The 243,793-nt window shown below is 51.5% G+C and overlaps 10 protein-coding genes across 25 annotated transcripts; 6 read left to right on the top strand and 4 right to left on the bottom strand.

The window, feature by feature from the left end:
* Positions 1-313: 313 nt before the first annotated feature.
* DNAJC7 (DnaJ heat shock protein family (Hsp40) member C7) lies at positions 314-26,503 on the top strand. 2 transcript variants are annotated; one of them, XM_084615615.1, is made up of 15 exons: positions 2,008-2,063; positions 4,320-4,442; positions 14,128-14,216; positions 14,784-14,908; positions 15,010-15,123; positions 15,682-15,756; positions 17,884-18,002; positions 18,399-18,552; positions 19,292-19,456; positions 20,653-20,744; positions 22,103-22,176; positions 23,447-23,593; positions 23,987-24,139; positions 24,936-24,998; positions 26,205-26,503. In XM_084615615.1, exons 2-15 carry the CDS (start codon positions 4,414-4,416, stop codon positions 26,240-26,242), a joined length of 1,437 nt encoding a protein of 478 aa, XP_084471741.1. In that variant the 5' UTR covers positions 2,008-2,063; positions 4,320-4,413; the 3' UTR covers positions 26,243-26,503. The 2 variants fall into 2 exon arrangements, with proteins under 2 accessions (XP_084471740.1, XP_084471741.1); XM_084615614.1 differs by lacking the exons at positions 2,008-2,063; positions 4,320-4,442 and adding an exon at positions 314-470.
* Positions 26,504-31,840: 5,337 nt separating this feature from the next.
* Positions 31,841-42,760, bottom strand: CNP (2'',3''-cyclic nucleotide 3'' phosphodiesterase; the record flags this gene model as incomplete). Its single annotated transcript, XM_084615616.1, has 4 exons — positions 31,841-33,727; positions 34,462-34,601; positions 35,283-35,952; positions 42,584-42,760. 4 exons carry the CDS (start codon positions 42,758-42,760, stop codon positions 33,275-33,277), a joined length of 1,440 nt encoding a protein of 479 aa, XP_084471742.1. The 3' UTR covers positions 31,841-33,274.
* Positions 42,761-43,393: 633 nt separating this feature from the next.
* On the bottom strand, positions 43,394-60,923 carry ODAD4 (outer dynein arm docking complex subunit 4). The gene is made up of 12 exons (XM_084616000.1): positions 60,765-60,923; positions 59,134-59,265; positions 58,100-58,253; positions 56,310-56,371; positions 54,932-55,091; positions 53,590-53,814; positions 52,420-52,627; positions 50,717-50,803; positions 50,088-50,284; positions 49,773-49,873; positions 48,601-48,679; positions 43,394-44,514 (listed from the first exon to the last, which is right to left on the bottom strand). The coding sequence occupies exons 1-12, from the start codon at positions 60,867-60,869 to the stop codon at positions 44,321-44,323; spliced, it is 1,704 nt and encodes a 567-aa protein (XP_084472126.1). The 5' UTR covers positions 60,870-60,923; the 3' UTR covers positions 43,394-44,320.
* A 6,209-nt stretch (positions 60,924-67,132) lies between these two features.
* ACLY (ATP citrate lyase) lies at positions 67,133-111,551 on the top strand. Of its 3 annotated transcripts, none has more exons than XM_084615794.1 (29): positions 67,133-67,240; positions 81,951-82,122; positions 83,550-83,672; positions 86,193-86,255; positions 87,067-87,257; positions 88,213-88,292; positions 89,086-89,216; positions 91,201-91,319; positions 92,582-92,718; positions 93,292-93,353; positions 94,091-94,208; positions 94,366-94,520; positions 95,832-95,922; positions 97,278-97,307; positions 99,124-99,265; positions 101,287-101,455; positions 102,079-102,183; positions 102,467-102,663; positions 102,856-102,937; positions 103,391-103,501; positions 104,158-104,285; positions 105,370-105,463; positions 105,828-105,982; positions 107,424-107,574; positions 108,567-108,710; positions 109,180-109,293; positions 109,840-109,922; positions 110,206-110,282; positions 110,681-111,551. In XM_084615794.1, exons 2-29 carry the CDS (start codon positions 81,964-81,966, stop codon positions 110,773-110,775), a joined length of 3,306 nt encoding a protein of 1,101 aa, XP_084471920.1. In that variant the 5' UTR covers positions 67,133-67,240; positions 81,951-81,963; the 3' UTR covers positions 110,776-111,551. The 3 variants fall into 3 exon arrangements, with proteins under 3 accessions (XP_084471920.1, XP_084471922.1, XP_084471921.1); XM_084615795.1 differs by lacking the exon at positions 67,133-67,240 and adding an exon at positions 67,815-67,830; XM_084615796.1 differs by lacking the exon at positions 97,278-97,307.
* Positions 111,552-113,235: 1,684 nt separating this feature from the next.
* On the top strand, positions 113,236-121,465 carry KLHL11 (kelch like family member 11). The gene is made up of 2 exons (XM_084615455.1): positions 113,236-113,723; positions 115,976-121,465. Exons 1-2 carry the CDS (start codon positions 113,260-113,262, stop codon positions 117,552-117,554), a joined length of 2,043 nt encoding a protein of 680 aa, XP_084471581.1. The 5' UTR covers positions 113,236-113,259; the 3' UTR covers positions 117,555-121,465.
* On the bottom strand, positions 118,011-135,020 carry KLHL10 (kelch like family member 10). Of its 3 annotated transcripts, XM_084615456.1 has the most exons (6): positions 134,618-135,020; positions 130,949-131,250; positions 129,878-130,367; positions 126,938-127,555; positions 124,865-125,014; positions 118,011-122,045 (listed from the first exon to the last, which is right to left on the bottom strand). In XM_084615456.1, the coding sequence occupies exons 2-6, from the start codon at positions 131,134-131,136 to the stop codon at positions 121,671-121,673; spliced, it is 1,821 nt and encodes a 606-aa protein (XP_084471582.1). In that variant the 5' UTR covers positions 131,137-131,250; positions 134,618-135,020; the 3' UTR covers positions 118,011-121,670. The 3 variants fall into 3 exon arrangements, with proteins under 3 accessions (XP_084471582.1, XP_084471584.1, XP_084471583.1); XM_084615458.1 differs by lacking the exon at positions 130,949-131,250 and having other exon boundaries at positions 134,618-134,681; XM_084615457.1 differs by lacking the exon at positions 134,618-135,020 and having other exon boundaries at positions 130,949-131,871.
* Positions 132,132-144,710, top strand: NT5C3B (5'-nucleotidase, cytosolic IIIB). 5 transcript variants are annotated; one of them, XM_084615464.1, is made up of 9 exons: positions 132,132-132,196; positions 135,030-135,128; positions 135,441-135,510; positions 136,571-136,617; positions 137,163-137,248; positions 138,307-138,396; positions 140,596-140,758; positions 141,897-142,097; positions 142,581-144,710. In XM_084615464.1, the coding sequence occupies exons 2-9, from the start codon at positions 135,060-135,062 to the stop codon at positions 142,692-142,694; spliced, it is 840 nt and encodes a 279-aa protein (XP_084471590.1). In that variant the 5' UTR covers positions 132,132-132,196; positions 135,030-135,059; the 3' UTR covers positions 142,695-144,710. The 5 variants fall into 5 exon arrangements, with proteins under 5 accessions (XP_084471590.1, XP_084471589.1, XP_084471591.1 ...); XM_084615463.1 differs by lacking the exon at positions 132,132-132,196 and adding an exon at positions 132,794-132,943; XM_084615465.1 differs by lacking the exon at positions 132,132-132,196 and adding an exon at positions 132,877-132,943 and having other exon boundaries at positions 135,030-135,082.
* A 719-nt stretch (positions 144,711-145,429) lies between these two features.
* FKBP10 (FKBP prolyl isomerase 10) lies at positions 145,430-157,754 on the bottom strand. 3 transcript variants are annotated; one of them, XM_084615460.1, is made up of 10 exons: positions 157,385-157,754; positions 152,961-153,106; positions 152,349-152,538; positions 151,872-152,011; positions 151,225-151,414; positions 149,606-149,751; positions 148,911-149,100; positions 148,370-148,512; positions 147,980-148,143; positions 145,430-147,258 (listed from the first exon to the last, which is right to left on the bottom strand). In XM_084615460.1, the coding sequence occupies exons 1-10, from the start codon at positions 157,612-157,614 to the stop codon at positions 147,073-147,075; spliced, it is 1,725 nt and encodes a 574-aa protein (XP_084471586.1). In that variant the 5' UTR covers positions 157,615-157,754; the 3' UTR covers positions 145,430-147,072. The 3 variants fall into 3 exon arrangements, with proteins under 3 accessions (XP_084471586.1, XP_084471585.1, XP_084471587.1); XM_084615459.1 differs by having other exon boundaries at positions 151,872-152,017; positions 157,385-157,727; XM_084615461.1 differs by lacking the exon at positions 157,385-157,754 and adding an exon at positions 155,403-155,884 and having other exon boundaries at positions 151,872-152,017.
* Positions 157,755-158,378: 624 nt separating this feature from the next.
* P3H4 (prolyl 3-hydroxylase family member 4 (inactive)) lies at positions 158,379-170,047 on the top strand. The gene is made up of 8 exons (XM_084615462.1): positions 158,379-158,966; positions 163,155-163,304; positions 164,553-164,724; positions 166,033-166,161; positions 166,672-166,817; positions 167,222-167,305; positions 167,913-168,054; positions 169,321-170,047. Exons 1-8 carry the CDS (start codon positions 158,484-158,486, stop codon positions 169,332-169,334), a joined length of 1,320 nt encoding a protein of 439 aa, XP_084471588.1. The 5' UTR covers positions 158,379-158,483; the 3' UTR covers positions 169,335-170,047.
* Positions 170,048-189,947: 19,900 nt separating this feature from the next.
* Positions 189,948-240,564, top strand: JUP (junction plakoglobin). 5 transcript variants are annotated; one of them, XM_084615449.1, is made up of 15 exons: positions 189,948-190,045; positions 222,914-223,137; positions 224,703-224,959; positions 225,825-226,063; positions 226,849-227,050; positions 228,516-228,660; positions 230,008-230,111; positions 234,055-234,393; positions 234,776-234,931; positions 235,538-235,657; positions 235,891-236,041; positions 236,657-236,778; positions 237,695-237,734; positions 238,529-238,686; positions 239,702-240,564. In XM_084615449.1, exons 2-14 carry the CDS (start codon positions 222,921-222,923, stop codon positions 238,660-238,662), a joined length of 2,226 nt encoding a protein of 741 aa, XP_084471575.1. In that variant the 5' UTR covers positions 189,948-190,045; positions 222,914-222,920; the 3' UTR covers positions 238,663-238,686; positions 239,702-240,564. The 5 variants fall into 5 exon arrangements, with proteins under 5 accessions (XP_084471575.1, XP_084471576.1, XP_084471578.1 ...); XM_084615450.1 differs by lacking the exon at positions 189,948-190,045 and adding an exon at positions 190,824-191,160; XM_084615452.1 differs by lacking the exon at positions 189,948-190,045 and adding an exon at positions 208,233-208,325.
* The last annotated feature ends 3,229 nt before the right edge of the window (positions 240,565-243,793 follow it).

The following is a 243,793-nucleotide window of genomic DNA, read 5'->3' as shown; positions in this document are numbered from 1 at the left end:
TCCCCCAGGGCTCCCCCCTTCCCATCCCCCCAGGCTGGCCAGGTCTGGACTCCCCCCTTCCCCCAGGGCTCCCCCCTTCCCAGCCCCCCAGGCTGACCAGGGCTCCCCCATTCCCATCCCCCCCAGGCTGGCCAGGGCTCCCCCCTTCCCATCCCCCCAGGCTGGCCAGGTCTGGGCTCCCCCCTTCCCATCCCCCGCCCCCGGGAGATTGGCCCTTCTGGCCCCTCATGCGCCCTCTCGGTGGCCCCTCCCCTGGCGGGCGGCGGGCCCCTCTTGACGGACCGCGGCGGCCTCTCCTCGCTCCCGGAAGTCCATGTCCCTTCCGGTCCCCCCCACCCCCCGCCGCCCGCTCTCTCCCCCTCCCCAGGTGCCCGGCCCGGCGGTAAGATGGCGGCGGCGGCCGAGTGCGATGTGATCATGGCGGCGCCCGAGGGAGCCGGGCTGCTGGGCGGCGAGGAGGAGACTCGCAGGTAGCGGCGGCCGAGGGGGGCGCGGGGCCTGGGGGGGGCCGGGCCCGGGGCGAGGGGGGGGGCTCAGTCCCCGGCACCGCCCCCCCCGGGGTGCCCCGTTTCTTGGGCCTCTCCCCCGTTGTCTCTGGGGGGGGCCGGTCTCAGGGTCGCGGGGGGGGGCTCGGGGAGGCAGGACCCCCCCCGTGGGGGCTGCAGCGGGGGGCGGCTGCCGGGGGCGGGGCGGGGCGGGGCGGGTCTGCCCCGGTGCCTGGCTGGGGACAGTGGGCGCAGCGAGGTGTTAAACCCCCACCCCCAGTGCGGGGAAATCCGCCCCCTGCGGCCGGGTGACGGGGGGTGTCCCGGGGATACTCGGGGGGGGGGTGCCTGGGTGAACAGTCCGGGTCCAGGTGCCTTTTTCTGCCACCCCCTTGAAATGTCTTTGTAGCCCCCCCCCGTGCCCCTTGCGCTGTGCCCTGCGGGGGCTGGGGGCTGTACGCCAGGTCCCTCGCGCCGGCCACGGAAGGGAAACGTGTCCAGGCACCTCGACTGCGCCCAGCCGTCGCGGCCCCATCTGGGCAGAAGGGCCCCGTCTCCACCAGCTGCCGGCCCGGGGGGTGGCCGAGCGGCTGCCCGGGGGGGTGGCCGAGGCTATGCTGCCTTCACCTGGCCCAGTCCGAGGACCTTTCTTCGCGCTCCGTGTGCTGGGTCTGCAGGAACGGGGTGCTCGGAGCGGAGTTGGACCACGGCCGCCCTTTCGGGAGGGAGGCGTCGTGCGCGTGCGGTATGGGGAGAAGGGCCTGCCACTCCCGGCATGTGAGGCTTCCTTTCGGGATGGCTTGGCCGCATGTCAGGTGCGAAGCTCTGTGGCCTTGGCTGGCCATGTCCTAGTACGAAAGGCAGGGGTGGTTCCAGTCCCTGTCTGTTTTATAGAAAAGGTTCAATCTCCTTTGGGCCAAACTTCGTGCAGTACAGCAAACCCCAGCCCGCTGTACGGTGCCAGTTGGCCTACCACTTAGCTATTGCAGTGATGGGCGCCACAGAAAACATGGATAGGTAGCAAGTCTGGGCTTCCTCGAACTTGGCTTTGGTCTTTATCAGTGTGTTCCACCATTTCTGCCTGGGGCAGTGTTGACTAGGGCCTGCAGAAGCCTTTCTCTGCCAGATCGAGGTCTGCCCCAAAGAGGGAGTTAAAGAGTTAAACTATGCATGTGGTGGCGGAGGGGGGGTCCTCATAGTTCAGAACCCTTGAAGAAGGTTCAAATTCTTTTCCCTTCTCTAACTCCTTTGCCTGAGGACTTCACGGATACTTATTAATTACACCTACCTGCAACAGAACAGTTATTGTTTGAGATTTTTGATGGAGTCCTGCTCTCCAATACCTGTCCCGTGCTCCGTGGAAAAATGGTCACTGTGCACATTGGTTCTCTAAAGTACACTATGTATTTGAAGGCAGGATTGGGTGTTGAAAGTACTAGGGCAGCTGCGTTCTTCTCCATCTAGTAATTGCTGAAAGATCAAACTTCCTTCATCCCTAAAGCTAGTTGGCAAATTTTGCTCAGCGGTGAAGATGCTGTCTGAGGCCGGGCGTGGTGAGGATCCCAGCCCTTTCCTCTGGTAAGTCATTTTCTTTCCAAGAGCAAGTGCTTTTGTTACCACCTGCTGCCACAATCACAGCAGGGGATGAAGTTCCTAGATCCTCCTTTAGGAGGCACTATGCTAGTTCTAGTGTGCAAACCTGGCAGCTGTGTCTCAGCAGTCTGGTGTCTCCAGGAGGACTACAACATCTGGGAAGGGGTGGCTGAGCCTGCCACTCTGGAAAGGTGGTCACCTGACTGAAGCAGGAGGACAACATGAAACTGAAAGGGGCCTCTGGGTAGTGCCAGTTTCAAAACGAGGGTGAAGGCCTGAGGTACGTGTGCTGCTTATTAGCTATCAAAGAGTGAGGGCAAGGGCATGGCGCTGGGAGTATTGTAGCACCCTGGTGTGGTTAATTAAATAGATAAATGACACTGTTAAAAAAGCACCTGAATGCTGCGTAAAATATCCGAGTATCATAGAGTTACAGAAAATACTAGTGCAAGGAGAGCCCTGCTAAGTTTCATGTGATCCACACCCTCCCCTGGGCTAATGTGCGATTGCTCCTTACAGTATTTTCTCCAGGGCTTTGCTCACTTTTAAATGACTGGTTGAAATATTAAATGTCTCAACATTTAGAAATCACGAACTGGGCTCAGTCTTCCTACTCCAGAGTTCTCTAGCACCAGCCCCTCTCCTCCTCCATACCTGTGTGCAGAAGGAAATGAAATGGTCATGAATAAAACGATCCCCATAGAAAGGACTGCAGAGTCCCAGAAACAGAAGAACTTTGACATCCTCGGTGAGGGGGTTGGTTCCTGGCCCACTCCAGATAGAACCCCGGGAATGGAGAGCAAAAGCAACCTAGCTCACTCAGCTGTCTTGTTGGGATAGGGCCAGTACCTCAGTCCCGAGTCATTAAGTTTCAGTCTTTCATCCAGTGGTTGTCCTTTTGAGGGTGGGATCCCCAGGCCTTTTTTTTTTTTTTCCCGTTGGGGTGATCCTGTCTTTTAATCTGATTGAGGGGTGGCAGGGCAACACTATTGCAGGGTCACCTAGAGGGGTGGTGTTGAAGGAAGGAATTAATATGCTACTTCCAAGATGCTCCCATCCCCTCTTGGTAGCTCAGAACTTGGAACCTACATATCCGTCTTCTGTATGCCAGCTGGTAGCCTCTTGGTTTGAGCAGATGCCTGCAGTCAAGAACTTCCTGAGTGTTAATCTTCTCTTTGCCATAAAGTTCCTCTCTGGGTTTGAGCAAGTTCTTTAGCTTCTCTGGCCCAGTTTACCCATTTGTAAAATTGGGATACTGCTCAGCTGTGTCAGAGAGGGTGTTTGGAGACTTAGCTAATGTCTGTAAAGCCCCTTGAACCATGCAAAGTGCTATAAGAATGGCCATACTGAGTCAGGTCCATCTAGCCCAGTGCCCTGTCTTTCAACCATGGCCAATGCCAGGGAATGCACAGAACAGGTAATCGTCAAGTGATGCATTCCCTGTCGCCCATTCCTAGCTTCTGGCAAACAGGCTAGGACACTATCCTTGCTAATAGCCATTGATGGACCTATTCTCCATTAATTTATCTAGTTCTTTTTTGAACTCAGGTATAGTCTTGGCCTTCACGACATCCTCTGGCAAAGAGTTCCACAGGTTGACTGGTCTATGTAAGTGCTTAGTGTTACTGGACTTAGGCAGACTAGGCATTGGAACCTGATGCTTCACTACAGCTTTTGTAGAGCGCGTGGGTAAATTTGTTAGTAAAAAACCCACCCCACAACCTCCGTAAATTGTTTTGATACAAATGTGTTTTTGGACTAACCTTTGCCCGAATGTACTAAAATGGTTCTGATGGCTGCTTCTGCTTACCGAGGCTGGAGGAAAAGATAGACGGTAGCAAAGCAGTGATTTGTATTTCAGCATAATTGTCCTGGCATTGCACTGAAACAGCTGCAAATAAACGGAATGTGTCATTTGCAGGTTGTTCAAGAGACGTGTCGGGGGAAGGAGTGGAGTATGGTCATGGGGTAATGGTTGCCTGCTGTTGCATAAATTCCAGGGATACTTATGGAAAATGATGGATGTAACGGCACTAATTTTATCTGGTGGTGGTGCAGTTAGTGACAGTTATTGTTGAACAGCTGCATTCTGATTGGCTAAAGTTCTGTGTTCTGATCCAATCACAGATCAGCATATCCACAAGAGGGGGAGTTTTTTTAAAAAGATTTCTAGACCATGGAAACGGTTTTCTTGTGGCTCAATTGATTTCTGAAGCTTTATTTCACTTCATTTTTTGTCAGATAAATAGTTTCTCGGTCATCTGCTTGGCAGCTCCAGAGTCTATCCGTTGTGCATATATGCAGGGGGATGTTTCCCCTCATTCTTCAGTGCTGAATGATGTGGAAGAAGTATCTTAAAAAGAGGTATCTTTAAAAAGTCTCATTGCTAAATTAATATTAGGATTAACAGTTCCTTGATCAAACCTTTTCCTTTACTATTTGGTACCAGCTTCAGAGTGGCCGTGTTCCCAGAAGGTGCATCACAGTTACCTTTGTAAAATGGAGAGGGTGAGATTTACACAATGAAGAAAAAAATGTGCCAAACCAAAGCATTTGAATTTTCCCTCATCTTGGGGTCGGAAGGCTTCACCTTTAGGTGGCCAGTTCAAATCCAGTGTAGCTCCATAGTGAGGGGATACTGCCATCTCATGTGAAATGAGTTGGTGGGTCTCCAAGTGAACAAATCTCATTAATTGACTCTTTTGTTGACAGCGTCAGCAGCAAACTAAAGGTTTAATTGGCCATGAAGCCTGAAGACATTCTGCTCATAGATAAGGTACATTGATAACATTGGTACTGTACCTGTGCTGTGAATAAATAGGGCTTCCAGTGGTCAAGGCCAAAATGGAATTCTTTTTTTAAAATAACCAGTGGTGCTGAAAAGAATTCTTCACACAAATACTAAACTAATATGAATACATAGTGCACTATAGGATTTGAATAATTGTGTTTATAGAATCAGTGTACAGTAGGTGTACAAAAATTAAATATTTAATACATACATTTTATGTAGAGCCTTACGTCTTCAAAGCATCGTACAAGCTCCTTTGTTTTGGTTGAGGAATCCTATATTGTAGAGGATGAGCATGGGCTTATCATAAATGTGTGTTGGTTACTTATTAAACCCAGTCAGTTCCCTTGATTTCAGTTGGTCTTATCAAAGGGCTCTCTGGCTGCACTCTTTAAACCTCTAGCGCCACAATAGTTCTGGGTCTATGTCCATTTCCATGAAAACAAAACGGAAGCAGAATATTCCTGGCACTAGGCCCACCTGCGAATGTTATAAAAGTGGCATAGTGGGTGTTGTCCTCACCAGAACTGATTTAGGGCCGTGATTTTCAACCTTATTGATACCAGGGGCCAGCTTGCTGCCTTCCTAAACTATGTCAGGGAGATCTCAGGGACCGGCACTGGTCCACGGACTGGTCGTTGAGAAACAGTGGTTTAGGGGATTCCTGTGGAATAGGCTGTGCTGCTTCACACACACCCCCTTGGCTGCAGCGTTATATTTGTACTTAACAATGGAATTGAAAACCTCCAATGCCCTTTGAAGTGAATCGGTAGATAAACACAAGCATCTGCCTGCACAGCGCTGGATTTCCCCACCTTCCTTCCTGCCTATTGTGAGCTGTAGGTCCTCTTTCATCAGCTCAATACCCTGCACTAAGCACCAGGTAGCAGCATTGCTCCTTGATCAGCAGGGGGTACTGCTGCACAGAGGAATCTGCCACTTGACATGCTACAGAGCTGCTTTGTATTGTAATGAGGCTGGCTCCCAGATGACGTTGTCTAGCTGAAAGAAAAGGAGGACTTGTGGCACCTTAGAGACTAACCAATTTATTTGAGCATGAGCTTTCGTGAGCTACAGCTCACGAAAGCTCATGCTCAGATAAATTGGTTAGTCTCTAAGGTGCCACAAGTACTCCTTTTCTTTTTGCAAATACAGACTAACACGGCTGTTACTCTGAAAGTTGTCTAGCTGCAGGATAAGATCATGATTTAAGTTTTAAAAAGTCTCCTTTGAGTTTAGAGCGATGTGAGAGGCTGGCTTGACCGGCCTGAAGACAGCAGTATGGAAGTACACTATAAGCTTTACGTGTTGCCTCCACCCTCATTTCCCAGCCGCTGTTTCTCATCCCTGACCTGAAAGAAGCATCTCTTGGGGGTGAGAGAGGAGACCCCGCTCTGTGCTGTGTGTGACCCATTCATTCCTTGGCTTCTCTGCTGAGACTGTCAGCATGCCATGGGGAGAGGGCTGTCTAGTGCTAGGTAGGATGGCTGGTTTTAGGCTGTAATCACCTAACCACTGTGAACGGCACTAAGATCACCAAGCTCATTTCACACAGGTAAGATGAAGATTTTATCAGCATGACGTTTACTGAAAATAACCGACAGGTTGCACAGGCAATAAACAAAAAATCACTGGCATCCATGACCTGTCTGTGACTTTTACTAAAAATAGCTGGGGGGAAGAATGACAGCTGAAGCAGGGGGGACTGACAGCCCGAGCCCCACCACCACAGGCAGGGGGAAGGCACAGCCCCGGCTGCAGCCAAAGAAGTCAGAGGTCCAGTAAAGTCACAGAATCTATGACCTCCATGATTAAATCATATCCTTACACAAAGGTAACTGAATAGCATCTGATGGTAGAGGTCTGGGCTGGATTTCAGCTGAAAGGCTCCATATCCTGTAGCAAAATGCCTTGAATGCATCAGTGAAGCAAGTTGACTGTGGCCTTTTGCCCCTGCAAGTGACTAGAGGGGTTGCTTGGACCTCTTGGGGATTCACTATTGCCAGCCCAGAGAGTTTGGAGATGCAAACAGACCGCTGCATGGCAGGGCACTAGGCGAGCTGCCTGGAAAGCAAGTCAACATGTGAACTGCCTGGAGTGTCTGACCTTGTAGAGCCTCCTAAACACAAAGCTAAGCACTTGACTTCCTGGAACTTTTTCCCAGCTCTTTAGTTCCCAGAGAAGCTTAAAGTACTTTGCAGTAGAGGCAGGAAGTGAAAGGGGAGTGAGGGCTGTGGGAGGCGTTGAGTCTGCCACCTCAGTAGATTGTACAGACCTGAGTTACACATTCAGAGATGTGGATGGCTGCAGAGTGCCAGCCAGGCAGGAAGGCTAGTGCAGCAGCTACGTTTGGGAGGTGGTGTTCAGACGGAGCTCGGAAGGCTCTGGTCATTCTGGAAATGACTTGTTCTTGGCTGTGCCTCTGTTTCTGTGCTATGAAAATCATGTATGCAATTTGGGTGATGCTAGTATGTTAAAAGAGGGTCGCAAGCTAGAGCAGCGGGAAATCTGTATTAGGATTTATATGGTGGTAGGAGGCAGATGAAAGATGCTGCTCAAAAAGTAGATGATAAAGCTCTTGGGCTAATCTGGGACCATCTCACTGTTGTGCAGGGTGAGTTATCTGTCTTGGCAGTTTGTTCCAAGGGCTAGCAAGGGTTGGGATTGCTGCAGAGGCAGGGTGAGCAGAGGGCCTACCAGCCCCTCCAGCCACTGGGGTTGAATAGTTCAGAGGGGAGTTGTTGAGGCCACTGCCCTTCTGGAGGAGGGCACACGTCTCCAGTGAGGATGTGGCAGATCCTAGGGGAGAAGGTATCAGGAATGTTCTTCCTGTGAAAGGAGTCCGAGGAGCCTTTCAGGTTGAGCTGGGCTGTGGAGTAGGACTGCCTGCAGCACCTGGAGAACTGAGAGCGCATGACAAGCTTGTTAACCTAGCGGTTCACCACATTTCAGGAGAAGGGAGGAGTTTCAGACAGCTGGCTCCTAGCAGAGCTCTCAGTGCTTGCAGGCAATGAAAGAGACTCTTCTTAGTGAGTCCCTTGGTGTGGCTCTGTTCCTCCCCACCCCCTGGGTTCACCACGGAGAGGCCCTCAAGAGACACTGACCTCTCTGAACAAAGGAATCCATTCAGGCCTGGATTGTATTTTTAGCAAAGCAGAAGTGGGGAATGCAGCCTACATCAGTGTGAGATGCAGAATGATCTCATTCAGGCTGCAGCATCTGTTTGGATTGAAACAATTACTAATGATATCAGGAGATCTGCATTTGTTTTGTTAGGATAGCCAGAGACAGTGGTAAACAAGAACAGTTTTCTGTGTGTTGGGCTATGTTGTTAGAACACAACTGGGGAGAGACGCTGCCGTTCTGTTCCTGGGCTCTCACGCCTTGGATCTTGCAAACCTAGCAACTCTGCCTACATGTTTTGAAGTCACTTTGATTTTCTTGCAAGACTTCATCATTCAGCTTTAAAGGCATGTAAATAATAAAGGCAGCCGGGTTTACTTCCTCTCTGGTAAGGTTATCCAGCCACTGAGGTTTGACATGTCAACAAAGTGCTGTCTAGTAAACACTACAGAAAGAAACCCAACCAATGCTAAACAGAAACAACCATCCTCCTACTCTTCATCCTGCTGTAACGCCTCATCAGGTTATATCAAAGGGCTTTATAAGCACTACTGAGCCTTACAGTTCTCCTGTGAGGTAGGTCTGTATTTAACCCCCCGTTTCACAGATGGGGTAATGAGGCGCAGTGGTCAGTGACTCACTGGCGGTCAGGGAATAACTCCAGGAGTCCTGGCTTACAGCCCTACAGCTAAAAGAACAGGAGGACTTGTGACACCTTAGAGACTAACAGATTTATTGTGAGCATAAGCTTTCGTGAGCTGCAGCTCACTTCATCGGATGCAGCTCACGAAAGCTTATGCTCTAAGGTGCCACAAGTCCTCCTGTTCTTTTTGTGGATACAGACTAACACGGCTGCTACTCTGAAACCAGCCCTACAGCTGTAACCACTAGAAACACTGCAGTGCGTAATGACTGGTAAAGTTGCTTGGTCTGATTTGTAAATCTTTAATCTGCTCACTTCTAGCAGGTGGCTCAGCAGGCCAAGAGATCAGGTTTTGCAATGATCTTTGCTGCCCTGTTCTTCAGAATACGTAACCACAACAATAGGACCCTAGACCAGAGGTGGGCAAATTACGGCCCGCGGGCCACTCCTGCCCGGCTCCTGGCCCGGGAGGCTAGCCCACGGACCCTCCCCTGCTGCTCCCCCCAGCCTCTTGGTGGCGGGGCGGCAGACCCGCAGCCTGGCCCGGTGCTCTGGGCTGTGCGGTGGTGTGGCTGCCTGGCCCGGCGCTCTGGGCTGTGCGGTGGTGTGGTGCTGCCAGCCACCCGCGCAGGGGGGGTTGGATAGAGGGCAGGGGAGTTCAGGGTGGTGGTCAGGGGGTGGGGGTGGGGCGGTCAGGGGAGTCCCGGGGAGGGGGGGGAGAATCAGGAATGGAGGGGTTGGATGGGGGGGCCCTCAGGGGACAGGGAGGGGTTGGATGGGGCAGGAGTCCAAGGGGGGGTCAGATGGGGGGGGCGGGCCATGCCTGCCTGTTTGGGGAGGCACAGCCTCCCCTAACCGGCCCTCCATACAATTTTGGAAACCCGATGTGCCCCTTAGGCCAAAAAGTTTGCCCGCCCCTGCCCTACATGCTAGAAAGCAAACTTCTAGGCACCACTTCCTTCACTGCCTTCTGAATGCTTCAACCCTCCTCATCTTCAGAAGTGGCCATTGTGCATGGGTGTCTTATCTTATGGAGTGAAAATCCCCTCCCGATTAGTGGTACAAATCCACCCCCTTGGCACGAGTTACTGAAACAATCACTACTCCAAGAGTTGAGAGAGAGACCGACAGCCTGGCACCGATGAGATGTACATTGCATGTGTCTTCTAAACTGCCCGGAGGAGCACTGTCTGTCGGGACAATGCCATTTTAAAAAGTGATTTTTCATTTTGCTGTAAATCAAGTAGGGGGCATATTTGTCTAGCTCTGCTTCCGTCTAGAGCCAGTGCAGTGCGGGTGGGGAGTTCTGCTCTGACACTTGCCACGTGTTCTGACGCACTCCAGGGTGCATCTCCCCCGGCTGACTTGGTTGTGCGGCTGGAGATTACAGGTTTCAATCACAGCAGCAGAGGGTTCATTTCTGTTGGCAACCTTGGCATGATGCCCTTCCTGGGCATGGGTGAGGAGGGCATATTGGCAGCTTCCCACCAGATAGAGATGAAAGCTCATTCAGACCAGACTCAGGCTAGGGGTTGGATGGGAACTTATTAGATACCTTTCAAGGCCCTGAAGTGAATCCACTGAAACAGAGGGAGAGGGATCTGGATCTGTTGCGTTCCCAGCACTCCCACTTTGGGACATGCGCTCTCTGAGCACCACATGGCAGCTCACTGCTCTGCCACCCAGTCGCCCCTGGACTCTGACTGATTGTTTTAAATAGTACTTAAACATACTGGGCCAAGGGTATCCCTGGTGTGTCTGACCAGTGGAGTGCCACTAGACCTGGGTCTTGCCCATTGTCAGCATCCCGAGCTGAACCTAATTGGGAACAAGATTAAAAATGAAAGTGAGCAGCACATATTTTAGCCCTGACCCTGAAGGCCCTTGGAGTGGTAACACTCTGTATCTATTGTTTTGCCAGCTGACAAACTTGCCTTGTTTCTGTGAAAACAGCCCAGTGCATCAGAGTAACAGCCGTGTTAGTCTGTATTCGCAAAAAGAAAAGGAGGACTTGTGGCACCCTAGAGACTAACCAATTTATTAAAGCTCATGCTCAAATAAATTGGGTAGTCTCTAAGGTGCCACAAGTCCTCCTTTTCTTTTAGCCCAGTGCATGAGGCAGTTTTGTGGGAGTGGCCAATGGCAAGCCCGAATGAGGTTAAAAACATGTTAACTTGCCCCCACACAGTTCCCTTTGTTCCTTTTTTAGTGGGCTTGCCAAACATAACTCACATTGTTCGCTTCAGATAGCCTTCAGCTCAGTGCCCGCTGAAATGCCGTCCTTTGGGCAGAAAGGGGCCATGGCAGTGTTTCGCTCCTTACAGAGAGGGGCACGTGGACAGCCAGGGTTTTGAATACCCAGACCAGGATTTATTCTGTATCAGATGATGATTTAATCAGGGGTGGTGTTGAAAGGTGTCTTCAGCTTGGACTCTCTGGCTCACGGACTGTCATTTACTGGGTCTGTCCAACAGCTAGCACAAAGGGCTCCGACAATGTCAATGTTAAATAATAGGCTCTGGACCAGCAGATCTCTGACTTTCCAACCTGCCATGCCTCGTCTGATGCTCAGGAGGGTTGGCATACATCCGTTGTAAAGGTACTCCATGTGGCTGCAATGGACTCTTATTTGGCTACCGTGATTTAAGCCAGCCCATATACCGTCAGTGGTGCGCATTCCCCGGCTGTCCTGGACCATGTGCATGGCACCCAGCCTTTACCTGGCCAGGATGTCATGAAGGGTGAAATCGCTGCTTTCCAGAGCTCGCACAGTGTCTTGGCACCGCTTCAGTCTCACTCAGGCCATCAAAAGAGGATGGCAGAGGGGTGCTGCTTGTTCAGAGCCTGAGCCGCACCAGACGTTTGTAAATTAAAATGGAACCAACTGGAACACCTGCTTACAGCTTCCTTGACAGCTTACACTGCAAGCGCCTCAAGATAGAGCTGACACCTGCCGATGAGTTTGTGGAGAGTTTGTAGTGCAGAGGGGCCTGATCCTGATTTGGGCCTCTGGACACTACTACAAAGCTAACAGCGATAGTAGAAATTGCTTAAGTTCACCAGCAGTAAAATTGGTTGATCAGCTTTGGGCCAACCATGTGGCCTTACAGGGAAGGAGGGGGCTGGGGGTAGATCTAATAACTCCTTGGGCTGCCCGTTCTGTACACCCGTGCTGCTTGCCTTGGCGTATGAAAGCTAGTTTCAGTGCTATATGTCTGCCTTGGACTTCACAGGTCATTTCTGTAACTCTGGGCCCTGGGTTTTCTGAAAGTGGAGAAGCTCAGCTCGGAGCCTGTCTGGTGTGGCCTGAGCGTTTGAGACTGAACGTGGAACTCTGCTCTAGCAGGCTGGAATGGCCCCTTAGCTATTTTAGTCCCATGGGCCTTTGCCCCGTTGCTGCTGTGAATTCTATATAGGGAGCAGTTGACTGACATTTCCTTTATGGGGAGGAAGGCGTCCAATGCCAGTCAGCTACGCTTGCAGTAAGGAAGGAGTTGCTTACCATGTGCAGCAAATATCTGTGGCTGGACTAGCCCAGTGTAATAGCTCTCAGTACCATAAGGACTGTGCTGGGCTGGAATCCAAGTGATACTGTATCCTTAATGCGAGTTTGGTCATTAATTGTGTACTCTGTAGACTTGCCCCCGTTGCTTGATTGCTGAAATTTGCCTTCCTCCAAGGAAGAGGGTTTCGAGTTGTGTACATTGTGGGAGTTATAGTTTGGAAGGACTGAGCGTAATTAGAAACCTCGGGTGCTTTCATTTCTGAGGCTCTGGGTGCAGTGGTGAAGACCCAAATGATTTTATCCCAGTGCTGATTGAAATACATTCTAGAACAGGGCAAGTTTATGCTTCTAAAGCCTCCATCTCCATCAATGGCATAGAAAGGGAAACAAAACCGTTCACGTTAATTGGACCTGAACTTGGGAAGCCCTGGTAGCTAAACTCCCGAAAGACCAGTATGTAGACACTATTGCTGTTAAGGTTTGTCTGGGTCCTGTTGAGAGGTGACACTGCTTTGGAGAAGCCGTGCAGGGTAGGAGAGCGGGTGGCCCACCAGACAGAGGTGAGAACTAGCACAGAGGTGGGCAAACTACGGCCTGCGGGACTGTCCTGCCCGGCCCCTCCCCTGCAGCCACGTCACTGCACAAGTAGCGTGGCTTGCACCCGCCCTCCTCCCGGGCTTTCCAACAAGCCTGTCCTGCCGCTGTGAGCAGCCTGGTGTGGGGGGGAGGAGGTCCTGGGGGTAGTCAGGGGACGGTTGGATGGGGCGGAGGTTCGGGGGGCGGTCAGGAGACAGGGAGCATGGGGGAGTTGGATAGGGGGTGGGGTCTCGGGCGGTCCCGGTGGGGGAGACAGGGAGCAGGGGGGGTTGGATGGGTCGGGGGTTCTGAGGGGGGCACTCGGGGGCGGGAAGTGGGAGGGGGTGGATGGGGGCAGGGGCCAGGCTGTTTGGGGAGGCGCAGCTTTCCCTACCAGGCCCTCCACACCATTTCACAACCCCCATGTGGCCCTCGGGCCAAAATGTTTGCCCACCCCTGAACTAGCAGCTGGGACGTGGGAAACGGAGCCTTTGTAAATGTTAGTCAATGCTGCTGTTTCAGCAGCAGAATAGCAGCAGATGCAGTGACAGGGCCTGGTTTTGCCTGACTTATGCCGCCCCAGAGAGTTTGTCCCTCAGTGCAGTGTTTCCTAACGTGTGGGGTGCAAAGGACTGGCTGTGGGGCATGGAAGGGTGACAGTGCATATTCCCTGCCGTGCTGCCCTGCCAACATGGTGAGATGGACGGTGGGTGCGATTACTTCTGTTTTTCTGAGGGCTCAACTTCCGAGGGCTTTGGGGGAGATGCATCAGGCTGAACGTGGAATATTTTAGGAGATTTAAAAACCTGACCCTGCAGCCAGGCCTTTCCTGGGCCCCTCCTCAGCCTGCCAGGCACCCTCCATTCCTGCTGACTTCAGGAGACCTCTCCAGTGGTCTGGCCCATTCCTGCGTGGTCTGGAGCTGCTCCTGACAGGTGGTCAGCACTTTTGGTTTCTGCTGATTTCAGTGGCAGTTGGGGGTAAACATCACCTTGCAGGATCGGACCCATAAATTCTGTTAAAGCTTCAGCAGTTTTCTTGGTTTCTGAGAATTCAGGAACAAATACCCTTGGTTCAGTCCGTGCTCACGGGGCCAGAGTCGGAGCGGTGGCCGTGTGCAAAGATGGTCTGAATCCATCATGAGCTTCTGTGATCCTTGGCTGGCCCCAGTACAGCGTCAAGTAGCCAGCTGCCTGTGGCCCCAAAGGCTATTCCAGCAGCCCGCAGTCCCCTGGACATGGGGTACCCTCTTTCCCCGTGAGTACCATCGAAGGGGGAATTCTGTAGTGGCCAGGTAGGCCAGCTTTAGAGCCATGTGTAGCCAGTAGAACCGTGCAGAGCTGTCCTGAGGCGGCTGTGGCCAGTCAGTGTGTCTCTGTTCATTTCACGGTGGGATATTTTACTCTTTCAGAGAAGCAGAGTCTTTCAAGGAACAAGGAAATGCCTATTATGCCAAGAAAGATTACAACGAAGCGTATAACTACTACACAAAAGCCATAGGTGAGAGCGACTGTTTGTGACAGTGTTCTGGAGCTCGCTAAAACCGAATGGGTTATGGGGGGAGATCGCCCAGTATATTGCTCAACTCGCGTTGCTAACGGCACACGTGGAAGAAACCTCTTCCAGGCGTCCTGGTGACGCAGATGTGTTAGTTACCGTGCAAGGTCTCACCAGATTTACCGTGAACGCTTGTGAGTGCTCGGGATAGCTGTATTGTAGCACCTTGTCGATGTCTGTTCCAGCCAGGCTGATTGATTGGGATCTCCGTAGTGTTAAGGATTGCACAGTTCCCTCCCATGTGGGCTCAGCAGTGTTACCATGCTGATGGGCACTGAACGGGACACTGTTATTTCCAGGGCGCTTGCACAAGGGAACTCCGATCCCTCTGGGTCCTCCTATGTATAAATGGTGGACTCCAGGTAATTTTTAAGCTGCTCAGGCAAGGTATGAACTTGCAAACAGGGAATGTGATTTTGAACCCAGTAGTGACCTTGTAATGTGCTCTGTCTACAACCTGTGTAGCCCTTTGCATTGCTCTAACTGGGATTGCTGTAATGTTTTCTCCAGACGCATGTCCTAACAATGCCAGTTATTATGGTAACAGAGCAGCCACCCTAATGATGTTGGGGAAGTTCCGGGAAGCACTGGGAGATGCCCAACAGTCTGTCAGACTGGACGATACCTTTGTAAGGGTAGGTGACCAGCCATTCAGTGTATCATTGTTACTAGCTTTTGGAACACCCACCCCCCGCGCGTGTGCCAACTATTGCCACATTTTTAACTATCTTCTCAGGGACACCTACGGGAAGGGAAATGTCACCTGTCTCTCGGGAATGCCATGGCCGCCAGCCGCTGCTTCCAACGAGTTCTAGAACTGGATCGTACAAACCCTCAGGCACAACAAGAGGTAAGAAACTCTCTGAGATCCAAATTTCCCCCTCATGGGGGCTGCCCAGGGGAGCAGGATTGTGCTATGGAGCCTTTCGCCTCTGGGCTGCAGAAACAAGTGTAGCTCAGGTTAGAAGTGACTAAATGGTGTCACTGTGGGGAAGCCATCTGATGGGGGGAGAGGTGAAATGAGTTGGGGGTTCTCAGTCCAGTTTTCATTAGACTGATACCCTCTCTGCAAAACTGCTGTTGTGTGCGCTCTCCTCCTTGGTTGAGAGGCCGAGGGCCGAGGAGATGTGGGAGCTAGACTGGGCAATCGGGGGGAGTGGTGAGGAGCGGCGGTGGCTGGGGGGCAGTGTTGTCTGTGGTTAAGCAGAGGCCTTCGTTCTCCAGGGCGATCAAGCCAGTCCAGTCCCAGGTGCCCGCATTAAACTGGCTTTAGAAAAGCAAGGGTAGCTCTAGAGTACTGTTGCTCCCAGGGCTGCTCTGGTGTCCTGGGCGCTGGCTGGTTTAAATGCCACCCAGCGGAGGTGCAGACCCGTCGAGGCGAAACTGACCGTGCCCTCCTTTCTTGCAGTTGAAGAATGCGAGCGCTGTGCTGGAATACGAGAGAATAGCTGAAATCGATTTTGAGAAACGGGATTTCAGGAAGGTAAAATCAACATGGATCTTTTTTGTCACAATATGACCAGAAAACACTGATCTGGCTGGCTCAGCAGGAGTCAGGGACAGTGTCCCTCTAATTTTTTATGTCCATGTGCAGAATGAATTTTGTTATGTGCACCAATATGGCTGAAATGTGTGACACATCACCTTCCTATTGGTGCACATAACAAAATTCATGGGGGAGAGGGCACAGGGCTGGGGCAGAGGGTTGGAGTGGGGTGGGATGAGGGCTCCGGCTAGGGGTGAAGGCTCATAGATGAGGGGTTTGGGGTTGCCGGCTGTCCTGGGGCTGCAGTGCGGAGAGAGGACTCCTCTCAACACAGCAGCTTGGGGCCGGGGGACAGGCACCGCTCCCTTGCGGCAGCTCCGGCGGGGCTTCTCTCCCCAGCAGCTCTGGTGGGCCTGGACCAGGCCCTCTCCCCCAGTAGTGGCAAGTCTGGGACAGGTCCGTGTTGGGGCCAGCAGGGAGGGGTGCCTCTCCCCTGGCGTGGCAGGTCCGTGCTGGGGGAGAGGCATCTCTCCCTGCTGCAGTCTGAGCCCCTGCCTGGGGGTTTATTGGCAGGCTGCGCAGCTTAGAAGGAACTTAGGTAGGGAATGCTGGCCCTTAGCTGGAGTGCGGGAGAAGGCGCCCCACAGCCAAATCATGCCTTGGAGTCTATAACTCCACTGGGCTGTTGGGGCACACGTGGGCTGCCCTGTGAGGAAGGCAGAGCTATGCTGATCCAGCACTGACCCAGCTAACTTGCCTGGCGGGAATAGCCTTAGCCGTGCAGAGTATGGGTGGGACTGGGGTGTTGGCTGTGGGCGTTGCTCATCAGATTACATTCTCAGCAGCTGTAAAGCAAACACTGGTCCTATAAGACATCCCCAGGATCCCTATTCACAAAGCAGCAGGTTCCCTGCCAGTGTTAAAGAGATAAAGGGGGAATGCATAGCTATTCACCGTATCCTCCACTCCTGTTTCTAAGCCTCTCATGGGCTGGGTGCAGCTGGTACTGCCCTGCCTTAGTGAGAGTAGCTGTGAAATCTGAAAGACACATTTGCCCTCCGACACCCACGTGCGACTCGCACCCAACTGCAGTTGCCTTCAGAGGATGTATGCGAGGTCAGGGTTTGGCTCAGGGCAGGAGACCTTCTCTTCATCACATCAGGGTTAAGAGCACTATTCGTAAGTGTCTGCAGGAGGAGATGCCTGAAGCCCAGGCTCTGGATTCTGTAATGGTCAATCCCAGCTCTGCCTCATCCGATTGTCCCACTGTGCCAGCTGCTCTTCACAATCTGGATTTTGTATCTAGGAATAACTCTGCCTGTGTCTCCGTCCCTCACTTCTCCCATCTCACTTCGCTAGGGACGTTGTCATGAAACAAAACCTTTGTTTCTGGAGAGCTGCTCCTGGTCCTTCCCCACCCAGAAGGCGGGAGACTCCTCAATCTGTAGCATATCGGTGCTCCCCACAGCAGCTAATTGTGATGTCACAAACGGGGGATTGAGAGCCCGGCCCCAGGAGCAGATGAACCTTTGTGGAACAATGCTCCCGTTCTCATGCAGCTGTCTCCACCAGAGAAACCAGAGCTGGAAAAGACCTATTAGGTCACCCAGCCCATCACAGGCCAGTGCAGCTTCGGTCCCTGCACTGGCATCTTGTGCTTTGTTCAGTCCGGTTCCAACTGTCTCTGTCGATTGAGTTTCCACCACTTCCCACACTCCCTACCAATGGGGAGAGAGGAGAAGTTCAGGAAACGTGGGAGCATAATGGTCTGTCTCAGGCACCTAGAAAACCCTCTTTCGCCATAGCATCAGAGGGTTTAAAAGGGCTGGGTTTGGTCTGTTGCTGTCCATGGGGCACTTTGTGACCCTTCGTTGTGTGTGTGGTGCTTGGATACCCCAGAGATGGGCTCACGAGCAATACAAGACGAGCTGCAGATCTTCATAAATGAGGGGCCTTTAGGACCCTACACATCGGGGAGGCTTCTACTGAAGTGTGTTTTCTGGGTCTGCATGGTTCAGTTTGAAGACCAGTCTGCCATCCCCGCTGGTGCAGAAATAGCACTGTCTCTCAGCTCTGGCTCTTGGCTGTTTGCTTTGTTCCCACTTGCTTTTCTTCTTCCGCTAGGTTGTGTTCTGCATGGACCGCGCTTTGGAGTTCGCTCCTGCCTGTCATCGGTTCAAAATCCTCAAGGCCGAATGTTTGGCACTGCTGGGTCGCTATCCAGAAGCACAGTCTGTAGCTAGGTAGGAACACTTGACATACTAACGAGCCCCGGGTGTCCCAAGAGCACTAGCTCAGTGTGAATTTGTTCAACCTAGCCCTGAGAGGGGAGTTTTGTGATGGAAACACACGTGTAATAACTTAAGTTCCTCTTGAAGTGCAAGATGTGGTTAGGACAGATGCTCAAATTCCACCCCTGCCATTTAGTCTTACTAAGGCCACCTGCTTAAAAACCATGCTGGGTTTCCCACCGTGTCACTCGCAGGCCTGCCTGCGTTTCCCAGTGCAGCACCCTGGCTGCAGGCTTGGTGAAATAGCTAACGCCTTGGTGAAGCGAGGCTTTTCTTGATGGTTAGAAGGAAATGACATCTCGAAAGTGCTTAGACTGGATTCTGAATGTGCATGTCTGGCTATTCCAGCGACATCTTACGCATGGACTCCACAAACGCAGACGCCCTTTACGTCCGAGGTCTTTGCCTGTACTATGAAGACTGCATCGAGAAGGCTGTGCAGTTCTTCGTCCAGGCACTCAGGATGGCTCCTGATCACGAGAAAGCATGTCTCGCCTGCCGAGTAAGTACCGAGACTGGGGAGCCAATGGCTTATAATGAATCTGTTCTGCTCAGCTGAACCCTCCCCCATTTCCTGCTGTTCTTCCCCTCCCCTCTCCCAGACGCTTTAACCCTCCACATATCTGCTGTAGCCAGCGCATCAGGTCCATCCTGAACTCCACCTGCTGCTTCCCTGTGGGGTAGCCACTGATAGACCTCTCCAGGGTTAGGCCACGCTGTGGGCTGCCCCTCCTGCCTGTTGTTCTCTGGAGCAATCGGAGATCACTCTCTGCAGTCCTGGATACTAAGTTTCTAGCCTCTGACTTCCAGTGAAGTCTAACGCAAGCTGTCAAAATGTGAAGATCTGCAGCTTGACTTGCATTTGAAGTGTTTTTCCTCTCAAGTTCCTGCCCCGTCCTCTCTTCTCCAATCTAGTTCTTCTTCACCCACCTTTTCAGGCAACACTGAGCTGGGTAAGATGTAAAATGTTGGGTTCCTTCCTTTTTTATAATACAACTGTTTCCTTCCCTGCTACATTCTGACCTTGAGCTTTAACTGGTCCCCTCGTCCCACGGGGAATGGCTGTGATTGACACTGGCTGTTTCTTAGCAGAGAGGAGCTGGAGTGGTGACAAAGCTGCAGCTTGTATGGTCTGGGGCTGTGTTTGAAAGCAAGTTAGAAAGTGTGTCTTGGGATCAGTGAGCCTTGGGCTTTGATGTCATAGAGTGTCTGTCCTCATCCCAGGGCACTTTCTCTTTCAGAATGCCAAAGCACTTAAAGCAAAGAAAGAAGATGGAAATAAAGCATTTAAAGAAGGCAATTACAAACTAGCATATGAACTGTACACAGAGGCACTGGGGATAGACCCAAATAACATAAAAACAAATGCCAAACTCTACTGTAACCGGGGGACGGTTAATTCAAAGGTAAGACCCAGGCAGCATTAAAGGTGGGCGTTCATCCTGGGAGCTCAAGGCACTCCCCAGTTATAAACTGCGTTGCCGTGGAGGAGAAACCCATGGGATACAGACGAGGGATGATTCGTTCCAGAACGAGACATGGTGCCAAATTTCTCTTTTGTTTAGGCTGGTTTGGCAATGCTGCTCCATCCCTGCTGGGCTGTCTAGTCCCTGCTAGTTCTGCAGGCAAGGAGCTAGGGTTCATGTTTGCGTGGGTAGGTGCTGTTCCAAACAGCATGGGACACAACTGTCCTAAAGACGTGAAACCCAAGCCAGGGGAAGTGTTAGGCCTTAGATCCCCTTCTCCAGCTGAGTTATTTAATCCTGTCCTGAGAACGAGGAGACTTCAGCGCCCACAGATCACTTACTGTACTTAATTCCATCTAAAAAGAAAGGACACCTGTCCAAAGCCCTGGCGCCCTTGCCAGACATCCAAGAAAACTATAACACAGGAGTTACCAAACCTAACACCACCCCGAGCAATTCCTTGCTGATCATGTGACCCACACAGCGTGAAATCCCACCCTCTGCTGCCTGAGCAGTCGCCGATGCCTGCTCAAACCAGTGGGCGTGGGAGCCTGCCCAGAAGGCCGTTCCGGCCATCGGGCTGTGGGAGTGGGGAGCCAGATCTGGCTCCAGTTGTGTGATGCTCACACTTGAAAACTGGTAACGTGGTTTCTCATCCCCGCCCCTTTAATTTCCTTAATTTTTGCCAGTTTGTAATCCCACCTGGGAATTAGTGTGGGGCCAAGTCTCGTCCCCTCTGCCTGCACCCCCACCCCCTTCCAAACGCTTCTTCTAAGAAGCAGCAGTGAGTAGTTTATAAAAATGAATTTGCTGCTTCTCCAGGTGCAGTCAGAGTTCCAGTATTCCTAGGGAGCACGAGTTCTGGGCTGGGGTGGGGAGCAGTGTGTTTTGTCTCCTTTCAAGGCAGAGTCCTGGCAGGGAGTTCACCTCCAGGCCCTTCCGTGAGGCAGAGAAGCAGGTTCTAAAAGGGGATGTGCCAGACAGGTGGAAAGAGGCGTCTCCAGATGAGCCATGTATTTGTGGCTTTCGTTTTGCATGGAGATTGTAGCTCCATCTCCGCAGCTTCAACATAAATCGTGTCGAAATCCATCCCCTCTCAAGGGGATTCACGAATAACTGTATGTCTGGCTTTGTAGCTTAGGAAACTAGAAGAAGCAATAGATGACTGCACAAATGCAATAAAACTGGATGACACATATATCAAAGCATACCTGAGGAGAGCACAATGGTAAGCAGGCCGGGGCTTTGAGCACCCAGAGGGAGGTTCAGGTTGGGGACCAGCTGTCTGCAGTGCCGCTTGGCTGCCGGAGCTGAGACCAGTTGAATGGGGATGAAAGGCAGCGTCGTAGGGAAGCGGTGTGTGAACGCAGGCTCCTGTTGTAGCCAGGTGTGTGCCTGGTGGCTACGGGAAGCCTGACAGCACTGTCGTGGACCTGATGCCGTGGGCTGCCAGTCACATTTAGCCTTTGTTTGTTCTCCCTTGTAGCTGGTGATTTAATCAAGTAGCTTAAAGCAGTGTCCTGTCCCAGAGTGGTTGAAATCTCACTCCATTAACCTGGCTTACAGAGCCTGCTGTGAAATGGGGCTGGCTCTGACCTGTCGCAAGACCTGCCTTTCATGCCTCCCTGTAAAGGGCCAATATCTCTCTTCAAGGATAGTGGCTATGCCACCCTGTTCTGGGTGAGGGTCTCTGAACCCACAGTGACTGGCACCCAGGGCACGTGGCACAGCCTGGGCAGTGAACGCCAGCGCTTGGGACCCTTGCTTTAGTGACGTTGCCGCTGCTTGGAGGGTTGGCTGTCCCTGTACAATGCATGCTCAGCTGCAGGGGCTGAGGGCTTGCTGCACGGAGACCGGTTTTAATGTCTCTTCAACAGTCTTCATCAGAAATTCTGCATTCCCCTTCTCCTGGGCCCCTGGTGTTCCTCCTGGGCAGTGGCAGAGTTTCTTGGGCACTTGCTGTGCTGAAAGGGCCCCTGGGGCCCCCTGTCGGATCACTCTTTAAGTTGAAATGCCTGATCTTTTTCTTCAAGTTGGCTGCCCTGCCCCACCCCCATCCGGGGCTCGGTAATATCTGGTGATGGGACAGTGCTGCCTGTTCTTCAGGCAGTAACCAGCCACCACTGAGCCCTCTGGTAACGGAGGGTATTAACCGAAATGTCTCATCACTCTTAACCGCCCTGAGACCATAGCTAGTGTCTGACTCTGCGTCAGTTTCCCGGAATTCCCAGCGGCTGCTGGTAGTTCCTGCACCTGGTGAATGGGTGAAGCGATTCTATGCGGGATGGCTTCTTGACCTGCTAGGATTCATCCTGCACAACAAGACGGCAGATGCGGGTCGGGGCCGGAGCACAGGCTTAGTCTGCCAGGGTTTCCTTTGTGGGTCACCCCTGAGAAATGCAGGTGGCTGCATCCCACCTTGGGCTCTCCCTACGGAGCCCCTTCATTTTTGCTTCTGCAGGTCCTAGGCATATCTTTCCCTCGGTAGTTTTATCCCTCCAGAAGCCTCATAATTTAACCCCTGCTGCTGTGGTTTTTGTTAGTCTCTGTAAACTATTCCATTGTAACCGTTGTTTCCTTGCATAGTTACATGGACACAGAACAATACGAAGATGCTGTGAGGGATTATGAAAAAGTTTACCAGACAGAGAAAACAAAAGGTAAAAGCATCAGCCCTCGCTTTCTATACACATGACCTGCCCCTTGACAGACCTGTTTCTTGTAAGGCGGCAATGCTGGTAAACACCTGAATTGCCATTGTACGCACGGATCTGCCCCCTCTTGCTTTAATGCTGCCCCTTGCTTTGTACGGATATTGGGAAAATCCCCAGAAGCTCCAGGACAGCTGCTTAATGGAATCGTGTGAGAGTTTGTTCTCTCCCAGTGTTGGAGAGCGGGGTAAAGCTTGGTCAAGTGGTTGGCCCTGGACTGACATCCAGAAGGGGGTGGTGTCAAATCCTGGCTCTGCCACAAATGCCAAGTGCCGTTGGGCAGGTCACTGGATCTCTTTATGCCGTGGTTTCCCCATCAGTGAAAATGAGGAGGATGACACGTCTCCATCTCCAAGGGGAACTGAGGATAAATTAACATGTTTGGGAGATGCTGGGATACCACAGGGATCTAGAGCTGCCTGTATTATGGGCTACTTATGTGCCTGTTACTAGCAGCGGTGTCATGAAAGCCTCCCCAGTTCCGTTGATCTCTGCAGCACCAGGGCTACAGTACTATCCAGGGCAGGAAGATGTTTGGTGCCAAGGTTTTATTGACACACTGAGGGTGTTAACATTTCCCCTTGCATAGCAGCCAGAGGTGTTTTAAGATACTGCCTGGTGCACCAGGCACCACCAGGGGCTCAGGGAAGTGGGCGCCGCTGCTGAAAGGACATTAACATTGAGTCGGCTTGGGCTGGAATTTTCCAAGGAACCAGAGTTAGGTGCCCACACCCCATTGACTGAGCAGTTCACACTTCTCTGGAAATTCGGCCATCACTGACCCCTCCTGTTGGAGCCATCTCCGAAGTGCCAGGCCTGAGCACAAGAGTCTCCTCTGTTCTCAAAGATGAAAAAATTGGCTCTGTCCCCACCCCAGGGCGTTGCCTTACAAGCAGAAGCCACGCGCGATGAATGGTTTAGTCTGGGTATCGCACCTAGCGTAATGCAAAGGGATTGTCGTGTGAGTGAGGCTTGGCCAAAATCTGACATGCAGAGTCTCGAGAGGCTATGGCTGGCTGGGTAGTACCTAGGCCCCCGTTTCCCAAACCCTGGGGGTTAAGTATAATGACGTGAGTGCATTTTTCGTTAATGGAGATGTCTCGCTGGGGACAGTGAAACAAAACGAATTCTTTAATTCTAGAAGGATGCTTTCCTTCTGTTGCTACTAAGGCTGCACGTGATACAAGGCTCTTTCCTTCTGCCTTGCTCTTCTTTCTAGAACACAAGCAATTCCTAAAGAATGCACAGGTGGAACTGAAAAAAAGCAAGAGGAAAGACTACTATAAAATCCTCGGGGTGGACAAAAACGCCTCTGAAGATGAGATCAAGAAGGCGTATAGGAAACGGGCACTCATGCATCACCCAGGTAGAGAAATGTTTTCTGCTCTTAGCATGCAGCTCACTGCTTTAGGTTTTTCAGAGAGCAGAAGTAAACGGAAGAGAGAATTTCAGAGGAAACATTTTCCCCGTCTTCAGAACCTCCCACTGGGCTGTATCGTTTGAGGTCTTTAATGACAATTTCAGCAGGATGACCATGGTGGTACATAAAAGTCGATGGTTGGCTGGAACGTGTAGTGTTTTCCAGGTTTCAGAGTAGCAGCCGTGTTATTCTATATTCGCAAAAAGAAAAGGAGGACTTGTGGCACCTTAGATACTAACCAATTTATTTGAGCATAAGCTTTCGTGAGCTACAGCTCACTTCATCAGCGACGCTTGGCAGCAATTGAAAGCTTCTTTCCTACCTGTCTTCGCCCCTTAGACCGGCACAGTGGGGCAAGCGCAGAAATACAGAAAGAAGAGGAGAAGAAGTTCAAAGAAGTCGGAGAAGCCTTCACCATTCTGTCGGATCCCAAGAAGAAGGCTCGCTACGACAGTGGGCAGGATCTGGAGGAGGATGGCATGAACATGGCAGGTTAGTGTTCCCACAAACATGCGAGCCAGGATGAACTTGTCAGGGTAAAAGGATGCCAGGTCTGCCTTCACTGCTGGAGGGGCTGTTCCTTACCTTGCTTGTGTTAAACGCCTGCTAACGTTGCTGTGTCCCATGGCACCTGTGAACTGACCATGCTCCTGCTGTGTCGACGCTTGAGGGGGAGATGGCCAAGGAACGCTCAGTGGTTTGAGCATTGGCCTGCTAAACCCAGGGTTGTGAGTTCAATCCTTGAGGGAGCCATTCGGGGATCTGGGGCAAAAATTGGGGATCGGTCCTGCTTTGAGGAGAGGGTTGGACTAGATGACCTGCTGAGGTCCCTTCCAGCCCTGATATTCTATGATTCGAACCTGAGGGCTGCCCCTAGCTGTTGGTGATTCAGCAGCTTCCCTCAGTCAGTACTGAACCAGTGCCCCAGCCCGTAGCTAGGGGGCACTGTTCTGCTGAAGAGACTGTCTTCCATGGGTGCTGAGCACTCGTGGTCCCTGTTGGTTGCATGATGTTTATCCCAGCGATCAGCCCGTTGGCCCGTAGTGTCCAGACCTAGCTCTAGCACGAACTCCATTTGCCTGTCTCTCTGGTGACTCCGGCAGTCTGCACTCTGCCCTAAACCCCTGCAGCGCTGCTCCCTGCTGCTGCATTTCCGTGGGGGGTAAAGCGAGCCATGTGTGTATCCATTTGTAAAGGACTTTAGGAGCCTTTGTTTAAGAAGACTGTACAAAGACGTGAAATAACACAAGCAGTATCTCTAACTTGCACCTCTCTTCTCCCTCCGCAGATTTTGATGCTAACAATATCTTCAAGGCTTTCTTTGGTGGGCCAGGCGGCTTCAGTTTTGAAGGTAGGTGACACGTCTTTCCACCAGCGTGAGAAACGTGTGTGCTGTTCATATACGTGACGGTCATATTAACGTCCCCGCCGTAGGTCGGTGGTCGAAAGGGTTCATTTGATTTAACTGCTTACGTGCCTCTGGGCCCGCACAGAAGGCGTGGTCTGTGCAGTGCCCCAGCCGATGGCTGCCTCTGGGGCCTATGCAGAGAAAAGCTTCCCCCTCAGGGTGTGAGGAAACTTGGCACTAATGGTGTTCTGTTGCTGAGAAATCTGCTTGGCTGTCACTCAGGCACGCACCTGCTGGGTCACTGAATCTGGAAACAAGGGTGTCTGATCAGACACGTTGTATAGCTAGTCTGTACTGCCTCCTGTTAGACACACAAGACTCCCGGGAGCCTTCTGGAGGCCCTGGCCTATTGTCGCTGCATTTTGAGTTGGCCAGGGGATGTTGCAAATGGCTGTTATGCTCCACACTGACCATCCTTCTCCTGGTGCATGGTCCGCTCACCATAGATTGCAAGCCTCTTGGCACAGGGATGGCTTGTACAGCACCGAGCATCTGGTCGGCACCTTAACCAGCATTAATACAATCCAGGGGGGAAACTCATGGACCCCTGACCTGGGAAAAGTCTTGTTTGCAAATTACTCTAGCCCTTGCAATCCTTTCTCCAGACCCCTTTAACTTATCAGCACTGACCATGTGCCAGCGTTACTCCGTTCCCCTCTTTGTGTGGCAGAGTAAACTGCCCGGAGCCCCTCCCTTTTGTGTGTCTGTCCAAGGGCTGCGTTATGTGTCCAGCACTCCACGGATGTTCAAGAGCATTGTTCTGGAGAGATTTCAGAGTAACAGCCGTGTTAGTCTGTATTCTCAAAAAGAAAAGGAGGACTTGTGGCACCGTAGAGACTAACCAATTTATTTGAGCATGAGCTTTCGTGAGCTACAGCTCACTTCATCGGATGCATACCGTGGAAACTGCAGCAGACTTTATATACACACAGAGATCATAAAACAATACCTCCTCCCACCATTGTTTTATGATCTCTGTGTGTATACAAAGTCTGCTGCAGTTTCCACGGTATGCATCCGATGAAGTGAGCTGTAGCTCACGAAAGCTCATGCTCAGATAAATTGGTTAGTCTCTAAGGTGCCACAAGTACTCCTTTTCGTTCTGGAGAGAGACTCACGAGCTCTAATATTTCTCACTTTCTCTTTCAGCTTCTGGGCCAGGAAATTTCTTTTTCCAGTTTGGCTAAAATAAAAACCTACAAACCACATACACACACCTGAAATGCTTGTTTTAACCTTGAATACGGACATAATTAGACTCCTGCCTTCATCATGTCTCATTGTACTTAGAGCAGTTTCATTTTCTCAGTTGGAGACCTCTCTGTTGTGTGCTTTGTGTGAGAAGAGGAAACCAGCGCTGAAGAGAGGGGGCGGGGAAGGCTTGTGAATTTTGTTTTACTGTTAACTTTATTAAAAAAAATAAAATGGTTTGAATCTTTTGGTCCCTCCATGCTGGCCCGTGTTTTCAGACTGTTCGGACTTCCTCCAGGGTCCTGTTGCTGGAAACCCAGCTTGTCAGTGGGGCGAAGTGTTCATGGCTCCTTTTGGTTGGTTCCAGAGTACAGGATGGCGCCACATCAGGGTTTCTGGAGCCCCATTTTCTCTTGTAAGTAATTGAATCGTAACAGGGTTTTTATAACACCCGAGCAGCTATGTCCTGTTTGCCAGCTGCAATTTTGTTTGCCGTGGCTACACGAGAATGTACACCCGGGCATTAATGTAAATGACAAATAGCGATCTTAATGTTTTCATACTGGAGAGAAATACTCCTTCAGATTTATGGGAGCAGCTGATATGAGAGAACTCCCTATGGGGCAGCTAGAAATACGTGCTCTAAATGCTTCCACTCCAAGATGCCCCATCTTTGTTTAAGAGGATATTTAATGTGGTCTGGGGTGAATTTCTTTTCAGTTTTTCTCTTTTATAATTAATTCACTTGATCATTTAATTGCAGCATATATGATTAAAACATGGTTTTGCTAGGTTTGGATTGGTTTGTTTCTACAGTCTAAAAACACCCTTTATGTTTGACGCTTTCCATAGTGCAAATCTATAATGCGGGCTGCCTGTTTCCAACTTGTGAAAAATGTCTGAAGACTGGTTACTGTGGGCGCAGGGACCTGTTGGTGGCGTTTACAGAAAGTGATGTCTGTTTTTAATGTAACACAACTGTGAGTTCTAACTGGCATTCCAAGTATTTTACAGGAACAAAGAGATTCTAAGTTATGGCAGAAACTCTGGACTGATGGTGCATAACTTTCCTCACTGCCTCTTTGTGACAGCGTATGTGATCTGTTGACGTGCTGAAGCCGGAGTTGCATGTTGTCACGCTACCCCGACCTCAGAACTGAGGTGCTTTTAGAGCGTTTCCTGACTTCTCTCAGTAATACCGCCCTTTGCTGTTCACTGTGGATTTGGGGTCATAGCCTGAGATTGGCTGTGAGGGGGGTACGTCTTTGCAGAACAATTCCTTTTTCCAGATAGTAAAGAGCTCGTGTAACTAGCATCCTCTCCGCTGAATGGATGCTCCATCCAAGTCAAGTACCATCTGTGGAGTAGTTTTGGAGCTTTTCACAGTAGCCTTATAGCTGATGGGATTTTCAGTGGCCTTTACCACAGATGTGGCGTTTTGTGTCTGTAGAAAGTCACTGGATAATTGCTAGATAAGTGCTGACCAGCCCTGGCCCAAAGGGGCAGAACCGTTTTAGAGGAAGAGTCTCTGGTGATTGTGTTAAACTGCAATTGTTGTAGTGTAGAGACAGTTGTTGAAAAGCTGACTAAGAGAACAGATGGGTTGTGCATAAAAGTAAATTTAAGGATGGGTGTACTCCTTAGAGAAATCTGACGCAACTGTTTATCTAGCAGATCGGACTGGCTGACAGATTTTGTGTGTGGTATTACAGAAAACAAGGTTTACAATTAAATTATAGCATAAAATAATTTACGTTCAATTCACATTTCCTTAATATCTTCCCTCCAGTCAAAGGCTAGGCCACTCCTTCAATTCTCAAATAAATTGGTTAGTCTCTAAGGTGCCACAAGTCCTCCTTTTTTCTTTTTGCGAATACGGACTAACAAGGCTGTTACTCTGAATCCTTCAATTCAGTTGGCTACAGGATGGCCAGATGGCAATGCCAGGCGTGTGTCTCTCACAGATGGCATAGAAATGCAGGGCACTGCCACCAACAAAAGTAAGTCCTGCTGCTACTTCTGTCAGAAATGTGACCATCTGCTTTCATGGAGGGAAGATTTAAGGGCTTAATTCCAGTTATTGCAGCCCAGTATCAGCAAAGGAAGTTCAAAAACCAGTGTTTAAACTGAGCCAGCATTGAGAAACGTTTTAGAAGAATGAGACCCCCCACAGCCTTTCTTCTTCCCCCTCACACCCGTGTAACTTGATGGACTTAACCTTGTGACTCTGGCGTAAGTGAGAGCAGAATAAGGTGCTAGAATCTTATCAGCTCCCTTCGGTTAAATGTTTTGGGGCATAAAAATTGGTCTGAATTTTGAAACTTGCTTTGGTTCTTATGGTTCTCTTGCAAATCCAAGTTTACATGACATCACTTTGGTGGGACGTTCTGGATTCACAAATGTATCATCTGGCATTTTATTCACAGCTGCAGTTTGGAAGCGTCTCAGATGCTATTAGCAGAGTAGAGAGACATTTCTTGCATTTTGTTGACATTCTTTGTTAGTTAAGTGTTGGTCAACTTCCCTGCTCCCCACTTTTAAAAAAGACCATTCTTTCGGGGTAAAGAGGGGACATATACACAGCAGATATTTATATAAACTGTACATGATTGCATGATTTATGTAGTTAAATATTAATATGGTGAGTGCCAAGGCTTTTTTAAAAAACACTGTTGTGTGACTAAAAGTGAATGCGAACATACATTCACTTTGCAGAGTGCATTATAACCCTAATGGATACACTGCTATCTCAGGACAGTAGCAAATGAGCATTGTGGCATATGTATGTTAAAATTGCAGCCTCCCTCTTGTGTTAGCATAGTCGTCTGGACAAGTGGAACTGTTTCTTTCAGACCATATCTGCCTAGATATATATGTGTGTGTGTGGTTTAAAACATTGCATTCACACTTCACAGTTACTGAGCACGACTGATTTTATCGATGGTATTTCATAAGTAGCCAACAGGGAGCCTTGATGCCATTTGTCTGATGGCTACATCTGTTCTCGTGTCTTCCCTCTGGCTTGTTAAGAGCTACAGGATGTAGGAATTTGCCATTGTAAGTAGCAGGTCTCTTATCCTGACAGTATGTTCAAGCTTTCTGTCTGTGGTGGAGGACAAAGCTGATGTGGGCAGTAATTCCCGTAACATGCAGAGTGGGGAAATAGATTAATTAGACCTTATTTAGAGCTGCACTCTTCCTTTTCTGACTCGCCTGTGGAATACAAACTTTATTTTCCATGGGAGGAGACTGACACTCAAAGGTCCTACTCTTAATGAAACACGAGTGTCTTATTTTTTTAAGTCGGTCTCGACAACGGTAAATTACTAACAGTGTATTTGTGGCATAACAGGAAGAGCCTTAATCTGTTTTTATTCTGAAAAGTGACTAAAAATGCCTCCCTGCAGTTCCCTGCATAGGAACGTTCCTTTACTTCCGGAGCAGCCTGGCTTATTTCTACAAGTAAGCAGCGGCCTTTCCCTTAGCCTGGAATCTGGAACTTGAGTGGCTTTTAAATCACCACTCCGCATTCTGCTATTGGAACCAATTAACAATCCTCTGGAGTGGGCATGAGCCAAAACAGAACCTTTCTTTCCCACAGCTGCAGGCAGTGACTGTGGTAGGAAAAGGAATAAAGAGTTATTCCTCTAAAGTCAGCAGATATGACAAAATACACTGAGAGCTGAGTTAAGTGAGTGGCATGGTCACTTGAGATCATGGACCTTAAGAGACAAACTACAGAGACGTATCTGCTTTTTAAAAGCCCAACCACAAACATACCTACTGGTATAAAGTCCAACTAACCTCAGTTATTCTAAAAACCATTTGTTGAAATAAGAGAACTGTTAAGCGTTTTACTTTCCCCGTAGTGCTCTTGTGCTGTCCCTCCTTGTGACCAGAATACAAAGTGTCTGAGCTGCAGTTGGGTTAGTCTCAGGTGGTCAAGCCCAAGTCCATTCAAAATGAAAGCAGGAGACGCTCCATGTGGTGTTTGGAGATGCTTGTGTGTGTAATGTCTATGGTCTAAAGGCAGAGCTACATTTAGACGGGCAAACCCAGGTATATTCCTTCTTCCCCTTTCTCAGCACTGGCTTTACTTCCAAGAATAACAGGTCTATTGGCAGCATCTCCTGCAAGAGGTGATATTAGTGTTGGGTTCAAATCCTATTCAGGTATAGCCACAACCTGAACTCCAAAAAATGAGTTTTAAAGAACATGAAGCTGCTTCGAGCCCCCTCTTTCTGTGGGCTGACTATGCTGTGTAAGGGGTAGTGCTCTTTATCAGTACACTTGGAGTTTTGCTCCAAGGATGGATTTTTATTGAAGCTACAGGCTTTAACTGTTTTGTAAATAATTGCATTAGTGAATTTGCAAAGACTTTGGGGGCAACATAATTAAGACCTTCATGAACCAATGTAAGTGCCCAGAGCACTTTGGCATCCAGCTAGAATGAGGATTGAGAGCCACTTTGCTGTGGTTTCTTTCCAGTGATCAGTGTTTAACCAAACTGGTCTTTATTGTAAAGAGAACTAGAGACAATAGTGGATACGCTGATGTGAAGCCACTCAGAGAGGACATTAGCCCCCATGCTGTAGTATTTAACTGAATTTAAGGAATAGATTCTGTATGTTTACCTCAGTGTAAAGATTTAACCTTTCCATTGAGAGGAAAGGTTATTGCATGAAGCAATCTGTATTCTAGATAGCTTTCCTAAATGCCCAACCCTCTTCAAGGCAGGCTTCATACTGGTATAAACACTGTCCCTCTGTGGGCCCTTTACCTTTCTAGGATGTGAAGGGTAAAAAATGTGAATATTTGTTGTTTACTTCATTAGGCATAATTCATATGATGTGTTTATATGCAGAATCTCAATCAGACTGAAGCAAAACCATATGCAATTGGTTTATTATAAACTGTATATGATGTACAAACTAATAAACACTTAAATGATGAGCGTGTGACTGTTCTTGACCAGGCAAACAGCCAGGCTCTTCAGCTACCCCACGTTTTAAAGTTGGGCACCCTGTTGTGAGAACTTCCTGTCAAGGGTTTTCAGCATACAAACTGGGAGGAAGACTTGGGGGGTAGATGCCATTAAGGAAAAGGCATGTTCCCCAAAATGGCTATAAAGATGTACATAAATTGGGCCTGCTCTAGCTGAACACTTAATGGTCACCTTTTTTTCTGGGCTTCCCCTATGGAGCACACTGGAGCTCTTGTCAGGCTATGGTTGAGTTTCTCTGCTGAAGTGAAGGGAAACAGTGTGACTCGCTCAGAAGTGGAGTAAAGTGAACTGTTGTCCGTGTTCTCACTTTGAGAGCAGGAGGGCGGTGTTTATTGCTTTCACCAATAAACTCACCAAATTGCAGAATTTTATATTCCACCAGGTGAGCCCTAAAGCTTCCCTCAGTTTTGTTTTAGATGTTCAGAGAAGGGAACCCAAAGAAACTCCCCCCACATGAATTTGGGTTTTGCAAGCTTGCTTCGTAAGTGACCCTGCCCACACCCAGCTGCTGAACACAGTTAAGGTTGTGGTGTCATGGCGACAGATCCTTTACTGCTGTGAACCCTGCATGTGCATGTCAGACAGTAAACACACATTAATACTGGATTTATTTTAATACACTTTACAGTTCATGGGACATTGAGCCATAACATGAGTTTAAACTGCTTGGTCTGACCTGATTAGTTCAGCCAAATGTTACAGGAAGGTAATGACAGCAAATATCTGATCAGTAGGCAAGCAGCATCTCACTATGTTCACATGAGCAGAAATAAGTTTCAACTATAATTAAAAAGTGTAATAACTAAAATGTTTGAACATTAGACAACCAGCTGGAAAAATGTAGATTTGAGCAGGTTAAGTTAGGCATAAATTACAATGCCACCATTATTTACTTCCTAAGTAACATGTTAGCTTCATGTACTTCCATGCTAATCTTAACATTCAAAATAATTAGACTTTGAATCCAAAGCAGGAAAACCTGTTTTGCATGAAGTACAATTTAGTACTTCAGACATGATTTTAGTGTATAGGATCAGGAGTTAGAGATGGAAAAGACCTATTCGTTAATCTATTCCATCCCCTGCCAGGGCAGGATTGTTCCCTACAATATACATATAGTAGAGCTTTGTCCAGTCTCCGTTTAGATGTCTCATGTGATGGTGGCGCCTGCCATTTTCACTAGAAGACCGAGCAGATCTCACTTCTAGGAAGTTTTTCCTGATATTTAAATTCTGTTCATGATCTTACCCAGAGTAGTTCCATTTAATAGAGCTTCAATTTTAAACTGGAAGTAGATCCTTCTCCCACCCACCAATGCACTTCTCCTTTCTCTCACACCCAAGGAAGTCTTCAAAGCATTCTGGTAGCACATGAAGTTAGGGTAGGCCACACACTGCTAGCTATGGGGATGCAATAGTTTGACCCTTCTGAATGAAGATTCTTGTACTCCCCATAGTACATACCTAATCCTAGTGGTTTTAATCATCTGCTACCAAAGGCAGGATGTTCCATCAGCCTGTGGGGGACTGTACCAACTTAAAGCTGGGTTGAACTTTCAGCTTCAACTCACTTGGCTTCACAGAATGAAAAGTAGCTTAAAAACTTTGGTCCACCACTGTCTAAATCAGTTATTATGGTCACATCTTCGAACAATTGAGGTTCATAGGGAAATTACAAAACATGAACTATCAGGAATGATCCTCTGAGGAACAAAACGAGGAGTGAGACCTCTCTACAAATATCTATCATTTTAAAAAGTCATTCAGCACTTCAGTTATTTAAAAGATCCTATTTGGTCTACTTAATTATCAGAAATAGTTTTTAGCCACTTCGTTTTCCTTTACACTCAGGTCACCAATTTCCTTCCTGAGGGCCAATACATTGTCCCAGGAGAGACACTTCATACTAGAGTTTGCAAAAGGGCTACTTTAGTACACGTAGAACTTTCTTTTTACAATTTTATAAAGGTTACCCAAGTTATGGTCTTAAAAAAACCCCCAAACACACTGCACAGCTGGAGCACTTAGATGATAGTGCAGGGATTAAAGGCAGAGCCTCGCTTGTTACTGCCCTGAGTAGGCACGAGCTTTCCCTTGCCGTAGTAACCTGAGAAAATAGCCTTCACTTCAATCTTTTTAGAAAGTAGGAGCATCCACATGCCATTGCCAAAGTACTGCAGTTTCCCTCCACCAACTTCCTCAATTTCATCACCTTTGTTCCCTGCCTTTTCCAGCTTGACAAACTCCAGCAAGTCAATTCCAGTCTGGACCGGTTCTATGCCACTGGCACATCCAAGGGTAACGTGAGCCCGGCTGCCTTTGGGCAGGTTGTCTGTAGGCAATACCTTGTCCACGTCTCCCGGCCACAGCAGCAGTTCTTGCTCACTCAGTTCCACGCGAGCACCTGCCGTTTTTGTCGTGAGGAACAGCGCAGAGATAGTCAAGGTAAAGGCTTTTCCATAGGAAGCCTTCACAACCTAAGGGGAGAGAGGACCAAACGATTTGAATCCAGAATAGGACTTTGACTGACTCTAAATGTGACATTAACCTTGCCCTGCCAAGCCCCTTCAAAGGTTTACGCATCCAGATCTACTTCTTTGCCTTTTCAGTTAGATTCTTCACTGATCTCCTTTGAGGAATTCTCACACATTCCATGTATATGCTACGAAGTGTACCATGAACAGCCGCTCTCCTCAACAATCTTAGGGATTTCACTGGCCTTCTCCAACACTCAATATGGTATGAAAACAACATCATGGTTACAGGTCACTCCCCCTTTTGGTCATCTTAATTTATGTATTTTAATTGGAACCTCAGGCTGATCAGATCTGGTACAAAAGATGGAAGTGACAATACCTTAACTCATGATCACTCAAAACCAAGCCAGGAGAGAAGAACTCTAGTACTTACAGGAAAAACCCCACAAGAAACAGCAGTTAGTCTGGAGATGAAAACTTCCTCAGTGCATTTCCCTGTCAATGTTATTTCTCGGTCCTGAGGAGTAACAGTCTTACTATTTCTCTACTAACCAGGCTGTCAAGTGAGCCAGCTTCACAAGTGCTGTTGTGAGGGGGACATCTGCAGCTGTGCTAAGGTTTTAGAAAGCTGCATGGCCACATCAAATCTACCAGGGTAAAAGGTTGGCATAACACACAACTTGAACACATGTTTTTGAAAGAAGAAAAAAAACAAACAAACCCAAGACACTAACTTCTTGTTGTGCATATTCATCAGCTCCCATAGCCTTTCCAAAGTCAGTAAATTTTGTAGTACAGTGCAATACGCCGGGTGGCCTTTTCGCAAAGTAGCTGGTCAGGTCCAATTTTACTTTGGGATCTTCGGCAGGAAGAACTGCAAGTGTAGACAAGCAATATTACTACTGACAAATTAATATTCATCTTCCCCTGCAAATACTCATTTAAGAGGTATACTTAAGGTTTAATTTTATTTGGAGCCGAGTGCGCTAGACAGCAGGAGAAAATGAAGTGTTCTTTATCCACACAACTAGTATAGTCCAGCAATGCAAGCTTCCTTGCACTGCTAGCTAGTTTGCCTAGGCCTTGATATTGCAGGGATCACTTTAGGGGCAACATGCTGTTTCAGTCTATTTTTATTCGGTCCTTGACCTCTCTCCTCCAACTTACTTCACATAGAGCATCACAGAAAGCAGGTGGGAATGGCTTGGTTATTTCCAGTCTAAGCTGGATTCAACCCTGTGGGCTGCAGGCTCAAGGTTCTATATCCCATTGCAAATCCCCTAAACATCATGTTTCAAAAACTTTTTAAATTTAAAAGAAGCAGTAGGTTGTGTTTCCCTACATAAAAATGATTTAAAGCTGCTTCTGCTTTTTGGACAAAACGCCTTGTTGTTCTAATCGGTGTCTTTAAATATAACTTGTGGAGAATTTAGACTGAACTGGAAGTGTTACTTTGGAAGCTGAGTGGGCAAGTTTGTTCCCTGTGTTGTCTACTAAGCGGTAACCTTCCCTCTGGTTAGTAGAATAAAAAGCTTGGTAACATTTATATACGTACAGTACTTAGACTCCTTTTTGAATACTTTAAGACTTCCAAGCTCATCTAAAAAGGCTTGCCCAGTCTTCCTCAAGTTCTCAGAACTCTTTTTGCTCAAAAACCATCCATAATACAAAGGTAGGAAATCCTTCTCCAAGCTTGGTTTCATCTTCTTCAAATCTTCAACAGACAGTTTCCACTGATTCTTATCCTTAAGCTGCAAGCAATCCATCTTCCAAGGTGTTTTGGGCTCAACAAAGAGGACTTTATACTGGTATCTGTCAGCAATATCAAAGAGTTGGTCTAGCCGTTCCCGTTCATGGTGAGTATCATCCACAACAACAACACTGATGTCTCGCTTGCAATAGTCAACTAAATCCTCATCCAACTTTGAATAATCTTCAGGAATGGAGCTTCTTATTGCAGGTATAAATTTATACGTATCTGCTGAAACGATCTTGCAGGCATCCTTATACTGGTCTTGAATAGCCTGGGCAAGAGTGGATTTCCCACTGCCAGGCAGGCCTCTTATGATAAAAAGGGTTTTAGATTCTTTGACTGTAGAAATGGTAGTATCGTCGTCAAAGAATGGAAACTGCAGATTTTCAGGCCTCTCTTTCGATGACTGAGTAGACATTTTTCTAAATATTTTAGGCAGGAATGTATGGCTCTTCCGGGTAAAGCCTCTGTTCTGAAAGTTTAAAGAAGTTAATTTGTATGATTTTTTTTGCTGTAACAATCCAAACAGATACCATCTTTCTGACACTAAACAATGTATCACTGTTCGAGTTCTTACTAGACAGAAGCAATTTTTTTGCTATTCACATGTGTTAAATGGTCCATTGATAGTTTTAAATGACACTGTTCTGTCATAAGTCTGTGCCACCATTATCAGTATTAAACCTCATCCTACAGTGCTCTGAACACCACAAATTTACCCTTAAATGTTTCTGCTGGCTCCCCTCCTAATGGGTCAAAGTGACCTTTTTAATCTGAATTTAGAAGAAAATTAAAATGTAAAGGGGTAGGCCAGCCCTGCCTGCTCATTTCTCTGTGGATTATGCCTTTTACTAGCTAGATGCTCACACCTGTTTCCAAACTGGCTTGTGCAGGGTTATACCATTGCAAACTCCATGCTTATACAGAGTGTTTACCCCCCTTGAATTCTAGCATACCAGACACCAGTTTATGGGTCAAACTCAATTCAGTCCATATGAAAATAAAAAGCTGTAAGGTTACCATATTGAAACTTCTATTCAAAGACACTGCTCACAGAAACTTAAATATAGCCTGAACAGGAGAAGTGAAAGCTCATGCTACTGTGACAGCTGTTGATGTTGGGAAGATTCAATTAAAGAACAAAAACTAAAATGCAGAGACTACAAAAAGTTTGATTTGCTTTTAAGTCTGATATTTTACAGCAGTCGTTCTCAGACTTTTATACTGGTGACCCCTTTCACAGAGCAAGCCTCTGAGTGCAACCCCCGCCCTATACATTAAAAACACTTTTTTATATATTTAACACTATTATAAATGCTGGAGGTGAAAGAGGGTTTTGGGGTGGAGGTTGACAGCTCGTGACCGCCCCCCCCCATGTAATAACCTCACGACCCCCAGTTTGAGAACCCCCGTTTTACAGGTATTTTTCCAGTTGCGTGTAAGAGACCACTTAGAGAGAAGTCTGCCTGCAGGAGTGTGTACTTACTGCTGCACATCATGCCAAAAAGACCCTTTCCTCTTGGATGCTGTGCTGAAGGGCACCCCTGGAAATGAGGTAAGATCTTTATTGACAACTAACTGCTGCAGGGTAGAATAATTTTGTGTTGCTGTACTTGTGGCAAAGACATTTAAAGCCCCACAAGTGGCATTATGTGGGGCTGACGGGAAACCAAAACTAGTGAAATCGCTTGGATTCTACAGAAACAGGCACTTCTGGAAAAGCGTAAGAGGCAGCTGTTTGCATGATTCTGCCTGTCAGAGTTTTTTGCACTGCAAGCAGGATTCACAATGGGATGTGGTTACTCTGGAAAGAAATTAGATTAGGATCTTTCCATGTAGGAATAATTCAAAGTACATCAGAATTAAACACTGGCCTTTGTGAAATGGTAGGACATTTTGGGGTGGGACTTGGTCCTGCAGTGATGTATTATCACAAACTTGGCATTATGACATCACACAAGTTTCTTTGACAATATACTGTGGAATCCCTATAGAACCAAGTAGAAGCTGGAATTTGAAGGAAAAGGGTATTTTAAAGACACATATTTTCATTAGTACTAGCAGGGACAAAGATTTTTGTAAACATTAAATAGCCTCTTAATTTTCGCCTTGGGCATATTCTGGCCACTGAGATTGGTTAACCTGGTATGGAGCAACAGCTTGGTTTACCAATGGTGGTTTCACTACAACTAATTAGTAGAAACAAGGGTGGAGACCAAATGCTAGAGAAGTGACACTGCTGACTCAAAGCTTGGATCATCTTGTACTATTCAAGTATTTATTTGGTCTGTGGCAGAGGGAAAGTGCTTGATTCTGCTCACCAGTTGTCATGGGGTAAAGACAGTGGAGGTATGTCTGTGGAAACTAACATTTTGCTTGTATCATTCTCTCCACCCTTCTTATGTGGTTTTCATCACTTTTAAGCAATTTGGGACAAGAGCTGTGTCTTCTTTTATGTCCAAGAAGTGCCTAGCATGTTTGTGGGTGGTACTAAAACGATTTCCCCATGCTAATTTTCCCCCTACTGTTACTCACACCTTCTTGTCAACTGTTTGAAATGGGCCACCCTAATTATCACTAGGAAAGTTTTTTTTTCTCTTGCTGATAATAGCTCACCTTAATTGATTAGAATTGGTATGGCAACACCCATTTTTTCACGTTTGTGTGTGTGTCTATCTTCCTACTGTATTTTCCACTGCATGCATCTGATGAAGTGGGTTTTAGTCCCTGAAAGCTTATGCCCAAATAAATTTGTTAATCTCTGAGATGCCACAAGTCCTCCTCGTTCTTTTTACTAAAATATAAATCCCTTTAAAACTGAACTGAAGCTACAAAAAGTAGGATGATGAACTCAAAATGTAGTCCTGTAACTGACCATTGTGTACTGTTGGCACATTTTATGCAGAGTGCTTACCAGAGAAAGTAGCTCATTTATATTAAAAAGTGGCCTTGGGCCTTGTTTGGAAGAATGCAAACGATCCACCCGGAATTCTCTTGGGAGCTTGGCAGAGCTAATATTCCCTCTTGGTAAGCACATGGTACTTTTTACTCATTACAGAGGTACTTAGTGTCTCATTTCATCTCTTGGGCTCTTTGTCCACATGGAAGTAGTTTGAATGGGAGCTGTAAAACTTGTTTCTACATCTAACTGTTGGATCAGATTTGACTTGACAGGGTCCACTTAACCTCAACAAGTATGCAGGTAATAAGTGAGAGTCAGATTGTGTAAGAGCTACAACCACAAGGGAGCATCTGAGTGCGGCATGCATCTAGTATTTGGATGGGGACTGGTTTGCAGTCAAACTATTTTGATGAAACCAGCTGTTGGTGACCAGCAGTAACGGAGGCATTCTTTTTAAAATGCAAACAACAGAACAATAATAGAAAACCCCCTCAGCACCCATTGTTTATCAGCCAGCTTTAAATAATAAGCTCTTTAATGAAACCAGGCCACATACAAAATGGACAGACAATGGTACCACACAAATAAGTCTTAAAGGAGCAGTTGGCCAGTTTCTGATTAAACAATCTATTCAATTCAACACCAGCTCTGTCATTTCTCCCCTTCCCCCCAGTTGTCCCTACAAAGCTCCTATTTGTATGGAAACAAGTATTTGGTCTCCTTTCCAGGAAAGAGGATGAATTTTAAGTGGCACTGGTAAGATTTGCAACAGTGTTTTACTCCCTGCTAAGAAGGGCGGGGTGGGGGTGAGGGGATAAAGCAGTTAGCAGTTTTCTATCGGACATGACTAGTGAGGTTTTTTCTAGAGGGCACAGGCACTGCGGTTAGGAGGAGAACCTCTAAGCACTGGTGGCCCAACAAAGGATTTAGAAAAATGAGTGGCATTAAGACGTCGGTTAAACCTTGCCACTCACATCACCTCACTTGGCATTCCACCCTCTGCTGTTGTTTTTAAGTAGTTTGCAATAGAGACCGTGACTTTTTTCCATCGGTAATGCATACAATACATCTTGGGAACTATACAAAGACTAAATTCCAATGCAATCTGTGGAGTGGGTTTGGAGCTATGTTAGAGAGTCTAGGCTCTCTTCTTATTCTTAATCACAATACCCATTTCTGCAGGTGGCAGAAAGTTGCCTGTCTATTCAAAGAGGGGTGGTTCCAGGAAGTGAGATTTGAACTTCCGTTTATAGTCTCATTGGAGAGATGGCCTGTGCAGGAAACTTGCTCAGGTTTATTTTCCCCAGCACTCCTAACCCCAACTAACGTTTCAAACACTCCACACTTGCGACAGACAGACATTGCCTATAGCACAAACATAGGGAGACACAACAGTTCAAATTAGCCAGACCAGCAACATGCTTGATGGAGTTCCTAGGATGCGTTTCTTTAATTTCTGCCACTCACTGCAAGGGGGATTGTAGTGGTTTACAAGGGCTCCAAGGGAGAAACATCCCCTCTCTTGGTCGTTTAGTGAGCCGGTCCTTTCACAGTCTTGTTAAAATACTTCTGAAGATCCGAGTTTTTCTCTTTTCACTGTAGTATGCTATACCAAGTATCAGCTACTTAAAATGTCAGTCAGCACCCTTTCAAAGCTACATCATTCTGACCCTGTGTAGTAATATCTATATTTTGCTTGTTTGTTGAACAGGAAATGTGAACGTTTCCAAAAAGTTAATTTAACGTGTAATAGGCTGCTACCTCTTTCCTTGCCTACACCCACAGAGTTTGTATTTAAGTGAGAATACAAGTCCTCTCATCCTGACTAATGGGAACATGCACAGAGCACATCTTGATAAAACAGCAGGAAATTTTTTTTTCGGGGGAGAAGGTTCTAAGCTAGACTGGCACTGTCCAATGTCGCACTCATCCTACAAGTGGCTCTGTCTGAGCAGACCTTTACATGCTAGCCGAGCCCTGGGGGAGTTTAACTGCAGGATCATGGCCAATATCTGTCGCAGATTGTCCGTCCTATCCCCCCACCCCAGCCACCCCATCCCTCTCACAGCACTACCCAGTCCCCTCCCCAAGCACCTGAAGACATGAGTTTGGAAATTCTGCCACCAGTTACGCACAGCTACAGCATAGTTTTGATTGCAAATTATGGAGCAGATCCTCCTTCACAGTCTCTTTAAAACTTTTTCCTCCCTGCGTCACTACCAGCCATTGTGCAATGCATTTCAGCAACATTTAACCCCTCACTCACTCAACACATAGAAGGTTCACAGGGCCCCAAATAAAAGAGGAGACCTTACGTTGTCAGGGGAGCGCCAGCAGGCTCTCTCTGCCTCCAAGATGAAGGCTGTGACGATCTTAACCTGACTGTTTAGCATGCAGTTTGGCACTTTACAAAGATAGCGAGCTGCTCGGAGCGGGGGGCTGCATTAACCTGGCTCAGACAGTCGCTACACAGCTCAGAATTTGTAGATGCTGTTGATAAAGATAAAAGGAAACGAAACCTCCCAGGGACTCTGCATCTCTCATACAGGCGGATGGTTGCATGAGAAATTCAGATGTCTGGGTGGGTTTTATTTTCTTCCTGTATTTACAGACATACGATGTGGTGCTGTCCTCGCCTTGGGGGCTGGCTCTAACTCTCTTAAGTTTTAAAAGCTCTCCTGCAGGCATAGCAAGCATTCAGGCTGGACCTTGCATGGATCCCCCTGAATTTCCACAGCCTGCGAGCCCTGCCTGGGGTCACCAAAGCCAGGGTGTCCAGATGTCCTGATTTTTATAGAAACAATTCCGAGAGCGGGGCTTTGTCTTACACAGGTGCCTATTGCTCTACGACCCTGTCCTGATTCTTCACGCTTTCTACCTGGTCAAAACACACCCCCACCCCACTGTATGCAATAGATGGGACAGTCCAGAAACTAGCACCCTATGGGGGACTGGCTGAAACCCCCCTGTCTGCTCCTAGGAAGTGGCTGCCCCCCAGCTAGGAGGGTCGGGGGGGGGGGGTTCACCCTATTGCTACCCCAAGACGCTACACCAGCCTTGCAGAAGGTCCATAACATGCCAGCCCAGGCAAGAAGCCCCCGGGGCTGGGAGAGGCACTGTGGGGGGTGCTCTGCTCAGCCCCCCTCAGCGGGGGGGTCCCATTCACCAGCAAAACACTTCACACACGCACACCCCCACTGTGATCCCTGTATCCCCACAGCATATGGCCCCCTGACCTGATCCTATAGCCCCCCACAAAACCCCCCTTACCACCCCCTTGCCCCTCTCAGTCACCTACCCCCTACAGTCCCCCCACCTCTCCAGGCACCTACCCCCCATGGTGCCCCTTACCTCCCCTATAGCCCCTCACAGCCCCCACAGACACCTACCCCCTCCAGTCCCCATATCTCCCTACAGCGCCCCTTACCCCCTATAGCCCCCATGACCCCCCACAGTCCCCCTTACTCCCCCAGAGCCCCCCACAGCCCCCCTTACTCCCCTATAGCCCCCACGACCCCTTCAGACACCGACCCCCTACTGCCCCACAACCCCCATAGTCCCCTACAGCCCCCCCTTACCTCCTCTATAGCCCCCACGACCCCCCACAGCCCCCCTTACTCCCCTCAGACACCGACCCCCTACAGCCCCCCTTACTCCCCCTAGAGCCCCCTGCGACCCCCCACAGCCCCCCTTACTCCCCTTAGAGCCCCCCACGACCCCCCACAGCCCCCCTTACTCCTCTCAGACACCGACCCCTACTGCCCCACAACCCCCATAGTCCCCTACAGCCCCCCCCTTACCTCCTCTATAGCCCCCCACGACCCCCACAGCCCCCCTTACTCCCCTTAGAGCCCCCCGCGACCCCCACAGCCCCCTTACTCCCCTCAGACACCGACCCCTACTGCCCCACAACCCCCATAGTCCCCTACAGCCCCCCCTTACCTCCTCTATAGCCCCCCACGACCCCCCCACAGCCCCTCTTACAGCCCCCCGCGACCCCCCACAGCCCCCCTTACTCCCCTCAGACACCGACCCCCTACAGCCCCCCTTACTCCCCCTAGAGCCCCCTGTGACCCCCCACAGCCCCCCTTACTCCCCTCAGACACCGACCCCCCCTACAGCCCCCCCTTACTCCTCTTCCAGCCCCCCACGGCCCCCTTACTCCCCCCACGGGCCCCGCCGCGCCGCCCGAGCCGCTCACCATGGCGAGGGCGGCGCCTCCAGCGGCTGCGGCTGCCGAGCGGAGGGGACGCGGCTCTGTCAGGGGCCCGCCCGCCGCGATTTTCATAGCCCCGCCGCGGTGGGCGGGAGGCGCCGAATGCGCACGCGCCGGCCAAAGGCCTGACGGCCAGCAGCCCCTAGCGGCCAGGCCGGGCATTGCACGCCCCCGAAGCCAGCCACAGGGCCCCCCCCCCCCGCAGGCTTGCAAGCTGAGCTCTGAGCAGCGGGGACACCAGCAGCCTGCCCCCGCCAACCCGGCCTGGTGGTGTGAGTGCTCGCACTCACACAGCCGCCGTGCGCACAGACACGCCTGCTCCTTCACGCACCCCCGCTCGGCCTGTGCAGCCCCTGGCGCACCGGGCCGGGCTTGCCGCGCCTGATCTGCCTTGCGCAGTGAGCGGCTTCACAGGGGTGCCCTTTAAAGTAGCAGCAGTAGAGCTGGCTGGGCAACGCTTCTAAGCACAGCTGAACGGGGCAGGGGCCGGCGCTGTTTCAGGCTCCCGGCAAAGTCAGGCAGCCAGCCGTTACAGGGGGCACCCTGAACAGCGAACACCTTATAAACATGAGCCTATGGCGAACAATGGAGAGGTCTGCCTGCAGCGCCAGGCTCGTCCGATGGCACACCGCCAGACTGCCCTGAAAGGCGCAGACCCATGCCTGGCTCTGCCATCGCAATGCTCCCAGCTCCCCCAGAGGAGGCACAGCCGGGGCAGCTCCCTCCCGCCCTGCAGAGAAGGCACTAGTTGTTAGTCACTGTAGTTCACGCCCTCAAGGAGGCAAGCTGTGGCCATCACGGTTGGCATCATTTATTTACGAGTCACATACACTAAAAGTAACATTCCCTTGGCGGCATGAAGGTTTCACCGGGACTCAAAGCCACAGTTGACTTAGGCCACGCTCCACCCAGCACTTGCTCACAGCCTGTGGGAATCAGGCAGCGCGGGATGCGGCCTGGAGGATCCGCGCCAGTGAGTCAGTGGCACGTGAGGTAAAACGCTGTGTCCTACAGTCATGTTACCCAACTTTGCCATGAGTGCAACTGTCCCGGTGGGTCAAATATACTTGCAAGAGCCCAATGCTGCCATGCTAGTGCATGCGGCACGCCCCCGGGAGTGGATGGGACTTTTGCCCTTGCATAGCAGGTGCACTATTGGGCCCTCAGTAACATCTGACTCTCTGTCAGAGTCCTGGGCCAGCTCTACCCCACCAACTTTTGGCGGCTTAGCTCCCTCAGCCCGCGGTGTAATGAAATGGGTTCCCTGATCACCACGGCTGTACCAGCAAGACCCCGTTATACCAGCAAGCAGGCGCTTTTGCTGGTATAGCTTAGTTTGCTCAGAGGGGCTGGAATAAGCTACATTGGCAAAATTGCTGAGTTTTTTACCAGAGAAAGCTGTGGGCACAGCAGAAAAGCTTCTAAGCACAGACCTGGCTCTGAACTCTAGGCAGAAAGGCTGGGAGGGGGAGGGAAGTAACAGAACTCCTCCCACAGTAACAGCCCAAACAGCCTTGAATGGAGGGCTTGGGAACATGGGGAAAAAAGTATTTAAAAGGGAGGGCAAAGAGCAAGAGCAGCCCCAATTCTGACGGAGCTGACTCCATGTCCAGAGAAAATAGGGGCCATTTCACACTAACTAAAATGCACTAGTTTGCAAACCCAGCAACCCCTCATGAACTTTAACCCTAACGAGTGGTTTCCTGGGGAAATGCTGCCTCTTTATTCAGGCAAATCCTGATGAGGCTCTGCATAATCTTCCCCTTTCTCTCCCTCTGTCTCCTCTTTTTCTTCTCCTCCTCCTCTTCCATTTCTCTCATTCTCTTCCTTTTCTATCTCCTTTTGTTTGTTTTCTTCTCTTTCTTTTTGGTCCTCTGCCTCCTCTCCTTCCTGGTATTCATCATCGTAATCGTAATCTGGAAAAGAAATCAGTGGAGGTTTCTTTAACAGAACAGCAGAGTTCCTCCCACCAAGCACTGAGCAGAGAATGGAGCTGCACCTTCCAGGTGTGGAGGGCACTTAATGAGGAGAGGAGCACCAGGGCTGCTGAGCTCTTCCACCCCATTGATACAGTCTTTCCTCCCCCCTCCCTTTTTTTTTGGTCTCAACAGGTTAAATTCATCCCTGGAGTAAGGGCTTAAGTTGTAGGTCAGAGCTGGCAAGTTGCATCTGTTTGGAATTCATGTTTGCACAAAAAGAGGTGAACTCTGTTTAGTCACCCAGGGCCAGTGGGGGAGAATGTTGCTGGGAAAAGGGGTGTGGTTGGGTTCAAGGGGCATTGGTCTTTGCCAGTTCAGGGGTGGTACATTCAACCCAGAAGTGTGTAACAGGAGGATGTATATCAAACTAGTCATCAGTTACACACATACCGAGATTTACCCCGGCCCAAGATCTGCATGCCTAACTCTGAACAGTGCATGCCCTGCAGGGTTTATGGGGGAAAGCTGGCTGTCAGACCAAACAGCACTCTAAGAATGAAGCTAAGATTTAAATATTAAATTGGCACTCTTCTCATAATACTTAAATAAGTGGCATATACTGAAACATTTATTCTTATGGATTCAGATCCATATAGCTGTATAATAGTCACACATACAATATCCAGTGTATATATATATATAAAAACTTTGTATCCCTTTTATATTTTTATTTTATTAAATAACAACCTCAGACTCTGGGGCTATGTATCGGTGCAGGGGACTGCCCTCCCAGATCCAACTGCGGGAGCAGGGCCTCCTGTTGTATATTAATTGAGGATCTATTACACCTGAATTAACCACCCAGTTTGTGTATTGCAGATATATTTCAGTGTATAAATATGGGAGCCAAACTTTCAGGGTATTATATGTAACAGACACAGTCTAAAATGGTTTCAGTTTTATAACATTTCAAATATGTTCACTTGAGGATCCATTTGAGTAAACTCTCTGCCATGGTGTTACATAGCTGCTTCTCCCACAAGGGGTCCGTGTGATCCTGTACTCTGTGAGACCTTGGATGGCCCTCCCCACTGCCAGCCTTAGACCAGTTTCATATCACTGCATGGCGATACTCCTGGTTGCACCAATGAGTGGATCATGCCCTCTGCTTTCTTCCATGCTCCCCCCCTGCCCTGCCATAGCTGGAGCACTCACCAAGGACCCCACTGCAGACTTGCCTTACAAAATGACCTATTTATTATCTTTTTAAGACTGGATGCTTGACACAGTTGCCAACTTTCACGGGGTAAATAAGCACCCTGACTTTCACACTAAGCCAAAAATCAGGCTAATCCCATTTCAAAATAAGGCCAAAATAAGCCAATCCCTAAGAACCCCAACACTCTATGTGACTAGATCCCCTCGGCGTGCAGTCTGGGACTGGGGTGAGCCCGCTGTGCACTCCTGACTCTCTTCCCCCCTTGCCCTGCTTGCCGGGAGCCAATCAAAAAAAAGAAGCAACAAGCTACAAGCCAAAAAACTAGCCAACAAGCAACTCACAAGCCAATTAAGCCAAAAACGAGCCCCATTTCTGTGTTTTTCCCCCAGGTTTGGCATGTCTGGTGCTCGAGTGGACTGCTTGCCTTCTGCAGGCAGTTACAGGGAAACTCAGGAAATGCTGCCACCTACAGCTCAAAGTTGATACGGCACTTAAATACCTAGCCATGGAACTCTCTGCGTCCTCTGCTGAATTCTTCCCCATTACATCAACTTGTACAGCCTCAGTCAGTGGCTGCAGCATCACACAGGTAACCGTAAGCATCCCACAGCTCAGGGCTATTTTTAAACTCTGTTCTGCCCCCATTGTGCTGGTGTAACCCCCCCAGTGTCGACAGCAGTTACGTGTGTATGGAGGAAAGAAGATGCAATGGCTGCAGTAATCAAGTTGGGATTGAAAATTGTGGGTCACTGCACAAACACCGCACTGCAGGCTGCTGCCGCCCTGGCACTGACTCTTGTCCCCCTGCGGCGGCTCCCGAGCGAATGGAGTTATTCAGGTGGTGATGGGAAATTGGATACAGTTTATTTCAGGTGGATTCCAAAAGCCAGCTGAGCTTTTCCCTCTTTCTCTTTCCTGCATGTCTCATATCCACGCAGCATTAGGTACAATCACATTTTGTAGCTGTCTATTTAGGTTCTTGCCAGGCCCATCACTGTGGTGTTGGGGCACTGGAGAAATTAACTTCTTTATAGGAGTCACTTTGTGTTTTGGAAAATGTCTTGTTTATAAATAGCACTAACGTGTGTTAAAGAATCGGGGCCAGATCCTCAGTTGGTGTAAATGAGCATTGCTCCACAGAAGTTGGAGAGATGCTGATTTACACCAGCTGGGGATCGGAACCTCAGTGATAAAAAGCAAAGCCACCGTTCATAGCCAATTTATGGTTTCATATGTCTATACACAAATGCAAGGACTATGGGGAAGAAACAGAAAACAGGGAGCATGAGCCATAAGCTAAAATATGACTCAACTGGCATCACAGAGATGTGGAGGGATGAATCTCGAGACTGGAATATTTGGATAGAGGGGTACAGTTTGTTCAAGAAGGGCAAGCCAGGGAACAAGGAAGGAGGTGTTGCATTGTACATCAAGAACATATACATCTGTTCTGAGGTTCAGAAGGAGGGGAGAGGCAGACCAACTGAAAGTCTCTGGATGAAGATAAAAGTGGGGAAAACCAGTGGTGACACCACCATAGGGGGCTGCTATATAGAGCGCCGAATCTGGAGGAAGTGGGGGATGAGGCATTTCCAGAACAAACAACAGAAATATCCAGAACTCAAGAGCTGCTAGTAATGGCAGACTTTAACTACTCAGATTTCTGTTGGAAAAGAAATTCGGCAAAACACAAAATGTACAGTAAGCCCCTGGAATGTCTTGGGGACAATTTCTTGTTTCAGAAGGTGGAGGCAGTAACCTGGGACATGGCCCTTTTAGACATGATTCTAACAGGGAGGAATTGGCTGCAAATCAGAAGGTGGAAGGCCATTTGGGTGAAGCGATCATGAAATGATAGAGCTAAGGAAAGGAAGGAGAGACAGCAGCAGAACAAGGACAAGGGACTTCAAGAAGGCAGACTTGAACACAATCAGAGAACTGGAAGGTAAGATCCATGGGAAGAAAATCTAAGAGGAAAAGGAGTTCAGGAGAGCTGAGAGTTTCCCAAGGAGACAATGTTAAAGGCACCACAGCAAACTATCCTGATAGGAATAATAGTAAGAGGCTAATATGGCTCCATCAGGAGCTCATTAATGACCTGAAAATCACAAAGGAATCCTACAGAAAGTGGAACCATGGACAAATAGGCAAGAGTGAGAACAAGCAGAACAGCACGAGCATGTAGACACAATATCAACAGTTTAAGGCACAAAATGAATTACACGCAGCAAGGGACATAAAAGGCAGTAAGAAGAGGTTCTATAAATACATTAGGAGCAAAAGAAAGACACAGAAAAGGGTAGGTCTACTATTTAGTGGGGAAGGAGAGCTAACAACGGATGACACCAAGAAGGCTAAGGTGTTCAATGCCTATTTTGATTCACTAACAAGGTAAATTGTGAGAAGATACCTAACACAATACATGTTATCAACAAGGGGGAAGGCACACAAGCCAAAATAGGGAAAGAACAAGTTAGACAATATAGAGATCGATTCAAGTCGCCAGGATCTGATGAAATTTACCCTAAGGTACTTAAGTAAATAGCTGAAGCAATTTTGGAACCATTAGCAATTATCTTTCAGAACTCCTGGAGGATGTGAGGACCTGGAGGACTGGAGCAGGGCAAACATAGAACCTATCTTTAAAAGGAGAAAAAAGAGGACCTGGGGAATTATAGACTAGCCAGCCTAACTTTGATACCTGGAAATATATTGGAACAAATTATTCATCAATCAGTTTGTGAGCACTTAGAGGATTATAGAGTTAGCTACTCCTCCAAGTGTCCTGTGATGATGTAGAAGAGAAGGGGATATGCAAAACTTTCTACATTGTTTTATACACCGATTCCCAGGTGAATTAGTACCTCTTAAAGATTCGATTCTCTCTGTCCTTTGTTCTGCTTTCAACTCTTCAATGAAGTCTTTGTTCGCATCATCTAAGGCCTGAAGTTGACAAGAATAATTAGTGACAAATCTAGACATGCAGTCACATGACAGGCCTATTCAAAAGTTTGTCCCATTATCATAGAATATCAGGGTTGGAAGGGACCTCAGGAGGTCATCTAGTCCAACCCCCTGCTCAAAGCAGGACCAATCCCCTCTGCTGTCCACTCTCCCATCATTCCTTGCTCTTTTGGTGCCTTTAAAGCTACCTGCAGTGAAGAGCCTCTTTGCTCCATTCCTCCCCCCATTGTGATTGCACTACTCTCGCTAATATACTCCTTAGCACACTTCAGCAGGGATCATCCCTTCCTCCTTACACCCCCGTCCCACAAAGCTAGCACTGTTTTTCCCATTTTTAACTAAACAATAGAGGTGGTTCCCCTGTGCTCGGAAACACACTTAACGGATCCCCAAACAGGCACACATTCATGCTGAAGAAGCACTGTTCTGTGTTTTGAAATACTGGGTGAGATCAGCCCTTTTTGTGATCTACTTCAATGAGATTATGAATCACCTGGAGGACTACCTATGCATGCAGACCATTGCTAGGGCAGCAAGCATATGTGCTGATAACATGCAAATCATGCCCCCCCAATTCATAGCCAATACCCATATTGTTCCTGTCATGGAGGTCATGCAGAGTAGCCTCTCTATGATATTTCAGAGAGGCCAGAACAGGGGGGCCATATTCAACCTCACATTCCAGTTGCTGGCCATGAGCTTGCTGGCATGCACCTGGATGCAATGAAAGACAGAATTTGACTCCTGGCTACACTGAAGTCAATAGAAGTTCTGCCACTGACTCCAATAGGTCCAAGATTTTACCCCGTATATTTCCAGCATTAGCTCACATTGGGACCGAGTTTTCTAACTCAAGAGGTTTCATATGTTTTTTATTTTGGGGAGCAGCTTGACAAAGGCTGCCTTGTTCCTCGTGTGAGACATTTCATTCCCTAATCCCCCAGCTGCCAGCTGGCATTCTCTTCTTGCCCTGGGTCCCTGGCCCCACGGACCAGAAGTTGAGAACAACAGTGATCGGTAACTTCTGAACATTGCCCCAAAACTCCTCTCTTGATTACAGTAAATCACTTACGATGATGATGGCCTGCTGAGCTGCATCGTTATGAATGAGTTTTGCCTTCTCAAGAGCTTTTTCAAAGTTCATAACTGCAGATTGGAAGTCTTGAAGTTTCACTGTAACAGACAAACAAGAATCCATTTTAATGCAGGACTAAGAACAAGAGGAAACTATTATGTTAGCCCAATGAGCCTTGAAAAGTCTTGAAAAGACTTTTGCTCAAATGAGACTTTGTGGGGTGGTTTGTAAGGCACAGACAGGTTTAATGAAGCTGTGGAGTAGACTCAATGTCTGCCATCTTTAAAGCAAATTTTTCAACAATGTCTTTACCTTGTGCTTGTGCAACCAGCACACTAGCGTTGAGTTGCCACTCAACATCACCCTCCTCCTCCGCTGAATGGAGAGATTTTTCTCCATAATCCTGGGCCTCTGTTGCTTCATCAAGCTCTAGGTAACATCGGCCAATTTCATGGAATAACCACGTCTTCTCCAGGCTGGTTTTTGCCAGTGGGATCTTCTCCTCCCATCTTTACACAGGAAAAGAAAGTTACTTCTACTGCCCTAGGTTCAGTGTAATGTTGGCTCTTGGCTTTTTAAACCCTTAAAAGGGTTGCAGATGTTTCCATTACCCAAAGTCTTATTATGCTGAGGCCTCTTAGATGTTTGGAAAGAGAGCAAGTCAGAAAGTCTGGAAGACTCTGGGGGTTGGGTTACAAAGTCATTTACTCTCAGGGCTGCCGGTTTGAATCAAGGCAAGATCAATCCTTGCAACTGGAAATTGTTACTATCTGATGGCTGTCCAGTGGCCTGTCCAGTGCAGCTCCTCGTGGCGAGTGTTCACATCACAGCTGGCATTAGCAGTACCCCTTGTTGACAGCATAATTAAATACATGGACCAAGCAACACCCGTTTAATTGTAAATCTACTTTCTTACCTGTTATGTTATGAATGTTACGTACGTGTCAATAGCTTGCTGGAATTTGCCAATTCTGGCATAAACCCTGCCAATGTTGTCAAGAGCTCTGGAGACGGCATCTGGCAGATCACTGCATTGAAGCGAAAGAACAAGGTCTTCAAAGAGTCTTGCCCCTGAATAATCCTGCATTTTCTTAGGCTCCCTCTATATTCTCTTTGAGATTCACCGGTTCAGTGAGCTCACATAACAATGTCAGACAGCACTAAAGGAACACTGTCAGTTTGAAATACTTTTTACCAACTACTGTTCTAAGTACCACCTAAGATTACTGTAGCTGGAAGAGATAAGTGGGGGGAATGGGTCTGCTTTATCCATTTTTGTTTGTTTGCATTGGTTTTTTGTGCATTTGATAAGACACTTTTTGTGTGCAGTCACTTCCACAGTTCCCTCTGTGTAGTCAGTCAGTTGTGTGGATTTTCACATAGCAACATGGGCGAGAAAAGCGTTTTGTATTTGGAAAGTGTACCATTTGTAGGGGTGAGTAACGGGCACACGTAGTACTTAAAAGTACTTTTAACTCATTTTTCTGTTCAATTAAGTAGATTTCAAGTTGATAGAGTGTGACATAGGGCCCATTTAAAATTGCAATGGGATATTGTGCTGAGATAGATGCCATGTCTGTGCTGGAAGTTAAAGAAACAAAGCAGCTTTTTTAAATCATTGAAAAGGAGAATCCCAGGGTCCTAGTCTGCATTCGCTCGCTCTCAGTAACCAGGCTCTGCTGTCCAGTGCTCTGTGTGAGCTATTGGTCAAAGCTAATGGCTACTCACTTTATAAGAATGCACCCTGTAGCGCACCAAGTGTTCTTTACAAATGTTAATGACCAAACCCTCACGCCCCTCCTCTGATATGAACCAGTTTTACTATCCCTAGCTGACTCGGGCTCAGGCTGTGGGACTGTCTCCTTGCTGTGTAGACTTCCCAGCTGGGGCCAGCTGCAGGTGTCTAGTTGCTGCGTAGACATACCCTACATGCATTGCCCCAGGTCACACAGTGAGTGAACAGCAGAACCCAGATCCTCTCACTCCTGTCCTGCACTTTAACCACTAGAGGACGCTTCCTCCCTGCCTAATCACTGCACTGGCAGCAAAAACCCAAACAGGTCCAACAGGGACCTCCTTGCTTTGTGAAGTGCTCTGCAAAACTCCATTCGGAGAGGACGATATAAAGCCCATTCTGCTCCATTCTCTTCCGCCTGAGAGATCCTGCAGAACGTTTTCTGCAGGAGCGGATGGCTGTACCTCCTGGGTACTGACGTAACGACTCAAATGAAAATGATTTCCCCAGCCAGAAAACCTATCAAGAAATCTGATTATAACGTTTTCTTAGGCAGAAGCATTGCTGGGGGCAGGGTGGAGGGCTGGGAATCAAGAGCTCCGGGTGCAAGCCCTGGCTCTGACATGGATTTGGTCTGTGTCCTTGGGCAGGACACACGCATTGTTCTCCCTCAGCCTCCCTGTTTGTACTATGGTGATGATGATACGTCAGTGGATACCGTGAGGGCACGTAATGACTGGGTCTAGTGCCATCAGGTCTCCAGAAGAGCAAGGCTATAGAAATTCAAAGCATTATTTGAGAATTGCCCTTCAGTTAGGCAATGTGCCCTTCCCATCTGAACTCCTACCACCACACGTTGCCTCCTTTCCCCGCCCATCCCAAGTTAACATTGGGCTTTGGAGCACTCACTTTTCCCTTGCGATCTCCAGATCCATCTTGTGACTCTGCAGTGCTGCCCCCATTTGCTCCATCTCTATCTGAGCATTCCCAATGCAGCTGTAGAGGTTTCCAATCAATTCGTTCTTGTTGGGAATTTCATCGTCAGACCAACCTTCGATTGTTTTTAGCACATGCTCAGCTTTCTTACAGCTTCCTTCAGGGCAGCTACTGGTCAACACTAGAAGCATAGAGAGAGGAACGCTCAGCACCAAGTGGGGCACAGGGACAGCTGGGGAGACACAGGGCCTGATTCTCCACTGTGTCTTTGGGGACTCATTTATACCTGTGCAAAATACTGCCACCAATGTAAGTCTGCTTTGGTACCATTTTGCACTCACTTTGCACAGGTGCAAATGAAAACCCCTAGTGCAGGACAATGGAGAATGAGACCCACAGTCTGAAGATGGGTTGGGAGAATCTAGTCGTGCAGCAGGGAAGCTGAATGTGTCATCTGAGAGTAAGTGCTAGACGCAACACCACTATGGCATCTCTTACAGGTCAGTCCATCACGCGGCTCTGTTACCTGTCCCAGCTTTGTGCAATGCTGTGGCAATTAAACCACCATACTATGCTATGGAGCTCTGTCATCTGCCACATTTGGGGGCAATTCTGTGGCAAGGAAAAGGAACTGAGCCTCAGTGATGACGACAGAGGTCTTATGGGTTACAAAGTGAACAAGACAAACACTGAATAGAAATGGCTTGGAGCCCTCTCTCCTCCCTTCCAGACCCTTCCCTGCAAATTCTTCATCCTTCTAGCCCTTTCTGTCCTTGTTACTTTTCAAAGAAGGTAGAGAAGAACCAATGCCCTGGCCTCGCCAGTGTCCCAGGCTGGGTGGGTCATTTGCTAAGCACACTGCATTTGCCTACAGGGTTCTAGTGTCCAAAGCACTGCTCTGTACAGTGCTCTGGGATACCCTGAGTATAGGAGGAGCTGGAAAATACCCCAGTGTGTTAAATTCTATACTAAAGTATTGCTTGGGAAAGGCAGGGAAAAGCATGACACATTTTTAAACCTGCTATCATTAGGAAATAACAGCCCTCTAAATGCAGGGCTCCTGCTGATCTGGTCTGTAGCTGCCCACTGTGAATAATATACACCAGTCACAATGCTCTTGTTGCTTCCATGTGGGACACCTACACATATCAATTTCTTCCATGCTCTTCAGGATGTATCTGGCAACTTCCGATGGCTTTCGCTTTCTCTCTGGGAGCCATCTCTGCTGCATGAGCTTGCGGTCTCTCACGCGGGCGTAGATGGGCTTCTGCTGCTGCCAGAATTCAGTGCGGGTGTCCAGGTAGTTAATGCCACCCAGGATCAGGTCCTCCACTGTCATCCCATACTTTGTGCTGCTTTTGATCAAGTCTGGAAATCAGTGAAAGGCAGAACCAGGAGACAGTATTAAAGGATCTGAGGAGTGAAGCCATGATGTGGGGGGAGGGGGGGGGCATTTTTAGTGCTAGCCCCAGATTGAGCGCCCTGGAGACTAAGTCCTTTAATAATCCCCGGAACAGACACAGCATGGGTGGTGGCAGGGCAAGCTTCCCCCACCACCTCACCACCCACTGCTGTCATGCCTAAACCTGGCATGTAAGCATGACCCGTAAGAGTCAGTGTCCACGGCCCCTTCAATCCTTGTCTTCAATGGTGAAACAACCCAGGAGAGGCTCAGTGAGCACTAGTGGTGGTGAAGTTTGGTGATCTGGACACCTGTCCCACTCGGCCATAGCTCAAGATGAGAAACTATCTGATCCACTTATAGCGTAGATGGCACCTTAACGGAATGTAGGCATACTGGATTGCATGGATTGTCCCCATGGAATACTGTGAGAACTTTTAAAGTCTCAGAAGATAAGATGGACCCATGCAAGTTATGAAGACTGGTAACATAACAGCAGGTAACAGGGGACTAAAGCCTCTCTCCTATGTTCCTGGGGAAATATTTCTCAAGAAAACTAATTAAACAGGGATGCATTTTCTGCCCAACTCAGAAATCTGATCCTTTTCCGAATCCCGCATCTTAATCCTTAGCAGCAAAACCATGACATTGACCAGTCCAAAGCAAAACTGGTGCCTTCAACTTAATTCAACACGAGTTTATCTAATCAACTATGACATTTGTACTTAAAATAATATAATTTCTGCTTTTTATTTTGATTGGCATTGAGGGCTTTGGGCCGGTGTTAGTGGATAACTGAACTGCTTGCTACAGAATGCTGCTATTTAACTAATAAGGAAGTATAAAGGATAAAATGTATTTAGACATTGTTACAAACACTGGTCCTGGAAACTTGAGTAACTTGTATAAATCTGGATCACGTAATTTGTAGGTTTGGGACCACTGCAAACCCTAGCATGTGCTACTCAAGGGGTGATCCTTCCCCTGGTGGTCATATGAATAACAGAATGAAAGGAAAACGTGGATTTGACTGAATCAAGAGGAATAACGTGTTATATTTAGTTAAATACAATAGAGAAAGACCTTCATCCTTGAGTAGTTTCTCCAGGTAGGCCTTGTCAACATAAAGCTCTCCAAGAAGTTGCCGTTCAGTCTTTTCATTCCTGATGGGCTCCACTTTACTCTGCTGCTTTTGATCCTTTTTGGGGGCTTTGACCTGAAGTTTCTGCTTCACTTTTTTGCTCTGCCGCAGAACAAAACAGAAGGACGCAGAGGAGAGGGATACTGACACAAGCAGAAAGGGCTAGCTTTCGGATCCACTTCCCAAACTTTTTATTCATGAAGGAAAGAATGACACAGGCACAAGACCAGCCTGTTGATCTAGTGGGGATCCAAGTTCAGATCCCAAGCACCCCCACGCACTCGCTCCCTAGGACAGCAGCTTTATAAAAGCAGGAGTTCTGCCCCTTCTGAGAGATAGTGTCTTACACTGCTCTTGAGTGACTCCAGCTGACCAGTGCTAGACTCAGTGCATGCAGGCTCCTGGGGGTGGGGCATCCAGCCCTCCACAGTACGAGAAAGGGTGTTGGGGGGAAGATCCCCGCAGGCCTTCCCATCCCAAATCCTAATCCAGGTTCAAAACACACCCATAATAAATACATCCTGGGGTGGCTCTACAGGTTAAAGTTACTGTACTTCTCCTAAGCACATTCAGCCACATATTTCCAAGTGGCCACTGATGATGGCGGCCTCTATTTCTGGATGCCCAACTTTAGACACGTTGGTCCTGATTTCCACAGCTGCTAAGCAGCCACAGCTCCAACTGGAGTCAAAGGACTCGGCAGGACCTTGCGAAAGTCAGGCCCTTGAACCCTGACTTTCTGCGGAGTTGAGCACTCACTGCTCCCGCTGATGTCAAACTATTCAACGCTCCCGAGGAGCCACGTGCCTCAAGCTGGGCACCCAAAAATTGAGCCACCCGAAATCCGTGGCCACTTTTGAAAAGTTTAACCTTAAAGCAAGTCAAACCAAAGTAGGTGCTACAGATTGAGCATGGCCCCCGATGTCCCTACTGAAATTGATGGAAAGTACTCATGTGAGTAAGGCCAGCAGAATTTGGGCCCATAGCTAGACACAAACACAGATGCTCTTAATGTCCTCTTTCCTGTGTGATAGTCTGTTTGAAAGCAGTGGGAGTTTTGCTGGTGGAAAGGCACCAGATCAAGTGTTCAGTTTCTCCTTGGCTGGTGCTCTCTTCCGATAGAGCTACACAAAATGTCAAGAAGGCAGAACTGTCTGCCACGCATGGCACACTGGGCTGACCCCAGAACTTTAGTTCTACTGATATGGCTGCAGAAAGTCTCAGCCATTTTTTCCCCTGGTTGTGCCAATTCACCAGAAAGCATTTAGCATTGTGGTATCTCTAGTGAGCTTCCCAAGAGAAATGTCGTTCACACCATACCTCTGCCTGCCTGCTTAAAAAGCAGAGGTCCCCTTTGTTCTCCAATTTAACTGAGGAAGGACCTGCAAACGGAAAAAATATGCTTGTGAGCATTCAAGAACTGCAACGCACAGGCCCTAGAGTTTAACACAGATGTAAATGTGCTAGGCCAGTAATGCCCTGTTAGAAACAAAGCTGGGAACTTATCGCGGCATTTGAAATACGTGGCAAGTTCTGTATCCCTCTCTTCCGTCTAAGAGCAGGAATTGCAGCTCAGAGAAACAGCTCAGCTGCATGTCTTATTAATAAGAATTATTATTGTGGCCCCTATGGTAGCACCAAGGGGTCACAACCACAGATCAGGGCCCCTTTCCACCAGGCACTGTACAAATACAACAAAAAGACAGTCCCTGCCCTAAAGATCTTACAATCTACCTATAAAACAAGAGACAACCAGCCAGTTAAGCAGGCAGATGGGGCAGTACCAGAGTGGGATACCAGGACCTCCACCAGCCCAGAGAGTTATTTCTAAATCATATTTGTCAATATTTAGACCAAATGCCCCGCTCTCAACTCTGACAGTCTAACTGCATGCCGGCAACACACAGCTTTGGCCAAGCCAGAAGGGGGAAAGGAGAATCAGACACTGTTCTAATGAATCTCCTCAGGTGAGAGAGTCTGGACAAGACTATCTAGACCAGCCTGGGAGGAGTTTCTCAGACTATCTAGCTAGCTGTTCATGGTCTCCATTGCCGTAGTATCCAGAAGCCTCCCAGTTACATGAAAATACAGCTAAAATAACAGTTGTCTCTTGCTTCTTTCCCAGTCTTGAGAAGAAACAGCTTGATTGTTGATTAGCATGTCTGTTTGCTTTTGTGGGTGGGTAGGTGTACTGTCAGTCCAAGTCTCTGTGTTCTGTGCATGTCGGGGAGGCGGGTGCCATCATTCTATGTCTATGTGTGTCCTGTGTGGGTAGGTGTTGTCTGAAAGTTGCTGTGGTGTGTGTGTGTCCATAAGTGGGGGTGTGATGTATGTCTGTGAATAGGCATGCTGTCTGTCTATGAGTGGGTGTACTGCATATCCTTGTGAAGACATTATTAAGGGAATGCTAAGTGGAAGAAATGAGTTTTATATCTAGCTCTGAACACTAGAAGGCCTTAGATCACTTTTGCCTCTGGCTGGATTGAGTTCTAGTCTAGGTCTAGCTCCTATGAAAGTGTTGCCTCTCCCTACTGGTTGACAGTTTCACTTGTCCCAAGCAGATCAGCTGTCATGGGAGGTCAGGGTCACAGCAGGAGATGTGGTTTCAGGAAGCTGAGATTAATTTCACTGAAAGGCTCTGAACATCAGGACAGAGACCTTGAAATGGATTCTGTAGTCAGTGGGGAGCCAGTGTAGCGAGAAGAGCAGCAGGGTGCTAAGCAGATGGGCTACTGCGTTTTGAACGAGCTGGAACATTTTCAGAGTTTGGGGCTTTGTTCGTACATGTAAGTTGCAATAATCAAGCATAGGGTAATGACTGCACGGATCAGGGGGTCCAGGTTGACACCTGAATCTGTATTACTGGGAGGTAATTAGATACTGTAACAAAATGTACATTTGGCCAGTAACACAGGTTGGACCCTATTGGGAATTCCCTGACCTCAGCTGAAAATGGCAATTATGCATGTGATTCAGGAGGCCGACAGATCTTCCTGTGCAATGTCCTCTCATCTCTGAGCACGTGAGGAACTAATATAATATAGGACCACAGCTACTGAATTGCCTGCTTTGGGATACGCTTGCATTGTCAATAAACTGTAACATCTTACTTCCGACAGAGTTGTCAATCGCTTCCTGAGCTTTCTGAATTCCTAGCCTGAATTCCTGTAGCTCTGGACGTAGTTTGTGGCCTCGGTGATAATACACTAGTGCAAATTCAAAGTCGCCCATGGTGTACAGGGTCTCAGCCTTTTGGTAAAGCCCCTGTAATGAAGGAAACAAACAGTCTGAATGTAATACATAGAACAGCTCCCAAAGCAGTGAGGAGAGTGCTACGGGCCATCTCATCTCTGCCAAGCATAAAGCCTGATCCTGCAACCATGACTCCGGTGAGTTTCCTTCACTTCCTTGGGGTCACTATAAGGGGAGGGGTGCCAGATCAGGTCCCTGTTGCTGTCAGACTGTAAATATTTACAGCTGTTTATGTGATGCTGGAATAAAGTGTGAGTGTGTCCAGCAAACCTCAACTGCAACTAGAGTTTCCCTGTAGAATGTGGGATTTTCAACGGGATAGAAGAACAGCTCTCCAGACAACCCACTGCCCTGACAGAACAGACAGGGCTTGCACTGAGCACAAGCAACACAAGGGCAGATTCAGCAACTCACCGGCAGCTCTGATCTCATATTCTGGAGCAGGAACAAAGAGTGGGGAAGAGGAGACTTTAACAACCCCCTGCTCCCCCCTGGCTTCTTGGGGTATGTCTGCACTGCAAAAACAACAAACAAACAAACAAAGGCCACAGCAGCAAGTCTCAGAGCCTGAGTCTACAGACTTGGGCTCGTGTATGGTGCTAAAAAGAGCAATACAGACAATGTTCCCGCGCAAGCTCTGAAACCCAGTCAAAGGGGGTGGTCACAGGGCCCGAGCTCCAACCTGAGCAGGAATGTCTACACTGCTATTTTTAGCACAGTAGTTCAAGACCTTTGACCACAAGTCCATAGACACAGGCTCTGAGACACCCGGCTGCTGCTTTTTTTTTTTTTTTTTTTTTTTTTTTTGCAGTGTAGATGTACCCTTGGTGCCCCACTCACTGAAGGCCAGTCCTAGGTCCACACCAGTCCCTTGTCCCCTAATGCTATTTACCTTGGAGAATGTTTGGTCATTTTGAAGAGAGGCTTCTGCGTCTCTCAGGGAATTTTCTGTGTCCCCGAGTTTCAGGTAACACACTGAACGGGCAACCAGGCCGTGCTTATCCCCTGCTTTCACCTGCAGAGCCTGGGATGCAAACAGAGAGAAGCATTCAGTCACAGAGGTGCTGGGCTTGTCAGCACAGGAAGCACGCACCGGCACCTGTATTTGATAGAACCTGCTGCACATCTGTGACGCCCTCCCAGCCAGGATCTCCATGTGATTCCCAAGCATTCATGAACAAAGACTCACAACCCCCGCAAGGGGTAAACTGTATCACCCCTTGGGTGGTAACTGAGGCACGTGACTTGAGAGAATCAGTAGAAGAGGCAGAAATAAAACCCAGGACTCCTAGCACCCAGGCCCCTGCTCCAACCTCTGGTCCCCACTCCTTAGAGAACTGGAGAAATAACTTTGCCCTCATTAAATCGCTCTGCCCTGGCCATTCAAATCATGGAGGGAAGTAAGTTGTGGTTTGAGGTTCTGGTCCCGGCTCAGGGCTGATGAGGAACATTGACACGTGTCACTGACCGATGCAGACATTGGGATGACACCACGGCCCTCCCCTTGTGATGTCACTACTTCTCCGCATTCTCTTGTGCTCTGTCCCCAGATCCACGCATGATAGCCCTTTGCTCCCTTGCTACGTCTCCTCCCCACATGTGCTATCTCATCTCACTGCATCCCCTCATCTCCCCAGGCCGTGTCCTCACATCCCCTCGCTCCTGGGCATCACACCCCCCGCCACGTGCGTGTGCCACGTCCCCTCGCTCCTGGGCACCACACCCCCCGCCACGTGCGTGTGCCACATCCCCTCGCTCCTGGGCACCACACCCCCCGCCACGCGCGTGTGCCACGTCCCCTCGCTCCTGGGCACCACACCCCCCGCCACGCGCGTGTGCCACGTCCCCTCGCTCCTGGGCACCACACCCCCCGCCACGTGCGTGTGCCACGTCCCCTCGCTCCTGGGCACCACACCCCCCGCCACGCGCGTGTGCCACGTCCCCTCGCTCCTGGGCACCACACCCCTGCCACACGCGTGTGCCACGTCCCCCCACGTCCCCTCGCTCCTGGGCATCACACCCCCCGCCACGCGCGTGTGCCACGTCCCCTCGCTCCTGGGCACCACACCCCCCGCCACGCGCGTGTGCCACGTCCCCTCGCTCCTGGGCACCACACCCCCCGCCACGCGCGTGTGCCACGTCCCCCCACGTCCCCTCGCTCCTGGGCATCACACCCCCCGCCACGCGCGTGTGCCACGTCCCCCCACGTCCCCTCGCTCCTGGGCACCACACCCCCCGCCACGCGCGTGTGCCACGTCCCCCCACGTCCCCTCGCTCCTGGGCACCACACCCCTGCCACACGCGTGTGCCACGTCCCCCCACGTCCCCCCACGTCCCCTCGCTCCTGGGCACCACACCCCCGCCACGCGCGTGCCACAGTCCCACATCCCGTCCCCCAGCCCCGCGCCCCGCGCCTGGCCCCGTATCAGCACCCCACTGTCGACCCCCGACCCCCAGCTACCCGCGGGGGGGGGGTTAATGCTCATGAATATTCATGAGCGATGTGCATAATCAGCCGCTCACGTTGGTGAAGCTGGCCAGCGCCTTGCCGTGCTCCCCGCGCCGGCTGAGCAGCGCCCCCTCGGCCATGAGACTGGAGAAGGTCCCGCTCAGCCCCGCGCCCTCCATCGGCCCGCGCCGCCCGCCGCCGCCCGGCAACCGCTGCCTGGCAACCGCCGCCGGACTTCCGGGGGGCGGGGCCTGCCACGCCCCCGCGGGGCCCCGCCCCCGCGGAGAGAGGAGGGGGCTCCTCGCGCCCCGCCCCGCGCTCTGCTGCCCCCCCTCCCCCGCTCCCCCTTCCCTGGGCCTCGGCCCTGCCGGCCCCCCCCTTCCCTGCCCCCCAGCTCCCCCTTCCCTGGGCCTCGGCCTTGCCGGTCCCCCCTTCCCTGCTGGGCCCCTGGACCCCCCTTCCCTGCCCCCCAGCTCCCCCTTCCCTGCTGGGCCCCCCGGGCCTCCCCGGACCCTCCCTTCCCTGCCTGCCCCTCCGGGCCCCTGCTTCCCTGCCCCCCAGCCTTCCTGGACCCCGCTTCCCTGCCCCCCAGCCTTCCTGGACCCCGCTTCCCTGCCCCCCAGCTCCCTCTTCCCTGCCAGCCCCCCAGGACCCCTCCTTCCCTGCCAGCCTCCCCGGGCTCCTGCTTGCCAGCCCCCCATCTCCCCCTTCCCTGCCAGCCCTCCGGCCCCCAGTTCCCTGCCCCCCATTCCCTGCTGCCCCTGCCAGGCCCCCGGTCTCTGCTTCCCTGCCCCCCATCTCCCCATTCCCTGCCAGCCCCCCCCAGGCCTCCCCTTCCCTGCCAGCCCCCCGGGTTCCCCCTTCCCTGCCAGCCCTCTGGCCCCCACTTCTCTGCCCCCCATTCCCTGCTGCCCCTGCCAGCCCCCTGGTCTCCGCTCCCCCTTCCCTGCCAGCCCCCCGGTCCCCACTTCCCTGCCCCCCATCCCCTGCTGCCCCTGCCAGCCCCCCGGTCTCTGCTTCCCTGCCAGCCCCCGCTTCCCTGCCAGCCCCCCAGCCCCCTCTTCCCTGCCCCCCATCTCCCCCTTCCCTGCCAGCCCCCCGGTCCCCACTTCCCTGCCCCCCATCCCCTGCTGCCCCTGCCAGCCCCCGCTTCCCTGCCCCCCAGCTCCCCATTCCCTGGGCCTTGTATCTGCCAGCACCCCAGTTCCCACTTCTCTGCCCCCCATCTCCCCAGTCTCTGGTGCCTTGTCCCCGCTAGCCCTCTGGTCCCCACTTCCCTGCCCCCCATTGCCCCACAAGCTTCCCATTCCCTGGTGCCTTAAACCTGCCAGCCTCTTACTGCCAGCCCTCTAGATCCCCCGCTTCCCTGCCCCTCCCCATTCCCCCAGTGCCTTATTCATGGCCAGCCCCACAGCTCTCCACCCATTCCCCAATCTGCCCTCACGTGTCCCCCCACAAACACTTCCCTCCCTGTACCCTATTGCTTCATAGGTATCCCATTCCTCCTTGTGCCTTATCTTCTACCAACCCTCTCCGCCAGCCCCCATCACCCCATCTTCTGCCCCCCACACACTCCCTACACCTCGTTCCCCCCAAAGAACTCCATTCCCTCTTGTTCCTTATCATCCCACACCCCTCCGAGCAAGGCCTCCACCCTGTGTACCTTGCCCCCAGTACTCCCAGCCCCTCTGCTCACTGCCTTGTCCCTATCCCCCTCCCCCTGCACCTTGTCCCTCTCCCAGCCCCGAGTACTCCACCCGCCTGAGCACATCACCCCCAGAGCTGTCTGCCCTCTGTGGCCAGGATGCTGTAAGACAAACACCGCTAACTTGGAAGTCCTGCCTGCCATGCAGATCCACAGGCTCCTCTCCTAATGACTGCGATGGACACTGCAGCCCGTTATCTGTACCCCAAATGTATAAACTTGTGCACTTGGCCTAGTGCCTCCCCTGTGTTGTGATCCCTGCTGTTTGGATGTGGGCGTGACCCCCATGTGCACCTATTTCTAAGAGGGGTCGTAATGTCGGTCTGACCCTCTTCGGGATTTCCTTAGTGCCCTTCACTCTTGCTCTGCCAAAGAGGGCTGTGTGGCACGACTTTCCCAGCCAGACCCTGTGACCTTCAGGGGTATGTGATGTGATATACAAGCTGGAGCAGGGTTGGCCCTTAGTGATGCCATGTGCAAACAGAATCCCAAAGGAAGGCTGTGGAGGAGCCAGAAACAATTGCCCCGTCTTACCTTGGAAGTGCGTGCCTGGTTTTACAGTCCAGGTAAGAATCTGACGATTGCCACGTCACTTTGCACAGCCCTTGTTATTATTTACTGTTCGTTTCGCGGCAGTGTGTATGCACCACAACTAGGGGTCAGGGCCCCACTGTGCTAGCCACTGTCTAAATGCATTGTGAGCGTCATTCCCTTTCCCAGAAAGCTTACGAGCTAAGAATAAGAGACCAAAGGTGGCTAAAACAGCGGCACAGCAGAACCCTGGCCCCAATGCGTTTGTGACTAGAATCACAATCCATCCCAGCACAGAGAATGGACAGGGTGCAACACTTGGGTTATTTTATCACTTGGAGGCCTTGCAGATCAGCTGGGTTTTCAAATGTGAGCTGAAGGAAAGAGAGGCTCGTTGTGCTTCTCTTGGGCAGCTGTTTCAGGCACAAGGGCCACGTGGAAAGTGGTATAAAGTCAGCAGTGGATGAAGGAAGGAAGGGGAGTGAGCAGGAAAGAAGCTTAAGAGGCGCGTAGGTAGGCAATGAAGAGAGCAGAGATTTTGGCAGGGGTGGAGCTGCTTTGAAGGGGAGGAGAGGAAAAGCCCAGACCACATTAATATGAGGTCCAGAAAGTTCTAGGAAATCAAGCTAGACATACTCCTGTTGTGGCAATAAATCTCTTGGGAACCACTCTAGCCATTGGGTACAGTATGCTGCTTACCTTTGGTCACTTTCGCCAGTTTGTCCTGAGTCAACAGGTCTGACCTGTTGAGAATGTGGAATCAGTCATCTTCTGTATGACTTTGTTCACATGACTGGATGTTTCAAAACTCGTTGCTGGAAGCATAGCCCTGGAAGAACAGCAGGGAAGCCTGGAGCAGGCTCGTCTTGCAGCCAAGTTACGGAAAGGTTTCAGAGTAGCAGTCATATTAGTCTGTATTCACAAAAAGAAAAGGAGGACTTGTAGCACCTTAGAGACTAACAAATTTATTTGAGCATAAGCTTTTGTGAGCTACAGCTCACTTCACTGAATGCATCCGATGAAGTGAGCTGTAGCTCACGAAAGTTTATGCTCAGATAAATATGTTAGTCTCTAAGGTGCCACAGGTACTCCTTTTCAAGTTACGGAAAGTGATTTTGTAAATACTTCACAGTCACTGCTGACACACAGAACTCTCACAAATCCAGGGTTTAACAGGCCAGTCCTTGCCTACAGACAGCCCCCCAGCCTGAAGCAAATACTCACCAGCAACTACATACCACACAACAGAACCACTAACCCAGGAACCTATCCTTACAACAAAGCCCGTTGCCAACTGTGCCCACATATCTATTCAGGGGACACCATCACAGGGCCTAATAACATCAGCCACACCATCAGAGGCTCGTTCACCTGCACATCCATCAATGTGATATATGCCATCGTGTGCCAGCAATGCCCCTCTGCCATGGACATTGGTCAAACTGGACAGTCTCTACGTAAAAGAGTAAATGGACACAAATCAGATGTCAAGAATTATAACATTCATAAACCAGTCGGAGAACACTTCAATCTCTCTGGTCATGCGATTACAGACATGAAAGTCGCTATTTTACAACAAAAAAACTTCAAATCCAGACTCCAGCGAGAAACTGCTGAATTGGAATTCATTTGCAAATTGGATACAATTAACTTAGGCTTGAATAGAGACTGGAAGTGGCTTAGTCATTATGCAAGGTAGCCTATTTCCCCTTGTTTTTTCCTACCCCCCCCCCCACGTTCTTGTTAAATCCTGGATTTGTGCTGGAAATGGCCCACCTTGATTATCATACACAATGTAAGGAGAGTGGTCACTTTGGATAAGCTATTACCAGCAGGAGAGTGAGTTTGTGTGTGGAGGGGGGGAGAAAACCTGGATTTGTGTTGGAAATGGTCCACCTTGATTATCATACACATTGTAAGGAGAGTGGTCACTTTAGATAAGCTATTACCAGCAGGAGAGTGGGGTGGGAGGAGGTATTTTTTCATGCTTTGTGCCTATATAATAAGATCTTCTAAACTTTCCACAGTATGCAACCGCTGAAGTGAGCTGTAGCTCACGAAAGCTTATGCTCAAATAAATTGGTTAGTCTCTAAGGTGCCACAAGTCCTCCTTTTCTTTACACAGAACTGATTCTTCTGCCTGGTCATCCCTGAATAAGGCAAAGGTACTGAGGAGGCAGGCCCTGAATCTGGTGTCTAGGCGGGGTTAGTCAATCTAGGTTTCAGAGTAGCAGCCGTGTTAGTCTGTATTCGCAAAAAGAAAAGGAGGACTTGTGGCACCTTAGAGACTAACCAATTTATTGACAATCTTCTGGTGCAGAGATGGGATCTTGACTCTCTCTCATACCTCCAGACAAAGGGAAATGGTGGCTGAGAGAATCTGCATCTCCCTTGTACTATCAGAACATGTTAGTTTTGACTTTATTTTGGCCCTGGATAAAGTCCTGCTAAGTTTAATGTCTAGCACATTTCTCCCAGCCAGCTGATTCACAGTGGGTGTGGTAGATGTCTGGCATATCCAGAAAATGATCCTTGGAACCAGTGAATCCAGCCTGGGTGGGGTTCTGATCCCAACAAATTAATCAAGCGTCTGTAACATTTCACCTTTTCACTTAGTAAAAGTCAAAACCTAGGGCTGGGTTTTGAAAAGGGCTAGAGAATTTCCTGGTCAATATTTGCAGTTGCATGTGCTAATCCCATCTCACGCTCCAGTGGGTAAACTTAGCTCATGTACAGCGTTTCACAAGCTTTGTGGCATGAGACCCCACACCTTGTCCATTGGTGGAGGGACAGTGGGGTGTGAATACCAGACTAGATAGACCAAGGTTTTGGATTCAGGGTTGCAAATCCTGGGCTCCTGAGAGGAAAGAGAGAACTTGGGACAGTCAGTGGTAAGTAATATCTATTGGCAGCATGTCACCTGTGGGTATAGTAGTAATCTCAAAGAGGGAACATCCTCTAATGTTTAGAGAAGGGGCCTGGCATGTTCACGGCTTTAGCGCTGACTCGCTGTGCAAACTTGGGCAAGTCACTTCACCCCTCTGAGCCTCAGTTCCTCCATCTATAAGTGAGGGTTTAAGTCTCTTTGACCTCAAGAGAGTTAGGAGGATGAGTGTTTGTAACACACAGACATCCCAATCCTGCAAGATCATGAAGGCAGACCCCTGTGTCTGTGTCGATCTCAGGGCAGGATCTGGTCCCTAGGTAGCCTCTGATAAGTGATGCTATAGACGAGCAAAGTACTAGAGAGCTGGCAATAACGTAAGGCCATAAATATTTGCTTTCAGTCACAGACTGGAAATATCGGCAGAAAAGACTGGTCGGCGCTTCGTCTGGCAAGCCGAGGCGGTCCTGTTGGCTGCTGTTGGGGGCCTGTGATCTCAGAACGAGATACCCGCGGACGGAGCACGGGGGGCCGGGGCTGCTGGGTGCCGTCCCCGCCTCCGCGGCAGGGTGGGGCTCGCGGCTTAGCCTCCCCGCGCCTCAGGCAGGGTGTCCAGGGGAAGCCGACACACCGACTGGCGCCCTGCGAAAGGCCCCCGTCAGCGCCAACTAGGGGCCCCCGCTCTTGCGAGGAAGAGGCGGCCGCGGGAGGCCCAGGGCTGGGGTTCGGCCCCCGGGTTTCGGAGCAGCCGCCGCCTTGGTCTGTGTCCGCAGAAAGAGCGGGAGGACTTGCGGCACCTGAGAGACCAGCCCATTTATTTGAGCACAAGCTTTCGTGAGCTGCAGCCCAGGGCGTCCCAGGCCTCCGGCCCCAGCTGTCGCTGCCCCTGGCGGGGTCTCCTGCTGCGAGCCGCGCCGCTTTACGGGGGAGCGGCCTGCGGAGAGGCGGGGCCGGGCAGGCCTGGCCCCGGTGTCAGGCCACAAGGGGGAGGCGCCCCGGGGGGCGGGGGGGAATTGGCTGGGGGGGGCACAGGCCGCGGCGCGGCAGCGGGGGGTGCGCGGCGCAGGACGCGAGCCAAGGCCTCCTGACGGACCGAGCGGGCGGCCCCGGGGGGGGCGGGGCGAGTCTCGAGCCGGCCGAGCGCGTGCCGGTCAAACCACGGTCGGCGACCCAATGGAGCGCCGCGCGGGGCGCACGTGGCCCGCCGCGCGCGCTCGCCCGCTCCGCGCCCCGCCCAGAACTACAACTCCCACCAGCCCCCGGGGCGGGGCGGGGCGGTGGCGCCCGGGGCCACGTGGGGAGCGCGCGGGCCAATCCCTGCGCGCGGGGCGCCCCCTGGCCCCAGGAGCCGCGGGGCGGGCGCCGAACAAAAGGAGCCAGCGGCCGGTGGGGCGGGCACAGGCCGGGAGCGGAGCCGCGCTCGCAGCGGGGTGAGTCCGCAGCTCGTCTGGGGGCAGAGGCGCCCCTCCCGTGCCAGGGCCCTTTGCAAAACGCCGGGGTGCGGTGGGGAGAGGCGGCGGGGCGGGGTGCAATGGAGAGAGGCGGCGTTGTGCAATGGGGAGGGATGCAATGGGGAGAGGCGGCAGGGCGGGGTGCAATGGGGAGGGATGCAATGGGGAGAGGGGGCGGGGTGCAATGGGGAGGGGTGCGGTGAGGAGAGGGGGCGTGGTGCAATGGGGAGGGGTGTGGCGGGGAGAGGAGCCGGGGTGCAATGGGGAGAGGCGGCGGGGCGGGGTGCAGTGGTGAGGAGAGGGGGCGGGGTGCAATGGGGAGAGGGGGCGGGGTGCGGCGGGGAGGGATGCGGCGGGGAGAGGAGCCGGGGTGCAATAGGGAGAGGCGGCGGGGCGGGGTGCACTAGGGAGGGGTTTGGTGGGGAGAGGGGGCGGGGTGCGGCGGGGTTCAATGGGGGGCGGGCGCTTCCTGGCTCTGCTTCTGGCCGAGCCGGGCTGGCTCGCAGGGCCGCTGCGAGGAGCAGCAGCAGCAGGTCGGGACTCGTGCCTGGAAGAGGCTGGCGGGGGAGGTGAGGCCGATCGCTGCCGGAGCCGGAACGGGCGGCGTGTCGGTGGTGGCGGGCGCTGGGCCGCGCTCTGCAGGTGGCCGTGCGGGGCGGTGTGCCTGTGGCAGGGACGCGCACTTCATTTTACACGCCGCTGCTGCTGCGTGTCTGGCTCTGCTCTGGTGTACGAGGCTCAGTGCTGCTGACCTGGCCTGACACAGAGCTAATTTTCCACCGCCCTGGACCTTGTGCGGTTATTTACACCCGTGCAAAGTCCGTGGGAAACGCCAGCCGTGTGATCTGGTAGCCGCTCACCAATGCAGCCTGAGTGTGTAAATGGCAGCACCAGGTGAGAACGAGGCACTAAGGCTCCCTTGCCGTGGCCGACACAATTTCAAAACCTTGCTACTGTAAGTTTTTGGCTGTATAGAAACTGCAGTGTCTCTGGAAGAATCTGGACTTCCTTATGGAGGCAAAGTCAGGAATGAGAAATTAACTAAGCAAATAATTCTCCTTTGATCTGACTTTACTTTTTTTAAAGTTACAGGTGTGACAAGAATTATGAAAGTCCAGGAGCCATAGACCCAGCCTGGCAAATTGTCAGCAATGTTTATTATTCCAATAAATCAAACTACTAGATAACCTAGATTAATTTTTCCTTCCTTCTCTGGCATGTTCGCATCTCTGTCTGCTTTATCATTATTACATCATGCTGCCACTGCTTCACCTGTTGTCTCTTAGAACAGACCTTTTAAATACCTCTCTCAATTATCCCATTTAACAAGTTTTATATCGTACTGACTGACAGCAATTGAAGGTATGCCTATTTGGCCAGTTGTCATGTGAAGCAGTAATCCATTCTAAAGGGAAAATACCCAGATTAGTTTTCAGTAACCGCCCCTGCAAGACATTGTAGCTGCATTGATGGCTTCAGAAAGCTAAGAGCTGTGCCCAAGACTGGTATTTTTGCAAAATGAGTCTTTGAGCTTAGATCCTCCTCCTCCTCCTTGAAATGCAGAAGAATTTCAAGAGAGTTTAGTTCTTGTCTGATTATCCAGGCTCTGAGATGCTATGTAGAACCTTAAGACAGAAACCAGAGGACGTGAATATTTTTTATCTGTCAATTGCTTCTTAGCATTCATTCTTTCACCTTCAGTCTTGCAGATTTGGCATAACTAAGGCAGTTGCTAGATAACAATCAAACTCCTGGGTCTTGTGTACTTTGTGTAAAGTCGTAGCACTAATTAATTTAAAATCACTTTATTTGTGTAGTCTCTGGTGTTGTGATTCAGATCTTGATGAGAATGAATTAACAAACTTGTAATAGGGGTTTACATATCTTGGTGTCAGATTTATTGACCTCTAGGCATTGTTGTCATTGCTATGTGAGATATTTGAGCCCTATAAGTTGCAGGTCTCATTCTCTCTTATTTTTGAGGGGGAGGAAGCCGGAGGTGGTGGTGGTATACTGGAGGTATTTACTCTTTACCCTGGTCCCAATAGCTCTTCTGGTCTGCTACATATTACAGATGAACTATAAAAAGCCCTGGAAGGAAGACTTCTGTGTGTTGCTAGTATACCCAGGGTTTCTGTAACACTGAGGCCAACAACGGTTGAAGATGGGGAGTAGCGTGGTCTGAACATGGAGCTGGGAATCGGGAACTCCTAAGTTCTGATTTCAGCTCTGTGACTTTGGCAAGACACTTCACCTCTCTGGAGGGTTCTGAGATCTTGGCTGAAAAGACATAATAAACATACCACCTTATTTCAAATGAGCTTAGCACAAACATGAATTATAATAAGCCTGGATAAATGGCTCTTGTTTTCTTTGTTGGATCACAAAGATTTGATTTCTTTGTCTGTTCAAATAGTCTGTCTAGGTCTGGTCTGTTCTAGTGCTTGTGCTGTGGCAGTTCCTCAAGTCTGGATCCAGAGACCCTTTGGGGGTCTTATCCCTTCTTACTGGCTGCTGTGTTCTCTGGTGAAATGACTGAGAAGCCTGTCTGACCTCTCATCCCAGCTGTGAATAGAACCAAAGGCTTCATAGGTTTTCTAAACAACCACTTCCCAAGGTGTCTCTCGCCTGCTTGTTTCAGACACCTCTTCCTCTTTTGCTGCTCTTCAAAATTCTTTTGCTTTAAACTTCTCATTTCTCTGCCCAGAACTGCATTTTTCAGCTGCATCCAAGCATTTAAAGGTCCAAGCTGAAATCCTATCTGTATGTTGAATATATTATGCCTAGCTCTTCTGTTTAACTTCCTAATATCCTATCAGCCACATCCTTTAAATGTATTTATATCCCAGTAGTGCCCACAATGTGCAGAGCGCTGTACCAAGCCCACTCTTCCCCCCCCCCCCGAACTGATGGTATGACCGGTTCCTTTTGGCCATAGTAATTCTTTATTCTAACGCAAAATAAACCCTTGATACAGGGGCGTGTTTCAGCCTCCTTCCAAGCAGGGGACTCCCAATGACACTACTGGGGAGTTCTACACAAACAGTGAGGGTAGAATTTGGATACTAACAGTTCAGAGTGCTGTCCAAGCAGTTCTCTTACACCCATCCCAGGAGGCAGGGCTGTACGATCACTGCCCATTTTACAGATGGAGAAAGGTGTTAAGGGACTTGCCCAAAGGTACAGAGGGAAAAGAAGTTAGAGCTGGGTTCAGAACTGCCAGCCCTCTGCTCAGGGCATTAGATCACTCCCGTCTCTCCCTTTAGTCAATGTTCAGTTCTCTGTATTGGTGGTGTGTTTCTCTGTTCCTGTGGGGAACAAGATGGGGGACCTAGTGCCTCAAGAGCCAGGGATTCAAACTCTAGTCTCCTACATGGCAATAAGGACCTCTTGGTTTTTGATCCTGTTGTAGCTGAATGGTGCTGGGATTTAGGATTTCATACAGAAATAATCTGACATCCAAGGGTTAAATGGATGCTTGTGTTTACTGTGTGTTGTCTCCCTTGATCCTTTCTTAAACAATGTCAGCCTCTTAACACTTTCCAGAGACCCTAAATGACATCTCTAGAATTGGAGAGGGGAAAACAAACACCAGGAGTGTAAACTCTCCATCTTCACTTTCTGAACTGTCCTCCTTCCTTGCCCTTTGATAAGACCCTGCCTATGCTATGATCAGAACTAGGTATGTTGCTACCAGAAGGGAGCTGATGTGGCTTGCCTTGCCACTGTGGGCTGGGATTGTTATTTGTTGGTCTTGGTGTTAATGAATGACCTGGAAAGGGGTCTGGTCTATAGCATGGTGACATAATTCTCAAAAAAACTATTGATGAGAATCTCGTCTACTAGCATCAGAAGTGTTCAAGTGTGTGACTGCAGTTAGCTAGCATGATTCTGAACCAAGTGTGGACAAGACATAAGTAAGCCCCTGGTTTGCTTCCATGTAACAGGCCTGGTCTGCACTGAGGAGGGGTGGGGGGAATTGATCTAAGTTAAGCAACTTCAGCTACATGAATAGCTGTGGTAAGTCGACGACTGACGCTCCCCCGTCAACTCAGCTTCTTGCTCCAGTGGAGTACCGGAGTCAATGCGTAAGTGCTCGGTGGTTGACTTATTGCTTTTAGACTAGATGTGATAAATCGACCCCTGCTGGATTGATCACTGCCCGTCGATCCGGCGGGTAATGTAGACAAGACCTGAGAGCAGAATACCATGAACTTGAGTGGGAACTGGACCTGTGATTGGAACGGGGTCCAATATGAGCGGAACTTGGCACAGTGTCTTTAATCTCTCTCATTCCCATAGCTGCTCTTCCCCCTCCCCTAGTGAGAATACAGGTGTTCCTGTTACTAGGACCAGGCACTCAAAATTGAGGAAGGAAGATTAATAGCAAGATATGACCTCTTACCCATCTTCAAAAGAGCCTGTAAAACTGAAGCAACTGAGATAAAGCCTGAAATTATCATGTGTCTGTGTCCATATCCACAGCTACTGTGTGCTGATAGCTCCCATGGAAAGCTTTGACCTCAGTGTCTTGTATTTCTAGAGTGTTTTGAAGCAGCACTGGTATGTCACCTTGAAGGAAGCTCCGGTGAGCTACTAAGATGAATAAACACTTTGCTCTGTCAAGTGTGACTGGATATTTGATACCCAAGCAGTGAGCTCCATGCTGCCTTGGGAAACCAGGGTAGTAGTTCATACATTTTCTGTCACGAAAAAGAGGGGCAGATTTGGCCACAACAGCTAAGATTTTTGGCTGCCCCTATCCAGAGTTCAGATTTTGTTAGTTGATGCTAAATATCTATTACTGGTTTTACAAACAAGATTCATAAACATGGTTCCCAGCAGTTCTGGCAAAGCAACTCTGTGGCAGTTGGTTTGACTTTTCACTTCTGAAAAGCAAGGGGCCAGCTGAATGAATGACAAGGAAGGCCCGGCATTGCTGACATGAGCTCAGCTTGGAAGGGGAAGATCATTGTTTGTTTTATAATTAAATCAGCAGAAACCAATCTGCCATCTGTTGCATTAGAGAGGGAGTTTAAAAGTTCCTCTCTGCTGGTAGCGCTAGGTAAACAGGAACTCTATCCAGGATCTAACAGATACCATGCTTGGGTGCCCTTACTCCTAGGAAAGGCTTTTCTCAGGAGGTGAGCAGGGAAATTGTTCTAAGAAGAATGTGATTTTTTTTTCTCCCCCTTCCCCTAAGCTTCAAAAATTGCTGCTTCATAGATCTGAACTGAGCATTAGATGGGACACTTAACGCAAATGTCATCTTGGTAACTGCTCCTGAAGAGACACTTAAGTTTTTGTAGCTCTGTACTGACCAGTTATAAGCTCCTTTTGTTACCAACACCAATTTAACAATTTTCCCAGAAATGGTGGCTGATGTCACATAGTGGCAAATTTTATTTTAAATATTCCCAACAGATTTTCCTTCCTAAACAAATTTTGACAATTTTTACTAGAGGGAATGGCTTAGTGGCCCTGCTCTGAAATCCCTAAACTCCTGGGTCCTCTTTTCTGTCTCAGTTAGACAAACCTGAGTTCTATTCTGTTTCAGGTGTGTAGTTTTCTTTTGGAGCACTCCTTAAAATCCAGTGTCTGTCTTGCTCTTAGTGGACACTGCAGATCCCAGGGAACTCTTTTCAGAAGTTGAGGAGGGGGTTTTGCCCTGATTCCTTTGCCTAAAATGCCCCATCTGACTTCCCCCTGTCCTGTGCACTATGTGGTATTTTGCCGTCCGCTGGTCCTCATCAGATCAGGTTGTATGCATCTGTCAAGTTACAGCAGAGTCAGCGTTCAGCCACTCAGACCTATCTAGCTTGTCATCGTAAGTATGAATATTTTTTTCTTCTCCCTTGTTAATGTGCTTGAATGACTTTCCTGAGAACAAATCCTTCTAGCAGCTTTGACAGGTGACATCTGTTTTGGCAGAGAGAAGTAAATATTTCTGAGCCCCAGAGAACGTGACTTAGTGTGTCAGTTTCCTGTACCCTCTCTGGAGTTCCTAATGAGCATTGGGATGTCTGTAAAGATGGTATCTATTTATGAACTAGTAACGTTTTGAAAACTCACGATTTTCTTAACACAGTAACTGGCATCTTTGTACAGGAAACCAACCCCAGAGTGGATAGACCCTCGCAGTTTAATTGAAAGCCTTTTGGAAGAACCATGTTGAATTGTGTTTAGCAACTGGCCCAGCAAAGTAGTGAGAGTAGCTTACCCTCTTGCCAAGTAATGTGTGTCCACTCCCGTGTATATATAATTTCTCCTTACAGCAGGAAGGGATAGGAATTGGGAATGGCCAGGGATTTGTCTAGCCCAGTCTGTGGAAGAAGCAAGTACAAGCAGTTTCAGAGGTAGGTGCAAAGCCCTGCAATAGACAATTTATGGAATAATCTGTCCAGAGGAGAAGTTTCTTCCTAAATCTGTTGGTTTAAACCATGAAGTAGGAGGGCTGATATCCTCTTACAGATTGGCTTGGCTGGAAGTATATGGCCTTCCGAACATAACCGTAGGTCCTCATTTTCCATTTACATATCCAGTCCTCTTTTAAAGCTACTAGGCTTTTTGGTAGAAAGTAAATGTTATATTATTTATGGGCTGAGTTTGTGGGGCCTTACACTTAGCTCCGTGGCATTCCTCTCTGCTTGTTTGTCGGTCTGTCTGGATGTAACACAGTGACTTTTGAACATGGCATCTGATCAATTCCACCATTTCAGGGAATGTTCTAGGCACTGATGGGCAGAAGAATCCTGTTGATTTTGGTGAAAATCAGAAGACTGAAAAGGGAGAGACATGGGGGACACATGGAGCCCCTGGCATCTGGTTAGCGGAGCCAGCAGCTTGAACCTCTTTAATTGAAGGGGGAAGATTAGGGGTGGACACAGAACCCTTCACGTGGGGGGGGGTGTCATTACGGGGGGTACACAGCGTCCCTGGCATGGGAGGAGGGGGATGGAAACTCATAGAACTCCAGTATGTGGCAGAGAGGGGAATGGGGAACACAGAGATACCACCCCTATGGGGCGAGGGAAAGGAGACACCCTGAGCCCCTGGCATGAGGGGTGGGGGATTACAGTGAATCCCTGACATAGAGGGGGATGGCAAGATGGCTCACAAGGAGCTTTTGGGGAATGGAGGAATTCAAGAGGCCCCTGGTATGTGCAGTGAGCTTGGCCTGCAGAAGCAACAAAGTGTGCAACCCTCTAGTTGTTCATCTTCTTGACTCTCACCTTCCTAAAAATGTAGGCCTTTTGTAGTCAACTGGATTTTCCTTGTTCTCTATCTAGTGGTTTCTAGCTAGATTGAGCTGGGCAGAGTCCTCTTCGTTCAGGACCCTCTGTCTAAGAAAGAGATTCCCTATCCAAATACCTCCATAGCTGGGTCCAGGGTTGGGTTTAAGGATTTTCTGTTTGACTGGGCTGATTTCTAATAATTTTGTCCTTTTCTTGACAGGGGGTTGGTGCTTTCTGGACCACTTAGTCCAGTTCTGTGGTTATAATTTTAACCACAGTATTGTGCCCTTATGACCTAAAATACAGTGAATTAAAAATCTTCTGTTTTTGTAGTAGAACATTCCATGCTCAAAGATTGTTCATCCCCTGGTGTGGAATCGTACAGATGGTCTTCCCACAAAAATGCATCTACTGCAGGGTGTGAGAACAGAGCTAGAATCTTGGGCCAGAATCTGATCCAAATAGTCTGCAAAACCCCCTTTTTTTTTCCCCCCCTCAGTAAGTTGGGGAATGAGGATGTGTTCTGGAATATGGAGGCTATTCTGAGGCCCAGTGTGGAGGTTGGGAGTAGGGGCTGTTTTTATTTTTCTTTGGCTGATTTGTGGTCATGTTCTGACCTCTTCATCCATCAGGGAGTAGCTTGAATCTCCCCCGAGATGTGCTCTTGTCCTTCCTGTCACTTTCTTCATATGACCAACATATGTAGAGGAACAGAGCATCAAGTCACTGGAGTTCACTGGGAAGCATGCGCCCTTCAAAAAGCATGAAAACTCCTCAGACCTCTCCAGTTTAATAGTCATTTAATCTTTTTTTTGCCCTTCTGATGTTGGTATATAATGTTAATGGTGCTCCTTGAAAAGCTGTTGAGTTTTACACCCTTGTAGATCATGCTACTGCGTTCAAAGCACACCCTCAAAATCACTTTTGTTGCAGAGATTGTTCTTTTGCAAAGCCTCTGTAAACACAGCAAGATCTATTCAAGGCATGTGTGAAGGCTGGTTCCATGAGAAATCAATGTCTCATTAAAAAGTAAATTATGTTAAATGTAATTCTTACTACAGTGATTCACCCATCAGAAAAGGCAGGGTACATGGCTTTCATTCAGCAGAGCTCTGTTTGCGCATACAAAAGAGCAAAGTATCACGCAGCTGATTCAAAGAATATGCCACAGACATTTATGAAGTTAAGTCTGGACCAACCGCTCTGAAATGCCAACTAATTGTCCTTTGCTCTGTTGTCTTGTCTCCCATTCAGCTGTGCTTCCATCATTCTCCTTTCAGTGAGGATGGGATGATGATAATGAAATAACTGGATCCTAGCAGTAAGCCTGTGTGCCATGCCTACATAGGGTCCCTAGAATGGCTCCTTAGCTAGCCAAAGAGTGTTGTGGATTAGCAATCTAACGGGTTCACCAACTTTGTCCCACGCCTCCCTTGAGTTGAGGAATGTTGCCAAGGTCCTGACCCTATAGCGGCTGGTGTAGGGGTCTGCCTATGTGCATGTAGCTTGCAGGATTGCAGCCTAATGCTGCAAGAAGACCGTAATCTGATTTGACCAGAAAAGCAAAAACAGGGTCTCAGCAAGCAAATGGACAGGAGGTGGGGGTGACCCTGGGGCTTGTGTGTGTGTATGGGAGACTTTTATTTATTTATTTATTGGCCCAAAGGAGCTGAGCGCCCACTGCTCCCTCTGGCAGTAAGTATAGCTGTGAGGCCCTCCGTGCTTGAAATGAGCCTATGAGGTTTGGGACCTGACCTACTTAACTGTTGGAAAACAACAAGGTCTTTTTGCAGTAAATGTTACATGCACTTCACCTCGTGTTGGTGCTATTGCTCAAATGTTTGCTAAAGAACAACAGGTACAAACAATTAGCCGGGCCTGCTCTGAGTGTCTTAGTGACCGATTGGCAGACCTGTACTTTGTGCATAGAGCAGGCATCTGCTGATGTATTGTGGAAATTTTTCTGCTGACTGTTGCGCGGAACAGTTCTGCAGATAGTAGCATATTTTCAGTTTTCTCTATCCCCATGGTCATGGGAATGCAGGGTCAGTGCTGCTGAAGAGCTTAACTATGATAGTCCTACTGCTTCTCCCTCCACCAATTTTATTACTGAGCAACCCTTGAATGAAAGCAGGGTCTTTGTTGCTTTTAACATTTTAGCTGCTGCCAGTGTCATATCCCTTTGGCCTCACGATTCTTGCCACAGCAGCTGTGATGTCACAAACTCAGGACAATGAGGTCAGGTGAGGAACAAGCAGTGAGAGCAGCTAAATTAATAGAGAATACAAATTTTGTAAAGCCTTTGAGCTTTTTGTGGGCTTGCAGTGTCATAACCCACGGTAACAGCACTCTTGCCTTTCTATCAGAGGCTCTCAAAGCAGTTTGTATACTCCAGGTTTAACAACTGCCCAGTGGATTAGGTTAGTATTCCCCCATTTTACAGATTTTGGGCAGTGGGAGGACAAAACAGACACAGGAAGCCTCTGGTCATGAAGAGTCCCAAGGTCACACAGTGAATCAATGCCAGAATGACACTAAACTGGGAGGAGAGGTAGATACACTGGAGAGTAGGGATAGGATACAGAGGGACCTTAGACAAATTAAAGGATTTGGCCAAAAGAAATCTGAGGTTCAACAAGGACAAGTGCAGAGTCCTGCCTGCACTTAGGATGGAAGAATCCCATGCACTGCTACAGACTAGGGACCGAGTGGCTAGGCAGCAGTTCTGCAGAAAAGGAGCTAGGGGTTACAGTGGACGAGAAGCTGGCTATGAGCACTGTTCCCGCTAAGCTGTGTGCATGTGCAAACGGTGAAACACCGCACGCACAGAAGCATAACTATTTGTACAGAAGAAATTTTTTGCACACACGGCCTGTCAAAAATTAGAGGGAACATTGGCTATGAGTCAACAGTGTGCCCTTGTTGCCAAGAAAGCTAACGGCATTTTGGGCTGTATAAGTATAAGCACTGCCAGCAGATCGAGGGACGTGATCGTTCCCCTCTATTCGACACTGGTGAGGTCTCATCTGGAGTACTGTGTCCAGTTTTGGGCCCCACACTACAAGAAGGATGTGGAAAAATTGGAAAGAGTCCAGTGGAGGGCAACAAAAATGATTAGGGAACTGGAGCACATGATTTATGAGGAGAGGCTGAGGGAACTAGGGATGTTTAGTCTGTAGAAGAGAGGAGTAAGGGAGGATTTGATAACTGCTTTCAACTACCTGAAGGGGGGTCCAAAGAGGATGGATCTAGACTGTTCTCAGTGGTACCAGATGATAGAACAAGGAGTAATGGTCTCAAGTTGCAGTGGGGGAGGTTTAGGTTGGATATTAGGAAAAACTCTTTTGCTAGGAGGGTGGTGAAGCACTGGAATGGGTTACCTAGGAAGGTGGTGGAATCTCCTTCCTTAGATATTTTTAAGGTCAGACTTGACAAAGCCCTGGCTGGGATGATTTAGTGGGGGACTGGTCCTGCTTTGAGCAGGGGGTTGGACTAGATGACCTCCTGAGGTCCCTTCCAACCCTGATATTCTATGAATGGGAGCCAGGAATCCTGATTCCCAGTCTCCTGTTCTAACCACTAGATAATACTGCCCTCACAGAGGTAGGAAGGGAACCTTGGAGTACTGACTCTGAGTCACCTGTATATTTTACATCTGTGTGTATAGGGCCTTTCATTATTTAATTTTTGTGTACTGTAGTGCTTTGTAGAGCTGTGCTGTTATGAGAACTTTAGTATTTCATCCTGAAAGAACCCATAATGTAAGATTTGTAATTAGCTCTTTAAAATAGGTAAGAAATGGATTTGCCATACTTTGTATCTTAATGCAGTGAAATGTGACATTGGTTTTCTTTGAGGCTGCCCTTTGGCGTACTTTAAAACAGGCAACTGATGGATTTCCATGGGGTGCGGGAGCCATATTGTAGCTTTCTATCAGACAAAATAAAAGATCACACATGGCTCAGGAGCTCTCCAAGATCCCAGAAAGAGTATCACTTAAAAGCAAAAAGCTAATGGAAAGCTTTGTGAGTGCTGCTATAGAAATTGCCAAAAATAGCATGCTGGCTGTTGTGAAGGTGATTGGCAGAGCTGTGTCTGGGTGGGCAGGGAAGCTTGCACTTACCTGTGCCAGCTACTAACCCAAAACACAATCACGCCTGGTCTTCACTGTCTAAAATGAAAGGTTGACAGGGGGTTGACTAGGCAGTAAATCATCCTGGGAAGGAATTCACTTGCTTTCCTGGATATACCTGTTCAAAACAATCTGTGTCAGTGACTTTATAGTCAGGAAAGTGATTGTGTAAGGATGACATTCCATCTCCTTTTTGCTAATTGCAGAGCTAATTAGCTCAGTTTGCAAATCAACAGAGGATCCTTCTAATTGTTGGTGCTGCAAAATCCAGCTGATTCCCAATGGTGCAACTGTTCTTTCTGCCTCTTTTAGCTTCCCTGCTAATCAAGATTCAGCAATCAAAACAACTCTGCAGCTCATGTTGGTGCACAGTAGAATCCAGCTTGCTTTTTCAAAGCTCTGTGGCATCTGCAGGGCTAAGAAGGGCAGAAAACTACTTCTTGACAGTAGACTCGGCAGATTGAACTCTATAGTGAGCAAAGAGGATGAAGGTCATCTTCTAGCCATAATCCCCACACTTGAAGCTCTGGATACAAGCACTTTGCTGGCTTCTTTTCAGTGTACCCAGACATACCTGCCGATATTCTATATAGTCCTTCTCCTTGAGACTCTCATGCCTTTGATATTTCACCACTGTTCAATCAAGCCTCTTGTTCCTCTAAAGCAGTGGTTTTCAACCTATGGTCTGAAGACTAAGATTTCCAAATGGGTCCGCACCTCCTATTGAGATATTTTAGGAGTCCACAAATGAAAAAAGGTTGAAAACCACTGCACTAAAGGAGCCTGGTGCTACAGCCCTCTCGGCAGTATAGCTGAGTAGCTCCAGCAACATCAAGTGGGTACCTGCGTAACTCTGTTTATAGCCAGATCTGGAGACAATCCACTGGAGCTATGGAGCAGGCCTTCCAGGTCATAAAATGTTAGCTTGAAACTAATCCATTGGCATGCAGCATATCCACTTACCTGTTACCTGCCCCCACCTGCTCTTAGTAGCATTGAGATAATGTTATGATGGGGGTTGGCTTGGTGGTTTGGTTTGGGTTTTTTTTTGTATCCTGCTGTCACCTGATTGTAGAGGGGAGAGGAAGTGCTGCTGCATGCTGTTGCTTAAGTCCGTCGTAATGATGGACATCTGATTGAAACTCTAGCTTGCTGCTACAGCTATCATGAGATGACTGCATGTTCGGTCTTGGTGTCTACATGCAATCTAGTACCTGCCAGATGTATGCATCCCTGAGAGAGGGCTGTAATTCCACCCTGAGAAACGATAACATTGTTGAGGAAAGTCTCAGAATAAACAAATAGAGCTAACTTTAATCTAGCTGATCAGTCAGTCCGCAAACTCATTTTGCATTGTGCTATAGCCTAGTCAGAAAGTAGTCTGGTCTTGAGCATTGAGCTGCGCTTGTGCATTCAGCCAATGCAGCAGTAAAGCTATCCACCTCCATGAGCACTTCAAATGCATACCTGGGTCTCCTGGTTAGATCCCAGATTTGTATGGAGAATGCTGCATGACTCATCCTTTTCTCCATCAAGCGTATTCCTTCCTTTAAATTTAAAACTCTGCCCCCAAACTCTGTTTATAATGATCACTGATGATTCCCAGTCATGGGCCTAGCTAAGTCAAAGATGAGAAACTGCCCACCTTGGCACAGGTTCTTGCTAAGCACAAGATATTAGAAGCACAGAATAGATTCTGTTGTATTTCTTGTATCTGTTTAAACTGCTTCCTTTCATGGATTTGTATGTGCTATCTGGCCCCTGTCCTGTGATGGGATTGCCAGTTGTCTTTGCCAAGTCATATTTGTACACTTCCATGGCCAGACTGTTACAAGGTTTGTTTTGGGGGGTTTGTTTTTCTTATGCTCTTCCACTCCTCACTGCTGATCTTTTTCAGAGTAGTTCTTGGTTCACAATAATTGGGAGAGGAGACATAAGTGATTCTTTCTTCCCAAAAAAGAAACTGGAATGAAAGAGCTTTGCTTGTGTGAACGCCTCCACTTACTGCCATCCCTGGCTTGGCAAAGGGAAGTTCTGCTAAGGCAAGTAGCCTGAAGAGTACTGTTGTCATGCCCAGAAATCCATGAGTTGTTGGCTATGCCAGTTCGTCAGCAATCTAACCACTTACTAAAAATGGAGCAGTTTGTTAACCTCTGCAGGTCACAAGCAGCTTTTGATCTGATGCCTGTCATGTGGAAATGGGTTCAGTAAAAAAGAATTTTTATAAGCAGCATTTACTTGTATTAGCAATCAACACTTCTGTGCCATTTATAACACTTTTTGGCACTTCGATGTTGCATCCAAAACAAAGTTGCAACTCCAAGAATATAGAGTCTTATGTGCTGGTGTCTTTAAAGGAGTGAATTCCCAGCTGGTTCTAGAGCCCATCCTTTGGAAGGGGAAAGGAATTTAAGAACTTCCAGCACCTCACTTCGTCCCCTTCCAGAATTCTGCACATAGAATTTCCTCCCCCCCATAGGAAACTAGATGCTGTGAGACTGCTCTCAGGCCACTTGTTCTAGAACAATAAAGTGAGGTGGTATTGTAAACACGGGGGAAAAAACCATAATGGAGGGGGTTTTTCTGTTCAGATATAAGCATTTGATTAGTGATTCCTAAAACATTAAGAATCATAACTTTAATAGGGGTCCTATCAGGAGGAAATGCTGGAAACCTAACATACTTTGGAAGAAAGTAGTGGGCTGGAGGAGGGGTTTCTGCCCTATTGGCCCTGTGTTGAGAGAGAGCGGACGTATGTAGTTGTGGGCAGGCTGCCCTGCCTGTAGGGGGTGGGGAGGCACAGACCTGACACGTCCTCTGCTGTGAAGGCTCCTCCGGTGCAGAGTTGGGTGGGTTTCTCGTCTTGCTGCAAGGCCCCCCTCTCTCCCACAGGGGGTGGAAAATGGATAGGGTGTTAGGAGTCATTGAATAGGGTGAGGTTTTTGATCAATGGGGACTATTTACTTGATCAATGGAATTTTGTAGGTTTTTCATAATGACAAGATGGAGCCTGGAGGCTTGGATAGGCACTCGGATTAATAAATGTCTCTACTTAACCTAACCTTGTGTTCTCATTGAACCCGAGGGATGAAATATCTGCAAATCTGAGTCAGTCTGTCTCTGTCTATATAGAAAAATTTTTGTAGCTGTGTTGGTCCTAGGATACAAGAGACAAGGTGGGTGAGGTGGTATCTTCTGTTGGACGAATGGCGGTTGGTGGGAGGGACAAGTTTTCATGTTTCACAGAGCTCTTCCTCAGGTCTAGAGGAAGTAAAAGATAGTACATCACTCACCTTGTGTGTCTCTCGCTCTTTAAATTCAGTTACTAGGTAGCCATGTCAGCCAAAGCCATATCTGAGCAGACGGGGAAGGAGTTCCTGTACAAATATATCTGCACATCCTCAGCCATTCAGAACCGCTTCAAGTATGCCAGAGTGACATCAGACACCGACTGGGATCGGCTGATTCAGGATCACCCCTGGCTCCTAACTGAGGTAAGCACAATGACTTGCCCTTCTGCAATGCCATTCATTGGAGGGCGTCTGAGCATTTTACAATCACTAGGCTATACAACATACTTCCTATGAGGTGGGTAATTATAGAGTGGGAGGTTAGATGACTTGCCTTCAAAGTCACACCGTAAGTCTGATAGCTGGGACTAGAACCCATGCATCTGGTCTTCTGGTTCCCAGCTCTCACATCTAACTTGTACTCTAGCATGGCTACTGCTAAGATGGCTGTAAGTTGGATCATTGCATGCCGGTTCTCTAAAGCTGATGGCATTGGCGGCCCGCATTGTAGAACTCTGCCCTTTGGCTGTGCTATCGTGAAGTGTCGGTAGCCGGTAGGGTCCATGCCAGGAAATGTGGAAGAAAGTAACCCAACATGGCAGCGGAGCTCTGAGAATAGATAAATGTGGCTTCAGTAATGCTGTATTGGTGTCAAAGGAACCTGACTGTGTTGCTGATTTGAGGGCTTGAGTGACTCCTGTTAAACAAAGAAATGTCAGCAGACAAATCAAGAGATCGGCCCATGTTAGCAAAAAAAACTTGAGTGTGAGGTAGTCATGTAGCTACTACGCTCTAGACGTTTCAGTCTTCATTCCCAATAATGTGCTCTGTTCCGACACTCTTTCCTTACCCAAGTACTATATAGTGGGTTGAGGATGATCACAGCATTAGAATGACTGGCCTTCACTCTGACTAGTTTTGGGTTTCGGTAAATAGATGTGTTGGATTTTTTGTATCTGAGCAAAAAATGTAAGGTAAGTTTGTTGTTTTTTCTTTTGTTTGTGAAGTCTTTTTGTCCTGCTTCCTAGCCATGCATCTTCTGCATAGAGCAGTGAGCATCTCTTCAGAGTTCCTTTTTTCTGTTTGGCTAACCTGGCTCCTTTCCAGCTATTAATTATTTTAAGCCACTGGTTAGCAGGACATGGATGTTCTACACTGTCCATTTTCTTACTGATTGATAGCACCTGCACAGTAACTAATTAAATGCTCAACACTTAACTGGATGAGTCAGCTGCTGGAAAATATCAGCAGTATCTCTAAGAGATTTTCAGGAATCCTAAAAACTGTGGACAGCACACATCCTTTTGTTGGGGTTGTTTACTGAACTTTTGAAATGTCTGTGGGCTTACAGTATCTGTCCAGCAAAGATCACCATGGTTTTTTTCCTTTCTTTTTGAATTTGGTGGAATCTCCCACCTAGTATCCAGGGCAGCACTAAGGGTGCATTTTGCCTAACAACCATAGTACATTGGGTGCCAGCCAATAGGTTAAACAAACTCTCCCCTAGGACACTTTGCTGCAGAGAATTTACTTAATTTAAAACTCAGTTTAATAATCTGCAGAGACTGTCTGCTTAACTCAAAGCTTCTGATTTTTCTCTCTCCTTCGACCCCTTGTGTCTGATATTCTAGCGTCTGGTGGTGAAGCCAGATCAGCTAATAAAACGGCGTGGGAAGCTCGGATTAGTTGGAGTTAATCTTGACCTGGGTCAGGTGAAGGCTTGGCTCAAACCCCGTCTGGGACAAGAAACTACGGTAGGTACGGAGCGTATTGGCTGAGGTTCTAATGGCAGATGTAGCAGTGAAGAGATGAAAAGTTACTTGTATTGCTCTGACCCTTTCGTGCTATAAACCTGATCTTTAGCGGGCTTTGTATGTTACTTTCTATGTGCCAGGTTATCCCTCTCGCATATACCAGTGTAAGGCAGGAATAATCATTGAAGTGATGCTGATGAAAAACCAAGTGAGAGGAGAATCTGACCTATGTGTATCTACTGTTGGGAATTAAGCACCATTTGGTAGCCCACTGATGGCACCGTTCAGTCGACTTACTACCCATTATTAGTATCCAATGACTAAGCCTATTGGAGACACTGTCAGTAGAAAAAAGTGGTGAATTCCCCCTGAATTCTCGTGTCATTCTAAATATCTGTCCCCACTTAGGAGCCAGCACTGCCTCTCGTTGGGGTGGCTGTTCCATTTTACTGGTGCCCAAAGTAGCTATAACAAGACTGACCTAAAAGCAAAGTCCTCACATCGCCCCTTCGTTGTTGCCAGCCAGCATATTAGTCACTGTGTGTTGGCTGACACTGGAGTCTTATGTCAGTCCTCATTTTAATTGGATGCTGTCTTGTAACTTTTCTCCTGGGAACACTCTGACGATGATAAAGACATCTGTTACCTCAGCCTCTGCATCTCAGGAGTTGGAGTCTTGCTGCCTGGAGGTAACCAAGGCCTTGTCGTTACTATGACTGATATACAGCTGGCTCCATCACTGAGATGCACAGCAGGGGCTGCAAAGCCACTCCTGAAGCACGTTGTGAAATGGGGCAGGCAGCTGCATCCGGGTAGGGCTGCCCCTTGAGAAAAAGGGGTGTTGACATAACTGCTGAGGATAATGCAAGGGCCATGTCTGAATGAGTGGGCTCAGCATGGGGGCATGGGCTCCTGACCCAGTATTTATCTCTCTTCCCCTGCTTTTCCTAAATGTGTTGAGCCTTTAACGGCATAAAAAAATCGTTCAGGGTAAAAACCCATTTAAAAAAAGATTAAATCAGACAAGGCATTTTGTTATCCATAAAACAGACCTTTTGGAGACCTGATTATTCTATCTTCATATGCCCTCCAAATTAATGTTCAGGGCTTGTGAAAGTGGGGGATGATAGCACTAGTTAGACTGAGGCAGATTAGACTACAGACACTCCCCGACTTATGCAATCGTTCCGTTCCAAAACGCCTTGCATAACTTGAATTTTGCATAAGTCGGAAACGTATACCCAACCATTACGCCCCAAAAAATCCCTTCCTATTTCTAGCTTACAGAACTTTTTCCATAAGTGCGGGTTTGCGTAAGTCGGGACTTGCGTAACCCGGGGAGCGTCTGGAGTTTTAACCTTGGGTTTTGCAGGCTGCCTTACATAACTCTGCTGATGATACTCACTCCTGACCTGCAGCCCACTGACATCCCAGTCTTGGGTCTTGTGAGCAGGGGCTGATCACTTCAAATTGCGCACTGGTTTGGGGATCTGGACAACTGTCTACTATTAAAGAACCACCAAGCTCATTTTACGTGATGACTTAAGATGGCATTTGAAACCAGGTGTTCACTAATATTTATAACCCACAGTGTGAGCCTAGGGGACAGGTCTCTGTCCCTCCACAGCCTGTGTTTGGGAAATGGTTCCTCCCAAGCCTGCTTTTCAGGGCTGATGCGGGTGTTGATCTCCTGGGTGTTGACTGCATCCTGCCTTGTCGGAACCCAGCCTGTGAGCTGCTGCCTGTGGCTGGGCAAATAGATTGCAGCCTATGTTGATGCCCTGTCGTTTTTGCCATTCATCTGAGGATAAAGCTGTTCTGGTGCTTTTGTGCGCCCTAGCTGATGTAAGCTGTCAGCCCAAGGCAAAGAGGACAAAAACTGGCTATTCATCTGACGATAACCCTTCAGAAAATCAGCCATTAACAATGTCCAATGAGAAAATTTGGGTCCTCCTGCCCCATGCTGGTAATAACACTGTGGGGTGTGTTTTAGTTACAGAAAGTTAAGGGAGGGACAACAGTACATGCATCTCATGTATGTAGCACTTAGTACTGAACTAAGTGTTGCCCTTTGGAAGTATTGCACTTCCGGGATGTGAAATGGCAAACTTATTACATTGCAGTTTGAGTAAGACCAGCAGTGGCCATTGGAAAGGGGGGGAAGACAGACTTCATAGTAATGTCAGTACAATGTCATAGATTGCCAGCTTTCTGGAGAGAAGAGACCATGGGGAGGTGGGAGACACTGAGCTCTGAGAAGGCTTCCTGAAGCTTCATGTGAGTGTTGAAATGCCACAGACTAGCTCAGTGGTCTTCATAGCAGCAGTAGTATGCGCTGCCATGCTGGAGTGTGGAGATACTGGTTTCAGGAATACATATTCCAACCAATAGAGGTTGTTGGGAATTGATTTGAGTCAGAGCAGTGTTAGACATCCTGGAGTGTGTGTCTGCCATGTCTTAGCTGTGGCTACTGCGTGAAGCTTTAATGGTGTCTCTCTCCTATCTCTCTCCTATCAACAGATTGCTAAAGCTACAGGTATCCTTAAGAACTTCCTGATCGAGCCCTTCGTCCCTCACAAGCAGGTTGGTATTGCAATTAAAACACAAAAGTGCTCCAAAATCTTGTTTGGCCCAGACTGACTGACTGCTCTTAGGGATGGAGAAAGCAAGCACTTGGGTGGATGTCAGAAAGGTGATGAGGCTGACCATGTTTTCACTGAGAAATAGAGAGCTTTAGAATCTTTGCACAGAGACAGTGATTTACAGCTGCACTGGTCGGTTGCTTTTCCTCCCCACTAGGAGGCGATCCTGCCGCAGTAAAGATCACATGGGAACAGGCAATAAATTGTTCCTCCAATCTGGTGGCTGTCAAGCAGGAAGAAGAAAGAGTGCTAAAGTGAGACAGTTTACGTGGTATTTAGGGAGATGTAGCTACCACATAATCTTCCCCTGCCTTGGTCTGTGGTGTTGGTTGTATGCTACTTTCAATATCTGAAACTGAGGTTCCCTCATTTTCCCCAAATGAGCATTGTGCTGGCACCTTAACAGGCTTCTGAAGCCCGTACTTAAGCTGTTTAAAATGGGAGCAGATTGCATCTGACCAAGGAAACTACAGGTCCTGGGATATGATATGCCCAGTGGAAGCTGTTGTGATCAAACTGGAGCATCATGTGTTGGGACCTGAAGTCTCCCCAGGCTGCCCCTCCAAGCGCAGCCACGTAATAGTCTATAGAATTCCCTGGGATGCATTAAGAACGTCTCTGATGGACGCCAACTACTCCTGGGTTGGGTTTTTCAATGAGTTAACTTGGGCACCCCTGGAAATTTAGCTAAGCAGTGCCGTTGCTGGGTGTGACTTACTAGCGAATGTTCATCCCCCTGATCTGTGCCACAGGAAGACGAGTTCTACGTGTGCATCTATGCTGCCCGCGAGGGGGACTACGTGCTCTTCCACCATCAAGGGGGTGTGGACGTGGGAGATGTTGATGCCAAAGCTCAGAAGCTCTTGGTGAGGGTGGATGAAAAGCTCAGTGCATCCGATGTGAAAAAACATCTCCTGGTGCACACGCTGGAGGAGAAGAAAGAGTAAGCAGGAATATAATTCTACATCCTATATGCCCCCAGTCCCGGTGTTCTGTATGTCAACTCTCCTTCCCAAAAGCTCTCACGTTTCAGTGGAGTTGATCCTCATTTTTCTCCATGAATGTTCCTCTATGGCTTATGAGTATGGGCAGGAATGTGCAACACATCCCAAACAATCTAAATTCCTTGGGGTTGTCCTTTTCCTGTTGAGCTGCAAAAGGCATATTTTACATTCAGCCCAAGGACAGCCCTTTTCCCCCCGTGATTCTTTATGTAAGGGCAGGACAATTCCTGGAGTCTGATTGCTATGTCTTGCAGGGCTTGTAAAACTACTTGAATCCAGTAGTTGGTGGCTGATTATGGAAAGGTATGATTCCTTGTCCTAGGTGAGCTACTTGAGATTTTATAGCCTCTCGATATTAAAAGCTTATTTCAGATTGATCTGCAGATTTCAAAGCTAACTATTAAGCTTCTAGTTAAAGATGATGCAGATAACTAATCTCATATTTCATTATTTGGAAACACAATTGCTGAAGGCCTTCTTTTGAGATGCACCTCATCAGGCTCTTAGATCTACTCTTGTTCACTCCAGTCTTTCCTTTCTCTGGCTAATGGGCCTTGAAGTTGAGTTCTGACAAAAGATGCACATCTGACAGATTTCTGCCTCCTAATGAGATTAAACCAGATGGAAACATCAGATGACAGTCTTGAGACGATAACATTTTCTCTGCAGTTGGTTTTTTTTTTTAGTGGGGGTTTAATTAAGTTGAGTCATCTGGGTCCTGACCTCTGAGTCATTACCCAGACGACTTCCCTTGAAAATGAATGTGAATGAAAGAAATTGATAGGAGGTAGGATCTCCACAGACAAAGATGATAAAGGAACTGGGACAGGCTCTTCTATATCTGTTATCTGTCTACCTGCTCTAATTAATTTATGTATTTTAATTTTTGTGCAGTGTCCTGGCTAGCTTCATATCTGGCCTTTTCAACCTTTACGAAGACTTGTATTTCACGTACCTGGAGATAAATCCACTAGGTAACTCTGATGTCTTGGGGAGAGGGTAGAAGACTCACTGCAGGGTTGCTTTGTTTTAAGTGATATTTTGTTCATCCTTCCACGTTCTACACAGGTCAAAGTAATACCTAAGCAAAAGTGATACAAAAAAATGCACAGGCTTTCTATAAGTAGTTAATTATATACATCTGAGATACAGACTGTATACTGCATGTGTTAGTTTCTAGCAGTATAATTGGCTGAGGCAAATAGAAAGTTTTGTTGGGTGAATCTTAGGTAAAGTCGGGGCCCTACACAGGAGGGAATCAGATCATTTTCAGAAGATGTCTCTAGTGATGTAATTGGCCTGGTTTGGCTATAGAATACTCTGAATGGCTTTAAAGAAAGCAGTGGAAAGATCCCTGCATGTTAAATTCTGTGCAAGCAGACTGCAGTTTTCATACAGGTTTTTAAAATTCTCTGTAGATTTTGGTGTACTAATGTGTGTTCCTGATGGGTAACTTGTACCCATCAGGGCAAGGTGGTCTGTGTATCAAACAGACACTCAGAATTTTGTGGTGTCCATTTGCCATGGATAGTAGAATTAGACCCTTCCTCTCCCCCCTGCCAAAAAAAAGGGGGGTGGACTTTGAGATGGCTCTCTATAGAGGTGACCTTCACCAAAAGTCAATAATATAAAGAGAAAATCAAAGAGGCCACCGCTCCTAATATAGAAAGCATCACAAAATATCCAGTTATTGGGGAATCCATATTGTTAATCCATGCAAAAGGATGTACAAGCAAAAGACTAACTCTGGTGTATCTCTTAATACAGTCGTGACTAAAGATGGCGTCTATGTTCTGGATTTGGCTGCAAAGATTGACGCTACTGCTGACTACGTCTGCAAAGTGAAATGGGGGGATGTGGAGTTCCCCCCACCCTTTGGCAGAGAGGCTTATCCAGAGGCAAGTAAAGAATCCACCATTGCACAGTTAACGAGAAACCATTCTCCATATACATAGGTCAAAGTGTGCATGACACAGATGGGGCTTCCCTTTCTTATACAGCCTTGTCACCATAGTTCATGGTTTCTGACAAAGATGACCTGGTAAATACTAGATGTGGCCCATAGCTCATGGTAGTACTTACTTTGTTGTTCACATAATGCCCAGTAATAGTACTCTTAGCTATAGCCATTTTTCATCATTACATGGATCTTCCTTGGGCTGCTCTTCTCTTCTCTCTCATTTAGAATTTTTACCTTCCTTACTAACTGGAGGATCAAATTTAACTGCATTGAATTAAATGGCAGGTATGCTACTGTGTGTGGTGGGGTTTTTGTGTATTTTAATACTGTGCAAGTGTTGTCTGTGTTGGAAGGAAAGCCCCTGCCATGTTAGCTAACCATAGCTGTTTGCTGTGCCATATCATGCTGATGGTGCTTCTAGAGTCAATGGTCACTCAGCATTTCTGTTTATAATCCTCACACACACACACACACACTCAGGAGTTATAACTTGTGCAAAATCTCTCTGGGCTGAAGTTTGATGTGTTGATCCAAGAAGAGAATTTTCGTCTATCAGACTTTGAAATAAAATATTACCTCTGAAACCAGTTGCTGGCCTGTGAAATCAAGAACAAGAAAAAATTGGGTAGGATTTTTCAAGTACCTTAGGAATACAAATTTCATTGAAGTCAACAGAACTTGTGCTTCGAAATTACTTCGGCACTTCTAAAAATCCTACTCCATATAGAGAGCTACCAGCAGCACCCGAGATCGTTGAGTGTGGTGCGCACACACTAATTATTATGCAAAAACTTCTTTCAGATGTTTGGGCTGGCACTTCTGGAAGACTTGTCTGTCGTGCAGACCATTCATTTTAATAATCCTAATGATGCTTAAATTGGGAAAGGTTTTTTGTAATATGGCCAAGAAATCCATTTAGTTATTTCCCCTGCCATGTAACTTGCTGGGTGCCAACACTTAACTCAATTTGCTCTTTAATGGATTTGTTTAATTTCAGGCTGTCTGAATCGTCCCCCTGCAAGTCACTCTGAAGGTTATTACGTCTCTATGCTCATTGAGAATGTTAATGAACTCTAATTACAGTGCTTAGCATGCCTGGTAAAAGAACGCAATAGCGAGCCAAATGATGGCTCTTCTCCTTGATTAGATCTCTGGCTGCAGCTTAGTTAGAAAGTTTATAACTAAGGGTGCTTTGGTACCATCCTTCCCCTACTTTACATCACTGAAGGTCAGCAGAGAGATTTTGAAACAGTGGAGTTCGGCGTAAAGGACTGTTTGGGGAAACGTTTCCCCAATTGAGGCATGTGGGGACATGGAACCTGGGGGCTTTCAAAATTGAACATGGGCAGCAAAGTAAAATTCCCATCTTGAAGTGACAGAACAAATACAGACAGAAATTTAAACCACGGTGCAGCCCAGTCAAGTTATGACTGGCTCTACATGATACTCACAAAGGCTCTTTACCTACAGATGGGTGGTCTTAACTCCTACATGGTCAGGAGGAACGTGTCCAGTAACGAGACATTTTAAAACTGGACTGGACAAAGCCCAGGAGATCATATGGTAGAGAACAGCCTTGCCCTGCTTCTAAGGGGACAGGGTTAGATGAAACTGAGTAGCTTTCTTCCACTTCTGATTTCTAGGTTTCTGGATAGAAATACAAATAGATGGGTGTTGCCAAAGTAGGTGACTAACTGTAGCCTGGTGTCAACAACAAGAATTAAAAGGCACTAGGACATATGTGGTGGGCCTGACTTTCTGAAGTTCTGAGCACACACAATTTCAGTTTAAGTTAAGGGGAGCTGCAGGGGCTCAGCACCTCTGGAAATCAGGCCCAGTCTCCCTAACCCAGCCTGCTCCACAAGGAGTGCTGTCCTCTACCAAAAAAGAGGGGGACTTCCAAAACGTTTGTCTGTCTGCAGGAAGCCTATATCGCTGATCTGGACGCAAAGAGCGGAGCCAGCTTGAAACTGACTCTTCTCAACCCTAAGGGGAGGATCTGGACGATGGTGGCTGGAGGAGGCGCATCTGTGGTCTATAGGTACCAAGCACATGTTTCTATAGGGGACAGAGGACTCTAACCCTAGAGAGCTGCCATTGGAAAATAATTGATGGAGCTTTTGGAAAAAAGGGGTTTTCCCAGTGCGAGCAACTCCCAAGCCGTGTGTGCTTGGGAGTAGGGGTGGCTAGAAAACAAGAAATCAGTTTTATGACAAATTTTGAGGTTTTTACAACCAAGGCCTGTCGCATTTTTTCACAAAAAGGTTTGAGAGAGACCACAGAGTAGCCAGTAGCCCTGTGGTTAGGGCACTCATTTGGGATATGGGAGATCCATGCTTAAGTGCCCAGTCTACCTGAGTGAGATGAGGGAATTAAAGCTGGGTCTCCCAAATCACAAGTGAGTGCCTAACGCTGTGCTATTGGCTATTCTGCGGCAGGTCTCTCTTTTCTTTTCTTAAAATTTCTGATCAAAATCAGAAAGAAAATCCTGGACCTGAGAAATCTTCCTGATAAAAACTTAGTTGAAACTGATGCATTTCATCGAAACCTAAACTTTTTGTGGAATTAACATTTTCCAGTGAAAAAAGTTTTGTTGGAAAAACTCCTAACCAGCTATATTTGGGTCCTGTTTAGAGCCAGGACCAGCTGCCATGAGGCATCCCCTTTCAGGGTGCAATATGTTCGTGTCCTTGTTACATACCAAATACAACTTAATTCAGGGAGGTAGGTAAACCTATGAAGCATGCTTTAAGCAGTACTCTCAGGAGAGGAATCCAAACCCAACTTAAAGGACTGCCCCCTGGCCACCTCCCCATGGCCTTCTTCAAAACCTCTCTTCCCATCTCCAGCTTGAGGAATGCAGTCTTGGCTGAGGCAATCTCTAGCATGCTCCTAGATGTTGCTGAGGAGCCTCCAGCACCTCCCAGACTCTGCTAGGGCTTTTCTGATCTCTGCCTGGTTGTGAAGTACATTTCCTCTGTTTTGGAAGGGAAGAAGCTAGTTGAATGTTATGTTTAAAGCCGTGACTTCCTCGTGGTGGTCATTGGTTTATTTTGTTTTGTCTTCTGTCCCACAGCCTCACATCTCAAAGAGCTTCCCCTCACCTCTGGGAAATGTATTTGGGATTAATCATAGTAAGCGTCATGTGGAAAGCCTCTTTGTTTTCAGGATATAGTCTGGCCACTCTAACTCCTTTACCCCTGCTTCCTTCACCTGAGTGTTTGTGAAGTTTTATCAGGGCTTGTGAAGTGCTTTTGAAGAATATTTAGCATTTCCAAGTGATCTTTTGTGTCTTTCTTACAGTGACACCATTTGTGACCTGGGGGGTGTAAATGAACTGGCAAACTATGGGGAATACTCTGGAGCCCCTAGTGAGCAGCAGACCTACGACTATGCTAAGACCATTCTCTCCCTCATGACTCGGGAGAAGCACCCAGAGGGTAAGAAAGGACATCTGAGATTCTGACTCTAGAGATTGCAGTCAGATCTGTTACAGGAACTCTTCCAGAGCAGTCGAAGGAGCTCTGCTATCCAGTTGTAGCAGCAAAAACACTGAACAGATTTGAGCTGCTATCATGTTTGGATGTCTGAACAGCTTACTGAGCTGTGGCATAGCCTCCCAAAGCAAGCAGTAGAAGCTCCATCACATGGGATGTTCAAAACATTAGACAATGTCTTATTGTGGCCTGTTAGGATGGATGATTGGCACCTAATGGGTCTCCTCCCATGAAAGTTAGAGATGACAAAAGCCAGTATCTATGGAATGGTAAATGATACAAGTTTGGACCATCTGGCTCTTATCAGAAAACTTTTTGCTTCGCTATTGCAGGCACAAATCCCATTTCTTAACAAACATCTCCCATACTCTGGCTAGCCATTCTGTACAGGGCTGTGGTTAGCAGCCAGAACTGAGAGACCCTTTGGCTGTCTCTGCCACCTCCTAAGCAGCTTAACACTTAAGTGTCCTGCCAGTGTTCTAACAGCTGTTTGTTGTTCTCCTCTTTTTCCCTAAGGCAAAATCCTGATAATTGGAGGCAGCATTGCTAACTTCACCAACGTGGCAGCCACCTTTAAGGTACCATATGATTCTGAAACACGAGGAAATGTGTATCCTGTTGGGTATCATCAACACACATCCATACTCCCAACTGGTCTCCTTTTTGGCAGTCTCAGCAGAGAGACTAAGGACTGAGTAATTTCCCTCTGCTCCACAGACACTGTCTATCTGGACCGGGGTTGGAATATGTGTTGGGGAGGGAGGCTACATGATGTGATTCTTGCATTGCTTATGCAGTACTATTTCCAAGAGTACTTAATTCACTCGGCAGAGTGAAGGAAAGGCTGCACAGAGGACCCAGGTGTGATGCCTAGTCTCTCACTCCCTGGGCCGGCAGGAGTTCAGGATTAATGCTCTGCACCGTAGCACATTAGACCCTATTCAAAAAGAAAAGGAGTACTTGTGGCACCTTAGAGACTAACACATTTATTTGAGCATGAGCTTTCGTGAGCTATAGCTCACTAACACAGCTGCTACTCTGAAACCTATGCAAACCCCAGTCTCTCATGCCCCAGTATAGACAGGATTGACAGGCACTGCAGAAACAAGCCACTTGAGAAGATGTTCGAGTGCCCCCTTCTGGCCAGTTATGGAGAGTGTCTCATGGACTCTGATCCAATACAACCGTAACTGTGGTTTTCAAAGACTTGGAGTATAAAGCAGGAGAAGGTGTTCTGAATTCCAAGAGGGATGTGGAAGGTGGGAGAGAGGACCTCTCTCTCTCCACTAACAGACACCCATATGTTCTGTTTTAGGGTATTGTGAGAGCCATTAAGGATTACCAGGGCCCTTTGAAAGAGCATGGGGTGAGGATCTTTGTGCGGAGAGGAGGCCCTAACTACCAGGAAGGGTTGCGCGTCATGGGTGAAGTGGGTAAGGAAACTCAACCAACCACTTAAGCTTCATTTACTTTGTTGTCATTTTCTTGTTTCTGTTTTTCTTTCTTCAAACCTTGACACTTGGCCTCATTGGAGAATGAGTTGGGTCTTTTTCCCAAGCCTGATTAGGTTTTGTGTGTACTTGTGTGCAGGAAAAACCACCGGGATCCCAATCCATGTCTTTGGGACAGAGACCCACATGACAGCCATTGTAGGCATGGCGCTCGGCCAGCGACCTATACCTAATCAGCCTCCTGCAGCAGCCCACACTGCCAACTTCCTCCTCAATGCCAGCGGTAGCTCTTCTGTGAGTTTTCCAGCCACGGGGATCTTCTTTGTTCTTCTCAGTTTAAAGGAATCGCTGTAAACCTTTTTTAGAAAATAGTGAGAAGAAGAATGACAGCAGGGCTCTAATCCCCCAGAGTCCAATGGAAGCTTCTTGCAGGGGACTTTCCTCTGTGGACTAGTCAGGTTTAATGCAATAAGACTTTCAGGGCTGGCTGTCCCCTTGCTTTTGCTGTCCTAGGCCATATCCATGCTGTGCTTGAAACGCTTTTGGCTACAACTTATTGTAATCTGTACAGCATGATCTGTCCAACACCAAAAGTAAATCTCTTCCCAGGGAACTCCTGGCAGCAGCAATCCTGATTAAATTCATATTCAGCTAACCCATATCACATTCCTTTAAGCACAGGGAGTTGGCTCTCTTAATAGAGGAAATGTGTCAGTTACAATTTCTTCTCTCGGATTGGGGTGCTTTTTGTCTTTCAGCCCTGAGAACATTGCCAGGGAAGCTTAATACATAGTTAAAATACTCTGCAATGCTCAGTAAACTAGAGTAGGTTGTCTCACTGTAGATCCATGCTCTGACTTTAATTTATTCTATGGTTTAAATCCAGTATTAAAAGAATTACAGTTTATGTGAAAAGTGACATTTTGTGCAATATGAACCTTTTTGCCTGCTGTAACATAGGGTATGATCCAAAGCCCACTTCAAGTCAATGGAAAGACTCCCAATGACTTCACGGGGCTTTCAATGGGGCTCCTACCAAATACAAACTGGCCCCATTTCACAGCTGGTGTGACTTCCTTGACCCATTTTTTTTTCCCCCACAAGCCTCGAATACAATCCAATAAAAAACTACTTAAAAATGTGGCATTACCTCTTGGGAACCCGTCTAATCCAGACTCCCAGATGTGTGGGGGTTTTACAGCCTGTGGAGTCCTGGCATTACTCTGCATTAGGTGTAAGAAAAGGCACAATTTAAACAAGGTTTGTGCTTGTTTCCACCCATCTAGCCAATCTTGCAGTGAATCCTCCTAATAACAAACTGGTGATGTCTCAAATGCAGGAATGTGATTTTCAGCACCAAATACAGTCTCCAGTGGGTCATCTTGCAGCTGGGGTGAATGCATCACTTAGAAACGCAGCCCCTTACTACCCTCCAGAGGTGGGGGTGGCATCTGAAACATTTGATTCCAAAATTAATTTTCTTCCATTTTTTGTGGAGGATACACACTGCCAAAGTCCGTTGCTAGCTCTCAAGAAGTAGTGCATCAGGAAGCCCCATTCTGCTGTGTCCTCTCTTGCTGACCCTGCTCCTGGGTTCTCTTTCAGACACCAGCACCAAGCAGAACTGCCTCGTTTTCTGAGTGCAAACCTGATGGGATTGTTCCAGCCAAGAAAGCAAAGCCCACGACGCCCCCTGGTAAGCCTGGGGTTCTGATGGATCGTGAACAGCACTGCTTTCTCACCCTTCCTTCTCTGGCTGCCAGTTGTTGCAGGAGTGAGTCCCAGTGCCTACTCTTGCCCTCCACCACGTTCCAGCCTGGCATAGGGGAGGACAGTCTTTGCTACCCGTATTTGTGGATAATAAGCAAGAATCTTGCTGTAGCTTGGATGTAGCTGTTTTTTAATAGTTGTCACTTCGAGTCCCCCTAGATTATAAAAGATGAGTCAGAGTTGTCTTTGACTCAGGATGTGTCCTCCCGGGGAAATAGCTAAACTTGAGAATTCCAGCTTTTTCAGCTCATGTTACGTAGGTGTAGCCAAGAAGTAGAATATTCTCCAGGTTGGTAGGGGGGTTGGGTTTTTTGTGTGTGTTCTTTTTGGATGTGCTCAGATAGTAGGCTGTTGAAGGCCACATAAGTACCTAGAAAGACATTCCCTGCATATGGATCTTCCTGGACTAATGCCATTTGCATGTTTGTTGAAAACCTTGCTAGTGCAATAGAGGTCATGGCCTAGTTCATGAATCTGATAACATCATGGGTTTTCATTATGTTTTTCAAGGTTTCTTAATTCAGACATCTGGGAACTCTCTCTGGCTTGACACTATAGTTTTGGACATACTTGTTAGAAACTTCTGCAGAGAAGGGCTTAGCTTATGACTGGAAGATAATAGCAGAGTTGGGGATAGGGAGCTGGTTTGTGAAAGACGGTTAGATTCTTGGTTTTCTTCCTCAAATTTGAAGGAGATGCTGACCTTGTTATGTATGTACAGAAAAGTGAATTATTTTGGTGAGACTAAGTGCTGTTCCTAGTAGGCCAGATCACAAGAGCCAGGACTGCTATCATAGTTAGTACTAGCTGGAAATTCTATGGGCAATCGTAGCAAAGAGGTTGAAAATTAAATGGATTGTGGAGACTGTAATGTGTCTTATAATGCTGAGGGCTGCGCTGCTTGAGCCTGAAATATATCCACATTGGGCTGAGCAAAGATTCTTGGGTGGTGAAATTACAAGTTTGATCTCCAGTTATCTGGAAGGCAGATTTTTTGAATTCAGTTCTTTGGAGCTGCTGGTATCATGTCTTATCGCATTGGGGCAACCTAGCAATTTTTTGTTTATATGCTTATTTTCCTCTATTTTTAAAACACTCCATCTAGTGTGCCCTCTTGCTTTTCAGCGTTTGCTGTTAATGAAAAAGCTCTGTGCGGGGCAGGGAGGGCACAATCTAACCAACTCACCAGGCACCCTGATGGGCTGTCAGGGCTGACAACAGCCAGAGTTCTCTGTTCCATCAGTTGTCATATTGTTGCATTGGTGATTCTCTCTTTAACAGATTCAGCCCCAGCTTCAAGACCTGTGCAAGGTAGGACACGTGACTAGCTGAATGTGTCTCGCCTTGCTGACAGCTGACTTTTTTTTTTCCTTCCCCTCCATTTTCTCTCTCCAAAAGTTTGCAGTGTTGCCTGGCCCTGCACCTCTTCCCCTCCCCACTCCCATGCAGCCTCTGTAGCACAGCACCACTCTAACTTTTCAGCTGTTTTTGAAACGCAGATCTGATGCTCATTTGTTCCAGGGGCGGTTGTCTTATGGGGGGCGGGGACAAATTTCAGGCCAAAAGAAGAGAGCTTATTAGGGGGAAGATGTGAATGAATGAGCAGTTGCCTGGTTTAACGCGGGCACACTGCGAAAGGTTTGATTCTCTTAAAAACCCAGATATTATTAGGAAGATTTTGATGTTTATTTTACTGAGAATCAGGTACTAGTGTGTTTTTTTTAAAAAAAAAACCCACATTTTATTTGTATGCTTAAATGGGTGCATAGTAATGCAGATACCATCTGTCTGTGTTTGTGATTCATGCAAAGTGCAGAGGACAGTCTTTTGGATCAACCCCAAGTTGTGGTGGCTTCACATTTAAGCATGGGCTTAGTTCTTACTGAAGTCACGGGACTTAAGCATGTTTCTAAGCCCTTTGCTGAATGAGGATGGACTGCTGGGTCAGGGCCTAACTGAAGTTAGAAACGATTGCCGTAATATGGCATAGCAGCAAGGCGCCGGGGCTTAGCTCCACTGTCTCATGGCAGTGACAGCAAAGACTCCAGAGTTCTAATTCTGGCTCTGCTGCTGACCTGCTGTGTGGCCTCAACTAAGTCACATTAGCTCTCTGGGCTTCTGTCCCTGTTTCATGAAGGGTGGTAATGACACCTCCTGGAGTATCCTGGAGAAATATAAAGACACAAATGCCAAGGATTTTTTTGTTTTCGGACTAGAATTGTTTTGAGATGTGAGCTAAGAGCAACCAGTCTGAATTAGCAGTCTGTATGCTCATGGGGATGGGGAAAATTGTGAATTTAACAAAAGGAGCAGGGTGGTATCTTATAATGCAGGTAAATAGCATTAAGGATTCTACAAAGCCAGAAAGAACCTAGCTGGGTTTTCAGTTCCAGGCTGTCAGGTGTTGCTGCTGAGGAAGAATCTTCAGACTTCTAGTTTGGAGTTTGGTGAGGAACCCAAAATGTCACTTCTAGCAAAGAGTCCATCCTCACTCGCTACAGAGCTGCCTTTTCAATGAGTTTGGTCCCAGAAGCCAGGTTCTGTCACCTTTACATTCCTGGGACAGTCAGTCACCTCTTGGATTCTGATCTCCAAACAGAACTGAAAACCTAGGCTGAGTTTTGTGAATCTCCTTTGCTTTGTTCCTTGTTTCCTGCTTTTTCCTCCCTATTTCCTGCTCTCCCACTTTGAAAACTCGATCGATGGGAAGTCCAGCCCCTGTGGTCCTCTTAGGTCACAGGCCACATGCAAAATATGGGCTTCAGAACGATGCATTTGAGCTCTCTTCAGCTCCATAGAATAAATCTATAAATCCAGTTTGGGGGGGAATGGCTGGTATATTTGGGAGCATGGGAGAAGGAAGCAGTTTTACCTCTTCCTCCTCTCCCCTGTTTGTGAAGCTGAAGTGTGGCTATTCTATTGAAAACTCTTGGAAAGGCTGCTTCAGCTGCAGTTTCATCTTTCTCTTGGATGATGTGTCTGCTACTTCCTGCAATGCAGCCGGTGGGTTCGGCGTGGGGGAAGTTGCTGAATGTGGAAACTTCTCAGCAGCTGTGTGTATAAAGTGCTGCATTACAGCTTTTGGGCACAGATTTATGTGTGGGGGTTGGTTTTTTTCTTCGGACAGGTAAAGCCACGACCCTGTTCAGCTGTCACACCAAGGCTATCGTTTGGGGGATGCAGACACGAGCGGTGCAGGGCATGCTGGACTTTGATTATATCTGCTCCAGGGATGAGCCTTCGGTCACTGCCATGGTATATCCATTCACGTAAGTGTCCTGTATCCACCATGTAGTTTTTCTGACTTCCCTTATCTCCCTTCTCTGATCTGTCCGCTGGCTTTCTCCCCTTCAAGCTCCCTTTTTATTTCTCAAGTCTCTGCCCACCTCCATCCCACCCTATATCTATGATAATACATTCTCCTACGCTCCAACCTGCCACCTAAGTGGTTTTCCCAACTACTCCCTCTGTCTCCCTTGCCACTCTTTACTATAGGCCATGTCTGTGAAATGGCTTGGAACAACCCCACAGTTCATGTTCACCAGGTTCCATCTCTCTTTCAAAGAATTCCCAAATGTACAATGGCCACGCTACACTGGAATGTAGGAACTACCACACCATATAAGACTACTGGTCCATCTAGCCTAGGGTCCTGTCTTTGAGTGTGGCTCTTTGTCTCCTTTAAGCTTTCTTTGGGGCAGGAACATGCAGTTCCTTTAGCCTGACATCATGAACACTTAGTGCCTTATTTATAATTTTCTTTTTTAATCCATTGACCTTAGTGTTGAATCCAGCATCCGGGATTTGTTTAAAATTTCCTGGGATCCTTCAGATGCTTCACCAGTCAAACCGGAAGTGCCAGACATTGCTTTGTTCGTTCTGCATCTTGTATAGCTTAAACTCTGGACCAGAGTGTTTCCCAGCTATATTTGTAAGCTACCTAGCACAATGGGGTCCCAATCCTCATTGGGACTTTTGGATGTAATCATGATAATTAATCCTGCAGACCTTGTTTAATCTCTTTTTCAACTGTGCTACATCTGCGTGGCTCCCTGTAGGATGTGGCTTTTCTGGTGCATGGTGCCGACATGCTGCCTAAGCTGCTGAATCCTCCGACTGAATTGCACCTAGGAGGGGCTTTCTCCCGGAGGGAGGGAGGGAGATGTGACAAACTCTTCACTGAGCAGGGTGGGTGGCAAGGAAGAGAATGAGTGGCTGTTGATCTGTTTGTCTGAGAAAGCTCCCTTAAGGGTTGTTTGCTGCTGTTTTGTTTGTTTGTTTTTTTTTCTACGAATCTGATATGAGGAGTACATATCACTGTCCTTCAGTGAATTCCTCCTCCACCCTTTGTCAATCAGACACTCCACAGTGTCAGTTTTAGACTTCGATCATGAGGATTATATCTCTGGAATCCCTTCTGGGTGAGAAGCACTTTACACACTCTAAATGCAGGCATAGCATCGCTTTCTGCTGAAATGCAGCCACTTGAAACTTGGCAGCTGTTATGAGGAAGCAGCAATGTGGCAGCAAAGTTTAAGACCAGAAATGAAGATGTATCCTGTACCTAACTGAGTCTGCAGGGGGAATTTAGGTTGGGAAAATGTAATGGCCAGAGGTGGAATTTGGCCAAGACGCTCAGGATCTTTAACTCCCAGCGTGATCCGTACCACTTGGTTCAGCAATCTGATTCCAGCTGTACAATTTGTCTTGATTGCAGAGAATGACCTCTCTGAATGAAGCTTTTACTGGGGTGCATCTCCTTGTTGTGTCTGGGTGGTAAAATCCCCCTTTCATGGAATGGAAATTTAGCCAACCCTCACTCTGCCACCGTGTTTGTCAGCATGAGGATGCCAGTGCCATGTGCTCTCTTCCAATTCCCCATTCCTTCTGACTTGTATTTGTCAAATAGCCATTAACACATCATTTCTAAATGTGTCTTTATTTATTGTTTCTTTACCTTGCTTTGTCTATCCAGCTTCTGGCAGAATTGAGATCCTGTTTGCTAACTTCACTGTGGAGCTTATCATCCTTGCTAGGTGATCCTGCTTTCCTTTACCCTCTCTGTCCTGTCAATCCAGCTTCCTCCATATGCTTCTCTGTTTTATACACTGCACACCTGCCTGCTATTGGCTCTTACTACCTTTACCTCTCTCCTGTGATCTGAAAAGCCAACCTGACCGTGTCTGGGAACTGTGTTTTGCTGACACATTCCTGTGCCTGCAGCATTGTGTAGCCATGTCTCTTTGCAGCAGTGTGAATGATCAGGTCTGTCTCATCTTGGTGTTCATAGTGGCGATCACAAGCAGAAATTCTATTGGGGCCACAAGGAAATCCTGATCCCTGTTTTCAAAAACATGTCTGATGCCATGAGGAAGCACCCAGAAGTAGATGTGCTGATCAACTTTGCATCTCTACGGTCTGCTTATGACAGTACTATCGAGACCATGAACTTTCCACAGGTGAGTGGGGAATCAGCAGAGGTCCAAGCAGTAGAGGATGCTCAGGCTAATAATACCAGGGAGACACTATTTTAGAACCACAGTGTTAGCAGAGTGTTTTGAGGTCCATGAAGAACTCAGCTGAGTCTGTGAGCTGTAGAAGGGGTACCAAGGGTGTAGGACAACTTTTTGACTAGTGCTGTATTACAGAACTGTGTCTTTAATGGATTTTTGAGGCATGTGGAATAGGGAGTCAGCTCCCATCTGCCTGGTGAGGACGACTAGATTGGACTGGACTCTTCCTTTAGGATATAACAGCACTACTCTTTAATTGAAGAATGGCGGGGATAGCTCTTGAACAATGCTACTGGTGTCGTCTTCACAGCATTATCATCCCAGGCTGTTCCCGGGACTCAAAACTGGGCCCTTTCACAAGATAGCACCCAGCACTAACAACTAGACAGCTCAGCTGTGCGCTCTGAGAAACGCTTGATCTTGCTGTGGCCAGTGTTGCTGTGGCCAGTGTTGTGTTATAGAGCGTTCTTACCTTAAATAATTCCGTCTGCTGCCTTCCCTAGAATTTGTCAAGCTGTTGACTGCTGGAAGTTACTGAGTGAGTGTGTTTTCTCTATCTTGTGCTGCAGATCCGCACCATTGCCATCATTGCCGAAGGCATTCCAGAGGCACTGACACGCAAACTAATCAAGACTGCTGACAAGAAAGGGGTTACTATAATTGGGCCTGCGACTGTAAGAAATCCGCTATGGCGCTTCCTGCCCACGCTCCTTCATACTTGTTTTCAGATCCGTTTTCCTTACGGGGGAAAAATATACATTAGAATCTATTTCAAATTCTTGTTTGTAATATACTATAAAGCACAGAGTCGTTCCCAGTTTGAAGGTCGTTATGAAGCAAGCAATTCTATTGCTGCCTTCCTGGCAGAAGCAGCCTGCTCTGCAGACATGTCTGTATGCTGCTCAGCTTCCATGTGTGTTTATGAAGGGCCTGACTCTTTCTTCCCTCTTCCTGTAGGTTGGTGGGATCAAACCTGGATGCTTTAAAATAGGCAACACGGGGGGTATGTTGGATAATATCCTGGCATCAAAACTCTACCGGCCTGGCAGTGTGGCCTATGTTTCCCGCTCTGGAGGAATGTCCAATGAGCTCAACAACATAATCTCCAGAACCACAGATGGGGTCTATGAAGGTGTGGCTATTGGCGGGGACAGGTGGGAACATGCCTTTGTTTCTTCCAGTGCCTGACTCAAAAACATCCTGGGTCTTTTAAAAGTTGTTGGGTTTTTTGTTTTGTTTTTTTTCCATGTTTTTAATTAACCTTCCTCTTCTCAGAAACATTTTGTATGAAATTTTAAAATAAATAAAAGCTCAACTTCCTTTCACTTCCCCTCTACTCCACCCAGATATCCTGGATCAACTTTCATGGACCATGTATTACGCTATCAGGACACACCGGGAGTGAAAATGATTGTGGTGCTGGGGGAGGTGAGTTAAACCCATCTGCTCCTTTGGCCAAACGTTCTCTGGAAACTTTGTTTCTTTGTAATGCAAGTTCTTACAGCCTTGGGTGAGAGAGAGCTGAATCAGCTATAGGAACGTCCAATAATGATTGCAGATGCGCTGTTCATCTTAGTAGCAGATGTCTCTTCCTGTTGAAAGAGTGAATCTTCTCATGTTCCTTTTTTGAAATACTGCTTCACAGTAGGAACATCGAGCCCAGAATAGGCCCTCAGAGTCCTTAGCTTTTTTTTTTAATAAAAGGAATTTCTGCAGTTTAAGGGAGGCTTGATTTTTATTTTACAAGCATGTGGCTCTGTGTATGAGATGTGGCAAAAAAGGGGATTTCACTTAAAAATATTGCCCTGCTTTTAAAAACTGACTTTTACAGAAGTACATAAGCTTGAACCCAGTCAAGCTATTCTTTGTTTCTCTTTGCAGATTGGAGGCACAGAAGAGTACAAGATCAGCAGGGGTGTTAAAGAGGGCCGCATCACTAAGCCTGTTGTCTGCTGGTGCATTGGTACTTGTGCCACAATGTTCTCTTCAGAGGTATGTGCATAGACTGTGCGTGTAAAATATGCACACTTGGGAAGGGGGGGTCACTTCCTTGCATTGCACCCAAACCTTTCCAGACGTCTGTCGTCATTAGCAGTCTGCATGCATGGATGTGGAAGTTAACAAATCCCTAAACGATAGTAGCATCCTATATTTCTGCAGTACATTTCATCCAGAAAGATCCCAAAGGATTCTGCGCACACAGGGATTGCCATGAATGTCCTGAGTTGGAATGTGGCAGCTGTTTAATGGCACATAATGGTGTACTTCAGTTTAGGGAAGGGGAATGAGGAAGATACAGCTTCCATGTAAAAATGCTGGGGGCAGGGATGTAGAGGAAAAGAATGTAATTAGCCACACTGTAATAATATAGCTTCCAGATTAGATAATGCTTTGTGCTTTGGAGCATTAACAAGTGAGGGTTAGGGTCTCTGTGCTAGTGTTTGAAGTAATGAAGCTGAATAGAAAGTTGATAATGACCATGTGCATTACCACTTCTTCTTCTCCAGTCAAGTTTGGTTTCCTTCCTAAAGCTTGTGGAGTTCCTTTTAGTCCACTGGTTATTAATCCAATATCTGGCTCTATTTTCTGACTCTTTATGAGCAATTAGATGACTGGATCTCTTGGTGCTTTCTCTCATCATTTAATAGGTGCAGTTCGGCCATGCGGGGGCTTGTGCAAACCAGGCTTCTGAAACTGCTGTTGCAAAGAACCAGGCCCTGAAAGAAGCTGGCGTATTTGTTCCCCAAAGTTTTGATGAGCTCGGAGATGTAATTCAGTAAGTGATATGAACAGGGCATCCTGAACATAGCGGTGTTTGCAGAGGATAGGAAACCACAGGGGTACTACCTCTTGTCAGGGTTCCTTCCCCACTCTGAACTCTAGAGGTACAGATGTGGAGACCTTCATGAAAGACCCCCTAAGCTTATTCTTACCAACTTAGGTTAAAAACTTCCCCAAGGTACAAACTTTGCCTTGTCTTTGAACAGTATGCTGCCACCACCAAGCGTTTTAAATAAAGAACAGGGAAAGAGCCCTCTTGGAGACGTCTTCCCCCAAAATATCCCCCCAACCCCTGCACACCCCCTTCCTGGAGAGGCTGGAGAATAGTATCCTAACCAATTTGTTACAAAATCATCAAAGACCCAAACCCCTGGATCTTGGAACAATGGAAAAATCAGTCAGGTTCTTAAAAGAAGGCTTTTATTTTAAAAAAAAAAAAAAAAGTAAAAATCATCTCTGTAAAATCAGGATGGAAAATACTTTACAGGGTATTCAGATTCAAAACACAGAGGATCCCCCTCTGGGCAAAACCTTAAAGTTATAGAAAACAGGAATAAACCTCCCTCAACACAGGGAAAATTCACATAAAACAAAAGATAAACTAATCCGCCTTGCCTGGCTTACCTCTACTGTTTGCAATATTGGAGACTTGGATTAGGATGGGTTGGAGAAGATGGATTTCTGTCTGGCCTCTCTGTCCCAAGAGAGAACAACCATGTAAACAAAGAGCACAACACCCCCCAAGATTTGAAAGTATCTTGGACCCTTATTGGTCCTTTTGGGTCAGGTGCCAGCCAGGTTAGCTGAGCTTCTTAACCCTTTACAGGTAACAGGATGCTGCCTCTGGCCAGGAGGGATTTTATAGCACTGTGTACAGAAAGGTGGTTACCCTTCCCTTTATGTTTGACACCTTTAAACTGGCAGGGGAGATGCGATAACCTTGCTTTGTGAAAACACTTCTATTCATACTAGGTCTTTTTCAATATATATCTGAATTTTGGACCAGAACTGCTTCTCTTGAGCCCCCTTAGAGAACTAAAAATGATCTGATGTCTGTCTCTCGTTCCCCCTCTGCCTAGGTCTGTGTATGAAGATCTCGTTTCCAAAGGAGTGATTGAACCGGCCCAGGAAGTGCCTCCCCCCACTGTACCAATGGACTATTCTTGGGCAAGGGTAGGTTGTGTATCTTGCCATCCAGTTTCTTGAGAGCCAGCTGGGATGTTTGCTGAGATTTCAGATGATAAAACTATCGTCTGAGGGAAGATAGTGGAAGGTATATGTGTCATGCCATCTGATGCTTCTATACCAGGTAGCAGATGACGCCAAAAAATGTAGGCAAGGCACTGTTGAGCTACCTTGTGTTGGACTAGAGAAAAAAGATTTCCTCTTGGCTTGATTCAGGTACTGGATAAAGAGCAATCACTGTCATTATTTGCAGAACAGTTTGGTTTGTTGGGGGAGGGAGAGCCAGGGTGAAGGGTGTCCCTTATTTCTAAGCTGGATTGGATCAGTCTCATCTTTTTGTTCCATCCTTCAGGAGCTGGGTCTGATCCGGAAGCCAGCTTCTTTCATGACCAGTATCTGTGATGAGAGGGGCCAGGAGCTGATCTATGCTGGGATGCCTATCACTGAGGTCTTCAAAGAGGAAATGGGAATTGGCGGGGTCCTGGGCCTGCTTTGGTTTCAGAGGAGGTGAGGCTGCTCTTTGGATGCTCTTGACTCCTTTTGGCTTCAAACTTAGCTTGTGTAATAGGGATTAGGCACAGATGTAACTCAGTCTCTCCGTGGTCATAAGGAAATACCAATTGTACAGGAAATACGCTCCCAATATCTGCTCCCCTCTGAGAATATATGATACACTTCTCTGACTTTGAGGAGGGGGAATTCCACAAACATGGTGGAGCACTGAGGAAATCCCTTTGTGTTAGTTCTGTTACCCCTCTCTCTTGGCCCTGTTTTATGGCCACCATCCTTCAGCACAAAGAGACTGGACAGGGCTATCTGCAGAGCCTATAAAATGTGTTACCAATGTGCAGGGAACTTTCTGAATGGCAAAGATACTCCCCCTCCTTGCCTGACCCCCAGCTGTGGGGGAACACACTTCCCACATAATACTCTCCTCCCTGGCTGGTCCAGGTGGCCAAGGAACTAAGAACGGGATGAGAACTTAATTTCCCACATAACAATATTGAGTGAAACCACTAGACCACCAGGTCAGCCAACTCAATGTGCCTGCTGAATGATCCCAGGTTTAAGGGGATTTGGTGTTGCCAGGAATCTGGATGTGAACTGGAAATGTGCAGTTAAGATGTAAAAAATGCAAGTTTGGGGCCAGATTTTCAAAGGTGGGGACAATAGGTGGGCCCACAAAAATGGGCAAGTGCCCAGAGACACCTGAATTTGTTCGTGTCTTTGTTGGCACATTTATTGCAACTTCCTCTAAAAATCATGTCCCTGCTGTGCAGTGCAGGAGATGTCACATGCAGTAATTCCCTCAAACACCATCCACTAACAGATAGTCATGGTAAAATAGTCTTACACAATTCCTTTTTCGTTCCAACACACGCAAGACAACCCCCGCTAACACTTGGTGAATGCTCGTGAGTATGAGTGGATGTCCAAGGTGGCATCCATCAGCCTGTAAGTTTGGACTCTGTGACACAGAGGTGTTAAATGCACTTGGTTTTCAGCTGTGGAGACCTAGGTTAAAATCTTGGCTTTAGCCCAGAGAGCCAATTCTATAATGAAACAGCTGTCCATAGGGGGAAAAGAAATTGCATAGTCCCTATTTCATTCACACCCCTTGGGTTTAAATCACTGATCAAATGGCCAGAACACTGCAGCCATTAGACTATCTGGGAAATATACCACTGTACAAAGCATTGAGTGCACTAAGCAGAGCTATAAAACCAGCTTTTTTTCTAGCAGGCTCAGATAATTCAGGGAGACTTTCTGGGCTCTGAGACCCAACATTAGGTATGATCCTGCATCTCCTTTCTAGCTCTCCCCTTGTTTTAGTGTGTGGATGGGAGAGAGCCTTATTATCTAGTATGAAATAGAGATGCATGGTCTGACCAGGTTGATTTCTTCCTATTAAGTAATGTCACCCATCTCTCTCTTTCCCATCCCCCAGGTTACCAAAATATGCCTGTCACTTCATTGAGATGTGTTTGATGGTAACCGCCGATCACGGTCCTGCCGTATCGGGAGCCCACAACACCATTGTCTGTGCAAGAGCTGGGAAAGATCTGGTCTCTAGTCTCACCTCAGGCCTGCTCACTATTGTAAGCATTTCACATCTGATGCATTGTCTTTCTCCTTACTATACAATCTGATTTTTACTTCCACTCTGTAGCAATAGTGACCTGGCAGCAAGTCAGAACTTGGCATGACTTCTGTGCCATAAACAATCCTGAGAGCCCCGCTTACTCTTTCATCAGTTGTCTTCCCCTAATTACTCTGTCATTTATTAAAACCATTGGCTTTATGTTAAATCCAATATTAACGAGCAGTAGCTGGGGAAATACATTAATGAAACTGGATCATGTTAAAAGCCACTGGAAAATATTTGTGTGAATTGGATCCCTTCATCTCTAGGTCACTAGTTTAAATCAGAAGGGTAGTGACCAAAAGGTGACAGCTGTTTGATGTTCCTTTATGTGAAATGTGTTTTGGGTCTAGGTTTATTTTGTATTTGTTTTTGTCTGCATCACAAAAAAATACCATCACTATTAGCACTCACTGGCCCCTTTTTATTGGGCGTCTCAGGCTATGTCCACACTACTGTGGTAAGTCAACCTAAGTTAGGCAAGTCCAGCTGTGTGAATAATGTAGCTGGAGTCGATGTACCTTAGGTCCACTTTCTGCAGTGTCTACGCCGCAGTGGGTCACCAGGAGACACTCAAGCGGAGAACAGTCTGCCATCCATTTAGCAGGTCTTCACTAGACTCACTAAATTGACCCTGGGTGCATCTATTGTCAGTGTCATGGGATTGTGTAGACATAGCCTCAGAAGTGACCAAGAATTAAATGGGCCTTTTAATTTTATTTGCCTTTTTGTACCTAGAGGTAGGTCTCCTCTAGTTGTTTACAGTTGGCCAATGAATCCCAACTGGCTCTTTATTGTGGACTCCTACATAGTCTAATCCTGCTTTCACAATATCCCTGTTGTAGGTATGGGGGGTGCTATGGGAGAAAGGCTCTGGTTCATGCACCTATTGTAACATGCAACCGTAGAAATCTTTGCTGGAGTTCAACTTGTGTATGTTGGGCACAGGGAGACCGATTTGGTGGTGCATTGGATGCTGCAGCAAAGATGTTCAGTAAGGCCTTTGACAGTGGTATTATCCCTATGGAGTTCGTCAACAAGATGAAGAAAGAAGGGAAACTGATCATGGGCATTGGACACAGGGTCAAATCAGTAAGTAACTTACCTTGTTTTAATAGCATGGGGCTTTCTCCTCTGGGAGAGGAAAATGAATAGAAGAAAAAGCAAGTAGAGGAAGGATGGCAACTTTTAGAAGTGCTTTCTGGACTAATCCTTAAAATAAATCACGGACACACTTCTGTTCGGTGGTGTTTGGATACTCGGGTGATATGTCAGCAGTAGAGAGAGCAGTTCAGCATTAAGTAGTTACTTTGACAGCCCTTAACATTTTTCATCTCTTACAGTTCAGTATTTGGTCTTCTCCATTCACAGGTCTTACAAACTTAAAAATAAATAGATTTAATTTCTAAATTAAGTACATTTAAAAAAAAGCTATAAGGACAAAATTTAATTACCTTGGCTGCAAACAAAGGGCGCATTTGAGTTGATAGGTACAGTAAGATGTACACTCTTACATGCATGTCTGGCTGTTACTGCAAATAATGTGTTCTTAAACTTGCAGATAAATAACCCAGACATGAGAGTTCAAATTCTCAAGGACTACGTGAAGCAGCATTTTCCTGCTACCCCACTGCTGGACTATGCACTTGAAGTAGAAAAAATTACAACTTCCAAGGTAAAACACCCCCACTGCATTTTTGTTCTCTACTACCTTGAAGAAAAAAAAATCTTTCGGGGTCATTGTTGGAGTTTTGTTCCAGGTTTTTTAACTGCAGAGGGAGTAATGCATTGGTGCTCATAAAAGCCAGAGACACACAGCACCAGCTCGGAGCCAGGCACATCTACAGGATATGCTGTGGATGAAGTGAGCCTTACACACCAGGAGACCTTGCCAGCCAATGATAGCCCACAGCATTCTACAGAACAGCCTGTGACTGCGCTCCTCATTTTAATAAGGAGACGTAGTCTACAGAGATGCTGGGTCCTAGCAGAAGTCGACCTTGAACTGGGTAGAGCCGCATCCAGATGAAGAGGGGGAAGTCCCCATCATTCAAATTGACTGTGGCTGTCAGGCAAATTGTCAGACTAGACCTCTGTGTTACAAAGTTTGGGTGCCCCTTATTGCATGCAGCCTCTAAAGCATACTAAGTAAGGCCCTTTGTGATGAAAGTTGCCAGATAAGTGCGAGTTACTAACAGTTAACATTTTTCACTTTCTTCAGAAACCAAATCTTATCCTGAATGTGGATGGCTTTATTGGAGTCGCCTTTGTTGATGTTCTCAGGAACTGTGGCTCCTTCACCCGGTAAATATTGACGTATCTTCTCTAGCTGCTGTATGAAGTTGGGGAGAAAGGGTAAAATCCTGATGCCATTGATGTGATGTGAGTGTTCCCACTGCCATCCAATGGGACCAGGATTTTATCTGACATTTGCAAGGCAAGGCACCCTGCTGTAGCCTGGCCTCTCTGCAAGGGGAAGGTTTCCAGGAGAACTGGGCCTTGAATTTGCATTGGGGGTGGTTTAGAGCTGCTCTGAGAGCCATTGTACCAAGTACCCTGTTCCCAAAAATTTTGGTTTTTATTGCAGGGAAGAAGCCGATGAATATATTGACATCGGAGCCCTCAATGGCATCTTTGTGCTTGGCAGAAGTATGGGGTTCATTGGTAAGTTTTTCACATGTACCCAAAAGCCCTATTGTGGTGATCCCCATCATCACCACCAAAAGACAGCTCATACAAACCCCTTCATTTTTCACCCCAGTCCTGACTGCATGTGGTGCATCAGCCACACTTCCCACCCCAGGAGAATCTGCTGGGATCCTCTCAGTGCTGGGTTTTTTTAAGCTACTGGATGGGTAACTTCTGAACAATAGTTAGGATTCTCACCCATCCCCCTGGAGCTTGTAGTCATACCCTAAAATAGGAGTAACAGCATCTCATGCTTCAGGGTAGAAGATGATCACTTGTGGGGCCAGGAAGGGACCTAACAAGTTTCAAGGCAAGGTCAGTCTAGGAGGAATGGAAACTTTGATTGCTGCATGTAAAAATCACTTTCATTCCAGGACACTACCTGGATCAGAAGAGGCTGAAACAAGGTCTGTACCGTCACCCATGGGATGACATCTCCTATGTTCTACCAGAGCACATGACTATGTGATAGCCAGTAGCATTGCTTCAAAACAGAGAAGCAAGTTGCCTGCATGGAAAACAGTTACACGTGGGACTTAAATGAAAAGGCCATAGGTTTATAGAAATCAAGAACTACTGTGCAAAGCAGCTGTTCTAGAAGCATAGAAACTGAAGCAAATAAAACCAAAAGTGTGATATTCCATATGCTACCTGCTGTATTTCATGCTTGGAAGCAGCTGAACTTTGTCTCTTCTCCCCTGCCTCTTTTAATTTTTCTACTTGTTTTATTTTGTGTGTTCTGACAAGATTTTAAGGTTTTGCGGGGGAGGGGTGTGTGTTTTGCTCATGGACACAGCTGCTTTTGACTTGAACTAGACATATTAGCTTGAAAATAAGCTGTAACCTTCCTGACAGAAGGAGGAACCAAAACCTGAAGAATATTGTTCCCCATCAGCTAGGAGTTGGGGTTCTCTTGTAGGTTGTTTTTCAGTTTTGTTTGCTCTGTGTTTGTCTCCATGGACAATAATACCTTGTGTAGTGGGACCATTGCTGATATAGCCAATGCCATTCAAACTCTGGTGTAGTAATTTAAAATGTAAAGTTGTAACACATACTCTTGGTAAAACTGTGAAACTACCTGTATTTACACAGCCACCATATTACAGGAAATGCTGGCCCCCTACGTTATCTACATATGCAAGATGCATATTCAGTGGGCCATTAATTATAGTCACTATAATAACTTCAGCATCCTACTTGTCTCTGTATTGTAACCTAACTTAAATAAACAATACGTTAATAATTTTTAGTTGGGTTTTGTATTTTCTCAGTGCTGGCACCTTGAGATTTGTTTGTACTGAATCTTACCTTATGCAGGGAAACAGAATACTTTAAAACACTGAGTAACCTGACCTGTGCAGATCTAGAATTTGTCTGTCTTCAGGTTTTCCTTTTTGAAGATCAGGCCTTCAGCATCTCCAGCTGGACACCCCAAATCAGTAGCCACTTCTGAAAGTTTGGGCCTTAATGTGTAGCAAATGGCCAAAATCATACACACGACAAAAAAACTGCTAATATAAGTACCTGGATAAACTAGGCAGAAATGGGCAAGGTCTTACAGCATGAGTTAAAATGTGATTGGGGGGAGGAAGGTCAACATACCTTTCTGCAATTTGCTTAATTAAGGGACTTTAATATGTATAAACGCTCCAGTAACACTGCATGAAATTTGGGGTGCTTTATCATACTGCATTAATAATCCTAATGTCCAAAGTCATTTAGAGTAAGTCGAGCTGTAGCTGATGGTGACCCAAGTAAACTCTCAACTCACCTGCATTATAAAGTAGATCCCAAAGACAGGAAAATTAGTGAATGCTTCATGCCATCCTAGTCAAGACCCTATGCTGCAAAATTCCCCAAGTGGGGGGGAGAGAGAGATTGAAAGGAGGAGAATATGGTTCAAAACTTCCCTGGGGCTTGATGGGCTGCGTGAGATTATGGGTAAATGTGTACTTGAGCTTTGCCAGGTGTGTACTGTAGGTAGGTAGCATTTGGCACAGAGACAGCATGTGCTGTCTACACAACTGGATTCCCCCTTGCTGGGGCAGCCGGTTTAAGATAGAGGTTCTCAGCGAGGGAGACCTATCCACTCACACTTGGGCGGGCTGTACCTTTTTGTGGAATATGACTTCAGAGCTGACCCAGGGGATTCTAATAAACCACCCCCTGCACCGCTTGCCTGCGTGTTGCAGGTGGGAGAGGTTCCGGGTGCAAGAGAAGCGATGACGACAAGGCTATCCCAGCCAGCCCTAGGCTTTCTGCTCACCTCAGCCCCCACCAGCCTGCCCCCTTGCCCCTGCCCTCCGGCCCCACCCGCAGCCAGGGCCCAGGGCGCTGTCCTACCTGCCTCTCTCGCTCTGGCGGGGAGGGTCCCGACTTTCCCTCAGGCGTGGACATGTGGGCTACGCGAGATGCCCGGCAGGCTCAGAAAGGGGGAGAGGGGCCTCTGCTGTGACAGGAGCCCGAGGCTGTGCAGCGCCTGGCACCCCTCCCCCAAGGAGCCCAGGGGGCAGGCTGCCTACTCCTTAGCCTCACACCAAGCAGCCTGAACACGCCTGTGAGGGGAGGCAAAGCCACCCACCTCCACCCTAGTTAACGCCCTTTTACACTGAGGCAAGCTGAGGCAAGAGGACACGCACGCGCACGCCCCGTGCCCCCGGCGGGCTTCGAACCCGCGGACTCGCTTCCCTGCTTCCAGAACTCCCTGAGGAGAAGGCTGAGAGGGGGCGGAGCCGGAGCCGAGCCCGCCTCTTTCCCGCGTCGAGCTCCTCCCCTTCCCCCCCCCACCAGCGTGCCGCCGACCGCCTGCGTGAGGGGGGCGCGCGCCGCCTCTCGGGGGACGGGGGCGCGCACGTTCAGTGACGTGCTCCTCCCACCCGCCCTTAGTTCCCACGTCCTTCCGGCGGCGCGCGCGCGCCGGTCTCCCTGGGCGCCGTTGGGTATCGCGCGCAAGATGGCGGCGGCCGCGGCCTCGGCCTCGGCCTCGCCTCAGCCGCAGCCCGGGCCGGCGGGGGAAGGCGCGGGCGAGGCGGGCCCGGCGGGTGGGGAGGCCGGCGGGGAGGCGGAGGCGGAGGAGTTCGCGTGCCCGGCGCACTGCGGCGAGCTGGCCTGGCGGCAGAACGAGCAGCGCCGCCTCGACCTCTACTGCGACATCACCCTGGCCTTCGGCGGCGGCGGGGGGCCGCTCCGCGAGGTCCGCGCCCACCGCTCCGTGCTGGCCGCCGCCACCGACTACTTCACCCCGCTGCTGTCGGGCGGCTTCGCCGAGTCGCGCTCCGGCCGCGTGGAGCTGCGGAAGTGGAGCTCGGAGGGGGGCCCCGAGCCGGACACGGTGGAGGCGGTGGTCGGCTTCATGTACACGGGCAGCATCCGCGTCAGCCCGGGCAACGTGCACGAGGTGCTGGAGATGGCCGACAGGTGAGGGGGCGGGGGGGAGGGAGGAGGTGGCCGACAGGTGAGGGGGCGGGGGCATGGTGGGGGGGGGAGGGAGGAGGTGGCCGACAGGTGAGGGGGCGGGGGCATGGTGGGGGGGGGAGGGAGGAGGTGGCCGACAGGTGAGGGGGCGGGGGCATGGTGGGGGGCGGCGGGGGGAGGTGGCCGACAGGTGAGGGGGCGGGGACATGGCCGGGGGGGGAGGTGGCCGACAGGTGAGGGGGCGGGGACATGGCCGGGGGGGGGAGGGAGGAGGTGGCCGACAGGTGAGGGGGCGGGGACATGGCCGGGGGGGGGGGAGGGAGGAGGTGGCCGACAGGTGAGGGGGCGGGGACATGGCGGGGGTGGGAGGAGGTGGCCGACAGGTGAGGGGGCGGGGACATGGCCGGGGGGGGGGGAGGGAGGAGGTGGCCGACAGGTGAGGGGGCGGGGACATGGCCGGGGGGGGGGGAGGGAGGAGGTGGCCGACAGGTGAGGGGGCGGGGACATGGCGGGGGTGGGAGGAGGTGGCCGACAGGTGAGGGGGCGGGGACATGGCCGGGGGGGGGGGGGAGGGAGGAGGTGGCCGACAGGTGAGGGGGCGGGGACATGGCCGGGGGGGGGGGGAGGGAGGAGGTGGCCGACAGGTGAGGGGGCGGGGACATGGCGGGGGGGGGAGGGAGGAGGTGGCCGACAGGTGAGGGGGCGGGGACATGGCCGGGGGGGGGGGGAGGGAGGAGGTGGCCGACAGGTGAGGGGGCGGGGACATGGCGGGGGGGGGAGGGAGGAGGTGGCCGACAGGTGAGGGGGCGGGGACATGGTGGGGGGGGGAGGGAGGGAGGAGGTGGCTGACAGATGAGGGGGTGGGGACAGGGCAGGTGTTTGTGGGGGGAAGGAGATGGCCAACAGGTGAGGGGGCTGGGCAGGGACAGGGCAGGAGTGGGAGGATGGGGTTGGCTGGGGGGGGAAGGAGATGGCCGACAGCTGAGGGGGGTGGGGACAGGGCAGGACGGGGGGGATGGGCAGGGCAGGCCGAAGGGGGTGGGGGGGAGAGGAGATGGCCAGACAGGGCAGGAGCGGGGGGAATGTGGGCTGGTGGGGGGGGCAGGGAAGGAGATGGCAGACCGTTGTGGCAGCAGGCCAGGGGCTGAGGTGGCCAACAGGTGAACAGAGGGAAGGGGTTGGCCAGAGGCTGCCCAAGACATCTGCGCCTCCCCTCGCCCTTGCAAGATTCCAGTGTGTTCCCTCCTCCAATAGGCCGAAGGTGTTTCTCTGTCAGATGGAGGAGCAGCTGGGCCAAATGTCAGTGAGTGGTGTTTTGATCCAGTGCAGCGTGGGGTGGCCAGGCTAAATCTGCCCCTCTAGGTAGCGGCCTGATTTGTTTGTAGCTGGAGTGGTGGCTGGGGATGGAGAGACAGGTGAGGGGGTAGGGAGGCACAGTGGAGAAAGGTAAAAGCTGATGTAGCGCAGGCACACAGGTGAAAAGGGCAAGGGAGAGAAGGTGATGGAGGTGGCTAGTAAGTGAAGTGCAGAGGTAGTGGGTAAGAGAGAGGGAGCTTGGAGGGATGGCAGCTACTCATAAAGTGGTTATGTTGGACCCGGGGGGGCCTGGAAGGAAAGCTGGAGCTGGCAGGGGAGTTGTGGAGGGATGGTCAGTAGTGGGGGTGGAGCAGTGGCATGTTCTCCTGAGTCTTGTATCCTTCCTATAGGAGCAGGATCATGTTGTCCCATCTTCTCGTCTCTGTATCCTCGTAATTAGCTCCACCTTTTCTAGCTAAATTTTACACCTCCTGAATTCTCTGAAGGTGAAGGGATCAAAGCTTCCCTGCTGGGAGTGGGCACATGTCATGCACAGCATTCCTAACCTCCAGGAGAGCTTCCCTGAGCTGCACCATGGGGATTGGACACACTAAATTCATCTCCCTTAGGGATAATTTGCTAGAGGCTACAATGGACTGGTTGGCGGCATCTGAACTTAAATGCACTGATCTAGTAGATGCCCCATTCCACCAGTAGTTAATATACCTAGTGAGCAGAGCCAGAATTCCAGTTTGGCTTGCAGCCCTTGCATGTGTCTGTAGGCTACAAGATGGCTAAAGGGAGGTGGTAAAAGAACAATTATGTAACGTTGACTTCCTAAAGTACATCAGAGACTCAGCTGTTGTGCAGTATAAACGCTTTTTTGTTAAAGTTATATGACTGGACTTAACCTCACTTCCCTCAGTTAATGTCTTAACTCATCTTTGTTTGCTCTTCAGGTTTTTATTGATGCGGTTAAAGGAATTCTGTGGAGAGTTTCTGAAGAAAAAACTGAATCTCTCCAACTGTGTGGCTGTTCATAGCTTAGCTCATATGTATTCCTTGAACCAACTTGCCCTGAAAGCTGCAGACATGATAAGAAGGAACTTCTGCAAAGTTATCCAGGATGAAGAGTTCTACACATTACCCTTTCACCTCCTCAGAGACTGGCTTTCAGACTTGGAAATCACAGTGGACTCTGAAGAAGTTCTTTTTGAGACTGTCTTAAAGTGGGTTCAGAGAAATGCTGATGAAAGAGAGAGGTACTTTGAAGAACTCTTTAAACTGCTCAGACTGTCTCAGATGAAACCCACTTACCTTACCCGGCATGTCAAATCTGAAAGGCTAGTATCCAGTAATGAAGCCTGTCTTAAATTAGTGTCTGAAGCTGTGGAAAGCCATGCCCTGAGGGCTGAGAACTTGCAATCTGGTAATTTACAACATTCTGCCTATCCTGTATCATTGCTGCCTCGCTATGGGCAAAACATGGATGTCATCATGGTGATCGGTGGTGTGTCAGAGGGAGGGGATTATTTAAGTGAGTGTGTAGGGTATTTCATTGATGAAGACAGGTGGGTAAACTTACCGCACATACATAATCACCTTGACGGACATGCTGTTGCTGTTACAGAATCATATGTTTATGTGGCTGGCTCCATGGAACCTGGCTTTGCCAAGACTGTGGAAAAGTACAACCCCAACAGAAATGTCTGGGAGCAAGTCTCTCATCTAATAACCAGAAAGCATTCTTTTGGCCTCACTGAAGTCAAGGGAAACTTGTACAGTATTGGTGGACATGGTAACTTCAGTCCTGGCTTTAAAGATGTAACCATTTACAATCCCGAGCAAGACAAATGGCACAACCTGGAGTCAGCCCCAAAGATCCTTCGTGATGTCAAAGCAGTCACCGTAGAAGATAGATTTGTTTACATTGCTGCTCGAACCCCAGTTGACGATAGTGAAGATGGTTTAAGGGCAGTCATTACTAGATATGACACAGAGACAAGGCACTGGCAAGACATCGAGTCTCTGCCACTCATTGATAACTACTGCTCTTTTCAGATGTCTGTTGCCAACACAAACTTTTACCAGACAGCATCATGCTGCCCCAAGAGTTACCCCATAGATAATGAAGAGGCTAAGAGAAAGATCTCTGGCAGAATACCAGAGGAGATTCTTGAAAGTTTACCTCCAGAAGTTCTTAGCATTGAAGGGGCGGCCATTTGCTATTATAAAGATGATGTTTTCATCATTGGTGGGTGGAAGAACAGTGATGATATAGATAAGCAATACAGAAAAGAGGCCTATCGTTACTGTGCTGAGAGAAAGCGATGGATGCTTCTCCCTCCCATGCCGCAGCCTCGCTGTAGAGCAACAGCCTGCCATGTGAGAATCCCATTCAGATGCTTGCATGGTACACAAAGATATCCTATGCCACAAAATTTGATGTGGCAAAAGGATAGAATACGGCAGATGCAGGAAATACATCGGCATTCTTTAAGCTTGCGAAGAATGCCCCGCTCACAGATTGAGTGCTAATTCATGGAAGACCATTCCTCTAATAAACTTGGTTTAAGGAATACAGTGCTATCTATTTTGTAAGGCTCAGTACATGGCCATCATATATTAAGATTTGGATAACTGAACTGGTGGCTGGTTTGATGCATAAAAGTAACATCTGTACTTAAATACTGAGGATGAGAAATAGTTAACCAACACCTAAAATCCCCCTCTCTCATGTATCATGGAGAAGAGCATACTGTAGCCCAGGAAAACTAAATCCCTATTAAGGGGATGTGATGAAATGCCTGACGCTTTAAGAAAATTTAATGCAGAATCTGTTAATTCTCTTGTCCAACCCTCATTTTCAAGGCATTATATGGATTTAGTCTGTCAACAGTTCCTTCAATGTAAAAAAAAAAAAAAAATCCAGTTTTGCACATTTTTTTAACCATTACATTTAGATGTATTCTTAAAGCACCAATTTTATTTGCACTTACATGTTGATATTCCTTGAGCTTCTCTTCTTTTGAATAGCTGAAATTCACATACAATTGGCATCCGTGCACTTAGTTCTCCAAAACTGAGGGCACATGCAATTGGTAGGAATACCTATTATATAAAAATAAAAACACTATCTTTTTTCCTAAAATTACTTCAGGATGTTTGTGTGTGTTAAATATTTTGTTTCTGTATATTGTAGAAATGCCAGAGTTTACTTACAACAAATGATTGGTAAAACATCAGAGACTTACTAAAATGGGGTTTGAGACAGCACCTGGGATGATTTCACTATCTCGAAATGCTTCATGTTTCTGGGTCTCTTCTTTATCAGCTTGATTAGAAACTTAGGCAAACAATCAACCTGATTAAATGAGTGAAAACAGTAAAAATGTTAACAGTAAAAAAGTAACTATCCACTTCTAAAATATCTGGGGACATTAGGGATTACTAAAAGCAAAATTATTTCATCTTGGGGTATTAAAGACTGAGCTATTTGAAGGTTTTTTCCGGACATGGCACACATTTAATTCCAGTAAAAGTTTGAAAAGTGGACCTGTATCCAGTCTGCCTTTGACAATCAGTACTTTTTTGCCTTTGATATATTTTCTCTGTAAACTTAGAGTAGCAATGCCACACTGTTCCCTACCAAATTAGTATTTTGTGTTTCTGATGAAGTGGAACAATCAGTTCTTGAAATCTTTAATTGCCACTGAGAAGCTTTTAGTGATCTTAAGCATTTACAGTCTTCAAATGTTTGAATTCTCCATTTATTCTGTTTGCAGCATTTATAGATGATTGGGGTGAAATTAAGCCATTTAATTTTTTTGACATCTGAGATTGTGTTATGAATAGGGCCATGTTGGTTCTCGATTACTTAATACAATATTCTTTAAGGGAAATATCCAACACATTGTCCCATAGAAGTATCTTTGCCCAGAAGTAACCCTCTTTACTAAGCCCTCTCACCTTATTCTCATCGTGAAACTTTCTCAATTAGTTCTTGTGAATGCCATTATCCTTTCTACCCCCTCTTCTTCCCTAGCCTTCCTTTTATTTAACTGTTTGGATTATTTCCACTGTAGGCCTAACTCAGGATCTTAGGGAAAGGAAAGGAGTAGTAACGAGTGTATCCCAAACATCTACACAGTCAAACATTGCTGAAAAAGCTGCTTACTTTCTCTTGTTCATTTTATGGTATAGTGTCTTAAATTGGGGCCAGCTAATTTTGGAAAGCTCTTCTAAACATTTTACTCTTTTTTTTTTTAAAGTTTAACTTTCTGAACTGACACTTCTCATTTTCCAATTCAGCAGGCAGTCTAGATCATGTCTGAAATACTAGGTAAGTCTTTCAACTGCATGATGTGTACAGGTTTTTCTGACTTGCATATGACCCTTAATATTTCCTCTTGAAATTCACTTGACATTTTCTGTATCATTAACTTGCCTTGCTGTAATATTCAGACTAATCCAGGCTTGTAAAAATTACCATGAAAATGTAACAGCTCAGATACAGTCTAATCACATGCTAATGCCATCATATTGGATTTTACTTGGCTTTTGAATTATGCTGCAAGAGCAGGTGGGCAGGGCGAAATTTGCAAGGCAGGCCTCACCTGTTTAAGAGGGGAAATCAGTTAGCTTATTCAAGTTCAAGGCCGACATCCAGAAGTTATTGGCTCTGAAAGACCTGCATGAACTCATTTGGCAAGGTGCTGATGAATGTAGTTTATCAACAGCGCTGATAGAGCTTGTAAAATATCATGATTATCATATTTTAATTGCAATCTAAGCAAAATCTTTGGGTTGCAGATCACCACAGATCAACCTAGGCCAGCGGATGCACAAGCAAACCTCTCAGGATTTTGTTTGGTTATAACAAAAATTAATAACTGCCTTTACCATGAAAAAAACTTTTGGCTTTTGTACATCTTATGAGATCTTAAGATTCTTAAATGAAGATGTAAAAATAACTTCATGCCCGGGTGGTCTAACTTGTGAATGCCAGCCATGATTTACCATATGATGCACTTTTATCTCACTTCTGGTGTGTTCAGTTTGCATGATGAGTGATGGGCACGATGGCGCATAGTCAGTTTTACTGTAGTCTCTTTTTATGCCAGTCCCAAGGGACCTCTTCATTTTTAAGTAGGGTTTTTGCATCGAATTTATGTGCCTCAATGGCATCTGCACACTCGTTTTTAAACAAAAGGCTACCTGCCTTCTGTACACAAAGTAGTTGTTGTAAGATGGAAAAACTGTAAATGTATGTTGGCTGTGGATCTGGCTCAGGCCACTAACTGTCAGCCGTTTAACAAGTTCCTTGTGGCCCTTGGTTAGCGTAGCGTGTGGTACCTGTAAAACACCCCTTTGGTAAAAGTCTGGGCACTCTTCAGCTGTAGTTACAGCAGGGTAGTTAAACTAACAAGAATCTTACTCCTATATCCAATAAGCATAACTAAACGGACTCTTATCTGTATCTTTCATTAAGAAACAAATCAGGTGGAATATTCTGACTATTCTACCGTCTAAGACAATCATACCACCTTTGCTGTACTAAACACATGCCATAAAATGCATGTTCTGTGTCCTATCTTTCTGTTCAAAATATTAGCAAAGTAGTGTAAACCTCTGACCAGCTAGCCTAGCAATGTAATCATTTTTAGGTGCCATATGTGTACATAGTATTTTATAACAACCTGAATGGTCTATTAGTAAGTAAATGTTTTGTATGTATTTTTAATACTTCTTGCACAAAGTCAGAAAGACACCACTCCAAATATCTAGAATATATGCTGTCTTTTAAAATGCACTAAGTATTCTCTGCTACTGCTTATTGATGTTATCCCCAAATTATTTTTCCATTACAGTAAACAGTAAAATAACAGGACTATTGGGTCAATGTATAGTTATGTTTACTAGAGGCAGACTGCATTGTGCAGATTAACAAAGTTTAAGAGCCTTTTGACCTGAAATTACAATAGTATACTGTAGTGTTAGACTTGTTTGTAAAGGACCCAGTTAATATAAGTGTATTTGTATGGCTTAGCTTTATTTTCAGCCACTTCTCAAATAGAATATAATCATCTTTAATATAACCAGTTTAAGTGGAAGCACTCTTGAGGATATAATCCTATAAATGACATGAATGTTAAATGTAGAAATAACTAGATGTTTGAAGAACATTAATAGTCATAGATATTCCTCATGGATCCACATCACTCTGGATCCCATGACATATAAGGCAGCTGTTCTCTTCTGTCAGTTTTAGTGCAGGCTTCTGCAATTGCTTGGACAAGCAGTACCCTCCATACCGGGAAGAATTACATTGCTTCCTGTAAGGTAAAGTAGAGTTTGTTTGAAACAAAGAATATTGTAATATTTAAATTCTTGAAACTAAACGTTGTACTAATGCTTTGTTGTAATAAAAATTTTTTATTTCTCTATGATTGTGGTCTTCCATATGCTTTTTTGCTAGATATGCACTATTCAGCACTTTAACCCATGTTTGTAAATTATAGATGTCTGGCTCCATTGAATGAAACAATTTCTAGGACTGACTATTCCTGTGAGTTTGTATCCAATTGCTTTTATTGTAAAAAGTGAATACATACAGTTCTTGCTTAGAAGACTTTATTAGCTAAGTGGAGCTATTCATACAGGTAGGGTACTTGTCGAAGAGGAGTATTTGACTTCATCTCGCTGTGATAACCCTGTAAAGTTGTCTCGTCTGGCCGCGTACTCCCCGACATTGGCTAGTCCTGGCACCACACAGCAGCTCAAAGCACTACGGTATATGCTCATGTCATGGGCATCGTACCACTCATCAGTCTTTTCATCGTAGCATTCAACATTGAATGTGGTCGTGAAACCATTAAAGCCACCCACCACAAACAGAAGGTCATCCACCACTTCAATGCCAAAATTACTACGCGGATTAAACATGGTGGGGATTGTACGCCAGGTGTTGGCAACTGGATTGTAGGCTTCTGCACTCCGAAGACGGTTGGCGCCGTCAAAGCCTCCTACCTGTAGACATCAAAGAAATATGGAGTTTACTAGCTGAGGAAGGGCCTACATTAGGTGGCTGAATTGTTACGTGGGTGTAGGACTCATGTATATTCAGTAGGCCAAATTCTGTGCATATTCAGCTTCATTGACTAGAAGTGTGAGTATTGAGCACTTCTGAAAATCAGACCCTTAATTCTGCATGTTCACTTACTGCAGGCGACTTGTTCTTTCTAGTTGTGGTAAAATCTAACCTTCAAAAATGTTCGTTGGAATAGTCAAATTTTACATTCTTACATCTGAAGGAGGCAAAGGCACACAATGTATATGAGTTAAGCAGAAATAATCCAAAATTCATTTAAAAACTACATGAAGAGAATTGTAAGGTTGTGAGGTTAAGCATTCAAAGTGGGGAAATAACAAGGCATCTGAGGAAGTGAGCTGTAGCTCACGAAAGCTTATGCTCTAATAAATTGGTTAGTCTCTAAGGTGCCACAAGTACTCCTTTTCTTTTTGCGAATACAGACTAACACGGCTGTTACTCTGAAAAAAGGTTCCAAGTGAAACTTTAACTCTGCCCCTTTTGCATATAACAGTATTCCAAACTATTTCTCAAACACAATACAACTCAGTTTTCTACAACCTTGGATGTGTGTAGCCTCTTGTCACAATTCATGCCTACCTGTTTAAAATATTCTGTTATCTTTCTGATTTCATATAAGTTCTCTTGGGTACAGTATTTATTTCAATAACTGTCAGTACCAAGCTTTCTCCTCAGCTGGCATTAAGTCCTTAGATGTTACTGGAGGTTAAATAGTTGAGCTATAAACATGACTTACTTTCACAACCTATTTTAGATGAAATTTTGTGGAATGAGACAGCCGAATAGAGTAGTTATCTATGAATTTAGGAGTTGTTCATATTCTAAACTTTCATTTCCTCTATGTTCATCTGGGGTATGTTGTAAAAATTTCATATACATTGAAGAAAATATCTTCATACCCTCTGTGGTCCAGATTATTATAACATTCTACACCTGCAACTAAGGTTATAGGAACACTTTTATATTGTATTTGAGGAAATTGATCTTACTGCATGTACAGAAAGGGATGAGTATAATTTAGCGCAAAAGTACTAATCTGGAACTAAATGCCATAAGGAGAATCAGAAAATCCAATTCCATGAAAAAGTGACTAGCTGAGTGCACACTTCATTCACTGAAGCAAGAGGAAGCTCAGAGTTATGACACCTCAGGAATGGAGGTTGTTCTTAACTCTTAACATGGGGGAATCTTTCAAAAGTTTACAACTGAACATTGACTTAACACAGCTTTGAAACTTTACCATATAGAAGAAAAATGCTGCTTTCCCTTTATTATTTTTAGTCGTTTACGTTTAACACAGCACTGTACTGTATTTGGTGTTTTGTTTTTTCATCTCTGTGCTGCCTGATTGTGCACTTCTGGTTCCAAATGAGGTGTGTGGTTGACTGGTCAGTTTATAACTCTGGTGTTGTAACTCTGAGTTTCTACTGTATGTTGTTCACTGCATCTGCCTCACTCAATTCCCACCCTAACAGCTGCACCATGGGTGAGAACTTTCCCCTATATGCTGTGTATGTACAGTCAGAGCCGTCCCATGCATAGGATGGACTACGGCAACCGCCCTGTGCTTTGGGGGGCCCCACGCTTTGGGACGCAGGGTCCAGGGCGGACTGGGGACTAGCAGGAGGCCTGGCACTGGTAGCAGCAAGGGCCCCAGCCCTAGCCTGCCCCACCCTGCCAGCTCCCAGCAGAAGCCGGAAAGAGGTGGGGCAGTGGCTTGGGGGAAGGGGTGGAGTGGGGGCAGGGCCTGGGGAGTGGGGGTTGTCCCGGGCCCCGCACCCTCTGAGGGATGGTCCTGTGAACACTGGTAGCCTATTGCCCGTGCCACTAGTTAAAAATAAAGACTGAGTAGGGCACATCCAAGAACAGCATTTCTCAAGGTATTGGACCTGTGAAATGTCTTCAGTAGGACTGTGAAAGATGTTTCTCCATCAGGGCTAATTCTCTGCCAAGCTTTATTTCAAAGCTATAGCTGTTATTTCAAAACTTCTTTTGGAGGTATGGAATGGCTGCCATATGAGGAGAGATTAATAAGACTGGGACTTTCAGCTTGGAAAAGAGACAGCTAAGGGGAGATATGATCAAGGTCTATAAAATCATGACTGGTGTGGAGAAAGTAAATAAGAGTGTTATTTACTCCTCGTAACACAAGAACTAGGGGTCACCAAATGAAATGAATAGGCAGCAGGTTTAAAACAAAAAAAAAAGGAAGTATTTTTTCAAACAACACACAGTCAGTCTCTGGAACTCCTTGCCAGAGGATGTTGTGAAGGCCAAGACCATAACAGGGTTCAAAAAAGAACTAGATAAGCTCATGGAGGATCGGTCCATCAATGGCGATTAGCCAGGCTGGGCAGGGATGGTGTCCCTAGCCTCTGTTTGCCAGAAGCTGGGAATGGGCGACAGGGGATGGATCACTTGATGATTCCCTGTTCTGTCCATTCCCTCTGGGGCACTTGGCATTGGCCACTGTCGGCAGACCGGACACTGGGCTAGATGGACCTTTGGTCTGACCCAGTCTGGCCGTTCTTGTTTTATGTTTTAAATGGAGGAAAAATGCATTTTATTCTGCCCCTTCTCAATAAGCAGTTCATTCTTTTTTGCTCGACCTTGACTCTTGAAATCTGACCTGTAGACAGAAGGTGCGTGAAATTTATGAGCACTGCTCATGCACTTTAACTAGAGCAAATGCCACACGTACATCCGCCATAATGAAAGCTGACAGCTGTCACCTTACCGCATAGACGTGTTCTCCATAAGCTATTACTCCTATTCCGCTTCTTCTGCTTCTCATCGGTGCGATTAGCGTCCACTGGTTTGTCTTAGCATCATATGCTTCAGCTGTGAATAGGCATTCATTTCCATTGAACCCACCACATATATAGACCTGTTTTAAAAAGATTACAATATTTCTATTTGTGGGGGGGAAATGAAATGATCCTATCCTGTTTAGGACTAGCCTCTTTTCCTGGGCCAGGGTTAATGCAAAAAGTGCGGTGATTGACCACCTGAGGAACTGAGTTTGGACTTCTGTTTCTTGAGATGGGAGTTCTATAGAAGCACTAGGAATCCTCTAGCTCAACAGCCAGGGTAAGAGATTGCAGTCCCCTATTCTAATCTTCTGCACATTCTTATGTTACCATTATGTTACCTTCACCATGCTAGCTAACTGCCTGTTCTTGGACAGCCCGAGGTCTGTCGTACCAGAGTCTAAAGGGTAAATTGGGAAGTTGAGAGTGACAGATTGGTAAATTGATCACCAGTCCAGTGAGTGTGTCTGTTACACTTTCCACTGCTACAGCTCCTTTCAGCAAGATTTTCAGAACACATCACAAATATACTTCATAGGCCTCCTCTCCCACTCCAAGGGCCTGCCATAACTGGGAAAAACAGACTGGTGATGTGACACTGAATGAATGGAAGAGTTGAATTACAACCCAGCATTCCTGATTCCTAGTGCCCCCTGCTCTGTGTTACGCTGTCTCAGTATTACTCTGGCCTCCAGGATCCTGAGATGCATTGTTTCCACTTTTTTTTAAACCCTGAAAACATTTAACTTCTACAGGTTAATTTTTTAAAAATCATCTTGCCACATGCATGTCTCTAGCAAAAATTCCAAAAACTTACAAAGTATTTTTGCATCTAAAATTGTACTACAATTGTGTGAGAGGTTCTTGCTCTGACAGATTTTTGCATACATAGCTCTATAACAGGAAAAAATATTAATCAAATCAATATTAGCACACGTTGTGGAGTAAGTCTCTCTCCCATCTACTAGCTTTGGGCATCCTAACCACACCTCGGCATCCGTGGGAGTGCTCACATCAGTCCTGGGACACTGATTTCATCAGCTACGTTCAGAGAAGGGGAGCGGCTACAAAAGGTACCTTTGCTCCTGTTTCCTTTTAATGCTTACATTTGTATTTTTCCAAAGATTGTAATTTTAGAAGCTTATGAAAAAAGAATAACAAGCGCTGGCCAACTTCTGTCTCCGGACCATGTCTGTACAACTCCTGAAATCAACAGTTGTAGCTCAAAAGCAGAATTTTGCTCTGGACTAGGAGTCAGGGGACCTGGGTTCTAGTCCCAGTTCTGCCACTGACCTGCAGGCTGACTGGGCAAGCCACTTCTTCCCCTCTACATGCCTCTGGCTTCCCCTTCCTCCATTTGCCTTATCCATTGAGACTGTTAACTGTCGATGCTTAGCACAATGGGGCCCTCAGCTGAGGCCCCGACCCTAATCCAAAGACTAAGGAATGTCAAGGCTATTGTACTTATCAGAGCAGACCGCACCTGCATCAGTATATGGTGCTGTAACTGAGGGCTCGCCTACACTACAGCAAACACACACAGCACTGCAGGTGTGTGCTGCAGCAACAGAAGGGTTTTTTCCATCACAGCCGGTCGTCCACCCCCTTGAGAGGTGGCAGCTACATTGATGGAAGGATTCTTCCAGGGCTCCAGCCATCTCTATGCCGCAGCTTAGATTGGCTTATCTACGTCTCTCGGAAGCGTGCATTTTCCACACCCCTGGGCGACGTTTCTGGGTCAACCTAAGTTTTAGGTGCAGGCCAGGCCTTGCTGTTAAGATGTTGTATTTGATCTGGGGGGGTTAGCAGGACGTGCGTGCTGGTGTTGGTTCTTTCCACATTCCAGTAAATCCCTGTGATCCTAGAGGTGACTATTACAACCTGCACCGTTTAACACTACCATGCTACAGACTCCAGTTGGGTACCAGTCCTGCTCTCTTGCTCCCCAGAGGGGAGGGCTATGGCAGCAGCTGCATTCCGTAATCTCAAGTCCTTTTTACCTTTCCATACAGCGTGGTGGCACTCGCGTCACTTCTCTGTTCGTGCATGGGTGCAATCAGCGTCCACTGGTTTGTCTCTGGCTCGTACCGTTCTGCTGTGTTGAGACGCACGTAGCCGTCGAACCCTCCCATGGCGTAGATGAAGGTGTTAAGAACAGTGATGCTTACGTAGCAGCGTCTCGAGTGCATGGGAGCCACCTGGTGCCATGTTTTCTTAAGCGGGTCAAACCGTTTGACACTATTAAAATAGTCCACGCTGTCGAATCCGCCAATGATATAGACGTAACCTTTTAAATAGGCAGCGCCATGGTAAGCACGGGGGCTTTCCTGCTGACAGGTGACATTCACCCATCTGTCTGCTCGGGCGTCGTACGTTTCAATGGCATTGGTTGGGCTACCCCCGCTCCATCCGCCAATAGCGAACAAAATTGCATAGGGCAGGCGAGGCCTCGTGAGCGGGTTGGTGAAATCGGAACTTGAGGGGCCATTCATGTTGAGATCATACATGGCTTTCAGTGCATTTATGATGACAGGCTTGCATTCCTCACTGTCCTTTACAAAATCATGCATTTTAACGTTGTTCATAAAGTACTCCGCATGCATCAACGCTAGTCGAACCTAGAAAGGTAAAGGGGAGGTGGGACTCAAGATGCAGTGTGGGTGGTTATGAGAGCCATCTCTGGATGGTTTTTACGTACTACAGGACTGGCCAGCGAGAAATAGTTTGATTTCAACCATGTTGGAGCAGGGGGTCTGAAAGGAAGACTGGCAAGCTGAGAGGCTTGCTAAAGGGAATACCGTACTTTCCAGGCCCTCACGGGTCACTGCTTCAAATCAGGCCTGGTTTTGGCACTGACCACAGGCTGTTACTACCTGCTGGCTAGTTGTAGAATCAGAGAGGGAGAGAACCTAGCAGGACATCTAGCCCATTCCATGGCATCTCATGCAGGACTCCTCCCTAGGCTGTATTTTCCATGGGTTTGTCCAAGTCTAGTTTTAAATCTCTCAGGCCATATGGCTGTCCCTCCTTTCCTGTGGGAGACTATTCCTTAGCCAAAGATATCTTTGAGCCCCCTGGTACCCCACCAAATAATTCCTCCCTTGGCACGTTCGCCCCAGGTTCGTAGGTGTTTATACCTTCTCTACCCCCTCCCCTCAGCCATTGCTTAGCTAAGCTATACACACTTAATTCTTTTAATATTTCCTCATCAGTCAGTCCCTCTGGGTCCCTAATCATTCTACTTATAATGTGATACACTTCCTGTTTCTCATCTGTGCCCTTCTATAAAGAGGCAGAACTGAATGTATTGTTGTAGGTATAGATACATCAGATTCACATGGGGGGAGGGGCTACTTCTTAACTATGACATAATGTTTCTGTATAGGAAACCTAAAACTGCATTGGCCTCACTAGCTGCTGTATTGTATTGCATATCTAATTAAATGCCTCCAAACTTCCTTCTGGCAGAGTCTGGTTTGCCCAGTGGTGCCTTGTACCCTTCCAGAATGTGGAGAGCGGCTCACTTTAAATTTCTAAAAACCAAGAAATACTAAGTTATGGCAGACGCCACCCCCACAATGCAGTCTTAACTCTCTGCCCCCCTGGAGAGGTTCATAGCCACTTGGAATGGGTCGGAAAGGGCAGTGCAAAGGTTAACAAACTACCCGTGGAAGTGGTGGATTCTTTATCTCTTAAAGTCTTTGGTAAGACCAGATACCCTTCAGTAAGATATGCCTTATTCAAAACACAGGTATTTGGTGCAATACAGTAGTAACTAGATGAAATTCTCTGTCCTGTGTGATACTGGAGGTCAGACTAGATGATCTAATAGTCCCTTCTGGACTTCTACATCTATTAATTTATAATTAGATCTGTGGAAGGACTAAGAGCATGCCATTGTTTGTGTTGTGTTCCACTGATTTGAATTCCAGAACTGATCCGCATACGCTCCCGTTGTGTCATTGTGTTGGGCGTAGCTGTGTTAAATGGTGCTGGGATTCCTTGGAGCGCCTTGATACAGCTGTGACTGATATGACAAGAGGGACATGGGCACCTTGGGGGATTGCACTCATTTCAGTGCTGAATTTTCAGCAGACACACACAAGGATGCCGCCTTGCCATAGGGGTTGTCACAGTGGGATGTCCCTCAGAACAGTGGTCTCAGAGACATCAGGAGTGGTAAAGGGAAGTAATCCTTGGGACCAGGGCGAAGGAGTGATTACAATTTTGCAGGTCTGGGGTGGTTTGTGTGGAGCAGGCTCAGTGTCTGAGTGCAGGGTGTAAGTAGCTCCTGCTTGCAACACTTGTCCTAAACCCTAGTTTTGCCTTAGCAAGGAACTCGTGTTGGATTTTATCCCACAATGCTCATGTGATCTATCCATGAGGATAAGAGTGCCGGTGTGTGTGATTGGTGTGTCTGGGCACTGGCGAGAGGGCAGAATTAAGATTGCATTGCGGGGTGGGGGGATTCATCCATTTTATCTTGGTTTTTCCTGGGTCTCAGGTTTAAATTAGCCACTCAGCATTTTGGAAAGGCACAAGGCACCACTGGGCAATCTTAACACTGTGTTAACTAAGTTTTGGGGGATTTAATTTCCTTGGTTTAAAGAAAGATTCTTGGTACCACAGTCCAGCTTTCCCCCTCCACAGCTTCTGGCTCCTTGGCAGTGATTTGCTGCTATCCTGGTCAGCCCTCATGCTTGTGCGAAACTCTGTGGACTCTCCAGGCTCCCTCACAGGGATCTGATTACAGGATTGGGGCCTATGGGCTGGCTTGAGTGTGGGAAAATCTTTGCACAGCCCCTGTCTGTTATACATTTCCTGTGCATTAAAAGGAACTAACTCCAGTTTAAGGAGCTGTTACTCTAGTCCCTTTCAGTGCCACCCACCACTGTTTAGCCGGCGTGAGTAAGAAAAGAAAAAAACAGCAGAAAACTGACCTTAGGCAGCAAGACTGAAATGTACTGTTTCCTGTTCTGGGGGTCATGGGAAATCCATTTGAGAATGGCCTCGAACACTGCGTCTTCTTGTTTCACGTTGAGTTCGTCCTTTTCAATGATGTCTTTAAACTCATTGACCGAGAGCTCGAGAAACTCCGTAGACACCTTTACCATTTCCTCGAAGTTATGCAGGATGAACATGTAGGCCGTCTGCCGCAGGTCCGGGCAGTGGTAGTACTCCGTGAACTTGCAAATGCCAATGCAGTTTTCCAAGCACAGCTGAGACTTTAAGAACTCGCAGCACCCCCTGACAATGCCCATGATGTTGAACTGGTCTGCTGCAGCCAGTAGCCGCTCCACGTTGTCAGCAGTGACTGGGACTGTCCTCGTATAGGCGTATTCGATAATTAGCTTCATCATGTCAGGGGAGATGCCAGGGATATTGTACACTCTCTTCTCCGTGTTGTTCCAGCCACTGGTAAACAAAGCCCTGGAAAATGAAGCAGCACTTTAACCAAACAGCCTATATAAAATCCGCTGTTTTATGCATCTATCCCTTCTTCACCAGCTCCCAAGCCAGGTGGGTAGACGACTCCGGGGATGAGCCATGGCAGGCTGGACCTTTTCACCTTGGGTTTTAAACCAGACTACAGGACAGCGACCAAACTCTGATCGGCTTGTTGGCCTGTGTGAAATGAGTTGGGGCCTTGGGGATAAGTAGCCACAGAATGACTGGCTGCCTTGTTGCAACGGAGGGCAACTGAAATCTCCTCTGGCTTATGTGGGAGGAAGCCAGGCATCTTTGCAGGGGAATGCAGGGAATCCCAGAATGTCCCTTCCCATGCTGTTCCTGCTCTGTGGATAAATACTGGACACCAGTTTCCAGGGCTATGGTTAAATATTAGATGGTGGCCTGATACCGGTTTCTAGGCCGTTATCGGGACTCTGGCTAAACAATGGATGCCAGTTCCAAGGCTTCCGTCCACCCCAACTCCATCTTAAAACAATTACAATAGACCAGCAAGCAGTCTTTGCGCCCGTTCCCTTGCTTGGCTTGCGTCAAGCACTGACCTAAAGTAGGAACTGCAGCTACATAAGATGTTCTTGTGGGCATTGAACTCCAAACCATTGACTTTGATGACTACATCACAGAGTTTCCCTTCCAGTCGAAGCTCGTTGAAGACTGTGCAAGCCATGGCACTCATCTTTCTCTCCATGTGGGGGTGGGAGTACCCCGCTGAAGCCGAGGTGTCATCCATGTCCGTAAGCCTGGAGACAGCAGAAGAAGCTCCTCTCCGAGGCGCTACTGGGCTTTCTCCTTTCCCCTCCTACATGTTCTTTGAAATGCGTATTTAGCCCCGAAGTTCCAGAACCTGCCCGATAATGAGATCACTGACAGGGCTGGGTTCTAGAACCTTTCCTGTACTTGTCAGCAGCTGGGACAGTTGCCCTAGATCAGTGGGGCTGGCTGGAATGATAACTTGTTTGGCGACTTATATTTGCATCTCTGCCTTGGCAAAGGGGCCCCCTCCCGCCGCCTCTGGTTGCCTGGCAGCACGGCTGCAATGGAGCTCGAATTCCAAATACGTCTGATGTTCCACAGATACCGAGCAACGGCTCTCTTATGCCCATTTTACAGATTGGGAAGCTACAGCACAGAGAGCTTAAGTGGCTTGCTTAACGCTACACAAGTCAGTGGCAGAGCCAGGAGTCAAGCTCACCTGATTCAGCCTGGTGCCTCACCTGCTGGATTGCATACGCGGCCTGCTATCTAGAGGGGCAGTAGAGTCCTGCAGGAGGCCAGAACAGGAATTAGGAGTCAGTTCCTGGCTTTCCCACTGACTCACTGTCTGACCTTGGGCAAGTCACTTCTCCTCTCTGAGACTCAACATACCCATCAGTAATGGGCAATGAAAAAAGCACATTACTGAGGATTTGTAAGGATTCGTTACTGTTTGTAAAGTCCGTTGAGATTTGTGAATGGAAGCAACTAAAAATGCAGGTGGCCTTTTCCCCCCCTCCAATTTAATGAAATTATGTTATTTAGGGTTGCGTTGCAGGAAGCTCAGAGCCCGTTTTCAGCATGCCCCGGTTTTACTTTTGGTGTTGTGAGATAAGAGCTAGTTGCCTTAATGTTCAATTTCCTGCCTTTTGACTGTTTTTAATAACTTAACTACAGCGGCCTCTACCGGGTCCGTGACCAGCCCTGAGTTGCAGCAGTTACGGCCTATGTTTGTTCTGGGAATGATTTATGACTTCTGTGCTGTTTGTGGGCAATGGGGAAGTGGGAGCGCCTGCGAGCAGTGAACTTTGGTACAGGTGAGGGCCTGACCAGGTGTGGTAGTGAGCACCTGCAACATGCGGGCTCTGACTCCAGTGATTGGGGGGGGGGCTCGGCAGCTCCTGGCAGGCTTGGGTCCTAGATTGCACAATATCAGCTTTCTGCAGCCAGCCCCGGCCCGCCCTGCACTGGAAGATACAGGGGGTGATGCCAGCCCAGCTGGCTTCAGGGCCTGAACGGAGATGTCCTGCTGTCCCCAGGGGCCAGGGTCACTGAGAGCCAAACCTGGGACGTCCTGTATTGACGGAGCACATCCAGCTCAGCCCCCTAAGCCTGCCCCCCATGAGCCCCTGCCCTCAATGCAGCAGCATTTGCATCCTGACTCCCAGCCCCCCAGTCCTGCCCCCTAGCCTAACGGGCCCCCAGCCCCAGCCCCCCAATCTCAAACCAACATCCCAGCCCAGGACCCCAATTTAACCTCACAGACTCCCCCAGCCCCACACCTCAGCCTAGCACCTCTAGCCCCACACCCAGCCCAGCCCCCCAGTCCTGCCCCCTAGCCTAACGGGCCCCCAGCCCCAGCCCCCCAAGACTAACCTAATTCACTCCCCCAGAACCCTAACCCCAGCCCCGCAGTTTACACGACCAGTCCAGCCCCTAATCCGGATCCAGCCCCGGCCGCCCCCCCGCTCGCAGTCCGGCTCCTCCCCCGCGCGTCCAGGCCGCGGCTCCGGCGTTTCTGTTTCTGTTTCCTCGGCGAGGGGAGCCGGAGCGGGGCCGAGATGGTGAGAGGGGCCGGGGGGGCGCTCCCCTGGCGGGGGGGACATAGGGGGAGCACGGGGGGGTCGGAGCTGGGTGTGGGGGGAGCACGGGGGGGATGGGGGGAGCGCTGGGGGGGCCGGAGCCGGGTGTAGGGGGAGCACGGGGGGGTGGGAGCTGGGTGTGGGGGGAGCATGGCAGGGGATGGGGGGAGCGCTGGGGGGGGTCGGAGCCGGGGGATGGGGGGAGCGCTGGGGGGGTCGGAGCCGGGGGTGGGGGGAGCACGGGGGGGGTCGGAGCTGGGTGTGGGGGGAGCATGGCAGGGGATGGGGGGAGCGCTGGGGGGGTCGGAGCCGGGGGTGGGGGGAGCACGGGGGGGGTCGGAGCTGGGTGTGGGGGGAGCATGGCAGGGGATGGGGGGAGCGCTGGGGGGGTCGGAGCCGGGGGTGGGGGGAGCACGGGGGGGGTCGGAGCTGGGTGTGGGGGGAGCATGGCAGGGGATGGGGGGAGCGCTGGGGGGGTCGGAGCCGGGGGTGGGGGGAGCACGGGGGGGAGTCAGAGCCGGGGATGGGGGGAGGACGGGGGGGAGTCAGAGCCGGGGGTGGGGGGAGGACGGGGGGGGTCGGAGCTGGGTGTGGGGGGAGCATGGCAGGGGATGGGGGGAGCGCTGGGGGGGGTCGGAGCCGGGGGTGGGGGGAGGACGGGGGGGTGGGAGCTGGGTGTGGGGGGAGCATGGCAGGGGATGGGGGGAGCGCTGGGGGGGGTCGGAGCCGGGGGTGGGGGGAGCACGGGGGGGGTCGGAGCTGGGTGTGGGGGGAGCATGGCAGGGGATGGGGGGAGCGCTGGGGGGGTCGGAGCCGGGGGTGGGGGGAGCGGGGGGGGTCGGAGCCGGGGGTGGGGGGAGCACGGGGGGGGTCGGAGCTGGGTGTGGGGGGAGCATGGCAGGGGATGGGGGGAGCGCTGGGGGGGTCGGAGCCGGGGGTGGGGGGAACACGGGGGGGGTCGGAGCTGGGGGTGGGGGGAGCATGGCAGGGGATGGGGGGAGCGCTGGGGGGGTCGGAGCCGGGGGTGGGGGGAGCACGGGGGGGAGTCAGAGCCGGGGATGGGGGGAGCAGGGGGGGGTCGGAGCCGGGGGTGGGGGGAGGACGGGGGGGAGTCAGAGCCGGGGGTGGGGGGAGGACGGGGGGGGTCGGAGCTGGGTGTGGGGGGAGCATGGCAGGGGATGGGGGGAGCGCTGGGGGGGGTCGGAGCCGGGGGTGGGGGGAGCACAGGGGGGGTCGGAGCTGGGTGTGGGGGGAGCATGGCAGGGGATGGGGGGAGCGCTGGGGGGGTCGGAGCCGGGGGTGGGGGGAGCGCTGGGGGGGTCGGAGCCGGGGGTGGGGGGAGCACGGGGGGGAGTCAGAGCCGGGGATGGGGGGAGCAGGGGGGGGTCGGAGCCGGGGGTGGGGGGAGCACGGGGGGGAGTCAGAGCCGGGGATGGGGGGAGCAGGGGGGGTCGGAGCCGGGGGTGGGGGGAGGACGGGGAATGGGGGGAGGACGGGGTTAGGGTTGGGATGAGGAGGGGAGCATGGTGCGGGGGGGGAGCGGGGCACAGCGGAGCACTGGGGGAGGGGCAGTAGGGGAGGTAGAGCAGTGGGGGGGAGAGGGCGGAGAGCGTGTGAGGACACAACCGCCACCACCCACCCTAACGCCACAATAACCTCTCTATGGGAGCGTCCGCCGGGGCGCTGTTTGCCCTGGTACAGCTAGGGAAGGCCCAAGCCTGCACCTTCAGGACTTGCAGGATCAGGACCTAAATAGTTCGTGGCTGGTAAATCCAACAGTTTTTTCCGAAACCAGAGGTAGAGAAATTGCTCTTTGTCTTATCGGTGGAGCCAGTTTGCAGTGGAATAACTGATCCGGACCCTGTAGCATCATCTCTACAGAGTTGATTTTCTTCCTCCTGCATCAGTCCCCGGAGGAGAGAAATGCTCCCTAAGGCACTGTGGGCTGAGAGGGAGTCGGGTGAGCTGCGTGGAAACCAGGCCAGCGAATACTGACCGTGCTGGGGCCTGCAGCTGGGGCGTGTCTCTTAGCGCCGACCCCTTCCTCGGAATCAATCTGTCTCCGCAGGTCCCTGAACTGGAGAAGGCGACGGTCCACATGAAGAGCCCCGAGCACGTGAGGCGCGTAATCTCGGCGCTCAGGAAAGAGGGACCAGACAAACTGCAGGTTTCGCTTTGTGTTCTGAGCTGTGCAGGCAGGAGCCCGTTGCTGCGGGATATTTCAGCATTGCCATGGCAGTGGGGAGGGGGATAATAACGCCCCATGTTTGTGTGGACCCCATCAGCTATTCAAGGCACTTGTCTAGCCTCCATTTCCGTAGTATGTGAGTGCCTCGCAATACGGCCGTTATCCTGACAGTGCCCGGGTGAGAAACACAGGCCGTTGCTGCCCACGCCCCTGCCCGTGCACCTCTCAAAGCACAGCATGCTGGGGCGGTTTCAGATACTGTCCTTTGCTCCCCCTCCTTGTGTCCTTCAGGTCGTTTCAGACTTCGACATGACCCTCAGCAGGTTTGGATTTAACGGGAGACGATGCCCCACTTCGCACAGTGAGTCGAACAAACACTGTGTCCATCCGTTTGTAGCTTATGTTCCTCGCTCCCGTCTCCGTCGCCCAGTCTTGTAACCTCTGTCTCACCCGCACCTTCCCCACCCGCCCCCGCCCCCGGACCCACACCCACGGGCTGTTGCTAAGCCCTGGCATTTTCCTCCCCAACCCTCACTCTTGATAGAGTCCCTTCTGCTGCTGTAACTGCTCCGGGGCTTGGCGGCCGCTCATACTGATTGCTGCTCCTCTTCCCCCACCCCATCCAAAATGCTGCTGTGCCAATCACCCCCCTATCTCATTGCTCCACCCTATCCCCCCAGACCCCCTTCTCTGCGTCCTCTTCTCCTTCCCCATTAAGTGCCGGCTCTTTTCCTCGCCTTCGGGGCTAGGCGTGACTGTGCCCCAGCCTGCACGTCTGCTCTCTTCCCCTACTGCACCTCCCTTGGCTCTTTACTCTGCATCCTTCCTCCCACCCACTGTGCTCAGAGCCCCCTCCCAAGCCCCTTTCTTCCCTCAACGCCCCGTCTCGAGGCTGGTCTACACAAACACTGAAACCTGGGGTGTAAATCTACCCTGCACTAGTCTGCTGTGCACGAAACGTCCCCTGGTGCACTCTGATCTATTCCTCCTTCGGAGAGATGCCCTAACGGGTCCTGATTTTCAGGAAATGCCGAGCACCCACTCTCTGAGGGTATGTCTTCACTACCGCAGCGGGCAGCGATCGATCCAGCGGGGATCGATTTATCGCATCTAGTCTAGACACGATAAATCGACCCCCGAGCGCTCTCTCCAGCGAGCGCTGCGAGGCATGGAGTCGACTCACCGCAGTAAGTTATTCGCGGAGCTGAAGTTGCGTAACTTAGATCGATTCCCCCCGCCAGTACAGACCAGGCCTGAAAGTGAGGCTCCTGTCAAACATCTCAAGTTGGCATCCAAAAATGGTGGCACCCAAAATCACTTGTCATTTTTGCAAGTGTTGACTCTGGTCTTTCTGTGGGATTTGGAAAGGGCCCTCGTGTGTTTTCCCGGGGTTGGGCAAGTGACTGTTTCTGTCTTTCCAGATATCCTAGATAACAGCCAAGTCATTAGCGAAGAAGGCAGAAAAAAGGTACGTTTAGTGCTGTCAGACTCCATCTCTTTTGGCTCTATATACAGTCCACATGCTGCTTCTCCTGCTAGGGGTAGGCTCCCTGGGGACAGTGGAGATGGGGTTAGAGCACAGCACTGGGACAGATGTGACCGCCTGCCAGGGAAGAGAGTAGAACAAATTTCCAAGCAGCATTTCAGATATGGGAGCACTTGTCGGAGTTCAAGGGAATCTTTACAAACCTGTCGCCACACCCAAGCATGGGCATTTCATGTCAAAGAGAACAGTGATAAATAGTGAGCAAAGGACATTAATCTCTGTCCAGAACAATTTAACCTTGCTGACACTCTCAGCTTGATTTCTAGAGCAGTATTAAATATTTCCCTTGGGACCCCATGAAATTGCCATGATACTCAGTTGTTTCATGAACAATGTAGGGTTTTATTTTTAAGCTGTGATGCATTTGTGAATTCTGCAAATACTCTGCTTGCTTGTTATTAAAATCTCTCTTTCGATGCCCTTAACTGTTCGTGGCATTTTCTATTTAAACCCATCAAATGTTCTAGTTAAAAGATCTGCTGCACTATTACTATCCAATTGAAATTGACCCCAACCGGACCATGGAAGAAAAACGTCCCCTCATGGTGGAATGGTGAGTGACTGTGTATGAAGAGCTAATTTCGTGAGCTAGAAAATAAGTGGGTAAACAAGAAGAGAGAGGGGAATTCAGTCCCCAGATCCCCTTGCATAGCAGAACTCACTGTGCAGTGGAAGTACAATTTTTTGATAGTCCATCTTCCCATTTCTCCAAGTGCATGAAGTATCCTTTCTGGTAATATGGCCAGGATCAAGCCTGGTGGATCCACTTACAGAATGGCAGTGTGGTGGACAAAAAGCAAAAGCAAGGAGCACATGGAGAGGGAGGAGCAGGGTTTTGGCTGTGGTATCGTTAACTCTGATGCAAACTGCCTTAGCATGTGGCAGTTGCCACGCCATCGTGTTCTGACTTCATGATCCTTTGAGATCTCAGTGGATTTGTTGGATCCAGAAGATTTCTGTGCAGACTTGCAGCTCTGAAAGTAACATTCCTGTTAAGAAAAGGATGCAGAGTCCCTTAGAAAAGAGAGAGAGTAGGTCCCCTTTGAGAGCGGGATATGCTTTGAAAATGCAGCTGTCAGAAGTGAGCCCATGGCTTTCGTGCCTCAGAAGGAAACACCAGTTCCTTCCTTTTCCTTTCTTACTTGTGGGTTTCATTGTTCTCCACCTGAGCGATGGTGCATCTGGCACAGCTGTAGTTTCACTGTCCCGCTCTCACACCCTCCACGAAAGGGATCCCAAAGGGCCTGGTATTTGGGGCTGGGTTGTTTTCCAGCTCTGATAGTCAGTCCCGGGTAATAGATCAACAGTGACATCGAAGAGTGCTGGAGAAAAAACAGAGCAAGTCGGACATTTGTGTTGGGTGCCCAGATACCCTGGTGGTGGAAACAATAAAAATGCATTGATTAAGTAAGTGCTACCAGCCTTCCTCAGGCAGCCTCTTACCCTTAACGAGCCTTATATGGAAAGCAGAGAGAAGGTTGAAACTCTCTGTAAACAACAATTAGTCTGATGGACCGTGTCTTGGTCACGACTCTGGTAATTTCCCCTAGGTCAGATCCTAGAAGCTCACAGTCCGTCAGAAATGAAGCTCACTTTGATATGTGTTTCCAGGTGGACCAGAGCCCACGGCCTCCTGTTGCAACAGAAGATTTTGAAAAGGGACATAGCCAAGATAGTCGAAGAATCAGAGGTGATGCTCAGGTACAGGTCTTGGGATGGTCTCTGCAGCTTGTGTCCTCTCTCTCCTGTCCCTGTGCGAGCACACCCTGTAAGGGCTCTGTCGCTTTCTTGTCTCTGGTACCTGCTCGTTCCATTCAGACCCCTGCGTTTGTCAGAGAGAGAAAAAGGGAGTCACTGAACTGACTTCCGAGAACTCTAATCCGCCTCCTAGTTGCTTTCTAGCCCTTTCCAGACAGGGCACATAAGGGGCAGCAGGTCAGAACGTGTCCCCTTCACAAACGAATCTCAAAATGCAACAACACAAACTCCAACCTAAGCCTTTTCCGCATACTTGGCTGCTCCTAGGGTTCCTCCTCAAGAACTGCTCAGCCCCCCTGTGAGGTCCACTCCCACCTCCCGTAAATCTAGGTGGAGTAGCAAGCCACTTGCGTCAGTGAGTTGGCAGAGCCAACTTAACATTACCTGGCAGGATCATCAGTGACTAAGAGTCTGGGTTTTGTGAGCAAACGCTGCCAGGCTGTTACAGATAAGATTTTTCTTTCTCCATGGACTGCCTGGAAAAGTCAAAAGTTACGAAACCCTAGCAGCTTTCTGTGTGGCACGGACACCACATATGTTCAGCCCACAGGAGCAGCTGAGAGTCTGCCCAGCAGGGTGGTATTTGTGTTAGGTTAGTGATATTTATTCTGGTGCAAAGAAAGCTGGAGCTTCTGTCTCTGATCTCAGTGGGGAACTGCATTACATGGGGAAAAACCTTTTGCTTGTCTTGTACTGCACCCAGTCTGTTGTGATTCCCGTGTTGTGGTAGCACCTGGAGTCCAAGTGGGGATCAGGACGCTGTTGTGCTAGGTGCTGTACACGCACAAAGAGCAATCAGACGTTTCCTGTGCCAAAGAACCCACAACCAAAGAGCCCACAGGCGGCTGCAACAGAGACAACACAGGGTCTGATCAGTGTGATGAGCAGGGGTGTCAGCCCACCAGCTGCCTGGCCAGTGTTACATCCAGAGCTTTGTTCACTGGAAGTCACTCTCTTACAGCCTATGGGGAAGCCAAGGACCATATTTCTTGTAGGTAATTTGCGTGTGGGAGAAATAGCGTGGGATGAGCGTTACCCCCCGTCCACTAAAAGCACTAGCTGGGTGTACATTTGTGCAATAGGTTTAACAGGCATCATCTTTCCTGGGAGCTTTGTTGCCTAAGGATTAAATTCCTTTTTCTAGACCAGGCGAGCTGTATGGTCATGGATTCCATGGGGGGGGGGGCGGACGGTATCAATACTTCTGGCAGTAGAAGGCTGCATAGTCCAGGGACCTGAGGTCAGGAACTCTTGGGCTCTGACACCAGCTCTAACGCTGCCTTTCTCTATGACCTCGGTCAAGCCATGGCCTCTTTCTGTGCCTCAGTTTCCACAGCTGCTGAATTATTAGTCAGCATTTATAGAGCAGAGTGCCATCAGTTTAACAATGGGCTCTGCAGTCTAGCAGAGGCAGGTCTGACACGATTCGGGGGCTGGAATTTGAAGCTAGACAAATGTGGACTGGAAATAAAGTGTAAATTGTTAACAGTGAGAGTAATTCCATTGGAATAATTTGCCCAAGGGCATGGGGGAGTCTCCAGCACTGACCATTTGAAAATCGAGATTGGAGGAGTTTCTAAAAGCTCTGCTCTAGGAATGATTTGGGGGAAGTTCTCTGGCCTGTGTTACACACGTCAGACTGGATCATCACATGACCTGGCCTTGGAATCTATGAAGAACCAGTGACTGAAATCCAGCCTATAGTGCTCGGGAAGCAACCCCTGCCTACGCTGTTGGGGTGACCAAGGAAGACGTCATTTGCAGAGAATGAATCCCAGGTTTTATGCAGAGCCCAGTGCACTTTGGGACAGGCTTCAGGGAGGTACCTGCATACCATAGAGGGTAAAATTCACCCCACACCAGGCCCATCCACTGCTAAGTCCCTGTAGACATGGCTTTGTCCTTTGGTGCAGGCTTGAATTTCACCCACAGTGCAGAAATGATCAATGAAGTGTGTAGCGTATGCACCTTGGCCCCGGAGCCGTAAATAAAGGAACGCCCTGGTGCCTTGGCCCAGTGAGTTTCCAGTCTCCAGTGGGGATGAAAGCACTCACAGCACCGTGGTAGTGTGACGCACTTGTGCTCTGGGATGAAGGGTGCTATTGTGACTCTGTCTAACCTGCATTCCCGCCCCTTCCCCAGGGACGGAGTCAACACCTTCTTTGACCAGCTCCACCAACACAACATCCCCCTGTTCATCTTCTCGGCCGGCGTGGGTGACATCCTGGAGGAGGTCCTCCGGCAGGCCAAGGTGTTCCACCCAAATGTCAATGTGATGTCCAACTACATGGACTTCGATGACAAGGTACGCTGTGCTACGTGCCCCATGGTTGGGTCCCGTTAGCCCCGAGTGCGGGTCGGGGGACATCTAGAGAGGGCGCCGTTCGGTTAAAACCCCTCTGTCCATTGGAAATGTCATCCCTTGTTACCATAGCAACCTTTCCAGTTATTAGTGCTGAAATTGCTTTGAAAGCGAAGCCTAGATTAGCTGTATTACGGTAGCACACCAGACAGGGGCCCCACTCTGTGAAGACAGTCAGAGAGAGCCCCCCTGCAGAGAGCTCACAGCCTAAATTCACAAGGCTGGGGGAAAGTTCTGCAATATACAGGATCTGCTTGGCTCTTCTCCTTTATATGTTGCACTTGGCAGGAGAGCGTGGGCTACTGCTCTTCGCTTTGTTTTGAATCACTTTCACTCTCTGGTTTGGAGCTAGGCCCGTGATACTGTGTTTTTTTGGGGGAGGGGGGCAGCACTGCGGGAGGATGGGCGTTAACTTACCATAATTATCTTTAAAACCAATGAAACCCCCGGAAACAGCCCACTAAGTTGGGCCTGATTCTCAGTGGCTCCCGTAGGGTGGGCATGGGGCGCGGGGTAGAGGTTTAGGGAGATTTTAGCCACCTAGGCGCTCCCTGGAGTGTGAGGCCATGCAGGGGCTTTGGGGCTGCTCTGACCTATGGAGCCAGGGAAGCAGAGAATAGCTACAGTGCGGTGCTCCCCAGCCTGGCCCCCAGTATGTCCCTGATCCGCCCTGACACTGCAGCCACTGCAGAGCTTTTGCAGCAGTTCTGCACTGCCCGGGGAAGGCTGTCTGCACAAGGCAGAGTCACCCAGTTAAAGGCCCCTTTATGGGGCCTGAGTGGCTGAGAGTTAGGCCCTTGGTCCCTTGCTCTGGGAGCCCTTTGGAGGGGAGGGAGATGCCACCTCTGGCTGGTTCTTGAGTGGTGCTGAAGGGCTCTGGTCCTGTGTGCCATCCTCCATTGAAGGGACGGATTGCTCTGAAGCAGGGCCCTTGGGCAGTGAGGGACAGCAGGTTTCCCAGCTGGCTCCGCTAAGAGCATCTCTAAGAAAGGTGCAAACCACACTGAAGCTTTGTTCCTTCAGCCCCGAGACACCCCAGAAATCATCCTGTCTGTCTGTCCGCTCGTCCTTTGCTGCACAGGGTGTCCTGAGACAGTTTAAAGAGCCGCTGATCCACACCTACAACAAGAACGGCTCGGTCTTGGAGAAGACGGACCACTTCCAGCAGCTGAGCAGCAGGACCAACATCATCCTGCTGGGGGACTCCATGGGAGACCTGAGCATGGCAGACGGGGTTGCCAACGTGGAGAACATCCTCACGATCGGATTCCTGAATGACAAGGTAAGCGTGAGGGCAGAGGCCGTGGGAGGCTCTCTGCCCTCCTGAGCGATTGCAAGGCCCAAGCATTTGCAGGAGGTTGGCGGGGGGGTGCAGGTGGGAGGAGCCTACATGCTGCAAGAGAAGTCTGCTATCTGGCATGCTGTATGAAATGAGTTTGGTGGGTCTCAGTCCCACCAGTGGGAAGGTGTCCACATCACAGCTGACCCCCTTGTTCGCCCCTCAGCTGAGCTGGAGTGGTCATTCCTCTGTGGCCGGGCTGGCTCCTGTGCCAGGGTGCAGAGAGGAGAGCTTGCCATGCCGTGTCCCATGCTCTGGAGATGCCGTCTCTAGGGCTGTTGATCGAGTACCTTTCACCAGCCCTGAATCCCCAGCGCTGCTTTCATGGGGCTCCTAGAGTTCTGAGCTTGGCAACCAGCCGTGCTTGTTCTCCACTGTTAATGTTGCCGTCCTGTCCTGTCCCCTTGCCCCACGGTGGCTCTGCAGGTGGACGAGCAACGAGGAAAGTACAGGGACGCCTATGACGTCGTGCTGGAGAAGGACGAGACTCTGGACGTGGTCAACGGGATCCTTTGTTACATCCTCGGAGACCTGAACTGAGAGCCCAGGGTCCTGACTCCGGCCTCTCAGGATGGTGTCTTGGGACCATGCTTCCCATGGTGGAGTCAGGGCGATTTGAATCCATCTCGATGCCCTCGAGAGCTTCCCCCTGGCTCCCTCCTGGGCTTTTATGAATACCCTTTTGTTCGTCAGTCCTGGGATTGAGGGGTGAGCTGGAGAAACTCTCCACTTGCCCCAACTACCTCCACCATGTCTCTGCTCAAACCCCAGCCCCCAACCGTCCGCTGCTGCTCCTGGCTCGTGTCCTGTCCCACGGAAGCTCAAAGCCACTAAGGCAAGGTTGTCGTTTGGCTGACGGCCTGGCTGGCTGCGCGCAGAATTAAAGATTCCTCTGCCACACTAATCCCCTTGGTAGGGAAGCAGGCACCTGTTTGTTGTAGATCCATCCCAAAGCGTTCAGGCCGGACTCCGGTTTCATGGTTCAACTGCACAGCAGTTACAGCCTGCCTTCTGCGGGGTGTCTGTAATTCACTGTGGAAACCCTGCAGATCCCCTGGCCTGCTCTTCGGGTCAGTTCTCTGCTCCCCCTGCCTGCAACCTACTGGGCGTCACTGCTCTCAGGTGGCTGGAGAGGGGACCAGAGAGTGGGTGATTTTAGAGGGCATAAGCCCTGCCCCTGTCTGTGCACCGACCTGTTACAGGTTGAGCCTGGAGCTGCTCAGAGAGCACGGTGGGCACAGGTGGGAAATATGCGTTGGGGGACATTCGGGCTGCCTGGGCTTGTTGCTTGGAACATTAACACTTTGGGTTTGTGAGATGATTGTGCAGTTGCAGTGATGCTTAAAGGGGTGGGAGTCTCATGAGGATTCCTGTCCAAGGGCCGCTTGTGTGATTAACACAAGGGCTGAGTTTGGCCATCCCGTGGTGGTGGGGGTTTGCTTGGCTGCTGTGTTGTGGTGTGCAGTGAATCCCACCGGCAAGCGACTCTCGGTGGAGCAACGAGGCTTTGCTGGCCATTTGCGCTGTGCTGTGGAGTGTAGTTGTTATAGCCGATCAGTCAGGCAGCAAGGTTGTCGTGTGTGGACCAGAGTGTTGGAGGACACAGTGGCCAGTGTGTCCTTGGGGTGGGGAGTTTAAAGGCGGCTGGGAGGGAGGGCAGGCTTTTTGAAGCTTGACTATTGTGTAACTAACCCTTTGGGCCGGTTCTGGGGTCTCAGCGCAGCGCTTCTGTCAGCAACGCAAAATCTCTATCACTCAAACGCAAAATAAGGGAAAGAAAAGTAGTGTAGCCCCCCGGGACCCTGTCTGCTGGGACCCCCTTCCGGGCGTGACAGTCACACTGGCCTGGAAGAGGGCTGATGCTGAGCAGGCCCGTGCAAGGCCTGGCTTTACTGCGCAGAAAGCGTTCTTTAGGGATCAGCGTTTCCAAAGGAGCAGGAACCCCATGTCCCTCTTGCCGAGTTCAGCCTTCCGGTCTGGGAATGCAAGCTGCCTCCTATGGCAGTCTGGGCTCTGCCTCAGCAGCATTTGACTCATCCTAGGGGGACACAGACTCCTGTACACAGCAGCTGGATGGGGGACAGCAGCTGCTTATCGATTGGGCTTGGCCTGCCCACTGCTAACCATCAGGGAGTGCAGATGGCTCTTTCAGAGCTCCCTGTCCCACCCTGTAAAACTCCATCTCCTTTCACGCTGGTCCTGTCGGGGAGAGCCAGAGGCTCGCGTTACATTACAGGCAGCTCCCACCCCCCACCCTGCGGTCTCCTCTGTGGGTGGAAGGGACCTCGGTTCCTGCTGTGCAAATTGTTACTAGTCCCTTCCCGGAGAAGTGCCGTCCACGTGGCTGTCTCGCTGTGACCCAGCCTGGCATTAGCAGCCCGGGCCCCAGCATTGTTCGGTAAGCGAAGACACTTGCCGTTTGCCTTGTAGGAGCTGGTCCGGTCCAGGTTCGCAGGCAGCCATCCGGCTCGCTCACAGTGTCACGGTCGGCTGTAAGTGTCACTTGTGAGGGGGGTGGGTTTTATTCCATTTGTTGAAATAAATCCTTTAGATAAAGCCTGCGTGTGAGTGGTTTGTAACCAGATGTGCGAGCTTGCAGTACAGCACTGTCTGGGATGCCCACCGAGGCCTTCGGAACTTGCAAAGGTGGGTAAGCTAGTTATCCTCATGTTCCAAATGGGGAAACCGAGGCACGGGAAGGTGAAGTGTCACAACTAGCAAAGGAAATCGCATCCCCTGACTCGCTGCTCTAACCTCGAAGCTTGCGCTGCTTCTGTATCGGAGAGATTCCAAGGGGAAGCGCAAAGACCTGCGTCCCTGCAGAGATGGCTAACCCAGCATCCTGTTCCCAACAGTGGCCAGTCCTGGCTGCTTCAGAGCAGGGTGCAAGAGAACCTGCAGTGGGCAGCTAGTCGGGGGCAGCTGCCTGACCCACCCAGTGACCAGCACCTCTCCCCGCTAGGCAGCCTGGGGCCAGCCAGTCTTCCCAAGGGCTTCGAGGTTAGAACAGCCGCAGATAAATATCTTTAAAATGTTTTTAGCCCTTCCTCTGAATCTGGGGGTGTCTGCGGACAGGTGGGAGCCCCGAAGGAGGCGAAGCCTTTTCCAACCCAGCGTGGCAGATGCGAGAAGCTTGGATGGGAGGCTTATCCAGCCAGACCCTCCACAGCTCCCCCCACTGGGACAGCGAACACAGACCCGCGGATGGGGACCTCTCTGCGTGCAGACAAGCGCAAGTAATGTTTCAGCCCAAAATAACGTGCTGGGAAGCAGAGTTGTTGGAAACCACTTGAAATCAGTTTATTGGGTGCAAGGCAGAAATTGCTATTGGGGGGTTGTTTGAACCTTTACATCGTCTTGTCCTTGCACTTCGGATCTTTTACCTGTGCCCAGCAGTTGGCGCAGACGCTGTTGTCCACTGATCTTAGGACACAAACCTTTAAAACCAGGGGGAGACACTGGCCCAAATTTGCCAACGTGGGAGACTAAATTCAGGCTCCTGAATTATATTTAAGCATCTCAGTAAAAGTGGGCTGATTTCCAGGGGTACTGAGCATGCCAACCTCTCGTCAGCAGAATCAGGGTGCTCAGAAACTGAAAATCAGCCCACTTGTGTTAGCCCAGCTGGGAGAGTTTGGGCCCTGGATTTTCCAAACTGACCGGTGGTTTTGGGGGCCAAACTGTGTAAAATCAGGCCCCATTAAGGTATCTCAAGTTCAAGCCCCGAAATATCGCTGGGCCTAAAACGACTCATCACTTTGAAGAACTGGGTCTTGGCTTTCCTTTCTGGTACAATTCAAGCTGTTGCAAGAGCCTGGACCAGGGCTCGGAAATGGCATTAATTTTTCTTTTTTAAATCCCTTGGGAACAGCGACTGGGTTCCTTACAGGAAAAGCTCCAGCAGATGCCAACGTGAAGTGACTGCTTTGAATTCATGGCCCTTGCTCCAGCTACAGCAGGACGCCCTTGCTGCCTCACGTTCTGCACTCTGGGTACGCGCTGGCTGCTACAGCTCCGATCCGCACAAGAGCAGCGCTGCTGAAATGCTCAAGGAGCCAAGGCGAGTGAAGTCCAAAGGCTGGGTCTGACAAGGGGGGCGGGGGGAGAAGACGGCGTGCAATGGAGTCTAGTTCACAACTGGACCGAACAGGAGCTCCTGGCTCTGACATGGGGGTTACAGGCAGGGCTCTCAGCTAGACAGTGTGGATACCACCAACTTCCAGGAATCCCAGCCCCGCACCCAAACCCCCTATCACTGGAGAGAGCAGATGGTGGGATGGGCACAGGTGGGATTCATCCAGTTCTGCTTCTGGGCTAGGGAGCTAATCTGTGTCCACAGCAGGAGCCCCCACCCCATCAGAGGCTGGCAACGTGTTGGAGAAGCATCCTGCACTGGGAACAGGCAGGCTGGGTGGGCCTGTCTCTGCAGGGGACAAAGGCAGAGTGCAAAGCCAGGGATAAAAACACTCAAAGCCCAGAGAAGAAAAGTCTCTGGGTTCTGCTCTCAAAGCACTGGATACAATTCCAGGGTAGTTTGGGAAGGGGTGTCAATTACCCCCGTGTATCCCCCAGAGCCTTCAGGCCTGGGGTGTGGGTGGAAGTCCGAGGAAATAGCTCACGATTGGGTCTAGTTTCTGTCTAGGCTCTGCCTTTAAGGGCAAGAACTTGGGACCTTCTGGCCTGGGTTTGTTATGTGGAGTTTTTCCCCTGCTGGCTTGTTAGAAACACTTCCAATAAAACACAGTTAAATAGAAAAAAACAAAACAAAACCAAACAACCTTGCTTTGCAAAGGGGTTGGCACTAAAGTTTCCTGAGCTGGCTTCTCTAGACCACGGTCCCTGTGGTGATGGGGGGAGCAGCCCACTCCAAGGTTGGAAAGGACAAGAAGAAACGTTGTCTCTTGAAGGCAGGAGCTCCTTAGAGCTCCTCGTGGATTCTTTCCTGATCTTCATCTGATTTCAGCTTCAGCTCCTCCGCGGTGATTTTCCCGTCCTGGTTCCGGTCCTGGTTCTGAAACATGTCGGCGATGACCATCTCCGGGTCGGAGCTGGGCATGAGCCGCCCCTTCCCCTCGGTGAGCTGGGCCTTGATGAAAGTGGAGAACTGCAGCAGGGAGAGGTGAGAACAGGTTACGTGGCTGAGCCCACAGCCTGAGCCCGTGAGGGATCCCAGGGACTCTGTGCAGTGGGGCAGGACAGCATGCAGCCAGCTCCGGGGTGGAGGGCAATGGCCAGACAGGGCTAGCATGCCGCATGATAACGAGGGCAGGGAGCACCCCAGCGCCAGGCTGCAAGAGGCTCCCCTCCAGGTTTCCTGTTCTGCAATGCTCTCAAAGCTTCCTGGGCAGGGTGGGCACACGGCCCCCCCGCCTCTCCTCAGCCTACAGCCAAGCCCAATTCAAGCTGCTGTGCTAACTGGCCTGGCCTGTGGCTGGTTCCCAGCATGCCTTGTGGCACAGGTGGCTGCGGGCCAGAGGGATGTTGCTGCCTGGCTGGACCCCGGGCGTGTCCCAGCAGGGGGTTGCTCAGAGTCCGCACCTGGCCCCTTCCTGGCTGTGCCTTTGGGGTTAGCCGGCAGGCGGGCTGGACTCACCTAGGGCAGAAACCCTGGTATTGCCACCTTAACGACCATCCGCCCACGTGTGTGCCTTAGTCACAGATTTGCAGCAGCTCTGGGGACTCGGCACACGCACCGGATGCCAACTGGGCAGCCTAACTGGCCCCTCCCTTCGCCTTTGAAAAGCCCAAGGGATCCGAGACTGCTGCTGGGGCTGTGTTCCCTGATCCCAATTGCTCCCCCCACGTGCCCGGAGCTTCGGCTGCACCTCTTCACGGGGGATCTCGCCATCCTTGTTCAGGTCCATGTCCTCATATAGGTTTGCGGGTGGGTCCCCGTGCCAGATAAACAGGTAGCCCTCAGGGACTCCTTCCTCCCTGGAGAGCAGCTCCACCTCGAACCGGAGCACAGCACTGCCTGGCACACCCTGGGCTGAAAGGCAAGGGGTGCATGTCACCGATCCCTCGTGTGCTCGGGTGCACTAGAGTGCCTTTGCACCATGGTGCAACATGCAAGAATGAGCCTCTGAGCACCCAGGCTGGGCCAGCTGGGGAGCTAAAGGCCAAAGGAGACCACTGGGCCACTGCCAGGTGGCTGAGGCTGAAGAGCGAGTGGCAGCCACAAACCGACCTGCCAGGCAGTTCCCCTCCCCACTCACCTCCGTTTTCTCCGTGCCCCAGGTGCGGGGGGATGATGATCACGCGTTTCTCCCCTATGCACATGTCCAGGAGGCCGGTGTTCAGGCCATCGATCATCTTGCTGGTCCCGAGCGTCGCGTCCTGCGGGTGGTTGTAGTCATGGCTGCAGGAGGCAATGCAGACATTGGACGGGTGAGTGAGAGGACTTCCAGAACCGGGGCTGCACACACAGCCTGCTCCCCGCAGGATCCTGCCTTAGCCTGCCGTACCAATCAGCTGTGGAAGGGGAATTCTGCCTGAGGGTCAGAGGAATGGCTAGTGCCCAGGACCTTACCCCGGAGCCAAAGGGACGATGGTGCGACCAGCAGCACAGTCTCCCCGAGTTCAGCCACCTCCATCCTGCTTAGCTTGGCAGAGCTCACCGGCTCCGTGCCCCAGCCCCACAGCTGTTAGAACCAACCCACGAGCAGCAGCCGGACGGCTGGGATTGAGCGGGGATTGCGGGGGGATCCAGGCTGCCCCGGAGTCCCAGACAGCGGGGGCGGGCGGGGACACACTCACGAGGAGAAGAGCTTGGTGCCATCCAGCAATGAGCAGTTGTAGTGGTAGCGGATGAAGTCGCGATCCTGGGTGGTGACGTTGCAGCCCTCAGGCCGGGAGAGGGTCTCGATCTCCACCGAGTCCAGGGGGTTATGGAAGTCGATGACGTGGATGTCGAAGATCAGCACGGCTGAGCCGGGGATCTTGTTCCCTGGAGGAGAAGGACAAAGGGCCCGGTGGGGGTGAGGGGCTGCGGAGAGCCAGAGAGGGCAGAGTCGGGGAAAAAACCTGCCTCCCCAGGGGCCGGGGCAGGATTGTTCTACAGGCCAGACCCCTGGGTGCTAACTGAATGTGTCCCTGCCCCTCCTCCACACCCAAGAGACATCCCCTAAGCCGGGCCCTTCCCCTAAGCCAACGCCCCCACCTGACAACCCCACCACGGGTGCGGGGGTCCATGCCCTTCTCCTGCGGGAGGCAGCCCCCCCACAGCCTGAATTCCTCTCCTGGGGCAGCTCTCGCCAGTCGGCTCCAGGCAGGTGGGTGATCCCGGCCTGCTCCCCCCGTCATGGGCACAAGGACGATTGAAACGATGCAGGAACCGAGGGATTGTGTAACGGAGCCAGCGGGGAGCAATACAGCATTGCTGAGCACGTCCGTCCCCCCGCTCCCTGCCCTGCAACCCCAGGGCTGGGCCACCCTGCGGGGACCCCCCCTACCGGCTCCGTTCTCCCCATAGCCCAGGTGCGGTGGGACGATGATCCGTCTCTTTTCTCCGAAGCAGACGCCCTGCAGGCCCTGGTCCATGCCGGGGATGACGTAGCCCTTCCCGATGTAGGTGTCGTAGGTGTGGTTGCGGGAGTAACTGCAGCAAACGCAGCACCAGGTCGCAGGTGAGCGCCGAATGAGGGGAGCATGGCAGCGTAAGCTCAGTCTGCATCCCCCTGCCCCTATCCCCCACCCCACAGCCCGGCCCCCATCCCCCACCCCACAGCCCTGCCCCCATCCCCCACCCCGGCCCGCATCCCCCACCCCACAGCCCTGCCCACGTCCCTAGAGCCCTGCCCACGTCCTCCACCCCAGAGCCCTGCCCCTATCCCACACCCCACAGCCCTGCCCCATCCCCCACCCCGGCCCCCATCCCCCACCCCACAGCCCTGCCCACGTCCCTAGAGCCCTGCCCACATCCCCCACCCTGGCCCACATCCTCCACCCCACATCCCCCTGCCCCATCCCCCACCCCGGCCCGCATCCTCCACCCCACATCCCCGCCCACATCCCCCACCCTGGCCCACATCCTCCACCCCACATCCCCCTGCCCACATCCCCCTGCCCCCATCCCCCACCCCGGCCCGCATCCTCCACCCCACATCCCCGCCCACATCCCCCACCCTGGCCCACATCCTCCACCCCACATCCCCGCCCACATCCCCCACCCTGGCCCACATCCTCCACCCCACATCCCCGCCCACATCCCCCACCCTGCCCCATCCTCCACCCCACATCCCCCTGCCCACATCCCCCAGCCCTCATCCCACAGCCCTGCCCCCATCCCCCACCCCGGCCCGCATCCTCCACCCCGGCCTCCATCCCAGAGCCCTGCCCACGTCCCTAGAGCCCTGCCCCCATCCTCCACCCCATATCCCCCATCCCACAGCCCTGCCCACGTCCCTAGAGCCCTGCCCCCATCCTCCACCCCATATCCCCCATCCCACAGCCCTGCCCATGTCCTCCACCCTGGCCCACATCCCCCACCCCAGAGCCCTGCCCACGTCCCTAGAGCCCTGCCCGCATCCCCCACCCCCCACCCCACAGTCCTGCCGACGTCCTCCACCCCGGCCCGCATCCTCCACCCCACAGCCCTGCCCACATCCCCCACCCCACAGCCCTGCCCCCCGGCCCCATTCCCCACCCCACAGCCCTGCCCACGTCCCTAGAGCCCGGCCCACATCCTCCACCCCACAGCCCTGCCCACGTCCCTAGAGTGCTGCCCACATCCTCCACCCTGGCCCACATCCTCCACCCCACAGCCCTGCCCCACCACCTGGGCCAGCGTCCCTCCTGCCCAGCCCTGCTCAGGCCCCTCCCGCCCAAACCGCATCTCACAGCCCTGCCCAGGTCCTTGCACCCCAGCCCACATCTTCCACACCCCAGCCCTGCCCAGGCCCCTCCATCCCAACCCACATCTCACAGCCCTCACCACCCTGCACCCCCATGGGGGGGGCTGTGTGGGGAGGAGCTCTGCTGCATGGCACCAGAGAACAAAGCAGGGATTCGAAGCCCCAGGCACAAATGGAGAGGAACGCGCTCTTCCATAGGCCCTGCCGGTGGCCAGTACCTGGAGTCAAAGAGCGTCCCGTCCATCAGGGTCCCGTTGTAGTGATAGCGGACGAAGTCGCCGGTCACGGCCTTGCGCTTGCAGGCGGCCGGCACCTCCAGGTGCTCCAGGGAGATGCCGTCTTTGGGGTTGTGCAGATCCACCAGCAGCACATCGAACACCAGGGAGGCCTGGGGCGGGATCACCGTGCCTGGGTAGGGAGGAGGGAAGGAGGGTCGCGCCCAAGCAGAGCCAGCCCCTAGGCTGTGCCCAGAGCAGCCGGAGCGAGGGATCTCTGTGGGGTGGAACTGCAGCCTCCTCATGGCTGGGGTGGCCACAGGGCCAGTCACCCCCTCCTCTTTTGCAGAGGAGGGGCCTCCGGAGCGGCCGACCCCAGCACACCCCGCTCTTGCTCCATGCAGTTCGCAGCAGGCTGCGAGCTGTCGTTATCGGCACGCGGCAGCTCCGCGTTTAACGGCACAAGGCGGAGCTTCCGCCATGCACCTGATCGTGGCCCTGACGTACGTACTCAGAACCCAGAGCTGCCTCGGAGAGACCCACTGCCGAGCAGGGTCCCTTCGCTCCCCTCTGCCCCGGCTGCTCAGACCCTCCTCTCTGGTCACCAATACTGCCTGGCGAGATCTGTCCCTGCGGATGCCCTGACTCACCGTAGCCCTTCTCCCCGTAGGCCAGGAAGGGAGGGATGATGATCCTCCTCTTCTCCCCAGCGCACATCCCCAGCAGGCCCTCGTCCATGCCTTTGATCAGCCAGCCGGTGCCCACGTAGGTGTCGTACGTGCTGTCCTTGCTGTAGCTGGCACCAGGGAGAGAACGGAAAAGAGACGAGGGGAAGAACGACTCCGGGGCACTGGCAGCGTCCCCGACCCAACCTGCTCAGCGCAGGGGTCCTGGCACGAGCGGGCTCCCCCTCCCGCACAGGGAGTCACGGAAAGTGAACTCACGCCTCCCCCAGCCCGGCCCCTCTGAGTCAGGTGAGATGGGTCGGGGGGGGGGGCAGGGCGCGTGCGAAGCTGGCCCCGCTGCTTCCTGCTCCGTGCAGAGAGGTGGAGGGGTCCCCAAGGCGGGCAAGCTGGCCTTTGTCACTAGCCCCCGGGGTGCTGCCCCTCCAGCTTGGCTCCCTGTACCTGGAGTCGAAGTGGGTGCCGTCCAGCAGCGTGCCGTTGTAGTGGTACCGGACGAAGTCCGAGTTCTCCACGGTGCGATTGCAGCGCTCTGGCTTGTGCAAGGTGGTGATCTGCAGCTTGTCCTCCTTGTTCCAGATGTCCAGCAGGATGACGTCAAAATACAAGGTGGCGTCAGGGGGGATCATGCCAGCTGCGACGGACAACAAATGAGACCGGCTCAGCCCCGGGGAGCATCAGAGCGAGGGGAGCAGCCTCATGGCACGAGGCCGGGACTGTTCACTTCAGCTCCTCGAAATCCACCCACAGGCCCCCCACTACAAAGGGCCAGAGCCTGCCCTGGGGGTCCCTGGACTCCCCTGCACACATCCAGTGGACATCAGCCCACAGAGGTGCTGAGCCCTGCGGAGCTCATGGACCCACCCTCGGGGGCCTTTCTGCCTCCCGCGTTATCCCCAGTGAGAAGAGCTTAGCGCGTGAGGCAGGAGGCAGAGCCCCGCCGCGACATGGGCTGACAGGAGACAGGGGTCGTTGGGCCTGACCTCGCTGCACCGGAAACGCCCTGAGCCGCAGTAGGACGGACGGGCGGGGCCCTCGCATTCGACCCCCCCTTACCGACGCCGATGCTGCCGTAGCCCAGATGGGGAGGGACAATCAGGTGGCGCCGCTCGTTGACGCACATGCCCTGCAGGCCTCGGTCCATGCCGGTGATCAGCCGGCCGACTCCCACCACGCCCGCCACCGTGGCACCTCTGTCGTAGCTGGGGCGGAACGGAGGCAGACACGTTAAGTCCCCCTCTTCTGAGGGCCTGGGCTGTTCGGGATACTGCAAAGCAGCGAGGATCCTTGGCCACACCAGCCTGCCCCACCGGTCCCCCCAATCCCATAGCTGGCCCCAAACGATAGGGTTGCAAAGTTCCCACCCAGCCCTGCCTGTGGGGCCTGCCACAAGACCAGTCTGGTCATTTTTCGGTGACTAACAGCCTGAGTTTCCAACTCCACCCACGGCTGGACCAAGACACATCACCAACACATTGCAGAGGCGGTGGAGTCTCCGTCACGGGAGTAGTTCAGTCCAGGCCGGATGTCTTTCTAAACCACACGCTCTCACGCACACAGAAGGGAAGGGCTTGGTACTCGAGTTACGGAGTGAGGGGCTCTGGCCTGCATAGTGCAGGTCTGCCTGGAAGATCGTAACGGCCCCTTCAGGGCTCAAGAACTCGGACTCGAGCACTAATTAATAACTGATTATTACGCACCATTGGCCCCATGCCCCAAAGCCATTATGGCCCAACATTTTCAGAAGTCTAATCTAATTTTTGGGGGCTTCTGTGGCTGGGAGCCCAACTCGCCACTCACCTTCCAGCCACAGAGCTGCGGGAGCCCAAGGCGGCTCAGCTTGGGCACCCCAAATTAGAGGCCACTTCTGGAAACGCTGGCCCCTGTGACTCACCCAGGGAGTTGGCAGCAAAGTCAGGAATAGGATCCAGGTCTCCTGAGTCCCACTGCTCAGCCAATCCCCATGTCTCTCTGTGGTTAAAGCAACCCGCCCATGAAATGACAGGCTAGGGGGATGCCCATAATGTTCTGCAGAGGATGGATTCTGTCCTTTGTTCTTGGAATAACGGGGGGCAGAGGGCACACATGTGTTGCGTTTCATGGTGGAGCGTATAAACGAGTATAACGTCCCACGTATGCCACTGGCCAGATTTCTTTTGCAACTCAATCTCTGAAGCAGATGCAGCCCCAGCAGTGGGCAACAATCCCCTTTGACTGGAGTAGAGCTGATGTTCCTGATCCTGGGTCTGATCCTGCATTCCTCACACACTCGGAGGCTTGGGGACGCAGGATCAGGCCCTTTGTTTGCAAAAGTCATTCGTGATGTTTAAGCTGGGACCGAATGCAAACAAGCATCTCACCCAGATAAGCACTGGCCGGCTGACTCTCGGGTGCTTCCAGGTAACAGACATGCCCCATTCCCAACACTCTGAAGAGTAGTTAATGACCCAACACCCGAGCCTCATTTGTAACCTGCAAATTACTCTGATTTTTAAATCTTAAAACCCACTCTTTCAGGGGCAGTTCAGGCTCGTTACAAGTGCTCCGAGACGGAGATCCTTTGCTTCATTTAATGGCCAGCGAAACTTTTCTTGCGGAACCACGCTGCAGCCATCAAGACAAAAAATTATTTTAGTCGGAAAGGTTTCCCCGGGGCCCCATTTATCTGTAAGGCTCATGCCTGGCGGTGGCTGCTGGGTGGCTAATTTACCACACTTTTTACGCTTAGGCATTCAGGGAGAAGTAGCAAGGTTTTAAATATTTAAAACCAGAGCAGATTCTCTGGAGTGTTTCGCTGGCACTTCTGAAAACCTGCCGGGAAAGCAACCGTTACTGCACTCCGCTGGGCCTGTCCTGAGCGTAGAGGAGTCTGTCTTGGTTCTCCGCAGGCCTGCGCAAGGGGCCTGCTTTGCCTCTTGCTCCCACGGGTTTCAATCAGGAGAAATTCCACGGGAGTGACACCAGCTCTGCAACCCCTGACTGGCATCAGCATGTTCTCGCTTCTTCTCCCCTCCCGAGATCGGGGATGGTTTTGTCGGCGAACATGGAGCCACCAGAAGGACACGTCTACAACCGACGAGCTGGGCCCCGCTGCACGTCCTGCAGCCCCCCAGGGCGGCCGCGGCCCCTGGCCCGTCACAGCCCGGGGCCTCAAACCTGGGGACCGGTTTTTCTTCCCTTCGGGAACTGCCCTGCGCCCTTGTGGCGACCCAAGCTCCTGCGCCGGGCACGCAGAAGTGCGCGGGGACCCTGGCATGGCCACAGGCATCGATTCGTGGCCTGCCAAAGCCAGCCAGATAAACGCCACATGCCAGCGAGCAGGAGAGAAATGTAACCCACCCTCTGAAACAGCAGCTTCCCCCTGCAGCGGGGGCAAAGGAAAGTGCACAAATGAAGAGGGGTGGGGGGCTGCAGCAGGACCCCCCCCCCCGCCATGACACTAAAGTAGCCAGGGGGGCAGGAACGCCTGGTGCAATTTTATACAGACCAATTCTGTACCTGGAGTCAAACTTTTTGCCGTCTTTGAAGGTCCCGTTGTAGTGGTAGCGGATGAAATCCCCCATCTGGACTTCCCGCAAGCACATCTTCGGGATGTAGTATCTGTCGATCACCACGTCTTCCAGGGGGCCCGGGTCCCCCAGCCCCGGGGCCCCCAGCAGGCTCAGGAGGAGGAGGCTGCCCAAGGCCATGGTGCTCGGAGTCCGGGCGGCGAGGGAAGGGGCTGGGCTGCTCGGGAGGCTGGAGCGTCGCTTTCTCGCTTCCCCGCCCGGCCCCTCGCCAGGAATTTTGTCAACGTGTAAAAGGGGCTTGAGGCCACGTAGCTGGCCGCGGTGATTCGCGGCGGCTGCTCCGAATTCAGCCCGGAATTTCCCCCGCGACGCGGGCAGGCTCCGGGGACGCGGGGGGACGCGGGGAGATTTTTTTTTTTTTTGGTTGCAATTCTTTGCGGGAAGGAAAACGCTGAAGCAAACTATTGTCTTGCAAGTTTGTACAGGGAGAGGTCCTACCCCACCAGCAGCCCGACTCCCCCTGGGTCCTAGCGCCGCTGCGCCTCGGCTGCCCCCCACCCCCCGGCTCTCTCGAGGTCCCTTCCAGTCCGCCGAGTCTACGATTGGTAGTGATCAGCCAGGAGTAATAAATACAGGTGAATAATTATTAATAGCAATCTCTCACACTTTAAAACCTGCCGAGGCAAGGTGTGAAGTGCAAAGGACAATGAATTAGGCCTGGCTGGTGTCCTATGTACCAAATGCACATCAGACCATTGCAAGCATCTCCGCCCTCCCCAAGCTCTCCTGCGAACAGCGGTCGCCAGGGTTAAGCGAGCTCTGCACATCCTGGATGCAGAGCAGGTGTCACGTGAAGTCGGAAAGAGGCAGCCTAAAAGCTGCAGGGCAAAGGAGCTGCCAAGAGACGCAGCTTTATTGGTGGAGGGGGGAAGCACCAGGGAAGAAATGGCAGCTCCCCTGGCCCTTGCCCGTCGGCTCAGCTCCTGCAACCTGCACACACTGCTTCCGGGAAGTGGGGTTTATTTGAAAGGATTTCAGCCCTGGGGAGAGGTGCCAGCTTGGACAGCTCTGGAACCTGAGTGTCTCTGGGCATCAGGGCAAACCCTGCCCCGGTGCCAGTCTGGTGCAACTCCCCATCCCGGGGAGAAGGGTGAGCTGTGTCACGGCCAAGTCTGTGGCCCCTCTGAGGAGCTTGCCAGCAAAGGAGCCCGTTAGTGCCCGTGGTCCTGAGGAGCAGAGATGTGGCCCCTCTAGGAACTGAGATGGGACCCACTGGCCATCAACAGATGGGAACAAGGATCCAGCCAGAAGCTTGTTGCTGGCCCCTGGAGTCAGTAAGTCCCCTCGTTGTCTGCAAGGCTGATGGATTCTTGGCTTTACATGTTTAGGCACAAGGGCTGCTGCCAACCATCCCACCTAGGGCAGAAAGAGGTTTCTGTCCCTGTGACCAGTCGCTGGCCCTCCTAGATGTGGGGAACTTCCTCTCTCTGCAGTGGTGTGGAAAGATAAGCACCGGTTATTTTCCCAGCAGTATGTGTCTCCTACTGCAGATGATCAGGTGTTAATCAGCCCATCACTCCACCTCTCTGTGTTCAGGCCTTGGCCCTGCCCAGCGTACAGACTGGAAGGTCTTTGGGACAGAGACCTGGGCTTCAGAACTGTCTGCAAAGCCCCCAGCACACAGCTGGCATTGGATAAATAATAATGCTTGCTCCTCTTCACATCTGACATCCCTGCAGGTCTCTGCTTCCAGGTGCAGGACGGCACTCTGGGGGTGACATGCCGCACCCTGGGCAGAGACATCAGACAGCACAGGGCCTAGCCCCCACTCACGTCCTCCAGACAGGAGCTGAGTGGTGTACAGCTCCCATAAGCAGTCATGCCCGGACTGTGCAGTTGTGGCCAGTCCCATGAGCCCCTGACACAAATGCTTCTTAAGCCCAGCGCAGCACTTGTCAAGCTAAAACTCACCTGCATGGAACGCTCTGCCCCTGCCTGACTGTGACTGGGGGCTGCACAGGGAGCTTGAGGATGGAGCAGATAATATGTCCCTGTGCGTGGCTGGGTCCCCCGGGCGAGCACAACATCGTCTCTTGCACGGCAGCGTAATAAGGAGAGTAACGGAACAGGATCCCAGTTACTGTCTGGCCCCACAAGTCAGTGGGGTCCTTCCCGGGGCCACTCGCCTGTTCCTTTGGCATGACCGGCTGGGAGGGACGCCCTGTGGATTTGGGCAGCGGTGGCTCAGCCGGCGCTGGGGCTGCCTTGTGAGGGCAGCCCCCTCCCCAACTCCTTCCCCTGCAAATGTCCCCTCTACGGCGACATGCTCAGTCAGAGCCAGCGCTAGGCATAAGCAGACTAAGCAATTGCTTGGGGCCCCAGTGGCTCAAGGGGGGCCCCTATTAATTATTAGGGTGTGTCGGGGGGAGGGGAATATTCCTGCTTAGGGCCCCAATGGGCTACCACCAGCTCTGCACTCAATGTCCAGGGCACAGTGTGCCAGGGATAAACGGGTGTGGGCGAGACCCTGGTGCCACAGAAATCAGTGGCCACAATCCCATTGCCGGCAGCGGGGCCAGGGGTTCACCCAGCCCTTGCAAGGCACAAACGCGGCGCAAGGCGCAAACTCGTGCAAGGCACAGAAGCGGTGCAAGGAGCAAACTCCTCCAAAGCATAAACTCGTGCAAAGCACAAACGCGGTGTAAGGAGCAAACTCGTGCAAGGCACAGAAGCGGTGCAAGGAGCAAACTCCTCCAAAGCATAAACTCGTGCAAAGCACAAACGCGGCGTAAGGAGCAAACTCGTGCAAGGCACAGAAGCGGTGCAAGCAGCAAACTCGTGCAAAGTACAAACACGGCGCAAGCAGCAAACTCCTCCAAAGCATAAACGCGTGCAAGGCACACACGGGTGCAAGGCCCAGCCGCCGGCGGGGGCAGCACTAAGACCCTGCGCATCCGCCTGGCCCGGCCCCCTCCACTCCCCGCCTTTCCCCAGACCAGATGCCGGATGGTCCCCCGGGCTGGGCCGCTCCTTCCCCTGCGTGTGCGGCGCGGCGCGGCGCCGGGCGGGCATGGAGCGGGGAGGCCGGCGGCGGCTGCTGCTCTTGCTGCTGGCGGCGGCGGCGGCGCAGGGCCCCGCTCCGGCCGGCGCGCAGTACGAGGAGTACAGCTTCCGCGGCTTCCCGCCCTCCGAGCTCCTGCCCCTGCAGAGCGCCTACGCCGAGGCGCTGGAGCAGTACGAGGGGGAGCGCTGGGCGGAGAGCGCCCGCGCCCTGGAGGCCAGCCTGCGCCTGCACCGCCTGCGCCGCGACAGCGAGGCGCACTGCCAGCGGGCGTGCGCGGGGGGCGCGGCGGGCGGCGCGGCGCCCGCGGCCGCGCAGGAGGCGTGGGGCTGGGAGCTGGAGGTCTTCGGCCACGTCCTGCGGCGGGCCGCCTGCCTGCGGGGGTGCAAGCGCGGCCTGCCGGTCTTCCAGCTCCGCTCCCCGCCGGCCGAGACGCTGCGCGACTTCCAGCGCCGCGCGCCCTACCTCTACCTGCACTACGCGCTCTTCAAGGTGAGCCGGGGGCGCAGGCTGCGCGCGGAGCATCCGGCCCCTGGCTCGCTCCCTCGCCGCGGGCCCTGCGCCTCCGCGCGGCTGGAGCCCGGGGGGCAGGCCTGGGCTCCGTTGCCCGACAGGGGGGCGAGGGGTGTGCCTGGGAGCCTGCCCGCGCCCGGCTCCTGCTCTGTCTCTCGGCCCGCCTCTAGCGCACCCATCTCGCCAAGTTGTCTGTCCCCGCTTCCCAGGGCCTCCCGCCGGCTCAGTGTCTCCCCGAGGCGGGCCCAGTCCCGCAGGCTGGCCCGCAGGCCTGGGCTCCTGGGGCCTCTGGGCTCCTGGGGCCTCTGGGCTCCTGGGGCCTCTGGCCTCCTGGGGCCTCTGCTCCTGCGGCCTCTGGCCCTGCTCCTGCGGCCTCTGGGCTCCTGGGGCCTCTGGTCCTGCGGCCTCTGGCCTCCTGGGGCCTCTGGCCCTGCTCCTGGGGCCTCTGGCCTCCTGGGGCCTCTGGTCCTGCGGCCTCTGGCCCTGCTCCTGCGGCCTCTGGGCTCCTGGGGCCTCTGCTCCTGCGGCCTCTGGCCCTGCTCCTGGGGCCTCTGGCCCTGCTCCTGCGGCCTCTGGCCTCCTGGGGCCTCTGGTCCTGCGGCCTCTGGCCCTGCTCCTGCGGGGGAAGTGACACCGTCTGCAGGACGAGGCTCTTTGGCCCCTCAGGGCAGGGGGCAGCATCCCTACCCTGCGACGTGCTCCACCCAGAGCAGGTTGTGAGCATTTAACAGAGAATAAATCCGGGCAGGGCGCGGGGGTCAGCCGACGATCGCGATGGCCCCTTCTGCCCTTGGAATCCGTGGGTCCCACGGGAGCCAGGTGCCCGGCAGAGAACGAGCCCTTGGCTGTGCGTGGGTGCCCTCCCCTGCTTAGCCTCTGTGGGCTTGTGTAAATGTGAGCCGGTCCCCAGTCTGGATTTCTGGTGCAGACGGGCCCTCTTGGTGTGCTCCCTTCCCAGCCGGAGCAGGAATGTGGCATTTGCGTGTTTCCGAGTGCTTTGCCCAGTGGGTTTAATGGGGCACCAATCCCACTGCTGCGAGGGGACTGGCCAGCAGCCATGTTTCTTATGTGGTGGGTCGTTATTTCCTTTTCACATTTAGCAGGAGCTGCAGGCTCCCTGTCAGCAGCTGGGACCAGCATGTAGCTTGCGTGCGCCAGGATGGAATGTTAAAACCTTCGCCAGTTGCTTCTGGTCTTTTCTTTTCTCCTCCCCTTTCTCCCCACCCCCTTGGCTAGCCCTCTTCACAGCTAGAGCCAGGAAGCCCCCTGACTTGGATTTGCAGGAGGAATGCAAATGCCACGTCCCCTGTATCCAGAGCCGCAGAAGCCTGGGTGTCTGCTGAGCACAGACCTGGGCAATAGACTCTGCAGGGATCCTTGGCCGGGGCGGGGGCGGGGAGAGGGCTAGATCAGTCTTTTGGACCCATCACTGGCTGCTGCTCCCTATGGTTTCACTGTCCCATAGGCCCTGTCAGCTCTTCCCTGCCCCCTCTGCTCCAGCCCCGCAGTTCTTGGAAAGCAAAAGTTCCAAAACTTCTGTTTTCTGGGGCAGAATCTGTTTTCCCCTTAAAAAGAAAAGGAGTACTTGTGGCACCTTGGAGACTAACCCATTTATTTGAGCATAAGCTTTCGTGAGCTACAGCTCACTTCATCGGATGCATTGTTGCTTAAGGGAAAGGTCGTGGTCACTTCACAATGCAGTTGGTGCTCCCATCTGACTGCCTGGCTGGAAAGGGGAGTCGGCTTACCTTGGGGGGTGGGGGTCCTTTTGGGAAATCCCTAGAAGCCCTAGTGCTGGTGCATGCCCAGGCCCTGGGCAGGACTCAGTGAGCCGCAGTGTCCACATGGCAGAAATGTTAATGCTTTTTGAAGAGCACAAGGGAAAAGGGAGAAACAAAGGGTTTTCCCCGGGGCTCCCACTTTTGTACCTGCTCAGGAAGGGTTAATTTAACAGGATGATGAAAGGGTTTTCCCGTGGGGGCAAACAGGGCAGGAGACAAAAGGAAACTTAGTTTCTTTCTTTGCAGTTTTACCCCTGAATAGAAGACCTCTGTGCATACGGATCTATCAGTCACTCACCCACCTTCCCACCCTGCAATTCTAGCTCCTCTTTCTGTTCGATTTGCCAGCAAAGCCAGGGAAGGCTGCGAGTCCAGTGGCCTGAGCAAAGGCCTTGGGAATCAGGATCCCTCAGTTCTAATCCTGGCTTTGACACCTACTTCTCGGGCAAGTCATGTTCCCTTGCTCTGTGCCTCAGTTTCCCCTTCTGTAAAGCAGGGATAATAAGGGCGGGGGTGTAGCAGGGAGGGGTTGTGAGGATTAATTAGGGTCTGATCCTGCAGTTCTTACGCATTGAATTCCATCGCGTGAGCCGAGCTGTGGGTAACATAGCCATTGCCAGAGTGACACCTGGAGTGCAAATGGATCCTTTAAGAGGATAGTTTAAAGTGCCCCAGTTTGAATCCAAGCTGCTCTTTCCGTGCACCATGCTGGGAGGGGCCCCGGGAGGAGTCTGTGTTTCACAGACGGGAGGCAGGCAGGAGTTTGCTTGAGTGCTTGTGCACACTTGGATTTACTGGCTAATTTTCTCCAGGCCAAAGATGTGAGGGTCCTGCTCAGGAGTAAAGTGGGATAGTCTGTCCTTCCTGCCAACACACCCCGTGTCCCCCTTGGCCTTGTCAGCCACAGCTCTGGCTGAGGGACTGTCGGCCCAGAACCACAGAATCTGAGGCGCGGTAACACTGGGGCAGTCCGTGTGGCTGATCGGAGACAGGAGAAATGCCATATAAGAGCCCAGCGCCGGGGGCCTGTAGGCCGATGAGCAGGAACAATCTGAGGTGCAATCAGACGTCACTGACCTGAGAAATGCCCCTAACCTGGGGCTGCCTGGGCCGCAGAATCACCTGGGAACCCTGGCTGAAAATTACAAACCCGAGAGGGGAAAGTTAGACTCCAAACTCTGTATTTAGGGACCCAACCAGACGTGGCCTGATTGGCCAAGGGGCTGAGCAGCCCCAGCTCCTATTGAGCTGCAGAGGTGTGGGTGTGTGAGGGGAAGATTTGCCTGCATTGGTGCCACGGGGGGGCCCACGATGTGTCATGTGGGCTCATTGGCTTTTTTATCGTCTGGTTCTGCCCATCGGCTGCTGCCGGCAGGGATTTGCCCCGGGGCTGCTGCTGCTGATCCTAGCCGCTGCCGAGCACTGCGTTGTCTGATTCCCACCGGGAAAGGTCCCTGGACCCGCACTGGGCTCCTTTTGCATCGCTAGCTATGCCAGCCGCCTTGGCCTGGCGATCCCATGAGATCACTTGCAGCTCGGCTGGGTTAGCAGCTGGAATATTAGTAGCATGCCGCGCTGCCTTCTGCACGAGAAGGTTGAGCATGTCCCAGCTGCTCGGGGGCGAATAAAGAACCCAGTGTATTCCAGCCCAGTGTGCCGGAGAGCTGCCTTCCCGCATTCAGTCTGGTATGATCTCAGGATGGGAAAGAAACACCAGGAGGGGAGGGATAGCCAAGGAGGGGAAGGATGGTCTAGGGGCTAATACACTGGCCTGGGATTGAGGAGAGGTGGGTGGAGATCCTGGCTCTGTGTCAGTCCCTTTGAGTATGTTACACGGGGATATGTTTTCAGAACCTCTGTAGGAGCAGAGGTTTCTGTGGGGCCTAGAAAGCAGGGACCAGTAGACGGGTGCCAGACCCTGCTTACAAATCTCTCCAGCAATTCCACTAGTCCCCTGGCAGTTTGCCCCTTGGCCGAGTGGCTCTTGGGGCATGTCCGCCCTCCCAAATTGTATCTCCTTCGCTGCACCGGGGTAGGTGAAGCAGACAGGCCTGAGTGGTGGACGCTGTTGGACTGGTCTAATGGTTTTATACTGGGATAGCTTAGCCCCCTGTGGGAAGGGGAAGGAGCCATGCGAGTATAAAGCCCTGCTACCTGAATGCCTGTGTCCATGCTGGGGGATCGTGCTGTGCTAGCTAGACTGGGATGACTAAATCCGGACAGCTTTGGTGTAGTAAGAGCCCTGTGGATTTTCTGGGCCGATGGCTGGCCAAAGCGGAGACGCTGAGCCCCATGTGGAGCTGCCGTGAACCCCGGGACTGAGCTCACTGGGGTGGCCGGGAGAGATCCTGGCCTGTGGTGTCGTGTGACTCTCCCCCTCTTTCAGGCCAATAAGGTGGAGAAAGCTGTGTCTGCCGCTCACACCTTCCTGCAGAAGAATCCCAAGCATGAGATGACGCTGAAATACATGAACTATTACAGAACCATGGTGGACGTGGACGAGTACCTCGTGGACTTGGAGGCCCAGCCCTACGAAGTGAGTGCGTCCCCAGGGAGCCAGGCTCACGCTGGTGGGGAGCCAGGCTCACGCTGGTGGGGAGCCAGGGCTGGGATAAGGGGGCTGCGGGTCGGGATTGAGAGGCATCAGCAGAGCTGTGGGCCAGGAGTGAGGACATTGACAGAGCAGGGGAGGGGGGCCATGGCTGCAATGGGGGGCTGCAGGTCAGGTTTGTGGTGCATCAAGGATGATCTGGGGAGGAAGCCCTTGCCGAAGAGGGTGTGGCTTGAGGGTTGGGGTTACTGTGAAGCTGTTGCTTTCAGAGCAGCAGGAGGGGCCGTGCTGGGCTGTCCTGTGCTGGCTGCTCCTGGGGCTTTGCCCTGGCTCAGCCTGAGGGGCTGACAGAGGCAAGCTGGGCCCTAGGCTGCAGCTCATTCTGCTCCAGATCTTGCCAAGAGCTCCCATATGTGGCAGGACTATGGGGAGGGAGGCGTTCACTGCCTGAGGCTACACCCAGTTTCCTGGCCTCTGCCCTATCTGCTCCTTGGTCAGCATTGCAGAAATCCATGTATCCGGAGCGGGGTGGGGAAGTAGGCTGGAACACCCCCTGAAAACGGGTTGTGACGGCCCGCTCCCAGGCTAATGCAGGGAGCCAGATCCAGCCCTTGTGAAGGTGTGTAGCGTCTCAGATACAGAAATCCTTTCTGTAGTGGGGGGCCCAAAACTGGACACAAATACTCCAGATGGTGAAGTTATTTAGTCTGCAGAAGAGAAGAATGAGGGGGGATTTGATAGCAGCCTTCAACTACCTGAAGGGGGGTCCAAAGAGGATGGAGCTAGGCTGTTCTCAGTGGTGGGCAGATGACAGAAGGAGGAGTAATGGTCTCAAGTAGCAGTGGGGGAGGTCTAGGTTGGATATTAGGAAACCCTATTTCACTAGGAGGGTGGTGAAGCACTGGAATGCGTTACCTAAGGATGTGGTGGAATTTCCATCCTTAGAGGTTTTTAAGGCCTGGCTTGACAAAGCCCTGGCTGGGGTGATTTAGTTGGGGATTGGTCCTCCTTTGAGCAGGGGGTTGGACTAGGTGACGTCCTGAGGTCTCTTTCAACCGTAATCTTCTATGATACCTGGGCCTGGGGCGGGGCCTTCTGCACAGGGCTGAATTCTAGGCAGCCCCAGTCTGACCAGGAGGAAATGGCCGAGAGGCTGGATCTGCCCCCTGTCCAGCGCGCAGTGAGGGTCTGGCGGGGCCCACCCATGACACGGGGCGGTTCCGATCCCTGCAGGCGGCGTTCGTGCGCTCGGTGAAGCTGTATAACAGCGGGGATTTCCGGAGCAGCATTGCAGACATGGAGCGCGCGCTGGGGGAATATTACAACGCCTATGAGAGCTGCCTGGCCTGCTGCGAGGGTGCCTACGAGCTGCGGGAGTTCAAGGACTTCTACCCGGCTATTGCAGGTGGGGGGCCCATCCCTGGGGCTGCGGCAGGTGGGGCACCTCTCCCAGCCTTGTGGAGCCACAGGGCGGGCTCTGCTGCTGGGCGCTGGGGAGAAGTGGCCAAGACGTGACCAAGTGTTCCACACACATGGTCAAAAAGGCCTGAAAATCACTATGCCAGTAAGTGGATCAGGACAGAATTTATGGTGCACTTTTGGGCAATGGGTAGCTGCAGTAGGTAAGCTAGACACTTGGACCTAGATTCTTCACTCTACCTGAATTGCCCTTGGACGGAATGAAAAGAGGGGACCATGGAACCATTTGTAGCTCCCTGTTTTGGGGCCACATGGCAAATTAGGGCTGCCCAGGGCAAAGAGAAAAGAATGGTAACTTGCTCTACAGCAACTGTGGTTGTTCAAGATATGTCATCTACATGTATTCCCTTCTGGTGACTCACAAGCAGTGACCTGGAAGCCTCTGTGTTCCCCGAGCCAGCTGGCCACCTGTTTCCTGTTTACACACGCGTGTGGGTCCCGGGGGCAGGTGGCTCTCCACAGGGGCTGTCTGGGGCCTAGCTTGGTGTGAGTTGGGGGGGCTCAGTCTGTTTGTAGCTGGATGCCTGTGTTGCACGTGGGGTCCCCCTAGGGTGGGGCTGACGATGGGGCCCTTACGGGGGGCGCAGGGAGCTCAGCCTGCTGCTCCCTGGCTTGCATGTGCTCCGGGGATACGCAGAGGAGTCTGTCTCCGGGGCCGTGGAGCCGGAGCTTTTGCTGGGTTCAGGGAGGGATGTTCCCATCCCCACCACCCCCGAAGGATCGGTCCATACAATGGCTATTAGCCAGGCTGGGCAGGGATGGTGTCCCTAGACTCTGTTTGCCAGGAGCTGGGAATTGGCGACGGGATGGATCACTTGATGATTCGCTGTTCTGTTCACTCCCTCTGGGGCACCTGGCATTGGCCACTGTCAGCAGACAGGACACTGGGCTGGATGGACCTTTGGTCTGACCCATTCTGGCCGCTCTTATGTAAAGGGCAGGGACACAGGCCGTGTTCCTGGCTGTTGGGGACAGCAAGAGCAGCATTGGTGGGGGTGGTTCAAACCAGCCGGTCCTAGAAACCCCAGAGGTGTGGCAGAGAGATGACCGTCTTGCACTGTGGCACAAGCCGCCCCATAAGTGATGGGTCAGGGAGAAACTTCCCCGTGCAGCAGATTGTCCCCCCGTCGGCCGCTGGGGGGCTCGTCTCCCTGGGCAGCAGGTGCCGGTGGCTGTGGGCAAGGGCGTCCAGGGCCTGGGGTGCCGGGCCGGTGTGACGGGCGTTTCTTCCCAGATCACTTCGTGGATGTGCTGCAGTGCAAGGTGGATTGCGAGGCCGACCTGACGCCCAACGTGGGCGGGTACTTTGTGGAGAAGTTCGTGGCCACCATGTACCATTACCTGCAGTTCGCATATTACAAGCGTGAGTCACTGGGGCCACATACTGGTTCACTGGTCCCTGTGGGGAGGAGGGAGGCAGACTAGGTGGGCAGTCGCGGGGCAGGGGTTTAGACCCCAGAGTAGCAGGGGATGAGCCGCCCACCAATGCCCCTTTGCCTGGTTTCGCCCCCTCCATCTGCAGCCAGCACCTGGGCACTTCAGATCCTCTCTCCTATTAGGGGGTCGCCCTGCCCCACAATCCCTCAGTGCTGTGTGAGGGGTGCCCCTCGTCTGTCTGGAGTGGGGGGCCTTGCCCCATGGCCCCTTGTGCTGTGAGGGGTTAGGATCAGGGAGGCCTAGTGTTGGTGGGGGGTCCTTGTCCTTCTGCAAAGGGGGTGGCTTCCTCTGCATTGGGAGTTCTCACCTCCCCCCGTCCCTGGGTCTCACACAGTATGGGGTGTCTGTATCTGCCCTGCCTGGCTCCTTTACAATGGGGGTGTCTCTGTGCCGCATGCCCCCCACTCACGCCCCCCCGCGCCCGGCTCTGGTGCAGTGAACGATGTGAAGAACGCGGTGCAGAGCGTCTCCAGCTACATGCTCTTCGACCCGGCGGACGAGGTGATGCAGCAGAACCTGGTCTATTATCGCTTCTACCGCGAGCGCTGGCATCTGGAGGATGAAGACTTCAGTCCCCGCCCGGTAAGGGGTCCTGGGGGGCATGTGGGAAGGGCTGATTCATGGAGCCCATCAGTGGCTCCTGGGACCGGGCAGGGCTCAGGCTCTGGGAGAGGCCGTACCCCCCCCTCAGGGTCTGGGGGAGCCAGGGAGGGTGAAGCCTGGAAGATGGAGATGGGGAGCCTGGAACTGCTCTGGTGGCTGATTCGGGGTCCTGCAGGGGGTTTCCCCTCCCACCCTAGCGCAGGGACCCCTGGATGAACTGGCCCAGCTGCCCCTTGCTGGCTGGGCGAAGCGCAGGAGCTAACCTTTAACCCTTTCCACACTGGCCGGGGCTGGCTCTGCCTGGGAACCACTCCGCCCCATGCGGCAGGCCTGGCCGTGGGGGCGGCAGTGAGTCTGATGTGTGTCCCCTTGTCCCCTCCAAGGAGGCACTGCAGTATCACAACCAGACGGCCGTGCAGAAGAAGTTACTGGACTTTGCCAAGCAATATCTGCAGGCCGACGATGAGGTGAACTGGGGCTGGGGCAGCTGCTGAAGATGGGGGTGAGGGCTGGGGTGGGAGGGGTTCCCCATTCAGCTCCCTGCTGCTGGAACCCTTTGGCCTGGGACCTGAGCAGGGCTGGGCCACGTCGCTGTTTGGATGGGAGCCCTGGGCCGTGCTGATTCAGTAACGGCTGCTGGATAGCAGCCTCCAGCGCTGCTGGGCCCCACCCCAGAGCTGGCTGCATTTTGGCTCCGGGGGAAATGAGCCCTGTGCGCCTCACTGATACGGACAGGTCTAAGGCATTGGCTGAGCAGGTGGCTTTGGAAAGGTCTCCCAAGGGGAGCAGTGAGGTGTGGCCATTGAAACTAGGCTGCCCGAAGCCCTGGAGAATCGGGGGGAGGATTCGGCACTGGCTCCTGGAGTGGGGCGGGCTCCTGCGGGGTTGCCCTGGAGAGTGGAGTCCGGGGGCAATCCCATGCCGGATCCTATTGGGGACTGTCCCCTTCCCACTGTGCCTTCTCTAGCTCTGCCGAGCAACGGCCCAGGGAGCGGGCTCGAGGGGACAGGCCTGCCCTGGGTGGGCCCAGGCGTCTGGGCCTGCGGTGACAGCCTCGCCCTCCCTGTGCTGCAGATGGAGCTGGCTGCGGACGTGGAGCCGGACGGGCAGGACCTGCCCTCGGACAGCGAGTTTGAAGGCCAGGGCGACTACGAGGAGGGATTTTTCGCTGAGTGGTGGCAGGAGCCCAAGTCCAAAGGGGACAAAGCAGACCAAGGTTACTGACTGCAGGCTCCCGCCGCCTCCCAGGGCCTGTCACACTTCGGGGGGGTGGCCACAGTCTCCCCTTGCCCCACGGATGCAGCGGGAGCCCCACTGCCCTGGCTGGGCCCAGGGAGCTGAGAGGAGCAGCCACCCAGGCAGCTCCTGGGGTGACAGCGCAGCCTGGCTCTACCTCCTCACTAGAGCCCCCCCGGCTGCCCCCTTCAAGGGGGGCCCCAGGGCTGACGGCTGTGGAGATGCCATCCCCCCCCCAGCCAGGGGCAGAAGGAGAAGGGCATGGGGGGAGCTTGCTCTGCCCTTGCCCATGCTCCAGCCTCTCTCACCAGCACTATGGGCCTGATCCTGAGAGGTGCTGAGTGCCCCCATCTCCCCATGGGGTGTCCTGTTGCTATCTCGGACCAACACCCTCCGGCCGGAGCACAAAGGACCCTGCTCGAGGCAAGGAGAGCAAAGTCTGTGGACTGGCCAACCCCCCTCTGCAGGGCTGCTGCTTCCCCCAAGGGCCTTCGTTATGCTAACGAGCCTCGCTCAGGGGCCTGTGCAGAGCTGGGCTCTCTCCTCCCTCCCCCTTTCCTTCCTGGCAGCCTCTGTCCTGTCTGGTGCTTCCCTGTCCCAGTGGGATCCCAGCCAGGTCTGTCGTCTGCATGGCTCTGGGCAGCCTCTGCTGTCTAAGGCTGTCAGCCTCCCTCCCACCCCAGGCCTGGAGCTGCAAGACCCTGGGGCAGGGGGCAGGCGCCACACTGCAGAGCTGGGAATTTATCATCCCCTTGCCCTCCCCCAGCTCCATGAGCCTGGGGGAAGCAGCAGCTTTGCCCCTAAGCTCCTGACCAAGCAGGAGACGATGGATCAGGCAGTGTTTGCCAGCTGCAGAAGTATGCCAGGTCTGCAGGGCACTAGATCCAGGCTGGGTGAGCCATGAGCTGTCTCTGAGGCTTGTCCCACATCCGCATGGTCCCCTCTCTGTGCCTGCCTCCTCCTCACGTTGCTCCCTCCAGAAGGGATTGGGCAGCACTTCAGTCTCCACTGTCCAGTCTCCTCTCCGCTAAGGCCCCAGGTTCTCCAACCACAGCCCGGTGCACGTGCTTGGCACCGGCTGGGGGGCCCCAGGCAGTCCCATCGGAGGAGGTGCTTGGCACTCCTAGCCCACCCAGGGCAGTTCCTGAGACGTGGCCGGTACAGAAACAGGGACCAGACCCTCCTAGCCCGGTGCCCCGACACGCAGCCGGGCCCGCCCCTCACGGCAGCTTTTCTTTGTTTGCAGAGAGGATCCGATGAGCAGCATTCGTGGGGGCTGAGTGACATCTTCAGCTGGGTCTCTGCCCCGACAGCCCTCCTGCCCCATCATCTCACCTGGGTCTAGGCCAAAGGGGCCAGGGGGCTGATGGCCCCAAATAACCCTGTGAGAGCAGTGGGGCGAGGACTGCCCCGAGAGCAGGACTCGGGGCTCCCACAGGCTCTGCCATGTATAAACACGGGCTTGCCCGGGGGTCCCAAAGGGCCCGGACCTTCTGCCTTTGCCTTTCGTGCCTAAACCACCTTAAATAATCCATGGACTCCTGGATCCCATTGGCCGAGCTCCGGCACCTCTGAACCAATCCCAAGCCTCGCCTGCTCTTCCCATGAGGCCTCACTTCATGGTACTTGAATAACCCCCCCCCACCCCCCCCACCCCCGCTAACACTTGAGAACCCCAGGGCCTGGCCCCCTGGCTGGAGAACGAGGCTCCTTGGGGCTGGGTGGGGTGGGTGGGAAATGGCCCCTCTGGGCCAGTCAAAGGTGTGCTGGGGCTCCACATCAGCTGCAGCCAGTGGCCCTGGGGCTGCCTGGGGCGCTCAGCCGCTCTGCGTGCTTCGGGGTCCCCCGCGAGGCCAGCCCTCGGTGAGGTTACTCTCCGTTAACTTAATGGTTCCTGCTGGGACCGTTCCTTTTTATATTTGTGCTAAACTTTAATAAAATCCGGATGGGTCCTTTCCCTGGGGCCCCCTGCACGCCTGCCAGGTGCTGGGCTGTGATTCCCTCTCCGGGCGGGCTGGCTGGTGAGCCCTCAGCTGATACCGGGTCCGGTTCTGGGGCCAGGCTGCAGGTGGGGGCTGAGAAGAACTGGGAGATGGACCCGGGGTCTGGGAAACCTCCTCGCAGTGGGAGACTGAAGGGGTGGGCAGGCTGAGAGGCAAATGGATCATGGGCTGTAACTACCTCCCCCGGTCCAGGGGCAGGTGCTGGTTCTCCAGGGGATATGGCAGGTTCTCCATCACGCAGGGGCTTTAAATCCACGCAGGGGAAGGGGGGGCGGTTGTAAGGGTGGTGCGACAGCTCGGCCCCCGGTCCCTGAACTCCGTGCAGGAGTCGCTGGGGGGATTCTCCGGTCTGTGTGGTGCAGGTCAGGCCCAATGGGTGTAATGGTCCCCTTGGCCGTAACAGTGAAGGGGGCACCCCCTCCCGCCCCCCCAGCGTCTCACCTCTGAGCTGTCGCAGTGCCACTAGCCTAGACGCACGCACCTGGCAGCGTGGCCCCAAGGTGCCCCTACTTCCCGCCCCGTCACCCAGCCTGGGCCCAGCAGGGCTGCTTGGGGCAGGAGAGCGAACACAAGCGGGGGGGGGCCCGAGGCTGAACCTCACCCCACTGGAGAATGCCAGAGCCTGGCAGCTGCCCAGGGGCAGAGCAGGCACCTGGCTGGGGAGCCGGGGGGGACTCAGCTCCCCATCGATAAATGATCCCTTACCCCGCTGGCTCGCAGGTTCCCAGCGCTCCCCAGTAGGTGGCGCTGGGAGCCATGAGGAGACCGGGTGGAGAAGGTTGCTGTGGCTGGTACGTGCATCGCTGGGCTGCTCTCCAGGGAAGGGGGGGCTGTAGGGAACCAGGCAGGGAGCTTGGGGCCTCTTGTGTCTCTAATACCTGGTGTGGGCTCTGGCTCCTGGTGGGATCTGGGGGATGCAGCCTGAGGGCCTGGGCCCAAAGCATCAGGAGAGGGGCAAAGGGAGCCAGTAGGTCAGGTGCTTTGCAGCCAGGCAGCGATGCCCTGGGGCTGCCCCATGCTGGGGAACCGGGCCTGGGGAGATGCTGGGGTCCCGTCCGGGAGGAGCCGGCAGCACAGCCGCTCCCTGCAGAGCATTGGGAGACACTATGTGCATGCACTGTCCACAGCCTGATGCCTCAATAATTGCTGTGCTCTGGCTCCTGGAGGGGTCCCCCAGGGCAGGGCTGGGCTGCTCGGGGCTGAGGGGAGCTTTCCCCCTTTGCACCAGCTCTCTTTGGCTGGCGCAGAAGCCAGTCCCTTTGTCTGAGCCGAATTCCCTGAGGATCCTTCCCTTCCCCCTGCAGGCCCTGCTGGCTGCGACCCTCCCCGGGGGCTGCTGGGCCCCCTGGCCCAGCACAGGTGCCAGGCAGCGGCTTTGCTGGCTGTCAGATGTGCCCAGACCAGGGGGGCTGGAACAATGTGTACAGTGGGGGTGCTGAGAGCTACTGAACCAAACTAAACCCTGGGTATAATGGAATCCACTTCATGCAGCAGCTCCCCCAGTTCCAGCACCTCTGGTCCAGACAGGGAAGCCCGAGCTTCCACCAGTGGCCTCTCCATTTGGGCTCCGGTTCCCAGGTGCTCCATGAGAGCCAGCTGGAGGCTGGTCCCGGGGCAGCTGTGGGCCCCTCTGATTGCCAGGTGCCCGGGGTTGCAGGTTGGGCACCCACCTGATTTGCCACTTGTGGAATTGCTGGGTCTCCAACCTCTTCCTCTCTCTGCAGGAGGCCCATGGCCTGTGGGCTCCTCCGGTGCAGGCTGGGCATGGGCAGGCCCGGCTGCTCACTCTGACTGCTCTTTGCCACCCTCTTGTGGGGTGAGCGCCACAGGGTGGGGGAGGGGAGGTGGGCCCTCCCAGACTCACCAACATCTGACTCATCTGTGGCTGGGCGGGAGGCTGTAACCTGTGTGTCCTGTTCCCTGCACCACCCACTTTGCGAGCCCCTCCCCACCTCAGGGGCTCAGCAATGGCCTGTAAGATGTGCCCCTGGTCAGGCTGAGCGTGGCTGGTGCTGGCAGCCGGGGCCCAGCCTGGGGAGCAGGGGCAGCATTGACCTTTGGTTTGGGTGCTTGGTTTTCAACCGGCCAAGGGGAAATGAGGCCTGTGGTAACTTTGCAGTCACTGGGAAAGCGCTGATCCCCACCCCACCCCGCCGGGCACTCTGCAGCCCCGAGCACCCTTCCCATTCCTTAGAGGAGCAAGCAGCCCAGTCCCTGTGCTCCAGGGCTCCTATGTCCCTTGCTGTAGCCTGATACTGGGGATTCAAACCTGCAGGGGCCCGTTAGCCTTCCTGGATGCGATCTCTGCCGACCACACGCCCCCGTGAGTCCCAGTGTCGAGCTGCCTCCCTTGGCCCTGTGGCCGGGGGGGCGGATAGTAGTGACCAGCCCCCCTCCGCCCATCCAGGAGGTGGAACACACTGTGCTCCAGATACTTTCTGCTCTCCTGGGCCCATGGGGCAGATTGGGGGACGGGGCTGGAACACACTGGCTATTCTCTGCTCCCCAGCGGCCTCGAGGCTGCTCTGTCTATGCTGGGGTGGGGGCAGGGCCGTGCCTATCCCCAGGACTTGGGGAGCAGAAGGGTGGCCCCCACATCACTGCCCGGGCCAGGGGAGCTGGGTCAGAGGTAGGGCTGGGGTTGAGGCAGGACCAGGAGACGTGGTCAGGGGTGGCCCTCATTGTTACCCGCAGCACCCCGCATTAGGGCACCGGGAGCTGCTGCAATGGCGGGACCGTCCGTGCCCCATACGGGGCTTGGGGGAAGGGGAAGCTCCCTCTGCCGTGGTGTCAGCGGCTCGGGGCCAGGGCGGTGCGTCACATGGAGGCAAGCTGGTGCCTGTGCCGGGCGCAGCACTCCCGGGGCGGGCAGTGGGACGCCGGTTCCCAGCGCTGGCTCCGGGGGCCAGCCACGCGCTTGCTCCTCCCTGCTGAGCTGGCGTTTTCGCTCCTCCTGGACGCTGGCTCCGAGGAGCGAAACCGAGAGGCTGAATCATAGCGTGTACCCTGGGGGGGTGCCAGGGCCCGCCCCGCCGTGCCCTGCTGGGATGAGCGCCGCATTCCCCTTGGCTTCTCCCAGCTTCTCAGCCCAGCCTGGGCCAATCCTGGAGCTGCAGGGGGATGTAAAACACAAAGCCCCAGCAGAAGTGGGGGGGCGAGGAACGGATCTGCCTTGGGGTGAGGGTGGGAGCTCACCCTGCGGGGGACTCTTTGTAAGTGACTGAACTCGGGTGAAATGGGGAGAATGAGGGGTGGGTTCCCGCTAGCCTGGACCTTCCCTGGGTTTTTATTACAACCCCCAAACTTTCACCTGGCTGCATCGGGCCAGTGCTTTCCTGGGGCACTGGGGTTGAGTAAGACAGAGCCTGGGGGGAGGCCTTGGGGTTTAGGGGGTGGAGCCTGGGGATGCTGGGGGTGGAGCCTGGAGAAAGTTAAGGGTGTTTTTAACCAGTTTTGGCCCAGTTTTGTTTTGACCTTTGCTGGGGGCTCTTCAAATGCAAACCTTCGTTGCGTGGGGGGCAGCTCCCAGGCAATGTGACCCCAGGAGAGAGGTTCCCCCAAACCCTTTGGAAGAGAAACCTTTGAGGTTCTCCCCGCGCCATGGAGACCCAGCTTCCTGCTTGTCCCAGGAGGCCCCAGTGGGCCAGGTGCTGCTCGGACCCAACCAGAGAAATGGGCCCTGCCCCGAAGAGCTTCCAGGCTCTGAGAGGGGGTGCAAGGAGTGAGGGTGACCCACGGGGAGGGAAGAGCCCACGGTCACATCCCTCAGCTATGAACTGCTGGGAGGGTGCTCCGCTCTGTGCTGCAACGTCCTCTAGGAAAACCCAGCGGTTTCCTGGGAATGGGGGCAATGGCTGGCTTTGGAGAGGGGGCTGGGCTATTGCAGGCTTCCTGAAGGTAATCTGGAGGTTCATGTTGTGTGGACAGCACGTGGGTGCTGGCGTGGCAGCCCTGGCATGCCAAGGCCTCAGTTTACCTTCCAGCAACAGGGCAGGTTTCCCTGCTCCAGGGTGCCTTGGCCTTGTGCTGCAGCAACCCCGTCTGGGAGCACAGGGGCAGGTCGGTCGCCATGGCCCATGTGGTGCTTGGCCTCTCTGCTGACCGGGGACAGAATTGTCCACTGGGGACCGGACTGATCCACAAAGCCCCGAGGGGGACGTGCATCCCTCCTCTGGTTTCTTGGCATCCCTGCTCACTCAGGTGTGGGTAGGGAGTCAAGCTCCCAAAAGGGCTCGCACCTTCATCTTTCAACATCAACCCACTTCCCAGATAGGGAAACTGAGGGATGGAGCCGTGTGGTGACTTGCCCAGCTCCCTGTTGTGTCTCAGTTGCAGAACTAAAAGAAAAGGAGGACTTGTGGCACCATAGAGACTAACACATTTATTTGAGCATAAGCTTTCGTGAACTACAGACCACTTCATCGGCTGCTGTAGCTCACGAAAGCTCATGCTCAAATAAATGGGTTAGTCTCTAAGGTGCCACGAGTCCTCCTTTTCTTTTTGCGGATACCGACTAACACGGCTGCTACTCTGAAAGTTGCAGAGCTGAGGCTAGACCCCAGCGTGGTTCATGTTAACCTGTTGGCACCGCGGTTTGTGTGGCATCTAATGGGTTAATTCGGCTGAGACAAAGCCGAAGGCGGCTGCTGTCTCTCCTGACCTTGACCAGCCAAGGACTATGAATTAGGTGGGTAGCCTGTCCTCTGCACTGGCCCTTGTCACAGCCCCATGTCCAGAAAACCCACCCCGCGGGCTGCAGCCCGTTTCGGACGTGGCTTGTTTGCACATTTTCAGCCGCTCTGCACGGATGGCGTTAACGACACCTCCACCGGGCAGCGACCCGTGGCCGAGGGGTCAGACGGCACAAAGGAGCAGAGCTCTGTGCTGGTTAATTGCAGCACGAGGCAGGCTTTGGATTCTGAAGGCCTAGCCGGCGTCTGGGAGATGAAAGGGGGGAGCGCTCCTCTCTGGCTCCTTTCTTCTTCTTATTGAAAGGATTCACACTGGGCTTTGGCTCCCGTGGGGCCATGAAATCCTGTTCTTGCAGGGGCATTTGAAGATCTGTCCCTCGCTTCCAGAGGGGAAATGCATTCTAATTGAGCCAGTGAATCCTGCTGCTCAGCTCAGCCGAATCTGGAGGCTTGGGGGCCCGGTGGGCTTTTATCTGGGTTATTCCTCAGGCTGATGAACACATCAAGGGCCCTGGCACTCCAGTGAGCTCCTTGTTCCATCTGTAGGCTGGGCCCTGTGCTGGGACCGGGGACGTGGAGAGAAAGCAGATAAAGCAGATGAGGCAAGAGAGGCAGAACATCCAGATGTGCGGGCATTGGGGGCGCTCAGAGAGAGCATGCAGATGCGGCGTAGGAGCATGCTGCCGGGCAAGTTGCAAGCTTTTCGTTGCAGGCTGCTTTCGAAGGCAGATGAGGGCTGGTTTCCCTCCTGTCACCTGGATTTCTGCAGGGCACAAAAGCCCTGGGATGAGGCAGTGGGTTTGTGAGTATTCTCCTGCGCTGTCCTTTGAGGTGCCCACTGGCTCTTTCTGGTCCTCATCCCTGGGCAGAAGCAGGTGCAGGGCACATGAGCACCATGGCCAACCCAAACTCCACGGGCGGGCTGAGCCTGGCAGCTGGGACCCCGCCTTGCCCTGTGGCAGGCGAGACCCTCACTAGCCCTAAAGTGAACCTTGCAGGCTGCTGCTGCCTGGCACCTGGCAGGAAATAACCTTGGGCTTCTGAGTTTAAACTTTATCCAGGAAACTGCAGCCCTTGGTCCATCTCCAGCCCCGTGTGCCTGAGGATCCCGGAGCAATGGGTAACCATGCATGGCTGCTTTAGGGAGCGTTACTGGCTGTGGAAGGACAGGCCTGGAGAAGCGAAGTGATACCAGGAAGAGGGTGGATGGGTGGCCCAGTGGTTTGCGGACTCGGCTGGGAATCAGGAGACCTGGCTCCAGTCCCTGCTCTGAACAGACTCCGTGTATGACCCTGGGTATGTCACTTAGCCTCCCAGTTCCCAAGGGTGCAGGGGGTCCAGCAGCACTGCCCTGCTTTGCAGGGTGTGGGAGGGTGAATTGTGAGGCACTCAGCTCCCACAGAATGGGACCTGGCTCAGGGTAGGTGGGGCAGACACTGGGATGGAGCCACATTTTGGGCTGCGGCACAAAAACTAGCTCTGCAGACGCCCCTGCGGGGGCTCTGACTGGGGGGAGCCCTGAGAGCGCAGGGAGGGGAAGAGCAGAGCGAACGCTTGACAGCATCAGTGCTACAGCCCCCCCGCGAGGGCTGGTTCAACCCCCCCTGCGAGCCTGGCTCTGCAGCCCACGCTCCAGACTCTCGCATCGCTCTGGAGGGGCCTTGACACCCGCTCACATGGAGCCGTCCCATCAGCGCTGGAGTCTGGCCCACGCCCGCGTGGCCTTGCCTAGAAGCCTCGGCCCCTTTCCAGGCCGGGTCCAGCAGCTCTTCCGGGGGGCAGAGGGCAGGGCAGAGGGCAGGGCAGCGTCGCCCCTCACCCCCTGCCAATCACACCAGTTTCTCACTGAGCCTCAGATGCAGCACCTGGACCCTGCTCCCATCACTCGGGAAATGCAAGTGGCTTAGCTGGGGGGGGGCTCCCTCACCCAGCCCTGGGCCAGCGTCACCCTCCAGCAGCTGCTGGCAAACTCCCCCTTTGTGTGTGTGCATGGGGGGGGCCCTACGGGAGCTGCTGCATCACCCTGTGGATCAAATAGCAGGATCATGGGAAAGGCTGAGCGTGACTCCTCACCCCGGCCTGCATGCTGAGCACTAGAGCCCCCACCAGCCCAGCCCGGGGCTCTCCCCCCCCAGCTCTGCTGACGCCCCTCAGTCCCGACCCCCAGCTCTGCCAGCACCCCTCAGTCCTGATGTGCAACCCCCTGCTGGCCCACCCTGGCTCCCCACCCACAGCTCTGCTATGGCCCCGTAGTTCCAACCTGCAGCCCCCCCGCGGGCTGCGGGCCCCGGCTCCACCACTCCCTGGAGGGGCTTGTGGGGCAGCAGGTGGGAGTTGCTGCCAGACACCAGCTCCCACCACCTGTTGCGTTTTCCTCTCGAGTAACAGTACCTGGAGCCCCCTGCGCGGCTGGGGCAGGCTGTGCCCAGAGCCGCCCGCCCTCCCGCAGGAGCTGCGTCCTCGCCCCGGGAAGGGCAGAGCTGGGGTCTGGCAGCACGAGGGGCCGTGTCCCTTTGTCCTTGTGCTCTGGGCTGAGCTGTTTGGCTCTCAGGCTGCCACAGGGTCTGGGCTACAAGAGCCCCCGCAGCTGAGCCCAGCCTGGCTCCCGTCAGCTCGGCCAGGGCGAGGCGAGGCTGAGCCGTGATCAGTGCAGCGCCTACCACCTGTGCAATGATCTACACCTGTGTTTGCCAAGGGCCCCGCCTCTGCCCAGTCCTGCTTGTCTGGTTGGTGCTGCTGCAGCCTGACCCCAGGGCCCGGGGAAACAGGGAGAGCTGGAGCTGCTCCCTGGTGTAAACCTGACCCATGGAAGGAGCCATTCAGAGCTCTGGCCTCTGCCCCGAATTGCAGGGGGCCAGCCCCAGATGCCTGCACCAAGAGCTGAGCAGGGACCTTGCAATGGCTTCACCAGGTGGGTCTGTGGGGAGGCTGATGGGAGTTGTGCTCATCTGATCCCACTGGGACCTGCCCCCTGGCTGGGCTGGGGTGGGCCAGCCTCCCCTGCCTCGGCCCAGCTGACCTACTCCATTTGATGCCATTTGTCTGGCTTCCTGAGTGTGATACACACATGCAGTGAATTTTATCCAGCCTTAGCACCTCACTTTCCCATGAGGAGTGAGTGGTCCCTGCTGAGCTGGGGGCCTGACTCTGGCCCTCAGGGGACTGGGTGGAGGGTTCTAGCCCTAAACAGGTGCTGGCCATGCAGGGCTCTGTCCTGATGCCTCACCCGAGCCGGCTGGGGTAGTCATCTACCTGCCCAGGGCCCTGCTGCTCTGCCAGCAGTTGCTGGATGTTGGTCCCTGCTCTGGTGCTATCCACACTGGCTTTGATTTACCCAGGAGACTAACCCCCCCACACTCCAGCCCTTCTGCCTGCAGGGCCTCAGAGAAACAGGACTTGCCTCCCCCCTCCTCACGCACTTGCTCGGGCCTCTGGCCAGGCTGCAGTCCAAGCTCTGGCCTCTTTGCAATGAAGGGTGCTAATAACCCCCTCCCCTCAGACCCTTTCATGCTGGGATCTCAGGGTGCGGCAGGGACGCTAATACAGTAACCCCTCAAGCCCCCTGCACAGAGGGTAAACTGAGGCACAAGGCGGGATGGGATTTGGTCATGCAGGGCACAGATGGGAATGGGACCCAGGAGTCCTGGTCTGGTTGCCTGTGCTGGTGTGCTTCAGAGGGATGAAGTAAAAAGTGAGGTGTCCTCCCCCAGACGAAGGGGCGGGCTGAGATAAGCGGGGCCTGTAGCTCCTGGCTCTGAGACAGCCACCACCAAAACTCAGGTTTCTACGAGCCCCATGAGTTGTGAGGCCAAACCTCCCCTGATGCTTCCTATGCACGGCTTGTGTTGCAGGCCCCAGCCGGGTCTGTGACGCTCCTGCACCCCAGGCCTGGACAGACGGAGGCCTGGGGCAGGGTGTCTGGCTTGCAGTTCCTCTCGAGTTCCAGAGGGCTCAGCAGTGCCGCCCTGCGTGTCTCCCGCTAGCCCGGTCCCGGCGCGGCGTCGAGCACTCCCCGGCCCTGCACAGAGAGCTCCTTGTGTATTGAAGCCATCTGGAGCCTTGGGGACCCTGGCTCCTTGCCACAGCCTATGCAGGGAAAGGGACCGAGAGTCTCTTCCTGGGCTGGAGCCTGGAATGTCTGCAAGGGGCAGGAGGGAAGGAGAGGGGATTGGCGGTCGGGTGGGGCGGTGGTTGCGGAGGGATGGAGGAGCCGGGAGGGGTAGGATGGCAGGGAGGGGGCAGCGCTGCTGGCTGAAGTGTGTGTGAAGCAGCATTGTGCCATGCCCAGTCCAGCCGGTGCCGCGTGCGTGGTGGGAACTTGGCTCTGGGGCTCAGAGCTGCATAGTGAGCCCTGGAGTCCTGCTCCTGCCAGAGTGGGCGCAGCCTGGGCAGCCGCAGTGCCAGCTCCCCACTCTGCCCTTTGATCCGGGCTAGAGAGACGGCCCCGCGTGACCCGCCTCGGTGCCACCGGCTGGCGCTCGGACTCCTGGGACGGCGCCGGGCTGCTGCAGGGCGGGAGGGGTTGTCTTCCCCCTCCACCGCCCGCCAGCCAGGAGTGGGGGCCCTGTGGCCCGGCCCCAGCCCTGCTGTGCCAGCGGGAAGCCAATCGGTGCAGAGAGTGTAAATAACGCAGGAGGCAGATGTTCTGGTCAAGCTGCTTGGGCTGCAACTCGACTGCGTCTGGAGCTTGAATTGGTGCTCAGTCGATTTATGGGCAGCCCGAGGGAGAGAACTCGGGAACTGGAAGGCTTCAGCTCCTGCAGCTTAGGGTGGGACAGGCCCTCCCTCCTCCGTCCCTGTGTCCCCCCACAGCCCCTCCGCATGCAACACAAGTGATCCAGCGAGCTATGCTCATCCCAGAGCACCCACGCAAGGTGCCCTCAGGCTCAGGGCCAGGTGGCTCTGTGCAAACTCGGTATTTCCAGCCGCCTAGCTGCATGCAAAGTGCCTTCCTGCCTCCCATAGCTGGGGGCAGCTGGCTGCATCGGCAGAGCTGGGGGGAGCCCAGGGCTGGGCTAGCAGGGGCTGCAGGGTCGGATTGAGGGACCCTGGCAGAGCTGGGGGGAGCCCAGGGCTGGGCTAGCAGGGGCTGCAGGGCAGGATTGAGGGACCCTGGCAGAGCTGGGGGGAGCCCAGGGCTGGGCTAGCAGGGGCTGCAGGGTCGGATTGAGGGACCCTGGCAGAGCTGGGGGGAGCCCAGGGCTGGGCTAGCAGGGGCTGCAGGGCAGGATTGAGGGACCCTGGCAGAGCTGGGGGGAGCCCAGGGCTGGGCTAGCAGGGGCTGCAGGGCAGGATTGAGGGACCCTGGCAGAGCTGGGGGGAGCCCAGGGCTGGGCTAGCAGGGGCTGCAGGGTCGGATTGAGGGACCCTGGCAGAGCTGGGGGGAGCCCAGGGCTGGGCTAGCAGGGGCTGCAGGGTCGGATTGAGGGACCCTGGCAGAGCTGGGGGGAGCCCAGGGCTGGGCTAGCAGGGGCTGCAGGGCAGGATTGAGGGACCCTGGCAGAGCTGGGGGGAGCCCAGGGCTGGGCTAGCAGGGGCTGCAGGGTCGGATTGAGGGACCCTGGCAGAGCTGGGGGGAGCCCAGGGCTGGGCTAGCAGGGGCTGCAGGGCAGGATTGAGGGACCCTGGCAGAGCTGGGGGGAGCCCAGGGCTGGGCTAGCAGGGGCTGCAGGGCAGGATTGAGGGACCCTGGCAGAGCTGGGGGGAGCCCAGGGCTGGGCTAGCAGGGGCTGCAGGGTCGGATTGAGGGACCCTGGCAGAGCTGGGGGGAGCCCAGGGCTGGGCTAGCAGGGGCTGCAGGGCAGGATTGAGGGACCCTGGCAGAGCTGGGGGGAGCCCAGGGCTGGGCTAGCAGGGGCTGCAGGGTCGGATTGAGGGACCCTGGCAGAGCTGGGGGGAGCCCAGGGCTGGGCTAGCAGGGGCTGCAGGGCAGGATTGAGGGACCCTGGCAGAGCTGGGGGGAGCCCAGGGCTGGGCTAGCAGGGGCTGCAGGGCAGGATTGAGGGACCCTGGCAGAGCTGGGGGGAGCCCAGGGCTGGGCTAGCAGGGGCTGCAGGGCAGGATTGAGGGACCCTGGCAGAGCTGGGGGGAGCCCAGGGCTGGGCTAGCAGGGGCTGCAGGGCAGGATTGAGGGACCCTGGCAGAGCTGGGGGGAGCCCAGGGCTGGGTTAGCAGGGGCTGCAGGGTCGGATTGAGGGACCCTGGCAGAGCTGGGGGGAGCCCAGGGCTGGGCTAGCAGGGGCTGCAGGGCAGGATTGAGGGACCCTGGCAGAGCTGGGGGGAGCCCAGGGCTGGGCTAGCAGGGGCTGCAGGGCAGGATTGAGGGACCCTGGCAGAGCTGGGGGGAGCCCAGGGCTGGGCTAGCAGGGGCTGCAGGGCAGGATTGAGGGACCCTGGCAGAGCTGGGGGGAGCCCAGGGCTGGGCTAGCAGGGGCTGCAGGGTCGGATTGAGGGACCCTGGCAGAGCTGGGGGGAGCCCAGGGCTGGGCTAGCAGGGGCTGCAGGGCAGGATTGAGGGACCCTGGCAGAGCTGGGGGGAGCCCAGGGCTGGGCTAGCAGGGGCTGCAGGGTCGGATTGAGGGACCCTGGCAGAGCTGGGGGGAGCCCAGGGCTGGGCTAGCAGGGGCTGCAGGGCAGGATTGAGGGACCCTGGCAGAGCTGGGGGGAGCCCAGGGCTGGGCTAGCAGGGGCTGCAGGGCAGGATTGAGGGACCCTGGCAGAGCTGGGGGGAGCCCAGGGCTGGGCTAGCAGGGGCTGCAGGGTCGGATTGAGGGACCCTGGCAGAGCTGGGGGGAGCCCAGGGCTGGGCTAGCAGGGGCTGCAGGGTCGGATTGAGGGACCCTGGCAGAGCTGGGGGGAGCCCAGGGCTGGGCTAGCAGGGGCTGCAGGGCAGGATTGAGGGACCCTGGCAGAGCTGGGGGGAGCCCAGGGCTGGGCTAGCAGGGGCTGCAGGGCAGGATTGAGGGACCCTGGCAGAGCTGGGGGGAGCCCAGGGCTGGGCTAGCAGGGGCTGCAGGGCAGGATTGAGGGACCCTGGCAGAGCTGGGGGGAGCCCAGGGCTGGGCTAGCAGGGGCTGCAGAGCAGGATTGAGGGACCCTGGCAGAGCTGGGGGGAGCCCAGGGCTGGGCTAGCAGGGGCTGCAGGGTCGGATTGAGGGGCTCTGGCAGAGCTATAATTAATACTTTCCCTTTCTATATCATTTGTTCATTTTAATCAGAAACGCCTCCCCTCCCCCATCCTGGAGCAAGGTCAGTACCGCCCCCAAAGCAAGGAGTCTGGTGGCTGTCCCGAGCTCCGAGCTCCGGCAGCAAGCTGGACCGGCGCAGCGAGGACCAGACCCCAGGAGTTCTGGATCCCCTGCCCTAACCCCTGCAGTAACCAGCTTCCCTTGTGCCTGTTTGGCCTGGCTCAGATGCCACCAGCCCTGGGCTCTCCTGACCATTAAGGTCACTAGCGATATTTAATCCCATAACGTGTGTCAGGGAGAGGACGTGCCAGGGTTTCTCCCGGGAGGCTGGGTGGCCAGAGGAAGCAGCCAGCTGACCTTCAGTGCCACACTTTCCAGGCCAGCCCCGCCTGGCAGGCTCTGAAGCCCAGGGGAGAAGCCCGTTGCAGGGGATGAGACTTACCAGGTTAGTGCAGCCGCTTCTTCCCTTTGCCTTTCCAATCCACTTTATTAATAAACAATAACACTCCAAGGAACCAAGCCCTGGCTCTGACTGCAGGGCTGAGCCAGTGAATTATAGATGAATTGGCCGCACACTTAACTGAAATTGACTGCACCTAATGCACTGCTGAAATATTTACAATGATTTACTCTGTACTCCAGCAAAGGCAGGAGTTGGGGACGATGTGCGACGTTCTTGGATCTGGACGCATGGAGCTGGCGCCCTGCTTTCGCACTCCTCACTCTCCGTCTCATTGTGGAGCCTGTGGGAGGGGGGATTTGGGGGGTTGTCTGGCACAGGGGCTGCGCCAGAGAGTGAAACCACACGCCCCGTGGAACCCACCCTTCTGCAAGGATGTGGCCAGTCTTGGACTCCATGGATCAGCTTGATCCACACCCACCCAGCATCTGCCTGGGTGTGGCAAGAGGCCTTAAAACAGGCAATCTGGTTCTCTTCCCACCCCAGCGTAAATCAGGAGCGATGCTCTGAAGCCAACAATTACGCTACCGCTTGGGCCAGATTTGCATTGCCCTTACTCTAGCTTTACCCCAGTGCCATGGCATTGCCAGCAGTGGGTTACTCCTGATTTACAGCAGCGTAAGTGGGAGGAGCGTTTAGGCCCGGATCCAGCAGCTGGCCAAGGCTGCACAGTTGACATGAGGTGAAAGCTTGCAGCGGGGGGGGGGGGTGCTGGACTCCAGCTGTTGACTTTCAGGGGGCTGGGCATATGCTCCCCCCTCGGCATGGCTGGGGTCAGTGCCAGGCTGTTGTTCCTGGGAAGCCAGGAGCGTAACCAGCAAGAAATAGGCAATGAAATCTGCCGGCCTTGTATGTGGAGAGAAAAGCGAAGAGCAAAGGACCGGGAGTGACTGACCGTTCTCAGCCCCCTCCTGGTGCAGTGCCCCAGGGTGGCTTATTCCTGCAACGGGCGGGGGAAATCTGTGGGTCCCTCGCTGTGGCTGCACCCTGGGCAGGGGCAGTCACCATTCCTGGAGGTTCCTCTGCTCCTGTGGTGGGGAGTGTTGAGGTAGCTGTGGGCAGAGCTCCTGCTGCGGGAGAGGTGGCTGGCCCTGCCCCTTGCTCTGTCTAGGCACTTACCAAGCTTTCATCACACTCCCAGCACCCCGGGAGGCAGGGATGTGTCACCCCCATTTTACAGACAGGAAACTGAGGCCTGTCATAAAAGAAATGACTCACCCAGTGAGTCTGGCTGAGCCAGGAATTGAGCCCAGCCCTCCTGACTCCTAGCCCAGCCAGTGCCCACACCCTGCCTCCCACCGTTTGTTGTTGTAGGATTGCCACTGGACCACGATCCCAGTGTCTGCAGATCCCCTGGGCGGTAATATTTACACCCCCCCCCACTCCTCCAGCCAGGCTGGATGCTTTTCCAGGCCTCTGCAACCTGGACACCAGCTCAGGTGAATCTCGGCTGTTGCTACCTGGTTGTGAGGCGGTGTGGAGTGACCAGCGGTGTGGAGTGAGCAGTCAGGGACATTTACATGGCAGGAAGCTTTCAGCCTGGCCTGGCTGGTGTGAATGCTCCTCTGCTCTGCACCTTGCAGGGACCTGCCGCTAATAATAGAAGAGCTCCCGGGCAACCCTAGAATAGCAAACTAGCATGTGCAGCCCAGAGCTCCCGGGCAACCCTACAATAACAAACTGGAGAGCACCAGCCAACTCTCGTGAGCATCCCGTCCTCGATGTGCCCCGGCTCACGCACGAGGGAGGACCGCGCAGTTCAGCACAGGAACAGATCTTGGTTTCAAATGACCTGTCGTGGAATCTCCGAGAGCAGCAGTGGAGCGAAGCGGGGCCAGAACTGGGCCTGATCCTCAGGGGTCTGGTGCTCGCTTCTGCTCAGGTACTTGGCACTATTGTGGGCTTCTGGCCTCCCATGGCCCTTTTTAGCTGGGCGTTTGCAGAGCCATGTCTGTAATTAAGTGAAATAAGGTGCTCCCCCTCCCTCCCCAACTTGGGCTGCTAGGTTCCTGCTGGAAACTCACACGGGCGTTGTCCCAGCTCCCTGCCACACGGGTAGGAGCCCCAGCTCCTCGTGGGAGACGGCACAGCGGAGGCATTGGGCCTGCACAGAGGACGCCAGCAGAGACGGAGGCTGCCAGGGAAGGGCCCCAGAGCTGGCTGTGTCAATGCAGCCCTGCTCCTTCCCAGGAAACTGAGGGATCCTAGTCCCCTGTGTCGCCCCCCCCCCCCCCCGCTCACTTTACACAGAGAGGCTGCTGGCATGCAGCCAGGGCCTGGAGCTGGTGGTTAGAGCAGATGGAGTGATACTGGCTGGGGGGGGTCTCTCTCGCTGGGAATTGCCCTGAAGGATGACTTCTCTGCCACTGCGGAGGCAAAGGGTCTCCATGTGAGAGCTGAGTTGGGGTTGTGGGGGACAGTGTGCTCAGCCCCTGGCATGGGGGCAGGAGGGGGTTTGCTGTAACTTAATAGTGACCCCCCCTGCCTAATGACCAGCCAGCAGTGCTGGACCCCGGTCAGTGTTCCGCCAGGAGTCCCGGCTCCCAGCCTTCTTCTGGCCAATCACTGGTCCATTTTCAGCCATAATTCCACTTTTTGGGTTTGCCCAAAACAATCCCCCAAATCAGAATCGTGCCAGGAGCCTCCCACAAACCAGAAATGACCCAGCCCTTGCCCTGGGGAGCTCCCGGGGGGAATCTGCAGTGCCTGAGGGTCATTAGCAGGCAGAGGGGAAGGACAAGGGTGACTTTGCTCTCAGGGAGAGACACATCTCGGTGGCCTTGATACTTTGCAGCCCCCCTTTTACAGCAGGGCTAGGTTTGGTCCCTTGTCTGTATTAATCCAATGAGGGGACACAGAGGTGCTGTGGGCAAGATACCCTGTTGGTGTTTGTATTGCTCTAGCACCCAGCAGCCCCCGCGAGGGACCCGACCCTGCTGCACCAGGCACTGTACAAACATGGAGCTGGGATACCATCCCTGCCGTGCAGAGCTCCCAGCCGCCTTGTGCAAAGCGCACGTTGGCTGCGCCCGTTCTGCTCTGCGCCCACTTAGTGCTGCCACGAATAAAGCCGATTCCTGCTTTCCCCCCCGGTGCTGGATCCTCACAGGCTGCTCTCTCTCTATGGTGCTGAGGGGATTGTCCTTGGGATGCGGGACAGTCCAGGGTGATGAGGAATGGCCTTGGCCCTGCATCCTGTCTCCTTGCCTTGCCCTGCGGGGAGAGGGACTCTCTGAGCTGATCGTTATTTTGACAGGCCTTAGATGTAGGACCGCTGCGAACCATAGCCACTGTGCATTAGCAGCTTCAATTGAAGTCTGCCAAGGGAGCCGAAGGGAAGTGCAGCCGGGCTTGTGTCACACAAATGGCTTTCGGAAAGCGCGGTGCATTGATAGTTTTTAATGGGGGTACGAATCAAGCCTGGAAGCACTGTCAGGAAATGGAGTTTTAATAATAACCTTTCTCCTGATGGCTGGAAAGGGGCTACCAAGGGACTGGCTACAAAGTGCAGTGGCAGATAATTGTGTTGTTCAAGTCGTGCTGAACACAGGAGGCCAGGCCGTGCTCTAATCCCCGGGCAGGAGATACAAACCAGAAAACACACACCAGGAGCTGTACAGCACCTGTTACGTTTGCCAGTTCGTTAATCTGGTGCCAGGGCAGCAAGGAGGGGTGGGTGGGTGAGAATCGACAGCGCTGACAGGCTGGAATGAGAGGGTGACGGTGTAAATAACACGGCGAGGAACAGCAGTTCCCAAATAACTGACATGTCCCGGGATTCTTCCGGATCTAATGGAGGGAGACGGGAGGCAGGCAGCTGTGCTGGAGGGCAGGGCGTGGTGAAGGATCTGCTTGGATGTGTTGTTCACCTGTTAGTTTCCAACTCCCACGCCCTCTTTCCGAAGCAGGAGCAGGAAAACCCCAAAGCCAGCCTTTCAAGTCCATGGGTGCAGCAGGGATATTCCTGCAATCAGGGCCCTGGCTGGTGAATTCTTTATGGGTGATGAAAGGACGTGGGCCCCCTTTATTTATTCCTCCCTCAACCCTCCCAGACACCTTTCTGATATGCAGAAAAGGCCTCTTAGGTTTTGGTTTTAGTGCTCGGCTTAATTTGATTAATCCTGGTCTTTTCTGCCCCTGTTTTTCCCCAGAAGAACCTGGTCTTGTGCACAGATGGCTCAATAAAAACCCTGAGTGTAGATTGGCAAAGCCCCATTTGTCCCGGTTAAACTTGGCTTCTAGTTTCTCTGGAGCAGTAATCGCACCAGGCTGCCTGTGCAGGGACGGTAGCCTGTCATTGGACTTGATCAGCAGCAGGGTGAGTGGGGTTAACAACAATTTCCACAGGCAGAGGACAAGGTTAATACCGAACCCAGGCATCCCCCCAAGGTGATAGTGGATGGATGAGGAGGAAGGAGGGGAGTACTTGTGGCACCTTAGAGACTAACCAATTTATTTGAGCATAAGCTTTCGTGAGCTACAGGGGGGCACAGGGCGGGGTGATGAGAGAAGGAAGATTGCATCAGCCAGATCAGTGAGCTCCATCCAGGCAAGGTGTAATGAGAGAAATAGACACTGAGGGTGATACAGAGAAGGGTGATTTCAGTGACTGCACTGCGAAGCTGGAGGAACCCCACTGACATCTGGTCCTGGTCCAAAGTGTGTGTGTGTGTGTGTGTGTGACAACGAGGAATACTTGTGTCACCTTAGAGACTAACAAATTGTACTCCTTGTGTCAACCAAAGAGGGTGCAACAAATCAAAGGAAAATGCCTAATTGAATGGAGATGGAAAGAGATAGGAGCAGAGGTGTTTGCTTTGCCTTCTGGCTCAGTGAGCTGTTAAGCTCCCTATGGATGGCAGCCTCACATCAGACCACCTGCAACTTGGCTGTGACGCTCCTGGCTTCCAGGAACAAGCTCTTAGTTGTATTAGGGTTTGAATGCATTGTCTTGCACCCATCTGTGTATAACACCCTGTGGAATGCAGTTGTTTAGCCATGACCATGCGATCTTCAGAGTGGCGTGATGGTCCCATTAGCCATATATAGGGCTAGTTATATATAATGTGTGTATATTTGTGAGCAGGGGAGCCAGCAGCCTGAACCCCAGTGCTCCACATGGGGCTGGGAGCCTGAGCCCCAGGGAGAGCAGGGCCGGGCAGTTGGGGCAGTCAACGGGGGCCAGCAGGAGCCCTGTGGAATGTGGAGGAAATTTAAACTTAAATCCCTGGAAATATTCATTTTTAGGAGGGGGTTCATGTGATTTCACAATTTAGTGAAAGGGGTTCGCTGGCTGTTAAAGTTTGGGAACCATGGCTATAGAGGCTTTCAGACACATGGTATCTCTGTAAACACTTCAAAGAGGTAAAGAATCCAAGTCCCAAGATATTTCAAATGCAAGATACTTTGTCTGGCTTGAAACACTGATAAAGGGTTATGGAAGAGTGATTGAGGTAGAAGCCTCAGGTCTGGGTCCCTGGTCACTGTAGCAAGCGTCTGGAAGCTGCTGGGGTTTATCTTCTGTCCATTTGTCAGCATCGCTGGTGGTGGCAGGGTGTTAAACTGTGAGATAAGAAAAGGAGGACTTGTGGCACCTTAGAGACTAACCAATTTATTTGAGCATGAGCTTTCATGCATCCGATGAAGTGAGCTGTAGCTCACGAAAGCTCATGCTCAAATAAATTGGTTAGTCTCTAAGGTGCCACAAGTACTCCTTTTCTTTTTGCAAAGACAGACTAACACGGCTGTTACTCTGAAACTGTGAGATGCTATTCCTATCAACTTGCTCCTTTCCCTGCAGGCCGGGCACAGGTTCTCCTCATTGCTTTTTAATGGGAAGTCTTTTATCATTTCTGATCATTGGAGGAAATATCGTTCTTCCCGACCCCGGGACCCTGGAGTAGAAAAGTGACTCCGTTTCAATTTCTCCTCTGTCAAATTGGTTGCACAGTTGTTCCTGTCTGGGCTTGCGCTGTGCTGCAGGGAATGCAAGGGAGAAACAAATGTTTTCACAGGAAGTCAGGAGAGAAATGGAGTGACACAAGGAGCCTGGTGCAGGCAGGAGGAGAGGCAGAGGAGAAGGCTCTTGCATACGGATTAGGGGATTGTGTTGGAAGCTTGGGGCCAGAAGGGAAACCAGTGCTACATGAAGAGAAGGGAGCCAAGAAAGTCATCAAGCTTGGCTGGAGCTAGTGCACCGCGGTGTTGCAGAATAACGAAGGCAGTTTTGAACTGGATCCTGCCAAGGGAGGTGGTTGAGCATGAGGTTATTGAACATGGCGGGGCCCGTTGCGCTCAAACAGCTAAACCATGTGCAGCAACCCATGAGGGAGCCATGGCTGCTGTCCACTGTGAGCTCCATCTCCAAGTCCTAGCTTAGGCACAGCCTGTCACACGCATCCCCCCGCGCTCGGAGGGATGTGACCCACGTGGTTATTAACAGGCCCGTGCCTCCCCCTGAAAGGAGAAGTGGGGTGTTATGGTGGCGGCCCTCTCGCTGGGAGAGGGGAAATGGGGTTTCTGTATGTGTTGGGGGGGTGATGGGGACAATAGGGTTGCTGTCTGTGGGGGCTACCTAGAGGGGGATGGGACCGCTCTGGGGAGCTGCCTGAAGGTGCACTGCAAAGAGTTCTTAGGGGACTGAACAGGTCCCAGCTTCTAGCCCAGACTCCCCCTGTCCCCCAGCCGGCTTCCCCCAGCCGGCTTCCCCCTGCCCCTGCCAGACTCCCCCTGCCCCCACCCCGGCTTCCTGTTGCCCCTACCAGACTCCCCCGACCTTGGCTTCCCCCTTCCCTCCACCCCTGCCAGATTCCCCCTCCCCCTGCCAGACTCCCCCTGCCCCCAACTCTGGCTCCCCCCTCCCCTTGCCCCCAACTTCCCCCCGCCCCTGCCAGACTCCCCCGCCCCTGGCTTCCCCCTGCCCCACCCCAGACTCCCCCTGCCCCTACCAGACTCCCCTGCCCCCGCCTTCCCCCTCCCCCTGCCAGACTCCCCCTGCCCCCAACCCTGGCTGCCCCGCCCCCTCCCCTTGCCCCCGACTTCCCCCCGCCCCTGCCAGACTCCCCCGCCCCTGGCTTCCCCCTGCCCCACCCCAGACTCCCCCTGTCCCCCAGCCGGCTTCCCCCTGCCCCTGCCAGACTCCCCCTGCCCCCACCCCGGCTTCCTGCTGCCCCGCCCCTCCCCTTTCGCAGGCTCCTCCCTCCTAGCCTCGAGCCCCTCCCTCACCTGCATGACCTCATCCAGGTGGGCACCTCCCCACTTGCCTGAGGGACACCCCCCCACCCCCGGCCTTCCGCCCCGTGACCGCCATCCCCGACGTCCAATTGCCTCCCAGCTCCCAATCCAAGCGCCAATCCGCTTCCGGCCCCGCGTGCCCGGCCGCCCTCCGCTCGGCAGGCGGCCAATGGGGAGGCGGTCCAGCGAGCCAGGGGGCGGCGGAGCCCCCGCCCCTGCCGGCGTGAGGGAAGGGCGAGCGGGCCAATGAATGGGCGGCGGCGAGCGGGCGGTGCCTGTGTCCATGGGGACCGCGGGGGCGGGGCTGGGCTGCGGGCTCTGCCCCACCCGCCTTTTGTTCGCTGGGTGCGAGCCGGGCGGCCGCCAGTGCCGGGCGGGAGCGGGGCAGCGCGCGCAGGTGAGGGCTCGCGCCGGGCGGGCTGAGGGGCTCCGCGTGCCCGGGAGCGGCATTGGGGGTCCGGGGGGCGAGAGTCTGAGGGGGAACCGCCCCCTCCCGCCCCGCCCCACCCCGCCGTGGCGAGGGCTCAGGGCGGCGCCTCTCCCGGGTCAACGTCGGCGGGGGGGCGCAGCGGTCCCGGCTCCGAGCCTCGCGGGCAGGGCCCGGGGCGGGGGGGGATCTCCGTGTCCGGGCCCCCGTGCGGGGCGTGGGGGGGGTTCGGCGTGGGGGGGGGAAGGGCTCCGGGCGGGGCGGGGGGGGTTCAGCGTGGGGGGGGGAAGGGCTCCGGGCGGGGCGGGGGGGGTTCAGCGTGGGGGGGGGAAGGGCTCCGGGCGGGGCGGGGGGGGGTTCAGCGTGGGGGGGGGAAGGGCTCCGTGCCCGGGGCTCCGGGCGGGGCGGGGGGGGTTCAGCGTGGGGGGCTCCGTGTCCCCGTGCGGGGCGGGGGGGTTCAGCGTGGGGGGGGGGGCTCGGGGCGGAGGGGGGATTCAGCGTAGGGGGGGCTCGGGGCGGGGGGGGTTCAGCGTGGGGGGGGGAAGGGCTCCGTGCCCGGGGCTCCGGGCGGGGCGGGGGGGGTTGTGCCGGTTTGTCTGGGGTCTGGCACGAGCCAAGCGGCGCACGAGCAAAGTTGGTGCAAGTCTGGGGCCGGGGCGGCGCTGGGGGCGGGGCGGGGGCGGGGGCGGGCCCGTGTCTGTGGCCGCGGGCCCGCGGTCCGTTCGCCGGCTGGCGATGGGGGCTCGTCCCTCGCCCAGGAGACGCGTTCCCAGCGTGACCGCTCTCGCCGGCGTTTAACGCGCCCTCCGGTCGCTCCTGATCAAGCCGGGGCGTCGCTGAAGGCCATGCAGGCGCCGTGTGTATTTAATGCCGAGAATCCGAAGCGCGCTCCGACCACCCTCTGCAGTCGCCTTGGCTGGAGCGTCAGGTTTGCCGGGTTCCTGCTAAACGTCCAGGGAGAAGTTGCTTTGCACGGAGAAACTGGATCCTGATGGGATCTGGAGCGTGAGACGCCTTGTATCTGTTTTGCACCCAGAAATCTATACTGTGCATTAAACCGAAGGGACGCCTGCTGCTTCTTAAAGGCAAGTGGTGTAAACTGGAGTTGTCTTGGGTTTTCAGGCTTAATGAGCTGTTTTATAATTCGGGAAATCTTGGTAACAGGCAGTGCAGCTTGATTTCCTCTTGAATGCCAAATTACAAAAATCACTGAGCAAGATGTTCTGCAAATCCACTTCAGCTGGTCCTTGAAATTACACTACTGTTGTTGTTGTTTAAAGCTCAAAATGGGGGTTTCCTGTTTGTTTGCTCGAGTCTTGCTGTGGCTGTTGATTCCTTGGCAGCAAGTTTGAAAATTGTCTCCTTGGCTGGCCTTCGGTGAGAGTGGGATCACTGCTCTCCTGATTGTTATGGGAGGAAGGAGGAGACAGCGTTCAGACTCAGCTCTCCATATGCTAACATAAGATGACAATTTCTTTGAGGCCTGAGCAACATGCACTTAAAATTGTCCCTCTCTATGTAATTGACAGTGCAGTGGATCTAGTACAACCAGCTTTCAGGGTGAAGTTGCAGTGTGGCTGCTTATCAGCGTTTGACACATTCGCTTTCTGAGGTTGCTGTATACTGTTCATGTATTTGTTATAAAATGATCAAACATGCTTTCTTGATTCACATGCAGTGAGTGTGTGACTGATGCGTTTTTTCTTGTGAAACACAAAAACTGGTGCAGGCAGGGTTTGGGCATTTGGCTCCCAGTGTTTTGAGGTCTTTGGAAGGAAGATCCTGTACAAGTGAACAGTGTTGACTCTCTTTAATGAAATTGCCTGATTGGAGTCCCTTGTAGTCACATGGCTTGTAGTGGTAGAGGCTTGATTTGCAAGCAAGTTGACACTTAGATTGCAAGTTAAATTTGTTTGCCATGCAGTTGGCTAGGTAGGCTTGGCCTACACTTGAAAACTCTGTTGGCATATCTATGTAGGTTGGGGCCTGAAAAAACCACACCCCAGTGTAGATACTATACAGCAATGTTGATGGAAGTAGTTCCGGGAGGAGGTGGCCCTCCGCTGACAGCAAAACTCCTTCAAGAAGGCTGTGTCTACACTGTGTCGCTGTGCTGGTCTAGTCTTCTTGGTGTGCACATACCCTCAGTGTCCCTTGTTGGTTTTCAGAGCGCATGCATGCTTGATCTCGGCAGTATGGTGATTGCACAGTCTGTCACATCCTTCAAAGCTGAATTTGGGACCTTATAAATAGGTCCCTATCAAATTCACTGTCCATTTTGGTAAATTTCACAGTCATTTTTAAAATCCATGGTTTCAGAGATTTAAATCTTATGTTTCATGGTGTTGTCACAAAGCATGGCTATGTATTAAAAAAAAATATAAACCTGTAAAGCCCTTAAGGTAGCGTTTCTCAAACTGGGGGTCCCAACCCAAAAGGAGGTCACAAGGCTATTATTGGGGGGGGGGGAGGGGGGAAGGTTTGCAATATTTTCACCCTTACTTCTGTGCTACCTTCAGAGCTGGGTGGCCGGACAGTAGCAGCTTCTGGCTGGGAGCCCAGTTCTGTAGGCAGTGCTTCTGCCAGCAGCAGCACAGAATTAAGGGTAGAAATACAGTGACACCCCTCACCCCCCCACAATAGCCAGGTTTCACAGTGGAGACCAGATTTCATGGTCTGTGACACGTTTTTCACGGATGTGAATTTGGTAGGGCCCTATTTATAAGAGCTCGAGCCAGTTTGTTATACTTTGCAGCACGTTGGAGTAAAGTAACTTTAGAGCCCCAAATCTTGTGTGTTCTCATCTTATTACCAGAACTGTCCTTAAGTGAGAGGGAGTTAGTATTGAGTATGAAAGTAGGCAGGACTTTGAGTGTGATGGTGAGGAGTGAAGGAATAAACTCAAACCTCATGTGTGAGTGGAAGGTAAAAATGGAGGACATGAGTCTGCAAAAGGAAGGAATCCATGGGGTAAAATTACAAGCATGTTCAGTCTGCCATGCTGCCGGGCTTTGGGGGAACCCTGGCACTGGTAGTGGAGAGGGTGTTCTAATTGCATTACTAAATGATTAGCTTAATTAATTAGGTTTGCAGCAAAGATGAAGGGACAATGCCAAAGTGTTGCTGGGAGTTGCCTGGGGGGAAAAAACTCTTGTATAAGGACCCTGAAAAGAGAATCTCAGTAGAAAATTGCTGCCATAAAATCAGTGTGAACATGTATTTGTAAATGCCCTGATGTACTTTGCTCTCAGTGGGGAGGGTGCATATTTAATTATATGGTAAATACAGGGAGAGCTGCATGAAGGGGAGTCAGGCAGCGGTGCTTGGTGCTGTCCATAACAGAATATAGACCTGATTGTGCATTGTAAAAGTCTGAGGGCTTGTTTCTTCTTGAAATGCTACATTTGTGCTGCTATAGTTCCTCAGTGTGAGGACTCACTACAGCAACAGGGGGGGTTCTCCCATCCATGTTATAATCTGTACCTTATTCCCTGATAACCAGAAACTTCTATACTTAAACTCTGTACCGTTTACTTCAACAGCATCTTAATAAAATTATTTAATCCACCTCCCAGAGAGGCGGGCTAGGTTGTTGGAGGAACTGTCTACATGAGGGGTTAGGCTGGCTTACCTGCATTTCTCCGGGATGTGAATTTTTCACACCTGAGTGACGTAGCTGAGTGGATTTAACTTTTGCATGTAGACCTGGCCTCAGACTATTCTGTTGTTGTGAAGTAACTGAACACAAAGCATTGTGTCTTTGCACTTTCTGTTCGGGGCTGATATCCACCCCAGTGCGGAAAACTGACCTAGCATCTGGCATGGAAAAAGTGGTGGGTGGTGGGAATCTAGAAGTTGGTGTGATGCTGTACCATTGATTTAAACCCTCTATTCTCAGTGAATGTTGTAGCAAAGCCTGCTTAGAACCAAACTGCAGAAAATACAAGATGCATGTGAAAGATGAAACTTCTTGTGCTTGTGGTTTTCTTGGGTAGAAATTAAGTTTGGGAAGAGCAAAAGAAATAAAAACATCTTTTCACAATAATACCAAATGTTCTGAAATCGGCCGGTGTCCCAGCATTCTACGGAGTATTTAAAGTTGCTCTTTTCTTCTAGGCCAATAAATTTCTCAGTTTGGAGAAAAAAGAAAAGGAGTACTAGTGGCATCGGATGAAGTGAGCTGTAGCTTTTGAAAGCTTATGTTCAAATAAATTGATTAGTCTCTAAGGTGCCACTAGTACTCCTTTTCTTTTTGTGAATACAAACTAACACGGCTGCTACTCTGAAACCTGTCAGTATGGAGACTGGCAGTGCTGAGAATGTGCTATTTATTTCCAGGATCTCCGTGTCCATGTTCTGAATTCTCAAGGAGGGCAGTGTTCACCTGGGGTGTATTCCCAGCAGGCAGAACAGCATATTCCTTCACTGAGGTGGATGGCAGGATTGTGAGCGTTTTGAAAGAGGAGAGGAGGCACTTAAGTGTGTTCAATTGCTGGGGCTGTGTCTTGGGAACCTTTTGAAATGAGTCATGCTGATCTCTGCCTGAAGGGAAACAAAGTGCCCACTTGTGTTTTAGCTCCATGGGTCTCTAAAAATATGTTGGGGGTGACGTTCGTGAGTACTCTGAGCTTGTGGGTCAGGTGTTAGTGCATTCAGGGTGACTTTCAAGTCAAGCATTAACAACTCTGGCTCTGCCAGTCTCAGTTAAAAAGCAAAGGATGTCAGTTTTAGATGTGAAGTAGCAGGTTATCTGTGTCTTGCCCACGCTGCACCTGCTTGCGTGCCTGATTAAAGTAGACATGTTCTTGCAGAGAATGAGTGAGCTCCAGCGGGTAGGGTAGTGACTCCTGGATTCTATTCTCAGTTCCAATATGGACCCTCCATGTGACCTTGGATGAGTCACTTCTTCCCCTGTGTCTGTTACCCCATCTGCAAAATGGGGTACTGATGCTCAGTTGCCTTTTCTGGAGCACTGTAAGAGCTCCATCAAGTCAGTGTCTCTTATCCCCAGGCGCATCAGTACTGGGGCTGGAAGAGCAGGACTGGGCCAGGGAGGTTAAAGAAGGGCAGAGAGACTAAGGAGAAGCTGGAAGGAGATGTTAAAGGCATGATGCTACTCACATGTGTTCTTCTGTACTGGAATCCCCTTGAAACTCCCACTAGCAAGCACTTGCTTGCAAACTCGAATTCCCCCAACACCCTGTAGTGTAGCTACAGACGCCCATGAGCTCTTGAGTTCCTCTGGTGTGCCCCAAGAAGTAGCAGGCCCTCTGGGAAATGCGTGACCTTTTCCTATTCAAATACTTGGACCTACAGCAAGTCAAATCTGTCCCTCATTTCTCCTGCCTTTCTAACCACAAAACAAAGGTTCTCTCCTGTCAACTACTGGAATGGATGGATCTCTGCACCTAGATCCATCCCCTGCCAACAGTAGATCCCTTCCACATGCAGTTGAATGAAGCTATTCAATGTTTCTCTGCACCATCTTTCTCTGAAATCCTTCCCTTCTTCTAGAGGCATTGATGCTAAAGCTGAAGTAGTTTTGTCCATGTGCACGACACAAGCTCTTCTTGAAACAAAACCTTTGCTTGAGCTATGAAGACTCCATAGTGCTTCTACTTGTAGCTAATTCCTGCACTGCAGTGTTAAGAGCAGGTTGTGTAGATCCAGCAAACCCACCACTGTGCCCTGGAGCAGCTGGCACCCTGCTTCTCTGGTATTTGTGCTACTTGTTCACCTAGAGTGGTGAAGCCATAGCGCACATGGTCCTTCCACCTGTTAATGAAAGCCCCGTATCCCAGCTTAGAGGTAAAGTTCAGAACCCTGCAATGATGCTGTTTGGTTCTTTTACCATTGGAGACGGTAACTCTGAGGGCGTAAATGGCCTTGTTATAGTCTGACTCTGCTGTAATGAACCAAAAAAAGAAGTCTGTCTCCAGCAGCATCTTTGTCCAGACTTTTTCTCCACCTCTGAGTGTTGATGAAATACTGGAGTGAAGAAGTGCCAACACCAAGTAGCCATCTGTGCACTTTCACTCACCTGTCAGTTTGGGATTGGAGAATCTCTAGCTCTCTGTTCCCATGGGTGTTAAGAGAAGTGAGAATTTCCAGGTGGATTTAAAAGCAACCATCTCCTTTTCGGTGATTGGATGGAGCCTCTGCTTTCCAGCTGTGTTCCTAAATGGGGTTGGCACGACATGGAGATCCCTGTCACTTGACCAAGGTCCCTGCTGTTTGTAATAGAGGCAAAACACTCCAATAGATACGTTCATTCTCTGATAATGGATTTGGAGAGGTTTAAATGTCCATTTTCATGTCCTTTGTTAATGTTTATTGAATAGACTATAAAAGTACAGAATACCCAATTAAACTGTCTTTGTACATCCTAAATCTGTAACTATTCATCAGCTTGGAAGGGTTCCATAAAATGTCATGGAAATACTCATTTTACTGCAAATTTGGTTTAAGTGGGTTTGGCCATTAAGCTATAGGAATGCAAAAGCTTGTGGTTTGAAATGGCTTTTTTTGTGCTTTGCAACTTCACATTTGTCTTACGTTTTTTTAGGTAGCTGGGTTAATGCGAACAAATTGCTTGGGCCATTTTGGGGAAAACTAGTTAAAAAATGCAACTTGAATTATGGCATGTAGGAGAGTGGGTCCCAGTAACCTCCCTCTCTCAGGCTTGCCAGAGAGTCCATGCAAAACAGCCACTGCGCTTCAGCCACTTTAGAACAATGGATTTTTATCTTCTATTGTCTCAGCAACCCATGAGTCATGGGTGTATCCTCCCCAAGTCAGTTTCTTTCAAACAGGGCTATCAAAATAAACTAGCTCTGAGAGTGTCTCTACACAGCCCTTGCAGCGAGCCTCCCAGCCTGGCGGGGGGGGGGGACAGGGACGGGAACCGGATGTGAGGGACTTAGGCTAGTGGGTCTCGTGCTAGTGCTCCAAGAATAGCTGTGTAGACAGCGCTTTGAAATTGCAGCTCAGGCTCTGAAGCCCACCCCCTTCCTAAGTCTGACCCAGGCTGGATGGCTTGCTTCCACGGGCTGCGTAGAGATACCCTAAACACGCAGTCAGGATTGACAAGACTAGTGCTTAACCTTTCCATGCTTTCAACCAGCAGTCTTCCAGAAGGAGGGCTATGTGGCTAGTGAAAACTTAACTTGGCAACTTGCTGGGTGTGGGGGTTGGTGCCATGGATAATTGTGTCAGGAAGAACAGACTACTTCTGCCTGCTCATGAGAACAGGGTATTGGAAGCCCCCAGAGTCCTCGCAGGCCTGGACCATGCCAGTGGTGAAGTGGGGAGAGTTTTAAGTGTTGCAGTCGTAGTTCTGAAGAGCTCTCTAACCCCATCTCCACCCCCCCTGCCCCCAGCAGGGTAGTGGTGTAAAACTGTAAAGGATTTAAAAACAGACGTATTAAACATGATGACATCTCTCCAAAGTCACCTATGTCATAAGCCCACTAAAGCAACACCATGTCTGTCTCAGAGGAGTCTCCCCAGCAATGAGCAATTCTGCACAGCTGAGGAAAAAGGCCACTTCCTTCAGAACTGAGGGGAGCGGAAACTCCATTTATAGCATTGTTGTCAGCAACCCATTGTTGTCAGCAACCCAATCCTGCTGGTGCAGAGCTGCATTTCCAGATGCACAAAAGCATCTTTTTGGGGAACGCTTGGAGTAAGTTGAACACCACTTGAATCCATGGTCACTTCACACAGTTGAGAGGTTACAGCTGTCTCTCATGTTACAGCTTCCCCAGTGCTTAGCTTCCAGTTGGGAAGGTCAGTTGCTTCTACCACCTCTGAAGCTGATTCTCCTTCCTTATAGTTGCAGACCTTGAACAACTTCCCCTCTAGTCCCAGGCAATATTTATCCTTGATAATGACCAGTACAGAACTAACTGCTTTAGCAGGCTTCCCCCCACAAATCCATGATCAGGTTCAGGAGCTGGGATCAGTAAGGTTTTGATGGTTGTGGGGCTCTTCCAACTTTGAGTTTGGTCCTGTTGCTTCTAAAGTTTATCTCTAAGCCTCTGTTCTTCTTGTGCTGTGTAGGATTTGGCTTTTTACACTTTAGCTCTGGATCAGTTTCAGAAGACACTTGGTCTTCCATAGCACTTTTATCAGAGCTCTTAAAGCACTCCACAAAGGAAGGCAAGTACTTTCATCCCCCTGTGGTAGATAGGGAAACTGATGTCTTTCCTACATTAAAAAAAAAAAAAAAGTTGCACAGATTTAAGTGTCCACACAGTTGTTTGCATCAGTTTGTTTGTTTCTCTTCAACCAATTCTTAATTGAGGTCAGCCAAACCAAAAGAAGTCGCTCTTAAATCTCTTAAATCAAGCATGTCTATGCAGGGGTTAGTGGTGGTGTAACAATCAACTTAACTCCCACCCTTTAAATTAATCTGATACAACTTTCTCCCCCGACAAGCCCAAAAGCAGAGTGGTGCGAGATGCCCAAGAGGTGGCAGGACTGGAAATAGAACTTGTCTTATGACAGGTTTCAGAGGAGCAGCCTTGTTAGTCTGTATCCACAAAAAGAAGAAAAGGAGTACTGTGGCATCTTAGAGACTAACAAATTTATTTGAGCATAAGCTTTCGTGAGCTACAGCTCACTTCATCGGATGCATTCAGTGGAAAATACAGTGGGGAGATTTATATACCCGGAGAACATGAACCAATGGGTGTTACCATACACACTGTAACGAGTGATCAGGTAAGGTGAGCTATTACCGGGGAGGGGGAGAACCTTTTGTAGTGATAATCAAGGTGGGCCACTGTAGCTGACTAAAGCTTGTGCTCAAATAAATTTGTTAGTCTCTAAGGTGCCACAAGTACTCCTTTTCTTTTTGCAAAACTTGCCTTCTGACTCCCGGTCTAGTGCCTGATCCACAAGATCGTTCTGCTTTTCACCGTTGGTGCAGGTGCACCAATTGTGGGTCTGATTAGAGACCTTTGACTCTCACCTTCATGTCTGAGAAGATTTGTGGCTCTTTCAGAACACTGGCAACCCTTCTGTAGTTTCATGGGGCCAGTAGCTCTTCACCAAGTTCCTAGCTGTCATCTTACCTGATCACTCTTGTTACAGTGTATGGTAACACCCATTATTTCATGTTGTCTGTGTATATAAATCTCCCCACTGTATTTTCCACTGCATGCATCCGATGAAGTGAGCTGTAGCTCATGAAAGCTTATGCTCAAATAAATTGGTTAGTCTCTAAGGTGCCACAAGTCCTCCTTTTCTTTTTCCCCCATCCAGTGTGACACCACACAGCAGGTGGTTCAGAGGAGCAGTTGGAGATGATGATTATGTGGGGTAGCAGGAGTATTGTATCTGCATGTAGAAAAACTGGCAAAGGAATCTCAAAACCTGACTGAAGCAGCTTTAAAAGGGGGTGTAGTTGCACAGTGGCAGTCACCAAAACAAAACGCAAAATATTTCAGGAACTTGGAACCTTTGGGATGTGGAATAAAACAAGTGTGGCAGGGTCAGTGAAGAGGGAATGAGTTGCTTGTCTCTCCTTTAAGCAATGTCTACACTAGGAAAAGAGGAGTGTTTTAACATGTTATCTAATGTCATCAAACACGTGTGACAATCCCAGTATGGACAAGGCCAGGTCCTAGTTTAACACATTAGCTGGTCATGGTAAGTCCTATTGGGGAAGCTTCCCTGGCAAATAGCAAAGATCTGGCTTGGCTAGATTGGATTTCCTTACCAGTTCTTGACAGTAATGGCTGAGAGGTATTCTATAGAAACTAATGTTTGTGCTCTTGCAAAGGGAGGTGCTTTCTTCACTGACAAATTTAAAAAAGTCTGCCCTACTTTGCTGTTGTGATTGCTCCTTCCTGACCCTGGTGTAGCGTCTAACCAAAAAGCACATTGCAGGTAGCTGCAAGTCCTGGTTCTGACTGTTTTACTGATCTCATCTAAAGATGTAAATGTTTTCAGGCATGAGCTTGCCTGGTCTAATTAGCTTGTCAAACTTCAGTTGAATGTCACATTAATTTTGGAATCTGAAAGTGCTGGGGAAATGTTTCAGGTTAGGCATGTAAGCTGGTAGCTGGAATAGAATTAGGTTTTGTATGATCCTTCTCATTCTCTGAGTATCTGAAAGTGCTTTGCAGTAAGAAATAAGCTATGGTAGTGAAGGGTGCAGGTAGTCAGCAGTCATACATGACACAGGAGGAGTTGGACTTCTCTTCACTGTCTTATGTGCTTGTTGTGTGGCTTTGGGGAGACATGGACCTGCCTTCCCAAAGTGCTTTGGGATCTGTGGATGGAAAGCATAAGTAGTAAATGCTTCTTAGTAGACAAGGGCATTAGGACCCATTTAGTGAGGGAACAGCATTAGCTGGGTGATGTGGGTTATTGGCCTCTCTCCTTGGAAAGTGCTCCTAATGTATCTTCTGTCCTTCAGAGCAGTTTCAAAAAGACCAGAGAACTGATCTTCTGTTGCAAGTATTCTCCACTGTCTAGGTTTTTGCCTCATGCCCGTCACCTTAGTATCTGAGGATCTCTAGGGCAGGGATCACCTATGACCAATCTGTAAAGCATCAGTGGTACTGCATAAATAGCCTTGGTTGAAATGGAATCCGTGATTTTGTCCTAGGATGGTCTAGTGCTCCCCACTGAAACCTACTGATACTACAGGTGTTTACAGAATAAAACACTCCTGTGTCTGCAGAGCAGGAATTTCCTTTTCAGCACTCAGACCTCTTTTGAAACAAGCACATAAGTGACAAGTGCAGTTCTACCTTTGAAGTTTAATATGCAGCCTAGGAATATTGCTGTGCTCTTGTCTGAAATCTCGTTGACAAACAGACCTCCCACTTCTCTTGTGTAGGAATAATGTATATTTCATAAACTGCTGGGCTGGGGAAACAGTCCTCAGACACAAAGATGTTTCTAATTAGATGGAGGTTTGAAATATCTTTCTAAATCTGCCATCCCTGATTAGTTTTTCTGCAGATTCTGTCAGGCCTTTAGGCATTTCATAATGCTTCAGTCACTTTGTTCTGAAATCATTTCTACAGAAAGGGCAGGGGGTGTGGCATTCAATCTGAAACTCTTAATACAGATGTTGTCTACAGATGTGTTTGCATCATTAGCCCCAGTGCACTGAGAGTTTTGGCTTCTCAGTACTTAAACCAAATGTGTCTCAAGGTTCTCTTCAGGATGTTGAGTGAGAGACTTTGGTTTCTGCCCACTCCTGAGGCAGGATGGACAGCCAGGTGAAAGTGATCTGGGTTGCTAAATGTTTTTTGAATATTCCACACCTGGTTGACCAAAGCCATTACCCATGAACAGCTGTAAAAATAAATACAAACTGGGCCTGAGATGTTGAGGCAGCATGGCCCTGGGAGGGAGAGGGGGGGATACTGGTCTAGAAACTGAAACTAGAACCCTGGTTCTACTGTGACCAAGGGCAAGTTGCTTCAACCCTGCCTCAGTTTCCCAACTTTGCCTTCCCCTTGTAAAGTGCCTTGACATCTCTGGATGAAAAATATTGCTGGTGTTTGGCAGCAAGCAGTGGCGGGGGTGGGAGACCATTTCCAGCTCCGGAAAGATAATTCTTTCTCCAGCTACGCAATGAAATTGGAAAGGGTGAACTCTGCTCAAGTTTTTTTCTAGTGCACTGAAGACAAATGAGACTTGTTAACAGATGAGTGTGGCTGTTGTGAATTCTTTGAAGGCTCATTCGGTTTTGGAAAAAACTAAATTTCCTAATTAGGATCCGCATATGTCAATTGCATCATTTTGCTAGCAAACTTGTATAAGAAGCGTTCCCCTGCCCTTCTTTTGTGGAAAGTGCCTAGCTGGCAGAGGGGAGATGGGGGGTGGAAGGGGGAAGCTGTATAGCTTTCTGCGGGTGTCACATCTGTCTGCGGCTGCTATATCGGGAATGTGGAGCCATGCTGCCTTTGGACTCTGTTGCTTTGTGGCATTGACTTACTAGGGCATATCACGGCATGAAGTGCATTTGCTTAACTGGTGGTAAAAAGACCTTTGGCCAATTTAAACAGCTGCCTAGTAATCACTCTGACACGCAGGCAGGGCACTAGTGGCAAACCATTAACTTGCTCGGACAGGCTGGGCGTTGACTGGTGTTGGTTATAATTTCTTATGAAACATCTGAACTCTGCAGATGTAATGCGGTTGAATATAGAAATGAAGTTAGGACCCCAAATCCTTTTGTTTTCTCCCTCTTGAATGCCTTTCTTGGCTGTAAAATGGGGAGTGCACTACAGAAATACTGTATTTTTCTCGCCATTATCCAAGCTGGAAATAGCACGAGTGCCTCAAAGCCTAAATTTAAAGCCTGCAATTATTGTGATCTTAGGGAGCTCTTTGTTCATAGATTTTATTACTTTTAAAAAGCTATCTTCTCCAGATGGAGTTACTGTGATTAATTGTATTGTTTTGGAGTCACGGGCAGCTCAAGCAAGCATGCCAGAATCTCCTATTCATGGGCAAATGGCAAGTTCTCTCATCTGTCCCACTGATATTTCCAACAAGAACAAACGGGCATTAATGAGAGAATCTGAGCATGTAGAGTTTCTGTTCCTGAGGTTTGATGTTGGTTTCCTTAAATGAAAGTGGGACAGTTGTGGCAATTCTCTGAAGGGACCCGTGTCTACTGATTACCTGTTTTTGGCATCTGAAGCACAAAGGCTCAGGCTGTGTAGAGGAAAGCCCAATACATGCATGGGGGTGCCTGTTCTGAGCTAAAGCCATTATGAGCTTGTAACCACAGAAGAACCCTTTGGTGGGGTTTGTAGGACTGACTTCTACCAGAGCTCCTGCAGAGTTGTGGGGTGATCTGTGGTACATTTATTAGCATGCCTGTAGATTCTTTTGTTGGGTTTGAATTGCTTTCTCTAACGTTTTCACCTTAAGAATAAATGTGCTTGCTTAGAAAGAGCTGTGTGGTAACTTACAGCTGCGGGTGATTACTATTCTCAAGCTCCGAAAAACGTAAACAACAAAGTGTAAATGCTGTACTGGTTAGACAATTTGGTTTGCTGGGGATATCACAGTGTTGGTGGGGAACTGTACAGCCAGGACAAATCTCTGACCAGCAGTGAGAGAGATGACGGTCTCTGCCTGAGAGAAGCGATGGCTGGGTGTCCTTGCTGGACCACGGAGGGAGACTGTTTTGTCACAGTGTAGGGCAACTGCACCTCTATTAATGCCCACTGAGACATACTAAGATGCATTCTCGTGACCTTAATGACCGAGAGAAATACACTCTCCAAGGTGCCCATCCAGGTTTTTAGAGAGTGTCTGCCAGCATGGTGTCAAGCACTGAGCCAAGTGCTATTGCTTGTTTCCTTCTGATAAAACTCACCGAGGACAGCTGAGTTCAGCTACTGCTGATTTCTCCAGGAAATGTGACTGGTGAGAAGGAAGCTGAGCCCCGTGCTGTAGCGCCAACGGTGATTTCCTGCACCAGAAGCTGTGTCCCCAGGAGAAGACCCAGCTTCTCCTGCCAACGAGAGAACATCCTCTTACGCAGAAAGGGTTGCTATTAAACTTTAAAATCAAATGCCTTTCCTATCGAGGAGCACAGATGGCTCATCCCGATCCTACACAAGGAGTAGCGCTGAATGTGGTTTCGAAGAGGCCGTGGGAAATGCCAGGTCTATTGTGCATCTAGGGGTAATCCCCGAAGGCTGCCTTCGGGACTGAGGGATACAGCCTTATGGTGCTCTGTGCAAATGGAGGAAGAGGCGACCCCTGCCCCAAAGAGCTTAGTCTGCCACATCTTGGAGGAGATGGGGAGCACTTGAAAGCTAGGTGACTGAGGGGTTGACAGGAACACGCTTTGTTAGTGGCATCTTTATTTTTAATTGCCTTTGTTTTAAACCCCTGCCTAAAACTTGCCCCTTTGCTATGTTTTTGAATGAATCCTAGCCATGTTATATTTCTGTATACCACTAACCCCCTAACCTCTTCTGTTTAGTTTCAACCCTTGCCTTTTGCTATTAAATATCTAACCCTAGCCTTTCTATGCTGCTCCGTGTAGAAGAAGGATACGCTTGTGGTTAAGAGTATGGACTGGGACTCGAGAGCTCTGGTTTAATTTCCTGCCTCTGCCAAACCCTCCCTGTGGTGTGCACGGGCAAATTGCTTGATGTCTGTCTCTGTCCCCTGACTGTGCAATGGGGTAGATCTTTCCTCTGTCTATTTCTGCCTCGATTAGAAGTTCCTTTGGGCAGGGTCTCTGTTCTGTGTCTGAGCAACACCTAGCTCAAAGGGATCTTTTGGTGTTGCCATAGGACAGTTCTGCAGGTCTCCAGACTTCGATGTACCTAGAACATGTTTGGATGGGGGTTCTAGTGGAGGCAGCATATCTGATACTTGGATCTTGTCTCCACGACTAATTTCAGCTGGGCTTGTAATTGAGCATGGATGGGTCTAAATCCAGCTGTGTCCCTGCCCACCTCGAGACTAGGAGTTGGTGGCCTAAGCTGGCGCATGGTTGTCTTTCTGCAGCTGGTCTGGCATGCTTCTTTCCACCGCAGTGTAGCTGGACAGCCCCTCCCTCCCTTGTGCTTCTGTAACTGCTTTGTCTGATACTCTTGCCAGCTCTCTGTGGCAGGACAGGGTATGATGCCAGCAGCCCATGGGGCAGCTCTGTGTCCTGCTGGGCATTCCACATGTACCGAGGCACTGTTGGCTGGCCACGCTTTCCCAGAATGCCCTCGTACAGCACTTGTAGCTGCATAGTAGGTGTGGACGCACAAATGCGTTTCATCTGTTCTTGTGCAACAGAAGCTGCGGTGTGCATCACCAGAACTCCGTGTAACTGGGGCAGAGTGTTGCAAGTGTCTTTGGTGGACAGCTGAAGAGGGGACCGCCTCGAACATCACACCATGGAGTTTTGAAGATGAGGTGCATTTCCTCCGGGGGGTGTCACGTCTGCTCCCAGGGTTTTGGCTGGCTGCTCCTCTGTGCCTAACTAGCCTCTCCACTTACATGCTGACGGTTGGGCCCCATATTTGTTTTCGGGGATGTTGGGAAGTCCCCAAGCACAGCTGACTGGCTTGGAAGAGCTGGTTTGCGTCCAGGGATTCTCTCCGGTTTATATCAACAAAGCTGATGTCTTTCCCAAACATCTTGTTAATGGGAAAGCAGGTCAAGGGGCGAGGAAAGGGCTTAACACAGAAGCATACACGTTTAATGTAATTTTGCCTCTAGTTATTCTGATGTAGTAATTATCAGAGCCTTTGGATTTTGCTATTAATAATGGGGCATGCATGTGCTATTATAACCAATGAGACTGGTCCCTGTTGACTCTTAACCTTGGGGAGGGTGATGCTGCTGTCAAAGTGAAGATGCAGTAATGGGGTGGCTTCAGGTTCTTAACCTGGGAAGAGAGAGTGTGGGATGGGAGGAAAATAGAGGGAAAGGGAGTGGCTTCCCTTTTTTTACACGTCGAACAGCAAAAATATATTAGCAGGCTTATGAGAGCCCACGTGGTGCAACAGGTTTGGCCTGCAAGGGCAATGGAATAGTTATGATTCAAAAATGGAAACTTCTGCAGTGACCTCTTTCAGCCAAACATACCTTCGGAAGTGGCTGACAGAAGGGTGTGGGAGGGTGCTGTGCGTGGTGTTCTCAAAGAATATGTGCATGCTTCTAGTGTGTCAGTCACCTTGGCGCTCTGTAAAATTGCTAAAGATTCCTTGGACCTTCCCATTGGGAAAAGAATTGGCATTTCTTTATGCGCACGTGGTAGAGTGGAATCAGGTTAGCTGACTGGGGTCTAACCAGCTCCCTGTGGTGAAAGGCCTGCTGATTGGTCTAAAGCAGCAGTGTCCAATAGAAATTCAATGCTAGCCACACTTGAGGTTTTGAATTTTTCTTATTAGCCACATTATAAAAAAGCCACATGCATTAGCCACAATTCAATAGCCTATTCGCCACATGTGGCTAGTGGCAAACGTATTGGACACCGCTGGTCTAAAGATTGCCCTGATACAGTATTGAGGGTGAATGTAGCTGACTTGTTTCATGATTGCCCATTGTCCCCTGCTACAGCAGTACTTAGCCCACGTTGCATGCAGGCCAAGAGGCCAGGTTTGACTGGTGTCCCAGTCAGCTGTGATTGCAGGAGTGCTTTCCCTGCTGCATGGGAGGTGCTGCCGAGTGTGTGTATACCAACCATGTCCCGCCCCACCCCACCCAGTGTTGTCAGGAGTCCCTGCCTTCCAAGCAGTGGTGGCAGGAAAGAACATGCATAACACTCCACCCTCCCCCCAGATTGGGTGGAGCAGGGAGAGGGCATGTAAAGTGGAGTTTCTCAGCCACTCAAGGATGGCCCATGTGAGGGTGTTCCATGGTTACAGCACTGCACATGTCAGGGCATCGCACCCTATTACTGCATGTCTCCCTGACTCTCCATTTTAGGATAAACCAGGGGAGTAGCACGTAGGGGCAGGAAGGTGACTTTTACCTCTGCCTATGGCATTGGTGAGACTGCTGCAGGAATATTGCGTCCAGTTCTGTTCACGTTTTATAGGATGCTGATGGAGAGGCTGCTGAAAAGAGCCACAAAAATGATTTGAGGTCTAGAGAAAATGCCTTCCAGTGAGACTTAAAGAGCTCAATCTGTTTAGCTGATCAAAAAGAAGGTGATTTAGAGTAATAGAAGTATCTTCATGGGAAGAAAACACCAAGTAGTAATGGGGTCTCTAACCTAGCAAAGAAAGGTAGAACAAGAACTGATGGCTGGAAGTTGAAGTCAGTTAGAAATTGGGCACAGATTTTTTTCAGTGCAGGTGATTAACCATTGGAACAAACTGCCAAGGGCAGTGGTGAGTTCTTAATCTCTTGATGTCTTCAAATCCAGCCTGGATGCCTTTCTAGAAGAGGCTTTAACCAAACACAAATGAATGCATTATTGTGCTCAGTAACTGGGGGAAATATAATGTCCTCTGAAAAACGAGCCCCTCAGTCTTGGATCATTTAATGGTCCTTCTGGCTTTGGCATCTCTGAAATGTCTCTTCATGGCTGAGTTACTCACTGCTTCCAAGGCTTAATCCAATGGAAAATATCAGCATGAGACACAATAGAACAGGCCGATCGGCTGCTTGTGTTAAGCATACCCACGAGTACATATGGTGGTGAGATAATGCCCTGAGCTGCATGCTGTCTGGCAGATGCTGGCTCCCTGGCCTTCCCTTATGTGGGGCTTTTGCTTCCGTGTGGCAGAAAGCAGAACAACTTGCAGCAGGTAAGGAAAACATGCAAACAGCTAGCACGGTGGTGGCCCAACAAATGGCCATTTCAGCTCACCATTTGCTGTGTACCTATAATAACCAGACTTCAGCAAGAGACCTAAAGGAGGCGGGTGTGTCTCAAACAGCTTGCAGGAGGATCGTGTACTCCACTTGCTGGGGGAAGATAATTGTAATGACCAGCACTGTGCATATTCTTAGAAGGGGAGAGTAGTGGAAGCTATTAATACGTAACACCTTGTCATCGTATGATAGGAGGTGCTGAAATATTACAGCCTGAACTTGACTTGAGTGTGTGGGGTTGTCAATAACTATTAACTTGGGTAAAGCCAAGGCACTTCCAGGGTTTGGAGAATGCATTCATCTCTTGCATCTGTTCTTGTGAGCTCTACTGATGGAGAGCTGCAACCAAACAAAACAGGTAACTGCAGAGAAACACGCAGTTTGGAGGGTGCCTCTTGGTTTGAGCTGAGATTTGTGTGAAGGAATGCATGAGAAATGCACACACCACTGTGTGCATGAGAGAGGATGCTTTGTAGTAGCCTTGTATCAACAGTCTTGGAAATGACCTTTGCCTCCCAGTGATGGCATTTAAAAATTACTATTTTGTAATAACCTCCTCCAGTCAGCTGGCCCGTCTCCAGAGGCCCCTTCTCATCTTTCTGGGCAACTCGGAATGACGTTATCCAAGAGCCTGTTGATCGTTGTTCATCTACCTGACATGGGAAGCTGGGGGAATGGTTCCAGTACAGTATGAACATGCCAGGAGAACAGAGGAATTCATTTCCTTTGTTTGCATAGATAAGGACAGAGCTAGCAGAGTGGGGGATGGGGAGGGAGGGAGTGAATCGAGTTCTGCTATTTCAGCTTTCTTTTAAAAGATCACTGCTCCGTAACACACGAGTCTCCTGCTCATTAAAGGTCCCTCCGCTCCCTTTGAATTCCTCAACTTTCCTTCCATGTCAAGCCTCCGTTGAAATGATTTAAGCTACCGAAGGTCTGACTCTTTATATATTTAATGCTTTTATTTTTCATTGATGCTGGTGGAATCTTGAAAAGCTGTGCTCTCTCTCTCCCTCCCCCATCCTTGTTTCTCCTTCTGGGAAGGGACCCCTTTCATAACCTCAGCAACTAGTCTTTTATAGAGCACTGCATTTGCTGTGCCTTCCATCTGAGCTTCATTAGCTGTAAATTATTGCAGTTATTGTAAACTTTTATAAATTATTGTAAATTTTTTTAGGAGGAAAAGCAGTTTTGACCTGCTCCTGCAGTTAACCCAATCTCTGCCTTAGAGAGTGGCATAGGAAGGTGTGGACAGGGCCTGGACATGCTTCTTGACCCCCTTACAAAGCAATATGGGCTCCATTCAGACCTTGCAGATCACCTTAGAACTTAGGCAGTGCTTTAGGGCCACAGTTTTAAAAGTACTTAGGTCCCTGGGCACTTCTGAAAATTCCACCAGAGCTCATGGAGTTGGGCATGTCGTGGGATAACACCCATGGGAGTTGGGCACCTAGGCACTTTTGAAAACCCCACTAGGTACCTGTCTGCATCTTTAGGCACTTATATACAGCCCTTAGACACTTACCCCTTGGAGGGAGGTGTGGAGAGATTGTGTTAAGTGGCGTTCCAGGGCCACAGATGCTGTCATGAGATCCCAAAGGTTTCCTGGCTTCTATACCTCACACAGAGGATTTGACTGGTGCTCCAGTCGGGGTTGCTTTACGTGCTTTTGGGACACCTTCAAGGCCAAATTGTATCCCTGATTATTTGCTGCAAAGTTAGGGTTCATTGCAGGACAAAACATGTCCTGTTTTTAATCCCCTGTTGTGGTTAGTAAGGTGTGAATGCAAAGACCTGCTGGAGACCTCTCCCACTGCTGTGGGCTGAGGAAGGGGATGGCAGGCCAGGTCAGGCCACATGAAGTCGGAAATGCTGGAGGGGCTCATGGATTCAGGACTGCCCCGAGTCAATCCTTGGCATTGTGATGGGCAGAGTGGGTGGTGCCCCCAAATGTGAGTGGATTCAGTGGGGGTGTGTGTGTGTGTAAGGTCAGACAGGCTGAGATATGGGCTCAGCACTAAGAAGAAATTGCTTTCTGTCTAATACTTCCCCTGTTGTGTGAGGGGAGGAGATAATCAGGTGTGATAGACTCATCTGACCTCTGGGGCCTACAGATCACCTCCAGGAAGTGTGAGAATTAGACATGTAATGCCCTCTGCAGGTTGGGATTTGGGCTATGACTGACTGTGTGAACATGGAGTTAAAAGGGAAACTCTTCTCCTTACCCTAGGTGTGGCACTGTTCCTGAGGGCTCTAGAGACCAGCACTTGTCTATAGCATCTTTCTCTCTTCCCTACTTTCTGTACCTCAAGTGTTATCTAATTTGCTGGTGGGAGGATTTGAGATCACCTGCCTTAAAATCTGTGCCTCTTGCTACATGTGTTTGTGCCTTAAATGCCTCTTTTAAAGGCCTGAGTATCTAATTGCATTTGCTCAAGCTCATCCCACTTGTGCCTCACTGTGAACAATGATTCCTGAATGGGGAGAGCAACAGCCCTTCTGACCTTTTGTTCTCTCCCGGAAAATGGAGGGGCTGCTCCTTTGCCTGTTCCCTCCCTCGCTCCTTCTGTAGGGGAGGGCAGCTGGCTTTGGGTTTGTTCTCTATGTAGAATGTCAAATGAAATCCTAAAAACTCCCAAGTGTGGGGAAACTGGGGGGGCTCCCCCCTCTTAACACCATCTTACCCAAAGGTGTGTTTAAAGTTACTGGCCTGCCTCTGAAGGGTAGTGCTTTAGGATGCTCAATGTCAACACTTTTAGTTTGAAATCTACTAAAAATTCTAAGCACAAAGTAAGATTTCTAAAGCGTAACTAGACTGTCTGGTTATGGCAGGGTAACCCTCAAACACCATGGCTCTTCAGCCTCCAAGTGGAGCAGATGCTTAGCAGGATTCTCTGTGTTGTCCAAGGGGTTAATGTAATATCCCTGAGCTTCATTTAACCTATTTTAGTGGTTAGATAGTGCTCTGGTAAGCCCTATGTTCTTAGACTCGCATCCTTTTAACTGGAGCTGGCAGTTCTGGCTTTCAACATTGGCCTGTGATTTGAAAGGAGGGGGGGTAGAATGTGGTCTCGCACTCCAGTATGGGGGCACAGTGTCCTCTTGTTGTGCCTTGATATGCATAGCTCCTACCCTTCAGTCCTGCACCACCCCCTCCTCCCGCCCATGAGAAGCTGGCTGAGTGATTTGAGCCTGACAACTGGAAGTGTCATGACCAGGAGCTGAGCATCTCTGGGGATAGGTTGTTTTTTATGCAACAATATTTACGGCTTCCCTGCTGCTTTTTTGGGGTCACTCAACAGTAAATCAGTTTAAAGTTGGAACTCTAATAAAGATTCTGCTGCCTGCTCGGCACAAAGAAAGGCAAGTTTATCTCAGGGAGCAAAAGGAAAGGGCCAGACGCAGGCATTCGAGCTGCAAATAGATGCATATTTATTGGAGACTTCCTTGTCAGACGTTATCTGTGCAAAGATGAAGCTGTCTGGATGTAGATCAAATAACTTTGGAGATATGAGGCTTCTAGTCTCTCTCTCTCCAGCTGTAGCTTCCTCTGCTCCTTGTCAGGATTCTTAACTCCTTGACTCCAGGATTGTAGCAGGAAAGAATTAAACCTTTTTAAAAAAGTCATTGCTCTTGGGGAGCGGATGGCTAAACCATCTAGCCTGACCTGATACTTGGTTCTGTTTTGACACTCTTGTGCCCTTAAATAAACTTTGCACATCTAGTTTCATGTCCTCCCGACATGCGCATGGAATTGGCCAGTCTGGAATCTCCATGGTTTTCAGTTGTCAGTAAATGCCTGTCTGTGGAAGTGAAACCCAGTTCACTAGAGTTGCTTACTCCCAAAAGTGCTGGCGGTGGCATGTTCCATAAAAACTTTCAGGGCTAGAAACGGTCACACCAGTTTAATAGTCAGTGGTGCCACCAGCTTTTAGAGAGTCCCCCACTTATATTGGGCAGTGACTTTGCCTGAATTCCTGAGTCTGCAGAGTGGTATTTTCCCATGCCTCTTAGGGAGCAGCCTTGTGCCTCAGTGAGCTGCTGCACCTTGGATACCAAAGTGTACTCTCCCCATCAGGCGCTTGCTGTTGGGGAAACGGCACATGCTGATGGTTTGGTTGGAATGGGGAGCACTGTTTGTCCTATCAGCATAGCAATAGCCCTTGTAACTGCAAGCCAAACACTTACAGTTGAAAAGGCACAGGTTAGCCCCAGCTTCTCTGCAGTAATTACACTGAATCAGTTCAGTAGGGTAGTATCTTGTGTGACTGTTGAATCTTTCTGGTGATCAAGCTAGGTGACACTCGGTCCACTTCCATTCCACCCTCTGCATTGGCATCTGGATTTTTCTTAACTTTTGACAGATTTCTAGAAAGAATCATGCTTGGGGCAGTGTGGCTGCTGCTGTCCCCTTTGAGGATGTGGAACCGTCCAATAGATCATCTCAGCTTCTTGGATAGTCTCCCAGCATCTTCCTTGGTTCCAAGGTCACAAGTATAGCGCTCGCTGCAGCTCTGTCCCCTCTGACTGCACGCCTCGCGCCATGACTTCTGGTATGAAATCGTGGAATTCTTCCATTCTGAGACCGGGTGTTGAGCTGCAGCATCCTTCTGTATCAATCAAGCTTAACCAGCAGCTCTGACTGGGTATGGCACCCATGGTTCTGCCCTTCTGGAGTCTGGGACCAGTGGTAGATAGTGACTAGCAGCCTTCTTAAACCCAAGTGTTAAATCTGTAACAGTAGGAGTAAGGAGGTAGGGAGGGGAAAAAAGGTTTTAAACTGTCTATATGCAGGACTCTTCCCAGAGGCATTGCCATCCTCTAGTGGAGACCCGAAGGAAGCTTCTCTGTCCCAGGTGCCTATAGCTTTGGGGTCTAGGACAGATATTGGTCCCTTCCCCGTAACTTCCTTTCCCTGGTTGAGGGTGTGTCCTTTTAAATCTTGCTGGGTTTTTGTTCTGTGTTCCCAGGCTTGGGCCCCTCCCTGGACAGACTAGTGGGGTGAGGGGGGAGCTCAGCAGATGGTCAGAGTAGACCATCAAAGGGAATATCTCTTGTGATGTCCCATAAGTGTTGGTAGATGAGCGGCTATCTCGAGCCATTGTTCTGCTTCCTGTTTTTTACCAGCTGCCTGCTATTAAACTAAACCAACGTATTCATGCGGTAAACCCCAATGACCCGGTCAATGCACAGAGCTGCCACAGTGTGATCTGGTCCCCATCTGTACTGCGTTCAGTGGGTGCTGTTTGCACCCGTCAAGACAGCTGCACAGGGTCATTGTCTAGGAGGTGGTAGCTTAGCAGGTGTGGCTCCTCCTGTCTGGATATCTCCAGCTCCTGTGCTGACACAACAAAGGGTGCAAAGCTGCATTAGAGTTGAGTGGCAAGTCCATGTCTAGAGCTCCTGCCAGCAGAGCACTTCCAAAGTGATGGATGGGAGTGTGCTGCATATTACTCTCCTGGACTCCATTAAAGGAGCAGGGCTTGACCTTCACATGGTCTCCTGGGAGAGATCTGGTGTCCGCTGCTGTAGCTACTAATAGAATGGGAAAACTCCCCCCCCGCCCCTCATAATAAGCATTTCCTGTTGGCTTTTCATGCTACACCACCCCACAAGCATAGGGAGCAGCCTAGCAGATACCTGGATCATGGGTTTTTTTTAAACAGATGAGTCCTGATATAATGACCCTGTCTCTGAATGCAGAAGTTTTTGGTGGCAGACTTGGTTTCTGCTTGTTACAGGGAAGGAGGACCTTGTTCCTTGTGTGGTGGTCTGTCTGTGCTCCACTTTCCCTGAAGGCCCCTGCAATGCTGCCAACGCAGAGTTCAAAACTCACGAGTCTGACCCCCAAAATCATGAGACTTCAATCTTGTTAAAATTTGCCTTCTGGTTATGATGCCTTCAGGGCCACATTTTCAAACTGTCCTCCACAGCAACAGGGCTAAGCACTTCAAGAGTGGAGGAGACTGTAAAAAGGGACGGAGAGACTTTTTCCATTAGACCATATGAACTGGAACCATAAACTCACTGAACATTAAATCCCACCCAATGAGGGTAAATCCATCCTCATCATCGTATCCGCTCATTATACTCCACACCTGAACATAGCCATTATATGAACAACATACTCCCATATCTCAGTGTCTGTACTTTGATCCGTTAAACTTTTACCCCCAATTGGGGAGAGTGCAGATTATGTATTCCTTACGTCACCCGTTCCTAAACCGAATTTCGCACCCCTTGATAATCTGTACCTTATTCCCTGATAGCCAGAAACTTGTATGCTTTAAACTCTGTACCATTTTCTTTTTACTTCAACATCATCTTAATAAAATTGAATCTGTTCCCATGGCTTTAAGGTGAATACCAGGCTGAGTGTTAGCACCACTGGTCACTGCATGGGTCCTCTGGTCACATCTCGCTTCAGCTCCACTTGCTGCCTGCCCTCCGGTCTTCCCGCAAATTCTCTTGCTCTTTCCAAATCCGAGCGGGGCGTTTGTGGTATTGGAAACCCTTTTATGTACAGGCTTCAGAGTAGCAGCTGTGTTGGTCTGTATTCGCAAAAAGAACAGGAGGATTTGTGGCACCTTAGAGACTAACAAATTTATCTGAGCATAAGCTTTCGTGGGCTACAGCCCTCTTCATCGGATGCATTCAGCTCACAAAAGCTTATGCTCAGATAAATTTGTTAGTCTCGAAGTTGCCACAAGTACTCCTGTTATGTACAGACCAGTTAACCTAATCTCTGTTTATATGCCTGCATGCTGTAGGTCAGCTTTCGTCTAGTGATGACCAAGGGCATTGTTTTCATGATGGCTAATTCTCTCCCACGAGACCTCTTCAGAGCTAATATCCTGGGGAAAGGATTCTCTTTGACTCGGAAGGCATGGAGAGAAACTCTGTATTTGCTGCGTTGGAGTAGGAAGCCAAGTAGCTGGTATGGCTGGCGTGATGCAGAGCAGCCTGGCACCAAAAGAGATTTTCAAGGCTGAGCAAAGGTTTTGCATGTCATTTGCTCTACAGAAGACTGCCTGGATGCATTGTTACCTTGTTCTCTGCTCTGATTGCAGCTGCGCAGAGCATACCTTCGCTCTGCTTGTGTCTCTGCTCTCAACAGGGTGAAGACTCAGGCATCCTTTCTTCCAGTCCCTCCAAATTACTGGCCCAAGCCACACGAGGGACCACCTCTGCTGCAGCAGCGGTTAGGTATCTCTGCAGTGGTGGGCACTGTTGACTACCCACTTGGCATGTTGCCTGCAACTGGGAGACCAGAATAACATGTATCTTGCTGCCTTCAGAATGAATTTCACTAGCTTTTCTGTGCTAAACCCCCTGATCTGACAAGGGGACAGAGCTGGATTCTCCTCTGGGGCTCTTAGGTCCCACAATGCACTGACACCGTGGGGAGCACAGCAGAAACACACAGAATAGATAGTTCCTGGAGCAGCTGACATTTTCCGAGCCCTTAGTCAAACAGCGACATTCTCTTTCCGCTAGCTCAGTCGCCTAGAGGTGCACTTGCTGCAGGCTCAGTCCTTGTTTGAGCTGTGCTACTTCCTAACCCTACAGAGACACTTCTCAAGGTGCGAAGGATCAGGCTTATTACTAGCTCGCTCCATGCCTCTGACCAGAGGCTGCCAGGTGAGTTGAATTGTGGCTTTTTTTTATTTTGTAGCTTGGATGAAACTCTGGAGAAAACTAGGTCAAAGTACAAACACGATCTCCACTTGCAAGGCTCTTTGTTGCATTAAGGTACTTCATTTGTTCTCGCTCCTACAATAAAAAGGTTAAAATCCCCTTTCATATTTCCAGTGCAGCTCTGAACTGAATAAAACCTGCTTCCTTCCTCATCCCCATCCCCAGAAAGGTGAGTAGGAGCGGGAAAGTCTTTTCTCCTGTTCCCCAAGGGAGATGCGTGCTCAGTCAGAATAATACTAATTCCTAACTGAATACACTTGCAAGGAATTCCAGAAAGGCCATGCTATAAACAATAACATCTTGTAGTGTACAGTTTTCCCAGCTGTCTCCCTTGCCCTTCATCTGTTATCGCCTAGCAGGGCTCTCCTGGCCAACGGCCCTGTCATGATTTCTGGCCCCTCTGTTCCAGTGGCATGCAAACCAGTAGAATCATAGAATAGAACTGCCCCTGCAACTCTTCCCACCTTTCACGAAGCTGCTCTGTGTTTGGGCAGTGCTGCACTCCAGCTGCTTGCCTTTAACTCTGTCCTGTAATGGAGCTGGGCAGTTGCAAGACTGGGTCTGGCGTATTCTGAAGCCTCATGGTGAGTGCTGTGAAGGAATGGAAGAAAGCTGGTGCCCAAAGTCTTAATCTGGGAAACCCTCATCGGGCTACTCTCAAAGAGATTGGTGCCTTAGCCGACATAATTTGCCTGCACTTCTGAGTGGCTAGCTGTATTGTGGGACTAGAGATGCTGTGTCACAGGGGCATTGGCTTGCCCACTATTTGTAGAAGTCTCTTAGAGCAGATAGTCATGTGCAGTGCCTTGAAAATTGTTTTCCTGTTCGCAGCCAAAACTTATCCGGCACAGCTCATTTAAGCTTGTAAAACGCCCCGGCCTAGCTTTTGATTTGTAAGCTTAAATGATTGCCACCTACACTGGAAAAACTACGGCAGCTCATGCATTATGCAGAGCTGTGTGAGCAGTCAGTGTTCCAGCCGAACCCAGGCATGCTTGGAAAATAAGTGGCTGTCAAACTCCTTCATCTCTCAGAGCAGCAGTTACTGTCCAGTATATGCTCAGTCTTTCTGTAACCAGCCCTTTCTCATAGTTCGTGCACTCACAAAACCTGCTTCTTCTGCTGGCCTCTGATTGGACATCCTCCAGCAGCCCTGCTCATGCTGTGCGTTACTGGAGGGAGGCAGATGGTCTGGTTCCCCTCAGGGTTACACCTGGCCTTGGGGGGGAACTCATTTTTCTTTAAATAGAAAATTGCCCCTCTTTAGCAAAACCTGAATTTCAATGCAGAGTTAACATTCATTGGGGCATCTGATGAAGTGGGGTTTAGCCCACGAAAGCTTATGCTCAAATAAATTTGTTAGTCTCTAAGTTGCCACAAGTACTCCATTTCTTTTTTGCAGATGCAGACTGATACAGACTAATACGGCTACCACTCTGAAACTGGCAGTGATTGCACCCATTCATAGTCCTTCCATAGGCTCCAGTCAGCCCTTCTTGGACCTCTTCGGCTTCCAGTTCCATGTCTCAAGTACCATCCACTTACATTTTGCTTCCTCATCTTGTCTGTAAGGTCCTTGGTTGAGATTTTCAAAGTAGGTAAAGGGATTGAGACACCTCTTCAATCAATCCTACTGAAAGGTGTTTAAATCTCCTAAACTGCTATGAAAAATCTCTCCCCTTGACTCCACTGTTCTCTCTGACCCACCGTCCTTTGTGTGTGTGTGTGTGTGTGTGTGTGTGTGTGTGTGTGTGTGTACGTGTACCCAGCCAGTTTAGGAACACTTACTTTCTGGGGTCTTGGCCCCATATGCTTATGACTATCTCCTCCCTCTGTTGGTGGTCTCTGCTTTGGGATAACATGCAGGTTACACACGTAAATTCTGTTCCTCATTGTGGCTCAGACTCTCTGTGGCACTGTGTGATTCACCTCACCTCCCTGCTACTTTCCCTATTACTCAGACCTACCTCACTGAGGCATGAGAGAAGATTTGAGAAGTGCTAAGTGTTTCCTATCCCCTTTCCCACCCAGGTGCTTATATTTAGATACCCCCAGTTCTCTGTCCAAATTACAAAACTTCCGTCTGCTCAGCTATAAAGAAAGCTACTCCTGCTGTCTGGTGCCCTGGGATCTAGCAGTATTCTTTTTGGGAACTGACCAAGCTGTGAAACAGAAGTGGGTCGATACTCACTCCAGGACTTGTTAACTCCCTTGCTTTTATTGTGGCTTAAAGGCCAGCCTCCCCGTGGCAGGGAAAGTACTCACCTGGGGGAGCGACCAGGGCTGTGTATTTGGGGCTGTCTCGAATGACTCCCTGTTCCAGTCACCTTGCCGACCATAGAGGGGCGTGCATGCGGTGACATGGAATTGGTAGCAAGCCTCACCCTGAGATGAGCTCTGCAGGTGCCCTTCCATAACAAGTAGTGACTTTAGGACAATGTCATTTGTCTCTGGATACTGCTCAGTGACTTGTTCTGAGGGTCTCCTGGCTGCCACTGCTTTGCTTGTTGTCCCCTTGACAGATGGCTGTCAGCCTGCAACTTGCATCCCGCCCACCTGACGCTGCAAAGAGAATTGCTCTTCACAAATATTGGCCCAGTTTTCAGACTGACCCTTTGTATTTGCGTACCCAGCAATTTAAGTTCACTTCGTTTACAGATGCCAGAAGAGGGACAGAAGTATCTCAGACCTACCAGGATAACAAGAGATGTGGGCTGAATTGCTGAATGTAAGACCAGTCTCTTTTTAGCACTGAGTCTGCGATCGACTCTGGCCTTTTTCTGGAAATGTTGATCCGTGCTTACCTTCGTTAACAGCTCACTGACAACTGAATGCTTTTGTGTGGTGTGGAGACCACGTCCTATATTCTACTTGACCCCAGTGCTTTGCATTAGTTCAACCCCGATCTCCACCCTGTCCAGCATACCCTGTTGACACGTGATGGGGAGTAAATAGCTTGAGCAGCTTCCATTAGTGGTTCTCTTTGCCTTTTTTACTACCGCATAAGCATGCATTATGCACAAGCCATTAAAGTTGTAACCTAACCAGTAAATACAATTACAACTTTATAGCTTAAAATTACAGACAAAGAGTAGAACACTGCCCTTAAAATGTACATAGGATAGTCACGGGGGACTAGGTTGAAAATGATGAGCGGGCATGTTTGTATGCTAGCTTTGTGTGGATTTCAGGGATCTAGTAGACTTTCATAGCACTAAACTGGTGAGATTTAATTTTCGGTGTGGTTCACCTATTTTATAGGTGGGGAAACTGAGGTGCATAAGTGCAGTGACTTGTCCAAATTCAATCAGAGGCAGAGCTGGGACTAGAACCCAGATTTCCTGACCATTGTTCTAACTCTGCTAGGCAACCTTTGGGCTCCTCTTTGAATTCTTTCCCTGTGTTGGCTTGTCTGAATGCATTGCCAGGCCCTGGGTCTGATTTGCTCTCTCTTGAACATGGCTCTTGCTGTTCATTACAGCACAGGGCTGCCTGGTAACTGTGGGTGGTGCTCAGACATGTGTTCACCAAGCCCTTGCAGGAAAAGCAACCTTCTCGGTTACGAATCCTGAGCAGACCTCATCCCGACGCAGCAAGGTGCAATCCCCCTCTGCCCTATAAAATATAAAATCCTCCCAATGCCCTGACTCAGACGTAAGACGTGCCACTAAGTCAGCTGGCCGAGGGAAATGGGGGTCAGGGTTGGACTAACTTCTGCCAGCTCAGGCACTGAAATGGGTTAAGGCTGCATTGTAGCTTTTGCGGGCTGGGCTGTCCCATGAAATAGCTTGGCTTGGGTCTGTTCCTGGGTGGAGGGGAGCAGTCCGCCTAGAGCTCTCCTGGTCCAGCTCCTTCCACGCATGACTCAGAGTATTGGTGGAAGGTGGTAATTAAACCTCTCCTTTGGAAATGCATGTGGCTGCCTCTACCAGTCCTCCCTGCTCTTATCAAGTCTGAAACTGTGACTCATCCCTCCCTTCCTGACTTGTTGTGACTCCGGGTCTGGGTCACAGGCAATGCGGAGGGTGGACTATGGCTCTTCTGCTCTCTAAGGTCCCTGCAAACCTTGAATGGGAATGAAGTCCGAGTGGAGCCTGGCATGGCCATAAAAGGCAGCTCTCCTGGCTCCGTGGGTCAGCCTGGGTCACTCCTGATCTGAGCATTGTTCTGAGCAACCTCCCCTCTCCCCAGAGAGCAGAAAGGTTCCTTTGAGGGGGTAGATGGCAAGTGGGGGATGGATGCCCTTCCATCTGCTAGTGTTAGAACCTCCACCCTGGATGCCTCCATACAGGTGGGACTGGGGAAATGCATAGCAGCAGGGAATGGCCTCCATTGTCTCCTAGTGCAAACCACACCAGGCTCTTTCCTGGAAAGCTTCTGCTGTGTTTACCCAAGCTGTCCCCAGGGCAGGGCCATGTTTGGAGCCATCTGTGGCATAGGCTGCTTTTCTCAAATAATCCCCTGAGCTGCATAAACACATGCTGATGCTGGGGATAAGCAGCCCCCTGTAGAAGCATTGAGTGCTTTAGTGGAACTGTGCAGATATGGGGAAAGTGAGGCACAGAGCTTGTCTGACACAAGCTGGAAGCAGGCAGGGTTAGAGCTGCCCTTTCTACCAGCCAGCTGTGCTCCAGCCCCTTGAGCTTTGTCACCCGTACACCCTCTGGGGTGGGTCTGGGGAATAGCTCTGCAAAACGAAGCCCTGCTCTCAGTACAAAGGCTGGGGCTATAATCAGGCCTGTCAAGAGAAATTTGTGTACCGGGTACGTCCGGTTTGGTGGAGCCCTCCCATTTCACCCCAGTTGCAGAGGTTTTGGGGCCCCAGTACAATTGATCCCTCCCACCCCAAATCAGCCCTGGCTATAATGTACTCCACTTGCTTTGGAGAAGCCAAACTCTGGTGCAAGCCAACATGCAGTCCAGACAGTAAGCAGCAAGCTCTTTGCTGTCTGCTCAGCTCTCTTGCCCGAATTCTTAAGCCTGGCACTCCTGCTTGCGATCCTATGCTGCCTGCTACTGCCGCCCGCTGGCAAGGTGGGTCTCAGAGAGCTACTCAGTGGGGTGAGGCTGGCAGGGCTGGGCAGGGAGGAGGCCAAGCATTACTCAGTTCCTTGTGGTATTGCCCCAGAAGCGTTCGGTGCTTTCCAGGTGAGCAGGATAGCGTCCTCCCTCCATATGCAGACAGGGCTGGGGTCTGTGGCTTACTGCTTATCAGTTTGGAGCTCTCTGGGCAGAAACACCCCCCACCCCCAGTCCTGAGGACCATAGGGATGGCTCCATTAGGGAGTTTCACTTGTGCCAATGGGAAGGAGGCAAGTGACTCTGGAATAGGCCTTGTTAGCATCCGGACATGGCTGTGCTGGGGTGGGGAGGCTGAGAAACCTGCTTTACCACCTGCAGTACCCCGCCTCCCTCCACATGCTGCCAAGTCCTCGGCAATAGCAACGCAGCTGGATTCCAGAGATTCCAGAACTCCTTCCTCGAGGTCTGGATGTTGCTTGGAATCGGGGCCCCCTCCTGTTTTCTGTGGACCTTAGGTGCCTGTTGGGATTAGAGGGTCACTTTCTCCCCAGTCTGAGAGGGGCACAGGGCAGCCGCTCTGCTGGTGTGAATACAAGTCTGGGCGGTCAGCTCCAAGATAAGTAGCTGTTGGTACCTCTTGGCGTTCTGCTCAATGCACAGCTGGGTGAAGCAGAATCAAATGCCAGCTGGAGCTTTAAATAAAGAGAAAAGCTTGGTTAAAGTAGGGTAAACATGGCTTGCAAGGAAGCGCACTTCCTTATTGAGCTGGCTGAGCATGCGTGGCCTCTGTGTGTGTCGGCTGTAGGCTTGGTTGGCCCACAGCACCAGTCTTGGCTTTATTAACCTCATGGGACTGTCTCTGAGAGGAAGCAGGTTCCATCTTAGGTCAATGGCTGAATGACTGGGCTGTGCTAAGATAGCCACTGGCTTCATGGAGCAAACAAGCGTTCCCCCTCCGAGCTGGACAGAGACCCACCAACTCACTGGGTGTAGGCCAAGCAGCTGTTAGTCTAACTTAGCTGCTAGCAGCGCGTGCCAGATTCAAACCAGTGACCTAGAGGTGAAAGCTCCATATCCTCTTCCCAAGCCTCTGAGCTGCCAAGTCTTTTCTGAAAGCAGCCGTTCAGGTGACTAAAGAGATCAGTCTTGCCCCTGGCTCCCGGTGTTTCCATTGTTTCGCCAGGTTCTCTCGGGAATGCATCCTTCCTGTCTGCCAGGGTCTGGAGGAACCCCCTACCCAAAGAGCTACCATGATTAACTGGCATTCCTATCCTGGGTGTATCTGCACCCAGCTGCAGCTGTTCTTCTACATTAACTCCTTAGTGCAATGGAGTCTCTGTTAGTAGCACAGGCTGCAAATGCAGCATACAGACTGTGCATCCAAGCCTCATGCTGCCAATGTCCAGTGGCTCTTTGCTTGCTTGCTCTGTGTCTCTCTAAATACCTCTGCAGCAGCTGTCTGCTCTCCTGGATATGGAGGGCTTGTGGCACCTTAGAGACTAACAAATTTATTTGAGCCTAAGCTTTCGTGAGCTACAGCTCACTTCATCTGTGGGGGTCGTGGGGCTGAGTCTGAAGTGAATCCTGAGCAGCCTGACCTCAAGTCTGTGTGGAACCTTCTGAGGCTGTGCAGGTGGGGGTGCGGGCGGGCAGGGAGTATACCTGAACAAAGAGCATTTCCACTGTCTGAAAGGCTGGATTCCCCCTTCACACCTGGCAGAAATGCTGGAATCAGTCCCCAGAGTGCTGACAGCCATGGGGAGGCTCAAGGGATTCCTACCCTGATCTAGGTTCCTTGTGGCTGTCCCCACCTTAATGTCTGAGCGGTATGGGCTTGGAATCTGGCACTCCCTTGTGAGCCACTCCTTCTAGCAGCATGGGGCGGTGGCTGCTTGGGCGGGAGCGCTTGGCGTCTCCTCCCCCAGGGGCTGAGCCGGCTGCTGTCAGCCCCAGGAAGGAGAGTGGTGATCGAGCCTGGCTCTCCTGTATGGTAGTCTGGAGGAGACTCTGCAGAGCTGTTTCCATTCAAATCCCATCACTAGGGGTGTAAGTGATCTTGCCTGGAGGTGCCGATACTCTGCTTATTGCATCCTGGTAAGTACCTGCCCTGGGACGGCACTACCTGTTCTCCTGCACGTCTCTTCTTCGGCACAGATACAGCAGCTTGTCTTAGCTCTGGGTCCAGTGCCCGGTCAGAGGGTGTTTCGCTGGGACAGGCTAGTGTGCCTTGCCTTATTTTTAGGCACACTCAAGCTGTTCCAGAAACCTCTCTGAAAAGCCTGTTTTTATTCTAAACTCCAAACCCTTGTGGCTGGCTTCAGCTTTCTGCCAGTTTGCCTATCCGGAAACGGCTCTTTAAAAAGCTCCTCTGTGCTTCCCGGAATAGCAGGGGATCTGTCCCTCGGCACGGGATGTTCTGGCACACGCCTTCAGGAACCGAGAATAACCCACCCCCTTCTGCAGCGAGTAATGGCCATGGGGAGCTGGAGCTTTAGTCAGGCTGCCTGTACCAGTCACAGCCTCCTTTCATGTCCCAACATGAGAGGCAAAGTGCTGAGCTGTGGGATTTGTCATCTTGGTTCATCCTTTCATCTCGGTAATAAGAAAACGGCAGATAGTGATCTCTGCATGTGTGGGAGGGTCATGGCGAGCAGCACTTAGCCACAGATGGTGCGTTAGCCTGGCTCTGCGAGGGGAGAGGGGGATTCTGGGCAGGAAAGCTGTCTGCTGGGATTCGGAATCTGGCTCAGTTTGGCCATGTGCTGGATGGAGGCTGTAACTTCCTTCCCCTTCTCCCTGCAGAGCAGCAATGGAGGTGATGAACATGATGGAGCAGCCGATCAAGGTGACAGAGTGGCAGCAGACCTACACCTACGACTCGGGCATACACTCTGGGGTGAACACCCAGGTGCCGTCAGTCAGCAGCAAATGCATCGGGGATGATGAGGACCTCTACGCCAAGCAGTATACCATCAAGACAACCACCTACAGAGAGGCGGGGGGCCAGGGCCTGGGCTCAGCAGCAGGTAGGGGACACAGATGGCCAGCATGTAAAGTTGGTGATGAGCAAACCAGACACTTGAATGGCGGTTGTGCAGAAATTGTAGTGCTCCATCCCAGCCTTTCTCCACCTCCCTCTCAAAATCTCCCATGTCCTATACTTAATCTGCCCCGCTCTGGATGCATCTTCGTAAATCCTTTGTCTTCTCCACGCCTGGGCTGTCACTGCAGCTTAAAACACCACGGCAGGGGAAGGTAAACTGTTTGGCAGCACATCTGAGTGCAGGAAGGATCTCATACAGAGAGGGTGTTTTGTGGCATAACCACATCTCTGATTCTGAGCTCAGTCTCCACGCATGCCTCAACAGCGCTTTAAGCTGTGTTTCCAAGATAGGAGCTGTTTGATCCCAGCTTAGTGATCAGCCACGTTTGCCTCTCAGTTACCTGGCTGCTTGGGGACAGTATGCAGTACTGTTCCTAGGTGTTACAGCTTGTTGCTTGCACAAAGTAGCTGGTGATGGTGCAACTCTGGCATGTCTGAAACAGAGGGGAAGAAAACCAGAAAAGTGTTCTCCTCCTCCCCTTTTTCCCTGCACCCCAAACACCTGCACATCGTCAGCGGAGCCTGCCACAGCCAGAATGACAGCTCTCTTGGTCGCTACAATACCTGGGCTGGGGTGAGGAGAGACTGCTTCTGTGATGCTAACTAGAAGACACTGGCTCCGTTTCTCTCTAACTAGAGAGTGAGTCACTGAACTCCTACCTGCTAACGCTGGACTCGGTTCTGGTGGCTCTTTCCTGTATTTATCTCTGAGTAAAGGGATCCGATTACTGGCCCCAGAGGGTAAATCCCCTTCCCTGCAGAAGAGGTATAGTGCTGGCAGAGAAGGGGAAGCGAAAGGTATTTCCACACTACAGCAGCAAAGGTGCAGCTGTGCCGCTTTAGCCTAGGTATTTCTTGCATCCTCAGCAGGGGGTTTCCATCTTGGCAGGTAATCCACCTCTCCAAGGCTGTAGCTAGATGGAAGAATCCTTGTTCACAGCCCTGAGCGAAGTCACTAGGTTGACTTAAGTTCTAGGTGTAGACCAGGCCTTACAGTGGAGTAGCTCAGGCCCTACCCTGGTCCTGAGGCTGCTTCTAGGCAATGGTGTGATTTGGGGATATTCTGTCTGCCAGGAACTGGACCAAAGCCACGAGCTGTTCCCAGAAGTTATGGATAGCAATTAGTGGTAAGAGCTGTCCCTGAGCTGGATCTGTCCCAACAAACCCCATGGGGAAAGGCCTCCAAATGCCATTCCAGTCCCCTGAGCCAGCTGGTCCCAACTTGCAAATGCCCTTAATTTTTTTTAATTAACAGGCCTTGTGTGACAATTCCCAAATTATGCTGCCTAATTAAGTGTTCCCTTATCTCTGTGCTGCTGTATCTCTTTACAATGTGAAGCACCAGCTCTTTGCGGGGCGTGCTGGGATGCTGACATTACCGGTGTCATTTTGTTAAACTTCTGCTCAGCTAATTGAAATCTGGAGGCCTGGCAGCGAACTCTGCCGAGCTTGGGAGTTTAACATTCCCTTCGCCTCTCCTCCCTGCAGCAGCAGACATGGAGTCTCAGCTGGCCATGACACGGGCCCAGCGTGTCCGGGCTGCCATGTACCCAGAGACCATGGAGGACCGGTCCCTGCTTATGACCACTCACATTGATGGCCAGCAGACCAACGTACAGAGGCTGGCCGAGCCATCGCAGATGCTGAAATCTGCCATCGTGCACTTGATCAACTACCAGGACGATGCAGAGCTGGCCACGCGGGCCATCCCAGAGCTCACCAAGCTGCTGAATGACGAGGACCCGGTAAGGGAGCAAACTCTGCTCAATGCACGCTCTTGTCCGGGGCATGCTCTGGGACTCAGGCTGCAAACCTCCTAGCTGCGTGCTTGCCTGGAAGCATAGCTCTGGCGGGGGAGGCTGCTGCAACGTGCCTGGGACCTCAGAGGAGATCCAGCCAATGCTGACCAAAGCCCTTCTCCTTTGCCCAAGCACTGTGGTCACATGGCCCATCAACCCTGCTGTAGCAAGGGGGAATCTGACCCAGGGCAACTGTGTTTCTTTACATCTGTACTCACAGTTCCTCCCCTCCCTCTTCTGCCCTTTTAATACCTCATGTGAACTTTGCGCTCCTGGCGTTACCCCGGCTTTGGACAGATGGCAAAGCAGGGCAGCCTGCACCCTAGTGCTGCGTAGATTCCAAGGCCAGACGGGACCGTTGTGATCATCTAGTCTGACCTCCTGTGTTAACAGGCCAGGGACCTGCCCCAAAGTAACTCCTAGAACAGATCTCTTGGAAAAACCTGTCGCATTGCACCCCTGGCTGCTTCTCTCATCCCACCCTCTGCTGTGTCAGAGCACCTGAGCCCTGGCTGCAGCCCGCCCTCCTGCTGCGCGTTGTGGTGCCGTTTTGTTAAATAGCCGCATTCGAATGCACTAGTTGTGCGGGCTCTCAGCCCCCTGAGCAGAGTCTTTCCCACCACTCTGGCCCAGCCTCTCAGTACGGTACAGAGGATCCAGCTGCCCCATGTGCAGTGCTAGCCGCCTGAAAGGGAGGAAACTTCTTTTGGCTGCTTTAGTGGGAGATTCAGCTCCCTCGCTGCTCAGTAATTTCCTGGTTCATAGCGTTGGCTGGGACCCCTCTCCCATCTGCAGCCTTCTCTCTCCCTAGGTTGTGGTCAGCAAAGCGGCCATGATAGTGAACCAGCTGTCCAAGAAGGAGGCATCGCGCCGCGCCCTGATGCAGTCCCCACAGATTGTGGCGGCCGTGGTGCGTGCCATGCAGAACACCAGCGACTTGGACACTGCCCGCTGCACCACCAGCATCCTGCACAACCTCTCGCACCACCGTGAGGGGCTGCTGGCCATCTTCAAATCGGGAGGCATCCCAGCTCTCGTGCGGATGCTCAGGTACCAGGCACCAACGTGCAGGTGTACAGAGCTGAGCCAACAGGCTCTGGAGTGGCTCTCCCATAGTCTGTTCAGTAGGACAGCTGCTTGCTGTATAGGGTGGCTGGAAGTGGGAGGGAGCGGAGCCAGGGCAGGCGAGAGGCGTTGACAGCGCTCTGGTGTGGCCAGTCTGCTGGCATTGCAAAGCATGTTGTGTGATAACTGCCATAGGGCCTGGTCAGTAGGCTGCAGGCTTAGCCGAGCCCGTTCCCTAGTCAAAGATGAATCTTTGCTTTCTCGCCTGCAGCTTGGAATCTCCTCTGCCGAGCTGGCTATGGAGCCTCCTGGCTTATAGCACTTCGCGAAATCCAGAGACTCCCTCCATCTGCCCATCCCGGCCATCGTGGGAATGCCACAGATGTCTGTTTTGGGCCACCCTGGGGGTTGCGTTCACCAGTGAGGTTTAAGCTGTGCTCGAGAAGTGCCTGCTGGGCTAGTGAGGAGCGGAGCTAGGGACAGTACAGTACTCGCTTCTGTTCCATGCTGATCCCGGGGTGGCTGAACTTTTCCAGGCACAGCACTTCAATGGCCACCTGCCAGGGGCCACACCCAACTGGCATAAAATGGCGCTGCCTGCAGCAGCCCTTCCATTCCTAATATGGAGGTGCAGTCTGCCAGAACTACACATCCCAGCATGCAGTGCCCGGTACCGCTCTGGGGCCTGCCTGTAACAAGCATGAAGGCGCCCACACATCTTCAGCCACCTCCTGCTGTGGCTTAATTCCCCTTCATGCTCTCATCCTTAGCTCCCCGGTCGAGTCGGTCTTGTTCTACGCAATCACCACCCTGCACAACCTGCTGCTGTACCAGGAAGGTGCCAAGATGGCGGTGCGCCTGGCTGATGGCCTGCAGAAGATGGTTCCCCTGCTGAACAAGAACAACCCGAAATTCCTCGCCATCACCACTGACTGCCTTCAGCTCCTAGCCTATGGGAACCAGGAGAGCAAGGTAAGCCTGTTGCCAGCCCTGGCTCCTTCATTGCCTTGTTGGTAGCATTTGTCCCGTGGCTACTAGCATCCGGGAGTAGGTGGGAAGTGGAGGCTGCTGTCAGTGGACGACCTGGTCTGCGTTGTCAGCTTGTCCATTAATTAGAACCAGTGAAACTACTGGGGTGAGGGCGAGGGTGGAAGGTTCAAACCCCCTCCCTTGCTGCACAGACCCCACCTTGCAGTGCCCACTAGCCTGGATACTTGGTGCCGCAGCACTAAATGCCATGATAGCTCAGTTCCAGCAGAGGAGCGGTTCTGGCCCAAACTCCTCAGTCCATCCTGCTCCCAGTAGCAAGTTCAGCTCTCCTGCCAGACTTTTCTGTACTCCTTCCAGCCTAGACATGTATTTATAGTCTTAAAGCAAGACCCTCTTTTCCCTACTCCTGTGTGACCGTAGTTGTGTGTAAACACTCCTGACCAAGGCTTGGCTGCCCGGAATAGCACCGAAACGCAGCAGTCGGTGCCAGCAGATCCTGCCTGCTGCGTGTGCGGCGGAAACTGGATCCCCTGTTACGGCCGCCAGAGAAGTTACTCTTACTCTGAAGAGTAGCAGACCCTCTGGGCTGGTAGTTAGGCCGTGTCTACACCAGGAGGGAGTTGGGAGGGCTGAACTACGGCACTCGGGTGGAATTTCTCATAGCGCTGAGCGCTGTAGCCGTGTTGAGTCTAGACCAGGCCTACGTCTTAATCCTTTTAGGGTCAGGGTGGCTGTTCTGGGGGGGGGCTCTTGGAGTTTGGGGGGAAGCTGCACTGAATTTGCTGTGCACCTAGTGCTGGGGGCCGTCCAGTCTCCTGTCCTGTGACTTTAATCCTGAATGTTTGAGTCAGTTTTAAGTTGCACAAATGGACCTGCAGATTGTCCTGGTGCCCTGGTTGTAGAATCATAGAAATGTGGGGCTGGAAGGGACCTCAAAGTCAGGTCCAGCCCCCTGCACTATGGCAGGACCATGCAAACCTAGACAGTCCCTGGCAGGTGTTTGACCACCCTGTTCTTAAAAGGCTCCAGTGATGGGGATTCCACAGCCTCTCTGGGAAGCCTGTTCCAGAGCTTAGCTACCCTGAGAGTGAGAAACTTCTTCCTAACATCTCACCTAAATCTCCCTGCTGCAGACTAAGCCCATTATTGCTTCTCCTACCTTAAGTGGACATGAGCAATTGATCCCTGCTGTCTTTACACCAGCCCTTAGCATGTCTGCAGACTGTTCTCAGGTCTCTCTCTCTCCATTCACGTGGAGTTGAACCCAGGAGCTAGGGTCCAGTGGAGTCAGGAGAGCGGAGCAGATATTCCAACTAATGCAGTAGCGCCCCACTCGGTGGCTTAAATGCAAATGTTCAGGATTAATCGGAGTTCTCCGGCGGCACCTGATCTCTGTGGACACCTCTCGTGGCCCCCTCTGGAGGGCTAATGCTGCTTTCTCTTGCAGCTGATTATTTTGGCCAATGGGGGACCCCAAGCCCTGGTGCAGATCATGCGCAGCTACACCTACGAGAAACTGCTCTGGACCACCAGCCGGGTGCTCAAGGTCTTGTCTGTGTGTCCCAGCAACAAGCCTGCCATCGTGGAGGCTGGTGAGTGAGCCCTGCGAAGGCCGGGGGGGTGGGCCTGAGATGGAGGGGGCTGGTTCAGACTCAACAGCTGGAGCAAACTAGGCTGTGGCCCTTTCCAGGCACCACTGGATACTTGCTCTCTTCCAAGGCACGTGGGCTAACGTGAGGTGTGGAGCTGGGCCCTGTCTCAGCCTCTGAGCCAGCAGGAACCAGCAGCATCCTGCTCCTACTTCGGGGTCAGTTATGGTTCGAGAAGTCCCTGAGCTGCTCTGTAATGGAAATAAGCTGGTGCCTCGTCCTTGAGGGGCTGATAACGAACCACGCTCCTATTCAGTGAGATGGGATGTGGATTTAATTGCCATTTGTTATGTCACTTTGCTTCCAGCTGTGCTGAGCTGTTACTCTTAATGAGGCCTTCATCAGAGACCCTGTCAGATGACGGTGTTAATTGTAACATCCCAACACTTCCCCTTATTAAGGTTCCCAGCTCTCCCATCCCCTTCCATTGCAGTGAAGTTAAAAAGCACCTCCAAGAGGTCTCCCTAAACAGCACCTGTCTCACACTGCTCACGTCCACGTCCCCTGTGTGACTTCCCATCCTGGCAGCGTCCCCAAGCACTCGCTGTGTGGTTGGTCCCTCTAGGCTTCCATACAATTCTCTAGAACTTTAGTGTTCTAACGCCACCCTGTTAGTCTCCTCTACTCCTGTCAGGATGCTACCCACACTTCTCACTCGCTCGAATGCCACGGAGTGACAGTCTGTCTTGCCACTTCCCTTTCCATGTTGGCTAGGTCTCTGCTCCCATGGCCTGTCACCTGTTTCCAGAGAGCTCATCTGGAGGAGGGGCATTTCCAGGAGGTCGTAGCGACTGGTTCCTCTGGGTGCACAGACACCTCTGACGGGAGGTGGGCCTGTTTGCACCTTTACTCGAGTTGCGGGGTGCTTTATGGAGTGGCCAAAGCAGTTGCGAAGCTACAGGAATGGGTTAATCTCTGATTAGTGCCCTTGTGTCAGGGCTGCCATCCCAGCTTTGCCATGAGTTGGGCACTCATACTCTGGCTTCTTACACATGCTAGTGGAAACTTTTTGAGGACAAATGCGAGTTGTTTTTGCTTAGGTTTGTGCAGACATGTGCTTCTGGGGAAGAGCAAGGGGGCAGAATTGCTGCTAGCCCTGCTGGCCAGCGGTGATGCTGCCTTTGTCTCTCTACAGTACAAGGAGAGATGGTGGCCTCAGACTTAGTGTTGCAAAGGGCTGTCTGAAGAGCCCAAACCCATGTGTAGCCTCTCACATGCTTGGATGGTGCTGGGCAGCTTGGATGTTGGGGCTATTTACAGCTGGGCTGGGCTTTGTGTTTCTTCCCTCAGGTGGCATGCAAGCTCTGGGGAAACATCTGACCAGCTCCAGCCCAAGGCTCGTACAGAACTGCCTGTGGACCTTGAGGAACCTCTCTGATGTGGCCACCAAGCAGGTGAGTGCACAGGAATCCAGCCATTGTAGAAGCCTCAAATAAGCATTTCCAAGGCCTGTTCCTGAATAGACTGTAGAGCATTAATCACCTGTCTGGTGCTCTGTGGGGATACCTGATCTTAGCCTGTTCTGCACTGAGCCCAACATCCAAAGTCCAGAGGGGATGTTCTTACCCAGCTTTGACTCCAAGGAGCAGCTCCCTTCACAGTCCTGTTGCAATGGCTTAATTTCCATGGGGACAGCAGGAAGTAATGGAAATCCTAGAAATGTGGGGCTGGAAGGGACCTTGAGAGATCCAAGTCCAGCCTCCTGCAGTGGGGCAGGACCAAGTAAACCTAAACCTCCTCTGACAGGGATTTGTCCAACTTGCTCTTGAACACCTCCAGTGACAGGGATTCCACATTCTCCCATGGAACCGTGTCCCAGAGCTTCTCTGCTCTGAGAGTTCTTCCTACTATCTAACCTAAATCTCCAGTGGTGCCAAGTGAGCCCATTACTTGTACTACCTCCAGTGGCCATGGAGAACAATTGATCCCTGTCCTCTTTATACAGCCCTTAACATGTTCGAAGACTATCAAGTCTCCTTTGCTCAAGACTACACACGCCCAGATTTTTAACCTTTCCTCCCAGAAAACCTCCCAGGTTTTCTAAACCTTTGGTCACTTTTATGGTCTTCTCCTGGGCTCCCTCCAATTTGTCCGCAGCTTTCCTAAAGCGCGGCGCCCAGAACTGCATACAGGACTCCAGGTGGGCCCTCACCAGTGTCGAATAGAGTGAGACACTCACCTCCCGTGTTGTTCATATGTCCCAGAATGAGGTCAGCCTTTTTCGCAGCTGCATCACATTGTCTCAGATTCAGTGTGTGACCCCCTAGAGCCCCCAGATCCTTTTCAGCAGTAATTCTGCCTAGATGGCCATTCCTCAGTTTGTAGCTGTGCATTTGCTTTGTTTCCTTGCCAGCTGAAGTATTTTCCACTTGTCTTTATTGGAATTTCATCTTGTTGATGTCAGTCTAATTCTCTAATTTGTCCATTTGTTTTGAATTCTAATCCTGTCCCCCAAAGTGCTTGCGGCAACTCCTAGCTGGGTGTCCTCTGCAAATCCTACAATCACACTCTCCACTCCATTCTCCAAGTCATTTAATGAACCTAGTGAATGGTACCGGATCTAGGACTGAACCCCGCAACACCCCACTAGATACGTCTGCCGGTTTGACAGTGAACCATTGATAGCTACTCGCTGAGAACAGTCTTTCAGCCAGCTGAGCACCAACCTTTATAGTAATTTTATCTAGACCCCAGTTCCTTAGCTGGCTTATGGGACTCTTATGTGGGACTGTCAAAAACCTTGCTAAAATCAAGGTACATCCCATCTACTGCTTCTCCCGTCCACTGGACCAGTTACCCTGTCAAATGCTGGCTTCCTAGTGCTCAGGGTCTCCCAAGGGCGCCTGGGGCCTCTTCACACCAGGATGGCAGTCTGTCCTCTCCCTGCCTGTGTCTGACTTGCACTCCATCTCCAGGACCCAGTGGGGAGAAGGCGCCCCCTGTAAGTACATGCTTCTGTGTGCTGCCAGCCCATGCACCGCACCCACAGGGGTGGGGCCAGGAGTCTGGCGAAGGCATAAGCCATTCTGTGTCAGCACCCTTGGAAAGGCGTCTCCCGTGTTCCCCTGCTGCAGAACCGGTGCTGGGGCTTGCTTCTGACTTCCCAGGGCTGGTGCCAGATTGTTCTGACAGTCAGCGAGGAAGCCATTGTTCGTCAGGCTGATGGTATTTGTGGAAGGACCGTGGGAGCGTGGCTGGGGAGGGTGGGGTGGAGTCCGGACAAGGAAGGGAGCAGAAGAGTCAGACGCCCCTGAAGTTTCACCAAGCTGCTTGCTTTGACATCCAGGGTTCCTCTTCCCCCACCCCCTGCCTTTCCACTGCTTCCTGATGTGTTCCCCACATGGTGCTTGGCCTGACCCTCCACATGGATTAGGATCTGATGCAGCGTGGAAAGTATTTGGGATCATTTCTGGAAGGCATGTAACTCCGTCTCCAGTGAGATTAACAAATGAAACATTTGGTGTTCAGGCTCTGCTAAATAGCAAACAGGGGAATGCAGCTTTGTCTACTGACTTAACTCCTTTGCATCCTCTATCTAACCAGGACCCAAGACCCCACCCCCATCTCCCACTGTCCTTCTGGCTATTCTTAAATCCCTCAGTCCTGCCGCTAGTGACCCCCATGATCACCCACAGTGCGCGTGCTGGCTTGTCATACTGCTCTGAACAGCTGGGGATTGTATCACTTGCATGTTTCCGGCAGGGGAAACCTGGCGAAGATACTAAACTCCTAAGTAAAGCTGCACATGTCTGGAGCATCTGTCACTCATGCTGTCCAAACAGTGCAGAGAGCTAGCTATGGTTACAGGAGTCTAGAGGCCTGGGACTCTTGTTCTAAGAAAATATTGCAGCAAGCAAGACTCTTACTGCATTGAGACACCCTGCTTGAGTTGGAACAATAGTTGGCCTTTGGCATGAGGAAGGGTTGTTGAATTGTGCATGTTCTCGGGCCTGCTGGAGTCCGCCAAGCCATCGACCCAAACAGCACAGTTTTGGGGCCCCAGAGGGAGCCTGGTTCCCAGGGGAAGGAGCGCATCTGGGTGGTACCTTGTAATCTTCACTCTTTGAGGAGTTAAATGGGCAGATCTCAAGTGTGACCAGATGATAAACTCCCCAGCTTCCTACTGCATGCTCCAACCAGGGTTTGAGGGAGAGCAGAGAGTGGGGGGGGGATAGAGTTGGCAGCTCAATAATTCTCCTTTGTGAGGGCCCTCCTGGAAACATTTCCACCTGCCAAGGTGTTGCTGTCTGCTTGATGTTCCAGCTGATCTCTTCCTCAGTCCCAGGGGTGCTCTGCCCTCTACAAATCTAGTCTCCCTGGCATGAGATGGGGTGAACGGGCTTGGTTGGTGCAAATGGTGTTCAGAGGAACACTAGTCTTTCACCATCTGCCCTTCATCTGTACAATGCTCTGCATTGTCTTTACTAAGCAGTTACGTGACCTTCAAGGCTGTGTCCCGATGGGTGCGCAATTGGGGTTCTGAATCCCTGATGCCTAATTATCATGTTCCTCTAGCTCGCTTGGGGGTGGGGCCTGGAGCTCGCAGGACCTTCTGCAGTGACACGCGTGTGGTCCTCTCCAATGAATCTGTCCAGTGCTTCCTGTGCCTAGGCAGCAGTGTCGACCCCTCCCGTCAGCATGCTCTGACACAACACTTGCTAACTTCACCTTACCGCTCTTTAAAGTTACAACTCCTCTCCCACTCCAGCCTGGCACAGTCTGCCAAGGTTCCCTAATGCCAGAGCTGCCATCTACCTGAAACCGGCTCGCCAGGCTAGCTAAGCGTTCTCGTGGCACACAGAGATTGATGTCTCCAAAGCACTGGGCTGGTGACTCTCAGGCCTACTGGCCTGCATTGATCAGGGCCATTCCTAGCTGGCACTGCTGCGAGTTGGCATGAGCGCTCCTGTGCGGCTATAGTGTAGTGTGTGGTGAATCCGGTGACGCAGGGCGTGCCGTGACACCACCACCCTCCGAGCAGAGCTCCCTGTGGTCTGAAGCGGCCCCTTAGGCAGAAAGTTATGTTTTTGGAGGTGGGGGCAGAGGACTCCCTGCATGGAGGAGCCTGCTGTGATGTGGGATGGCTCAGCTGTGTGAACAGACAAGCAGCTCTGCTTCCACCTTATCAAGCAGTGGGGCAGGAGGGAGCAGAGCTCTGGGAAAGGGCCTGGGGCTATTTACGATGCAGCTTGTGGCTGCTGTAGTAGAGCTGAGCCCAACGAGGAGGGGACAGGCTGGGCCTAGTCCATTGTCTTGTCCATGCTGCAGTTGATGGCCTGTGTGAAGAGGACAGGTGTGACGTCTTGCTTCTACTCTCACCTACTCACTGTTCTGTAGGAGGGTCTGGATGGCGTCCTCAAGATCCTGGTCAACCAGCTGAGCTCAGACGACGTGAACGTGCTGACCTGCGCCACCGGCACCCTCTCCAACCTGACCTGCAACAACAGCAAAAACAAGACCCTGGTCACGCAGTCCAATGGGGTGGAAGCCCTGATCCACACCATCCTGAGAGCAGGCGACAAGGAGGACATCACTGAGCCGGCTGTCTGCGCCCTGCGGCACCTCACCAGCCGGCACCCAGAGGCAGAGATGGCCCAGAACTCGGTGCGGCTCAACTACGGCATCCCAGCGATCGTCAAGCTCCTCAACCAGCCCAACCAGTGGCCGCTGGTCAAGGTAAAACTGCAAGAGGGGCTCTGGAGCGTCCGTTGGGGGAGGGCGACGCTGGGGCTCAGTTGAGCTCTGCCTGATGCCCAGCGAGCCACGCTAACCTCCCCCCGAGCTCCCTGTGGAGGAGAGGGAACTGGTTTGAGACGTAGCGGCTGGCACTAGTGAGCAGGGAGCTGGGGCGGCTGGTTCTGAACCCCCTGCTGAGTGCGTACAGAGCCGGCGCAATATTGGCTTTGCAGCTGGGCTCGTGCCGGGGACACGGGAGGTTAAACGCAAAGTTCTGCTCCTGGCATGTCCAGTCCCTTTCTTGAATGGAGGAGTCCTGAGCACCTACAGCTGCTGCCTCAGCCAGTGCCCGGTCTGATGGCCTCATCCTCCTCTCTTCCAGGCCACTATTGGTCTGATCCGCAACCTGGCCCTGTGCCCGGCTAACCACGCCCCACTGCAGGAGGCTGCCGTGATCCCTCGCCTGGTCCAGCTGCTGGTGAAGGCTCACCAAGATGCCCAGCGCCATGTGGCAGCTGGCACGCAGCAGCCGTACACAGTAAGTACAGATGCGGGAGGGGCCAATGGCCAAGCTGGGGAGCGCCTGCCCGGTGGGGCCTTTCCCTGTGTCCCAGGGATCCTGGCGCACAGGGCGTTGCTCGGTTGGCTTATTCTGGAACGAGAAGCCTCCACTCGGCCCCTGGACACCCACTGGGTATTGCCCTGGCAGCTCCACGTGCTGGGCCTGTGGGTAAGGCTGCTGTAACTGGGCCGTAGTCCTGGACATGCAGCGCTCCAGCAGCTGCTCCTGCCCCCTTGTGACTGCGCCTGGCAGCAGCAGCAGCCGTGTACGCGCCAGAATGGAAGGTGATGCAGTCAGCTCGCAGGAAGACCTGGCCAGGCGCTTCGCGCAGTCCCATCCCCTCCATCCCATACAAGCACTGGTCTCTAAGCAGATGCCACTTGGTGTTCAGAGCGCCCCCTGCTGGGTGATCCGTGGAGAACATAACTACTCTTGTCAGCTGTGATGAACCATTGCAGCCAGGCAGGTGGGAGGGCGAGGAACTGTGCTCTGTCCTCCCTCCGCCCATGTACCACACCCGTTGTACGGTGCTGTGCGTTCACACCTGTCGTCCCTTGGTGCTGATCACTGCTCCCTTTGCAGGATGGAGTGAAGATGGAGGAGATAGTGGAGGGGTGCACAGGAGCCCTGCATATTCTGGCCCGGGACCCAATGAACCGCATGGAGATCTTCCGACTCAACACGATTCCTCTCTTCGTGCAGGTTGGGCTTCGGGTTGCAGCACAAGGCGAAGGGGAGGTGGGGTGGTTTCGGGAGGCCCAGGGTGGCTTGTGGCGGTCCAGGTGGCTCTGAGCCCCAGTGCATCCGATTGGCACGTGCAGTAGCTCCCTCGGGGGGTGGGTGAAGGCAGCCGGAGAAGCTGGTCTTGAGCAGCCCTGGCTTGGCTTTGCTTGCAGTGCCAGGAGTGGCTCACGCTGCTTTTCCTCCCCCGACAGCTGCTCTATTCCCCCGTGGAGAACATCCAGCGGGTGGCAGCTGGAGTGCTGTGTGAGCTGGCCCAGGACAAGGAAGCTGCTGACACGATTGATGCCGAGGGGGCCTCTGCTCCGCTGATGGAGCTGCTGCATTCCAGGAACGAAGGCACAGGTGAGCCGAGCCAGCTGGAGCCAGGCGCTTGGAGCTGGGACTCCCAGTGGGGCTCGCGCCAAGCTGCTCAGTCGGTGCGTTGGGCAGGCCCTGGTTCTGTTCCGTTCTCATCAGCTTCTCCTGTTCTGCTGCCTCGGGGCTGCCGCCATCTGGAGCGTGGGGGCTGTAGCATGCCCCCACCAGGACGCCCTAGCCAGCTGACAGGGTTCGATTGTCTCCTACGCTCGGCACCCGCTCTGTGGCCCCCTCTGCCATGCACAGGGCTGCAACACCAGAACGCACTTAAAGGAAGTGCTGTCGTTCCCTCGACATTCCTTCTCACACTAGGCTCCAGCCCCGGGCCTTGCGGGGCGGGAAGCACTTAGCAGGAGGGTGACGGTGCACAGGCCCTGCTCCATGAAACGGCGCTGTGGCCCCTGGGGCTTGGAGGCTCTCGGGACGGTGCCGGCAGAGCTGCTGTGGCAGTCCTGTGGCAACAGGAAACGTAATTAAATGCAGAGCCGCCCACTGAAGTGGAAATCATTCAGCCATCTGCTCAGAGAGGAGCGTGGCTCCCTCTGCCATCTGCTGGCATTTAGAGGTTTCCTCTTCCAACGTTCCCCCCTCTCTGTCCAGCCACCTACGCCGCAGCCGTGCTGTTCCGCATCTCGGAGGATAAAAACCCCGACTACAGGAAACGCGTCTCCGTTGAGCTCACCAACTCCCTCTTCAAACATGACCCTGCTGCCTGGGAAGCAGTAAGTGCCTGTCTGTATCGGGGTGGGGTCGGGCACGGCTTTTCCTTCTAGAACTGTTCAGGGCCAGCTCATGGTCCTTGGTAGCGATGCAGGAGCTCTCCCCTCCCCCCGAGCTGAGCGCTTTATTTGGGCGCTAACGTCTTCCATGAGATTGTTCTCCCAGTGCCCTGCCCACGAATGGGGCTTGTACCCAGGGTGTCTCCGTGGCTCAGAGGGCCCAGGGGATTCTAGTGGAACTTGGGCCAGGAAGAACGTGAGCCACATCTTCCACTTAGCCCTGAGCATGTGACCGTCTGCAATGGGGAGGGTGGGGGCAGGGGCAGGGCACGGGGGTGCCTGTTCCTAGGTGGGAGGGGTTAGTAAACGGAGGGCTTAATGCTTGTACTGGGGGACTCAGGGCTGGAACATCTAAGCTCCATTTAGAAACTGGTCCAACATGATCTGTCCACAACCCTTGAGTCTCCCTGCACTGGGGCTGGTGGGCAAAGGGGGCACCATGGGAGCTGGGTTTCTTGTTGCTGCAGGCATCTTGCATTGGCACAGAATCCTGGCCACAAGTGGCCTCCTGGGGCTGCAATCAGCCCGTGAGCTGGGCAGATGGGGGTGCTCATGCAGCATCCCCAGGTAGCACGAGCCCCCCGCTCCTCCCCAGGAGCTGTGATTCCTCCAATAAAACAGCTCGGCATTGGTACCACCCCAGAGGCTCCCAGGAGGGAGCTGGCCAGAGACTGCAGGGAAGCTGCTGCCATGGTTGTCCCAGCACCATAAGGTCCTGTTACCCTCTTCTCAAAAGCCGTTGCTGCCGGGAAAAGCTAATTCTCCCCATGTGCGTGTTCCAAGCACCATGCGAAGGTTGGCCCCAAACAGCCCTTGTGTCTCTGCGCCCTCGTGTTACCTGTGTGTGTCTCCTCCCTAGGCGCAGAGCATGATCCCGATCAATGAGCCGTACCCGGAGGGTAAGTGCTGGGCACATGCTTAGTGCAGAAACCCCCAAGCTCGGCAGGGCCGGCGTGTGCTGCCAATGCCTGCCGGGGCACCAAACGGTGCATCTGAGCTGGGGGCCCTGCTGGGCCACTTGGCCGGAAGCGCCCGTCAGGTGGCTGTAGCCTTCTGCCTCCGCTCCCCAGCATGGCATGGCTTGGGCCCTGTGTACGTCTCGCTGGCCGGGTTTTAGTGTCCGGGCACAGGAGAACTAAACACTGGGCTACGAACAAACGCCAGGCTCCAGGTGACTGGCAGCGTGGCATTGCCATGCTCTGTACATGGAGACTAATTTCTCTGCTCCCTCCTGGGAGCCCCAGCCTCACTCGAGTTTCCTGAGCCGTCCTGCTTCCAGTTCAAGTCCTGTCAGCGTCCGCTCCCCTCTGGAACGTCTCGTTGCAGGAGAGCGCGCTGCTGCCTGTAGGCGAAGTGTGTGGCCAGGAGCTTTGGTGTCGCCCCGGCCAAGGCCAGCTGGGGCTTTTATTCCTCCTGCATCAGGACACGAGCCAGCCTCCAAGGGGGGCAGGAAGAAACTTTCCCTTATTCCGTATCTGGCCGTGTTGGGGTCTCCTGCAGTATTTGGTGCTGTTGCCTGTCAGGCCTTGGGCTTGATGGACCCCAGCTCTGATGCAGCCTCAGTGGCCGGGAGGGCAGTTGTAATGCTTGGATGGGAGCTGGGGTGTCCCCACCTGAGCACAGAGCTGGTGCTAATTCTCCGCTCAGTGGCTGGCATGCGGGCTAACGGCTGCCCTCTCCCCCTGGTGGCTAGATATGGATGCTGGGTATCGTATGTATCCGGGTGATGACCCCTTGGACATAAACATGGATATGGACGGAGACTACCCCATGGACACCTACAGTGATGGCGTCCGAGGTCACTACCCTGAACACATGCTCGCCTAACCCGCTCCTCAGGCACTGCACAAGGTAGGACCACCACTGCCTTGCCTGGCAGGGAGCCCAGCTGGGACTGGGAGGAGGGACTGTCTTGACCTGGGCAGCAGTGTGGGGATTGTCCTGCTCGTGTCTGAGGACAGAGGAGGATGGCCGTGCCGAGCTGTGGCTGGATAGCTTGGCTTCTGGTGCACAGCTTTGGGACTGCTGGGCCTTCCATGAGCACATCTACTCTGCCAGCGTGTCCTTCCCCACCTCTGGGCTCCTGGCATCAGTTTGAGGGCTCCAGGCAACTTTCCACCTCTAGGCAAGAGCCCAAGAACTAGGGCCAGGCAGGGGGTTTGATGGGTCAGTGGACCCCAAGCAATGAAGAAAGCGCAGGGCAGAGCCTGGGGTGAGACTCCCAGGGATGGGACATTCCCCGGACCCGTGAGAGCTACGGGATCCAAGAAGAGGGCAGTAGATGAGCTTGGCCGAGCTGCAGTCCACACACCAGTGGCTGCTGGGATGAAGGGACCACGTGCGGGTGAGGGAGGGGAAGGGTTGAAGAGCTGAGGGTCTGAGGTGCATGACCACTGCCATCCCGCTGACCAGCATTTCCACTGCTCCTGGCTGCTTGGGGGCTCTGGGGAAATGACCCCCTTCTGCCCCCTGGTGCTAGCTCCAGGCAATCTCCCGGTACTGAGACCTGTGCACCCCCCACAGGAGGTCTCCATGCCCTCCCAGCCCCTTCCCCATGAGACGGCTGTGGGTAGCTGGGTTAGTTTCCTCTCGTTCATTGTTACAAGGGAACAGTGGTGTGGGAACCATTGTACAGCTGCCTGCAAATGTGGCCAACCCATGGCATAGCTGCCTGCCCTACCATGAGACAGGGCGGAGTAGGTCAATGGGCTAAGCCAGACTTCCCCAGGCAGCCCAGGACTGCCCCTTCAGCATGCCTTCCTCCTTGGCCAGCCTAGCCCCAGAGAACGATCCCACACTCTGATAGACCTGCTGTTCCTCCTGTTACACCCCTATCAGCTGTCTGACGCTGTCCTTCCGCCTACAGGTGTGTTGTCCGGGCAGAAGAGGGTGGCTCCAGAGATGAGCGCTTGCAAGAGGGACTTGGGAGACAGAAGTGCCTGAGACCAACTTTTCCATTCCCACCAGAGGCTTTATTTTTAGATTTTGTTTTGTTTTTATTTCTTTTTTGCTGTGGGTCTGTGAAAAAGGCCCTTTCCTCCTGAGATTGCTTCAAACACCCTCCAGCCAAGCCAAGATACTGTTTCTGAAGCTTTAAAACACGCGACTCCCGCGTCATTATCCAACTCCATTGGCATGACAGTAATCGTCTTTTCTATAAATATATATATTTCTTTTATTTTTTAATATGGTGCAAATGGCTTTTGCTGTCTGATTTTAAGTTCATGCTTTTTAACTTCCCACTTCCTGTTCTGTGTTTAGTGTTTAACAAAAATAATCTAACATTTTAAAATGAGCCTTTTGCTTTCTACAAACTTTAAAAATAGCAAATCCAGTGAGTTTGCAGAAAACAAAGGGTGCTGTGTTTTCCTGGGATCTTTGTTCTAGCCCAAGGGATGTCAACAGCTTTATTCCTTCCGATCAGACGTGGGTGAACAGAATTTCAGTGCAACTGTCCTTACTATAGAGGAGTGACTCTAACCACTAGGAACTGTCCTTGTATCAATCTACTATTGAACAATTTAATCTGTCTCCTTTCTGGTGAGTGGTGTTTCCTTCCCCTCTTCCCTTCTCTTCATGCATTTTTAAAGCGACTCTAGATCTGATGGCTTACTGCTTCTGTTGGAAAGGGATCGATGTTCTTGGAATGTGGTTCAGGAACTGAGGATTTTATTATTTCTGTAAGTTTTTTGTATAGACCAAAGCAAAGAATAAAACACCCTAACCCCATGTTGCAGTGAGCTGGTTCTTCTACTTGCGTCAGCTCCTGGGCCGTTGGCATTTGTTTGGAAATGGGTGTAATGGGGGCCACCTGGAACTGGGGTACCACTGAGCGCCCTGATCCACCAGTCTGGGCTCCCTTCTACACTACTGATATTGACAAGCTGACAAGCTCTCCAGGTTTCAGCCTGCATTTTCACTAGCATACATACAGGTAGGGACTCGCCCAGCTGCAGTAGGTGCAGGCAGGCTCTTTAACCAACCCCTGCATGGGAAGGCTTCAGCTAGGGCACCTCCCAGTTCCTAAGGCACACACCCCCTCTAGAGTATAAATGCAAAATTATGCCATCTTGTGCTGCTCAGGGAACTACAGCGTAAGCTTATAAAATTCACCCCCTCCTTCAATGTGGAGAGGAATATGCAACAGCTTTCTTCCCCTGAGTTATGAGTCCCACACACTGGTTTTAGATAAAAGCAAAATAAAGTTTAACTACAAAAGATAATTTTTTTAAGTGATTATAAGCGATAGCAAACAAATCAAAGCAGGTTACCTAGCAAATAAAAAACACAAACTAAGCTTAATATACTAAGTAGATTGCATATGAATAGCAGATCCTCACTGTAAGTGATGATACAAGCAGGCTGCAGATTCTTAAGGGGCAAGCTGCACTTGCTTACAGCTTGGAATCCCTAGGTGTTCCCTTTAGCCTGGGTCCAGCATTTCCCCCAGTTCAGTCTTTGTTCCTCAGGTGTTTCCAGGATTCTTCCTGGGTGCAGAGTCAGTGAGAACAATGATGATGTCACACCCCTGCCTTATGTAGCTTTTGCATATGGCAGGAACCCTTTGTTTCAAAGTGTGGTTCCCATGCCAGTCAGTGGAAAAATACTGACATCCCAAGATGGAGTCCGGCACCGGTGTCTCCTCTCCACTGCCTCTCGCGGCTCATGTGATGAACCCTGGGGAATAAACACGCTTGTTGCCAGCGCCAGCTCCCTGGTTTGATAGGACTGAGGCAGGATGGAACTGCAATAGCCTGGGTTAAAAGAGCTGGTTCACTGCAGTCTAACCTAGCTGCCGTGTTCTGTGGGACAGGCAGCGAGAGGAAATGTTCCCACCAAGACGCCAGCTGGCAGCTGCTGCCTGGGACTGCCTGGTGAAGGTGTGCCCGGGTGCCGGAGGACGGAAACAAGCTATTCGCAGTTACCACAAACAGAGCGGCTGCTTGCAGGCGCTGTGCTGACGTCTTTAGCTGGTTCGCAGCGCGGGGAGTTGGCTCTCGGTGGGGATGGGATTAGGGGCTTTAGAGCAAAGTGCCCAGATGTAGGAGATGGCATCCCTACCCAATCCCCCTTCGGGAGTGATTCTAGGGGCCGTGGTCAGCTTGAAGTCTACGATTTCCAGCAAGTCCCGGAGTCCCCCTGCTAACCACTCATTGCTGAGCTGGGGCTTCGTCTCCATGAATGACTCCTGCAGTTCCCCATCTCTTTTGGTGCCAGGGAAGAGTGGGAGAACTTTGGGCAGCACAGCAGAGGAGGGCTGGTGCTGCTGAGTGGCCCCGGGGAGCTCTGCCTTTCCTTTTCAATGGGAAAAGGGGAGACGGAGGTCGGAGCCTGGAAGAGGCCGTAGGAGCCAGATGAACTCGGCAGGCAAGGTGCACTTTTCATGCAGGGCACTTCCCACCACCCCACCCTTGTGGTGGGGCCCCCATGGCCCCTGCCTTGCCCCTGCTGCCTGAACTGTTGTAGGCAAGGGGGGTGATGCCAGGGTCTCTCCCCTCCTCCCTGTGGTGTTGCCTTGCAGGGTTTGCGTAAGCCAAGCCAGGGCAGATCTGCCCTCAGCGCTGCGGTGTGTTCCGGCTGGGTCGGGGTGGGGAAAGGGAAGAGGGCACTGTCATGTGGGGGCGTTCGTGGTGCAGGGGGACACAATAGCAAGGCCCCTGCTTCCTCGTGCTGGCCATGGTCTCTCGGCCGTGCCCTCTGTGTTTGGTAAACTTGAGTGGTGTGTAACATGGGTACTCTAAATACGTGGGTTTATTCTCCTATGGCCTGAGCCCCACTGCCTGCCTCCTGGGGTAAGTCCTACCTGGGCCTTAACAAGGGAGGGTCAATGAGCAACATGCTCTCCCGGCTTCACCCCAGCTCTTCCCATTCGCTAAGACCTGCTGTCTTGCCAGGACCCGACCTCCATGCTCACCTGATCTTGCCATGGAGGGTAGGGAGGCCGGCAGCTCGGCACTGTCTCGGACACTAGTTGGTGATGGATGGAAGAAAGGTGTGAAGTACAATCTCTGGCCCCAGGTTGTGCATGGCACCTGTGTCTGCTCGGCGCTGTCCAGTGAGATGCAGGCAAGGATTCCATGGCCCATGCCCCAGGTCTGGGGAGAATAGGCAGCTGAGGAGGGGCCCATTCTTTCATGGCTCCCCCTTATCCTTCCCTCCAACCCTCCCCCAATGCTGGTCCTAGCCCTGTCTGTGCTGTAGCAAAGCCCATTTCACACAGCCCCCAGTGAGACGCTAATCAGCGGGGTCTACCTGCCGCCAGTGCTCAGCCCCATGGCTGCAAGCTGTGATCAAAGGCAGCGGGGAAGGAAGTAGCAGCTGTTCCAGTCTCTCTCCTGACATCAAACCCTTGCTCCAGCTCAGCGCTTTCTGCTGACTGGACTCAGTATTTTGCCTTGGCCAGGAATGAAGGGGGCGGGAGAGAACGAGACAAGACTGCACAAGGGGGGGAGCTCGCGTGTAGCCGAGGGGCTGCTGGACTGGGTTCCCCACGCATCTCGGGGAGTGTATGTGGCCTGGGGGTAAGCAGAAGCCTGGCACGCAGGATGCTTGGGTCCCATGACCACTGCCTGACACCAGACCTGTCTCTTAAGCTGTTGGCTGCCCCTCCCCAGCTGGGTGTGGGCCTGAGGCCATCCCAGCACTCAGCAGGGCCCAGATGTCCCTGCTTGTGCCTTAGTTGTGCCCCTCCTGGCTCTCAGCACCCAGGGGCCTTGTCTGCTGCTGTTAATCACAAAGGGAAGCTGCTTCAAGGAGACTCCGTAATGCCCCTTGGTTCTAACTGGCAGGACGGGCAGGGGCTGCCCCACCCTGGCCACTCTATCCCCCCTGCTGCTCTGGGAATCGATACTTTGGGGCAGTGGTTACTAGGAGGCTCCCCGTGAGGCATAGAGTTGAGACCCCAAAGTGGGGGTGGAAGGGGGAAGGAACCAGCATCCTACAAATCCCATATCCTGTG

Source organism: Lepidochelys olivacea (genome assembly GCF_965140295.1).
Source record: "Lepidochelys olivacea isolate rLepOli2 genome assembly, chromosome: 27".
In the NCBI taxonomy this organism is placed as follows: domain Eukaryota; kingdom Metazoa; phylum Chordata; order Testudines; family Cheloniidae; genus Lepidochelys; species Lepidochelys olivacea.
The sequence above is the reverse complement of the archived record's forward strand: the minus strand, read 5'-3'. Positions and strand labels throughout refer to the sequence as shown.

What these genes read in the sequence shown, in the direction of transcription:
- NT5C3B (XM_084615463.1), top strand. An exon ending in ACGATGCCCCACTTCGCACA is followed by an intron (nt 135,511 to 136,570) that starts GTGAGTCGAACA and finishes CTGTCTTTCCAG; the next exon opens with ATATCCTAGATAACAGCCAA. An exon ending in GAATCAGAGGTGATGCTCAG is followed by an intron (nt 138,397 to 140,595) that starts GTACAGGTCTTG and finishes CCCCTTCCCCAG; the next exon opens with GGACGGAGTCAACACCTTCT.
- P3H4 (XM_084615462.1), top strand. Translation starts at nt 158,484, where the DNA reads ATGGAGCGGGGAGGCCGGCGGCGGCTGCTGCTCTTGCTGCTGGCGGCG. An exon ending in TGCACTACGCGCTCTTCAAG is followed by an intron (nt 158,967 to 163,154) that starts GTGAGCCGGGGG and finishes CCCCTCTTTCAG; the next exon opens with GCCAATAAGGTGGAGAAAGC. An exon ending in GCAGTTCGCATATTACAAGC is followed by an intron (nt 166,162 to 166,671) that starts GTGAGTCACTGG and finishes GCTCTGGTGCAG; the next exon opens with TGAACGATGTGAAGAACGCG.
- JUP (XM_084615449.1), top strand. Translation starts at nt 222,921, where the DNA reads ATGGAGGTGATGAACATGATGGAGCAGCCGATCAAGGTGACAGAGTGG. An exon ending in ACCAGTGGCCGCTGGTCAAG is followed by an intron (nt 234,394 to 234,775) that starts GTAAAACTGCAA and finishes CCTCTCTTCCAG; the next exon opens with GCCACTATTGGTCTGATCCG. An exon ending in TTCCAGGAACGAAGGCACAG is followed by an intron (nt 236,042 to 236,656) that starts GTGAGCCGAGCC and finishes CTCTCTGTCCAG; the next exon opens with CCACCTACGCCGCAGCCGTG.
- KLHL10 (XM_084615456.1), bottom strand. Translation starts at nt 131,136, where the DNA reads ATGGATGACACCTCGGCTTCAGCGGGGTACTCCCACCCCCACATGGAG. An exon ending in AGCTGCAGTTCCTACTTTAG is followed by an intron (nt 130,368 to 130,948) that starts GTCAGTGCTTGA and finishes TTCATTTTCCAG; the next exon opens with GGCTTTGTTTACCAGTGGCT. An exon ending in CCACCACGCTGTATGGAAAG is followed by an intron (nt 125,015 to 126,937) that starts GTAAAAAGGACT and finishes TTTTTAAAACAG; the next exon opens with GTCTATATATGTGGTGGGTT.
- KLHL11 (XM_084615455.1), top strand. Translation starts at nt 113,260, where the DNA reads ATGGCGGCGGCCGCGGCCTCGGCCTCGGCCTCGCCTCAGCCGCAGCCC. An exon ending in GTGCTGGAGATGGCCGACAG is followed by an intron (nt 113,724 to 115,975) that starts GTGAGGGGGCGG and finishes TTTGCTCTTCAG; the next exon opens with GTTTTTATTGATGCGGTTAA.
- DNAJC7 (XM_084615614.1), top strand. Translation starts at nt 388, where the DNA reads ATGGCGGCGGCGGCCGAGTGCGATGTGATCATGGCGGCGCCCGAGGGA. An exon ending in AAGCATGTCTCGCCTGCCGA is followed by an intron (nt 18,553 to 19,291) that starts GTAAGTACCGAG and finishes TTTCTCTTTCAG; the next exon opens with AATGCCAAAGCACTTAAAGC. An exon ending in TACCTGAGGAGAGCACAATG is followed by an intron (nt 20,745 to 22,102) that starts GTAAGCAGGCCG and finishes TTCCTTGCATAG; the next exon opens with TTACATGGACACAGAACAAT.
- ACLY (XM_084615794.1), top strand. Translation starts at nt 81,964, where the DNA reads ATGTCAGCCAAAGCCATATCTGAGCAGACGGGGAAGGAGTTCCTGTAC. An exon ending in GCAGAGAGGCTTATCCAGAG is followed by an intron (nt 89,217 to 91,200) that starts GCAAGTAAAGAA and finishes GTCTGTCTGCAG; the next exon opens with GAAGCCTATATCGCTGATCT. An exon ending in CAGAAGTATGGGGTTCATTG is followed by an intron (nt 110,283 to 110,680) that starts GTAAGTTTTTCA and finishes CTTTCATTCCAG; the next exon opens with GACACTACCTGGATCAGAAG.
- ODAD4 (XM_084616000.1), bottom strand. Translation starts at nt 60,869, where the DNA reads ATGGAGGGCGCGGGGCTGAGCGGGACCTTCTCCAGTCTCATGGCCGAG. An exon ending in TTTTAAGCAGGCAGGCAGAG is followed by an intron (nt 55,092 to 56,309) that starts GTATGGTGTGAA and finishes GTTCTGCGGCAG; the next exon opens with AGCAAAAAAGTGAAGCAGAA. An exon ending in TTCCAGCAAGCTATTGACAC is followed by an intron (nt 50,285 to 50,716) that starts GTACGTAACATT and finishes TCCTGTGTAAAG; the next exon opens with ATGGGAGGAGAAGATCCCAC.
- FKBP10 (XM_084615459.1), bottom strand. Translation starts at nt 157,614, where the DNA reads ATGCCAAAGGAACAGGCGAGTGGCCCCGGGAAGGACCCCACTGACTTG. An exon ending in CTACGGCAGCATCGGCGTCG is followed by an intron (nt 152,539 to 152,960) that starts GTAAGGGGGGGT and finishes TGTCCGTCGCAG; the next exon opens with CTGGCATGATCCCCCCTGAC. An exon ending in GCGAGATCCCCCGTGAAGAG is followed by an intron (nt 147,259 to 147,979) that starts GTGCAGCCGAAG and finishes TCCCTGCTGCAG; the next exon opens with TTCTCCACTTTCATCAAGGC.